At 46.8% G+C, this 286,061-nt stretch overlaps 6 protein-coding genes, 6 long non-coding RNA genes and 1 other non-coding gene across 25 annotated transcripts; 8 read left to right on the top strand and 5 right to left on the bottom strand.

Moving 5' to 3' along the window:
* Window positions 1–4,263: 4,263 nt before the first annotated feature.
* Window positions 4,264–17,318, top strand: LOC145524285 (uncharacterized). The gene is made up of 3 exons (XR_014067378.1): window positions 4,264–4,360; window positions 15,665–15,959; window positions 17,027–17,318. It is a non-coding gene; the product is annotated as an uncharacterized LOC145524285 (long non-coding RNA).
* A 13,287-nt stretch (window positions 17,319–30,605) lies between these two features.
* Window positions 30,606–34,767, bottom strand: LOC145524283 (uncharacterized). The gene is made up of 3 exons (XR_014067376.1): window positions 34,240–34,767; window positions 33,356–33,453; window positions 30,606–32,062 (listed from the first exon to the last, which is right to left on the bottom strand). It is a non-coding gene; the product is annotated as an uncharacterized LOC145524283 (long non-coding RNA).
* Window positions 34,768–49,196: 14,429 nt separating this feature from the next.
* Window positions 49,197–58,959, bottom strand: LOC145524284 (uncharacterized). Its single transcript, XR_014067377.1, has 2 exons — window positions 56,913–58,959; window positions 49,197–50,333 (listed from the first exon to the last, which is right to left on the bottom strand). It is a non-coding gene; the product is annotated as an uncharacterized LOC145524284 (long non-coding RNA).
* A 132-nt stretch (window positions 58,960–59,091) lies between these two features.
* LOC145524286 (uncharacterized) lies at window positions 59,092–75,544 on the top strand. Its single transcript, XR_014067379.1, has 3 exons — window positions 59,092–59,820; window positions 60,936–61,084; window positions 70,939–75,544. It is a non-coding gene; the product is annotated as an uncharacterized LOC145524286 (long non-coding RNA).
* Window positions 75,545–109,501: 33,957 nt separating this feature from the next.
* On the bottom strand, window positions 109,502–142,138 carry SNX19 (sorting nexin 19). Of its 7 annotated transcripts, none has more exons than XM_081536277.1 (12): window positions 139,993–142,138; window positions 137,812–137,950; window positions 136,405–136,505; window positions 136,186–136,305; window positions 134,125–134,255; window positions 132,871–132,967; window positions 132,215–132,395; window positions 129,548–129,677; window positions 112,135–112,319; window positions 111,317–111,404; window positions 110,462–110,613; window positions 109,502–110,005 (listed from the first exon to the last, which is right to left on the bottom strand). In XM_081536277.1, the coding sequence occupies exons 1-12, from the start codon at window positions 141,664–141,666 to the stop codon at window positions 109,830–109,832; spliced, it is 3,174 nt and encodes a 1,057-aa protein (XP_081392403.1). In that variant the 5' UTR covers window positions 141,667–142,138; the 3' UTR covers window positions 109,502–109,829. The 7 variants fall into 7 exon arrangements, 5 of the variants coding, with proteins under 5 accessions (XP_081392403.1, XP_081392404.1, XP_081392405.1 ...); XM_081536278.1 differs by having other exon boundaries at window positions 132,215–132,344; XM_081536279.1 differs by lacking the exon at window positions 112,135–112,319.
* Window positions 141,901–153,038, top strand: LOC145524280 (uncharacterized). The gene is made up of 4 exons (XM_081536290.1): window positions 141,901–142,345; window positions 145,659–145,726; window positions 147,184–147,247; window positions 151,756–153,038. Exons 1-4 carry the CDS (start codon window positions 142,259–142,261, stop codon window positions 151,888–151,890), a joined length of 354 nt encoding a protein of 117 aa, XP_081392416.1. The 5' UTR covers window positions 141,901–142,258; the 3' UTR covers window positions 151,891–153,038.
* Window positions 143,882–231,763, bottom strand: LOC145524281 (uncharacterized). The gene is made up of 9 exons (XR_014067375.1): window positions 231,618–231,763; window positions 224,431–224,733; window positions 198,471–198,600; window positions 198,254–198,316; window positions 197,934–198,041; window positions 192,708–192,769; window positions 152,416–152,518; window positions 147,053–147,233; window positions 143,882–145,716 (listed from the first exon to the last, which is right to left on the bottom strand). It is a non-coding gene; the product is annotated as an uncharacterized LOC145524281 (long non-coding RNA).
* On the top strand, window positions 161,849–161,921 carry TRNAC-GCA (transfer RNA cysteine (anticodon GCA)). The gene has a single exon. It is a non-coding gene; the product is annotated as a tRNA-Cys (tRNA).
* MS4A8 (membrane spanning 4-domains A8) lies at window positions 190,153–209,317 on the top strand. Of its 6 annotated transcripts, none has more exons than XM_081536284.1 (7): window positions 190,153–190,311; window positions 190,608–190,827; window positions 193,075–193,197; window positions 198,502–198,561; window positions 200,513–200,623; window positions 207,935–208,048; window positions 208,226–209,317. In XM_081536284.1, exons 2-7 carry the CDS (start codon window positions 190,609–190,611, stop codon window positions 208,325–208,327), a joined length of 729 nt encoding a protein of 242 aa, XP_081392410.1. In that variant the 5' UTR covers window positions 190,153–190,311; window position 190,608; the 3' UTR covers window positions 208,328–209,317. The 6 variants fall into 6 exon arrangements, with proteins under 6 accessions (XP_081392410.1, XP_081392415.1, XP_081392414.1 ...); XM_081536289.1 differs by having other exon boundaries at window positions 207,909–208,048; XM_081536288.1 differs by having other exon boundaries at window positions 207,897–208,048.
* Window positions 224,454–237,944, top strand: MS4A18 (membrane spanning 4-domains A18). Its single transcript, XM_081536283.1, has 6 exons — window positions 224,454–224,921; window positions 228,222–228,341; window positions 229,596–229,652; window positions 231,645–231,737; window positions 234,117–234,230; window positions 237,624–237,944. The coding sequence occupies exons 1-6, from the start codon at window positions 224,454–224,456 to the stop codon at window positions 237,819–237,821; spliced, it is 1,050 nt and encodes a 349-aa protein (XP_081392409.1). The 3' UTR covers window positions 237,822–237,944.
* An 11,089-nt stretch (window positions 237,945–249,033) lies between these two features.
* Window positions 249,034–258,242, top strand: MS4A15 (membrane spanning 4-domains A15). Of its 2 annotated transcripts, XM_081536275.1 has the most exons (6): window positions 249,034–249,258; window positions 252,353–252,475; window positions 253,200–253,256; window positions 255,469–255,561; window positions 256,062–256,175; window positions 257,123–258,242. In XM_081536275.1, the coding sequence occupies exons 1-6, from the start codon at window positions 249,034–249,036 to the stop codon at window positions 257,237–257,239; spliced, it is 729 nt and encodes a 242-aa protein (XP_081392401.1). In that variant the 3' UTR covers window positions 257,240–258,242. The 2 variants fall into 2 exon arrangements, with proteins under 2 accessions (XP_081392401.1, XP_081392402.1); XM_081536276.1 differs by lacking the exon at window positions 252,353–252,475.
* On the bottom strand, window positions 251,826–252,947 carry LOC145524275 (uncharacterized). Its single transcript, XR_014067372.1, has 2 exons — window positions 252,753–252,947; window positions 251,826–252,459 (listed from the first exon to the last, which is right to left on the bottom strand). It is a non-coding gene; the product is annotated as an uncharacterized LOC145524275 (long non-coding RNA).
* A 12,598-nt stretch (window positions 258,243–270,840) lies between the features above and the next one.
* MS4A10 (membrane spanning 4-domains A10) lies at window positions 270,841–277,713 on the top strand. Its single transcript, XM_081531140.1, has 6 exons — window positions 270,841–271,052; window positions 271,538–271,657; window positions 272,927–272,983; window positions 274,931–275,059; window positions 276,314–276,424; window positions 277,591–277,713. Exons 1-6 carry the CDS (start codon window positions 270,855–270,857, stop codon window positions 277,711–277,713), a joined length of 738 nt encoding a protein of 245 aa, XP_081387266.1. The 5' UTR covers window positions 270,841–270,854.
* Window positions 277,714–286,061: the final 8,348 nt, after the last annotated feature.

Here is a 286,061-nt window from a genome sequence, read left to right as displayed (position 1 = left end):
CCTTTTTATTGTATTTGGTTGTATTCACTATTCTATAATAATACCACGATTTGTGTGTCCATTCTCTAGTTGATAGATATTTGGACTGTGTCCAGTTGGGCTGTCATGATAAAAGTTTCTGGGAACATTCTTGTGTACATTTTTGGTGGACATATGTTTTCATTTCTCTTGGGTAAATATTTAGGGGTGAACTTGCTGGTTTAAATTTAAGTCTTTAAAAAACTGTCTATTTTTGGAAGTGGTTGTACCATTTGCCTTCAGCAAAGTGTAAGCATTCATTTCAGTTCCTCTGTATCCTTACCAGCTCGTGGTCTGGGTCAGTTTTTATTTTATTTTTTAAATTTTAGCCATCTTAATAGATGTGTAGTGGTATCTTCTGTGGTTTTAATGTTTATCTCCCTGATGACTAATGATGTTAGTCTTTTCTTGTACTTATTGGTCCTTCGTGTATCTTCCTTTGTGAAATATCTGTTCCAAGCTCTTTGGTCATTGTTTGCTATCTATTGTAATGAAGTATAAATACCCCCATAGCTTAGTGGCTTAAACAGCAGTCTTTGATTTTGCTTATGGACCTTCAGCTTGGGCGGGGCTCATTTAAACACCCGATTTCTACTGTACATGCATCAGTTGGGGCTGGAATAGTCCCTCCAGGGTGGCTCAGCTACACGCTTGGCCAGGTGGTGCTGCCGGCTGGGAACTAAGTGGAGACAGTCACCATGAGCTTGGTTCTTTTCCCTTTTATATTCTTAGTAGGAAACCAGGATGCATAAAAAAGAAATTCTCTTAGACATTAAAATTATATTTTCGGATGGAATTTACAGTCTCTTCTCAAGTCCGAGAAGTACCTGAGTGTGTCTAGGAAACAATCACAGAGTACACACAGCTCATCTTCTCAGGGCACCAATTTTACTGTTGTGATTTTGAGTAAAATCACATTCATTTTGTTTTTTTAAAGATTCTTTCGATGTGAACCTTTTTAAATCTTTATTTGAGTTTGTTATAATATTGCTTCTGTTTTATATTTTGGTTTCTTGGCTGGGGGGCATGTGGGATCTTAGCTTTTGAGCCAGGGATCAAAACTTCACGCACTGTATTGGAAGGTGAAGTCTTTTTTTTTTTAAATAACTTTTAATTTTGTATAGGGGTATAACCAATTAACGACAATGCAATAGTTTCAGGTGAACAGCAAAGGGACTCAAATATGCACATACATGTATCCATTCTCCCCTCCCATCCAGGCTGTTGCATAACATTGAGCAGAGTTCCCTGTGCTATATGGTGGGTCCTTGTTGGTCATCCCTTTTAAATAGAGCAGTGTGTACCTGTCCATCCCAAACTCCCTAATTATCTCTTCCTCCCGTTCTTCCTCTCTGGTAACCATAAGTTTTTTCTCCAAGTCTGTGAGTCTCTTTCTGTTTTGTAAGTTCATTTGTGTCATTTCTTTTTAGATTCCACATATAAGGGATGTCATATGATATTCCTCCTTCTCTGTCTGACTTAAGGAAGGTGAAGTCTTAACCATTGGACCACCAGGGAAGTTCCCATTTTATATTAAAATAAACAGAGAGATTTTGGTATAGGATACAAATATCACATGAGTATTTAAAATTAACAGTGATGATTAAAAAGGTTCTCCTTGGTGGGAAGCCTTAGGGCAGTAATCTCAGAAGCTGCGGGATACAGACTCTCCTCTGGAGCTGGGATGGCAGAGTGTGAGAACTTCTGCAGACCCATGGGGCGAGGAGTCTGAGGTCCTGCTGTTTGGCTCCAGGTCATGAATGTGTTGCATTTACACAGATATCTGCTCTGTGGATTTAGCTCTAGTCATGTTAGCATCCATAAAACCTTGCCTCAGACTAGTTGGCCATGATGTCAACATTTCTTTGGGTTCCTAACCGCTGTTGGCATCAAATGGCGGCCTCTAATTCCCCTTCACGTGAATGTGTGTGTCAGTCGCTCAGTCGTATCTGACTCTTTACCACCCTACGGACTGTAGCCACCAGACTCCTCTGTCCATGGGATTCTCCAGGCAAGAATACTGGAGTGGGTAGCCATTCCCTTCTCCAGGGGATCTTCCCAACCCAGGGATTGAATCCGGGTCTCCTACACTGTGGCAGATTCTTTACCATCTGAACCACCAGGGAAGCTCTCACCTGCACGTAGACCAGCCTCAGTGATCGGCTCCGATGACCATAATCAGGTAGAACTGACAACTGTGTGACTTTTCAAACTAGGGGAGGGGAGGCAACACAGCTTCTCTCCAGAGGGTGAGCCTTCTCTGTCTCTCTGTCTCTTGTTTCTCTACCTTTGTCTCTTTCTCTCACTATGCATATCTGGGGCATGGAGTCAACATGTAAGAAATCCAGCTCCTCAGAAGCTACCAGGCTGGAAAGTCCACACGGCAAGAACACATGGACAAAGACAGAGGTGCTCAGGGTCCCCATTGCTCTCACCTCCAGGGTCGGAGACCTTCCAGTCCAGACACCAGGCACAAGACTGAGCTGCCCCAGCTGCTGCCAATGGGAGCAGAGGCGAGCTGTCCTGCTGCCCAAGTTGTAGGCTCACAGCAAGGTAAACATTATGTTGTTGCTTCAAGGCACTAAGCTTGGACGAGGTGTGTTCTGTAGTAACAGTGGATCAATGGACATTTTCCTGTTGCTTAGCAACACTAAGGAAATGGGACATAAGTAAATAAAATTTTGGTTGTAAGAGGAAAGGAGTTTGGCAGAGAGAGTGTCCAGGATCACAAGGCATTAAATAAGAGAAAGGGATTAAGAAATGTGGAAACTAAATTACTTTCACAGATCTTATTTGTAATAAATATGTCTGATAACAGAACCTTGGACATTTTATTTTGGAAGGGATCTTAGGGCACATAAAATTCAATCTATTTTTTTTAAAGGGAGATTCAAAGTGTTAACTGGCTTGGACAGGATTCCAGAGGCAGACGAGGCCCAAGCCTCCAAACTCCCACTGACAGCACTGTCTCTCTTCTTAAGGGGTTGGGAAGCCACTGGGGAATTTGCAGTTCCAGCTCTTCAGGCAGACAGGAGAAGGAGTCTCCCCATCCTACTAAGATTTCACCACAAATGTCAGCACATTCTCGAAGTGCTTACCACGTGCTGCCAATGTTGCTAAGTACATTGTGCATCAAGTTCATTGAGGTGTAATTTACATATACCGCCAGGCAACCATGTTAAAGGGGTAGCGGGACTTCCTTGATGGTCCAGGGGTTAGGACTCAGAGCTCCCAATGTGCGGGGCGGGAATTTGATCCCTGGTTAGGGACCTAAGATCCTGTATACTGCACAGCTGGTGTGGCCAAAAGAAAACAATAAATAAATAAAGGGGTAGTTAGCTCTTTGTGTTTGACAAACGTATGAACTTTGTGGCCACTGCCATAATCGAGATATGGAATACTTCTATCCCCTTACCTCTGAGAACTTCCTTTCTGCTCCTTTGCAGATAACTCCCCACCCCACTGTGCTCAGGCACCCCAAAATCCTCTCTATCACTAGGTATTTTTCTTTTTTACCTGCTCTAGAATTTCATAGAAACTGAATCACATATTATGTAGTCTTCTGTGTCTGGCTTCTTTCACTCAGCAAGTTTTCCAGATTCCTCCAGATAATTGTGTATATATTAGTTTGTGGCTTTTTACTGTTAACTAGTACCACATTATATAGCTATACGGCAATCTGCTTATCTACTCTATGACTGATGGATTTGGGGCTTGTTTCCAGTTTGAGGCAGTTATGAATAAAGCTGCTATAAACATTCTTGTAAAAGTCTTTTTGTGGACAGCTTTTATTTCTCTCAGGCAAATACCTAAGGATGGGTTATATGATAAGTATATACGTTTACTTTATCAGAAACTGTCAAAAGGTTTTCCAAAATAGTTGTGTCACTTTATAGCCCTAACAAATATTTGTGCGAGTTCCAGTTTGCTCCTTGGATTCGTACTCTAGTGGGCGTGCAACGATATGTCGTTGTGTATTATTTCTATTTCCTTGGCAATTAGTAACGTGAAAATTTTCATACCTCTATTTGCTACTTATATAATTATTTTGTGGAGTATCTTTCAAAATATGTGAAATTTATTTCAGTATTCATAGGACTTTAATTAATGAAGTATTTTATAATACTGAAGAAACATAGATAAAAGTGTGCAACTGAAATTTGACATGTATGAAGTAAAGTCACTCAGTTGTGTGCAACTCATTGTGACCTCATGAACTATAGCCTGCCAGGCTCCTCTGTCCATGGAATTCTCCAGACAAGAATACTGGAGTGGGTAGCCATTCACTTCTCCAGGGGATCTTCCTGGCCCAGGGATCGAACCAGGGTCCCCTACATTGCAGGTAGATTCTCTACCATCTGAGCCACCTTTATATTTATGAATATATTAAGACAAAAGAGGTCGTTAAATAGCATATGGTCAACACCCTGTGTTCTAGACATCTCAGCACCAAAGTTTATTTTGTGTGAATTGAAATATAAAGAAAAATTCTTAGAGACAAAAATGCTAGAACGCTTTCATAATCATCTTAAGAAGTCTTTTTGTCATTAGAATCAAGATGCTATGAAAAAGCAAAATAAGTCTAAGAAATTTTTGGCAGAAAATGTACCCAGATTGTTGAAGAGCACAAGACAGGGTAAATGGGGGAAAAACCCACCATGATATATGTTGAAGCAATTAATTCACAGGTTTTATTCAGAGATAGGACTCTATTAAAGCAAAGTGAAGAGTTTAACAAAACTTCCCCAAATAACAAACAGAACTGGAAAAAACAATTCAAAACAACTGTTTCAGGACTCCAAAAGTCAATTGGGGACAAACAAGGAATTGAGAAGTGTTTATTCATGAAAATCTGTTAGGACTTTGGATGACAAGAGTGGAAGTCTACAGAGAGTCTGCAGCCCTCTTGCCTGGATCTGTTCCTCCTTCATTCCTCCTCCAAAAGCTTGATCAGTGAAGCAATCTTACCAGAGCAGGACTGCCCATGGAAAACAACTGCTTCAGTGCTAGAGCAGACTGACTTGATTTGGGCAGAGGACCAAAACTCGTCCCTGGCAGCATTATCAGTAAAGGAAGCATATGTGGCAGAAGTGAATGGGAAATTCTCATAGCTTTGCTAACCTGAGTTTGCAGTCCCAGTTGTGGGACGTGACAGACCAGTCAGAAACTTAATAAGGAGATGCTGGAAATGAAAGAACCATGGAAGGGCTACATAAGCTCTCCTTTTCTCCTTGGATATGTGGGAAATGATGCTCATCTTTACAGGGCACCCAAGAAAGTCCGGAGAAGGCAATGGCACCCCACTCCAGTACTCTTGCCTGGAAAATCCCGTGGACGGAGGAGCCTGGTAGGCTACGGTCCATGGGGTCGCTAAGAGTCGGACACGACTGAGCGACTTCACTTTCACTTTTCCCTTTCATGCACTGGAGAAGGAAATGGCAACCCACTCCAGTATTCTTGCCTGGAGAATCCCAGGGACAGCAGAGCCTGGTGGGCTGCCGTCTATGGGGCCGCACAGAGTCGGACACGACTGAAGCGACTTAGCAGCAGCAGCAGCAGCAAGAAAGTCCAGAGGAAAGTGAAGATGAGGCAAACTGGAAAACTGGCTAAACATTGAAAACAACATACACACAGGTCTATCAGCAGAGCCTTAGAGGGTCAAGGTTCTCAAGTACAACCTCTTATGAATCATTGACTTACCAGTAAGCTATGCAGACACAGAACAACCCCTAGAAAGCTAGGCAGAAAAACAAAACAAGAATTTAAAAACAATCCAGCAGAGACATCAGTGGCTGCATATCTCAGGGAAATAGATTCTGCAGATTAAGTCCAAATAAGTTTCTAACAACAACAACTACCTCATGGAAAAAAACGTAATCCAGAAATGTTACAATATATGGTCTAAAGAATCAGTTTTCAAGAAAACATCATGAGATATAAAAAATAACAGGAAAATGTGATTCATTCTCATGAGAAAAAAATCTGTAGAAACTGAGTGGACCCAGATGCTATATTTAGCACACAAAGACTTCAAAACAGCTCTTAGAATATATTTTAAAAATTAAATAAAAGCATAATGACAATGATCCTCAACACACCAACATGTAGTGAGAGTTCCAGAAGGAGAAGAAAGAAATGGCAGAAAAAATGCTTGAAATAATGGCTGAAAATTCACAATTTTTTTGTAAAATATTTCTATATAATTTTATTTGTTTATTGTTGATTATGCTGGGTCTTGGTTGATTTGCGTGGGCTTGCTCTAGTTGCAGTGAGTGTGGGCTATTCTTTGTTGGGGTGCACGGGCTCCTCACTGCAGTGGCTTCTCTGGTTGTGGAGCACTTCGGTAGTTGCACCTCGCAGGTTTAGTTGCTCCAAGGTATGTGGAATCTTCCTGGACCAAGGATCAAACCCATGTCCCCTGAGTTGGCAGGTGAATTCTTATCTACTGCGTTGTAAAGTATTAATCTACACATCCACAAAGCGCAACAAACCCTGAATAAAATAAACATAAAAATCACCAGCCCATACATCATAGTTAAACACAAATAGAAAGTCTTTAAAGCAGCAAGAGAAAAACTCATCCCAAACCGGGGAACAGCAATGCAATTAACAGCCCAATTCTTACCTGAAACAGTGGAGGCCAGAAGCCAGTGGAATGAAATAGCCAACATAATAAAAGAAAGTAGTCAACCATTAACTGTATATCTCAAAAATTAAGATGAAATAAAGACATTCCCCGATAAGCAAAGACTGAGAGAATTTGTTGTAACAAGAACAGCCTTATAAGAAATTCTATAGAAAATGGTAGAAAACAGAAGGATATGAAACAATAAGGCAAATCCACAGGAAGAAATGAAGAACACTGGAAATGGTGTCAGTTCAGTTCAGTCACTTACTTGGGTCCGACTTTTTGTGACTCCATGGACTGCAACACTCCAGGTTTCTCTGTCTATCATTAACTCCCAAAGCTTGCTGAAACTCATGTCTATCGAGTTGGTGTTGCCATCCAATCATCTCATCCTCTGTCACCCTCTTCTCCTCCTGACTTCAATCTTGCCCAGCATCAGGGTCTTTTCCAGTGAGTCAGCCCTTCACATGAAGTGGCCAAAGTATTGGAACTTCAGCTTCAGCATCAGTCCTTCCAATGAATATTCAGGACTGATTTCTCTTAGGATTGACTGGTTTGATCTCCTTGCAGTCCAAAGGATTCTCAAGAGTCTTCTCCAACAACACAGTTCAAAAGCATCAATTCTTTGTTGCTCACCTTTCTTTATGGTCCAACTCTCACATCCATACATGACCACTGGAAAAACCATAACTTTGACTAAGACAGACTTTTCTTGGCAAAGTAATGTCTCTGCTTTTTAATACGCTGTCTAGATTTGTCATAGCTTTTCTTCCAAGGAGCAAGCGTCTTTTATTTTCATGGCTGCAGTCACCATCCGCAGTGATTTTTGAGCTCAAAAAGATAAAGTCTGTCACTATTTCCATTTTTTCCCCATCTATTTGCAATGAAGTGATGGGACTGGATGCCATTATCTTAGTTTTTTGAACGTTGAGTTTTAAACCAACTTTTTCACTTTCCTCTTTCACGTTCATCAAGAGGCTCTTTATTTTTAGTTTGTTATGTATATTTAATCGATAAGGATTTTTTTCCTTATAATTACAGTGCCATCAATGTAACAAACTTAATGATATTCCTTTTATCGTTTAACACCCAGTCCGTATTCACATTTCTCTGATTACCTCAAAAATACTTAAAAAAACAAACAAACAGTTGAATCAATAGTTGAATCGAGTCAAACAAAGCCTCCACATTGCATTTGGTTGCTGTATCTATTAAGTTTCTTAACTGAATAGAGTTCCTCTTGCCTTGCTTTTTTAAAAAAATTAATTAATTTATTTTAATTGAAGGCTAATTACTTTACAATATTGTAGTGGTTTTTGCTATACATTGACATGAATCAGCCATGGGTGCACATGTGTTCCCCATCCTGAACCCACTTCCCACCTCCCTCCCCATCCCATCCCTCAGAGTCATCCCAGTGCACCAGCCCCGAGCACCCTGTCTCATGCATCAAACCTGGACTGGCGATCTATTTCATATATGGTAATATACCTGTTTCAATACTATTCTCGCAAATCATCCCACCCTTGCCTTCTCCCACAGAGTCCAAAAGTCTGTTCTTTATATCTGTGTCTCTTTTACTGTCTCACATATAGGGTCATCATTACCATCTTTCTAAATTCCATATATATGCCTTAATACACTGTATTGGTGTTTTTCTTTCTGACTTTCTTCATTCTGTATAATAGGCTCCAGTTTCATCCACATCATTAGAACTGATTCAAATGCTTTCTTTTTAATAGCTGAATAATATTCCATTGTGTATATGTACCACAGCTTTCTTATCCATCCGTCTGCTGATGGATATTTAGGTTGCTTCTATGTCCTGGTTATTGTAAACAGTGCTTGGATGAACACTGGGGTACATGTGTCTCTTTCAGTTCTGGTTTCCTCAGTGTGTATGCCCAGCAGTGGGATTGCTGGGTCATATGGCAATTCTATTTCCAGTTTTTTAAGGAATCTCCACACTGTTCTCTATAGTGGCTGTACTAGCTTGCATCCCCACCAACAGTGTAAGAGAGTTCATTTTTCTCCTCACCCTCACCAGCATTTATTGTTTGTAGAATTTTTGATAGCAGCCATTCTGACTGGCGTGAGATGGTACCTCATTGTGGTTTTGATTTGCATTTCTCTGATAATGAGTGATGTTAAGCATCTTTTCATGTGTTTGTTAGCCATCTGTATGTCCTCTTTGGAGAAATGTCTGTTTAGTTCTTTGGCCTATTTTTCGATTGAGTTGTTTATTTTTCTGGAATTGAGCTATAGGAGCTGCTTGTATATTTTTTGAGATTAATTATTTGTCAGTTGCTTTGTTTGCTATTATTTCCCCCATTCTGAAGGCTGTCTTTTCACCTTGTTTACAGTTTTCTTCATTGTGCAGAAGCTTTTAAGTTTAATTAGGTGCCATTTGTTTATTTTTGCTTTTATTTCCATTACTCTGGGAGGTGAGTCATAGAGGATCCTGCTATGATTTATGTCAGAGAGTGTTTTGCCTATGTTTTCCTCTAGGAGTTTTATAGTTTCTGGTCTTACATTTAGGTCTTTAATCCATTTTGAGTTTATTTTTGTGTATTGTGTTAGAAAGTGTTCTAGTTATATTCTTTTTTAAGTGGTTGACCAGTTTTCCCAGCACCACTTGTTAAAGAGATTGTCTTTTCTCCATTGTATATTCTTGCCTCCTTTGTCAAAAATAAGGTGTCCATAGGTGTGTGGATTTATCTCTGGGCTTTCTATTTTGTTCCATTGATCTATATTTCTGTCTTTGTGCCAGTACCATACTGTCTTGATGACTGTAGCTTTGTAGTATCATCTGAAGTGAGGCTGGTTTAATTCCTCTTCGCCTTCTGCCATAAGGATGGTGTCAACTGCATATCTGAGGTTATTGATATTTCTCCTGGCAACCTTGATTCCAGTTTGTGTTTCATCTGGTCTGACATTTCGCATGATGTACTCTGCATATAAGTTAAATAACCAGGGCAACAATATACAGCCTCAATATATTCCTTTCCCAATTTGGAACCAGTCTGTTGTTCCATATTCAGTTCTAACTGTTGCTTCTTGACCTACATACAGATTTCTCAGGAGGCAGGTAAGGTGGTCTGGTATTCCCCTATCTTTAAGAATTTTCCACAGTTTGTTGTCATCCACACCGTCAAAGGCTTTAGCATAGTCAATGAAACAGAAGTAGACGTTTTCCTGGAATTCTCTTGCTTTTTCTGTGATCCAGTGGATGTTGGCAATTTGGTCTCTGATTCCTCTGCCTTTTCTAAATCCAGCTTGAACATCTGGGAGCTCTCAGTTCATGTACTGTTGAAGCCTTGCTTGGAGAATTTTGAGCATTACTTTGCTAGCATGTGAGATAAGTGCAATTGTGTGGTAGTTTGAACATTCTTTGGCATTGCCTTTCTTTGGGATTGGAATGAAAACTGACCTTTTCCAGTCCTGTGGCTACTGCTGAGTTTTCCAAATTTGCTGGCATATTGAATGCAGCACTTTAACAATATCATCTTCTAAGATTTGAAATAGCTCAACTGGAATTCCATCACCTCCACTAGCTTTGCTTGTAGTAATGCTTCCTAAGGCCCACTTGACTTTGCACTCCAGGATGTCTGGCTTTAGGTGAGTGATCACACCATCGTGGTTATCTGGGTCATGAAGATGTTTTTTGTATAGTTCTTCTGTGTATTCTTGCCACCTCTTCTTAATATCTTTTGCTTCTATTAGGTTCCTACCATTTTTGTCCTTTATTATGCCCATTTTTGCATGAAATGTTCCCTTGGTATCTCTAAAATTCTTGAAGAGATCTCTAGTTTTTCCCATTCTATTGTTTTTCTCTATTTTTTTGCATTGATCACTGAGGAAGGCTTTCTTATCTTTCCTTGCTATTCTTTGTGTGGATAAATATAAAAGAAGGTATAAATATATATTCTCTTGATTTATATATATTTATTTTATGTGCTATGTCTTACTAAAATTCAGGCAATATTAACATAAATTATATTGATAAATTTAGATGTATATTTAAATCCCTGTAGCAAACACTAAGAAAATAAAAACAAAACAGAAAAACAAAAACTACCCTCCAAATCAACAGAGGAATTAAAATGATATACCAAAAATGTTTGTTCAACCCAAAAGCTAGTAGTAAAGGAAGAACAAAGAAACAAAAAAGAAAAGAGCCATATTGAAAAGAAACAGCAAAATGACAGGTGTGAATCTACTGACATCAAAAATCACATTAAATGATTCATCAAATAGACTAAATAGTTCAATGAAAATAGTGATATTATCAGATTAGATAGAAAAGACAGAGTCCACTATGTGCTGACTACAAGAGACATACTTCGAATTCAAAAATACAGCTAGATTGAAAGTTACAGAATAGAAAAGATATATTACACAAACAGTAAAAAAAATTAAAAGAGCTTAGAATGGGCTGTATTATTCATATCAAACAAAATAGATTCTTACAAAATATATTTTGGTAGAGATAAACAGGGACATTTCATAATAGTAAAAAGGGTCACAACATCACAAAGATAAAATTATTTGAAATGCATGTGAACCTAACAAGACTCTAAAATATAATCAGCAAAAGCTGAGAGAACTGAAAGGAGATACAGACTATTCAATATTTATAGTTTCAAATTTCAAGACCTTTTATATTGATAGGACAAGTAGATGGAAAATTAATAAAAATATAGAAGATTTGAGCATTTTCCTGGCAATCCAGTGGTTAGGACCACAACTCCAATGCGGGGGCACAGGTTCAATCCCTGGTCAGGGAACTAACATCCCACATGCTGTGTGGCCTAGCCAGAGGCGGGAAAAAAGAACCAAGATATAAAAGATTTGGAAAACAGTTAATCAACATGATCTAACTGACATTTATAGAACAGTTCACCCAACAGAAGCAAAATACATTCTTTCAAGGGCACGTGGGACATTCTACAGGAAAGACCATATGATAGGCCTTAAAACAAGTTTCCATGCTTGTAAAAGGAATGATGTGACTCAAAGCATCTTTTCCAACTGCAATAAAATTAAATTATAAAGCAACAACGGAAATCTGAGAACTCCGCAAATATCTGCAAATTAAACAACACATTTCTAAATAACCCAGATCAAAGAAGAAATCACAAGGGGAATTAGAAACTATCTGGGACAGAATGAAGATAGCATATATAAAACTTTGTGGGATGCAGCTAAAGAAGAGCTTAAAAGGAAAGTTGCAGTTTTAACATGAAGATTAAATGTATTCACTGTCCAGAAAGGCCACTGTTATGAATTAGAAAAATCTTCTTGTATGAACAGATCCTAGACTTCGTTGGGATCTCTTTGTCAAAGGTTTTTAAGACTTTAAATATATATCATTGCATTTTGTATATTCACATGTATAATATATATTATAAAATGCCCTATTAAGAAAAGGTCTTCTACTTAATCACCACAGAAAAATTCTGTCTAGGATCCAAGAAAGCCTTTGGTCACCATTAACAAGGAAACAATATTACCACTGTACTGGGATTTTCCATTTGGGGCTGGTGAGGCTGCACCTCTGAGTAGCACTTCTCTCTGGTTGCCTGGGTCCCTGGTTTTCCTCTGTAATTTATTTGTAAAATACTTCCTTTTCTAAGGGGTGCCTGTTCCTGAAACAGACACCCCAGGAGGGTAGTGGGACAGGGTATCATATCCCTGGTTGCTATCTCAGTTCCCCTGATTGCTCTGTGTCGTTCTTTCTTCAAGTTCAGCTTGTAGTCCTGGATATGTCCAGGGCTTGACTGGTTTGCATTTATGTGGCTTATCTGCACCGGAGTCTATTCACGTTCCCACTTCCTCATTTTTAGTCTTCATTCTTTGCGCTCCCTGATCATCTTTCTTTGACACAGTTGACCTTCAAAGGTTGACCTCCAAAGGTCTCTCAGGGGACTCTAGGGCTGAGCCAAAATGCAATGGGAGATGTGTGGTTGTCAGACATCCCAGATCTTAGGGGGAGGAGAGAAGAGGATGCTGTCTGCTCAGGTGCTCACTTATCAAGCCCAGCCCAGGCAGTGGACAAGCTCCCTCTGCCTAAGTGTGAGGGATTGACTGCAAACCTAACATCTTGCTGGTCCCCACTTAAATCTCCTTGCTGGTTCTGTCCAAGTCATTCAGGGGAGAAGAAATGTCATTTCTTGCAGAGAAAGTACCAAGTAGGTGGGCCTCAGGATACAGAGTTGAATTGTGAAGACTATTAATCAAAGTGAAAGTGAAAGTCTCTCAGTCGTCTCCAACTCTTTGTGCCTCCATGGACTATACAGTCCATGGAATTCTCCAGGCAAGAATACTGGAATGGGTAGCCATTCCTTTCTCCAAGGGATCTTCCCAATCCAGGGATCAAACCCAGGTCTCCTTACCTGGGCAGATTCTTTACCAGCTGAGCCACAAGAGAAGCCCAAGAATACCGGAGTGGGTAGCCTATCCTTTCTCCAGTAGATCTTCTAGACCCAGGAATCGAACTGGGGTCTCCTGCATTGCACGTGGATTCTTTACCAACTGAGCTATCAGGGAAGCCATTAATCAAAGAGGGTGTGAAAAACCAGAGTTGCTGATGTGAATGAGGCTGGGTCATTGTGGGGAATGGCAGGGGTGAAGGAAGAGCATGGCCAAAGGATGTCAGAGGCAGGCCCAGTGAGATCTGAGTCCTGGGCTCAGAACCAACTCTATGAATTACAATCGTGGGTGAGGATGACTCTGTCACATGGCACCTGGTGTGTGAAGCAGGGATGGATCATAGGCTGAAGGGACAGAGTGGACGTTCCTCTCCCTCATTCCCCACCTGAGTCCACACTCTCCTGGTGTTGGGAGAAAAGCAGATACCTGTGGTCCAAGGGATGGGCTGGGGACTGGTGCATGACCTTTCCCTTTGTTGGCAAGCTCTCCCTCTCCCCTCTGTTTGTTGGCAGACAGACTGAGCCTGAGGCACTGGAGGAAGTTGAAAGATGGAAGATGAGGGGTCAGTGTATTCCTGTCCACAGTTTATAACTACTTCATCATTTAAACACCTTTGTCTCATTCTCTATGTTAATCCCATCTTTTAGGAAACTTTCAGGCTTTAAAACAGCTTTCTCATCAGAATAAGTAGGGGCAGACTATTGATTTCATTTAAGAATGTGTTGAGCATCTACTGTGTATATGCCATGCAAAGGGTAAGCCTTCTTGGGATACGGAAGCCAGAGTAGGAAGCTTAGGGTTCCTTTCTGCTATTAGATGGGACCCAGTCTGGATCTTGTGGCCCTCACGGGAACTCGGTGACCAGTGCATGCTCAGCAGACCTTCACTGAACTGGGGTGTCAGCTGAAGACCCTGACACTTTCTGTGGGTGCAGTGGGATGAGTCAGTTTTCAGATGATCCTGAAAATAATTGTGCTTAGCTGTGAATGGAAAGTAAAAGTAGGGGAACAGAGAGGAGAGGAGTAGAAGCTGCAAGAGAGAAGAAGAAATGTTTTCAAACATCAGGGGTAAGACAGAGAGGCCTTCTGGCGATAAAAGGAAGAGCTGGTTAAAGGGACGATGAGAACAATGAGGCGTGACCTCAAGTCCCAAGCTGGGGTCATGAAGGGAGCAGGGTTCCCATGGGGCAGATTGGCACCACTGTGCTGAGTGCTCACAGTTTAAATGCACAGAAGACACCCACCAAATGCCAAGTGTCTCTGTGTGTGCTGGTGCTATTGGCGGGCTCTGCAGTATCTCAGGAAGAGCCGCTGAGGAGATGAAACACAAGTACAGCTTTCTCCTTGCAAAAAGATTGTCCAAAATATCCCAAGCCTGTAATACTTCACACCGAGCCATTTGGCCATCTGGAGAGACCTGAGCATAGCGTTGGACTGTGCGAAATGTAACAGTGCAGTGCTTGGGAACTGGTTGGCCTTACCAGACTGCCCTCCCAAACCCTTTCTTGGGTGGAGAGCCATGACTTGTTAGAGACACGGAGGCAGGCGTGAAGGCTAGAGTTGGGCAGAAGCAAGTGAAAGAGAAAGAGGGAACCCCACTGTCCCTACCCACCCCTCTGCACCCTCAGGTACTGCTTGCTTGTCCTCCTGGAGCCCAAGTTGATGGAGAATTTGGATGAGAACAGAGTGAGGGCGAAGATGCTCCTTCTAATGGGTGATGGGAGGCATAGCTCCCCCTTCCCTGTCGACCCCAGGCAGGGGCAGCTTGCTCAGGCTTGTGTGGTCTGAAAACCTAAGGGACTAACAAAGCACAGATGATGTGGTTAGAGAGGCAGAGATGGAACGTGTGAGAAGCCCCAGTTCTGTGTCTTGAGTCTCCAAGTTTGTTAATGGTGTAAGTGGGCAGCCTGCAGGCACAGCACTGCAGGGTGTGTCTCTTGCACCCAGAGGTCCCCAGGAGGGGCCGGGATCTGGGCAAGCTCTGCAGCTGATCCTTTTCCTGTTTATCCCTGCCCCAAGGCGACTGATGCTTGTCCCTGCCCCAGGACCACCTGGCTTTGCGGAAACCAGCTTTCTAGCTTTATTCCTCTCCAGATCCTCCTTCTCCAGGGCAACCACACACACGATGCCATTTTGCAATTTATTTTCATTTTGCAGAGAAGAGCCTTCCCTCATCTTCCTGCCTTGGCATCGGCGGCCTGGCTGTGTTAGTCTTGGACAGCCCTGGGCTGCCTTGGCCTCGGAGCTGGCATGGCCTTGTTATGCCAGCTGGAGAGGGACAGCACACCTGTGGGGGCGAGGGGCGGGCCTGGGGGGAGGCCAGGCAGGGGTCTAATGACTTGAGGTGGCACAGGCTTGCCAGGATGACCTCATCCCTTTATCTCCCCAGGCAGGCTCTCCAGGCTCTGAGGAGGAGCTGGGGTGTTTATGCAGCTGCCCAGCCCCTGGGGCAGCGCTCCATCCCACCTGGGGTCACCCTTTCTGGCCTCCAGGTGGAGTATGTGCTCCAGAGCTGGTCCCTCTCAGGTGTCCAGCTTACGGAGTATTCACACTGCTGTGTTTTCTTCTCATTTCACGTTTGGACAAGGCACTATTTGAAACAAGAAAACTGGAAAACAGATGGGCTGCGGTTTCCAGACTTCACGTCTCCAACATCATGACAGAAACCAGGAGTCAACCCAGTTGAGGCTCCAGGACCGGATTCTACATTTCTGATGCGGGCCAAGTCCTTGCTGAGGAGGCAGTGCCAGAGCTTCCGGCTGGGGAGGGGATCAGGCGCGCTCCACCCTCCCAACATCACTGTCCCCCTGGAGGACTCGAGACGCGCTGACTAAGCCTCGCATGCTGTCGCCTGCACAGAAGATACTGAGCCACCGTCTGGAGTAGGTGCTTGGGGTTGTTTTTCTAGAGGTGGTGGCAGGAGGCACTGAGTCACCAGTGGTCTCTGCTCTCGTCCCCCCCCCCCCCCCCCCGCCCCCGGAGCCTGAGTTCTTCTTCAGAATTGGGATTTGGCAGTGTGGGACTTCGCACCATGTTTTCCTCTGTGCAAAGCGGCCCTTTGACAGGTCAGGTCTGAGTCCCAAACCCCATCATCCCCTCAGAGAAGGATGAATTGATCCCAGCGGGCTGCTCAGCTAAACGTGACCTAATGTAACAAGTGGCCTGGGACTGTAGATGGACCCAGAGACTAAGCTCTGCCTCCTCGTAACTCAAACAAGGGGTCTGAGTAGAAAGGAAGTCTTGTGAACACAAGAAAAAGTACTTGGAGAAAACATATGAACTTTAGCTGTGGACAGGCCCGTAACAAGGAAAACTTCTCATAGCTGGCTCAGCGGGGGCCGCTGGGAAGCCCCTTCTCCTGGCAGAGGCACAGAGTCTGAAAGAGAGCATGTTCTGGGCGGGGGGCCCCTAACACAGTGCTCCCCACAATGTGCTTCATGGAGCACTTGTCCTTGGAAGTCATTTTCACTAGGAAAGTGTTCACTGGTCTAATAATATTGAAAGACGCTGCATTCTCTGCTTGGAGAGTCATGATATACATTAATAATGACTCAAAAACCCACACTTGAGAAAACGTTGAACTCAGTTTAACCCAGTGTTTCCCAAATTGGTTTGATGGTAGAATGCTAACATTGCAAAATATCTGTGGAACATATTTTGGAGAAAGTTGCTTTACTGGAAGATGTTACATGATACCTGCGGTTGACAGCATCTTCCCTTCGAGCTGGGAAGCAAATATTCCTCAGGGATCACAGCCTCTGTCCATTTGAATGGAGGAGTGTCCATGCTGGCTCAGGGCTGAGGGTGTAGCCCTCACCTGCCACTGGAAATTCGATCTGACATCCTTAAGAAGGATGGGGTGGGGGGGTGGAGGGGGCTTTGCCTTTAAAGGTTAGCTTCCTCGGGCTTCCCTGTGGCTCAGTAGTAAAGAATCCGCCTGCCAATACAGGAGACACAGGTTTGATCTTTGGTCTGGGAGGATCCCACATGCTTCAGAGCAACTAAGCCCGTGCACCACAACTACTCAGCCTGTCAGCCTGTGTGCTAGAGCCCAGGAGCCAGAACTACTGAGCTTATGTGCCCCAGAGCCCATGCCCCGCAACAAGAGAAGCCACCACAATGAGAAGCCCAAGTACCACAATGAAGAGCAGCCCCTCTCGCCACAACTAGAGAAAAGCCCACGCAATGGTGAAGATCCAGCACAGCCAAAAATACATAAATAAATAAGTACTTTAAAAAAATTCTCTTCTCACATTGATGGTAAAAACTTCAGGGCTATAAAAATAGGGTAATCGTGCTCTGAGATTGAAAGGTTCATCCTGTTCAAGAGTTTTCCATCAGGATCCATTGCTCTGGAATGAATGTCTGGATGGAGATGTAGTTTTAAACACCCAAGAGTCAGAGAGTTTGTCTTCTAGCCCTTCCTTTGTAACTCAGACTTGTGCCCGTAGCCGGCACCCCATTCTAGACTTCCTGGATGGAATCCACAGAATTCAGATTTATATGTGGTCTGGGAACAGAGTAAGTGTGTTGTCCTTAGTGTGGGTCATTCCTGACTTAGTTTCATGTCTTGGGTTTTCAATGGACAAGAATTTATGACCCGAGGTTTGGAAACACTTAGTCAGAGCCCCAGTCCTTCCACAGAGTTCGTCCAGGCACTTCAGCTCTGGACTTGCTTACAAAGACTTCTTATTCATTTCTTCACACATTTCCTGGGGGACCTTGTTCCTGCTGGCACACAGCTCTGTATTCCTGCCTCACCTGCTAGTCTTCTGATAATGCATCACGTGACCACTGTGGGTTTCCTCCTGGCTGCATTTTGCTGTGTTATGTTCACCTGTAGCCCCACCTGGACCACGAACTCAGCTTCAAAGCCCTGACAGAACATTTTATCCCATTATTGTTACCCTTTATTTCATCTAAGAAGTCCTGAAAATCTGTTACAAGGTGTGAAACACAGGCTAGTCCATCTTTTCCCTCCCCCAACCCACCAATTGATTTCATGTCTGCTACAGATTTACCTTCAAAGGGGAACCAGGTGAAAAGGGGATGCGCAGGACTGTGCTGAGTTCTGGGGCTGCTTCCGTTTCCCAGTCTTGAGAAATTTACCAGCTAAGAAAACATTCCCCCGGAGCCACCTCTGCTGACCTGTCTGACACCACCAGGGCTTGACTGCCATTGAGTGACTCCTGAGGTCAAAGGAGTTCTGGCTTCAAAGGGAAAATGCCGGACACGGGTGCCTCTGTTGGCGGGTGTCTCCTTTCTCCTTATGTTTGATTGATTCTCATACACAGAAGGAGACAGAAAGAGCCCACTAGTCACCCCCAGCACACGCTTATAACTACAGCGTGATCGCTTGCTGTCTGGGTGGTGCGTGTGTGCTTGACCCGACTTGAGGTGTCTTCCTTCCAGCACCTACCTTGAGGCCAGATCCTGCAGAAGGGCACCATGTTATGTGAGTTAAAGTGACTTAACAGAAGACTTTAAAAACAGAATTATTTATTTTTCAATTGAAGGATAATTGCTTTACAGAATTTTGTTGCTTTCTGTCAAACATCAACAAGCATCAGCCATAGGTGTGCATATGTCCCCTGCCTCTTGAAACTCCCTCCCATCTCTCTTCCCATCCCACCCCTCTAGGTTGATACAGAGCCCCTGTTTGAGTTCCCTGAGACATACAGCAAATTACTGGCTCTCTATTTTACATATGGTAATGTAAGTTTCCATGTTACTCTCTCCATGCATCTCACCCTCTCCTCTCCTCGTGTCCATAAGTCTAAGAGAAGCCTTTGACTAAATCCGCATTTATGTGATGTTTAAAAGGGAAACAGGAACTCTGCTTTTTTGCCTGTGCTATGCTTAGTTGCTCAGTCATGTCGAGTTCTTTGTGACCCCATGGACTGTAGCTTGCCAGGCTCCTCTGTCCATGGGATTCTCCAGCCAAAAATATTGGAGTGGGTTGTCATGCCATCCTCCAGGGAATCTTCCCAACCCAGGGATCAAACCCAGGTCTCACATATTGCAGACAGATTCTTTACTGTCTGAGCCACTAGGGAAGCCCAAGAATACTGGAGTGGGTGGCCTATCCCTTCTCCAGGGGATATTCCTGACCCAGGAATTGAATCAGGGTCTCCTGCATTGCAGGCAGATTCTTTAACAGCTGAGCTACTAGGAAGCTCTTTTGTCTATGTCAGGTCAATAATCAGATTATTTCCCTGATTGACAGCTTATGCAGATAGCTGCAGAACCAGTTTGAATGTGCAGGGATATGTCTGGGTGTGAGAAGCATCCCAGCTTTCATCTATTGGATGGATAGAACTGTTACAAAGTGGTGTTCCTACAGCGGGCAGCAATGGCTCTGCTCATCACTTTCCAGGATCTGAGCTGGGATGGACTTAGGTAGTCCTTAAAAGCCATTGGCTTTCTTGTTACACAGACCTCTTCTCTTCCCTGGACCCAGCCTCTCTCCCTTTGTTTGCCTTGCAAATCACGTGTGCTGACTATCTAGATGACACCCAGGGAAATAAGCACAGAAATCCACCCAGAAACAGCACAGTAAATTGTGGAGCAAGGGGAATTGAGTTGCATCGCAGTTCCAGGGGCCATCCAGGGTGATTTCTCAGTTTCTGAAAGCCCAGAATGGATGCATGGCTAGAAAATTCTTCAGTTAGAAACAAACAAGAACTGTCAGCACAAGGTTCACACCTTCTCATTAAAATCTTCTCTTCTCCTGCCTGTTACCCCCAGCTTTGACATTGCCTTGGGCAAGGAGAGTGTGAGTCATATTTTAAAATATTTGTGCAATCCACCACCTGGCTTTCATAACAATATCTGGCCCCGGACTTTGTGTAAGACCTCAGGCAACTTTTTGAACCTGGGAGGTATTTATTCTGAAGGCAATTAAAAGAGGTGTTAGCTGGAGCCACCTGGAAATGAGTTCTGACTCACTGATGAGTGGCTGTTGAGAGATATTTTGCGCTGTTGCTTCATCGGATCTGAGAGCCCACTGTGGGGCCTGGTGCTGAAGAAGAGGCTCAGGCTACATACGTATCTGGTGATTATACAGTATTATAATAACAGTGACCCTTTAAAGATTTTAATACTTATTATGTGCCAGCCATATAGTTGGATGTCATTCTATAAAAAATGAAGCTCACGAGGAAGATCATCCTGAGCCGTGAGGAGAATGAGGCTTGGAGAACTGGAGGCGCCTGTCCAAGGTTGTGCAGCCACAAAGTTGCCACTGGACGCCTGGCCAAGTCTGAGCCAAAACCCAGACCCTTCCAAGGTCTGCTCCACTGCCTGCTGGAGCAGAAGGCAGGATGGGGAAGGGCACCCTCCAAGCTTCCTTGCTCTGAGCTGGGGTGGAAAAAACCACAGCGGCAGGCACCTCATCGTTGGGTTTGGACCCCAGCTCTGGGCACTAACAGGAAGCCTGGGTGAAGGACTGTGGTTGACAAAGACAGTGATTCTGACAGGTTCTACACAGTTCTCCAAGAGAAATGCCTACCTCATAGGGTCTTGTGATTGAACAAGAAGATGTTGACAAAGTGTCTGACAAATACTAAGTGCCCATAAAATAATCCTAAAGGAAATCAACCCTGAACATTTACTGGAAGGACTGATGCTGAAGCTGAAGCTCTAATACCTTGGCCACCTGATGCGAAGAGCCCACTCATTGGAAAAAACCCTGATGCTGGGGAAGACTGAGTGCAGGAGGAGAAGGGGATGACAAGGATGAGATAGTTGGATGGCATCACGGACTCAAAGGACATGAGTTTGAGCAAGCCCTGGGAGATAGTGAAGGATAGGGAAGCCTGGCGTGCTGCAGTCTATGGGGTCGCAAACAGTTGGACACGACTGAGTGACTGAACAACAATAAAATAATGGTTATTATATAGACTTTTTTCAATTCATGAAAGTAGGTGATGGAAATTTTCAAGCCATTTCACAATGACCGTGTCAGCCACTTTTCTTCCTTTTCATTCTTCCTCAGATCATTTCTGTTCAGGTAAAAATCTGTCTTTCACATTATTTAGGGCTAAGTTTACTGAGTTCTTTTATCCACATGAGAGGCACATTCTTTACACCGAACACAGTAACTTCTACAAGGGTTGTTCCCTTCTAACTATTTGCGGGGGTGAAAAAGATGAGTATTCGTGGGGTAATGATGATTGTGGTTATAATAATGATTCCCACTTATTTAGTGTTCAGTGCTAATGTGCTAAGCTCTTTTGCATGTGTCTTCAATTAACTCCACAATAATCCTATGAGATAAGTGTTATTGTACACATTCTACAGATTAGCAAGGTCACCCACTTTCTCCAGGCATCAGCATATGGTTTTGCCTGGTCACGGGTTGCTGGTAGGCACCCAGATCTGTGGGTGTCCTGGTACTGTCCCCGTCTTTTCTGTAAAGAACGATCCATTTGCTGGCATCCACTCCCAAGCACACTGTCTTCTACCCCAGAGGGCTTCCCAATTTCTCCGGATCATATGTGGTGCAGCCTTAAATCTGGAGGTCCTCAGACCCACCCCTCCATTCTGCATAAGCAGTCGCTGGCACGTCCCCCCTCCACATTTTGTCCACCGGGATTGCTCATCCATGACCTCACACTAACAATGGTTGTTGCTATTCAGTCGCTTAGTTGTGTCTGACTCTTTGCCACCCCATGGACTGTAGCCCGCCAGGCTCCTCTGTCCATGAGATTCCCCAGGCAAGAATACTGGTGTAGGTTGCCATTTCCTTCCCCAAGGGATCTTCCCAACCCAGAGATTGAAACCTGTGTCTCCTGCAATGGCTGGCAAGCCTCCTGAGGCACCAGGGAAGCCCTTCTGAATGTTACATTCAGCATAAAATACCGTAGGGGAAAGCTCTCCTGTGGTCCACACTGATGTGTCATCTTGTTACTCGGGTCTGAATGAGCATCTCGAGACAAAGTGCACACAGAAGATCAATGACCCCTCCCCGAAACAGAATCACCTACATGTGCATAGAAACCATGAGAGCTCATTGTCACAACCTTCCTGCATTCCCACCACCATCAGAAAGCACTGAGTGAGGGCTCTGTTTCTGGGAACCCTATACTCACCACCACTCAGAGAAAGTCTCCCTCTTCTGTGTGTTTACAATGAGAGGGAGACTCACTGAAGCTGATGGACGCCAAGAGGAAACAGATACAACTATATAACAAACAATGGACAAACACAAACAGTTAAGGACAAATATTGGCTTTGTATGAAAGCCAAGAGTGGGGGGGCACCATTGCATTTACAGAAGGAAGCCTTGTTCCCACAGATGGGGCCATCACTGTGTCCTGTCCTCACTGGACTCAGCAGAGATCGCAGGTTCCCAGGGAGTTGGGTATGACCTGCAGTGACCACTGTGCAAAGGGTAGGGATCCGAGGGGCTTCTGGACCTTTGTGGAGAAATCAGGAGGGGCTGGAGTTGTTGCTTGCAAAGTGCCTTCTGTCCCTGCTGTGCTCCATGTGTTTAGTTGTTAAGTCGTGTCTGATTCTTTGCAGCCCCGTGGACTGTAGCCCACCAGGCTCTTCTGTCCATGGGATTTCCCGACCCAGGGATCAAAGCCACGTCTTCTGCACTGGAAGGTGGATTATTTACCAACTGTGCTACCTGTGCCTAGGTACTCCAAATCAGCTTCCTATATGTTGTCTGTCCTTTGCAGTGGAGACAGAGTTAATTGCCCTTACTTTTCCCGCTGCTCTGCTTCAGTGGGGAGGGATGACCAGGAATAACTGATTCACACATCCCCAGAAGAGAGGGAGCTGCAGAGAAAAACTTGCCTCAACCCAACAGTCTGATGTCCACCAACCAAAACACGCAGACATTTGGAAATATCTATTAAAGAATGACCAGTGAACATTCTCCAGGTTTAATTCTCATGCAACAAGTGCCTTTGGTGAAGAGTCCATTGTACTACATATAGCATCAGGGAGAGATGGCCAGAGATGTGTGAAAGTGTGTGTGTGTACGTGAGCATGTGTGTGTGTATATAGGGGTGCCTGGGTGGGAACGTATGTGTAATGTGTGTGTGGGATGGTGTGTGTGTATATATGAGTTTCGTGTGAGTGTACATGAGTGTATGTGAATATGCCAGTTGGTGAAAATGAGTGTAGGAGTTGTGTGAGAGCTTGAGTGTGTGTGTATGTGTGTGTGTGTGCACACCCAGAAACACATGTCCATGAGCCTGAGGGCTCTTGGAAAACAGGACCCTGGATTCCAGCTGGTGATACGGGCAGTATTTCCTGAGATTGCTTCTGACTCACAAGCACTCTAAGACAGCTAAAATAATAAAAAACAAGTCAACTACGCAGAGACTTGGGTTTGCTTTCTCTTCATTCGTTTACATAAGGGAAGTTGTTATTGAAAAAGGAATTTATCCGAAGGTTTCCTGAGAGCAGTCCTGTGCAGACTCGAGGCGGCCTTTCCCTGCCTGCACTGTGGGCTTGGGTGTGTGTGTCAGCTGCAGCCATAACCAATTTTGCTCAGAGCTCAAGGTCACAGAGCCATCTGCCTGACCTCATCGCAGTCTGCACGCATGCCACAGCATGAACGTCTAATGGGAATCACAGCAAACTGGAATCAGGACTCTGTGTGACCAAGGGAAGGTCAGTGAAGCCCAGCCAATTTCCTGGCCAGCCTGGGATCCACACCATCTGCCTCTCCTGCCTCAGAAATGCAAGAAGAAAAATGAGAAGGACATGGGAAAAGACACCAACATTTTGATACTAAACAGTAAAGTCAAGGGAGTCTGAAAGTTGGCCCCTGTGATCTCTGATGACAAGTCTGACTTTTCCTTAGGTTTCCACAGCTCTTTTCACTGTGCGTGCTAAGTCACTTCAGTTGTGTCCGACTCTTTGTGACCCTATGGACTACAGCCCTCCACACTCCTCTGTCCATGGGATTCTCGAAGCAAGACTACTGGAGTAGATTGCCATCCCTCTTCCAGGGGATCTTCCCATCCCTGGGATCAAACTCATGTCTCTTATGACTCCTGCATTGGCAGGTGGGTTCTTTACCACTAGCGCCACCATAGCTACCTGCAAAGGGAGGGAGAAAAGGAATATTCTCTCTTGCATTGACTGTCCCAGTTCATCAGTTTAGAATAGGTCTTTATGGTCCACAATCTCTTAATAAGGTTTGACTTGAAAAATGCCTGAACCTCTCTCTTTGCAGAGCTGCTCTTATCTGGGCCTCTGTCTCCGACACCTCCTTTCCAGGGGGGTGGGGGGAGGTGGGGAGGGAGAAGCCATAGCCCCTCCCACTGGGGCAGGAACACAGCCTCTCACAGTCCAGGCCCAGCTGGAGCCACACCCTGACTCCACCCCTGTAGTCCCCACCATTCAATCCTTGGAAAGGGGAGTGGGGCTGGATCCCAGGCAGATCTGGGCAGATAGGAATCCACCGTGGATGCCAGCTTAGATTTCTGCTCTTCAAAGGGCACACACTGTGGGCACACATCATCTCTTTGGAAGTTTAGATCAAAGAAATAAGAATCAAAGATAAAAGTCGTTCTCTCGTGCCTCTGATGAGAGTCAGCAGGTCCCACTGTCACTGAGCTTTTTCTTTGCATCTCAGCCATGTCCTTTCCTGCCTCTGGAACCCCTCCTCCTTGTACTAAGTTCACGGGGTCCCTCTCTGGGTGAGGTGGTGGCTGAGAGCAGAGGCCGCATACAAGACACACAGGCTCTGCCCTTGCAGGACTCTAGACTAACAGGAAAGGAAGACATGAGCCACAAACTTGGGTAAAACATATCGTGTTACAAATGGAGCATGCAGGTGGTTGTGAGGGCAGCGCTCAGAGATTTACCCTTCCCTAGGTGTCAGGGTTGCCACCCTCAGGGAGATGACTGTCGGTGAAATCTGGGAGGCCTGCAGCATAAGCTCCATGGGGACTATTCCCAGAGGATGCCTGACCTAGGAAATGCTCCCTAAATATCTGTTGAAGAGATAACAGAGGAGTTAACAAACGTGGGTATTTCTATGGAGGAGATTCCAAGCCAAAGGAATTTGTCATCTGATGGCCATGTGCTCAACCCAGTAAAAGAGGTCCTCACAGCTGTTCTGGAGAGAGCAGAGGGGGACCCAAGGAGCTAAAGCTGGACCGGGAGGCAGAGGGCAGCTGGTGGTAGCCTTCCACCTTTGTTAAGGATTTCAGGCTTATTCTGGGGTCACAAGGAACCAATACAAGTGTTGAGGTTCCACGATGCTTGGCCAAGTGCTGCCCAGGTTGAAGTGGTCCTTCTCTAACTCTCATTGGCCATAGAACCACATGCTGCTAAGTCGCTTCAGTCGTGTCCGACTCTGTGCGACCCCATAGATGGCAGCCCACCAGGCTCCGCCATCCCTGGGATTCTTCAGGCAAGAATACTAGAGTGGGTTGCCATTTCCTTCTCCGATAGAACCACATGGGCATCTTGTTAAAACGCAGAGTATGCAATAGCCTGAGTCTGGGATTCTGTGCCAGCTCCAAGGGCTGGTGCTGCCAGTTCCAGGCATTTCATTCTGAGAAGCAAAGGCACAAGACACTGCAGACATCGTTGGCTTCCAGACCATGTAATAATGGCTGATGCCCCTTCATGACGGAGGATGTGTGAAGCTCTGTGGTTTATTTTGGTACAGAGAATAATGACTTCTCAGAGCTGGCATGGATCTTAACTCTGAGGCACTAATCTCAATAACTCCTGTTTCTAGGAGGAAAGGGAGCCTGTCACTGGGGACATCATCTGAGGACAGAGACCAAGTTTAATAGCAGCAGCAGTGGGTCCAAACCCCAGGTTTCCCCGAGGATCAGCTAAAAATTCTTTCTCTTTTACTAAACTCTTTCTTTTCCATGTGGCCTTTCGCCTACTGTGTCCCACCAGGATATGGGTGGAGGCCCGCTCTGCCTAGAACAGGCCATCAGCTCATCCGGAGACGATTCTGGCCACTGCCCAGTCCTGAGGGATTAACTGCAGTGCTCTGTGGCCTGGGAGCGAGGCCGGCGCACAGAGTTTCCCAAGCCTGGATTAGCCACAGCCTGAGATGAGTGCAATACTCTCATGGTCCTTCTCCTTTCTGGATATTTAATGAGGTCAGCAGCTTGCCCATCAGGTGACACCCTGGAGCCTGGAGTGAACGACCAATGCTCCAGCCACCAGGGTGCTCAGTAGCTCAGTCATATCTGACTCTTGGCGACCCCATGGACTGTAGCCTGCCAGGCTCCTCTGTCCATGGGATTTTCCAGGCAAGAACAGTGGAATGGGTTACCATTTCCTTCGACCACCACGGTGGGTCCTGGGAAGACCTATGATGGTGGTGGTGGTGGTGGGTGTTATAGAATATTCATCCAGGTGAAACTATCCCTTACTTGCTTGTTCTTGTTAACTCCAGTTCCACCACGAGTGATTCATTCTTTGGGTTAAGGGCTGCATCACTGTCTTACAGTGGTTGCCAGGGATTGGAGGAGAGGGAAATAGGTAGCAGTTTAATAGATATGGAGTTTCCTATTGCAAAATGAAAAGGTTGTGAAGTTTTTCACCCCCACCTCCAGTACCACCATCATAGGTCTTCATTTTTTCATGGTTGCACAATAATGTGAATATACTTAACACGACTGAACTATATACTTAAAATGGTTAAGATGGTAAATTTAAGCTTTGTATTGCTATTCCACTATTTAGAATGAGGCTCCTTTGGGATGGACATGTACACGCTGCTGTATTTTAAATGGGTAATTTACCGTATAGCACAGAGAACCCTGTTCAATGTTATGTGGCAGCCTGGATGGGGAGGGGAGTTTGGGGGAGAATGGACACATGTATATATATATGGCTGAGTCACTTTGCTGTTCACCTGAAACTATCACAATTTTGTTAATCAATTGTGTCAGTCGCTCAGTCGTATCTGACTCTTTACCACCCTATGGACTGTAGCCCACCAGGCTCCTCTGTCCATGGGATTCTCCAGGCAAGAATACTGGAGTGGGGAGCTGTTCCCTTCTCCAGGGGATCTTTTCCAACCTAGGGATCAAACGCAGGTCTCCCACATTTCTGGCAGATTCTTTATCATCTGAGCCACTGGGGAAGCCTCCAATATAAAATAAAAAGTTTTTAAAAAAACAAAAACAAAAGCTTAGGGTTAATGATTAAGTCACTAACATTTTAGTTAGAATTAGATCATCAGCTCTTCCCCAGACCAGGGACAGTGTCTTGGCTAGAGAACGCTCCAGTGACCAGGATGAGAAGCAGGAAATAGCAGAGAAAGGAGAAGCAGGAGATGCGAGATGCAACTGTTAGCTTCACTATGTCATCCAGGGCCAGTGCTGATTCTGACCTCTGACCTCCAGATGCTTCCTATGTTTTATGGTTCCTAATTGAAACTGCTGGTGATGTAAGGAACTGGATTGAAGCCAGGCTTTCAGATTCTGGGTGGAGTTTACAGTAAAGTTATGAGTAACACCTGACACTTTGCCTGTGCCCTTCTGTCCCACAGACAGAATGAGTTCCTGGAAAACCATGGGTGCCCTCTGCAGAGTGGGACAGAGGTGAGCCCAAGGTCAAGGAGGAAGGCACAGGATTTCTGAACAGAAATGAAAATGCAAGCTTGGGGTTCCATGATTCATCCCACAGTCCCTTGGAATTATGCCATGCCACCTGCAGAGCATTGCTACATGTGTCTTATCTTTATCTTAGCAGTTATGCTGTCAAGAGAAAAGGCAAATATTCTCTCCATGGCATAAAGGCCCCCGAGGGACACATGAGCCCCAGAATGCGTGTTTCTCAGCGCCACTCTGGACGTCCTCATTCAGTGGCTTTAGGGTGTGGTCTTGGAAGCTGAGGTTTTTTTTAAGTTTTTTTTTTTTTGGATGTGGACCATTTTTAAAGTCTTTATTGAATTTGTTATGACACTGCTTCTGTTTTATGTTTTGGTTTTTTGGCCCTGAGACGTGGGAATTTAGCTTCGTGACCAAGGATGAAACCCTCACCTCCTGCCTTGGAAGCACAGAGTCTTAACCACTGGACCACCAGAGAAGTTCCTGAAAGCTGAGTTTTAACAGTGTAGAGGATCGGGTGGGCTCGCGTTTGAGAAACGCAGCGTGCGTGTGTGCTCAGTCACTTCAACCTTGTCTGACTCTGCGACCCCATGCAGTGCAGTCCCCCAGGCCCCTCTGTCCATGGGATTTCCAAGGCAAGAATACTGGAGTGGGTTTCCACTCCCTCCTCCAGGGGAATCTTCCCAACCCAGGGACTGAACCCTAGTCTCCAGCATTTCTTGCACTGGCAGGCAGATTCTTTACCACTGCACTACCTGGGAAACTCAATATGTATATACATTTATATATATATATATATATATATATATGTATATATATATATATAATGATATATATATAGTTTTCCAGATTCTTTTTCCTGATAAGTTATTACAAAATATGAGTACAGTTCCCTATGCTATACACTGTATCCTTGCTTTTTTCTATATCATGTATATAGTAGTATTTCCTTGTTGTTTCTCTGTTTTATATACAGCAGTATGTATGTGTTAATCCCAACCTCCTAAATTATCCTTCCTCTCCCTTTCCCCTAGGGCAACCATAAGTTTGTTTTCTAGATCTGAGTAAGCTACCTTCTTAACGCCAGAACAGAGCAACTTGGGAGGATTTGTGTAAGCTCCAAACTACGTCTAGAACCTTGACATGCCTAAACTGTAACCTGCAGCCAACCCCTGGGAAATCTCTAATCCCCACATCAATCACCACTGAGTGGTCCTGAGCCCTAAATCCTTATCTCCAGCCAACCCCTCTAGAGCTCATGATTCTAGGAGCCACCTGAGCACCTCCACTCAGATGTCCAGTAAGTACCCTGCCTCCAACATCTGCTGCTGTAGACCTAGTATTTCCCCCAGTCCTCTTCTCACATCTACTGGCCTGGGTCAGCGTAATCGCCTGACCCCCTAAATCAGAAACTGGGCATCATCCTACACTCTCACACATCTAAACAAGAGTCTTGGGATCCTATCAGATCTGGCCCTTGTCCTACCCTGGGGAAGTTTGTAAAAGAAATAATAGTTTTGCCTTTTCTTTTTCACATTTCCGTACATGTGGGATTTCTTCCAATTCAGACAGCTGCTGCTGCTGCTGCTGCTAAGTTGCTTCAGTCGTGTCCGACTCTATGCGACCCCATAGACGGCAGCTCACCAGGCTCCCCCGTCCCTGGGATTTTCCAGGCAAGAACACTGGAGTGGGTTGCCATTTCCTTCTCCAGCGCATGAAAGGGAAAAGTGAAAGTGAAGTCACTCAGTCGTGCCTGACTCTTAGCGACCCCACGGACTGTAGCCTATCAGGCTTCTCCGTCCATGGGATTTTCCAGGCAAGAGTACTGGAGTGGGGTGCCATTGCCTTCTCCGATTCAGACAGCTAGGGGCTACTATCTCTAAATTGGTAGCGGAGAGGGATGTTCTATTGCCACAAGGAAAGGGGGCCAATATTCAGTATTTGACCTCCAACAGGACTTCTGAGATCCTAATAAGATCAGTCTTCGAAGCACAATTCATTGAGAAAAAATCTTTTTTTCTACATTCCTTAAAATACCAAGTGTCTTCAGAGTCCCTTGGACAGCAAGTAGATCAAACCAGTCAATCCTAAAGGAAATCAACCTTGAATATTCATTGGAAGGACTGATGCTGAAGCTCCAATACTTTGGCCACCTGATGTGAATAGCTGACTCATTGAAAAAGATCCTGATGCCGGGAAAGATTGAGGGCAGAGAAGAAGGGGATGACAGAAGATGAGATGGTTGGATGGCATCACCGACTCAATGGACATGAAGCTGAACAAACTCCAGGAGATGGTGAAGGGCAGGGAAGCCTGGCATGCTGCAGTCCACAAGAGGCGAAGGGAGGAGCAGAAATGGGTGAAATAATTGGCAAAATATTGACTACTGATGAACGGGGTGATGGGTACACAGGGGTCCCTTATGCTGTTCCCTTCAATTTTTCTGAATGCTCGAAATGTTCCATAGCGAGCTTTATATGAAAGGATATTGGGGAGCTTAGGGAATCTTGAGTTGTCTGCCAAGTCAGGATGGTACCAAGGAGTGACATCCCAAATTCTCCCCAGGAGGGTAACCAATGGAGACCATGGGTCTCTCACCATTGCCCTGTCTGGGATGGAGCGCTCACCTCCATCCTCCTGCAGGGAGGGTGGAGCTTGTTTAGGGGACTGGCTCCTGGAGCAAACTCTGAGGCAGGAGCAGGGCTGTCTGAGTGTGGGTCACCCTGACTGGGGAAGCACGCATTGGGCAGCTGCAATTCTCAGGTAGGAGCTGGGCTCTGCCTTGCCCAGGTCAGGAAGGAGATTTGGATCATCTTTAAAAGGAAGTATTAACCTCCACAGATAGGAGAAAATGGTTTTCCCACCCTTTGGAAGTGTGTTTACATTTCTGTGAGGTTTTCACTGTAGCCTCTATAGCTATTAGCTCCTGTGCCAATTTTTTTTTTTTTCATTTTACAAATATTTTCATACACGTTTTCCTACAATTCTTTTAAAAATGTATTTATTTCTTTATTTATTTTTGGCCACACCATGCAGCATTTCAGATCTTAGTTCCCCCACCAGGATCGAACCTGCACCCCTGCACTGGAAGCCCAAAATCGTAACCTCTGGACCACCAGGGGAGTCCCCTATATTTCTAATAATATTATGTTTGTTGTTTACAAGGTGTTCTCACACTCATTCTCCACAATGACTATATGAGTCAGTCACCTCCATGTTACAGAGGGGACCCACCCAAGATCCCAGAGCTTTGAGGAAGTGACCTCAGATTTCAACCACGGAGACTTCTACTCTGAGACAAGCCTGTGTCATTGCTACTGCGATGCAACCAAACTCATGGCTTTGACTTTGGGCCAGATTTTGAGCACACACTCTTCTTTATCTCAATTTAACCTAGAGCCAAAAATTCATAGATATTTGTCCTCCTTTGGTAACTTTTCCGGATAGCTTTTCTCAATCCTTGGAGGGCTGTTGCAAGCAAACACAAGAATGCCAAAAAATCTGTGAGCAGTTAGAGTTTCAGACAGAGCTGTAAATTTGCTATCACTTCTAGGCAACAGTAAAGACCCCGTTCAAGTTCATTGTCAATCAGTTGGCAGCTCTGATAGGAGGCCGGTGAGTTAATTGTCAAAGAATCTGAAGTATGAAATAGGTTTATAGGCAATTTTGCCTGGATAGTAGGTTGATGGTGCAGTTCACTATTGGACCCCAAATATCAAAAATCAATTGAGACGCCTGCCTAGGAGTGTTTACACGAGGCACCTGGAAAGGGACCCAGCTCTGCAAAGTGTCAGGGAGGGGCTGAGGCTCTGGATGCAAAGAACTGGCCTCAGCACATTCCAAGGGAAAAAGTGGAGAGAAAGTATGACGCGATGTCAAAAGAAGGCACAGGCCCAACATGCTCTCCCCTGCTGCTTAATACAGGAAATATTTCCCAAACATCTCGGCTAATCCTGCACCGATACAATGAGAAATGAGCCCGTCTGGCAGCCAAGCAGTTATTAAACAAGGACAAGAAAATATTCCCACCCATAGCAACAGAGCCAAAGATAACAGCGGGGAATAGGGAAGCTGCAGAGAAAAGGCAGATACAAAACATTCAATCCTGGGAGCCCCCCAAGGCGACAGACTTGTGAGGAAAACAAAGGGCCTCTTTTCTGCCCAAGAAGCTAAGCAACATGCTGTAAACCCCAGGACATTGTGTATGGCCAGGATCCATGTGAACTTGACCTCAGGAAAGAGAGACATCGGTGGTAGACATGACAGGCAGGACTGAACGGGGGCCACACTATGGGGCTTTCAGAGTGAGTAACTGACCTGTTGATGCAGCAGACATAGGAGGCAGGAAGATGCAGGCAGAGTCCCCGTTTGCAGGAAGACAAGGTCCAGGCACGCTGTGCACGGTTCAGACTTCATGGAACAGGGGAGACCTGCTTTCCAATAAATACCCTCATCAGTGCCCCTTTCTTATCAAAGTACTCCCTCTCCCAGCATACGTCAAACTCTGTGTTCAAGCTCCGAGGAAATTCCTCCTCGGTAGACAATCTCTCATCAGTGCCTGTGACTACACCCAAGGGAAGCTGTTCCCTTGGTCTTTAGCGAAGACGTTGGGTCCTGCTGGGGGCTTTGGTGAGACGTGGAGCCATTGGTGAGACGTGGAGCCAAGCGGCAGAGGCAGGATGAACTTGAAAAGTCATTTTCTATCATCTTTTCCTACTTTAAAAGTACTCATTTTATTTGTCACTGCAACAGACATATTGGAGAATCTTGGAATTTTACAGCTGAAAGAATTTGAGAAATCATCCCACTGGGTTGTTTTACAAAAGAGGAACTGAGGCTGAGGGTTTAAAATAGTTTGTTCAGGAGGAGTCTGGACCTGGCCTCCTGGCTTCCACATCAGTGCTGTGCTCATGACATCATCATACCTCACGCCCTCCTTCAACCAGCAAAAACATAAACTAGACTCCTATTATTTTAGAGTTCTTTTAGGAAGAAAATGAAAAATCTTCCCTATCTTGGTGACCTGCCCCCATCTGTTAAATTTGTTGGCCCACAGCAAAATTACCCAAGTTCCTTTAACTCATCCTTGCAATGTTCTTAAATTTTAAGAAATTAAGACCCTGTAATTCTGAACGGAGTTGAACTGTGTACTGACCAAACCAGTTCCACATTCACCTCCTCTCTTCCCCCACGGACACACCCCCCTCCCAGCACCTCTCTCTCCTCCTGCGGAGGAAATGCTCATATGATGACAAAAGCAGGCTGAAAAGTACAAAGTGGTAGCAATAGTTGGTCGTTTGCTCTAGACCACGGATGCCTGCCTTCCAACACCTTGACTGCTCCCTGTTTTCTAGACTGAACTGACCTACTTTGGGCACCATGTGAAGATCTAGAAAAATGGTACAGATGAACTGGTCTGCAAGGCAGAAATAGAGACACAGGCGTACAGACCAAGTGTATGGATACCAAGGGGCACAGCAAGGGTGGGAGGAACTGAGAGATTGGGACTGACACATGTACATTATGAATACTCTATGTAAAGTAGGTAGCTAATGAGAACCTGCTGTAGAGCACAGGGAGCTGCACTTAATACTCTGTGGTGACCTAAGTGAAAAGAAATCCAAAAAAGAGAGGATAAATGTATATGCATAGCTGATTCACTTTGCTGAGCAGTAGAAACTAACACAATGTTGTAAAGCAACTATTTAAAAGAGAAATCACACCTGGGTCTCCGACATATACCGTGAGGCATGCAGCCACTGGAGTCAGATGGCTCTCGACTTGACACATTGCACACCCTTTTTGGCTTCAGTTTCCTCATCTGTAAAATGGATCAAAATAGTGGCTCCCTCAAGGATGATGAAGGACAGATGAAGATACAAAGAGACAATCTATTTAAAGTGTTTCAGAAGACTGGTTGGCACAGAAAATTGTTAACTATCATTATCTCAGTGACTATTAAACACAAAAAATATGAGGGAAAGAATTAGGATATTAGATTTTTGCCAAAGGCTCAGTCCACTTATCTTTAAGAGCATTGGCTTATCTTCAGATTTTAAGTTGTAGGGGACAGTTTACAAACTTTTAATCAATTGCTCTTGCTGCAACTCCAAGTTCAATCTTGTGTACATGGAAAGGGGTGGGGCAGGTATGCTGAGAATAAACTGCTCCCTGACCCCTGACCCCAGGGCTACAAGCACCCAGGTTTCTCCTCTCATCAGTATCGGTGTGAAGAATCTCTTGACTCTTCTTAAATATGAGCTTAGCTAAAACCTCCATTAACATTTGCAAAAGGAAAACACACACACAAACATAGCAACAATTGAGCAAAGGTAGTTTCTTGGTGCTTCCCAGGTGGCATAGTGGTAAAAAATCTGCCTGTCAATGCAGGAGACGGAGGATCAATCCCTGGGTCAGGAGGAGGAAATGGCAACCCACTCCAGTCTTCTTGCCTGGGAGATCCCATGGACAGAGGAGCCTGGTAGGTTACAGTCCACGGGGTCACAAAGAGTCAGACATAACTGAGCACACGCACACACCCAGAGTTTATATTTCTTATAGTCACCAACTGCAGGTTGCCAGAGCTTAAAAAGTATCCCATCCTTACCTGGCTGTCCTGGATATGACCTGGATAAATGACAATTAATGACTTCAAGCTCATGGCAGATTTGGGTTGTTCCAGCCTCCAAGCTGGGCAAGAATTCGAAACTGTCGAATTCCTCCCGGAACTTTCTTTGAAGCCCTTTTCCAGCTGAGGGCTGGTGTCCGTCTCCTCTGGACCCTCACTCTGGGGCCCACCCTCTTCTGGTCCCTTAAGTGAGTGGGACCCTGTGTGTCTGTCTCTGGGCTCTGAGCCAGCCTTCCCTCTGTGTCTCCTGGAGTTTTCCTGGGTCCCAGATTCCACCTTTGCTTCTGATCCTGTCCTCCCTGCCTGTTCTGTTTCTGTGCGGGTTTTGGCTGTAGCACGTCCACCGCCAGAAATGAGCACTTGTTCTCCCTTCTCTAAGGCTTCCGATCTTCATCCATCACCTCACATGACAGAAGGGTCTGGCTTCTGTGACAGCCACTTCTTTCTCCAGGGTCAGCCTGCCTAACATCTCCTCTCAAACCTTGACTTCTCTTTAGGACCACCCATTGCTTTTTCCTTTCCTGGGATCTAATTTGTTGTGAGTGAGTATGCTGGCACCTGATTTGCTGAATAGAAATGACTGACAGCTCCTTTGCTCAACGATAGATCCAGTCTTTCCTGCTTCGTTTTCTCGGTACCACCCCCTTCCTCATATTCCCTTTGTCGACTCATTCCTCCGGAGGCTTTAAGAATCTTCTGAAATTCTGACATAAGTTGACAAAATCAAACATGTTACGTTCAAACATGTTACGTACATACTGTATTTTCCACACTGAGCAGAAGGAAAATGACATTTCCGCCCAAAGGATATGAGGCTCATTCCTTGTCACTTGGTCAAACAAGGATTTATTGACTCCTTGAATGGTTGCTGAGGCAATGTGTCCCTGCCTTAGGGTAACCTCAATCAATTACTTGCTGCCAGTGGTAACCAGTTTGTTGAAAGAGCAACAGGCAAGGCCCTGATGCCATTCAGACCACAGCATATTTAGAAAGTAGTAGCTATATTACCGCCAAAGAGATTTGGATGCTTTAGCCTCAGGGGTTCTGCTTCTCCAGTACTCTCACAGTTGCCCTGAAAGCTGAGAAGTTATTATCCTGGATCATTCTAATACAGGCTGCTGAGGTCCACGAGTGGGGAAGCTCGGCTCAAGGTTTCCAGTGGTAGGGACTTCACTATGCATTTACACCACTGCTCATCAGTCTTCTCCATCCAGTCTCCCTGCTCCAAGTCCAAGGAACTCTTGGCACACCCCTTTGCTCTCCCAGGTACTTTGGGGCATCATCTCATTTTCCATCTAATTCCCATTTTGAAGCTTGTCCACTTGCCCACAGCAGGCTCAGAACCTGAGTCTGGGCTGTCTTTGTTCCCTGCCTCACCTTTCCTCTGATGGCGCTGCCTGAGTTTGGATGGAGGGGAAGGAAGAGGTGAAGGGATCTTTGGCCAGTGCTATTGATATTGAGGTGGCAGACACCCCAGTGCTGACTCTCTCCTGGGGTACCACTGTGCCCTACACACACTTTTTGCACTGGGTCGCCTCACCCTGAAAGGCAGTCCTCCTTTAACTTGGAGCCCTGATGCCTCCATGCTGACTCCTCCGCCGGAGGGAGAGTTCAGTCAGCTTGCATCACCACTGGTGATGGGATGTAGCCACTGCCATGGCAACTTCATCCACGAGTCTTTGCATCACAGAGGGCACCAGCCCACCGCCCACCTTGGGACTTTCCTCATGAAGGGGAGACACCAGTTTTTAGATAAAGCAGGAAGAGAGGACACGTTCTTCCAAAATCACTCCAGCTTCCCTCCTGCTCCCTGGTACCCCTGAGGCTGTTTGTTTCCCATTCTCAGCACCCCCCAGCTGATGAGTCACCCATCCCACCTATGTGTCAGGAGAAACGGGAGAAAATTAATACGGAGGCAGTTTGCTGATAAGACTTGGCATGAGTTATTTTTTTAGTTTTAAGAATTAAACTAAGCTTTCATTTTGGTGAACTATCAGCAATGCTTACTGCAGGCTGCAATGAATAGTCATTAAAGTCTATCACTGATGAGAAACTCTATTGCTGCCCAAGTCTGTTTTGAATCCAGCAGAGCTCTCTCTGTGACATTTCCGCAGCACCTAAATCTTCACGTCAAGGCTTTCTCAGAGTCTAGGTCAGGATTTTTACTATTTGTGCCCTGGATGCTGTACTCTGTCCTTTAACACATCATCAAAGTTGCTCAAGATTCTCAGATGATTATGTTTCAAATGTGAGAATTGTAATGCCTTCCAGGAAAATGTAGATGTTTTTCTTAGATATACTTAGCAAAATCCCATGCAATGTATTGAATGATCTGCATGAAAATGTTTGGGGCAGTGAGTTTCCACAGAGGGCAGGCTGCCACATTCTTTACCTATGAGTAAAGATTTCTAGGTGGCACGGAGAGGTAGAGCCCAGCCTGACATCTCCTGAGGCCAAGTTTCTCCAGTTGATGCTCCCTCACAGCTGCTGGGACCATGTAGATTTTTTGTTGTTTAGTCGCTAAGTCATGTCCGACTCTGTAACCCCATGGACTGCAGCATGCCAGCCCCCTCTGTCCTCCACTGTTTCCTGGAGCTTGCTCAAATTCATGCCCATTGAGTCAGTGATGCCATCCAACCATCTCATCCTCTGTTGTCCCCTTCTCCTGCCTTCAATCTTTCCCAGCATCAAGGTCTTTTGCAATGAGTCAGCTCTTCGCATCACGTAGCCAAAGTATTGGAGCTTAAGCTTCAGCATCAATCTTTCCAACGAATTTCTTTCAAAATTGACTGGTTTGATCTCCTTGCAGTCCAAGGGGCTCTCAAGAGTCTTCTCCAGCACCACAATTTGAAAGCATCTGTTCTTTGATGGGGACCCACTGCAACCATAGCAGAAGTGGGGCCAGAATCCAGGGCATTTTAAAGGAATGGCACTTCCACTCTCTCCTTGGAGCTCCTGCAGTGGGATTATTTTGTAAATGTTACAGAACCAGTCATTCAGCATATGCAGAGATGGGAAAAAATATAAAGCAAGAAATTAAAAAAAAAACAAAACAAAAAACAGTCCAATAAGAAAAAAATAACAAAGAAGCCCAGTCTCCTCACCCCAACACCCAGAACTGGGGGCAAACTCTTTCACTAAATGTTGTACTGTTGATGATGTCAGAGGGGACTGCCCTGCCACAGGCTGTTAAAAGCATTTATAAGGTCATATGAGTTGAATCATACAGTATATAACCTTTTGATATTGGCTTCTTCACCCCTCATGATGCCTTTGAGATTCGTTTAAATCATTGGCTGAAGAATAGTTTATTCTTTATTTCTGAGAAAAGCAATATAATTAACCATATCAACAAGCAAAAAAATGCCTTTTTATCATCTCTAAATGATATACAGAATATCATATGAAAAATCCAACATTCCATTCTGGTTTTTTAAAAAAGATCCCCGATATAGAAATAAAAGGGAAATCTTCCATCTTAAAAATCTACAAAAAGTCTGCAACCAACATAACTCTTACTGCTGAAAACGTCTATGCTTTCCCCTTAAGATCAGCCATAAGGAAAGAATGTCTAGTCTCACCATTCAACCTTTTCATGTGCCTGTTGGTCATCTGGTATGTGAATGTCACCAGTGGCTTTGGGACATGGACATATGAGAGTAGATTTGTCATTGAAGACCCACTCACCTGCCCTGGGAGGGTCCAAAAGACACACCATTCACCACTGCTGTGATGGATAGTTGTGAGCAGAGCCCTGGTATCCTTGGAGAGCTCGGTGATTGCTTTTCTCTGTAGGGCTGACCTCAGAGTAGAAACCGCAGCTACTGAGTTGTAGTGTGTCTTCCTCATTTTGTTATGTGTGTGTGTTACATGATGTGAAATATGCATTGACTTTATATATAGTGTTTATGTAGTGTTACTATTGTTACAGTACACACTGTTTATGTATTGTTGCTATTGTTATTGTTGTTGTTTAGTCACTAAGTCCTGTCTGACTTTTTTGTGACCCCATGGACTATAGCACACCAGGCTCTTCTGTCCATGGGAATTCCCAGGCAAGAGTACTGGAGTGGGTTGCCATGTCCTTCTCCGGGGGATCTTCTGGACCCCGGGACAAACTCCTGCATTGGCAGTTGGCTTCTTTATCACTGAACCACCTGAGAAGCTCAAGGTCCTCAGAGACGACCTCAACTGCCTCCTGGGGCTACTTTTACATCATAGTAATTAAGCTGCAGGATATCAGGAAGACTAAACGTGACTCAAGGACTTTACATCCTCTTCTGGGGCAAGAGTTCATGCATTTTCAGTTGTATGCAGGATAGTTGTGTCATGTTAGATGGAAGGATGATCTTGTTATTGTCTTCATTTGGAGCTTAATTATAGTTTAAAGAGATGTGTCTAAGTGTCAGGCTGACAAAGTATGGTCTTGTGATGGCTAATATTATGTGTTAACTTGGCTGGGCCGTGATGCCCAAGTATCTGGTCAAACATTAAGCCGGATGTTTCTGAGTGTGGTGTTGGAGAGAGTGACATTTAAATAAGTGGACTTGGAATGAGACAGATTGTCCTTCATAATGTGAGTGGGTCTCATCCCGTGAGGTGAGGGCCTGACCTTTTGGACTGAGCATTTATGTTCTCCCCAAATACATGTGTTGAGGCCCCAGCCTCCAGTGTGATGGTACTAAGAGGTGCGGTCTTTGGTAGGCAATTTGGTTTAGATAATCCCATGAGGATATTTGGTTTTTTAAAAATTTTTATTTATTCATGTTTATTTTTGGCTATGCTGGGTCTTTGTTGCTGCATGCAGGCTTTTCTCTAGTTTCAGCAAATAGAAGCTACTCTCTAACTGAGATGCTCAGACTTCTCACTATGGGGCATGGGCTCTAGAGCACAGGCTCAGTAGTTGTGGCGCATGGGCTTAATTGCCCCCACGGCATGTGGGATCTTCCTGGACCAGGGATCAGTTGAATCCGTGTCCCATTCACTGGCAGGAGGATTCTTTACCACTGGACCACCAGGGAAGTCCCCCGATGAGATTTGTGAGAAGAGAAAAAGACACGGGGGTTTGCTTTCTTCCACAAATGAGGATACAGTCATCTGTAAGCTGGGAAGAGGGTCCTCACCAGAGCCCCGCCATGCTAGCACCCCGATCCCAGACTTCCTCGCCTCTAGAACTGTAAGAAATAAAAGTTGTCTTTTAAGTCACCCCATCTGTGGTATTTTGTTGTAGCAGCAGAGTAGACACCTGACTAGAATGCAAGACTGACCTCCTGTGAGCAGGAAGGACCTCAGCCAGCCACGGCCTTTGAACTTGAATGACAGCATTGACTATTGTGTATGTCTCCAGCTTCCAGACTACCCTGAAGATGCTAGACTTGCCAGCCTCCATAAGCACATGTGCCAGCTCCTTAAAATAAATCTCCCTGTGTATACACATCCTAGTGGCACTGTTTCTCTAGAGAGCTCTGACTAATGCAGTCACTTTGGAAAACAGTTGGATGGTTTCTTAAAAAGTTGAACATTCACCTTTCACATGACTTAGTCATTCCACTTACCTAAGAGAAATAGACACATGTTCTTGAACATGGATGCTTTTAGCAGCTTTATTTCTTTTTAAAAAGTATATTTTTATTGGAGTATAGTAGATTTACAATGTTGCATTAGTTTCTGCTGTACAGCAAAGTGCATCAGCCATACATATACATATATCCATTCTTTTTTGGATTTCCTTCCCATTTAGATCAGGAAAACATAGGCAGAACAATCTTTGACTTAAATTGCAGCAAGGTCTTTCTTGACCCACTTTCTAGAGTAATGAAAATAAAAACAAAAATAAACAAATGGGACCTAAATAAACTAAAAAAGCTGTTGTACAGAAAAGGAAATCATAAACAAGACAATCTGCCTCAGTATGGGAGAAAACATTTGCAAATGAAGCAACTGACAAGGGATTCATCTCCAAAATATACAAACAGCTCATGCAGCTCAATATCAAAAAAAACAAACAACCCAGTCAGAAAATAGTGGAAGGCCTAAATAGACATTTCTCCAAAGAAGACATACAAATGGCCAGCAAACACATGAAAAGATGCTCAGCATCACAAATTACTAGAGAAGTGCAAATCAAAACTACAATGAGGGGGCTTCCCAGGTGGCTCAGCAGTAAAATCTGACTGCAGTGCAGGAATGCGGGTTTGATCCCTGGTCGAGAGATCCCCTGGGGGAGGAAATGGCAGCCCACTCCAGTATTCTTGCCAGGGAAATCCCATGGACAGAGGAGCCTGGTAGGCTACAGTCCATGGGCTGCTAAGAATCGGACATGACTGAGTGACTGAGCACGCATGCGTGCATTACCTCACACCAGTCAGAATGGTGATCATCAAAAAATTTACAAACAATAAATGCTGGAAATGGAACCCTCTTACACTGTTGGCGGGAATGTAAATTGATACAGCCACTCTGGAGCATCTTTATTTCTAACAGCTCCAAAACAGAAACATCTCAAAATGTTCATTAACAGATGAGTTGATAAACGGTGGTATATCCATATAGGCTTCCCTGCGAGCTCAGCTGGTGAAGAATCCACCCATAATGAGGGAGACCAGGGTTTGATTCCTGGGTTGGGAAGATCCCCTGGAGAAGGGAATGGCTACCCACTCCAGTATTCTGGCCTGGAGAATTCCATGGACTGTATAGTCCATGGGATCAAAAAGGGTTGGACATGACTGAGCGACTTTCACTTCACTTCACTTCACATCCATATAGTGGAGTCATACTTAGCAAGAGGAAGGAAGAAATACCATTAATCACAATATGATAAACCTCAAATAATATGCTGCATGACTTTTACATAAAGTTCTGGGAAATGGAGATGTATCTATAGGTTTGAAAGTTGTTCAGTGGTTTCCCAGAGATGGAAATAGGAATGGAGAATCTAAAGGAGCAAGAACAAACTTGGGAAGTGAGAGATGTGTTCATTATAGTGATCGTGGCTGTGGTTTCACACACATCAAAAATCATCACACTGTAAACTTTAAATATGTGCCGCTTATTGCATGTCAGTTAAACCCCCATAAAGCCATAGATGCCCCCCCAAACAACGATGAGAACAAAGCAGTTGCAGACCATACCTTCCTGGTACTCACTGTTAGGGAGATGATAATCGCTAAAATTTACAGAATTCTTACTATGTGCCAGGCGGTGCTCTGAGACTCTATACGTCATTTTTTTTTTAAGGTATGAGTGGTGTTATTATTTCCTTTTTATACATGAGAAAAGTGAGGTTAAAGAGGTGAAATAACGTACCTTACTTCACCTATTTCACCAGAAATGTTCATCCATAGCTGTTGATTTGGACTCTTGACTCCACAGCTGTTCTCATGTGGGACCCAATATAAGGGAAAGCACAGAAGGGGGCAGGGGCAAACATGAGCTGGGGGCAGAAGTGCAGCCTGGCATGCATATCAAGCTCAGGGGTCAAGCCTTCATCCTTCAGGTCCACGCATCAAATCAAGAGCTGCTGTCCATCAGCCAGATAAGATGAGAATCAGCAAAAATGGATCATGATGAAAGGAAGGATAAAAGAATGGGGATAAGAAAGGGATTGAGGGAAGGGAGGGGGGAAAGAAGGAGGGAAGGATGAAGGAAAGAAGGTGGGAAGGAAGGAGGGAGTGAGGAAGGAAGGACGGGGCAGGCCAGGTCCTTAATCTCAAGGATTTTAAATGATAATTTAAACATAAAAAAGCATACTTTTGGTAGGACTGGGGAGAGCAGATGGGGAGATAAACCATCTAGAGGCCCAAGGCCTTGATGGATGCAGCTGATGAGGGCTGAGTAGTTGTGAGGCTCCATCTCTCATGATCCTACAAAGTAATTCATCTTCTTCAGTATCCATGTCTGAAGGACAGTTAAGGAAATTCACTCTGCTTATACAGGAGTCAGGAATGACCTCTAACACTGGAAGGTGATGGATAAAGTGAGAGAGGACAGAATGGGGAATTCAGTCAATGTCTTTTGGAATTTTCTTGGAAATGCTGAATGATACCTTAGAAGGAAAACTTTGTGGACATTGAGGTCATAGCATGATGACCACTCAGAGTACAGATGCTTGCTCACAATGGGTAATTCCAAAGGCTTAGGGAGAAATTACTCACATTGGGACAGCACAGAGAGAATATCTCAAATATAGTATTTTATGACTCTTATCAGTTATAAATGTATTTACTTATTTATTTTAAAGCTTTTTTCCAATGTGGGCCATTTTTACAGTCTTTATTGAATTTGTTACAACACTGCTTCTGTTTTACGTGTTTTTCTTTTTTCCTTTATTTTTGATTTTCTGGCCACAAAGCATGTAGGATCTTAGTTCCCTGACCAGGGATTGAACCCAGGCCTCCTGCAGTGGAAGGCGAAGTCTTAACCACTGGACTGATTCATAAGTCCCTATAAATGTATTTAACTTATTAATTAGAAATGTGACAGTATGGTTCCCCAAAAGGTAATTCTTTACTTAAAATCATGAATATACTTTTTTCCTAAGGACATCAAGAGATATATTCTGAGTCATGGACTGAAGACAGGATGTGTTTGTCCCCCCAAAATTCATGTGCTGAGGCTCTGACTCCCAGTGTGATGGTCTTTAGAGGTGGGGCCTTTGAGGGTGAGGTGATTAGGTGAGGATGGGGCCCTTGTGCCCAGGTTAGCGCCCTTAAAGGAGAGACATCAGAGCTTCCTGTCTTTCCTCCAGGTGAGGACACAGCAAGAGGGTGCCGTCTGCAGGCCAGGAGGAGAGCTCTCACCAGGAACCCAGGTAGTCGGTTCCTCCATCTAGCAATTCCAGCCTCCAGAACTGTGAGACAGTAAATCTGTTGTCTAAGCCCCCCATTCATGGTATTTTGCCATGTTAGCCCCGGCAGATGAATACACGGGTTTGCCTCAGTTCGTTAATAAAGCAAATGGGACCTCTTCAAACATCTCAGCTCAACCTGACTGCACAGGAGGCAAAGTGACGAGATGGCTCTCGGGATAACATACCTGCGACTTTAGATGAGTTTTCATGTTCATGCCTCTTAATAGACTCAGCTATAAAGTGGGGGGTTGGATTTACATGCCTTGAGCCCCTCTAGTTCCTAGGGAATCGGTCAGACTGCCATTCTTCTTCCTTCTGATTGAGTTGTTAGGAATTCTATTTCCTCTCAGCCTTAAGGGGTGACAGAGAAACGATGATTTCAGTTCTCTGTTCGTGATGAGTTCTCATCTATCTGCAAGTTTATGTGATTTTTTTTAACCTTTAAGAACAGATTTTTCCAGGACTTCCCTGGCAGTCCAGTGGTTAAGACTCCACGCTTCCATGCAGGGGGTGTGGGTTTGATCCTTGGTCTGGGAACTAAGCTTGTGCATGTGTGGGGGTGTGCTCAGTTGCTTCAGTTGTGTCCAACTCTTTGTGATCCTATGGACTATAGCCCACCAGGCTCCTCTGTCCAAGGGATTTTCCAGGCACAAATATTGGAGAAGATTGTGCATGCCACGCTGTAAAAAAAAAAAAAAAAGAAAGAAAAATTCCTAAGTTTGAGGCTGATGGAAATAGGTTCTTGGGGCTTTGGAGCAATCATGAGCGGTTAATGTGTGAAGTGCCTTAGGGCAGGTGGAGGCCTCATCCGTCACCATAGGTAGGTGGGCAAGACCAATCAAGCAGTGTGAAACAAATTGTTTGTGTAATTATTCCAGCTTCTCTATGAAAAGCTGTCCGAGGAGCGGACATATGGATGCTAGAGGGGTCTGGCTGTCTGGGTGTATGGAGGAAGGTGGGGTGTTCCACAGAACTTCACAATCCCCTTGGCAGGCATAACCTGAGCCATTAGACTGACCTCATCCATCTTGATGTTATTTCTCTCAACAAGCAATAATCTCAGCTTTCCATGGCTTGTGGTTTCTGTAAGCTGGGACTGAATTCCTTGACTCTGAGTGAAGGTGTCCAATTGGAAACAGTAAAAAAATATAATAAAGTTAGTCCATAAAGGCATTTTGTCATCAGGGAGTGCCTCAAATTTGGAAGAATCCATTGGGTAAAGGTCGTTTTGGAAATCCACATGGAGCCCGAGGAGAGATTTGTCAGCCACTCAGGCATTCTTATAAACAACATTGATTAAGCATCTGTTGTGTACTAGGCCCTTTGCTAGAAATGTCAGATACTGGAGATGAACAAATGCTGGTCTTGTTTTCAAGGAACTCACGTATTAGCAAGAGAGATGAAAGCGTGAACTGTTAGAGTGAACTGCATGAAAATTGTGGACATTCAACCACTTACTCTGGTCTATTGAAAACCACAAAATTTCCTATGGTTCAGTCAGATACTATTATGTCTTATGTATAACATGCTGTGGGAACAGAGAAGAATGAGTGATAAATTTACATGTTGGATTGTTGTCAACCGGCTTTAACCTTGGCCTGAAAGGGCGAATAGAATTTTGAAACTATTGCAAAAGGTGAGGTGAGAGGAAGTAAGTTGCATATATGCTGTAAAGACTTCTTGAGTATCTATTATGTGCAGGGTGGTATCACACGCTTGAGATACAGTGTTCTCTGTCTTCCTGGAATTTACATTTCAAAGAGAAATCCTGGGAATAAACATCCAGTTACTTATTATGTTTCTACTTGGTGCTATTGGTGAAAAAAAAAAAACCACCTGCCAATGCAGGTGACATAAGAGACACCAGTCTGATCCCTGCATCAGGAAGATCTCCAGGAGAAGGGCAGGGCAACCCAGTCTAGTATTCTTGCCTGGAGAATCCCATGGACAGAGGAGCCTGGTGAGCTACAGCCCTTAGGGTTGCAAAGAGCTGGACACGACTGAGAGACTTTGCATGCACCCATTGCTTGGTGCTAGGAAAAAGCAAGGCTGCTAGCAGAGCAAGTAATAGGGGCCTGACCTGTCCTGTGGATTCTTCCAGATAAGATGGAATTAACCAGAAGAAGATTGGGGTAGAGGAGGCCATTCCAGACAGGGGTATCACATGTGCAAAGGCCCCGCAGCAGGCCTGAGAGCAGCATTTCACCTCTTAGGTTTTAATATCCTAAGAGTATGTGTCTCTTTCATACGACCCATCCCCAGGGGCTCTGACACTTGGTAATTTCCCAGGAGAAGACCTGGCTTCTAAGGAGTAACCAAATCACTAACTAGGTGCCTTGGATGAAGATATTTAAACCAGGAGCCATCTGTGTAAAAGAAAATTGATTAACAAAATAAAAATTAAATGAAAATAAAAGCAAAACGAAAGACTTCCCTAGAGGTCCAGTGGTTAAGATTTCGCCTTCCAGCGCAGGGTATCAGTTTGATCCCTGGTGTGTGAGCTAAGATTCGCCTCACAGCCAAAAAACAAACAAACAAAAAACAACCATAAAACAGAAACAATATTGTAACACATTCAATGAAGGTTTTATAAATGGTCCGCATCAAAAAATTCTTTAAAAAAAAGGAAAAGAATTAAGCATATTGATCTGTTTTTCCCAATTGTCCCAGTTGTTAGGAGTTTTCAGCCTTCTTTTTTAGATGCCTGCTGACTCTCCTTCGGCTTGAAGCCCAGAAAACCTTAGAAGAAACAGGCTTACAACTTTTGGGGAAGTTTAACCTGAAAGCGTGTCAGAGTCGCCCCCTGGGTGGGGCACAGGCCGAGCTCAATGACCCCTACCCCCCATTTGGACCGCAGTGGGTCATTTCTGGAAGCCTCAGCCCCCCGCCACAGGCTTTACCAACAGACTCCACATGGAAGTAGTGCCCTCAGGTATGACCAGATGAGGACGCAGCTGGCACGGGCCTGGGTGCTGGCAGAGGGGAGGCACAGAGCAGCGGTGGGGCTGAGAGGCTGGGAGCTGACACCATCTGACGGTCACCCAGCGTCTTTCATGGCTCTTCTCTGTGTCTCTCATGATTATTCATTTAAACACACCCTTGCAAATACGGTATTTTACAGTGGAGTCTATCATTTTATCCTGGGCTTTAATATACGTTTGTGAAAATTTTTGTTCCCAGATGTAGCTCCTTGTGGACGGCATCCAGCACCCAGCTTAGAGGAAGAGACTCCTCAGACCAATTAGACACATCTGACTATTATCAGAACAACTCCAACTTCTTTTTTTCAGTTTTTTTTTAATTTTAAACTGTCTTCCACATTAAGATAAGGACACTTTATTTTTAATAATTTTAAAAATATTTATTTATTTGGCTGTCCCGGGTCTTAGTTGTAGCATACAGGATCTCAGTTGCCTGACGAGGGATGGAACCTGGGCCCCCTGCATTGGGAACTCAGAGTTTTAACCACTGGGCAGCCGGGAAAGTCCCCTGACTTCACTTTTGAGCTCAAACAAGTTACCCTGTGTCCCTATGAAAATCATCTTGCTTTTGAATCTCGATTCTTCAGTTCAGTTCAGTTCAGTCGCTCAGTCGTGTCCGACTCTTTGCGACCCCATGAACTGCAGCATGCCAGACCTTCCTGTCCATCACCAACTCCTGGAGTCCACCCAAACCCATGTCCATCGAGTCGGTGATGCCATCCAGCCATCTCATCCTCTGTCATCCCCTTCTCCTCCTGCCCTCAATCTTTCCCAGCGTCAGGGTCTTTTCAAATGAGTCAGCTTTTCACATCAGGTGGCCAAAGTATTGGAGTTTCAGCTTCAACATCAGTCCTTCCAATGAACACCCAGGACTGACCTCCTTTAGGATGGATTGGTTGGATCTCCTTACAGTCCAAGGGACTCTCAAGAGTCTTCTCCAACACCACAGTTCAAAAGCATCAATTCTTTGGTGCTCAGCTTTCTTTATAGTCCAACTCTCACATCCATACGTGACAACTGGAAAAACCATAGCCTTGACTAGACAGACCTTTGTTGGCAAAGTAATGTCTCTGCTTTTTAATATGCTGTCTAGGTTGGTCAGAACTTTCTTTCCAAGGAGTAAGCGTCTTTTAATTTCATGGCTGCAATCACCATCTGCCATGATTTTGGAGCCCAGAAAAATAAAGTCTGACACTGTTTCCACTGTTTCCCCATCTATTTCCCATGAAATGATGGGACCGATGCCATGATCTTAGTTTTCTGAATGTTGAGCTTTAAGCCAACTTTTTCACTCTCCTCTTTCACCTTCATCAAGAGGTTTTTTAGTTCCTCTTCACGTTCTGCCATAAGGGTGGTGTCATCTGCATATCTGAGGTTATAGATATTTCTCCCGGCAATTTTGATTCCAGCTTGTGCTTCTTTCAGCCCAGCGTTTCTCATGATGTACTCTGCATATAAGTTAAATAAGCAGGGTGACAACATACAGCCTTGATGTACCCCTTTTCCTATTTGGAACCAGTCTGTTGTTTCATGTCCAGTTCTAACTGTTGCTTCCTGACCTGCATACAGGTTTCTCAAGAGGCAGGTCAGGTGGTCTGGTATGCCCATCTCTTTCAGAATTTTCCACAGTTTATTGTGATCCACACAGTCAAAGGCTTTGGCATAGTCAATATAGCAGAGGTAGATGTTTTTCTGGAACTCTCTTGGTTTTTCAATGATCCAGCTGATGTTGGCAATTTGATCTCTGGTTCCTCTGCCTTTTCTGAAACCAGCTTGAACATCTGGAAGTTCATGGTTCACATATTCTTACAGAGGCATAAATAGCCCTCATCGGACCTTGTCATCTGAGTGAAGTCAGGGCCTCCAGCTCCAGTGTTTTCTAAGGGCATTTCCCTCTGTCCCTATCAGAGGAGAAGTGTGTTCTAGAACCATCTCTGTATGTGGTGCCCACAAGGTTTTCACCCTCATGAGCTTCAGGGTGGTTGAGGGACATGTAGTCTTTTGGGGGTTTGTTTTTTAAAGTGGGAGAAAGATGTGTGTGTGTGTGCGTGTGTGTATGTGTGTGCAAGCACGTTAGTTGTGCCCAACTCTTTGGGACCCCATGGACTGTAGCCCACCAGGCTCCTCTGTCCTTGGGATTCTCCAGGGAAGAATACTGGAGTGGGTTGCCATTTCCTCCTCCAGGGAATCTTCTTGACCCAGGAATCTAACCCTGGTCTCCTGCATTGCAGGGAGATTCTTTACCATCTGAGCTGCTGATGACTATGATCAAAAAAGAGCTCTAGAGCCCATGTGCTCTGTAACAAGAGAAGCCACAGCAGTGAGAAGCCTGCACACTGCAACTAGAGAGTGGCCCTGGCTCCCGGCAACTAGAGAAAAGCCCTTGCGAAGCAAGGGAGACCCAACACAGTCAGAAAAAAAGAAAAGTTGAGAAATGAGAACTACAGATACATCCTCAGGCAGGAAAACTACAAATTAACCCCAGCATCTGAAATTTAATTTCCTCAAGACTGTCAATGCCTGAATAGCCCCCTGGAAAAATGTTCATGCGCCCCTTTATCAAAATACTGATTTCAAACCAGCTCTTGTCAGCCAGCTTGACCCCTGAGCCCTCAGTCCAATCCGTGTTTAGAACGTGGGCACTCATCTCTCACCCACATTTACTGAATCCACTTCTCTCCTTCTAGAAGAGTATATGCTCAGAGGACAAACCACCCTGAGGCGAAGCTGCCCTGACACCCGCAGGCTGTGGGCTCCTGTGCCATGCAGATTCCCTGCCCTGAGCTGCTGAAGACAGGACCCATCTCGAGTGAGTCCTGCGGGGAGAGCTGATGGGGTTAATTGAGCTCGTCTGTCTCCATGACAACAAAACAAACGGTATATTTTATAGAGTTAGTTTTGCTACGGCTGAAAGAATTTCAACCTGTCCAGCACTGGTTTTATGGGTCTAGAAATTGAAGCCAGAGAGATGGGGGGTTAGTGGCCCCCAAATCTCACTGTTAGTAAATGGCAGAACTGGGCTGGAAGTTGATCCCCCCCCAGACCAGGGCTACTCTGGGAAAATGAAGTACTGGTTGGCGTCAAAAAGATGAAACAAATGGGTTTGCTGACCAGACCTCTCAAGTTTTCTTTGCTGTCCTGGTGTCCTTTAGACACAGTTGTGAGTTCTTCATCTCAGAAGCCAGATGGTCATGGACCTCCCTGGAATTTTAGGAAGAATCTCAGCCAGAGATGCCTGGAAGGTTTTTCTGGCTATGACTTTCCCAAGAATAAATTTTTAGCATCTCTGTCACCTCCCAAGTGTCCACACAGTCCACAGGATTCCTGCTGGACTTGAGCTGGAGAAGAGCCTGAAACTGAAGTCCTTCGAATTATTCCAAATTACAGGTGCTTCAAAATAAGTGTCTTTTAAAACTTGAGCAATATTGGCCTCGTCGCCAGGGCTTTTCTCATTTAATTCAGACTTGACAGCCTCTTTCCACTTTGTACCTGCTGAAAATGCCAGAAGATAAGTGGTCCAGCCATTTAATTGGCCCAACCCCCAATTAAAGACCCCAGTCAGTCACTTGACTCAGACATGAGACAGCCTTCCACAATTGTGGGAGAGGCCAACATAAAGGCCTGTGCCGAGTGGGAAACCACAGGCTGGGAGAAGCCCAGTCCTGTAACCTCTTTCTTGGACCCATTGCTGCCCCACTCCTCTGTCTGAAATGATCTCCAGGTGTATTTGCAGTTGTTGTTATTCAGTCACTCAGTCGTATCCAACTCTTTGTGACCCCATGGACTGCAGCACACCAGGCTCCCCTATCCTTCACTGTCTCTCAGAGTTTGCTCAGATTCACGTCCATTGAGTTGGTGATGCTATCTAACTATCTCCTCCTCTGCTGCCCCATTCTCTTTCTGCCTTCAATCTTTCCCAGCCTCAGGGTCTTTTCAAATGAGTCAGCTCTTTGCATCAGATGGCCAAAGTATTAGAGCTTCAGCTTCAGCATCAGTCCTTCCAATGAATATTCGGGTGATTTCCTTTAGGATTGACTGGTTTGATCTCCTTGCTATCCAAGGGACTCTCAAGAGTCTTCTCCAACACCACAGATCAAAGGCATCAATTCTTCAGTGCTCAACCTTCTTTGTGGTCCAGCTCTCATGTCTGTACATGACTACTGGGTGTATTTGCTGAAGTCAGCATAATGATACATCTGAAATGCATAGTCTGTGGAGTGTGCAGATGAATCAAGTCTCTTGAGCTGGAGAAAAGCAGAGAAATGAATTACTGGTGAATTCAGGAAGAATAGATAGTTCATCAGTGTAATCAGAAACCATTTTTAGCATCCAAATTAGCAATCTCATTTCCTGAGTCCATTGGGTAATTACTCCTCTTCATTTTAGAAGTGCCAATAATAAACCCTTTAAAAAATAAATGCAAGTCACTTTGCAAAAAATAAGAACCAAATGGATATGAAACTTAATTATATAGAGTCTAAAAATATTAGAATGAGTGGGGATGTTAGAAATGCTCTGTAGTCAACTAGATTTCAGTATTTTTTTTTTTTTTTTGGCCATGTTGTGAAGCATGTGGGATCTAGTTCCCTGACCAGGGATTAAAACCCCATGCCCTCTGCATTGAAAGTGTGGAATCTTAATCACTGGACCACCAGGGAAGCCCCTTGATAACATTTTAAAAAATATTTTTAAAAACCCAAAAGAAATGCTCTGTAAAATGGAGATAAAATACACATCATGTAGGATTGTGCTGCTGTTGAATGGTTACAATGACTATGAGGCATTTGGCCAGAGCCTTGTTTACACTACTTTGATTTCATGAATTCAGCCTGTCATTCTATAGATGGAGGACCTGAGGCCGGGGTTAGCTGCCTTGTCTGCAGTCAGAAAGCTGCTGCAAGCCAAGTGGGTCCTGGGCTGACACCCTATGTAGCAACCTTTCTACTTTACATGCTTCCAATGCCCAGTGTGTAAATCAGCACATTTTGACTCAACACCTTAAACTCCAGAAAGTGCCAAGGGAGATGAGACTTCTTGAAGGCTTCTGGTACATCTGTCACAAAAGTTGCTTGAGGCTGCTCGATGACTCACACAAGAGCTTTGGTTTCCTCTAGAGCCTTCTGCCTTTGTGATGGTTGGAAGCTGCTTGCAAGTCAGACTGAGGTCTGATCAGTGAGGTGCTGGCTTAGGGATGTGAAACATGCTTAATACACACATCAAGATCCTTCTGGAAGGAGAACTGGGAAGAAGGTGGTAATGGCTTGTAAGATGGGCAATGCTTTAAGGAAAGGAAGCTATGGAGCCTTCTCTTTTTACCCCTTAATTTCCAGAAATCTTGCCTACAGTGGATATTTATTTTGGCCTTTCTCATAAACAATGAAACCAGCTTTATATCAGAATTAAGAGGAGCTGGCTAAGGGGAGAGCATCAGTTGTGAAAGCATGAGAATGACGAGGCGGGTCCATCCTGCTGCAACTTCCAACAGGGGCTCAGTAAGTGACAAGCAGTTCCTGATTTCTCAAGTCACATGCTATTACAACTTTGCATAATAACACTCACCCCCTATAACTTTTCTATACCTTTTCTTTACCTTTACCTTAACCCATTAAACACACTGATTGCATAAATGTATTTTTTACCTAAATATAATTAGAATGTGAAGTGTTAGTCACCTCCAACTCTTTGTGACCCCATGGACTGTAGTCCACCAGACTCCTCTGTCTGGAATCCCCCAGGCAAGAATACTGGAATGGGGAGCTAGTCCCTTCTCCAGGGGATCGTCCCAAAACAGGGATCAATCCTGGGTCTCCCGAGTTGCAGGCAGACTCTTTACCACCCCAGCCACCAGGGAAGCCCATAAATAGAATACTTGATTACTGATATATTCTCTCAAATTCATTCCCTTAAAAGTGGTTTATCTTTCTCCCTGTTAGTTGGATTTGACTATTTTCACAGTTTTACATCCTTTATACTTTAGTTTATAAACTGCTCTTTAAAAGGGGCTTCCCAGGGAAGACCTTCTAAGAATGCATCATGTTAACATGAGTCCCTGACAGCCATCAGAGCTTCCTAGCAGCACACTGATGGTATTGAGTCATGTGGGAGAGGGAAAAAAACAAAAACATTCCTACCATTTATTGAAACCGGGTATACTTATTGAAATGCTGCTGGGCACTCCAGCTAGGTATCACAGAAAACCCAGAGATTCCCCCAGGTGAAAGGGATTGTGAGAAGCAAATATTTTGAGGCAAAACCTGAACTAAAACAACAGGTGGGCAGACCATCAAGATGGGAGCCCCCGTGGCTCCCTTTCCCTCCTGCCCTAAAACTGACACAAAAGGTGACATATCGCCAGCTACAAAAATTCCTAACAGGACTGCAGATTAAAGAAATGGCTTCTGTCAGCTGGAAATTATTAGGAATTTCTAAAAGGCGTTTGATAGATAGGAGCAAAGTAAAGTGAGAAACCAGAGCTCCCGACATTCTGAGGAGTGGTCTCTGACCAAGTGGTACCAGGGGTAGAAGTGGCGACCAGCACTAAGAGAAGCGGGTCCTGAGGCCCCATCTGGTGACTGCACATTTTACATCCTCTGGTGTGTATATATTAATAAATGCATCAGGAGGGGACCGAGATTGGGCAAGTAGTCAAGTGGAACTTTAGCTGTACCTTCTTTTTTAAAAATATTTTACATTTAATATTTAAACTTATAATACTCATTTTAAGGAGGATATTTTCTCTTTTTAAAAAAAGAAGCAATTGCATTCAGTTGCAGGGATTCAGGATAAGCGTCACGCCAGAGGCTGGATTCCTGCTAGGACTTGAGAGCAGAGAAGGGACCAGGAGAGTGTGCGCGAGCGGGTGGAGGTGGGGAAGTGAGCCCTGTTGGGCTGTGGTGAGCCAGCCAGGAATGAGGTGTGCGAGGGGACGGGTCTGCAGTGCAGGCTGAGGAGGACTTGGGGTCCAGATTCGGTCATTTTTATTGTGTTCTGTGAATAAAGAAAGTGGAAGTTTTCTGAGCCGGGCAGCAATGCCATCCTAGTTTCAATGTATGACTTCTGGTCTGGCACAGGTGTCCCGGGTGGTGCAAACGCAGCAAAACTCTAGCCAGGAGCTGGTAAAGCGCTAATGTGGACATTTGCTCAAATAACCTGATGCCTCAATCCCCACAGGGCCAACAGGAATAGGGAAGGAGGAGACACGTTTGCGGAAGTTTCTGAGAGGGTTCAGCCCGGGTTGGAGGAAGAGAGTAACAGGATAGAGAGAGGACGATGGAGACACACAATGTGATCCATTCCTGCAGCTGCATCTGGGAGATGAAGGCAGAGATGTCCCTGAATTTAATTCCCAAAAAGTAGGTGACTTTTGACAGAGAAATTCCAGGAGTTGATGGGGGTCAGGGTGCAAAGTGAGGGGAGGGGTGGGTGCTGTGAGGGCTTCTCAGGGTGGCAGCGCTGTTTAAGACCTTGGTAGTAATGGGGAGGAGAGAAAGGCCACCAGAGGGAAAAGCTATTTTAGGAATAATCTTATTTATTAAGAAGGGCATCCCTTTCTGAAAGACCCTTGACCTCTGAGTCAACCCATTCTCCGAGCTTTCTTCTTCTCTCACTGTGCACTCCATTGTTTTCAGAAAAAATCAAGGGCCGGAAGAGGCAATCGGGGAGCTGAAGTGACATTGTACATTTTCCCGAATCTGACTCCCTAGTTACAGTCTGCTCCTTGAACAATTCCCAGGTGAAATGGGTTGTTTTGTTTCTGAATGGCATTTAACAGGGCAGCAAATTTGGAAAATACCGCATTTTTCTTTATGGAGTGATACAATGACCCCTTTGTTATGAGGCAAATTGATGAGTACAAACTAGCTGAAGGAATCGTACAAGCAGGATGCATTTTACAATAGTGTGAATGTTCTACAATATTCTAGCAGCATCACAGGAAGAAGCAGAAGAACCACACATTAGATTTGCTAAAGCAGGAGGCAGCAGCTCAAGCTTGGTGTCTGAACTGGAACCAAAGCGGCCCACAGAGTGGCCTCCGTAGGAGGTGGGCTTGAAGGTTGATTTCGCTCCGTCTAGTTCTGGGACTTCCAGTCACCTGCCTGCCCAAAACCCCCAAAGAAGGGAGACAAGTGGGAAACAGCTGGGCATGGCCTCCTCTGCCATCAGCGTTTGGGAAAGGTGTGCAGACTGAGACCGGGCTTTCTGAATGATGCTCTGCCCCTCCTAGAAGATTTGGGTCATAAAAGCCTGAGTTCCCTGTTGGATAGATTTGTTTGTTTTATTTTGATTTTGTGCCAACAATAAGAAATCTGGGCTCCCCTGGTGGCTCAGTGGTAAAGAATCCGCCTGCCTGTGCAAAAGACACAGGTTTCAATCCCCCGTCCAAGAAGATCCCACATGCCCCAGACCAAATAAGCCAGTGCACCACAACTGCTGAGCCTGTGCTCTAGGGCCTGGGAGCTGCAACTATCAAAGCCCATGCTCCCAGAGCCTGTGCTCCACAACAAGAGAAGCCACTGCAATGAGAAGTCCGCACACCGCAACTAGAGAGTAGCCCCTGCTTGCTGCAACTAGAGAAAAGCCTGAGCAGCAGTGAAGACCCAGCATAGCCAAAAATACATAAGTAAGTAAAATTAAAAAAAAAAAATAAGATGTAATGACATACAAATTATATAATACAGAGAAGGGGGAGAGATTCCCCACTTTCCACTCTCCCTGCCCTCCTATCTCCAGCTAGTGCCCTCTTGGATGAACCCAGTGGAACCCCACTGCTCCAGGAGTTTGAGAAACAGCCCAAAGGGTCGGCCCCTGGGAGACAAGCAGATGGGGCGTGAGGGGGAATCCATGTGCCGACAGGCCCAGGACTGCCCCAAAGATGCGTCACATCATTATTTAAGCTCATTTAGCACAATTTAGCTAAGTTAAGTTTTCAGCAGGTTCTTCACTTCCTCCACCCCAGGGCTCTTCCTCCTTTTGCTGTATTTTCCTTATAGACTTCTCGGTTCCTTTTAAAATTTGGGGGTCATGAAGAAGCAAAACTGCTGTCTTCTGGGACCCAGGCTCTTTTCTCAAATTCTGGGGAAAGCGCTTTGTGGGAACATGAAGACTGGCTAGAGGATGGATGTAAGGCAGAGTGGAAGAGCCCACACTGGCCATCAGTTCAGGTCTGGCTGATGCAGGAGGTGGGCTGGGGGAAGCCTGGGGACGGGGAGAGTTAGCACGGGAGGCTTAATGAAAGCTGGGAAGGGAACAAGCCTGTTTCCCATTGCCTTTCCTTCTCAGGAGCCCAGTGCTTCTCTGCTCCTCTGTTGTCCCTCTGCCCTTAACCCTCTTAACTAGAAAAAAGTGAAAGTGTCAGTGACTCAGTCATGTCCCACTCTTTGGGACCCCATGGACTGTAGCCCTCCAGGCTCCTCTGTCCATGGGATTCTCCAGGCAAGAATACTGGAGTGGATAGCCATTCCCTTCTCCAGGGGATCTTCCTGGCCCAGGGATCGAACCTGGATCTCTCCGCATTGCAGGCAGATTCTTTACCATGTGAACCACCAGGGACGCCCCTTAACCAGAAGTCCAAAGCTAAACCCAAGCAGGCTTGCAAACAAACACACACAAAGAAACCTGTGTTTTGAGCTGAGACGAGACCAATTGTGCCTCCCCGTGAATTCAGTTCCCATTGCTCTCCCAGGGGGACCCACATGAACTGTTTCATCTCAAATTATGAAATGAAACGCCTTGTACGCAGTTAAAGAAATATGAGGTGTGGGAAGTCTGTTTCACCCCCTTAAAGCATATCAGATGCTTGTCTGCAGAGCATGTTCCGGTAGGAGAAGAGAGCAGCTGAGAAGAGTGGGCAGCAAGAGGCACTGTGGACCACTGGGGAGTGGGTCGGGCTGAGCTGTGGACCACCACCCCGCTCCCTGGCCTCTTGCTTGTAAATCAGAGGTCTCCTGCAATCTGAAAAACTAGGTGGAGTAGGATTTCTGCATTGGATAAGAAAACGAGTTCAGTAAAGCCTTAGTGAGAACTGGATGAGACTGGAGAAGAGCTGGAAACCATGCCACTCAGAGCGCCTGCCCCGTGGGTCCAGTTTATCCTGCAGACAGGAGTGGGCGTGGGAGCCAAGGAGGGCGGAGGGAAAAATAAAGGAGCTGAGTGACGAGGTTATGTAAAGAAAAACAGAAGAGGAAAACATGGCCTAATCCAAAAAAGAACACACATTTTGATTTCATGTAATATACTTCCTGCCCCTCAAGGAGTGGGTCTCCCCCACCCCCGCCTCCGTGCTATGTGATACCAGGCAGGGCAGAATCCCTGAGCCCTGCCCGGAACAGCTCGCACAGAAACATCTGCATGGATTTGCTGGTTTTCCTTAAGCTAGGGCCAGCTCAGCTCCTCCAGGGCCCCGTGCAGCAAAGCTGCTGACAGCTCTGCAAGGCAAAGTCAAGTTCTTCCTTGGTTACAAAGGGCTCTGTTCCTCCCCTCCAGGCAGCGGAGCATCCTCTAGGGAGGGATGGCAGTCCAGGTGAGGAGTGAGGGGCGTGAGTGGTGAAGACCTTAAACAGGACCCTGGGTTAAACCCCAGGGGCCTGTCCCCTCTATCCTTCTCCCCCATCCCCAAACGACAGGAGCCAGGAAGTTCCTGCTACAGGAAGTGTCCATGGGGGTGAGGGGTGTAGAGTGAGACCAACCCTGCTGGCTGGCTCGCAGTTGGAAGCAAGAAACAAATTCTGCTCAAGTTATGAAATAAGCTGATCAATTCCTATCTTGGGAAGTAAGAGCGCATGGTGCCCCCAGCGAGGGTGGGCCAGCCAGGCCCAGACTCTGACCTGAACATCAGTGGGCGATGCTCCCTGCGAAGCCTGCTTCCCTCTCAGGGGCAGCTGTGCTGTGTCCCAGCGCTGGTGCAGATTGCAGGCCTTGCTGTGCTGCATCCACGCAGTAAGCTCTCAGCCCCAGAGATCAGATGAGCATGAATCCAAAGTCCACTAAGAGGATCGTTTAAAAACATTTCCACGGCGAGATGGGGCTTGCTGCTGTAGCTTCTTGAGATGACTGTCTTCTATGAGTCTGCCTATCTTGTGAATATATCTACATTGGCTTCTAAAATGCCTTCTAGGCTTGAACACCTTGAATGTTTTCTTAAATGCGACAGGTCTGAGTAGCTGGAGCGGAAGCACTGTGGAACATTCTACAACATGCTCTCCAATCCGTGGTGCTTCCAGGGGACCACCATCTCAACCCAGTCCACTCTGCCTTGAGAGCCCACAGAGCAAGCTTCTTCCCTTGGCCTGACACCATCCTCCCCATGGCAATGAGCAAACGGGTAAGACATTCAGAGGGCCTGGACCTTTGTAATCTTGACCTGAGTTTGCCTTGATATGACTTAGCCACTCATGCTATGGAACAAAAGTGGTCCTGGTGAGAAAGCCTGTGTTGGAAACTGGAGCGACTGACTATGAGAATTTGTCCAGTTCCACTTCTGTTGCTGGCTTACATGCTGGTGGATTCCAGGAACTAAACTCCTCTCATGCTTCCTACTATTCCCATTTTTGTTGTTGTTGTTTAGTTGGTAAGTCATGTCGGACCCCATGGACCCCATAGACCGTGTAGCACATCAGGCTCCTCTATCCATGGGATTCTTCAGGCAAGAATACTGGAGTGGGCTGCCACTTCCTTCTTCACAGGATCTTCCCTACCCAGGGATCAAACCTGGGTCTCCTGCATTGGCATGCAGATTCTTTACCACTGAGTCACCTGGGAAGCCCTCTTATTTTTAAGGAACACATAAAAATGCAGGCCATATTATTCAGCAAACACATCACACCTTAGATAATAATCTAAGACATATAACTAGAAAGCTAGTGATAGCAAAGAAGTCCCAATTAAGCAAAAACAGTAGATTTTAGACATGGCCATGAGATGGCTTCTGAAGATCACTTCATGTGTTGCCCTGTTTCCACCTGTCCTAAAACTTCCAGAGAGAGAGAGATTGGAGGTAAGATTATGGCTCTTAAGTAAACGAGCTACTTTTTTTTAAGTCTAATTGATTAGAGCTTAAAGAAAGGACTTAATGCTCACATGAATTGTGCAGAAAGGAATTTTAACAAATAGAGAGGCAGCGCTAGACAGCACAGACTGAGATCAGAATTCAGAGAAGAAATCGCTTTCTAGGAAGAACCCACACCCTTCAAACTCTGCAGTCACAAGAAGTCCTTCTGTGCACTGGGGTTCCCTGGTGAATACATTTGGAGGCAGGTGTTCATACAGTTAGTAAATAACTATGTTTACTCACTAAGTATGAGTAAATTGCTTGTCCTCCCATTAATAATATTAGAGATTCGAACTGCTCTGAGGCCACACCTTTCTGGATTTCCAGGGTTTCTCAGCTGCAGCACTAGTGACATCTTGGGTTGGATCACTTATTGTTAGCGGGAGGGAGGTCCTGTGCATTGCAGGATGTTTAGCCACACCTACCCACCTCTACCCACTAGATACCTCTGGCACCTCTCTCCCAGTCCTGCAGCCAAAAACGCTCCTAGGCATTGCCCAGTTGTTTCCAGGGGACGAAATCCCTCCTCTCCCCCATGTTGAGAACCAATGATGTAGGGGGATGACATCTTTTTTCTCCATTGTTTTCTGACAATTAAGTTAGCTCTTAGGGGAACCTGGAGAGACAGATGTCATTCCCAATGATGCTGATCCCCAGCAGGTCGATGGAGTGGAGAATTGCAGAGCACGTGGGTGCCCTGAGTTAACCAGTCCAGTATGCAACTCATGCTCCCGTGGCTAGTAGCTTTCTCTGTAAGGACCGACTCTTGTCCAGAAGAGGCTGGGTCGATCTCTGACAAATGACGTCTCATGGTTGATGTGTCTGTTTCCAACAAGCCAAGGTTAACAGTCTGGCAGTGGACTGACTACAGTGTCATAAAGGTTGATCTATCTCACAAAAGAGGAGCATGAGGGGTTGACACACCCCACTGTGTCTGTGTCATTCTGTGCTCTGGCAGATGGGCTGGCCCTCATTTACAGCAGAGGAGGTGACATAAAAGCAGAATAATTGGATTTCAAATAGAATAGGGATTTTTGTACCCCATGGGGCTCTGGGCGGGGTGGTGGGGTGAGGCCTATTGTGTGACTTCTGGTTTCCAGGGAAATAGGTTTCCTGTGCCACTGCTGAGATGTACTGGGTAAATTCCAGAAGGAATAAGGCAGAGTGAGATATGGCTTCTGGCTTATTCACACCTAGAGTGAGAACTGACACATTTTCTGAAAGAGATAAAGACTACAAACTAACATTCTTGAAGCTTTTAAGACTACCTAATCCCAGAAATTTTTCTGAAAATATGATGACTTCTGTTTTTACCTTATGGTATGTCTAGTTGCTAGGGGAGGTAGAAAAAGAGCAGCTCCTTTTAAAAAACAACCCAAGCCCTGGGTTCCCCTGGTAGCTCAGAGGTAAAGAATCCACTGGCTAATGCAGAAGACACAGGCTCGATCCCTGGACCGGGTTGATCCCACATGCCACAGAGCAGCTAAGCTCGTGAGCCATAACTGCTGAGCCTGTGGTCTAGAGTCGGGGAGCTGCAACTCCTGAAGCCCATGTGCTCTAGAGCCTGTACTCGGCAACAGGAGAAGCCACTGCAATGGAAGCCCGCACACCACGACCAGAGAGTAGCTCCCGCGCCACAACTAGAGAAAAGCCCGCGCAGCAACGAAGACCCAACACTGCCAAAAGTAAAGAAATAAATAAACAAAAATTATATTTAAAAAATAAAACAGCTGCAGTCATGAACATTCACCCTGCTTTGCAATCTGACCAACACATTCTCCTATTTCCGGTCACCATGCCTCTTTTCAAAATTTTATTCCAACTGATGTTATAACCAGGAACTTAAGGAGAGGACCACCCATCACGTGATGTGGGACAGACACATTCAACCCCTGCAGAGAAAGAGAGTTACTTGTAAACACACAAAAACCTGGGTGGGAAGTTCACCGGGGAATGTCGGGGAACCTGAGGCTGCTCCAGGGACTGGTCTTCCCTCATTGGGTTAATTTTTACCTTCATGAAATGCTGTTTCCTGTCTCTCCAGCTGGTTTTGTTGCCCTCAGCTCCCACATGGCCAACTGGGACCCCGCTCTGGGTTCCCCAGCTTTGACTTAACTTCAACGGACCCTTCATCTCACCTCTGCCACTCATGCCTCACTCCCCAGCTCACCTTTTCCGTTCACCTTAGTTTTGGCAGCCTGCAGACCAGCTACCCCAGGTCCTTTGCTTGCCCCTCAGGTTCCAGGAACAAGAAAATTGCCACCACAGCAGCCCGGCGTGTGATGGAGCATGCTTTCTGAGAGGGGCATTGTCCTGCAAGTGGAGATCAACCTCTTAATTGGCCATTGGCTGCCATCCCAGCTGTGAAAGACATCACTCCTTCCCTCCCTGATTCGGCTCCAACTTTGTTTCCCGACCCTCTCCCTAGCCCAGATGGAGCACTGGCGGGTCCTCACGGACCTTCTTCCCTCTCACCTTTGTGGGTTTTCGGCACCTGAGGGAGATTGGCTACATTGCCCAGCCCCAGCCACTTTTTGAGGCCCATCCTTTCTGTGAAGCTTCCTCTGATCCTGACTGATGGAAAACAAAACAAACTACATGCTCATCCAATCCTGCTAAGCAAGTCTCACTGCAACTTGCTGGTGCCCAGCAGAGGGGAGCGAGTCTCTCCACCCCTTGAATCATTGGCTTGTTTTGGTCGATGGAATATGAGCAAACACGACATATGGAGGGGCTGGGAAAGCATGTGTGCATCAGGGCTTTTCCTCTATCTAGCTGATCCAAAACTTTTTTCCACCAGGAGAGTGAGGCTGGACCACAACTGGAGAACAAGACATCCTCTCCATCTCAGCCATCCCAGACAGGTGACCCAGGCTCCCCTAGACATCCCAGCACTGCTGAGCCAACCCCAGACAGAACGCAACCCTCACAGGTTGCGTGAGACAACAGGTAGGTATCTTCTGAACCACTGAGTGTTAGAGCAGTTTGTTAGGCAGCAAACCATCCCTTTTCATCTCCCACGTTGGAATCGTTCTCCTTTTTTGAAGCCCCATACCAGCTCAGCTGGTAAAGAAACTGCCTGCAATGCAGGAGACCCCGTTTCGATTCCTGGGTCGGGAAGATCCCCTGGAGAAGGGACAGACTACCCACTCAAGTATTCTTGAGCTTCTCTGGTGGCTCAGACAGGAAAGAATCCACCTGCAATGCGGGAGACCTGGGTTCTATCCCTGGGTTGGGAAGATTCCCGGGAGGAGGGCATGGCAACCCACTCCAGTATTCTTACCTGGAGAATCCCATGGACAGAGGAGCCTGGCAGGTTCCAGTCCACAGGGTTGCAAAGTCAGACAACTGGAATGACTTCACACGCACACAGTTCAATGTATAGACAATTCCCTGTTCTCTACATTTGGGAGTATAAACAATATAAGCCTGTTAATTCTGTAAGTAGTTTTTATAATTATGATGTAAGTCTATTCTATCCTTAGACTATTTAAAATAAGCCCTTTATGACTTGAGCCTCTTCTACTGAGTAACAGAATCTGACAATCAGCTGGTCCAGTGAACCAGCATAAACAGAGATGGTTGTGGCTGGACTCTGGTGGGTCTCCTCCCCTGCTTTGGAGCAGAGGGAAGTTGAAAAGGAGATTGCTGTTAAAAGCCGGCCTTTGGAGCCATTTGGACCGCGATGCGCCTACTGGTTCTATCAGGCACCGCTTGGGGCCCTGGGAAGACGACCTCTCTCTCTGTGAGTCTCCATTTCTTTGTCATTGGGTGAGCAGCCGTCACCCCTCCTCCATGTCCTCCTGTTGCTTCTCTCTCTGCTACAAAGGCTGTGCATCTTGTCTGAAGAAGACGTTCATGCCAGCAACGCCTGCCAAAGCCCCCATTTTATAATTTTGTATATTTGTTTATTTATTTTGGGCTGCGCTAGATCTTCCTTGCTGCTTGGGCTTTACTCTAGTTGTGGCCAGTGGGGACTATTTTCCCATTGTGGTGCACAGGCTTCTCATGGCATCGGCTTCTCTTGCAGAGCACAAGCTCTAGGGTGCCCGGGCTTCAGTAGTCATAGCACAGGGCCTCAGTAGTTGCAGTTCCTGAGCTCTAGAGCACAGGCTCAGTAGTTGTGGGTGCACAGGCTTGGTTGTGTGAGGCATGTGGGATCTTCCCAGACCAGGGATCAAACCCATGTCTCTTGCATTGGCAGGCGGATTCTTTACCACTGAGCCACCAGGGAAGCCCCAAAGACCCCATTTTAAACTCAACCAATTAAGGACAATCAAACCAGTCAATCCTAAAGGAAATCAGTCCTGAGTGTTCATTGGAAGGACTGATGCTGAAGCTGAAACTCCAATACTTTGGCCACCTGGTGCAAAGAACTGACTCAATGGAAAAGACCCGGATGCTGGGAAAGATTAATGGCAGGAGGAGAAGGGGACGACAGAGGATGAGATGGTTGGATGGCATCACCGACTTAATGGACTTGAGTTTGAGCAAGCTCGGGGAGTTGGTCATGGACAGAGAAGCCTGGCATGCTGCAGTCCATGGGGTCGCAAAGAGTTGGAAACAATTGAGCGACTGAACTGAACTGAATTAAGGACTGCCGGAAATACCATCTTCATCTCCTGTAACCTTCATCTTGCAATGGCTATTGAGTTCTGCCTGCATACATCATAGCCATTTGCACAGCTGTAAAACACCTTCTCCATCCTAGACTCATCACAAGCTGTGAGCCTGGATGGGCCGCACCAAATGTCAAGGGAATAGAAGAGACAGTGGTGCTGGAGAATGTGGCTGCATCGGACACTTAATTTCACCATCCGAATAGCTCTTCAATCTTCCATTCCCACAGCTGCCACTTTAGTCCGAGCTCTTATCCTGTCTTACCTAGACACCTGCAGGTGCCTCCTTCTTGGAATACACAGATAAAGGAGAGCCCACAAGGACTTCTGTGAGGATCACTTATTTAGGAGTAGTCCCAGGAATCAGAAGGCAGAGGAGGGGAGAAGGAATGTTCATATACAAGTGTATAAGTGGGGTCACCACCGTGGGACCTGGAGAGTAGAGCCTGACAGGCCAGGAGGAGGGTTTATCCATTGTCTCCTGTTCTCCACTGGCTGAGGACTGCTCCTGGAAGCACGAGCTCTCCTGCAGTTCGGGTCATTCCTACAGGTGCCCCACCAGCTTCCCCAGCATTGAGGTCACTGCAGGGAAAGGGTGCACTTGAGGCTAGGGCTGTGAGTGTGAGGCGGAGCCCACTTGGGAGTGTCCGCCATGGCCGAGGCTGAATGCAAAGGGGAGGTTGAACAAGCAAGGGGCAGGGCTGCCGAGGCTGCCCATGCGAACTCCTAACTGTACAGTCTCTTCCTGTACCATCTCTGCCCTCCTCCGTGCTGGCTCCTTGCTCTTCTCTGCACAGGAGCAACAGTGATTATGTTTTCAAAACACTAACTGGATCTGTCACATATATGCTCCAAACTCTCAGGACTTAAATCTGTGGATAAAGGTCAGGCTTCCCTGGAGGCTTGGCAGTAAAGAACTCGCCTGCAATGCAGGAGCGGCAGGAGACGCGGGTTTGATCCCTGGGTTGAGAAGATCTTCTAGAGAAGGAAATGGCTACCTACTCCTGTATTCTTGCTTGGAGAACCCCATGGACCGAGGAGCCTGGCAGGCTACAGTCCATGGGGTTGCAAAGAGTCAGACACAACTGAAGCAACTTAGCATGCATGAATGCATGGATAAAGGTCACAACCCTAAGACAGATTGGGGAGCCCTGCCACCTCTGCCCACTGCTCCTGCCTGCCCCTACCTCACTCTCCTGGAATGTGCCACCACCTCACTCTCCTGGAACAGGCCACTCTACCTGCTTGCCCTCTGCTCCAAAGTGCTGTGACCACACTGACCTTTGCACAGGGCCTTTGCACATACAGTTCCTTCTTTCACCACAAACCCCTGCTTGTCCTTCACCTCTCAGCTCAAGTGTCACTCCCACAGAGGAAACTTTTGAACTCTATCTCTGGGATGGGCCAAGGTCCCTTGTCAAGCCTGTTAGAGAACCCCACAGTCTCCTTTCAGGGGATCTGTTGTCAGCATTTGCCTGATGGGGGAAGGCGAGGGGGCCGTAGCTGGAAGAGAGAAACTGACTTCTCACTGCATAGCCTTTGGGACGTTAGGAAATCCCTATCTGTTCTCATGGTACCAACAAAACTATCAGGTAAATAAAAGTAAATCAAAGCAATAAGACAACCGCAAAACCCCTAACTGGTTGCTCTGGTCACTGTGTCTGGACTGCTGCCCCTTCACGACCTGCCTGTCCCATGGCATCCTCATCTCTGGAGCCTGCTTCCTACCAAGCTGTATCTGACTGCTGTGGAACACACCTTTTTCCCTTCCAGAGATGAGAAGGGCCAGGAGAATGTTTCCTCCTGGGTCTTTATTCAAGTTTTGAGGTTCCCCACTTTCTGAAGGGCTAACATTGGCTGAAGCTGGGGAGCCTTGTGGTTAGAGACAATCTGAGCATCGCACTACCAGGACTTTCTCAGAGAAACGGATGGAGATATTTTCACTCATCTAATCTGAACAGATCACAAAACTTAGGCAGTAAGTTTGACTTTTAAACTCTTGAGAGTCCCTTGGACAGCAAGGAGCTCAAACCAGTCCAACCTAAAGGAAATCAACCCCGAATATTCATTGGAAGTACTGATGCTGAAGCTAAAGCTCCAGTACCTTGACCATCTGATGCAAAGAGCTGACTCATTGGAAAAGACCCCAATGCTGGGAAATATTGAGGGCAGGAGGAGAAGGGGGCAAAAGAGGGTAAGGTGGTTAGATAGCATCACTGACTCAATGGACATAAATCTGAGCAAACTCCAGGAAATAGTGATGGACAGGGAAGCCTGGTGGGCTACAGTCCATGGGGTTTCAAAGAGTTTGGCACGACTGAGCGACTGGACAACAACAAAAAGTTTGACTTTTAAACTCTCTGGCAACTGAGACCGAAAAAGGGGGGCAAAGTTCTTGGATACAGAAAATTTTCATCCGGGAATGTGTCTGAGTTTTAGGAAGAGCTGACAGTTTTTAACCTTTCTCTCCAAAGACCCAGCCCTTCCCTAATCACTGTTCCTTCCTTCTTCTCTTTAACAGCTTGATTGAAGTATAGTTGGTATATGGTAAACTGTAAGTGTTTAATGAATGCAGTTTCATGAGTTTGGACACAAGCGTGCACCCGTGATACCATCACCCCGATTTCAGAGTAACTGACATACCATCATCACACACTGTCCGGGACATACCGTCATTGTGTCCCTCTGTTTGATGGCTGTGTGCATAGTGACAAGTTAACGTGAGACCTACTCTCTTAACAAAGTTTTAAGTGTACCACACAGTTTTGTTGACCATAAGCAAACCCTTCATGGTACAGCAGATCTCTAGAACTAATTCATCTTGCATAACTGAAACTTTCCCTGGAGGAGGGCATGGCAACCCATTCCAATAATTCTTGCCTGGGAAGTCCCATGGACAGAGGATCCTGGCGTGCTACAGTCCAGGGGGTGGCAAAGAGTCAGACATGACTGAGCAACAGCACAACTGAAATTTTATACCCACTGCTCCCTGCTTCCCCCTCCTCCTTCCCCAGTGACCACTGTTCTACTTTCTGCTTCTGTGACTATTTGAGATTCCTCATATAAGGGGCATCGTGTGGTATTTCCCCTTCGGCATCTGGCTTATGGACTTCCCAGGTGGCTCAATGGTAAGGAATCTGCCTGCTAAGCAGGAGACTCGGGTTCAATCCCTGGGTTGGAAGAATCCGCCTGGAGTAAGGCATGGCAACCCACCAGTATTCTTGCCTGGAGAATCCCATGGACAGAGGAGCTTGATGGGCTACAGTCCACAGGGTCGCAAAGAGGTGGACACGACTGAGCAAGTCAACAACAGCAGCAACAGCAGTCTGGCTCATTGCACTAAGCACAGCGTCCTCTAGCTTCACCCCAGTTGTTGCAAATGGCACTCAATGTCCATCTACAGACGGGTGGATAAAGAAAATGTGAAACGTACACACGGGGGAACATTACTCAGTCTTCAAAAAGAAGGAAAGCAGTCCCTCTCTTCTTCACTCATCCTTTTTTAAATTTTTTTTTTTATTTTTAAAAGGTATTTATTTATTTGGCTATACCGGGTCTTAGTTGTGCTTTTGATCTTTAGTTGCACCATATGGGATCCAGTTCCCCATCCAGGGATTGAACCTGGGCATCCTGTATTGGGAGCATGCAGTCTTAGCCACTAGACCACCAGGGAAGTTTGTAATTTTTATTTTATGTTGTGGTATAGTTGACCTTATGGTTTTTCCAGTAGTCGTGTATGGATGTGAGAGTTGGACGGTGAAGAAAGCTGAGCACCGAAGAATTGATGCTTTTGAACTGTGGTGTTGGAGAAGACTCTTGAGAGTCCCTTGGACTGCAAGGAGATCCAACCAGTCCATCCTAAAGGAGATCAGTCCTGGGTGTTCATTGGAAGGACTGATGTTGAAGCTGAAACTCCAACACTTTGGCCACCTAATGCGAAGAGTTGACTCATTGGAAAAGACCCTGATGCTGGGAAGGATTGGGGGCAGGAGGTGAAGGGGACGACAGAAGATGACATGGTTGGATGGCATCATCGACTCAATGGACATGGGTTTGGGTGGACTCTGGGAGTTGGTGATGGACAGGGAGGCCTGGCGTGCTGCAGTTCATGGGGTCACAAAGAGTCGGACACGACTGAGCGACTGAACTGAACTGAACTGATGGTTGACCTTCTTAATTTATCTGTGTTTTCAAGCTCTCACCCCTCAGAACACCCCATTCTTTATTTTCTGCCTCCCGATTCCCCTTTGCCTTGGCTTTCTCTCTCCCGTGTCCTCTCCTTCCTCCTGCTGCTCAGGCGTGTCCTCTCCCCTGCCCCTAACTCTGCCTCCCTACCCTTCCACACCCATCCACGAGCTTCCTGTTCCTTCCATTTTCACCATCTGAAGTGCTTCCAGCAACATGAAAGATTTGAAAGGGAAGCGAACAGGACACAACTGTCCTGAACATTCCTTTCCAGCCCTTTTCCCCAAGGATTTCAGAATATTTCAGGCCCAATGCTGTTATCTCCCTCTGAAGATGCACCTCTGCCATCCCTCGTCCCTCCTAAGAGCCGGAAGCAGATGCCCCTTGGGCTTCCAGGGCGGCACCCCCCCAGTTGCCTCCCCCTCCCCATGGTGCTGTCAGGCACCTCCCAGCAGGGCACACCTACACCCCAGAACCAAGACCAAGTTCCCTGATGGGCCCGGATGAGTGAAGCATCACCCCCCCCCCCCAGCCCCTGCAACCCAGCCTCGGACAGCTGCTACCCACCAGGGGCACATATTGATGGAGCCTCTCCAGAGAAAGCCGCCTCAGCCCGCCTTACAGGCAGAGTCGCTAATGATTTGGCACCAACAGAGCACAAAAGTCTTAAAAAGAAAGTTGCCCCGTATCAGTCAGAAGAGCAGAGCCAGTTGTTAATACTTTATTACGGTGTATCTCCAGAGGTGGGTGTGGTGAAGGGAGGCCCGAGGAGTTACTTCCATGTGTAGATAGACCCGGGCCTGACGTTTGCAGAGTCTAGATGTCACTATGGCCAGAATTCCTTTTCCTTTTTCCTCCAGAGAGGAAAAATAAAAACCGAATCTTTCCACTTTGCTGGTCAAGGCAGCTCGTTTGGTTCAACAACAGATGGCACTAGGACGCCTTGGAGCTGTCCTCATCGCCAGGGATAGCTGTATGATGGGCATAGCCCCAGCAACCCTTCTGTCCCCATGAGGCCCAGCCCATAAGCATTTATTTGGGATCCTTCCCAAATCAGGCAGGGGCCAAGGGATATCAGCTGGTGACTCCAAATCAATACCCTGTTCTTCCACCATTTTTCTTCTTCTTGTTTGGCTGTCTTTGGAATTTGTGTCTGAGAGGAATGTCCAGGACAGTTTGTAGATGAGGTTTATGGATTGTGAGCTAGGGGAGAGACAGGGAGGGGAGTAGGAGGGAATAGGGAGAGGTTGGAGTGGTGTGAGGAGGAGATGACAGTGGTTTGATGAGGTGATGGAGGAGGGAAGTGGGGGGTGTGTATCACTGTGGGCAGAATACTGCCTTCGACTTTCTGCACGGCTTGTAGTAAGTGCCTGTCCCCAGGGCTGCGTGCGGAGCCGTATCCCACACGTGGCTGCCACCACCTGGAACCTGCCAGAACCCAAGCAGCCACCTGCTCAAGTTCTAGGCCTTTCCTATGAGGCATAAGTGGGCACTGAAGGGAGGGGCAGGGGCAGGGGAAGGGGGTAGGTAATGGCATTAGTGATCTTGACCCTGGAGCCCGATGCTGGAGGCCGTTTCAGCTCTGGGTGGCAGGGGTGGGGGCGTCATGCCAGGGCAGCCTTGCCTTGGTGAAGCCTGCTTTCCTTCCTGGAAGAGACTTGAGCCCCCTTGGAGGTTTTCAAAACCAAGTCAGGCTACAGGAAGGGAAGGGGGCATCCGTCCTGTCTCCCTTGGTTTATCACATTCCTCCTGCTCATGGACATTGTGCCTGCATTGGTTCAACTACTGTATTTTTTCCAGGCAGCATTTCCTTGGTCGAGAGCCAAGGTGCTGTGACAAGCTGCCCCTAGGGCCCCTGGCACCCCAGTGATGTGGCTGCCCACCCCCCATGGGAAAGGAGAGACACTGGCCCTTTGTAGAGACTCAGTGACCCCAGAGCCACAAATGAACAGCAAGGCAGACAGAACCTCCACACATATCCACCCCTTACCCACCCCGTCTCCAAGTGCAGTTGGTTTTTAATGGTCCCCCAGGAAGGAGACGGGGCTCTTGCTTCAGCACCCTGCATCAGCTTCTAACAGCCCCACTAGCAGGCTCAGAGCTCCAGAAGGAATCCTGTGCCCAGGGACCTTCTTTGTATGTCTCTGTCACTGTGGCATCAGGCTCCTTTGAGCCCTGTTTGACACTATTTCATCAAGCCCTTGATGAAACCCTGTCTTTGGCTTTTGCTAACTTACAACATACCTTCATGGCCTCTGGGGTCCCAGGGGCACAGAGTCTGGACCAAACACCAGACCCCATCCCCCGGTCCCACAGGCGAGTGTAGTCAGGGCGTCTGAAGTGCCAAGTGGCCCGTTTGTGAGTGGATGGGTGAGGGTGACCTTGCTGCCTGAGCGGGCCCTGGCGGGCTCAGCCGGTGCAGCGCGTCTGGTCACCCAGCGCCCTGACCTGGTTCACCGCTGGCTGAGGCCAGAGCCCAGGCAGCAGGCCCGACTCAGCCGCGTCCTCTGACCTCACACAGCATCTTTGTCATGAAGCTTGGCAAGGACCACCGAGTCCTTTCTGTTTCTCCAGAATCATGCTCTGGGGAGGGGAGGTGCTCTGGCCAGCCTGTCTGGAAGAATAGGTGGAGGCTGCTAAGGTGGGATTTCAGTTGCTGTGGGGGTTTGATGTGCTGGGAAAGGAAGGAGGTGACTGATGGTGTCCCTGAAGTGCAGAGGCCCGAAGCCGTACAGAGTGTGGGGAATCCAGCCTGGGCAGTGGGCCCGTCAGGCCAGTCCGGGAAGACTGCTTCAGTCTTGGCGACGGTCAAGCCCTCAAGGGCCATGACCACACCACTTATTTATTTGTATTCCCTCATGTAACCCAGCACGGAGCTTTGCCCAAGTAGCCAGACTAGCTCAATGGTCCAGGGGGTGCAGCCTTCAGCCTGACAGTCTGGGTTCATATCCCTGCTCTGTTGTTCAGCCCTGGGACTCAGGAGAGTTAACTGTCCTCTCTGGGCCTCAGTGTGCTCATCTGTTAAATGGACGCAGCGAGCGTGCCTGCATTATGAGGCTGCTGCGTTTAGAACAGTGCTTGGCTGATTTGCTACTGCTTTGAGGCACACAGCAGGTGTTGGTGGAATGGAAAGCTGGAATCCAGGTGGTATCACACTGTCAGACAGATGCCCATGGTCTTAGCTTTGGGCTCCTTGATTCTAGAGGAAGCCCAGATGGCTCGGTGGTTTAAAAAAAAAAAAAGCCCCACCTGCCACTTAAACAGACATTTCTCCAAAGAAGACATACAGATGGCTAACAAACACATGACAAGATGCTCAACATCGCTTATTATTAGAGAAATGCAAATCAAAACTACAATGAGATATCACCTCACACCAGTCAGAATGGCCATCATAAAAAGTCTACAAACAATAAATGCTGGAGAGGGTGTGGAGAAAAGGGAACACTCTTGCACTCTTGGTGGGAATGTAAATTGATGCAGACACTATGGAAGACAGTATGGAGACTCCTTAAAACACTAGGAATAAAACCATCATATGACCTTGCAATCCCACTCCTAGGCATATACCCCAAGGAAACCAAAAGCAAAAAAGACATGTATCCCATTCTTCATTGCAGCACTATTTACAATAGCTAGAACATGGAAGCAACCTAGATGTCCATCAACAGATGAATGGATAAAGAAGTTGTGGTACATATACACAATGGAATATTACTCAGCCATAAAAAGGAATGCATTTGAGTCAGTTCTAATGAGGTGGATGAACCTAGAACCTATTATACAGAGTGAAGTAAGTCAGAAAGAGAAAGATAAATATTGTATTCTAATGCATATATATGGAATCTAGAAAAATGGGACTGAAGAATTTATTTACAGGACAGCAGTGGAGAGACAGATGGGTAAGCTGGGCAAGAAGTCCACCACCAATTCCATCCCTTCTGTAGCACCCCCATCCCAGCTCTCTCTCCCTCTCTTCACCTTTCTGTCCATCCACAGGTGACTGAGAACATTGGCCAACAGCACTCCAGGTCCAGAGGCATCCACTCAGTCCTGTGGAATCAGAGACTCTGGGGTACCAGGGACAAGTAACTGGATTCCAGAAGCCTCTGTCCTCTGGGAGGCGGGGTCAGGTCCAGCCTAGGCCCTGCACCTGTGCAGGGAGTAACGTCGCCGGAGGACACACATTCCCCTACGCATTCCCTTCTTGACTGTGGTCACCCCAGGCCACCCCTTCAGGCTCTGCTCTCTGTCAAGCTCAGCACTGCATCTAAAGAAACTCCTCAGACAGCTCAGGTTCTCCCTGCCAAGGCAGGACCAGCTGAAGAAGGATCTGGAGCTGGAGGGGCCTAGGGAGGGGTGACAGGGACAGCATTGGTCCCTTTCGGTTCCCAGGCTCCAGCTGCTCCCGGATCCTCTGAGCAGCATCAGAGTCCCTGCGGCTCCTGCTTTCCCAGGGTCTAGAGCCAGGCCTGGCCCTCAGTGGCCTCACAGCAAATACACCTTGACTAGGGATGGGCATTTTAGAGAGGGTCGGGGGGCTCTCAGCCCTCTGGAGCGCCCTCTATTTTCCTCCTACAACAGCCAGGGGTGGGGGCGGGGAAGCGAGTGCAGGGTGTCTCCAAGGTTCTCAACCTCACACCTGCTATCCTGCCTCCCCGGGCTCCAGCCTGTTACCGCAGCTTCCCTCTTCTCCTCCATCTTTTGATGTTAAGATGCACATACAAGGTCTCATCAGTGGTCTTAAGAATCAAAGTCTTCCCCTAAAGAAATAAATCTCTAAGATGACAGGCCTCAGGCATCAACAAGAGAGAGGAAAGCCTGTCTTGGGGAGGGGGTGACAATGGGGAGTTCCAGAGGCACAGAAAATTCCCTTGAGACCCAACTCCCCCACCAGCCCCACCCAGACCATCCTGTGTTAGCTCGATGGCACTGGTGGGGAGTGACCCAGAGCCTCGACGAGGTCCATCTGAGTATGAAAGCTGATGACATGGATGTGGGGGTCTGAGCAGAAGCAGCCCTGGGATGCCTTTCTTCTCAGCACAGCCCCTGACTTCAGCCAGTCCAATGGCAAGTGGTCAGCAGTCAGGGAGTGTGGCTGCTCAGCCCACCTTCCCGGCTGTCTGGGTGTAGTCTTGGAAAGGGGAGGCTGGGCTGTGAAAACAGACGATGTCAATTTCAGGCAGCATTTAGGGAGAATACTGTTCCACTTGCTCATTCTTCTTAGCACTCCCCTCAAAACTTGATTCAATCAGCCATGGATGAGAAAGGCCTGTTACCATAGCAACACCACTGTGAGAATGAGAAAAATCAGCAACAGAGCAGGCTGGGTTCTCATCTGGAAGCGGGCACCAGGAGGGTAAAGAAACAGAGCAAATCCCGGGTGACCTTGAGCCCACCATGCTCCCTATGGTTGAACTTTTCATCTCACGTGGGACCCCAGGAAAAGCACAGGGTGCCCCCAGGGTGATTATGCTGAGGAACACACACCTGCTCATTGCCTGGTTTCCATTAAGCCAGCCTGGACTCTTTAGTCCTGTGTTTATTTTCATGGTTGATGTAACCCATGCAGACTGATGAATCTGCATGCTTCTTTTTCTTATATTATTGCCTGTTTAGTGGAACGTGTTCAGTATTGCTGTGCATATTCATCTCTTATTTGATGCTGCCAAAGGGAACCGTGGCTCTTACTTCCTCTTGCAAGGCCACGGCCTGGACAATGTTCACAGTCAAAGGGAGAGAACCTTTGCGAAAGATGAAGGGTTTTGGTCCAGCCTCTACAACCTTCTGGAGTTGGACAAGCTGGAGTTTCTAAAGAGAAATTGTTGGCTGGTTGGACTCAGTGTCCCAGCTCAGGGCCAGAATGAGATGTTCAGGAAAGGTGTTTCTAGGAGGCATGTGGGTTTGAAAATTTCTGAGTCTGGATTTGAAGATTTGAGATAAAGTGACCCTCTACCTTGCTGAAGCTCTCTTTCTGCCGGTTTCCTCAGAGATCCACCTACCAGCCTATCTCTGGGCCTGGCCAGAACTAATAGCCCTGGGTTTGGAAATATCCCCCAGTATAACCTCCTCCAAGGGTTTTACCCTTTGCTCGGAACTCCGCTGGGCCTTTTAAAGTAGATTGAATCCATATGTTTCTGATTCATTTACACTTTACTCATCAGAATGTTCCCTTTTTTATGAGTGATTTGTTGTCTTAAGATGCCTTTGCAGTCTTGTTTATGTCTTTCCGCCTTAGAAACAAGATACTGTGTCTTGTTAAGCATGGGGGTAGGGGCGGAGGTGGTAAAAATGTAGCTTCAGGTCTGAGTTTGTTTTGGGTCACAAGAGGAAATGCAGTGTTTCAGCAGAGCTGTTTGGTTTAAGTGTCAAGAGATTTGTCTTTTCTGCTCAGAGCATTGGGCTTCAAAGTGAATATCCATGTCTCCTCCTAGATTGAAAACTCCGCTTGAGCAGCTGTGTAGCCCTGGGCCAATCACTTAATCTCTTTTCTCCTCAAATCCTTCATCTGTAAAATGGGGATAATAGTGCTCCCTGTATCACAGAGCTGTTGTAGTAATAGTGTATTGTGACTGTTATAAAAGTGTGAGTCATACAGAATTAGCCAGAGTTCCTTTAAACAGTGCCAAGCCCATGCATTCTCTATCCTTTCCATCAATATACCACCCCTCTGATCCACTTTGCTCCAATGAATCCTCCAGGACTCAGCTAAAACATCACCTACCGTAAGACCGTCTCTGCTCACCAGTCTTGACTGACATTTTCTCCTTTGGGTCCCTGCAACATCTTACACATGCCTTCACTGTCAGTCTCATCACTTGGCTTTTTGTTTCTATAACTTGACTTCCCCCCAAGGAAACTGACATCTCCTTGAGGGAAGTAAAGTGATTTTTATCTTGGTTTGACCTGTAGGAGGTGCTCAACAATAGTTTGAAATTAAGAAGATAAAAACAGAAAAGGGGACACAATGGTGCTTGCTTTTTTCATACTCCGGATGAATCCAGTTAGTTCTATTTTGTGAGAACTCTGGCTTTACAAGAAAGGAGACAGATGGAGTGAAGCAGTGGAGACACTGTCTCCAATGTGAGTGGGGTGGGGGGTGGCCAGAGAGAGAAAGGAACCAGAGAAGACTTGGGATTTGAACCACAGAGGCAAAGCCAAGTGTCCTGGAGAAGGTGGAGAGTTCATTTTGGGATGTGCAGAACATAACACTCATGTTAAAATATCTTTCAAAATATGGACGTGTGGGCTGGAGAAAGTTTGGAACTACAGATGTTGAAACCTTGAGGGAACTTTTGAAGTCAGGGTGGGTCATACCATCCAGGAAGCATGGTCTCTGAGGCCTTGGAACATAAACTGTCAGCCAGTATCATTTTTAATAGACAGAGTATAAAGTTAGGTTGTTCATTAGAGACCTTTCTATAGCATTTGCAGCTATAAATTTCCCTCTTAACACTGCTTTCACTGCACCCCATAAGTTCTGGTATGTTGTTTTCATTTTCACTTGTCTTAAGGTATTTTCCCAATTTCCCCTGTGATTTCTTTTTTGACTCATTGGTTGTTGAAAAGTATGTTGTTTAATTTCCACATATTTGTGGATTTTTCAGTTTTCCTTCTGCTATTGATTTCTAATTTCATTCCATTGTGGTTGGAAAAGATACTTTGTATGACTTCAGTCTTTTTAAAAATCTAATAAGACTTGTTTGGGGGCCTAATATATTGGCCTATCCTGGACATGGGTCCTTGTACAATTGAGAGAAATGTGTATTGTGCTGTTGTTGGGTGGAGTGCTCTGTATGTGTCTGTTAAGTCCAACTGGTTTCTAGGTTTGTTCAAATCTTCCATTTCGTTATTGGTCTTCTGTCTGGTTGCTTCAAGTAGGGTATTGAGTCTCCTACTACTATTACAGAGCTGTCTTTTTCTTTCTTCAATTCTTTCAGTATTTGCTTCATATATTTGGACTCTGATTCCAGTTGCATATATGTTTACATTCGTTACACTTTCCTGGTGAGTTGACCCTTTTATCAATATATTATGTCCTTCTATATCTCTTAGAGTAGTTTTTGACTTAAAGTATATTTTATCTGGTATTTGTATAGCCACTTCAGTTATCTTTCTGTTACTATTTATATAGAATATCTTTTTCCATCTTTCACTTTCAATCTGTATCCTTAGATCTAAATTTCTTATAGGCAGCATAAAAGTAGATCATGCTTTTTTCTTTTTATCCATTCTGCCAGTGTATGCCTTTTGATTGGGAAATTTAAGCTATTTACATTTAAAGTAATTATTAACAGGGAACGACTTGCTTATGTCATTTTGCTATTTGTTTTCTGTATGTATTATAGCCTTTTTTTTGTCCCTTATATCTTCTATTACTGCCTTCCTTTGTATTTAGTTGATTTTTTTTTTTTTTTTTGGAGTGACATGTTTTGATTTCCTTCCCATTCCCTTTTGTGTATATTTTACATGTGTTTTCTTCATGGCCACCATGGGGATTTATATAACCATTCTAAAGTTATAACAATCTATTTTGAATTGGTACCAACTTAACTTCAGTGACATACAAAAACTCTACTCCTTTACAATTCTATTTGCCCCCAACTTTGTGCTATCGATGCCACAAATTACATCTTTATATCTTGTATACTAGTTTACATAGACTTTCTCCATGTATTTACCTTTACCAGAGACCAACATCTTCCCAGGGCTGTGAGTAACTTTATAACATCCTTGCACTCCAACCTGAAGGAACCCCTGCAACATCACACGTAGGGCACAACCAGTGGTAATGAATTCCTTGTTTTTGCTTATCTGGGAATGTCTTACTATCTCCCTTATTTTTGAAGGACAGTGTTGCTGAATATAGAATTCTCACCTGATATTTTTTTTTTTCCTTTCAGCAGTTTAAATATATCATCGCATTGATTTCTGGCCTCTAAGTTTTCCAATAAGAAATTTGGCTGATAGTCTTACTGGGTATTCTTTATATACAATGAGTAACTTTCCTCTTGCTGATTCAAGATTTTTCTCTTTGTCTTTCAACAGATTAATTATAATGTGTCTCAGTGTGGGTCTTTTTCGTTCTATCCTACTTGGAACTCATTGAGTTTTTTGAATTCAGATTCATGTCTTTCCTTAAATATGAGGAGTTTTCAGCCATTATTCAAATAAGCTCTCTGATCCTTTTTCTCTTTTACTTCCGGGACTTCCATAATGCACATTTTGGTTTACTTGATTAGGTTCTATAAGTTTCTTAAACTCTTCACTTTTCTTTATTCTTTTTTTCTTTCTGCTCATCAGGCTTAATAATTGCCAGTGTCCTATCTTTGGGTTCATTGATTATTTTTCCTGTTCAAATTTGCTGTTGAACCCTTCAAGCTAGTTTTTCAATTTAGTTACAGGTATCTCACACTTTTTGAAAGTTAGCTTTATGACATTTCACTTTTATAGAAGACCAATGTTAGTAACTGTTTTTACTAACCAAAAGAAATCAGAAGAGAATATTCATTTTTACAGAAAAAAAGTGAAAATAGCCTTCAGCATTTGTTTTGCAGTGAGCTATTATAGAGACAGTACTTCTCCAGGAACTACATTCAGCATTTCAGCATCAAGCCACCATAGTTTTGAACTGTGTATGTGAGCATCTGTGCTTTATCCTGATTTATTTTGTGCATCCATTAGCAATATGTAACCTAAGGTAATTGCTTCTTCACTTTATGCCGCTTTGGCTTATGAAAAGTTTCACAGAAATGCTCTGCTTTCAGGGAGTGGGGGAAACCGTATTGTACTTTTCAGCTTCAGAATTCCTGTTTGGTTCCTTTACATAATTTCTGTCTCTATTTTCATTGTGCTCATATGTTGATTCCTGATTCTCCTTAGCTCTTTTCCCATGCTTTCCTTTAGCTCTCTAAGAATATTTTAGACAACTGTTTTCTCACGGATACAGAGAACAGATTGCTGGTTGCCAGGGGCAATGGAGAAATGAGTAAAGGTGGTCAAATGTCCTTCCAGTTGTAAAATAAATATGTCCTGATGATGTAATGTACACTGGTGATGTAATGGGCACCATGGTAACTACAGCTAACAATACTGTATAGTATATTTGAAAATTAAGATCTTAAAAGTTCTCATCACAAGAAAAAATACAACTCTGATGATGGATATTAGCTAGAGTTATTGTGGTGATGATTTTGCAATATATACATATATCAAATCACTATGTTATACACCTGAAACTAATATACTGTTATATTTCAGTTATGTCTCAATACCAAATCAAACCAAATTTTGGAATAAACATTGAATTTCCTTACTAAAATTTGAGAAATTCTCACTTAAATGCTTTCTTCTCTGCAGTCACCCTCTGTGGTTTTCCAGTCTTCTAACTTCACTGAGGTTTTCAATGGCTAAGTCAAAGCTCTCTTTTGGTAAATGTCACATTGCACTTGAAAATGTGTGGGTTATTTTCAAGTATCTTTTGATACTGATTTCTAACATTATTACACAATGATAAGAGAACAGACTCTGTACGATTTCAATAATTTTAGACCATGAAGTTTTTGCACCTTGTTTTATGTCCCTGGATATATTCCAATGTCTCCTGGTTTATAGTCTATGAGAACATGAATAGAATTTGTATCCTGCTATCATGTGAAAATTGTGTAAATCTTAATTATGTTAAATTGGTTCAGAATGCTTTTCAGGTCTACTATATCCTTCTACTTTTCTGTCTATTCATTCTATTAATTTTTGAGAGTTTGATATTGAAACCCCAACTGAAAATCTTAATTTATCCACTTAAAAATAATTGTAATATAAGTGAAATTATATGCAAGTTTGTTCTGTATTTCCCAAGACTCCTGTAAATATGTTATCATATTTTCATGATTTAAAATTTTTAAAAAAATTGTAGTGAATAAAATTTGAAAATTCTGAATTCCCAGACACAGGTCCAAGAATCAGATAAAGGATGTGGACTGGTGTTAAAAGCAGTTGTCTCTGCACAGATGTAGACATGTGGACATCAAGAGAGAAGAGGGGTCTGAGAGAAATTGGGAGACGGATATTGACACAAATACAATATTGATACTACATATAAATCAGATAACTAATGAGAACCTGCTGTATAGCACAGGGAACTCTGCTCAGTGCTCTATGGTGACATAAATGGGAAGGAAATCCAAAAAAGAGGGGAATATATGTATACGTATGGCTGATTCACTTTGCTGTACAACAGAAACTAACACAACATTGCAAAGCAACTATGTTCCAATAAAACTTAATTTTTAAAAGAAGCAGAGTACTGGGATCATATGCTTTGTTTCTTTGTACTTGTTTTGTATTTTCAGTACTTTCTATACAATACATAAATTATTTTAAAAATTATCAGTTCAATTCAGTCACTCAGTCGTGTCCGACTCTTTGCAACTCCACAGACTGCATCACGCCAGGCCTCCCTGTCCATCACCAACTCCTGGAGTTTACTCAAACCCATGTCCATTAAGTGATGCCATCCAATCATCTCATCTTCTGTCTTCCCCTTCTCCCCCCGCCTTCAATCTTTTCCAGCATTGGGATCTTTTCCAAGGAGTCAGTTCTTCGCATCAGGTGGCCCAAGTATTGGAGTTTCAGCTTCAGTGTCAGTCCTTCCAGTGAATATTCAGGACTGATTTCTTTTAGGATGGACTGGTTGGATCTCCTTGCAGTCCAAGGGACTCTCAAGAGTCTTCTCCAACATCACAGCTCAAAAGCATCAATTCTTTGGCTCTCAGCTTTCTTTATAGTCCAACTCTCACATTTATACACTACTACTGGAGAAACCATAGCTTTGACTAGATGGACCTTTGTTGGCAAAGTAATGTCTCTGCTTTTTAATATGCTGTCTAGATTGGTCATAACTTTTCTTCCAAGCTGCAAGCATCTTTTAATTTCTTGGCTGCAGTCACCATCTGCAATGATTTTGGAGCCCCCCAAAATAAAGTCTGTCACTGTTTCCATTTTTCCCCATCTATTTGCCATGAAGTGATGGAACCAGATTCCATGATCTTAGTTTTCTGAATGTTGAGTTTTAAGCCAACATTTTCACTCTCTTCTTTCACTTTCATCAAGAGGCTCTTTAGTTCTTCGCTTTCTGCCATTAGGGTGGTGTCATCTGCATATCTGAGGTTGTTGATACCAATCTTGATTCCAGCTTGTGCTTCATCCATACAATACATAAATTATTTTTAAAATTATAAAAATATCTTAGCAAATTATATATTCATTGCAGATGTTACAAGACATCTGCAATCCATATTCTTTTAACAGTCAATCCAGTTAGCTTCTTTAAACTTATAAGAAATAAAATACAGTCCTCCAGAAATTATAGAATAATTAGGCTTTTCACCAACAGAAACTTTCTTCCACTTCAATTATTCCAAACAATTAAAGATGGGGTATTGCCTCTGAATTTTTCTCCCCCAGCCATTTATTTCTTTTAAGGAAGAACTGGAAGCTTGCAAGCTTGTTTTAGAAGGAATTCGCATGTCAGATGACAATGCATGACAGGTGACAGACTTTTCTGCCAAACAGAATAGAATGAATGGGTATTCTCGGGAACTTACGGGCACAAACTCTGTCTGTTCTGTTCTCTATTTTAACCATTTAACCAGGCTATGGGCCTGGCAGGAGGGAGTAAATGAGTGAAGAAATGAATAAGCTAATATCTAATTTTCTCTGTGGAGCATTATTCAAAAATAAGTCTACCTGCAATATATAAAGGATCAAAGAAAATCCTCATAGAAACATATATCATATTTACATGTCTCTTTGGAAGTTAATCAGTAATTCCTAGAGCCAGTAATTTTCACATTGGTCAACCTAGTACTAAAAAAAAAAAATTGTCTGAAGTCTTTGTCTTGTATCCAATGCCTGTATTTCTCTGGTGATGGTTTCTGCCGTTATTTTTTCCTTCGAATGTTTTGCTATTTCTTTGTATGCTGATGATTTTCTTTGGTTGAAAACTGAACATTTGTAAAAATGACCACCTCTACCAGTGCAGAATGGCTTTGTGCTGCGGGAAATCCTTAAGTAATTAGCCAGGCACACTCTGAGTCTCTGGACCATCCCATGGAAAAAGCTCTGAGTCTTCTCGGAGCATGCATCTTGCCTGGGCCTGTGTGTGGCTTTTCAATCACCTCACATACACAGTTGCTTATAAATGTCTTGACAGTACAGAGTCTCACCTCAGTTTCTCCTTAGTGCCTTAGATTGTGATGGTGTGTCTCCACCTGTAATCCTTTGTTCCTGACACCAGCACATCCATAGTTTTCTGAGCAGTGCCAACTGCTTCTCTCTGCCTCGCATCTGAATTAGATGACACAGAGGCCAGTCCTTCAAGCAGCCCTCAGAAAGGTTATAACCTTGCAAATCTGCTCTGTTCCTTCCCGTTCAAGGGAGGGGACTGGAAACTGCTGTGTCCTCCAGACCAAGACCACCAGGGAGAGGATGGGGAAAGGGCAGGCAACAATATCCATACCACAGAATTTCCTACTGTTCTGAGAGTGGCATTTCCTTGATTGGATGTTTGCTAGGCTGCTGTAGACCTTTGGTTGTTTTTCCATAACTCATACAAGGTTATTTTATCCAGTTTTTGGTTGGCTTTTTTTTTTTTGATGTCTCCATGAGGAAATAAGGGAGTTTCTTAGTCTGCCATTTGTTTTGCTGCTGTTTCTCTCCATTATCATTTTTATGGCTCCTTCTCACCCCCTGGCTGATGGATATCCTTGACAGATGGAAAGGAAGGCAGATCAGGGCACACATAGGATGACGGATGAGTTTCTCCCACTGGCAGTATCTCACTACGTAGGAGCAACAAGCTATGTGAAGCAGAGGCCTTAAGAAGGCCAGCTTTTCCCACCCCAACCACTACCCCCAAGCATCATACAATCCTATCCCAGTGTAACTGGACTAGGTGGTGGTTTTACCAAGGTTGATCCAATGGGTGTCTCATGTTGGACAGGTAGCTCTAAAAAGACTCAGTTTCCCTGCAAGCAAAGCCAGACACAAGAGCATCTATGTAGGTAGTTTATTTGGGAGGTAATTCCAAGTTGCAGAGATGAGGATGGGCAAGAGTGATAGACAAGAAGAAAAAGCCAATATAAGAATATTGCATCAGTGGCTACTTCTGTGGTCAAGAGTGGCCCCATTCTGCCCATTCTGTTAAACTCCCCCAAGAAGCAGACAGAACCATCCATTTCCAGGAATTTCCCAAAAGAAGACTGGGGACCTGAGCAGTTGTCCTTGGGGGCACTCAACATTTCCTCCACCTCTCCTCTGAGCTTCGTATCCTGAGTTTACTGGGTTCCCATCTACCTCTGAGGTGTTACCCAGCATATGTAAGGCAGCAGTGGATTCTGCCATTGGTCAAGGCTGTGTGTGAGCTGGCTAAGGTGGTACTTGTGAAGACTGAGGACGCTGATGGGGAGTGGGCAGGGTCAAATATCTTTGAAGCCTGGCAGCCATGCTACAGCCTTGTAGGTAGATGTGTCATTCTACCAAGCAGAACTCACCAGCATAGATGCATCATCTCATTTCTCCTCTTCCTCCTCTCTCTTTTCTCTCCTCTATTCTTGTCAAATTTCACCCATTAAAAAATGTGTCAGTACTATAATAATACAGAATTGAATCCTATGCTTCTCTAAGGCACTGGTGGTATACAAGTTTTCCCCTTGTTCTCAGAGTTTCCTAGTGGCTGGCAATCAGAGAGATACATCTCAACCCCAAAGGAAAGTCCTTAACATATTCTTGGATTTTCCATGGTGCCTTTCTGGGTATTGAAGATGCAGAGGAACCAGGTCAGACCCCAACAGCTACGGATCTGACTAGTGACCCTGCACTGGTCTGCATTGGCTTCTCTATGGGAAATACAGCACAAAGGAGGTGCCCAGCAACCCTGTGTGCAATCTGCAGGCATTCATTCCCTTTTCCCTGAGGGTTTCTTTTGGCTGAACAGCAAGCTCTCTGGCTCTGCAGCTAGAGAACATCACTAACATAACATAAACGCTGGGCAGCTGCTGGGAGCTGGAGGTGGTTCATGATGAACAGCTGTGTGAGGTTTGACCTTTGGGGAGAAGCAACACCAAGCCCCACCACCATAGGCTGCTTTCCATTTGGGTTTAGTGCAGATGAGGCAGGATAACAATTAAACAGCTGGTTTTGGAGGGGAAGGAAATTAAAAAGGCATTTCATCTGGAGTAAAGGAGGGGGTGTACAGAGAAGAAATTCTATGAATGACAGTAGAGAGAACTGTTACTAGAACTGCTGGAGGTATGGACTATTAGGAGTCATTAGCGTTATGAGAGTCAGGATGTTCACTCTTATGTGATTCTGCACTAAGCAACCCACTGCTAGAACACAAAACACCCGGTGCTTGCACAAGTGCAGCTTTATGAAAGGAGAAGGGTCAGGAAGGAGGGGGTTCTCGAGACAACTGCGGACACTGGGTCAGAGAACTTGGGATGTTCACTGGGGTTGGATATTCAGTCATAAACATCAACGTTAAGAAGTTCTGGGAAAGGTTGTCAAGACTTGGGGCTTTAAATCTTGGGAGAAGATTGTTTTTGTAAGATCACTTGAAGTTCCCTAGAAACTGCTTATTTCACTATAATAAAACGAACAAAAATAATCCATGTGAAAACATTAGTTTTCGGAGGTTGGAAAGGCAAACACATTGTGGTTGAAGACAACAGAAAATAAATTTTGGTCGCCTTCCTTAAGAAATGCCAGCTGTGGGCTTGCTTTCTCCAGGCAAGACGGACTCTAAGAGAAGAAAGGGGTTAGGAAGACTTTCCCACCAAAAACCCCATGTGTGTCTGGCATAAGACAACTATATTCTATTATTTTCCTCATGTCACTATTATAATTGGAGGCTTACAGTAGTGGCATCATAAATGTCCATTCAAATAAACAGCTCCATAGCTCAAAGTCTACTTGGATTAAGCAAATTAAAACGACTGAAGTTGAATTCTGTGAGTTTACTAAGCTTTCCCACCCACTGTGTTCGGAGGTAGTTTTTAAGAGAAGTTGATCAAAAAGCTTCCAAAAGTGAATGTGTATGTTTTATAGTGCAACTTAGTGATAGAAAGCATGCTCACTGGTGTCAGAGCTGAGCTTCTGGCTCCGTCATTTATTAGTTGTCTGACTGTGGGGAAACTTGTTCAGCTTCTTTAAAGCTTAGTTTCATCAATTATAAAATGGACACAATAACTGCATGTACCCTATGGAATTACGGAGATTCAACGAGATAATTCTCATAGAATACTTAGCACAGTATTTTGCACAGAAAAGGCACTCAATGTTTGATGCAGTTGGCCATCAATATGCTCCTCTTCCTTTTCTTCTTCCTCAACTGGAACAAGGATGGGTAAACTATGACCTACAGCCAGTTTTAATAAATGGTTTTATTAGAACCCAGCCATGTCCGTTTGTTTACACATTTCCCAGAGCATACATATTACACTGCAGAGCTGAGTAATTGTGACAGAGACTGTTTGGCTGGCAAAGTCTAAAATATTTACCTTCTGACCCTTTGCAGAAAAAGTTTGCTGAACCCTGCTCTAGAAGTAAGAAAATCTAGGGAAGCGTTCATGCTTTTCTTGATCTTAATTTTCCAGGATAACTTTGGTTGGGAGGAACTAGATGAATGAGCCTATAAAGAAACAGAATATTCTGTTTTCCTCGTAGATTTCCAAAATATACTAAAGGGTAGAGATGAAGACACGCTAAGAGAGAAAGGTGGGATCTTTTCATTTGAACAATTTACCCCAAGAGGAAAGACAGAGATAGAATCTTTCAGCTTAAAAGAAAAAACACAGAAGCAAGCAGAGAAATTCTACTGACTTAGAGGATAATTGTTTCAATGGGCATTGAGCGTGTTATTTTATTAAGATAGAAGTTCCTGTTTGTGAGTCCATAGATGTAATATGGAGAAAGTCATAGAGCAGGTACAGCATGGAAGTATTGGCACGTAATAACAGATAGAGTATTTGTTCCCAGTAACATTTTTCCCCCTTTTACATCTGAGTCAAATACCAAGTACAATGGAATTCCTGGTTTTCTAAAATCTTCTTCTCAGACTCATAGGTAAGAAAATCATCTTAAAACTCACTTGGAAGAAAGCAGTGATTAAAATTGGAAACTTAGCAACAGATTGGAAAAAGAATGAAAAAGGACCAGAAACAATACCTGAAAGATTAGAGAAAACTGCTTTAGGAAATCAGCTGAAAGAGGGAGGAACAGAAGGAGCTTTCCCAGGGAGCGGGGACTCTCTAAAGAAGAGATCCAGGTCAGGAGGGAGCACAAGAGCAGAACTAGGGTTAAGACCAAAAAATTGGCCAGCCTCGGCTTGCCTACAGTACCCTGTCTGGTGCAGTGCTAAGTGCTAAGTTGCTTCAGTCATGTCATGTCTGACTCTTTGCAATCCCATGGACTGTAGCCTGCCAGGCTCCCCTGTCCATGGGATTCTCCAAGCAAGAATACTGGAGTGGGCTGCCATTTCCTCCTCCAGGGAATCTTCCTGACCCAGAAACCACACAAGAGCTGATCCAGGATCCCTTTTGATGAGAGCATCCTTCTTCTGGCCCAAGATGCTATGTTAGATGACCTTCTTGTTTCCCATTGATCATCCAGAAAGAATGATGGACGATCATTAGCACCCTGCACTTTTGCTCGTCTCTTTTCCAGCTACCCTACATAACCCTAGGACTACACTGGGACATACCTTGTGGGCACTTGGTGATTGTCGGGAAGTTATTAAGAAATTAGTGTCCAGAAGTTCCCAGATATTTCTCTTTCTCTCTTAGATTTTTCTAAAGTGTGTGGCTGTGATCACAGTGCCTGCAGAGCAAGGGCTTCATGCATGGTGGCTATTGTTATTTTCATTGTTGAAACCCAACCAGAAACTTTGGGTTTTGCTGTTTAATAAAGATATTCTGTTTGTTTCTTTACAGCAAACAAGCAAAAAGCACTTGTCTAAAAGATCAGTGTAGCTTTCAGATTCTCATCCTTAGAAAGTCCTAATCTTAAGCTCCCTCTTTTTCTCAATCTGTGATAAACTCCTCACGTGACAATTTGCAGAAGGAGCCACTGCCTGAGACCATTCATGAGATACACATGTACAGCCCCAACCTGATTTTTGTTTCTAATTCTTGAATGAATGTCCTAAAATTCCCCACATGATAAAACCCCTCCACCAGCTCTTTCTTTCTCAGGAACGCTGTGATTGCTCTTTTGTAGATTTGTAGGATAAAAGAAATTTGAACATTTAAATAATAATGTATTTTTAAAAGGCATAATGGGGTTAGTCAGGGAAAACCACTCATCTCATATCATCTGCATAAGAAATCTAATATGTTCTGGAGTTCATTGGGGAACTGGAGAATACTCAATTTTATGAGAGTATTAAGTTTTTATTGAATTACGTCTTTATTCAAAGCAGTTGGGTTCATCCACTGAAATGGGAAGTTTAATCCAGTGATCTTTGGGCTAGTAAAATTTAAACCATGATGAGAGTCTTGATGAATCAGTTCTTTCAACAAAGATTGTTGGGTCAGATTATGGATATTCCTTGGAGATGAGGTTGGTGATGGCTGTTGACTGCCCTATAAGTAGCCAAGGCCAGCAGGTCCAGCGCCCTTAAGTGGCCCAAGCATGTTGCAGTGACCAGTGGAAGAGGACGCAGAATACAAAGTCCTGCTTATTAGGGTTTTGCCTCTAATAGTTGAAATTCCCACACTTTTCTGGACTTCAATTTTTTCATCTACTAAAATAAAGATATAAAACTATTGATGATTGGCTAATCTGATGTCAAGTTAGTTACTTAAAACCCTCCAGGGCAGAGTGTGAAAAATAGATACCTCTGAGCACAAATCTGGAAACAACTGTCCGTCAGCATGGGGCTGGTGAAGTAAGCCATGGTAGATCCAACCCCTAAGTGCCTTGGAAGAAGCATAAAATGGACCTGCATGTACTGGTGTGGGAGGATCCCTCAGAAATGTCAGGTGAAAAAAAGCAAAGTGCAGAGCAACGGGTATGGCAGAATTTCCCTTTGTGTAAATAAGAGTGCATGTGGTTTACTGAGGGATATACAAGAAACTGTTAACAGTGTTTATCTTTGTAAACTAATAGCTCTGCACGTTTCAAGTATTATTACTAATAACAATGATCATGTTATCAGTTAAGGGTCAATTTTTGTTGTTGTCATTTGGCTGGTTTTTGTTTTGTTTTTCTCTTTTGCCAGCACTGTGTGGCATGTGGGATCTTACCAGGAATTGAACATGGGCCCCCTGCATTGAAAGCACAGAGTCTTAACCACTGCTCAGGGAAGTATTAAGGGTCTGTTCTGATGCCTCATTTCCTTTGTCCCCTTCAACCTGTATCTATTACTATGTGATCACAAGCAGCTACTTTGGAGTTGCGGGAAGAGCCCTGCATAAACTGTGGACCTGTGTTTAGATCATCTACTGATGAGTGATCCTGTGCAAATAACTCCCTTTCTCTGGACCTCAGTGTTCTCATCTTTTAAATGGGGTAGCAAGACGAGCAATAAGATGTGAGGGTTCTATTTTAATTTGCACATGGCCTTTATCATCTATCTAGGGAGATACTGACACACAGAAACATACTCGGACAGAAAAACGAGAAAAAACAAGAAGAGATCATGAACGAACCCTCAGCACTTTCTTTGCTAGCACTTTTCTGTGGGGAATAGAGAAGAAATAATTGTCCTGGAGGGACTCTATGATCTTTTGTGAGAAAGAAAACACACTTGCATGAAACAAACAGTGAGTAACATGGGGCCACATAGGAACAAGCCTGGATTTATTATACAGAGCTCACTTTAAAATATTACTCACCTAGGACTCAAGAAAACCAGGCTCGCCAATGAAAGTCAAACCCTACTCCCTTGGCCACACTTGCATTGCCCTGTAAAATAAAGGGTGAGTCGGATGACCACTAAGTTCCTTGGCACTGATAACATCTATGACTCCACGGTCTCTGAGAGCAGGTCCAAGCTGAGGCATTGTTTTTCCCTGACACCAGATTCCTGCCTGTTCAGTAGAGTCTCCGTTTCCAGTTTAGGGCTTTGACAACCCCGCATAACTCCTGTGTGCAAAATTCCCCGAAGATGAAGCCAAAGAGGAGGCCCTCACTGAGTCAGCCCCATTGTTCCTCTCGGCTCCGCCCTGTCTGCAGTGCATCTGAGGGGACTGAGCTGGGGCACCAGGTGGCTGTCCCCCGGCCCCGTCACAAAGGCCCCAGTGAGCGTGGGGACCAGCACAGGACAGGGGCTCCAGGCGGGTCAGACTTGACGCCTGTCTTGACCCCATTGGCAGCCGGAGTCTGATAAAGACCGGATTGAGCTAGGGGTTTCTTCCTGACAGCTTAACGGATGGTGGTAATTAGGGGGCCTGCATGGAGGGTGTGGAGACACATAGACTCCATTGTCAGGAGGCTAAATGCTAGAAAGGTCAAGGCCAAAATGTGGTATGAAAGAAGCTCAAAGTTTTCCAATATGAGTTTATTGGGCATAACCAAGCACACCCATTTCCTGTGGGTTCCTGACCCAGGGCTGTCCCCGATGGTGTCTGTACTGGAGCTTTGGTCCTTCAGGCTGAAGCCTCAGAGACCAGCCCCCATGAAGGTAGAGGTTGAGCGGTTTACCTGTGGAAGGTCTCAGCAAGCCTTGGACTTTCTTTCCTTCTCTGAGAAACCTCTTCCCCAAGACTAATAATCATGCCGATGACAAGAACCAAAACACAAGCACAGATGTCTAAGTGAAGTTGTTCAGTCAAGTCCGACTCTTTGCGACCCCATGGATTGTAGCCTACCAGGTTTCTCCGTCCATGGGATTTTCCAGGCAAGAATACTGGAGTGGATTGCCATTTCCTTCTCCAATAGATGTCTAAAGTTGCATTTAATCAGTATTCGTTAGGTCTGTTTACACTTCATTGTCAAAATGGTGATTAATGAACATGGCTTTAAGCCCAAGACACTTTCCGAGTCTTTTTAGGGCTTTTTTCTTAGAAGCTGGAAGTCACAGTGTGCCAGCCATAACAACGTCCAACTTAACGATGATCAAAAATACAGTGAGTAATGGCAGTAATGTCCTCATCAAGGAAAACAACAGCTCACGACTTGGACAGAAACCCAGGGAGTCAGCAAAACTCCCAACCGCGGAGGGTTAGAGGCTGGACTTGGCAAGACCCTTACCTAGGCTCAGCAGTAGTGAGTTCATTTCCTGGTGAAGTGGGTAAAGCAGACACCTCGAAGGAGATTCATTAATCAAAGAATTAGATAATTCCAGGGTTAGGTGGGATTTAGGAGGGTACAGAGTCTGATGCTTAAATTGTGCCTCCAATATTCCTGCCAAGTAGCTGACCCTCCTCTGCTGTAAGGAGGCTGGTGTCAGAAGCTCTTCCTATTTATATATCCTGTTCCATTTGGGCATCCACGAGTTTTGAGAACTTTTCCTAATATTGGGCTAAAAGCTATTGCTTTTTACCTCCCCTGGATCAGATCTAATGTATCCCATGGGGTTACATAGAACACATTTAAGTCCCTGCTCTCTGTATAACCAAAACCACCTATTTGATTTGCAGGGCTCAGTGCAAAGTGAAAATCTGGGTGAAAGTGTTAGTCACTCAGTTGTGTCCAACTCTTTTTGACCCCATGGACTGTAGCCCACAAGGCTCATCTGTCTGTGGAATTCTTCAGGCAAGAATTTTGAAGTGGATTGCCATTTCCTGCTCTAGGGGATCTTCCCCAGCCAGGGATGGAACTCATGTCTCTTGCATTGCAGGCAGATTCTTTACTATCTGAGCCACCAGGGAAGTCTGAAAATTTGGGGCCTCCAGTTAAAAATTATTAAGAAATTGAAAGTGGTGCCCTCAGAGCATTGAGCCCCACGTGGCTGGATTGCTGAACACAACTGTACGTAACTGTCTTACCTTGTTTCTGAATGACTGAACGTGGCAGAGTGCAAATAGGAGGGGACTTTTCTGCACTTTGTGTTGAATTCTTTCTGAGTTCCCTCTTCCTTCCTGCAGATCCCATAGAATATTCAGGTCATTTCCATTCTTTTATCAAACTCTCTTCTGATAGCTCTCTCTGCCTCCCCTGCCAGGTTGGGGGCTGGGAAGCCTGCAGAGACCTGAGCCCTGCCATGCTGCCCACTCGGGTCTTCCTGTCCTTCTCAGGCTTCTTGTCGCATCGGCTTTTTTGGGGTGCAAGGCAGTGGTGGGGTGCACATTTCCTATGTGACAGGTGCAGCTGTGAAGGGGCCTTCTGTGCTGAGGACCCAAGGCTGCCTTTCTCTCTCATGGGGCTTTTCTAGGTTCCTCTGAGCCCCTCCCACTGGGCACAGTCACTGCCACTTTCTGGTGTGGGTGTCACCTGCCTTGGCTGCTGCTCACGACATCCTCCCAGCCCGTAGCTGGTGGTTCAGCTCGGTCCTCTTCTGCTGAGGTCACCCTCGCAGCTCCCCCACGTGGGTGGCCCCCTTGGGTAGAGAGGCTTTCAAGCCGCTTCATGGCTGGGCTCTGCCCTGGGATCTGTATTTGGATCTTGGAAAACTCTTCTTTTTGTCCAGCCTCTGGTACCACTCAGGTTGCTGCAGGTTTCTCTTCATTCTCCCAACACAGCCCTCCCCATCCCCAAGCCAGGGATTGCCTCTTCCCTTCAGACCTTCTTCCACATTCTTCCCTAATCCAAGAGGTATGTGTTGAAACCACTGGGAGCTTCCTTTAAGCTTATCTCAGTTGGCCTGAGCCCCAGTTAGGAGGATGCATGCACACAAAGCATTTTTTTTAGAGAAACCTCCACCTTTCTTGCTCCCTCCTTAATTCTTAATCTTTCCCATCATCGCCAGGAACTGAGACCATAACAAATGCCCCACTTTGACAGCCTGTTGCACAAGTAATGCCCTGTGAAGGCCTGGGCTGTTATGGTCTGAGGTGTCCTCCCAAATTCTCAAGCCTTACCCCCCTTGCAACAATGAAATTAAAAAACACTTGCTCCTTGGAAGAAAAGCTATGACCAACCTAGACAGCATATTAAAAACCAGAGACATTACTTTGCTGACAAAGACCCATCTAGTCAAAAGCTATGGTTTTTCCAGTAGTCATGTATGGATGTGAGAGCTGGACTATAAAGAAAGCTGAGCACCGAAGAATTGACGCTTTTGAACTGTGGTATTGGAGGAGACTCTTGCGAGTCCCTTGGACTGCAAGGAGATCCAACCAGTCAATCCTAAGTGAAATCAGTCCTGAATATTCATTGGAAGGACTGAAGGTGAAGCCGAAACTCCAATACTTTGGCCACATGATGTGAAGAACTGACTCCTTGGAAAAGAGCCTGATGCTGGGAAAGATTGCAAGCAGGAGGAGAAAGGGATGACAGATGATGAGATGGTTGGATGGCATCACCAACTCAACGGACATGAGTTTGAACAAGCTTTGGAAGTTGGTGATGGACAGGGAGGCCTGGCGTGCTGCAGTCCATGGGGTCGCAAAGAGTTGGACACTGAGCGACTGAACTGAACTGAACTGAACCCCCTGTGCCTGTTTGTGTGTGTGTGCCTTTGCTCAGTTGCTCAGTTGTGTCTGACTCTTTGTGATCCCATGGACTGTAGCCCACCAGGCTCCTCTGTCCAAGGGATTCCCCAGACAAGAATACTGGAATGGGTAGCTACTTCCTTCTCCAGAGGATCTTCCCCACCCAGGGATCGAACCTGTGTCTGCTGCATTGGCAGGCAGATTCTTTACCACTGGGCCACCTGGGAAGCCAAACATAAGGAAAAGGATTCCATGGGCTAACAGAGCCTGGCAGGCTACAGTCCATGGGGTTGCAAAGACTTGGACACAACTGAGTACACACGCACTTACGTTTACCAGGTTACTAAAGAAGGAAATGACTCAGGAGCAGCACAGAGAGACATTGCAGGATGTGCAGAGGGGGAGCAGTCCCTCTGAGTGTCCACTCTCCCCAAATCTCTTATAACCCCGTCCTTTTGGGTTTTCTGGAGGCTTCATTACATAGGTGTGATGGATCAGCCCACTGGCCCTGTATGCGTGCTCAGTCAGTCCACTGACATCTGGTGATTAAGTTCAATCTCTAGCTCCCCTCCCCTCCCTGGAGTTGGGGTTGGGGGAAGGGCTGAAAGTGACAAACCTCTAATCACAGGGTTTGTCGTCCCCCCCCCACCAACCCCAACCAATCCTCATCCAGAGGTCAGAGGTGACCTGGGGCTTTCCAAATGTCACCTCATTAACATAACAAAAGACACCTTGATTGCTTTCATTTTCTATTGAAAATTCCCAGAGCTTTAGGAGCTCTGAGCTAGCAATGGGGACCAAGACCAAGTACACATTTCACATTATAAATCACAATATTACAGCCAGAAAACAGGTGAAATTCAAATAAGGTCTGTAGATTAGTTAAGAGTATTGGATCAAATGATAATATCCTTTCAATCATTTTACCATGATTTTATAAGATTTTCCATGAGGGGAGGCTGGGTGAAAGATGTATGGGAACTTGGCATTCTGCAAGTTCTCTTTAAGCCCATCATTATTTCACACAGAAGCTTAAAACATAGATTCTCTGAGCACCTATTCTGGGCTGTTCTCTGGGCCAAGGAGACCCTTGGTGAACAAGACCAGACATTTCCCCAGGAGGCTGGGACCTTGGTCTGCAGGACAAGTAAGCAATTTTTTTTAGTAGAGACAGTAAGTTAAGACAGGACTACAGACACCATGGGCTTTCCTGGTGACGCAACGGTAAAGAATCTGCAGGAGACACAGGTTCAATCCCTGGGTCGGAAAGATTCCCTGGAGAAGGGCATGGCAACCCATTCCAGTATTCTTGCCTGGAGAATCGCATGGCCAGTGGAGCCTGGTGGGCTACAGCCTGTGGGGTAGCAAAGAGTCAGACATGACTGAGCAACTGAGAGACTAACACACACACGGACACCACTCCATGAAGAGCAGCACAGAAGAGGGTGACAGCACACTGGAAGTGACTTCGAAGCTGGACCTGAAAGACTGGAGTCGTTCAAATAAAAGACAGGCCCGTGGGAGTCCGATCTGAGGCCATCCAGGCAGAGGGACAAAATGTGCACAGGCGTGTCCTTCGGGAAAGGGTGTCCTGCGCGCACTGCGGGGCAGGAAGGTGGGCACCTGTGGTGGGGCAGGGCGGGGGCGGGGAGGATGTGAAGGCGAGATGTGTTTATGAGAGAGAATGTCGGGGGAGCAGAACCCATTCATCAGAGTCCTCAGAAATCCCTGTGGAGAGTGTGGGCAGAGGAAGCCCTTGGAGGGTTCCCAGTGGGGCTTTGAAGTGAGATTTGAGATTTGGTAAAAACGCTGTGGAGAAGGCAATGGCACCCCACTCCAGTACTCTTGCCTGGAAAATCCCATGGATGGAGGAGCCTGGTAGGCTACAGTCCATGGGGTCGCTAGGAGTCGGACACGACTGAGCGACTTCACTTTCACTTTTCCTTTTCATGCACTGGAGAAAGAAATGGCAACCCACTCCAGTATTCTTGCCTGGAGAATCCCAGGGACGGGGGAACCTGGTGGGCTGCCGTCTATGGGGTCGCACAGAGTCGGACACAACTGAAGCGACTTAGCAGCAGCAAAAACGCTGAGGCTTGCCAAGGAAAGGGAGGGAAGAGGGCAGAGTCGGAGGAGACAGAGAGGCTGAGAGGTCACGGAGGTGAGGGGGCCTGCTGGAGTCAGCAGGTGACCACTGTGTCTGTCCACCCACTGCTGTCCGCAGAGAAGAAGAAGGATAGATGGGGTGCCTCCTGTGGGTCAAGGTCCTGCTGGACACCCGACACCCAACCTGTACTCTAGGCCTACAGGAAGGGCATGCGAGCACAGGCCACCCGGTGTCACCCACAGGGGACGGAGGCTCTGGGGGGTGCTCCGAGGTGGGCGGGGGAGGGTCTCCGAAGTTGACCCCCCCAGTCCCAGGGGAGTAAGCGCTTAGGTGTGTGTGACCCCAGAGCTCATCCTTCCTTTATGGGAAAATGTCACAGGTAACACAACATCTGTACAGACGTTGAGCACAGGTCAGCCTCACAAACAACACACAGAGCAAGGGGGGATGCCTCAGGGAATGTGGGGGCAAAGAGTCTGCTCTTCCCAGTCACACACTGTTCTGCTTAGGGATTTAAGGAATGGTTTGAAATGATTTCTCTTTCAGATGTGTACACAGTTCTTTTCCACACTCAGCTGTGTTGCATGTTCAACTTAAACCCCGGTTCAAAGTTTTTCACAAGATGTTCTTGGATTATAAAAACTAAAGAGACCCAGAAGGCAGAAATTCAAAACAAATTAGCCTCAAATTATGCAATTTCACATCAGGGTTAAGCCTACAAATACATTCCAGGGTTGCTCGGAGTCATCCTAACACCTCCCTGATTTTCTAAGTGAGGTTCTGGGTATCTGTCTTCAAGTCATCTCTCTTTGAGCTTTGATGACTCACTTCCATCCTCATCCACAAAGAAACCACTCTTTCCCTCTGGCCATTTAATCCTCCCCTTCCAGGCTACATCACTTTCCAGATCTTTCCATCACTCATCCTTCTGCAGGCCCTTCTGTCTCTCTCCATAAAGGTGCCCTCATGGCCCCCAGCTCTCCACAATCCGCTCAATGTCAGAAAGGAATACCCTTCTCACAGAACCACTCGCATCGACGCTTAGGGGTGCATTCATCTCCCAGAACCTGCCCGTGACAGACCCTGCCAAAGGGGATCTGTATTCTGAAGGGGATCTGTGTTCTGCCCAGGGTAGCATCTATTCTTACCAACTCAGTCTTTCTGAGAATACGGGCCCCTGGCCTTCCCCAACCCCAAACACAGACAGTAACAATGAGTTCCTTTGGGGCCATGCCACTTAAGAAGAGAAAGCCTTGGAGAACATGTTAATTCTTATAACTGAGATATGTATCATCCCCAGGCTCTTTGGGGTATTTCAGCCAGACCTCAGTGCTGGGGTGAGGGTAGGAGTTCTCAGGCCAGTCGTTTGGAAGCAGGACAAAATCAGACTTTATCTGAGAGTCTGAGAACATCCCAGGGAGGAGGAGAACCCTGTCTTCATCCAAAGGAAGAGATTTTTAGGGTTTTTTGTTGTTGTTGTTTGTTTGTTTTTGTCTGTGCCTCACAGGGATCACAGTTCCCCGATCAGGTATCAAGCCTCTGCAGAGTCTTAACCACCGGACCCCTAGAGAAGTCCCTGCAGGAAGAGGTTGTCAGCAGTGAAGAGTTCAGGTACCATGTTAGCAGAGAGTGGAAGACTCTGCAGGAGGCTCCTGCTTGGGAGGCAGACCTTCAGAATTTTCTGCCACTTCCATGTAGTTTGGCGCTGGTGGGCATGTTTGGGGAATGTTCGACGTTTAGTGGTGAATAAAGTGTGGTTTTATCAAGGCACACATTTATGTACTCAGATGTTAGTAAGATAAGAGTCCTGCCTTTGAAGCGTTTAAACTCTATCAGAGAGAAACACATTTTAGTGGCAGACGAAGGACCACTGTACAGCTCTAACCAAGGCGGCTGCATCATGTAAGCCTACCGTGATATCACAGAGGAAACAGCATGCCTGCTCCAGGGCCATGAGAAACTTCCAGGAGGAATTTTAAAAGTATGCTGACACCATTGCCAGAAGCAAGGTGAGAGGTGAGGCGTGGGAGGGGGTGTGTCATGCAGGGGTAGGTGACCAGCTGGCCTGGGAGAGGGGGCTGAGGGGATCTTCTGCAGCTAGGATGGACCCAGGTGGCAAGCAGGGACCATCCGGGGAGGGACACAAGCAGGGGATACCTTGGTCCCTCCCATTTTCATGATAACCATCTGTTCTGTGCATCAGTGATGCACAGACCGACTCTTTCTTTTTAGGGCCCCTTTTCCCCTGGGCTTTGTTTATTATAGACTTTTTATAGTGAGAGCTTCAAGATTTGCTTTCAGTAACAAATTACACCTCATTTGCTCTTGTAAACAAACGCAATGCTTTGGAGAAGGCCTTAATGGGAAGAGAGAATTGAGCTGCTGTTGGCATTCCTTCTCTCTTTCCTTCTCTTGATCCCTCTTTCTCCCAGTCTCCACCTCCTCCTTGAGCCCCCAGGACCTTCTGTCTAACAAGTCTTCTGAAGAAGCAGTGGAGGAGCCCATCTGATCCAGAAAACTTTGTTCCCGGTTCTAGAAGCAGCAATGCAAGGACTTGCCAAACGGGCACGGAGCAAGTCAGTTAAGACTCTCCAGAGGGAGGTATCAGAATCCTGCTAATCATGACAGTATTTTGCTTTCAGTACTGCAAGTGCTTCACCCACATTAGCTAATCTCCTGTGGCAGGAGGTGCAATTACATCCAGCCTGGAGTGTATTTTCAAAGCCATCAGGCCACAAAAATTCCGCTGGTCACAGTATTTACAGTGGCTCCTTTTCAGTGTCCGAGTCCCCACCCCTTCCTCTTAAGAAGTCTCAGAATTGGTGGAAATACATCTGTCTCCTCTCTCTTTAGAAACTAAACGTGAGGGTTGGGAGAAGAGGGCTTCTTGTCCATGCACCACTTTCCATTTACAAAGACATCTGGGCTGTCTTTGTAGATGCTTATCCCATCACCTTAGCCATCGCTCCACAAGGTCAAGTGGAGCTTAGGGAAGATGAGGAATGGAACAGCAGTCTCAGAAGTTGTGCCCAAGAGCACGTGCGGGAGCTGAGATTCGACTCTTGAGAACTCTTGGAGCAAATGACTGGCCACTTAGCCTCTACAAGGGTGGCTGCTTCTGTCTGAAACATGGAAGGAGTGGGCTCTGTGGACAGCCTGTAGGTCCCTGACAGCAGGGAGCTGGAGAGCGCCCATCAGGGCACCCTCAGCACAAGACCTGGCACACGGATAGACCTCACTGCATATTCGTTTACATGAGCGTGTACATGCAAGCTAAGTGGCTTCAGTCATATCTGACTCTTTCAACCCCATGGGCTGTAGCCCGCCAGGTTCCTCTGTCCATGGGATTCTCCAGGCAACAATACTGCAGTGGGTTGCCATGCCCTCCTCCAGGGAATCTTCCCGACTCAGGAATCAAACCTGTGTCTCTTACGGTTCCTTCACTGGCAGGCGGGTTCTTCACCTGGGAAGCCCGCATATTCATTTACCTCATTAATGAGTCTGTAGGTGGAAGGAATCAGGCTACAGACCAAGGATTCTAACTCTTCAACATGCAAAAATATGGACCGGGACATCGTGGTCCATAGATCATCCCCTTCTTATTCCCTCTGCTCATGAGATTCTCAGGACCCCAGCGCCCTCTTGGCTCCCCAAAGCCATGGTACCCTGACAAAGCTTCTGTTTTCCAGGAAATGGCTGGTATTCCCATTTTCCCATTCCTTTTTTATTTAATACAGATTTGGCAGAGAGTAAGAGTAAGTGAAAGTTATGTGTTTTAGTGTCAAACACCCCTGACATCCATTCCTGGCTGTCACTTCTTACCTGTGTCATCTCAGGAAAATCATTTGATGACTCAGAGCCTGCTCTTTCTCTGCAAAACAAGGACAGCACAGAACACCTCACAAGAGTGCTGTGTGGACACTGGGGGAATGGGGTCCCCTGCTCATCACAGTCACTCGGGGACTTGGGCTAAGGCTGGCAGGTGGCAGAGTCAAAAGGGAAAGAGAGCGCCCATGGGTCTCTCATTGGAACTTTAAGTGGGTAACAGATCCACTTAGGTGTGATGGGCTAGGACCAGTCACATGGTATCACCCACCCCCCACCAAGCATCTGGGAAGAACCCTTCCCATGGGTGCCAGGAAAGCAGAGAGCCAGAAACAGAAGGCAATTAGTGGAGCGTGTAAAACGGCAGGTGCTCTGATGGGCGTGTTGTAAGTACCGCATCCACTCCAGCTCTATTTCAGTTTGGATCTCATACAATGTTGCATATGTGTTGTTTAGTATATTCAGGAGTGTTCATGGCTGAAAATTCATTGAGGTATTGTAATCTCCCTTTCAGAAGTACCCACCGTTTAAGCGAAGATTTGTGGGGATGCGATATTAAACCTCCAGGAATGAATCTCTCCAGGAAGTGGAAAGATTCAGAGAGTGTCCAGAGGAGGCAGGGTCTGGCCAGGTCTAGGTATGCGGGTGGTATCTAAGCACGGGGCACAGAGCACCCCAGGTCTTTGCTTCTAGCCTGTGGATTGATCTGCTATTTGTTCATCTGTTTATTCATCGACTATTTACTGAATGCTCTGATGTGCCAGGCACCAGGGCTCTGGCATTGAGGACCATAGAGCCTGCCTTCAGACACTGCACTTTAGAGAAAAAGACATATGAATGGCAAGTAAGTGGTGGTAACTGTTATCTGTGAAGAAGCAAAGAAAGGGGCATCGGACATGCAGGGGTGCACGGGGTGGGAGTGTGCACAGGCACGCTCTCTCTAGGGTGCAGAGGGTAGAGAAGAAATCGAGGGAGCAAGTGCTTGGAGACCTGGGTGAAGAGCACCCCTGACGGAGGGGCTTCAGGACCAGGGAGGAGCACGTGGTGGAGAGACTAGGAACTGGGGGCGAGGTATAGGAGCTTCGTTGGTTCTGTTACGGATTTGCACTGGTTTGGGGACCAGATGACTAAACAATGTGATTGTGGGGATGGGCTAGGGATTGGAGCGCCTGGATTCGAACCACCTCTGCCCCTTACAGATAGATAAGCCAAGCTTCCATCACGCCACCTTTAAATACGGGGAAGACCTCATCCTTCATGCCCTCTTTGGGAGGATTAAATGAGTTAATTTATGTAGAGCACTGAAAACAGGGCCGGACTTCCTGTGAGGAGCCCAAGTTGACAGCAGCAATTTCTATGAGAGCAAGTTGCTTCTCCTCTATGGGGTCCATGTCCCTCCCCACGCTGCCCACCGTGACATCCAACACAGGGCTTGTCCTTTTTGTTCCTGAGTCCTGAGCCCATCTGGTCCCACAGTATGGCTTTAATTTATGTTAGGTAAACACACTGAAGGTCGAGGAAGCTGTGGGCAGAGAGAATGAATGACTTCCTTCCACGCCTCCCAGCAAAGCATCTGTGCAGGGAGAACCCGAACCCGAGAACCCTGTTCCTCATCTGGAGCTTTCCACCAACTCAGGCTCATGAGGCCTGGCTGTGCTTGTGGGGCGGGGAAGCCGCATGTGGCGGGTCATGGCAGCGTCTCCTCGGGGATTGCTCTCCCCATGCAGGGATGCCACTTGCCCAGTGGGGATGCTGCCTACCTGCCCAGCGGGGATCGCTCCCTGCTGGTGACTGAGCTAACAGTGCCACCTGCTGGCCTCGAGGCCCCAGCCATGGCCTGACTCCGGAGGTCTTGGGCTACCTCTGGTGGGCGTTCAGAAGACAGCAGCGCAAACGTGGCCTGGCTATCCCCAGGGCACAATGAACCATGATGTCCCTGGGCTCTTTGCCATCTTTGATGCTTGCGTTATGCTGTGGGCCCGCGCTGGAACCAAGCCTAGAAAGCAAGGCTTCATAGCAACTTAGGAGGCAGGAGACCAGAGGCACAGGATGGAACAAGATTTCAGGCACAAGGAACACGGCCTGCTCCCTGGTGACAGAAGGTCCCCTCTGAGTGGAGCACACAGCCTTGGGAAAGGTGGTGATGCTAAGAACTGTGGAGAATGATGGATAGGAGCTGGGAAGTGAAAAGAGGAGGAGGGAAAGGAAGGGGTGCTCTTCTGACCCCTCCTCCCGGACTGAAATCACTGACAGGACATTGGAGAAGAGTAGGCACAGTGTAGATGGCCTCTCCCCAGGAGGAGGTCTGCAGCAGTCACCCTTGTCTGAGCTGTTCAAGAGACACTCAGCCCTGAGTCTCCCCTCCTGGCCATCATGTCGCTGACCGTCGCGGATGGCTCTGGCTGGGGCTCAGCCTCGACTCCCGAGTCAGCCATATCAGAATCTCCAAGAGCTTGAGAAGGCCAGCCCAGCTTGAAAAACACTTCCCTGAAAGACTTATTTTGTTTTGGGGCAGGTCTCATGCCAATCTGTCCTGCCAAGAAATGACTGCTGTTGAACTGTTGGTTTTCATTGCTGTCAAACATAATTTTATATGCAGAGCAGAGGGGGCAGTCACCCTCCAGGGCCAGCTGGGAGAGAAGGCTTTGACAAGCTGGGAATTTCTTAGAAGCCTCTAGACAATTTTTTTCAAAAGGAACATCAAGAATGGCTGATGTCCGATAAGCAGAGCAGGTGCACCCCTTACTGCAGAACTGAGTGGGTTGCGTCCTTCTACGGGGCCCACAGTGAGATTCCACAGGTGTCTGGGGAGAAGGGCAGACGAAAGATGGAGCCCCAGGCACAACTTAGCTTTTGGCATACGCTTGCGTTTCTTCTATTCCAATTGCGGACAATCCTGCAGGGTCCTGCCGGACACACAGATGTGAGGAAGAATACAGAAACAAGACAGAGGGCAGGAGGAGAAGGGGTGACAAAGGATAAATGGTTGGATGGCATCACCAACTCAATGGACATGCGTTTGAGCAAGCTCCAGGAGATGGTGAAGGACAGAGAAGTCTGGTGTGCTGCAGTCCATGGGGTCACAGAAAGTCGGACACAACTGAGTGACTCAACAACAACAAAGCTTACTGAAGGGACTCTGGGCAGTACAGAGGCTTGCTTTTCAGTCAACATACGTGGAGGCGTTAGGGGGTGAAATTTGATGCTGTGGGCCTCGTTCTTTTGTCTGTTTTGTTTTTCATCTTAGTAAAAATTATTTGCGTGCAAAACCAGTAGAAAATTGACCGGTCAGAATCTGTTCAGAAGAGTTGTCATGTCAGACCCTGTTTTAGAAAGAGCTGACAGCTGGAAGTCAAAGACGCTGCTTTTGTGAGTGTTCACTGTAGTCATTCTCTCTTCCTGGGACTCAGTTTCCTACTCTGTACAGCTGAGGATTGACCAGCTTTCAAAGACCTTTATAGTTCTTATGCTCTTTGGTTCTTTAACAGGAAGCCTTAGTTCATTTGGTGGTTGATTACCCATAATTTATATCGGTTCTTACTTTAGAAACATTCATCTGCTTATGCATTTTCCCATCCATTCGTTCAACCAGGAGTGAGTGCCTACAGCATTCCAGCACTGCTGTGGGCCAGCACGGAGGACTAGCAGGGGATAAAGCCAGGTCTTGGCCCTCCTGGAGCTTGCAGTCTTATGGGGGTCAGTCACATACAATAAAAAATCGAAACATTTGCCGTGTCACGTAGTAACCTATTGAGTGAGCTAACGCAAGGACTGTCAGTTGATAGTAAGCGCTAAGAAGAACAACACAGCAGGATGGGATTATGGGGTGAGGACAGCTATTTTTTAGCCAGCCTGCTCAGGAAAGTCCTTTCTGAGACTAGAAGGGGATATTTGGCGAGAGAGACGATGGACAAAGGAGTGAGCCCTGGACATCCCAGCAGACACACGGGCAGAGGCCTGATGTGAGCACGGGGCCCCTGGCGGAGGTGAGGAGGCTGTGGGGGGAGATGAGGCTGATCCCCAGATCCCACCTCAGGATTCCATGCCAGGTGTGATGGGCTGCCATTGGTGCATTCTTCAGAGTCAGTGGTGTGAGCACCTTGCCTGGCACTGGGGGTGCCAAGAGGTAAAAAACAGCCTCCTCGGGGAAGGGCCTCGAACCTGGCCTCATGCCCACAGGTGGTGGTAAAGGACAGTGGCAGGAGATGCGTGGGTTGGAAGCGGCCACTCAAGACAGGAGCAGCTCCGGGGCCTGGAGGCCGGGCTTCCTACACCTTGCCCGGCAGAAGGCGCAGCTCCTGGACCACAAAGAGGCTCGAGGGGACTTCCAGGGGGAAACTACAGGGGCTGAAGCAGCAGTGGGGGCGATGGCTTGGCTGCCGCTGCAGTTCTCTCAGTAGAGGTGGGGAGCGAGGCTGGCCAAGGACAGGGCCTGGGCACCCTCTGCCCCGGGGTTCCTCTGGAAGGGCTGCTCCTCAACCCAGGAGATCACCAGGCCCAAGTGGCCATGCCCTGCTGCCCTCTCTTGCACACGAGCAGTGGATGGTCTCCCTTGAGGCCTAGCCCTCGCCAAGAAAGGGGTGGTTCCTCGTTGACCCTCAGGCCCCATCTGCCCTGTGGGTGATGCCATCGCCTCCGGGCCCCGCTAATGAAGGAGAGCGGCTCAGCTCGGCCATGAGCCGTGTCTTCCGTCGTGTGACTGGCTGCTCGCTGCCCTCTGACCCAACCCTCCAGAGGCTCAAGAGCCTCCCACCAGGGTCCGCCTTTCTGCAAACCGACGTGATTGTCCCCAAGTGAGCCTGTGGCACCTCGGCCTGTGCTCCCCGTCTGCTTCCAGTGGGAGGGCTCATAGGCCCCAGTTTACTGGGCACAGAATGGAGCTCTGGCCATCTCTCCACAGAGAGCTGGGACGTGTCACATTGCCTGGGGCCCGGGACCGGCCGCCTGAGCCGGGCCTGCCAGCACCACCGTCTGTGAGATGAAGTCTCTCCATTTCGGGACTGTGACATAGTTCCATCAGACCTGGATGGCCGGGGCGCACATTCCAGGCTGAGACCAGGGTGGCAGCAGAGAAACCTGAGCTGTGGGGAGACATTCTCAGGCTCGAAACTCACAAACCCGGGAGGGAAAGGCACTTGATCAGAAAACGACACCATTCGGGTTATTTTAATGCCCCGGATTTGTGCTGCCCTTTCAGTGGAGCCCCTTCTGTCGCGGGGCTCTGCTGCCAAGTGACCCTGGGGCAGGTGACGTTCACTTGTTTTTCACTGAAGAACAAGGTCATGTCTGGCTCCAGAGCTGTGGTTCTGTCTGTGGTTTTCGAGCATACGCCGTCCGCTCGGATGGAGGCACACATCGGGCTCTGAGGCTTTTGTGGCTGCCGGTCTTTGTGGCTGCCGGCCTGGCGTGAGCATGCGGAGAATGCTCTTCCCTCCCCCGGGACAACTCCCCCCAAATTCTCCCCGTCTCAGGCCCTGTGGTGCTGAACACCATCTGGGCGAGTTCTCGGAATGCTTGAACTTGCAACCAAGGGTGCCCTACTCGCGGAGCCCACCCCAATCTCTTCCTCATAGAATATCAAATGTGGAGTCAAGGATAAGAAATATCACCTATTTAAGGTTTACATGTAATCTTAAGTTGATGTCTGCATTGACTGATCAAAGAGACAATTAGACTAGGGACAGCCAATCGGTCCACAAAGGCTGGTAAGCTGATACAAGAGAAAAATTTAGGGACCAAAGAGAAAGCAATTTTTGAGTTGCATAAGAAAGGAAAAATGCCAGAGATATGAAGTCTTTTTAAACCTTTTTTTCCCTGTTATTATTTACTTGGTTTTGTTTTTAAGGAAAGGGCTTCAGAAATAAGCACAGGGAAGGAACTGGGTGAGGCAAACAACTGGGCCAGGCTGCCTGCTATGAGCAAGACTAGATGAGGAAAATTTGTCACTCGGGAAACTGCTATAGAAGCCCTAATGTTATAAAGCTCTCAGGTCTGTCCACCCCAGCAGTGGGTGTTCCTCCAGGGCGCAGACCTCAGGACGAGGCGCCTCCTGAGACACAAGCTCTGGCCTCGCTCCTCTCTGGACTGCTGCTGTGGGGAGGTGCACAGCCCCGCTCTTCTAGCCTCCAGGCCACGGACACTACTGCCGTCTCCATACACGCATACTTACGGCCCCCTTATCTGTCCAAACAGGCTCTCGCCTGGTCAGTAAATGCCACGTGCCACGTGCCACAAGCCCACATCTGCACAAGGCACGGTGCGAGGGGACGACTTATGTCTCCAACATTAGGACAACAGCTTCTTCTATCTCGTCCAAACAGAACGCTGGAAAGGAAACACTTGGGTCCTCACCCCTATGCAGGATGCAGGAAGTGCGGGGAACAGGTCTGGTATTAATTACCCAGGGTTCTACCCTGAGTAAGTGGTTAATCCCGAGGAGGTTTACACTGCAGGCTGCCCAACCCGCCCCGGGGTGGATACACACCAGACTGGCTCCTGAGACTGTCCGACGTCATGTGTCATGCACGTGTGCGCTGGCCCAGGTGCAGACTGGGTTCCACGGCAGACGGGGCCCCCTTCCATGGGCCTGCTCTGAGATAGCACGTGACCCAAGCACTACGTCGTCTAGGGTTTCCTCCTTTCCCTGAAATGCGTCACTGTTTAATCCTCAGACTGAACTTCTTTCTCCTTCACCTGCTGTTGCCCTCTTTCAAGTCATGGCCTAGAGGCTCCTACTGGGGCCCGGAAACAGCAGGTGACTTTATCCCCCAGGGCCGACACGCTGACCTGCAGCTCCTCCGGACGTCTTAGATTCCTGAGTATTCATTCTGATGGCAGCTGCCTAGTTTTGGTTTGTGCGTGGGCTCACAGTTACAGCGGTGAATGTGGCCGGGAAGACAGCAAATAGCTGTGGGGGTGACGCGGCATTTCCATAGCCCTCCTTTTCTAATGGTTATTATTGTGTCTTTGAAGGGTCTTCCTTGCAGCATCTTAGATGTGACTTAAACTATCAGGGAAGGTATGAAATAAAAATTTTAGATCTGGGACCAAAGGATTTCCAGAAAGCAAATGGAAGAGAAAGCTGTGTTTGTCCTCACCATAATTGTACTCCTTACAAATTTGCGTCTGGGGCAGGGAGCAGTTGAGGCTATTTCTTGCAGGCAGATTTTTGTTTTGTCTTCCAATCCCAGTAACGTAAAGAGCAGATGAAGGTGGAGGACTTGGAAAGTAGACAGGGTATGCTGGGTGTTTTTGTGGCTGGCTAATTTTAACAACCATTTTCAAATCAGGACCAATTTTCCTGAAGAAGCATATCGCTTTAGAACCTTATGACAGCCTACACACTTAGACCGCAAAGAGTACTGTTATAAAACTGTGTGGGTTTTGGCACAGGAAATAGGAAAATGAACTTCTTTCATGTGATACTTGCTTTAGAATAAAGATGCAAGGTCTTAAAAGTGAAAATTTGCTTCCCCCTCATTCCTTTCTATTTTGTCCCCAGAAAATTCTCCTTTCATTCAACTTATTCACATATTCTGCCTCCTAAAAGTTGATGAGTACAACGTCCTTAATTGAATGAGTGTCAGTGACTGTTGTGCACCAGGTAGACAGGAGGGTTGAGGAGGCACTGGTGTGTAACGGGAGAACAGTAATGATGCTCCTTGACCTCAAAGAATTGTAACCTCTCGCTGAAGACCCCACATCTATGCACAGTGATCTGAGAGACAGTGCAGGCAACTCTGAGTTACCCAATCAGATAAAGCTTCAAAGAGGAGGTGGCATGTGAATTGGCTCTCACGATGGAAGGTGCCCACCTGCGCAGAGCTGGAGTAAGGAAGGGAACACCCCTGAGCAAAGAGCATGTGCCAGAGGACAGTAGGCAAAGCAGAGCACAGTCCCCTAGACTTCTGAGCGGCCATCTCCGCAACACATTCTGTCCCCGAGCAAAAGCCCTACCACCCACCCAGTCCACACAGTTCCCCCAGAGACACACTGAGCCCTGATGAAAGGGACCCTCACTGTTCTCGAAAGAACCTGGCTTGCCACCTCTGGGTTGACTTGGGACTCCACGTCTTCATAAAGGACAAAAACTCCAAAGAAAGGGTTGCTTTTTTTCTCAATAAGTTCTGTCCTCCCTAATGGCAAGATTTGAGATGAAACGGAGACATTTTGCTAAATCAAGGCTTATGGTTTTGATAGCGACGAGAGCCAGAATGGTTCTTTATCAAGGGGCATAGGCAAAAGAGCTGATGCCCTGGGCTGACGGATCACCATGCAATGCTACCAGGCACAGAGAAAGCACAGCTTCTGCGTTCATCTGAGTGCCTTTACCTGCAATCTCAGACTTTTGTGTTTGTCTATCCTGGTCTTCACCTGCATGGATTAATCCAAGTATCTGGCCCGCTTGGATTGCCCACTCTCCCTTGCTCATAATAATATAGTGCAACAATAACATGGAACACACGAGGAAGAAAGGAAAAGTCAAAAGTATGCACATGGCCATATAAACAATAAACAACAAGGAGGACTGTGGCCCACCAGGCTCTTCTGTCCATAGGATTGTTCAGGTAAGAATACTGGACTGGGTTGCCATGTCCTCCTCCAGGGTATCTTTCCCAACTCAGGGATCGAACCTGGTTTCCTGCATTGTAGGCAGATTCTTTACCATCTGAGCCACCACAGAAGCCCTTACTGTATAGCACAGGGAACTGTATTCAGTTCAGTTCAATTCATTTCAGTCAATCAGTCGTGTCCGACTCTTTGTGACCCCATGAATCGCAGCACGCCAGGCCTCCCTGTCCATCACCAACTCCCAGAGATTACCCAAACTCATGTCCATCGAGTCGGTGATGCCATCCAGCCATCTCATCCTCTGTCGTCCCCTTCTCCTCCTGCCTCCAATCCTTCCCAGCATTAGGGTCTTTTCCAATGAGTCAACCCTTCGCATGAGGTGGCCAAAGTATTGGAGTTTCAGCTTCAACATCAGTCCTTCCAATGAACACCCAGGACTGATCTCCTTTAGGATGGGCTGGTTGGATCTCCTTGCAGTCCAAGGGACTCTCAAGAGTCTTCTCTAACACCACAGTTTAAAAGCATCAATTCTTCGGCGCTCAGCTTTCTTTATAGTCCAACTCTCACATCCATACCTGACCACTGGAAAAACCATAGCCTTGACTAGACAGACCTTTGTTGGCAAAGTAATGTCTCTGCTTTTTAATATGCTGTCTAGGTTGGTCATAATCTTCCTTCCAAGGAGTAAGTGTCTTTTAATTTCATGGCTGCAATCACCATCTGCAGTGATTTTGGAGCCCAAAAAAATAAAGTCTGACACTGTTTCCACTGTTTCTCCATCTATTTCCCATGAAGTGATGGGACCAGATGCCATGATCTTAGTTTTCTGAATGTTGAGCTTTAAGCCAAATTTTTCACTCTCCTCTCATCAAGAGGTTTTTTAGTTCCTCTTCATGTTCTGCCATAAGGGTGGTGTCATCTGCATATCTGAGGTTATTGATATTTCTCCCGGCAATTTTGATTCCAGCTTGTGCTTCTTTCAGCCCAGCGTTTCTCATGATGTACTCTGCATATAAGTTAAATAAGCAGGGTGACAATATACAGCCTTGACGTACTCCTTTTCCTATTTGGAACCAGTCTGTTGTTCCATGTCCAGTTCTAACTGTTGCTTCCTGACCTGTATACAGGTTTCTCAAGAGGCAGGTCAGGTAGTCTGGTATTTCCATCTCTTTCAGAATTTTGCACAGTTTCCATAATACAAGGAACTGTATTATCTTGTAATAAACTATAATGAAAAGAATCAAAACCTAAAAAATGGATGTATTCATATAACCAGATCATTTTTGCTGTATACCTGAAACTAGTAATATTATTAACCAACTATACTTCAATTTAAAAAATGTCAAAGTGTGGACTGCTTATGTAAAAGCTGCAGACTACCTTCTTAATCCTTGTAACACTTTAATGTTAAAATTAGTCTCCATCTCCTAAACAAACACTGACCAGTGACAGACAGTCCTATTTGGGATTAGAATAAGTAGACAAGGTCACTTACGGTTTTCTAAGTTTGAGTCTTGATTCTATTGTTTTCTTTCATTTTTCCCCTCCCAACCCTCTACATCCTGGAAATGGAGTGCTAGTGACTCATACAGAAGTGCTTGTAGGTAAGGTTTGAAGGATCAAGATGTGCAGAGAAATCAGATTTTTGTCATGTTGGTGAAGACATCAGAGACAGTAGTTCTCTGTATCCTGTCACATGTTTGTTTTCATTTCCAAAAAAGCCGAGTTCAAAAGTACTTTCAGACCAGAGACAGGTGAGAAGTGAGAGGGACGTGGCAGGAGGGCTCAGCGAGACTGAGACAAGCGCAGAGCATCTGTCCAGGTGACTGTTGGTGCCCACACTCCCTCCACCGCATTGAGCTTGCCCTGCCTCCAACTCTGCTGCTGGGTCATAGCAGGAAAAAGGTGTGACGTCCCACATTTGTTTCTAGCTGGACACATTCTTCTGGGTTTGCTTTTCTGCCCCCATCTTTAAACCAGACATTGCCACCTTTGCATTCTAAGTATCAGACAAGTCTGAGGGTCTAGATGTAATGTTTGGGGTGGCTTCCCTCACTGGCTGTCTCCTGAGAGATACTGTTTTGTGTGAAGCACACCCTCACCCTTTACACCACAGAGGAGGGAGGCAGGTTTGCTGTCTGGAATTCACCCTGCAGTGGTTTTGTTCTCTGGTCCACAAAGGCAGCGTCAGCAGGCACTGCCCTGTGATTTCTGGCTCTCCCGGCGGAAAGGAAACAGAGGTACCAAGTTATGGCAGAGCCTGTCCAGCTGGGCTCCCGTGCCCACAGCATCGCAGTTTCCCTTCCTCCCAGGTTCCCATTCTCATCTGCATCTAGCAGGGCTGGCTCACCTTCCTCCCTCATCCTAAGGAAACACACCCTGCTCCGGAGCACAGAAGACGAGAAGCAGCAGGTTCCCAGGGGGCTCCCTGAGTCTGGCATCTCTGGCACAGGGGAGCGGGGACCTCGCCGCCGACAGCACAGCAGGGCTGCGTGCTTCACAGAGCCTGCTGTTACACCTGAGCTCTTTCTGTGCTCAAAAGGGTGGTAACCTTTCTGTCCCCTTTTCTAAGAGAAATCTGAGTCTCCGTGAAGGTAAGCTACCCAATGTATCTGCGTCCTCACAGCCAAGAGGCAGAGCGAGGATTCCAATCGGGGTTTTATCACCTGAAGTTCACTACACTCCACAGGCCCTGAAGCCACTGCATATGTCAGCAATAGCAGCAGCAGGGATGGGCTGGGAGCACTCAAGGGGTCAGAATGATGCAGGCGGGCGTCAAGTCTCCAGGGGCAGGACCAAGCAGGGCTGATCGTGTGTGTGATCAAGGCCCAGGACTGCTGATGAATGCTCCCAGCATTCTCTCGTGACCCCCACCACGTGGCTGGAATGGACCCCAGGTTCCAGGCACACCGCGCCCTCTCCCAGCCCAGGCGGCTCCAGCCTCGGCTCTCACCATACTCTCCCTGCACACTGGGCTTACCCAGTGCCACACAGCTTATTTTTTAAGTTTCTCCACTGCAGTAAAATACACATAAAATTCAGCATCGCAACCATTGTTCAGTGTACAGTTCAGCAGTGCTACATATACTATATATATGTGAAAACAGGTCCCCAGAGCTCTTCCTCCCAAGCAGCTGAAGCTCTGTCCCACTGCACCCCCACCCCTCTGCCCCATGACCACCTTCTGTCCTGTAAGCCCGACCACTTCAGGCACCTCAGGGAAGATGGTCACACAGGAGGTGTCTTTCGGGGGGGCTACTCTCTAAGTCTTCACCCATGGTTCACTGCTGCATCTGAACTCCCCACGCTTTCACAGGTAACTCTTATTAATCCTTTAGGAGTCAGTTCACATAGAATTACTACCTCAATTAAGTGCCTTTAATATTCAGTGGTGCGTTAACCGCACCCAAGCGGAGGTGTCTGAGTTCTAACCCCTCGACACTCCAGGTGTGGCTAAAGGCCTGCATTCTCGCTGGCTACCCGAGCTTGTGAACACGCAGCTCCCCAAGCCTCTACCCCGGCTCCAGGTAACTCTTGCGCACACCTGACTTCAGCGAGCACTGCTCTGACTCACCAGGACGGGGTCTGCGGCCTACTCCCGGGCTAAACCCAGCAGCTGCCATGGTGTAGCCCATCGCAGGAGCACGCACTGTGGCTGCCCAGGCCCCCGTGGGAGAGCTGAGTGGCTGCAGCAGAGACCACCGCGTGGCCACATGGTCCTGACCAGGAGTCTGCCAGACCACAGTCTCCTCACAGGTGAGAACCCGCCTCTCGTACGGACTACAACAGTGGTTCTGCGTGTGGGTTCTGCCATTTCCTCATGTGCCTGTGGCCATCCCCGCCTCTGTGCCTTGTGTGCCTGTGAAGTGGGGACAGAGCAGAACCACTTCCCGGGGCTGACGTGTAGGTGAGGGAAGAGCTTCAGGTGGTGTTTTGGCAGAATGACCCCCTGCAACAGACACTGTTCGTCAACACCGGACCTCTGATGCTTCCTTGCTAACATCTATTTTCTCAGGTATCTAACCATCTGGGAGAGTGATCTCCTCCCCAGCTGGTAATACTACTAAGAGCCAATCATGGTCAAGCATCCTCAGTGTCATGGAGTGGCTCAGGGTGGGCGGTTCTGGCCAGAGTCCTGAGGACTCTTGAAGGGCTTCTGGGAAACTGTTCCCTCATTTTTTAAAAGAAAACATGGGGGAGACACCCCCGGTTCTTTCAATGGATATTGTCACACGTGGATGTGATGCCCTGAACTGCAGCAACCGTGAAGGCTGGTGGTCTAAGGATAAGCTAATGTGTTTACAAGGCAAAACAAAAAGATGGGAAGAATCTAGGCCCTCAATGAGGTCTGGGGTGCTGCATTCACCAACCCGGGACCTCATCTACTCAGGGACTGGTTTGATGGGAAAAAAGAAATGTTCTTAGTAATTTCAGTCGAAAGCATCCTAACCCATAGAGCCAGAGACCACGTTGACACACGTTTTTACTCTGCCCAGGAGCTAACATCTGCTATTGGGCACCATGAGTGAAGGAGAGTGGAAGCTGGGAATGAACGGGCAGGGGTGGGGAGGGTGACAGGAGCAGCAGGAATGTTCCAAGCTAGTGCAGGTCCAGTTCCTCACTCACCACGGCTGAAATGATCCTGCCGTGCCGGGTGGGTGAAGGAAGACAGGGAAGGCCAGAGGCCAGCATGCACTGCTCTTGGGGAGGGGCTGGTACAGTCTGCAGTGCAGCCCTCTCTCAGGAAAGGGTGGAGGGTGGGGTGGGCCCCCGGAGCTTCGGCAGTCTGCCCTTCAGGGAAGCAGCTTCCTAGGGCAGCAGCCGAAGTCACGTCCTCTGCAGGCCGGGGTACTGGGCAACACCGGTGAGCGCGGAGAGCCCTGAGAAGTGTCTCCCTCTGTGGGCTGTGGGGATGCTCGAGAGACTAGCACTCTGGCTTTCAAGAGTGCTCGTGGATGCACTGTGTTTCCTGGTGGGAAGAGAGAACTCAGGAGACTGTCTTCTCCTCCAACAAAACCTGGCTGTGGTGCTTTTCCCGGTCTCCCTGGAGCCTGCACAGGGGTGGGGGTGGGGAGGGTGGGGGGTGTCAGGCACACGTGTGCACAGGCCTGGCTACCGGCAAACAGTGTCAGGGAGGAGGGCAAGGGCGGGGCTCGTTCCTCTCCCCAGTGGCTCCCTTTTCCAGAAGAACCAGGATCCACCCACCAGCGACAGTCCACACACCACAAGGAGGCACGGGAATGGACATGCGTGCAATGGTGCATATACGCCCATCACCTGCTACAGACCAAGTGTGTGTCAGGGGGGTGGCAGGGGAGGGGGGATGGTGCTGCTGAGACCCCAGGCCTTCTGAGTGTAGCCCTGTTCCAGAGGGTATGGTCTTCTGCTTGGTCTCTGGGTGGCAGAGTGATGCACCCTTCCTAACCCTCGAAGAAACGGGACAATGGCCTCTGGCTAAGGGGAGATGCCAGTCTTCCTGGGGTGTCTGTGGCGGAGCTGGTTACGGCAGACTCCTCGGCAGAGGCACTGAGCTCCAACAATTCCAGGATGATGTCCCAGAGGCAGTAAATCAAATGCCTGAAACAAACGAATGGAACAACTTGAGGGAAGGTCCGGCTGGGTCTCAGGACACCAGATCCTGTTGATGACATTTATCTCACCTCCCCATTGCCTGCTACTGGTATCCTCAGTGGACTGCAACGTCTCGGCTGTGAAATAAAAGTCTGCTGAACTAAGGAAGGCTAGGATTGCAACGAAGGTGGAAATGGTACTTGAGACTGGATTTAAGGAAATTCCCTATTTCTTTACATCTAGCACGTCGGCACTGCTCTGAGCTCTGAGTGAGGGGAATCCCTGTAGTAACAAGTTACTAGGAACCTTCAGGTCACCTGTGATGAGGCAGAGACAGGACGTGAGGAGTGAGAGTTCACGGACACAACGTGATCAGGGCAAGGCTGAGAGGTGAGGGAACGTGCTCTCAACACCAGCGGATTCTCCATCCCCGGGCACCGGCACTATGACCTCTCTGTGCTGAGGACTGCCAGGGCCTTCTCAGGAGCCCCCATGGGGGCCTGCATTGAGTTCTTCCCAACGCAAACAGTGGCTGGTTCCGCCAGCTCCTGACCAACTGACCCCTGCTCAGAAGCCAGGGGAGCGGTCGTTGCATCCATGGCCGGGGCCTCTGGCAGGGAGACACTGCGGTCCCAGTCCTTCTCAGTGTAGCCGTTCACCCAGAAACCCAGGACCCTCTGAGACCAGAGACGGCTTCAGCTGTGCCCACCTGTTGATAAGGGGCTGCTGCAGCGACTCCAAGACCAGACTCCAGCTCAGCCGGCATTTGTTCTCCCCAAGGATTTCTACGATGACATCTGAAGAGGAAAGGTGGACATAGTTTTAGTTCACCATGAAGCCTTAGCCTCTGTGGGGACAGTCTCCTCAGGATGTCTGCTGTCTTTATTCACACTGGGTACTTCTGGCACATCTCTGAACCACAGACAAACTAAATTCTCAGGAGACAGGGAAAAGCCAACAAAAATGGTTCTGAAGTTAGATATCTAAATAAGAATGGGCCCCAGGAGACAATTCTGTAACCTGTGCTGCTTCTGATACAATAGTGTAGGCTGGAGAACAGAGGTTAACAAGAGTAAATAACACAGCCTGGGGTAAGAGTCCACCACTGTACCCTCCTTCCCCAGCACAAACACAGGCAGCAAACTGCCTTCCCCGTCCTCCAAAAAAACCACATATAGGGAAGGAAAAAGCCCTCTTCGGAGTTTGTTTCTATGTAGTTTCCATGTAGCTGTTTCTCTGTGCACTTTACAGCCCCTGGTCCCCAAGCTGGGCTTCTGCAGGCGTGTCATGCTCCTCCCTGGTCCACAGGGCTGGAAGTCTTCACCTGCCCCAAGGAAGCTTCCTGTTCCCTCAGCCTCCCCAGAAGTCCCAATCACTTTCCTGTTGGCCTCAGAAATGGCAGGTCAACGCAATTTCTGAGTCCTGCCGCAGATAAGGCCCTTTGAAAACAGGGGAAGGGCATAGGGTAATGGCAGGAAAGCGGGGTGGGGAGGAAGGCTATGGCACCATCAGTCTCTCTGCAGTCACCTGGCAGGACCCCCATCAGGCTCTGCAGAGCCTGTTTCTCAGCGGCTGCCTTCTGCTCCGGGGTCCTCACAGGCCGAGGACACTTGGGCAAAGCCCCGCCCGGCCAGATGGACTCCTGGAGGAGCCGGAGGTACTGCACCCAGCGCTGTGGACATGTCAGATGAGCCACCTGCACTTCCAGCCACCTGCGGGGGAAGAGAGAAGGGTCAGGGCAACATGGCGGACCCAGAGCCAGGGTAAGTCCTCCAGGCAACGAGGACAGAGCAACGCCAAGTTAGCGGCAACTCCCACAGGTGAGACCAAGCCGGTCGACAGCGTGGGCTCCCAGAACTTGAAGATGAGTGACGACAGGATTACAGAGCGTGAGCACCTATGTGTCAGGGGCTGAGAACAGAGCATTTGAGGGCTGCTGGCTCTGGGGAAGTTGCACCTTTCCAACCGTCCTCCAGTGAGAAGCACCGGGACTTCTCAGTGCCGTGTACACAGTGTAGGGTCTGGGGACTTTACACAAACCCCTCTCCGGGGCCACCCATCCACACCCCCATAACCTGTCGGGAGGACTCCTGACATCACCTGTTGCTCCCGACAGACCAGGCCTTCTCCTTGCCAGCAGCAGAACTCTGTCCTTCTGGCAAAACCTGTTCAAACCCCACATCCTCCACAAAATCCTTCCTGAGCATTCTACCCAGAAATGCTCGCTCCTTAGGCCTCCTGCGGTGCTCCTTCTACCACACAGACTAAGCACTGGTTTGGTATTCCAGTTTGGAATATTAATTACTGCCTCATGTATTTACAGCTTGCCCTTCCCAACTACATTACAAGCACTGCACGAGTTCCCCACCACAAAATCTTCCTACAGTGAAATGTCTGTTGACTGACTGGCAACTGCTCTTATTACAGTGAAAATGTACCCCTCTGTCTTGCTTTCACAAATGAGTCAATAACTGAGAGGGCAGGTACTGCAATCTGCAGGGCCTGCGAGGCATTTCCACCTAAGCTCTTTCCCTGTCTCTGCAGGTTTCCAGAGCAGTGTGGTCACTTGCTGAGGTTCGACACTGCAGAGGCCTCCTTCGTGGGGCCCGTGTTGAGAATGGCATGGCCGTGACGGGATGAATGGACTGCTGGCAACGTCACTCACGCAAAGAAGACTTTATTTGGTGCCGCACCACACAGCCCGTGCCATCACTCCAGACCCGAGCTGCCTGTCACCCATCCAAGAGTGGAGGGGGCTGCCAAGGCAAACTTTATTTAACCTCCACTCTGCCAGACAGTCTGCATTCCGCTCACGCTAGGCATTCCAGCTTTGGGGGCTGCACTACCCCAGGCCCCGGGCTCACAGATGATTCTAAGAATAGGAAGTCTGAAAGGTAACGGCAGGGCAACAACGGCAGACATCGATGGACATCAAGAGCGGCACAAAGCTTGCCCGAAATAGCCATCACCATGTGGGCTTCCCAGGTGGTTTAGTGGTAAAGAATCTGCCTGCCAGTGCAGGAAACAGAGGGTTCAATCCCTGGGTCGGGAAGATCCCCTGGAGAAGGGAATGGCCACCCACTCCAGCATTCTTGCCTGGAGAATCCCATGGACAGAGGAGACTGGCAGGCTACAGTCCGTGGGGTCACAAAGAGTTGGACGCGACTGAGCGACTAACACTTTCCCTTTCAGCCAGCATTAGCTCTAGCTCAGCCTCTTGTTCACAGATGCAAACAATACCCTGGCTTGCCCTTCTGTTTTACCTTCACCTTGTCCTCTGGAGCCAGTAGCACCTGTGACTCTTCCGAGAGACCTCAGCATCCACTCAACCCTTCCTCGACTTAGCATGACAACAGCAGCCCTGGGTGCCCAGCCCCCTTGTGGGCCTGCTTTACTTTAATGGTCATTCACTCGATGGGAACAGGACCTCAAATTGCATTTGGGCAAGGAGGTCCCTCTGCTCCCTCCCGTGGTGACCAAGCATCTCATGAACACATGCTGGATGCAGAACAAATGTTAACATGTGGCAAGATACAAATTATACAAACCTACTGGACTGTAACCCATCGAACTCTCAATGTGGATGTTGGGAAGAAGAATCACAGTATGAAAAAGCAAGAATAAGCCCCTGATGAGGAGGATGAGTCAGTGAGTCAAATAAAACTGTCAGAGCTTAGCAGAACTAACTGACAAAGACGTTTGAGGTCACCAACCAAAACATCAGCTGCTGAATAAAACAAAGGCGCCGGTAAGCACCCTAAGCCCTGAGGCACAGAATCAACAGAAGGGCCTAGAAGAATCAGTCCTGGGAATGGGAGAGGCAGGACTTGTATAAACCAGCTGAAATGAAACCAACTTTGTGTCTAAAGACAGGGGTCCACTGCAGAAGGGGGTGCTGCGAGGCTCAACGCTCCTGTTCTTCCTCACGCCCCACAGGCAGCGGACAAGCCGCACCCACACCACACAGACGCTTCCCTCCCTTTTCAGGGTCTTCTTCCCACCCCTGTTCCTCCTCCTCCTCCTCGAAGGAAACAAGAGGCTGCCTCGGGCACTGGGATGAGCCTGCTTTCGTTTCCCAGCCGGGGGAGAAGGCAGCCTGTGGAGAAGACGCAGGCAGCAACCTTTTGTTCACAGAACGTCTGAGGTGTGGCCTCTGGACACAAGTGACCAGCATCCCTGTCTGGAGGGGAAAGCAATCAAGTCCAAATCCAGAGAATCACCACCACCACTGCTGCCCAACCTGCAGACAGTACAAACCACCTGTGCGCCAGAGACCCCTCTTGAAAGCAGGCTTTATTACTACACACGATGCCCCCTACACCTCATCAACGGCCTGCTCCAGGAATCTGTACAGTCTGCCCAACACGCTGCACAGAAACAGTACTTGGTAAACAAGGAAGAGCACAGGGATTTCTTCATCCAACCATCGCTTCTCTCCTTCAACCCATGTCCCGTTCCTTCCATTCCAGAGTGAAGCTCCATGCACACCACCCTTCTTTATCTAACACTGTGAACTCCCTCAGGGCTGAACCCGGGCTGGGGCACAGGAAGCCAGCAGATGAGGCTCTGGGGTGAGTGTTAAGCAGCCGACACCCTGACTCCCATCCTTAGCTCCCTTGTTGTTGTTTAGTCACTAAGTCGTATCCAACTCTTTGCAACCCCATGGACTGTATAGCCTGCCAGGTTCCTTTGTCCATGGAATCCTCCAGGCAAGAATACTGGAGTGGGTTGCCATTCCTTCTCCAGGGGACCTTCCCAACCCAGGGATCGAACCCACGTCTCCTGCATTGGCAGGTGTATTCTTTACTGAGTCACCTGGAAAGCCTTGTTAGCTCCCTGCATCTCTCCATCCCACACGTCATCCTTCTGTTCTTAACCTAGGGGTGGGAAGGTTAAAGAGAAATCTGTGTCTTGAAGCACAAGGAATGGAATCTGTGTCTGCAGTCCTGTGTGCCATAATAGCTCCTCCAGCATCAGGTTCTGGAATCTGCTGCTACCACTGTTAAGCTAAGAGCTCCAGTTTCAAGGTGGAGATACACACACACATCCCTTAGACTATTCACTATTTACAAATTATTTATAAGAAATCATTTACTAAATACAAATGTTATTGTTGATGTAACACAAGATGCATGAGGTAAAGACGCTAAAATAAATATGGAGGAGAAGAGCCTCAAATAGCACTGGTTTTATTTTCTACTACTATTCCAGTTCTGATATTTGATTTAGATATCTTCTTCTACCTTCTAGCTTCTCCCCAAAGAAAATAAGAAGAAAAAAAGCCAGACCACATCTGTTCTGTCAGGCCATCTCTGAAGGACTCAGAGCACAGAGTAGACATTCTAGGGGGCCCAGAACAGGCAATAAAAGAAGAAAAAAACAACCGCAGATGGACACTGAGACATGTAAGAGCCTCCGGTGCCAGACGTGGAAGGACAGAGGATGCGGAGACCAGGGCACCCGTTACACTGGGAGTCCCCGTCCAGTCCACGTTCAAAGGAACCTGGTCTGAAATAGCTACACACAGAGAAACAAAGCGGTGGCTAAAAATGAGACAGTTTAATATTAGGACTTAAGATGGCACTTCAAGGTTAGCAGAACCAAATCTCAAGAGTAAGGAGAAAAAGCTTTAAGGGACCACATCTAAGCCAATTAGCCAAATTCCCCTCACGTCTTTTCTAAGATAGCCGCCATGGCTGAGAGAGGAAGGCCCTGGATAAGTATGGCTTCATGGGGTGGGGGTGGGGGGTGGTTGGGCACGGCTTCCCAGGTGGCGCAGTGGTGAAGAATCCACCTGCCAATGCAGGAGACACAAGAGATGCAGGTTTGCTCCCTGGGTCAGGAAGATCCCCTTGAGAAGGGCATGGCATCCCACTCCAATATCCTTGCCTGGAAAATTCCAGGGACAGAGGAGCCTGGTGGGCTACAGTCTATGGGGCTGCAAAGAGTCAGACATGCCTGAGCAGAGCTGATGGCGGTGGGGGGAGGGGGGCAGGGTTAGGGCTTTCATTGCTGTTCTCTCTTACAACGGACGGAGTGCCCAGAACCAGACACAACCTCACAATGTGCCCAACCAGCAAAGAATGCAGAGAATGGCGCCTTCCTCGAGCTGGATACCATACTTGTATTAATACAGTCAGAGACTGTACTGGCTTTTGGGGCACCCACACCAAAGCACTGACTCAGCACTGGGCATGCAGTCAACTAGAACCCTGAGTCCACATATGTACTTTAACCAGAAATCACAGACTCCTGTTCAGTCTAGGCTTGTCCTTTTGTACTATACTTGTGTAATTAAAAAAAAAAATCTAAATTCTGATTGTAATATTTATTTCTGTTAAATCCCATCTTGTTTGCTTTAGACTACCATTCTAACTCTTCTGAAAGGAGATCAAACCAGTCAATTCTAAAGGAAATCAGTCCTGAATATTCACTGGAAGGACTCATGGTGAAGCTGAAACTCCAATACTTTGGCCACCTGATGTGAAGAACTGACTCACTGGAAAAGATCCTGATGCTGGGTAAGACTGAAGGCAGGAGAAGGGGATGAGATGAGATGGCTGGATGGCATCACTGACTCGATGGACATGAGTCTGAGCAAGCTCCAGGAGTTGGTGATGGACAGGGAAGCCTGGCATGCTGCAGTCCATGGGGTTGCAAAGAGTCGGACACGACTGAGTGACTGAACTAACTCTTCTAAAGTCTTCTGAATCTTGACTTCTGTCATCCAGAGTATTAATTATACCTCTAAGATCAGAGTTACTTGCAAACTCACTGACAAACAGGATAAGTTCTATGCTTTCACTAGCAAGTGCCCTCCAGGCTATCAAGTTATTAGCTACCTGGGCTAAACATCCTCAGATAGCCACAGACCACTTAAAAGTCCCCACAGTCCAGACCATGTATGTCCATATGGATATTAGGAAAATATGGTACAATCTTGTTGAAATCCGCAGAGAATACAACAACCTATGCATTCCCATCATTTAATGGTCTATCAATCCTGCTAAGACAGAAAAAAAAACCTTGCTAAGAAGGCAGAGTGCGTTCCCACTGAATGCATGCTGGGTTCTGGGGCCCATGTTTCTTTTCCTGAGAGTTCACAAGACATCTATTTAACAATCCACTACAGAAATTTCCAGAGATAAAAGTCAGGGTCAGGAGCCGGTATTCACTTTTAAAAAGGCTAGACACTTGTCCATCTCCAAGCAACACATCTCTACATCTCTATATAGAAATTTTCTTCATGATCTCAGACCTTCAATGATAAACGCAAACTCTTTCAGTTCCATGGAACAGAATTCATCTGGTCAGGTACCCGAGTTTTTAAGCAGATGAATGCTCTCTTGTTATTTCCATTCCTATTTTGGTCTTCAATTCTAGTTTAATCATGTTTGCTCAGTTCTTCTTCTTAGACCCTTTCCTTTACGTAAAAAAAAAAAAAAAACAGAAATTAAATACCCCAAGCAAAGCGTACACCAATTTGCTGTAGAATAAATGAATAAATAAATGATTTCTCAAGGTAGCCAGTTAATACTACAAGATCTGTTTCAAACAATTTACCTTTGTTGTTCCTCCTTTAAACTTTTTTCAAAAAAAATCTTTCCCCCTCACATTTATCCACAATGTCAGCTCCTTCTCAGTTCAAGTTTAGTGGACATCATTCTTACCAGTTCTAATTTCTACTGTTTGTATTACTCAGTGCATGTCCCTTTTCTGTTTTTTTTATATATGTTCATCTATAATCTGATCTCAGTTAACTACTCTGGTTTCATCTGATGCTGATTCTTCTCCTTCCTCACTGGAGTCATGTGTTTAATTTGTTTATTCCATTTACTCAATACATATCGGTTGAGCTTCTTAAAAGTTCCAAAAGAACAAGATCGTGAAGTTTTGATGGCAGGGATCTCAGTTCATTTTGGTGTCTTCCTCAGCATTTACTGGAATAGTGCAATTCACATAATAAGGCATCAAACATATACTGAATGAATCAACCTTATTCCAAAACGCTCCGTGATAAACTTTAAGTCCACTTGTTATTGAGGCATATAAGACGGATTCTCTGTTATGTTCTTCTGTGAATTCTAGTTCACTTTTGTCTACTTTCCTTTCTGTCAGTTGTTTCCCATTCTATTCAGTTTTAGTTTTACCTCAGTTTTCCTTGTAGCTTCTTCTTCTTCGCTGAATCGATGGGTGTCCTGCCAAGTAAGCCCTTCCTGTGGTCCTCGAGTTACGTTCTCACTGCAGTTGCAGTTAGGAATCCACCACGTGGGCATCATGTGCCTGAGTAAGAAAGTTTACAAACCTTCCCTCTGTTCCAGCTACACAGTTAACTGTTCAATCCACACCTTCCTCTTTCTTCCAAAGACAGAGCTTACAGGTAGAAGAAAGGATAGAAATCTAGGCCTCCAGGTCCTTAAGTTTTCTACTCGAAATTTGAAACTTACTAGAGATACAGTCCAGGCTTCCTCATGTGTCATCATCTATTGTCACACAAAGGTAGGTAATAATCCATTGACTTAATAACCAACAAGGAACTTTCAGCATCACAAATCAGATATATTATTTGGAAGGCTACTATGCCATCTGCTGGCATTGCTTCTCAACCCACAAGGGAGAATCAGAGTCATTCTTGATTTTGCCTCTTCTCCAACCCTGGCCCACATGCCCCCTGCAACATCACCTAATTACTGAAACAGTCACTAAAATCAGTTGAGCCGACCTCCTCAGGACTCAGGACCCCATGAATTCATCACCCTTTATGATATCTGCAGCACCGACCTTTGCTTAGGACCTCATCACCCCTTTCCCAATTTGTCTCCCCGGTTCTAACATTGCTTCCTTCAGTTAATCCTGGACAGCACTACATAAATGATTTTTCTAAGTTACTAAGTTGATCATGTCATCATCTGTTTAATTCTGTACATGGTTTGCTAATGAACAGAGGTGAATCCTATGTTCTCTGAATAGCAACAGGGCTCTGTACGGGTCGGTGCCTACTGAGCTCTGCAGTGGAATCTCTGACCACGCTGGCTACATGTCGTACATCCCAATCGTCCCAGGCTTCTCTGAGGACCACACATATGCTGTCCCGCTTCACTGCTCTGCCTTCAACGCTCTGTTCTCCAACACCAGCTCTCAATTTCCCTTCATCTTTTAAGTCTTATCTCAGAGGTCATCTCCTCTATAAACCCTCCCTGGATTTCTCATAATTTACTTAGTCCTTTCTCTTAATCATGAACAGAGCTCTTTTTTAAAGTCCTAACTTCATGCTGCTGCTGCTGCTGCTGAAGTCGCTTCAGTCGTGTCCGACTCTCCTTATTTATAAGATTGCATCTCTGACTGGATACTAAACTTCCTAAGGTAGGAACCTGGGGTCTTTTTTAAATTTTGATCATTTAACTCAGCATCTGGCACATAGTAGGTGATCAATAAGTATTAGCTACTAAATGAATCACTGCTTAAGTGGGACAAACACTGCCTTAAAGCAAGGTACACAGCTCACACTAAGCTGTGCAGAAGGCAAACCTCCCAGTACTTAAAGTAGCAAAACAATATTGAGCTCTTAGTTATTTGTGCTGACGGAGGAGGACAACAATAAAGGTAGACAATTTAGAAATCCTTTGTATTTGGCATTTTATATACATGTACAGATGTGACAGATTTATCTTCCTAAGAATTTTCTATTCAGGCTAATATTAAAATTAAGCTGTGTGCCAATGCAGCAGCTGTAGGGTGGATATTAAATGAAGACTACTGGGTAATAAGTCAACTGAGCTAGAACTCAGAATTCATCATGAAGAATCCACACAATCACACCTGGTTCTGCACTCGCTGGAAGAGAAGAGAGGTGGAGGGCAAAGAAGGGGGTCGGCCATGCTCCACAAATCCTAGGAAGGACAGACAGCTGCCAGCAGTCTAGGTTGTTGTCAGTTTTCCTGGCAAATAGGCCCAGAGGATAGAAAAGGCTGAAAATCAAACAGAAGCAAAAGGGTTTTGAGGACTGTGAGTCACGTGTGTATTTTGGGAACTGCCCCTGATGGATGGAGCAGCATTGAGCTGAATCCAACCCATTACCTGAAGCTAGAGAGAATAATGTAGCAGGATATTTGGGTAAAAAATGGCCAACAGCAAAGGTCTGGCTACCTTTCTAACAAATACGGAACAGAGTCACTTGGGGGCTCTGCGCTCATAGGATAATCTGATCGCATATGGAGATCTTTAGAAATCTGTTCTAGACTGAGTATCATGACACTCGGGATTCCAGTTTCAAAGGTGATCACACAAACCTATGTCCCTCTGAAGGCCTTCAGGACAACTGTTCTCAGCCTCACACTAGGCTGTCATCAATGTACCATAGACAAGCTCTGAGATCAGGGCTGCTGCTGCTACTGCTGCTAAGTCGCTTCAGTCGTGTCCGACTCTGTGCGACCCCATAGACGGCAGCCCACCAGGCTCCGCCATCCCTGGGATTCTCCAGGCAAGAATACTGGAGTGGGTTGCCATTTCCTTCTCCAGTGCATGAAAGGGTAAAGTGAAAGTGAAGTCGCTCAGTCGTGTCCGACTCTTAGCGACCCCATGGACTGTAGCCTACTAGGCTCCTCCGTCCATGGGATTTTCCAGGCAAGAGTACTGGAGTGGGGTGCCATTGCCTTCTCCGGAGATCAGGGCTAACAGGCCTCAAAGCTGGGAAAAATCAGCCACACATTTTTGACATCTGCCTGTTTTTCGTGTGACCCCAGTAAGAGCAACAGCAGGACATACATGTTCCACACAATCAGTCACACTCTCCCTGTTTCTTGGAATCTCTCCTAGTCCAGAGTCTCCTGTCTGGAAGAGGCCATCAGAGTTTTCACCCCAATACCACACATAAAACTGATCTACACCCTTCTGGGGAAACAAACCTCGGTGGCCAGAACAGCCATGGAGGCTTCTCATGATGTGTTGTAACAAGTGACGACAACACCGAGAAGCCACACACAGGCCGGAGCCTGGCTTGGTCACAGCAAAGATGAAAGAACTGAGCTCTGAATTCCTTCTTAATGGACTGACTCTTGCCCTGCCTTCTTCACAAAGTTACTGAGATCAGAGGAGAAAAAGTGAAAGTGTTTGTGAAAGTGCTTGTGTGTTTGTGTGTGTGTCAGAGAAAGGCTTCTCTGGATCCTCTTACAAAGCTCTACCAGGTCTAGGGAATTAAACGAAAGGGGTGAGGAGTGAGCTCTGCATTTCATGCTTTAGTTTCCCCTTCTGTAAGACTTACTCTCCTCCTGGCAGGCTCAGGGATGTGTCAGAACAGTGAACCATCTGCAGGGGCGGGGGTGAAGGAGGAAAGAAGCTGGCTGACAGTCAGGGGCACAAGGAGAAGATACACAAGCCACCTCTGGATCACGGGGCAAGACAGCAAACGTTGCATCACTACCACCACCAGGGTAAGGACTACAACTGCAGCTCCCTCAAAGACTTGTACACAGGTATTGTTTATCCTGTGGTGCCACCTGGAGTCCAGATGGAGAATTCATTCCTAACTACTGCAAGCAGTAGGAGTCCAGCAGGCTTTCCATACTCTGCACGCACGCACGCACGCACGCACGCACACACACACACACACACAGACACACACAGAAAGGGGCTGGCTGAAAATATGCAAAGTATGTTTAAAGGCAACTATTAAAAGTAGAAATAATGTCCCTTTCCCTCTTTAAAAATGTCCCAGTGTCTGGAACATTCTTTAACCTAAACCAGTCTAAAGGATTCGTCTTGCAAGGTCTAACTTGAAACACTTTCCTCTCTAAAGCCTACCTAACATTTACCCTCAAGAATCCTTATGACTTTTTTAAACTGTGTTTATGCTTTATGCTGTGTCCTTTGACCTTACACTGTTCAGTATTTCTAATGGATTCTTATGGGTTATTTTTTTTCTTAGGCTGAAAGGACCTTGATGGAGAAAAGGCCTGAAGAGCTAGCAGTCAGCAAATCGACACAGTATCAAATCTCACAAAGACTTTTCAAAAATTATTTATAAAGAGGTCACTATAACAAGAACTAAATAAAGTTAGTTTCCTAGAAAGTAGAGTGCTAGGAGTACCTGGGTTAAAAGGTAGTTCCCTGGTTCTGAAATGCTGGATACGACTTGGGGAGATGTTAAGTAGGAATGTGAGGAGGACAGGACAGAGTTCACAGACAGCTAAAATAGAGGAAGACACCCTAATTTGAAGGATGCAAAAAAGGCCGTGGTCTTTGCTCCTAAGAGATCACAAAGCAAGCTCACTACAAAGACCCCACCAAAAAACCATCACCATGTAAACAGATTCTCTATCCTACAGCAGATGTGTGACCGCCCTAGGGAACAAGAGTCCCCAAGGAAACGGGACATGGGGATTGTAGAGACAGATAAGAACTCACATTTACCGATATCACTGGATGGCAGGCGTGCAACAAAGTCTTCATCAGCTCACGAGCAAGGCACTGTTACTCCCACTCAGAGTAACTGAAGCTGAGGTGAGTAACAGACAGCAAGCCTCAAGGGAAGATGTGAATTCAGATCTGTGTGACTTCAAAGCCCATATCCTTACTTTCACATGGGGAAGGACAGAGGGTGAGAAGGCAAAGCAGCAGGAGAAGCTTCCAGAAGGTCCAAGCTTAGGCGGGAGGCCCACAGTGGCAGAGGGCACTTTGTTCCTCTGGAGAAGAAAGAGAAGGCCACTGGGGTGGGAGATAGCCTGAGGCCCAGCCATGACTCTGGGGAATGGGGGGGCAGCTGGCCAACTAAAGAGCTGTGGGGGAGGCAGGCAAGCGGGTTTCCATTTACATCTGTGTTTCTCATCCCAGCAGTCCCAGGAACTCCTGAGATTCTCACTAATGATGAGAAGAGAGACTGATTCAACCAGAAGGACACGTGACGTTCATTCATTTGACAAAAACTTACGAAGTGCCTTCCATGTACACAGCTAAATGCCTACAACAGGACGGTAAATAAGACACAGTGCCTGCCCGCCAGATGCTTACAGTCTGAACCTGTCTTAAAACTTGTTTCAGGCTCCTCTTTGTAGTTATAGATAGGCAAGAGATACCAATAATTTGACTTGGAAAAAAGGTTTTGATGCTTAAATATGTCATGATGCTCTGGTTTTGTCTTAACTGCTGCCAATTCTGCACCTGTGAGTGTACGAAAATGTAAGAGCATATCCCATACATGGAAGTGCAAATGCACACTGAGCTGTTACAACTGTAAAGACGGATTCAGGTAGAAACTGTCAGCACACAACAGGAAAGGCTGGGTGCTTTGGTCCTACGATGGGCAGAATAAGAGATGCCTAAGACACATGGCAGGGAGGAGACCACTGAAGCCCATCCTGACCCAGCCTACGAAGTCAGAGCTCCCCTTTTGCAAGGTCTAGTGGAAAGGTGGGGGACAAGAGGTGTTCCTCTTCCTAAGGAAGCACGATACAGCCTGAGCAAAGCCACTGCTGCAGAACATAGCCTCCAGCCCTTAAAAAGCAGGCCAGGGCTGGAACTAGAGGGCAAGGATGTAATCAGACAGGAAAACCAGACTTGGTTTGAGATCATTTTGTAGCTCTTGGAAACGTCCGCATTTTGCTATAGAAGCTGTGCACAGAGAGAGATCGGGTGTAAGACAACACAAGGCACCAGAGCCGAACTGAAAGAGAAATGTATGGAGCAAAGGAAAACAACCATCATCTGTGTGTCTTGAGAAACTCTGAATCAGAACTGTGATAACCTTTTTCTGATTGGGAACAGGATGTAGAACAGAGATACTAAAGGGAGACTACATAATTTCTGATCCAGGAGTGTTCAAGACTAAAACACCGATGGAAATGAATTTATATGCTACCATCAAATATGTGTGTCTCTTGGACAGAAGTAGGACATGGCACTTTCAGGTGAGGTCAATCCTGTGGCCACTGCCTCATGGGGAAGCTTGGTCAGTGGGGAGGCCTCAGGCGGTGGTGGGAAGGGGATGGGCTTGAAGGCCAGGGTGACTTGGGTGGAATCCTGGGTGTGGCCCTTACTATGATTCTGGGAAGATTATTTAATCTGAATAGCACTTTGCTGACTTAAAAAATACATGTCTACCTCAGAGAACTGAATTGCACCTTAGTATATAAAGTCCACGGCTGCTTACCTGATGTAGTTAGTATTTAGTCAATGTCAGCTCCTTTTCGGTTGTAGTTGCTCATGCCCTTTCAGTGGTGGGCCTGGAGCTGCCCGTAAGACATAATCAACGTCAGGAAGACTATTTATCTATCTGTTATTTAGACATGCCCACCGAGAAATAGGGCCCTGAACGGATTCCACTCAGAGAATACCTAAGGCTGTGGAGTGACCAGAGAATGGATGATGAGAATTCTTGGTCATCCATTTGTAACTGCTTGCTGCCAGCACGGCCCTCTCCAATGGGCGCACGTGCCACCCATACGCCTTCTCCTGACCTTCCCTGGGAGATGGCTCGTAGACACCTCTCCCCTCAGAAGATGATTCCATGGCCTGGTGCAGGGTTCAGAGCTTGCCACTGAACTTTCTCCCGGACCCACAGCCTGCTCAACAACATAACCCGACATACTCTTTTTCTTCTTCTTTATCTACTTCCTGACTCCGTGTACTTTTCTACTTGCCTACGTCCACAGGTCACACAACTTTCTCTTTTTTCCCACCTTCCGCCACACTGCTCTGTTCCCACATGACCTCAATACACACACACACGCTCACTCGCTCACTCACTCACTCACACTCTTTAAGAAACCCTGACGCAGACACAGACGCCAGGAATGTGGCTGCTGTCATCTCTGGGGCCACGGGGAGGGCAGGGCCATGGGAGGTGGCACTCGTGTACTCTCCTGCTAGCCTGGCTCGTATTTTTATCATGGCTTTGCTCTGGGCACCCAGGCGGGGATCTGGGCCAGCTTCTTCTCATTCCTTCACTCTACATCAGGACTCCAGAATAATCTCACCCTTGACCGTGGCTGGATGCTCCTGCCCCACACCTTCTCCCATCAATGGAGCATAGTCGTCTCTCCTCTCTCTCTCTCCCTCCCACTCAGCCACTGTCTGAGTATTCCAGTCCCTAAACCTGGTTCTGATGCACTCAGGGACATTGTCAGCTTCTCCTGCTTTCTGAATGAGTGGTCTGCATAAGCTGGATTCACGCCTTGGCTTAGACTGCTCCCCCAGCCCTCTCCCCTCCTTTTGACTCTAACTCCAAATAAGGAGCACTCCCTCTTACATAATTGGATGTTCCCAGCACAGAAGCTGACACACAAGGTCAGGCGCGCATGCGTGCAGACTTGCCTTTGACTTAACAATGCCTTTTTTGGGCATCTAACTTCTCCCCAGCTCCCTTCCCCCACTCTCTCCACAGTATCAACAGTCAAGGGAGATTTACGCAGTTGGCTCAAACTCTTCCAACCCTGGCTTGGAAGGAGGGGTCATGAGGTTGAATTTACTCTCTCTTTTCCCTTGCAGACCAGAGACAAAGGGATTGGGCGGGGGCGGGGGGGGGGAGGGGGAGGGTGGTGTGGAGACTAAATATGTGTGAGAGAGGGAAAAAGTGACAGCATGCACGCTTCGGACCCGGGAGCAGTCCCTGGCGTCCTGGGCAGTTATGTATATGGGTCTTTAGAGGGATCAAGAATACAGAAAGCTGGAAGCAGAAGAAATGAACTTGTCTTCTTGGAGATGATAATGCTGGAGGCTGGACAATGATGACATTTTTAAAAGGAGAAGCGTCTAACTCTAGACGCCGTCTGGAATGGCAGTGCGTCCAGGTCAACCAGAAAAGTGGCGGCAGGTACTCGTGGCATCAACATCAACTCTCCTCTTTAGAAGTTAGAGAATCCAGGTGCTGTGCAAATGGATGCAGCTTAGCGCCATGTGGTTTCAGAGAGAGCGCAACCATGCTGCCTCCTGGGCCTCAGTCCCGGGGACAGCCTGGGAGGGGTCCACCCTGACCCGGCGGGGACCAACCACACCTCTCTGGGGTAGTGAGGACAGGTGGAAGGGGTGCTGCAGCTTTGGGGAGGTATCACATTCCAGAGTATGTGCTTACCGAAGCAAAGAGAGCCCAGGAATGCAGCACTGCGCCGGCCTCTTTAAAAATAAAAATGCAAGCTATCCAGGGGACAAGCGACACAGACTGGCTTTAGGGTGCCGCAGAGGACTCTGTGTCGTATGTGAGTGGATGAACATTCAAATGCAGCTTTCATTTTACAGACTGACTGGCAGTCTTCTCCTGGGGAATGTGGACTGCTCTGAGTCAAAGACTTGGGGGCTGGCTTTTATCTTTTCAAGTCATAGGGCAAACGTCTGATCCTGCAGCCGAACATCAGACAAACCTGGGTTCGAATTGCCTGTACATACTTATTAGCTCAGTGATCTTGACCGAACAATCCTGATTCTTTGCAAGCCTTAGCTGCCTCACCTTTAAAGTAGGGATTTATAAGACCTCTTTCACAGGGCTTCTGAGGGGATTAAATGATGTTGGCGCAGTGTCTGCACAAAGTCAGCTCTCCACAGAAGTTGGCTGGATGGTGGAACCTGAAGCTAGTAAGACCATCAATGTCTACACTCTGAACCTGAAATAAGCCCCGTCTCTTCCTTGGGGAGCCGGCACTTAGAACTTGCTGGTAGAGACCACAGGCCACAGGCATCGGGTCCTCTGAGCCTCTGTAGGAGGCACTGGGAGAGATTCCTTCTCCATGGTCTCCTGACTGCTGTCTCAAGGAAGCGTCAAAAACAATGTGACCCAGCACAAGATACTTGAGAAGAAGGTCAGGTGTATCATTAAAAAGCTGGGAATAATGCTTTATAGAGGAGATGAGAGGCAGTGAACAGCGGAAGATGAGGCTCTTCATTTAACTCTAGTTTGTAGAGGCCCAGGGCAAGGAAGGTGTCAACAGCTCGGTTCCTATTTCTGCTGCAGCTCATACGAACCTAAGTGGTCTTAAGAATAAAGTTCTGACAGGAAGAGATATGAGGCAAGTCAACAAGTACAAAATGTTATCACCTGGAAACATCTAGGGTGAACAAAAGTTAATGGACCACAGTCATGGAGAACTGTCCAGAAGTACCTAGACACAAAACTCTGTTCTTCTGCAATCCTCACTTTGCCTTCATTCAAATTCACTAAAACATTCAAAATTTTTTTCCCTTTAACAACAAAAAAAGGTGTCATCTTTTTTTTTTTAAGTGAAAAGAGAAGCGGGTCAAGAGGGATTCAGCCATAAGCTCCCTCTCTGATGTTGTTTAGGGCATGAGCTACATTCACCAGACGGCCATCTACCCAGCTAACCCGAGGTGTGGTTCCCGTGGAAGTGTCAGGGTACGGGGGTGGAGAGGGGAGGAACTGAGCCTGACTCCAGGCTCTTCTCGTGAGGAAGGGCAGCCCTGATTCCAGGAGCTCTGCATGCGGGGAAGCAGGAGTGCCTGGAGAACACTGCCGCCCCGGGACAGAGCCTGTGCTTCAGGGGGCCTGGGGGCTGCCTCCTGCTGTCAGATACACGGACACTGTGGCCACGGGCACAAAGTCACCCGGGAAGGCCTCACAAGGCTGCACTGCTGGGAAGAATGGGTTCTGTGTGGTTCGGAGAGCACAGAGTAATAGGAGTAGTGGAAGCTGCAACAGGAGACTGACCTGGGTGGGGCACCCTGAACAGGGAGGGAACTTGGGGCCACAAGCTGGAGGAATCAGGCACAGAATACACTTCTCATCCTTCCGTTTTCTGAATCCCAAGTACGAAGACCTAACATTTACTGGAACACTTTCTGTGCACCCAGACACCTGCAGACAGACACCATGATGATTCCAAAGCTCAGAGAGATGACACGCAGCACAGTAGTAGTATGTTGCAGTGGATAAGAATGTGGGCTGTGGAACACCCGGGGTGACTTGGGCCCCCACCAAGTACTCACTTGGTGAACATGGATAAGGCCCTCAGTTCTCACCCTCATTAAACCATAAAATACGTGAAAGGAGGGACCATGTCTGTTTTGTTCACTACTGACCAGACCTTAATATTTTCTCAATGAATAAAGGAAAATGACCAAGACAGTTGCCCAGTTGGAAAGTTAATGTTAACGGATTTCCTACTTATTGTAGAACAGATACATAATTCTTTTTTTTTTAATAAAACTTGTTAGTTTCGGAGTGACCTATTAGCATGAGTCACACGCTAACAGAAGCGCTCAGGATTTGGCTCTCGACTTTGGGATCTGCCAGGGTATCTCACACGGGAGAGGTCAAAACATGAGTGGCCACAGCTCAAGCGCTGTGTGTGTCTGTCTGGTTCAGGACAGGGTCCCTGGACTCCTTCAGTTGAGCAAAGCTTGCATCAGGTTCACGGTTAGAAAGCCAGCAATAGAAACTCCATCTGCGTACAAGTTTTTTAGGAAACCCAACTGGTGTTGGAATCACACGATCCAAGTGTTAAACCTCAGTATCCTATCCCCCAGCACGCGTCAGTGCTTCTTCAGCTGTGACTACGTCTACCCCTTCCGGAGAAACTAATCTTTACTAGGAGAGCACACGATGGCTTTCTCTTTTCTTCCTTGTTGTTGGTAGTCACACTGACTGTACACTGTTGGTGAAGAGAGGCGTCCACTATGACAAGGTGAGAGATACAGGGCTTGGGGGTAAACCGGGGGAGAACTGACCCTAGCGGAGGAGGAGCTCAGCCGAGGCAGCGCCTGAGTTCAGGGGATGATGCCGGGGGTCCTGCAGGAGCAGGCCCGTCCACACCTCAGACAACCACGTGATGCTCTGCAGCACTCATCACCCCGCAGCCCTGGAGAGAGGTTTTCTCTTCTCTTTTGGCTGCAGGTCTCCTAGACTAGAGACATTTTTCCTCTCTAGGGCAAAAATCAGGAACTACCTCCAACCTCCGTCCAACCTGAGACGCTAACCTGAAGGGGCACCCAGCAGGCCTACCTCTGGATTAGGGTCCCAAAGACAAGATGAAGAACTTTCTGCACACTCTCTGTACACAGCCATCGCCACTGTTCCATGAGCAGCAAGATAAGCAGGTCCAGGGCTGTGTCAGCCAACTCGGTCTCTGTTCCTGGGGATGAAAAGGCATCTGGAGTAACTCGGAAGAGACCCACACTCGAGGACACACTTCAGGGCCCTGGGTCAGCTCCACCTTTACACCATTCATCTCACATTTGTGCAAGCTATCTCTATTCAAGTCAAGAGATGTTTACTGCATCTCTACCAAGTCCAGTGTTGGTTCTGTCTTTCTTTACAATTTATGTTCCTAAGTCAAGATTTTATATATAACTATTTTGCCTACTTTCCTTCTGTTTCTTCTGTATTTCCCCCGGGCAGCTGAACACAGTTTGTTCCAAGTAAGTGCTCACAACTAGTGACTAACTGGAACTGGCAAGGCCCAATCCCTTTCCCTTCCATCTATTCGCCTCCGCAGGGCAGCAGGGAAATGTGCGGGGCAGCAGATGTGGGACTTGTTTTCCGTAAGCAAGTGGCTCTGAAAGCAACTCCATTACACAGAGCTGAGGGTTAGGATCCAGGAGATCTCAGTTTGATTTTGAGATAACATGTGGTTCTGGGAAGAACACTGCACTTTTGGTAAAAGGCCATGATGATTACTCATTTCTTTCCTGTTTCAAAAACGGCAAGGGCCACAAACACGCTCATACCCACACTAAGCAGAACGTTTTTAAACAGATGTATTTTATGGATGGAAGTGTCTGTTCTCTAACCCTCTTCATGGGGACCCCTGTCACCTCTGACTTGCCTTCCAGGAGACTGCCCCAGAACTACAGAATGTTCCTGAAAAAATTTGTGAATGATGTCAAATTCAGATATATGTGCTGGAACTGAATCTTACTTTCTTCTTAATCCCATCCAGTAAATATTCTCCTTTTTTTCTGTACTTCAAGGGGGCATAGGAGCTGATGTGTCTGCTTTCTGATTATTTGCTCAAAATGTGATATTCAGTTCCTTGGAAAAATAGCATTCCTCAATCTCCCTCTTCAATTCTCTTCTCTTCGCAGGTTTAGCATTTACCTAGAGCTAGACAGCAACCCACTCCAGTATTCTTGCCTGGAGAATCCCATGGCCAGAGGAGTCTGGCGGGCTGCAGTCCATGCGGCTGCAGAGTGGGACGCCACTGAAGAGACTCAGCATGCACCCATGCAGAGCTGCCACCATGTGGTGACAAGTAGTCACAGCAGTAACAATAAGTGAAAGCAACAAGGTCCCAGGTCCTCTTGGTGAAAGTGGTCAATTATCTATCTTGCGAGCACGAGCACGTGGAGTCTCTCAGGGCTAAAAGAACAGCACGGGAATAAATGATCCCTTAGAGAGATAATGTACAACATTTAAAGACTTGATTTTGGCTAGAATTATATTATCTTACCCATCCCATCTTATCTGTAATTTCTCATAGTTCTCTTGATGCTTTTGCTCTCATAACACGTTTACTTAACCAGTGAGACGTGTGTGAACAGCTGGGGTTGTAAACCCCATTTTTCACAGAGTTGAGCTGAGGTCCACAGTGCGGACTGACTGTGGGCGCCTGAGAAACAATGGTGAAGTCAGCCTTTTTTCCTCTTCTGAGCCCAGGATTTTGTGATCTTTTATTTGCAAGGGAAGCCTTTGTCTTGTGGGATTTGAAAGACTTTGTTCTTGTAAGTTCTAGCACAGCAAATCTACCAGTATCCAGGCCTCCTAATTCTCCCTCTGCAGAGAACACTCTGGGAAGCACAACTGCCCCGCCTCAAATGCTCCTGAAGACAGAGTGGTATCCTCACCTCATCTCCCTCTGCTCTACCCTGGGTAACCAGGCGGTATTGTTGGCCACGGCAGTAAACACAACAGAAGGAACAGATCCAGAGGAAAAGAGAAATTCCATTTTGTGCATGTTGTATTTCAGCTGCCCTGTAGTACATCTGGGCTTCCCAGGAGGCACTAGTGGTAAAGAATCCAACTGCCAACGCAGGAGACACGTGAGATGCGGGTTCAATCCCTGGGTCAGGAAGATTCCCCTGGAGTGGGAAATGGCAAGCCCACTCCAGTATTCCTGCCTGGGAAATCCCATGGACAGAGGAGCCTGGCGGGCTACAGCCTATGGTGTTGCAAAGAGTCAGACAGGACTGAGAGACTGAGCGTACAGCACACCTAGGTGGAGATTTCCGGCAGGCAAGTGGAAACACACCTCCAGGACTGAGGCATCACCAGCACAGATGTTAGGGTTGACACCGATCAACAGAGGCGCTCACAGGACAAGTTGCAGAGTAGGGACAGAATGAAGCTCTGGAAGGCTGAGGAGCCAACAGAAGGAACAGAGGAGGGACAGGAAGACCAGAAAGTGGTACCACAGACGCCCCAAGAAGACAGTTTCTAAATGAAGGGAGCAATCCAAAGATAATGCCAACGTACATTAGGAACAACTTAAATAATGACACTACTATTAACAGAAGCATGACCTTACATCGCTGGACTGGACGCCCTGCTTATGCCCCGAGTTCTTCTGACCCACTCAGCCCTGGGACCGTGCCTTTCTGTACCCTGGCACCTGACAGAGCCCCCCAACGGTCACAAGCTAGCGGACACACCAGGCCCCCCGCTGTCACTCACCTGGATCACTGCTGCCAAGGCCTTGGGCTGGAGAGGTGGCATCTGACACGCGACCTTCCACACACTCCTCAGCGGTCTGTTCAGAATCTCTTCCGGGAGCGTCTCCTGGCTGCACTTCTAGTAACTTTGCCTGTTTTTCAATAAAGGATTCCATCCCAGACACAGAGAGGGTCTCTGACTCCTGAGGAGACAGCAGAGGCCGTGTCACAGGCAGGGTGCGGGGAGTGGGGGGCGCCTGCGGCACTGTGGCTCCCGCCGCTTCCCTGCACGTGTCTCAAGTAGAGGACTCCACTGACCCTGTGAGCACCTAAGGAAAAGGTGCTTGTTTTAACCTAAACTGCAAGGAGAACAATGCCTCTGTAGTCTCATTTGCCACAAAAACTGTGTTTCCTTCCACGAGCTGGCTTTCTCATTCTATTATCTATTATCCCAAGCCCACTACCCTTGAGAAGCCAACCGGCCAGCCCAGAACTCATAGGAATTTCAAACCAGTCTAAGAAAACACTCCTAGAATAAAAACCAGAGACCGGGATGTTGGTTGAGTCCTTTAGGAAGACACCAAAGTCCTTTCTGATTCTGGAGAACATCCCAACTGCCTATAATGGCAGGACTGACCTCCTAACTGATGATCCCAAGAATTCTCTAGGGATTCTCACCACACCGCTGTCCTGGAGACAGTAGAGAACCTTCTCGTGTGCCTCAGTTAGATTCAGTGCTGGAGCAATTTTACTGGATGAGAACCTCAGTCTGGATCTGGTACAGAAACAAAGAGCAGAAACAGTGTGTAATTCAGGGTCTTGATCCCCATACGAAGGGCTGACAAGTATTAATACCTCAAAACAGGCATGTCCACACTTATTCTTGGGAGCTTATGGTGGTCAGAGTTGCCAAGAGACGCCTCGTTCTGAAATCCCCCAAACAGTAAATATTCTTACACAAAGTGCAACTCTTGCACTGAGCTATGCTTACAATGCGCCTGTGAAAGAGCTTTTGCTAATGTAAAATAAGGACTTGTCTGTCACAGTTGTATCCCACAGGCTAGAAGAGTGGCTAGCACATACTGTGCACTCGTTAAAAATTTGTTGAAAGTTAAATAGACAAGCGCCACAGACCAAGGTTGTCCTTGCTCTTCACACCTTTTTGTACATCCACTATTCCCCTTGTGTTCCAGATAAAACCAGAGAAGGAATCACGAGGGCTAACCTCAATGTTTCAAGAAATAAGAGTTCTTATAAGCACAGGCAACATGGTTACCCTTCAAAATACGGGCCCAGTGCGGGGGCGGGGGGAGGCTAAGAATTGTGAGGGTTATTGCCAGCCCATAAGACGAACACAGAGAAAAAGACAGTGAGACACACACATTCTCCAACCCCCTCCCTCCCACCAGCACTGTCTCTCTCTAACGGCCCAGATACATACAGGAAGTGCCCGGGAAGGTAAGTGTGGTGCCCTTCCTCTCCACCTGCTGGCCGTGAGAGTTGCCAGCGCAGGCTGGAGCAGCAGCAATGACCAGTGACCCCCTGAAGGGGTCCCTTCTAGCCCATTCCTGTTTACTGCTAGTGTACTCGACTCCTGAGCCAGAAACCATGACAAACAGAGATCAGTGATAAGCCTTAATTCTTAAAAGAAAAGAAACGTTTCAATTTCCTAAGGTGTAAAAATAAAAGAACATCCTTATTCTAGAGTTTTCCTTCTAGTCAAAATTCCCCGGTCAGTTTGGGCCCTGGCTTCCCAAGGAAAGACCAACATGAAGCCAGGCTACCTCTGCAGGACCTTGGGCTTGGTCCGCAGTCTGACTTTGCATAAAAACAGGCACAGATGACCCCTCCCCTCTATTTTAGGACCTAAGACCAGGGATGGGCTTTGCCTGAAAACTGGGGATCCCCTGAGAACTGGGAAGGGTGTCTCACTTGGAAGCCTTCTTGCCTTCTGTCTGGGGCTTATTTTCTGTCTCGGCCTCACTCAGCTCCTCTGTGGGGCTCTGGGGCTCAGAGCGAGGGAACGCTGTCTTCAACGTGTCCATGATGGCACTCACCACCATCTGCAGGGGTCAAAGACGTGGGGTTAGATGGGCACCACCGAGCAGCAGCAGCTGTCTCAGGTGCTTTCTGCACCCTGGACGAGCAGCCAGCTGACCTGTCTAGCAGAGCCTCATCCACGCGCACAGTCAGATACCAGCTAATGACTCAGTGGCAACTCTCTCCTCTTTCCTCCACAGCCATGAAAATCTTCTTCCTCACAGAGTTAAGACAGACGATGGATTCCATGGGAAAAGAAGCCAAAACAACATGACAAATAAAAATCTGGGAGTTCAGCAGGCTGGTGAAATGCTTTTCACTTTTCAATTTCGTTCTTTTCATACAGAAGAATGATTTTTACCTTTCAAATTGATAACACTTTCAGCAAGATGTGACAGAGGGGAAGTGATACAGGTAAGAATATACAAAGAAAAGCAAGAGTGAAAAAGATTATCAAAATAAGGAATAGTCTAAAAACATTTATGATGTAAAAATGTGCAGAGCAATTCACAGTAAAAAAAACAAAAACAAAAACTGGTTTTCCAGTTAGTTCAAAGAATTCCTCTTCTTTAACTACAGAAAGAATAGCAAAAACCACTCAGGTTAAAGTTAAGGAATCTGGAATTCATACAAACTTCTCTATTTATACGGATGAAGTAAAACAATCTTTGCTGAAGAGTAAGAACTATCTCTATTTCTCAGAATGGGAAAACGACATACAGATTTTTGCTAAACAGAAAGAACAAATGAAACCCTAAAATATCAATGAGATGGAAGGAAACATTGACTTTTCCTTTAGTAACTCGATTATTATCAACATTGCTGGCTCAGAGCAGCACAATGCTTGCTTTGTCTTATCCTGTGTTAGTCCTCCTTGGGGAGCACGGCCGGCACAGCCAAGGCAAGACTGAAATGGTCAAGGAGGACCACAGTAGAGACCAGGGGAGAGCAACTCAGGGAAAGAACACAGTGAACTGCATGGATGTGGAGAATGTAGCTGAGAAAATACAGTTCGCTCTCCAGGTTCACAGAATGGTAGTCCTGCCGGGAGAGTCTGTACCTGGTCACTCTCGTATCGTGAGGAGTGAGTACAGTGCATGGCTTTGTGTGGGCACCCAGGGGGCAGGTGTTGAAAAAAATCAGTGAAGGTTAAAAAAAAGAAATCAGTGAAGGAACACATCAGCGTGGGTGAGCAAACCTGCAAGGAACTCCAAGGTTTCAACTTGTTTATCCCTTCCTAGTTTGCAGCCTTCTCCTCATAGCAGTGAATGTCTCCGAACCCCCCTCACTTGAAGTCCCACTTTATCATTTTATCCCCTAAAGTCTAGATTGGAAGAGGGAGACCCCTCTTCTGCCAAAGAGTCAGCGCTTTCTAACCTCTTACAACATATGCATGTTTGATCAGCACAAACCTCAGATTTCTGTCCTGGAGACGCGAGAATCAGTGAGCAACCACTGCTCACAGGCTCCAGCGTGGTGCTCAAATGCCCTGCTAGTGTTTCCAAAGGTTCCAAGATACCATCTGGAACCTTGTTCTCCAGCAGAGAATCACTACGCAAATCTAAATCCAGCTCGGTGTCCTGCCTAAGGGCTCCATCCTGAGTGACCAACACTGGGAATGACCTTCATCGCCAGAAGAGGCCTTCCTGCCCCCACTTGTCCGTGGAGATGTGGACTGAGCCTTGTACCTTTCTCCTGGAATCACAGCGTCATGACATCCCCAGGAGACCTGTGCACGCTTACAGCGTCGGGGGTACTGACGCTCATGGTTGCTCAAGGTCATTCAGCAACGATGACCTCACCAGTATTGGTAACAGGTCTTGAAAACCCCAGTCCATGTTCCACTTACTTACTCCTCTGTGCTGCTCTCCCTCCCCCCGGCTCCCTTCCCTTTCAAACATGCCTCCCCCTCCCCGTGAGAATCTAAGGCTGAGCACGCAGCCCCGCTCATACCTTGTCTATCCTGGAGACCACAAACGGCTTCTTGACAAAGGCAATACGAGCATCTGTGTGGAGAGCAAGGAACTCCTGCATCTCCTCGCTGTTAGCGATCTCAGGAATGGCACAGAGTTGCTGAAAAGACATAAGGACTTCAGAGAGAAACTCCAGTCCCCAGGTCTCCCCACCTTGGCTTGGGTGTCTGGTGGCTACAGTGCAGCAGAGGATGCTGACCTTTAGAAATGATTCCAAGAGGCTCTTGCGGGCTTCCACCCTGTCACTGTCCATGTTTCCAAACGGAAGATCTGGAAAGAGCTTTTTAGGGCCCTTCACATCTTTAAAAAAAAAAAAAAAATTAATTGATTAACATTTACTAAGAACTAGTCCATTTATTACCCATCACATATATAAGACACAGAAACGCCAAATGTATTTCCTGGGGATTTTTACCCTCACCTGCGAACTGAGCTGAGAAGTGACCTGAGGTTGGGGTGGGAGCTGGGTACTAAGGCCTGGGCCTCATCCCTTCAGAGTCCCTCCCCTGGGGCCTCCCCTCCATGGGATTTTATTTCAGGAGTTAGAGATATAACCCAAGGACATAATACAGACAGCCTACTTTCATTATTCATGATAATATTAAGGTATAAGAGGTCACTAGAGTAGTGGTGCATAACAGCCCTGAAGTCTAACTGCCCAGGTTTAAATTTTGGCTCCAATCTCTGCTGTAATAATGACCTTAGGCAACTTGCTCTATCTTTGCTTTTTTCTGTAGAATGAGGATAATGATAGCATCCACCTTGTAGACTGTTATGAGAACTAAATGAGCTAATATGTGTAACATGTTTAGTAGAGAACCGGGCATATATTTTCAGTATTAACTATTGCTATTAAGAAAGAAAACCTATAACTGAAATCCATGATTTATGCCACAACTTATTAAAAATGTTTATTTGAGTGATCATGGGCTTCCCTGGTTGCTCAGCTGGTAAAGAATCTGCCTGCAATGCGGGAGACCTGAGTTTGATCCCTGGGTTGGGAAGATCCCCTGGAGAGGGAATGGCTACCCACTCCAGTATTCTGGCCTGGAGAATTCCATGGACTGTATAGTCCATGGGGTCACAAGGGTCAGACACGACTGAGCGGCTTTCACTTTCACTTGGTATTTTCTTAAAAAACAGAGTAGCTGCTCACCAGCTTTTATGGCTTGAATTAAATTTTATGTTTTCTTATTGTTCCTGTGCCTTATGAGAACCAAATGGCACACCAAGAAGCCTGTTGTTAAAGGAAAGGCAGCAAGGATTTCTGGATAACAGTTTAATATTTAACAGCAACCAGTCCATGAACCTGTTTAACTCCTCACAGGCACAGGTGGAAATACGAAAGTTTCTTTCTTAAGCTTAAACTACATGGAGCCCCAGAACAAAGCATTCAGAGGCAAAGCAGTACCCCGGAAAGCATGTCATGAGTGCTGCCCTTCACTAAAACCCCAAACACCTAAAAGCAAACGGAGAGAGCACGGGACCCTCAAGGCCGCGTTCTCCCCTTCCACCCTCTTCACAGACAACAGGCCTCCAGCCTTTCAGATCAGGGTGGCTGGATGTGAAAAGCAAGCAGGCATTCCGGGGCTGGGGAACTCCTGACTTTTGATGAACTTTCGGAGATCCGATTTCTCCTCCAGACGGGTCTGCAGGTTCAGGAACTCGCGGTAGCGGCGGTTCACGGTGTGGTAGGCCACCTGCTGCAGGCCGCCGCTGTTCTCACCATCGAGGGCCGTCTCATACTGTCGAGAGAAGGTCTGTTGGCTGCGCCAGCTCACTGGCACACAGTAAGAGTGGAGCAGGGTCAAGGGAGCACGCCGTTCCGGTTCCACCCCTGAGCCTCTCAGGTCTGACTGCCGCTCTAAGCTCTAGAACAGCTCAAATCCCAGGGGGCCTGCAGTACGCAACCAGACGCCTTTCCCAACAGAGGCGGCCCAGGAAGTGGGAAATGCAGTTCTACTGCCTTTCACTCCTCCTTCCATCTCAAAGTTCTCCCTGCAAACACTGTTTACTTATAACCACTTTCAAATCCCAAAGACAGGATAAAACAGAAGGTACGATACTGATAATGATACAGGCTCTCTCACCCCTAAATTATGAGGCTGGATGTTATGGGGAGATAACCATCTTGTCATTATCCTCAAACCAGTGATTATCTATACTACTTGAGGGAAGAACAAATAATCCAAAACAGCTGAGGAACAACAATCATTTGTTTGCCTGGACTACACTAAAGAACATGTGTTTTTGTTTCGCTTCGGGCTGATTATTATTCTTGGAGGAACACTGACTCTTTCTTCCCAAGTACAGATCATCTGTCTGTATGATGAGAAGACATGTGAAGACTGGAGATGTTTTATGGGGTGACAGTCAGCTGTCTTCATATGCGAGAAGAGCTGGCATGTGGGAAAAGACAGCAGTGCTGTCCCCCGCAGAGACAACGCCCCGAACGGCATGAAAGCTGGAACTTCATACCTACGGGGGGGAGACTGTGTAAGATACAACGAATGCTGTGGGAGAACGATACATGTGCTTGCTCTCATCAGGAGTAGGTTAGTGTTCCTGTTTGGTTAAGGTATTCTGTGGGCAAGCAACGGAAGAATGGTGAGACTAAGGCTGGTGTTGAAAGCTTATCTAGGGCAGACAGAGGTGTCCATTATGAGTTGGAATGAGCAAAGTAATCCCTAAGGCTAGTACTGAGAAGGAAAGGCCTAGATAAGAGATGCATGTGGAATTCAGGTGAGGGCTCTCACATCCGGAGCCCCTGGGAGCTATGATGCTCCCTGTGGCTATTCTGCTCTGTGAGGGACACTGTATGATACAAGTACATCTCCAAACTTGGCTAGGCCTCAGAATCTCTTGGGCTGCAGAACCTGCTGTCAGAATATGGATTCTGACAGGTGCTAATGGATTCTGAATGAGAATTTCCCAAGAATGGGTCCCAGGATTCCTTATTTTTTAAGAATACAACTCTCTGGGAAACTTGGAGGCAGCCTATATCAAAACCTGATGGCTCAGCTGGTAAAGAATCCGCCTGCAATGCAAGAGACACCAGTTTGATCCTGGGTCGGAAAGATCTGCTGGAAAGGGATAGGCTACCCACTCCAATAGTCTTGGGCTTCCTTTGTGGCTCAGCTGGTAAAGAATCCGCCTGCAATGTGGGAGACCTGGGTTGGGAAGATCCCCTGGAGAAGGGAAAGGCTACCCACTCCAGTATTCTGGCCTGGAGAATTCCATGGATTGACTGTATACTGCATGGGGTCGCAAAGAGTCAGACACAACTGAGCAACTTTCACTCTATCAAAATCAGCTTTAGGGAGCTGCTGCTTGAATCAAACCAGCCACCTGATACAAGCACCCCTTTCCTATCGTTTCTGCCAAGCAGGTCCTACTACCACACTTAAACATCTCCAGGGAGAGGGACTCGCCACCTTTTGAGTATATACAGGTAAACAACCTTCCTTTCTAAAACAAAGTATAAAGGATATTAGTACTTAAAAAAGAAATTAGCAAGGAAGAAGCCTGGAAAGGATTTCTGGGCTGTATCCATTGGAAAAATATGATTACCAGAACAGTGACAGCCCTGAGATTCTAGGATGGTCTGTGAGTGTCATGGAAGCCTACTCTGCTTCACTCCTGAGCTTCAGACCTTCCATATTGACACTGGTTGAATTAACCAGAGCAAAGTAAGAGCAGACTTCCCCCCTCAAAGCACTGGCTTCACTGACTGCTTCCCAAATCCACTCCCAGACCAGAGGGGTGACCGCAGCACGAAGTCTGTTACCTTCACCGTGTAGAGCGTGTATGGGTGGAAACCGGTGCCACTGTGCTCTCGGGCAGTAATGGTGCCAGTGATGCGAAGGTTCTGGATGACCACGGGGCCGTCTGGACTGCCCAGGGGCTCGAAGCTGAAGGTGGCTGAGCTGAGGGGTCCAGGTGGAGAGGAGGAGAGCAGGACCTGTGGCAGACTGGAGTCCAGGGCGCTCCCACCATTGGTGAGATCCTTCTCTAAACACGAGGGGCGTGGGGGGCATATCCTCTCCGGACTGGGCAGCAAAGTTGTGAGAGAGGCGCCATCTTCCTGCTCTCCCTCCTTGTCCGCTGTGTCAATCTGGATCTCTGGGCAGGAATTCAGCATGGAGGCAAGCAGGCCTGGCTCTGTTTCTGTTCCTGGACCCTCCTCAGCTTCCGCTCCTTCTATTGCTTCAGGTCCCTTGCCATCCCTAGGCTCCAGAGGCTGGGCGCCCCCGAGGACACACAGGGCATCCTGAATCCTGGCAGAGAGGAAGGGGCCTGGGGTCATGAGCATGATGGTTTCTTTGCCCAGTTCAGACAAGGGAGACTCCAGCTCTGCATCTTCCGACAAGAACAGAGGCTGCAGGAAACGAGAAGAGCTGTTTCCTACTTTTCTCTCCTCGGGCACTCCCCCCAGATCTCCCTCCAGCGCTTCATGGCCTTCTTCAACTTCTGGGGAGGGGTGTGAAGGCCCGTCTGGCTCACTACAGCTTAGGAGCATCCCGGCTGCTGCTGGAGAAGGGGCTTCTGCGAGACCCTGGACCTCGACAATCAGAGGCAGAGATGTGGGCACTGACGGCTGTTCCAGGGCACTGGCTGGGCAGAGTGGATTAGCCACTCCTGCCGGGTTAGTTCTACCCTTGGAGAAGATGCCCACGAGTACAAGGTGGATCCAGTCCGGATCGGAGAGCTTGCTGATCAGTGGTAAGAAGACATTGCAAGTAATGAGTTCCACCACTATGTGCCTGCCGGTCCGGGTCTCCAAGTGCGGCTTGGGCACTAGTCCTCGAAGCAACACGTTCACGATGCCACGTGTGTAAGTGACCTCAGCGCTGGGGCTCTGCACTGCAGGGTGGGGAGCGCTGGCCCGACAGTAGGCCTCCCAGAGCTGGGAGGGCTCCCCTGGGCCACTCTGCTTCCCAGCGGCCTCCTTCGCCTGAATATAGCTCTGCAGGTGACAACCGCAGAGAGTCAGAACTCTCTGGGCAAGAGCATGTCTGTCCACCCTGGCCATCCTCCTCCGGAGTTCCTGGACCAGCCCTCGCATGGCCGCCTCCATCTCCTCCTCGAAGGCTGGCTCCTGGCTTACCGTGCGGTACCAGGACGACACGAAGTCCCGCATGATCATCCGGATGGTGCGGTCGATCTCCTGCTCCAGCTGCCTCTCGGCCTCGGGGTTTGGGGGGCAGACGGCCATGGGAATGAAGCGCTCCAGGTGCAGCCGCCCTGAAGCCCCCACGATGGCGTCAGAGCCCAGCCATCCTCCCAGCACCAGCAGCAACGCAGACAGAAAGCACAGAAGCCACACGTTGACCAGGAGGTGGATGACCAGGAGCCAGCCAAGCACGGCCCCAAGGGCCACCAGCTTCCGGCTACTCAGCAGGTGACTGACGCCGGGCCCGGCCGGGGGCTCCGGCGCCAGGATCTCCGTCTCTGTCTTCATGGCAGGCGGGAGGGGGCTCCCCGGACCAGAGCCCCTCTCTCACGTCAAAGCCAGCGATGGCGACGCCGAATGTGGCGCGGACACAAGAGCCGGGTGCCGATCAGGCCTCGGCCGGGTCGCGGGCCCTGACGTCCTACAGGCAAGGCCAGGAGACAGGGGCAGCTCGGAGGCTCGGCCTCGCCGCAGCCCCTTCCGGCCGGGACGCTGCTCTCGAGGAAGACCCTGCGACCTTCATGGTGCGGGGTCGACGACCTGCGGCCTCGGAGGCGGGGCAGGGCCGTGGGTCTACCGACTATTTAGTGAGTCCACCATCGAGGTGCCCGTAACCGGCTCGCGCACCGCCCGGCTGAGCCCCGGCGCCAGTGAATGCGGTGGCGTCTCCCCCGCCGCCTCGGAGGGGCCCTCGCCTTGCTGGGGAGGCCGGGCACCTAACCGCAGCCCTGCTGCTGTTAAGGCTGCCGGCCGGCCGGGCGCCGGCGACTACTTCCGGGTCGACGTCGGTGGGAGCGGGGCGTGCGGTGAGAGCGCCGTGCGATCCGCTCCCCGGCTCTGCTCGGCGCTGCACGGCGCCGCCTGGTGGTGAGGAGGCGCCATGACGGCACCTGTGGCACAGGTGCGCGAACGGGTCTGGGCCAGGTGCCTCATTCCCAGCGGTGCGGACCTGCGAGCAGTCTTGCAGGTAATGCCCCTCCGAGACTCAGTGCTAACTGCAGTGTTTAAATTAACTCTTAAAACACCTTCTACTGTTTAGGCAAACTCAGTAATCCAGTTTGTTTTAATCTCAAATGGGAATTTTTTCGATGGCCTGATACACTTTAACATTCACCCCACATTCCACAACGCCCCTCTCTCATCCCCAGTGATCAACTAACCAAACTTGAGCTCAGGAATTGCAGAATACAAGGCATAAAACATTAATACAGAGATAAATATATTCCTAAAATTTCATAATACTATATAACAAAATAATTTTTGTGGTTTGGGGTTATTTGTCAGTAGCATTACCCCGAGCAATCAAATCGTTTGATTATCTTTGTTCAGCCCCTGTGGTATGGAGGAATAGAGTGATGCAGGGTCCTCAAAGACCTTGCAGATAACTGGGGAGATGAGTTCTTGGGTCCCAAGTGAATATTTAATAATTCAGTATGGGATATGGTGAAATGCAAATTATTATATGCATGAAGGTTGCAAATTATTATACCATGGTTTGTAGTGGTTAAGGGGAACCTCACAGAGAAGGGGTCCTTTCTGCTGCCTCTTCAAGGGTATTGTTCAGTTGCTCAGTCATGTCCAATTCTTTGCAACCTCATAGACTGCAGCACCCCAGGCTTCCCTGTCCTTCACCATCTCCCGGAGCTTGCTCAAACTCATGTCCACTGAGTTGGTGATGCCATCCAACCATCTCGTCCTCTGTCATCCCCTTCTCCTCCTGCCTTCAATCTTTCCCAGCATCAAGGTATTTTCTAATGAGTATCAGGTGACCAAAGTATTTATTGGAGCTTCAGCTTGAGCATCAGTCCTTCCAATGAATATTCAGGGTTAATATCCTTTAGGATTGACTGGTTTGATCTTCTTTCAGTCCAAGGGACTCTCAAGAGTCTTCTCCAACACCACAATTCAAAAGCATCAGTTCTTTGGCTCTCAGCTTTCTTTATGGTCCAACTCTCACATCCATAGATGACTACTGGAAAAACCATAGCTTTGACTAGATGGACCTTTGTCAGCAAAGTAATGTCTCTGTTTTTTAATATGTTGTCTAGATTGGTCATAGCTTTTCGCCCCAGGAGCAAGCGTCTTTTAATTTCATGATTGCAGTCACCGTCTGCAATGATTTTGGAGCCGAAGAAAATAAAATCTGTCTCTGTTTCCCCATCTATTTGCCATGAAGTGGTGAGGCCAGATGCCATGATCTTAGTTTTCTGAATGTTAAGCCTAATCCGAAAAAAACTATATATCACTTGAAGTCAACTTTTCACTCTCTTCTTTCACTTTCATCAAGAGTCTTAGTTCCTCTTTACTTTCTGACATAAGGGTGGTGTCATCTGCATATCTGAGTTTATTGATATTTCCCCTGGCAATCTTGATTCCAGCTTGTGACTCATCCAGCCCAGCATTTTGAATGATGTACTCTGCATAGGGCTTCCCAGGTGGTGCCGGTGGTAAAGAACCCGCCTGCCAATGGAAGAGATGCAGGAAACGCAGGTTCAATCCCCTGGGTTGGGAAGATGCCCTGAAGAAGGGCGTGGCAACCCACTCCAGTAGTCTTGCCTGGAGAATCCCATTAACAGAGGAGCCTGGCAGGCTGCAGTCCATAGTACAAAGTGACTTAGAACGTACACACACAATGAATACTCTTTCCCACTTGTACCTGATAACATATAATAATTTTCCCTCTCCATCTAACTTTACCTCTAGATTTATCTGTGTACCTGCAGTTGACATTATTCCATTTGTTTAAAGTCAGAGTCATATTTTGTTGTATGAATGTACTACTTTTTCTTTATCCATTCACCTGTCCATGTACATTTGCTTACTTTCATATCTGGGCTGTTTTGCAAATTGCTGTGGTGCATAATTGTGTTCATGAGTTTCCCAAAATCTGATTTTCTCCACATTTGCTCTTAGAAGTTGGACTGCCGGATCATATGGTTCATCTATTTCAACCGTGGAAATGCATAGCTAGATATGTCCCCTCAGCAACAGTTACCAATAAAATTTCACCAGCACTATTTGAGTCTTTTTTCTTCACCCCACTGTAGCATTTTTTGTCTCTAGATTTTTTTGTGAGTGGTCATTTGGACTTCTCTACTTCCCTGGTGGCTCAGACGGTAAAGCATCTGCCTACAATGCGGGAGGACCCAGGTTCAATCCCTGGGTCAGGAAGATCCTCTGGAGAAGGAAACGGCAACCCACTCCAGTACTCTTGCCTGGAGAATTCCATGGACAGAGGAGCATGGTAGGCTACAGTCCATGGGGTCGCAAAGAGTCAGATACGACTGAGTGGTTTCACTCACTCACTCACTCATGGCAATAGACTGTTGTCATTTTGATTGTTTTGTGTCTAATTATTCACGTAACTGAGAACCTTTTCCTGCACGTTCTTAAAAATAGTTGTAGACTGTATTTATCTCTTGATATTTTCTTCTGATAGTTTGACCTATTTTTGCATTTTTATTCTTTAGCTCTGGAGATTTTGTAAGATCAAGTGTCATGTAGAGCCCAGCAATTTTTGTGAATATTAAGTACTAGGAGGAAAACTTTTAAGGTTGCTACTGTGGGGAACTGCCATTTGACTGCAGGACACCCTCATGCCCAAAGGTGGTGACCCTGCCAATGAAAGCTTTATGACAGTTTTAATTTGGGTCTGTACAATATTCTGGCATGTACTTGAACCAACACCCAAAAGCTTTATTTTAAGGATGCTTTTTGCCTACCAACAGCATAGACATGTTCCATTTTTTCCAGCCCCTGCTACCCTGGTATGACATATCAAACCTCAAAAACTCTTATCTGTTGATATGAATATCAGTTTCATTTTAGCTCATTTTAAACAGAGAAGCAAAAAAATCAGGGGGACTATTTTTTCAGGTTTTTTCAGGGAGAAAAATGAAAATTAGAAGACAAAATATGTGCAGCTAATTGGCTTCTTGAGTCACTAATTGTTTGCACGAATTTTCTTTTATTTTTTCAAGTGTGACCTTTCATTTATATAATAAGAAATACAGAATTAGAAGAAACCAATCAAAATGATGGCTTGTTTCTATCTAGAAAATCTGAATATAAAGGAACCAATGGGAGCCACAAAGATCAGGGTGCCAAGGTTTTAAGAATATTTTAGGTTTGCAAATAATAATATTTTAGGTATGCTTGTAATCCCAACAATACATTCTTCTCTGATAAAGAATATACCTTTCCAGAAGTCTTCCAGTGTGGTCATCTCCTGCTGAAGCCTTGGATGCTGGAATCAGGCCACTTCCTGTCTGTCTTTACAGGACACTGGGCTGCACTCTAAATTTCTGGCTTCCCTCTGGATCCTGACCATCATGTGGCCTAAGAAATGGTAACATTTTTGTTTTGCCCATTGAAATATTTAATGACAGATTCTTTCAGTTTCCTGATGTGGGTGAAGTGTGGAGCCCAGTGATGCTTTCTTATTCAAGAAATGTGCATCCTAGTCCACATGAGGGTGAGCCCTGTCAACAGCGAGAGACCCTGCATGTGTATGACCTGTGCCTCCTGGGAGAGCAGCTTTAGGCTAGCGTAAACTTGACCAAGTTCTGTCTACATGATAGATTTAGGCCTCTCCAAGTCCTGTCTACACTGACGATGTTTAGACGAGACCGTGTGCTTCTACAATGAGAACATTTAGATCTGACCCTGTTCTGTGCACTGGGACGTGGAGACCTGGGTAGAGACCTGGCCTGCCTCTGTCCTGGAAAACTCCGCGCCTGCGTCTGAATGTCAGTGCTCAGATGTCTTGGGTCTGGGGCTGAGGGGGGCTTCTCTGGGCAACGTGCTCTTCTCTGAGGGGGTTCCATGGCCCTCCCAGGGGGCAGGGCTGCGATAGGCTCTTAGTCTCTCCCCTGCCGGGTTCACCTTCCCTGGGGCTAATGGAGACCCCTCAGGTGGGCTTCCTGGTAATCATTCCAATTTTCTAACATATTTGGTTTGAGTAGGGAGGCAGGTTCACCTGGTGGACTGACTGCAGGGCGTAGGGATCAGGCAAAAAACCAATGGGATCAGGTGAGGTTGCCGCTGCAACCTCCTTCCGGCTGACTCTCCTCCGGAGAGAACAGACCCGCCCCTCATCCTTCAGCCTGGCTCTCCTGTTTTCTCATCACCTCAGTGGGACAAGAAAGACAGAGCCTGCCAGAGCCAAGGTAGCGTGTTCAGCTCTAGCACGAGCTTTCAAACCAGCAAAAAGTCACACAGAACCAAAGTGACAACAGGAGGGGCCTGACTTCTCAGGGACCATCGTGGGGAGAGGAGAAGATCCTTCACTTCTTTCTAGGGTCCCAGGCGGCCCCAGGGACCTGGCTGGTTTACACATCGGAGGCCCACTGACCACAGCCATGGTGTCCTGACCGAGGGGACGTGTGCCCCCAGGTGGGGAGTCTGGGGACTGTGTGAGTCTCACCCCCTTTGCATGGTCAGGATCATGTGCGGGGAGACCACACACACAAAGCTAAGAAAGAGGGAAGAACCCTTGGGAGCTCCCATTGTGTTTAGGATGTATCACTTTACCATATTCACTTTACACAGGCCTGATACCTGTTTGCCTCTTTACCCCTGAGAGGTTCCCCCTCCCTGGGGCTCCTGGGGACAACTCCTGTGGGCTACCCGGTAATTACTCCAGCACGAGCCTGGGGAGAAGTGGGGCAGGCACCTGGTGGACAGACTGCACAGCATGGGGATCAGGCAAAAAAACAATGGGATCAGGTGAGGTTGCTGCCGTGATCTCCTTCCGGTTGACCGTCCCTACTCAGCAGAGACCAGACCCTGCCCCTTGTCTTCCAGCCCTGCATCTGGTGTGTTTTCTCAGCTCCTCAGCGGGACAAGGACCGAGCCTGCCAGAACCAAGGTAGGTGTTCAACGTTATCATGACAGCTGTAGAAACAGTTAATATCATAGAACCAAAGCGAAAGAGGAGGACTTCTCTGGGACAATGTGGGGAGAGGAGACCGACCATACACTTCTTTCTGCTATCCCAGGAGGTTACAGGAACCCCCTCGTTTCCACCTTAGGGGTCCAACCAGCAGAGACCTGCTGTCCTAACCAAGGGTCATGGGGTCCCAGGTGCAGGGCCTGGAGAGGTGGTGTCACCTTGGAGACTGTGGACATGTGTTCCCAGTTCAGTCCTGGGGACTGTGTGGGTCTCACCCCATCCACGTGGGTCAGAATCCTGTACCAGAGACCCCATGTCTGCCCTTTACCTGCAGTGTGTCTTGTCCCCTCTGAGATTCCCATCCTCCGAACTGAGGGTGTTGCCCTGATTAACCTGTGGTCCTTTCTCTTCTGTTCATCTGGTGACATTCACATGAGGTCAGGCAGCTTCGCGTGGGTCATATTAATATCACAGCACATCACATATCCCATTCATAGGGGTCACCACTGTCTGGCTTCCCCTAGACCGAGCCCAGGTAATTTAATCTGTAATTGAATTGTTATTTTATATCGGAGTACAGTTGATTTCCGATGTTTTGTTTTAGGTGTACATGAATTTGAGTCAGTTATTCATAGACCTATACCTATTCTTCTGTTTTTTCCTCATGTAGGTTATTACAGTTTGTTTAGGAGAGTTCCCTGTTCTATCCAGTAGGCCCTTTTTCATTATTGACTTGATATATATTAATCTGCATATTTTCATCCCAGACTCTTAATTCATCCCTCCCTTCAAACTTTCTTTTGATAATGTAATCATAATTTGGTTTTCTCAGGCTGTGAGTCTGTTTCTGTTTTGTACATTTGTTCATTGGTATGAATTTGTAGATTCCACCTGTACATGATATTGTCTGTTTCTCTCTGACTTACCTCACATAGAATGATAATGTCTCGGTTCATCCAAGTGGCTGCCAGTATGATCATTTTGTTCTGTTCTATGGCTGAGTAGAATTCTAGGGTATAGATGTACCACGTAGTCTTCATTTTTCTGTCAGTGGACATTTTGTTGGCTTTTGTGTCTTAGCTATTGTAAATAGTGCTGTCCTGAAAATCAAGGTACACGTGTCATTTTGAAAGGTGATTTTTCTCTGGACCTAAGCAGAGGAATGAGATTGCAGGATCATCTGTTACCTCTCTGCTTAGTGTTTCAAGGAACCTCCATGTTGTTTTCCGTAGAGGCTTCACCATTTACATTTCTACCAAGATTGTAGGAGGATTCTCTTTTCTGTACATCCTCTGTGGTATTTATTCTTCGTTTATCTTTTTGATGATGGCCATTGTGACCAGTGTGAAGTGATACCAATTGCAGTTTTGATTGGCATTGATTTAATAATTATTGATGTGGAGTACCTTTCCATGTGCTTTTATTACTTTATGCCTTTTGAGTACAATTTGCCTCTTGAAACTGGCTTCCTGAAACTTGGCCCTGTTTGGAATTCTTTTCTGATGATTTATCCCAGGACATTTCTTGAGAGCAGGTGTCATTTAAAGCCCTGCTGGATCAGTGACCATTAGGAGCCCTTCAGCATCTGTTTTATGGATTCCCTGCTGGCTCAGTGGTAAAGAATCTGCCTGCAATGCAGGAGGCTTGTAGGAGGCACGGGTTCAACCCCTGGGTTGGGAGGATCCCCTGGAGCAGGAAATGGTAACCCACTCCAATAGTCTTGCCTGGGAAATCTCATGGACAGAGGAGCCTGGCGGGCTACAGTCCATGGGGTGGCACAGAGTCAGACAGGACTGAGTGACTAAACAACAGCAGCACCTGTTTTAAGGTGTATATATCGATCTGAACCAGCTATTTACTCCCTGCACACTCTCCACATTTCTTTTTTGGTAACCTTAAGTTTCTTTTCTAAGTCTGTGGAGCTGTTTCTCCTTTGTAATGAAGTTCGTTTGTATGCATTTTTTGATTACACCTAGAAGTGATATCATATGACACTTGTCTGTACCTGTCTCCCTTACTTCACTTGGAATGATCATCTTAAGCTTCTTTCCTGAAGCTGGACTTGACTTTATTTCCTACTTCTTTATGGTTGAGAAATATTGCATTGTGTACCTGTATCCCATCATGTATCCATTCAGCTATGATTTCTACAGTTAGCTTGCTTCCCAGACTTGTCTATTGGACCTTGTGGGGCCGAGATTGCGAGGGTTCCTGTGTCTTTTAAATTTTTTATTTTCTCCAGGTTTATGCCCAGGTGTGGAGAAGGCAATGGCACCCCACTCCAGTAGTCTTGCCTGGAGAATCCCATGGACGCAGGGGCTTGGTAGGCTGCAGTCCATGGGGTCGCTAAGGGTCGGATGACTGAGTGACTTCACTTTCACTTTTCACTTTCCTGCATTGGAGAAGGAAATGGCAACCCACTCCAGTGTTCTTGCCTGGAGAATCCCAGGGACGGAGGAGCCTGGTGGGCTGCCATCTATGGGGTGGCACAGAGTCGGACACGACTGAAGCGACTTGGCTGCAGCACCAGCATGCCCAGGTGTGGGATTGCTGAGTCCTAAAGTACTTCTATGGTATTTTTTAAATGAACCTCCACACTGTTCTCCCTACTGGATGTTCATACGTAGATTGCGATCAACAGTGCAGGAGGGTTCCCTTGTCTCCATACCCTCTCCAGCATTTATTCGTTTCTTAATAATTTTATTTATTCTTTGGTTGCACTGGGGCTTGGTTGCTGAGTGCAGGCTTTCTCTATCTACAGCGAGCAGAGGCTGCTCCCTAGTTTCACTGTGCAAGCTTCTCATTGCAGTGGCTTCTGGTTGCAGAACAGAGGCTCTAGAGTGCCAGGCTTCAGTAGTTCCGGCGTGAGGGCTCAGTAGTTGTGGTTCAGGGGCTTGGTTGTCCCACAGATGTGGAATCTTCCCAGACCAGGGACTGAACTTGTGACTCTTGCATTTGCAGACAGATTCTTAACCACTGCACCACCAGGGAAGTCCTAGCATTTATTCTTAAAGATGTTTGGAGATGGCCATCTGACCAATGTGAGTGCATACCTCATTGGACTCATTTGATTTTCGTCTTTCTAATAATTAGTGATGCTGAGCATCTTTTCATGTGCCTAAGTGCAATCTGCAGGCCTTCCTCAGAGAAATATCCATTTCAATCTTTGGTCCATTTTGTTCCTGGGTTGTATTTATTTTTGATATGGAGTTGCACAAGCTGCCTGTATGTTTTGGAGATGAATCCCTTGTGGGTATCTTCCGTTGCAGATCTTTCTTCCTATTCTGAGAGCTGTCCTTGTCTCTCGTTTAGGGTTTCCTTTGGAACGCAAATGGTTTTGTGGTTAATGAGGTCCCATTTTCTGATTTGTGGTTTATTTTTAATTATTCTAGGAGGTAGATCCACAACAAACTTGCTACATTTTATGTCAAATTGTGTCCTGTTTATATTTTTCATAACATCCATCATCACATTTAGATATGTATACTATTTGAAGTTTATTTTGTGTATGGTGTTAGGACGTTTTCTCATTTCATTTTCATGGTTGAAGGAACCCTCCCAGGGTTCTCCATAGTGGCTGTTACCAACGTACATCCCAAACATCCGTGCAGGATGGTTCCCTTGTCTGCACACCCTCTCCAGCACTTATTGTTTGTAGTTGTTCAGTGGCTCAGTCCAACTCTGCGACCCCATGGTCTGCAGCACGCCAGGTTCCCCTGTCCTTCACCATCTCCCGGAGCTTGCTCAAACTCATGTCCATTGAGTCAGTGATGCCATCCAACCATCTCATCCTCTGTCGTCCCCTTTTCCTCCTGCCTTCAATCTTTCCAGCATCAGGGTCTTTTCCAGTGAGTCGGCTCTTTGCTTCAGGAGGCCACAGTTTGTTTGTAGAGTGTTTGGCAAGGGCCATTCTTACCTGCGTAATGTGATACCTTGTTGTAGGTTAGATTTGCATTTCTCTAATGTTCAGCAATGTTGACATCTTTTCATGTGATTTTTTTAAAGGTGTGAGTTAAACTTACATCTTGAAATTGGCTTCTCTAACTCTTGCCTTGTTTTGGATTCTTTCTCGATGACCAACCTAAGACATTTCTCGAGAGTGTGTGTTTTCTTCTTACAGCCCCTGGAGCCTTGTGAATATCACATGCCCAGCAGCAGAGCTCTTCATGGTGTCATTGCGGAAAAAGTGGCCACAAGGCGACAGTACTTCTTCATGCCTCAGGCTTCTTTGTTTTGCTATAACTTCCTTGTTATTTTCTATTGGAATAGAGTGGATTTCTGATGTTGCCTTTGTTTCAGGTATACAGGAACTAGATTCAGTTATACACAGATGTTTATTCTCTTTTTTTCCCACATTTAGTTGATTACAGTGTGTTCAATAAACTTCCCGATGCTATTCAGTAGGTACTTTTTATCATGTTTGATACATGTTAATGTGTATGTTTTAATTCCAATCTCTTCATTTCTCCTGCCTGTATCTGAAGATTGAGGCTCTTCAGAGGGCAACAGGCACTCCAGGTCCATTGTGGAGACTTGCTACCTGCCCTATGCTCTCAGCTCCCTCAGCTCCAGGACACTCCAGCCTTGAGAAGCAAACCAGCCTGGCTCCAGGGACGTGACATCAGCTCAGATCAGTATGTCCTGAGGGGAATAGAGTAGGAATTTCTTTTTCATTTTTTCTGTTTCATCCCGTCATTTGAACTGGAGTGTACAGGTGAATTACAATCTTGTGGATGTTTTGATTTTTCCTTTTCCTTCCACAGGAAATTGTTTCACTTCTACATAGATGTATATATGATTTATTGGGTTTTTTTTTTCTTTATAGGTTAATACAGAGTATGGAGTATGTTTCCTTGTGTTACACAGTGGGTCCTGGTCACTTACTTTATCAATAGTAGTGTGCCTGTATTAGTCTGAAACAGCTCATTTCTCCATGCCCCACATCTTTATATCTTGATGACCAAAAGTTTCTTTTCTAAGTCTGTGAATCTGTGTCTCTGGGCAGTAAATTCACTTGTACCCATCTTTAGATTACACCTAGAAGTGATATCCTACGATATTTGTCTCTCCCTACTTCCCTTTCTTCTCTTGGAGTGATCATCATGACTTTCTTACCTGGAGCTGGACTTGACATTATTTCCTACCTCGTTATGGTTGAGAAATATTCCATCGTGTCCATGTACTCCATCTTGCATCCATTCATCTGTGCTTCTACAATTAGCTTGCTTTCTTGTCTTGCTGTTGTACCTAGTGGAGCCAAAATCACAGGGTTGCCCATTTCTGTTAAACTTTTGGTTTTCCCGACTCAGCTGCCACGACCCCACCGCAGTCCAGACAAAAGACATAAGCCCACTGAGGCTCTCGGGACGGGAGAGCAGCCCAAGTCAGGGAGATCAGAGGGAATATACTAGGCATTGATTTTCTTTCCTTTTCTTTAATCTGATGCCTGTGCTATATTGGACTGGAGTTGATTTTCACTTTTATGCTTGTCAGTATACAGCCATCTGACTGGCTTATGACATAAGTGAATTTCTTTTTTGGATTATTTTACCAAAGAGATTAAGGCAGAAGGTCAAATAAAGTATCCTGTAATGAACAGCAGGGCCATCTTGAGTATCTATTAGAGATACAGACTTCTGTGTATCAGTTACAGATACAGATTTCTGTGTACATGTGAAAGGAAGGAAGGATGTAATCCTTGTAGACTATCTATTACAGATACAGATATCTGTGTCTATGTTAATCCTCCCTACCTCGTAATTCATTCCTGGCTCTTTACTGTTTTTTTTTTTTATCTTTTTTTCTTTTAAATAAATTTATTCATTTTAGTTGGGGGCTAATCACTTTACAATATTGTAGTGGTTTTTGCCATACATTGACATGAATCAGCCATGGGTTTACATGTGTTCCCCATCCTGAACCCCTCTCCCACCTCCCTCCCCATCCCATCCCTCTGGGTCATCCCATTGCCCCAGCCCTGGGGTGTTTGATTTCTCAGAGTCTATTTTTGTGTTTTAAATTAGTTTCTTTGTATATTTCTAAAATGTTGACTGTAAGGGATATAATATTCTTTTGTCTTCCTCTCTCTGCCTTACTTCACTTAGTGTGTGATCCTCCAAGGTACATCCTAACACCAACCAATGGCATTATTTCATATTTTAAGTGGTGGCTTTTCATGGCTGAGTAATGGCACTTTAGCCCCCTGATGCGAAGAGCAGACTCATTGAAAAAGACCCTGATGCAGGGATAGAATGAAGGAAGGAGGAGAAGGGGATGACAGAGGATAAGATGGTTAGATGACATCACCAACTCAATGGACATAAGGTTGAGCAAAGTCTGGCAGATGGTGAAGGGCAGGGAATAGGACATGTTGAAGTGCAAAGGGTTGGAAACAGTTGGACATGACTGAGCGGCTGAACAACAATAGCATTTGTACATACGAACCACATTTTCTACAAGCTCTAATCTGTCAGTAAACATTTTCTCGGGAGTGTAAGTAGTGCTGCAGTGAAAGTGGAGGTGCACATGTCTTTTTGAATGATGGCTTTCTTGGGATATGAGCCCAGGTGTGGGTAAGTCAGATCCTAGGCTTAGCTCTCTTGAAAGGTTTTTTTTTCTGGTATGCGGAGGCTAGCTCTTCTAGGGGTTACTGGCCTTGTCCGTTTCCAACCACCACCTGGTGGGGTTCCATCATCTGCTGCCTCTCTCCTCCATTTGCTGTTTGTAGACCTGTAAGGAAGTCCATTCTCCATGGTGGGATTTGGGTCTCTAGGTCTTGGTGTTGCTTTGATTGACATCCCTTATTTAATAGTTAGAGATGCTGATCACCTTTCCTGTGGCCTTGGGGATTTTTTAGCCTCTTTCTTTTTTTCCTTTCCATGAAGGATTTGAGGAATATACCTGTAGCAGTTGGCTTGTGTACACTCAGTTGTGTTTGGAAGTTATCTCTGCAACACCAGCCCCAGGACTTTTCCTGAGGGCAGCTGTCAAGAAAAGGACCAAAGACCTTATGTATTGAAAGGTGTCAGTCAGCCCGTGATTAAGTTGTAGTTACAGGAAATGTCCACAAGGTGGCAGCACGTCACACTCAACTCTGGCTTCCTGCCAACCAGAGCCTTAAGGAGCGTCAGCTTCCTGGGCTGGCAATTCAAGTGGAATGGGCCTGAGCAAACATTCAAGGGCTTGTATCTCACTCTTACTTCTCCCTAAAGCTACTCCCCTCCCCTCCCGACTCATCCCAGCCTGGGCCACAACCCCTGCTAAGGTGCCTAGGAGGCTGAACTCTCAGGATGGAGACTTGAACTGGGGACCCCATGACCAGGACCCCTGGCGACTAGGTGAGTTTTCCAAAGTCCTCAAAGGCAAAGGGAGTGCCTCCATCCTTTGGGTGCATGAGGGAATGGGGTCCCAGACTGAGCAAACCAGACAGCGCGGGTGGACTCGGGCTCTAAATGAAGGGCCCCCTCTCCGATGTCACGCCCCTACCCCTGTCATGGGAACCAAGCCTGCTCAGGTCCCAGGGACGGGGTAGCCGCCCAAGTCAGGGAGGCTGGAAGGAACGAAATAGATATTGCTGTTATTTCTTTTCCTTTTCTTGAAGCTCATGCCAGTGCTATGTTTGAGTAGAGTTGATTTGCGGTTTTGAGCTTGTCTTGAGTGTACAGATGCTTGATTCAGTTGTGATATATACATGCAACACAAGTGTTCTTTTTTGGATTCTTTTTCCATAGAGGTGATTGCAGAAGGTAGAGAAAAATTCCCTGTGCTGAACATCAGATCCTTGTGCAGTATCTATCAGAGATACCAATTTTAGGAGAATGTCAAAGGAAGGAAAGAGGAAATCCTTGTGGATTATTATAGACAGACCTCTGTGTATAGGCTGGAGTAAGGGCTTTCTGTGTATTTGTTGGTTCCAATCTCCTAATTCATCCTGACTCAGTGCTGTGTTTTGTTTTCTTGAATTCCTTGCTTGGGTTAATTGAGTTGGTGATGGACAGGGAGGCCTGGTTTGCTGCAGTCCATGGGATCGCAAAGAGTTGGACACAACTGAGAGACTGAACTGAACTGGGTTAATCCTTCTCAGAGGATCCTTCTGTGTTGTAAATTAGTTCTCTTTTTATCTCTTTTTTTATTCTGCCTCAAAGGTTCATCATCTGCAGTTTTGTTCATCTAGCTGATTTCACTTAGGGTATGAACCTCCAAGGTCCACCCTTCTGGGGACCAGTGGCATAATTTCATCATTTCAGTGGTGCTTTTTTTGTGGCTGAGTAATAGTCCCTGTTGTATATGCATATATTTACACACACACACACACACACACACACACACACACACACACACACGTACATACATATACACCACACGTTGTGTAAGCCCTCAGCTGTCAGGGGCGAGTCTATGGTCTGTGTCTTGGCTGCTGTAAGCAGTGCTATGGTGAATGTTGGGGTGCCTGTGTCTTTTTGAAGACTGGTTTCCTTGGGCTAAAGGCCCAGGTGTGGAATGTCAGATCCTAGCTCTGGAGGATGCATGCCACCATCCTTTGATTGCATGAGGAAGTGTGGTCGCAGACTGAGCCAGGGCTCTAAATTAAGGGCCCCCTTCCCAGTATCACACCCACACCCCGGTGGAGGCTTCCCTGGCAGCTCAGATGTTAATGACTCTGCCTGCAATGTAGGATACCTGGGGGGTTCGACACGTTGGTTAGGAAGAACCCCTGGAGAAGGGAATGGCTACTCAATCCATTATTCTTGCCTAGAGAATTCCATGGACAGAGGAGCCTGGCAGACCGCAGTCCAGAGAGATGCAAAGAGTCTGACACCATTGAGTCACACTTTTACTTCCAGGTTTCTAGTATCACGACCAAACAGAGTCCAGCCATGGGAACAAAGCCTCCTCAGGCTCCAGGGATGGGTTAGCAGCCCAAGTCAGGGAGGCCACAGGGAACGAAATAGATATTTCCTTTATTTCTTTTTATATTCTTTAATCTCATTTAGATGCTATGCTAGATATAGTTGATTTGCACTTTTATGCTTTACATCAGTATACAGCTGCTTGAATCAGTTATGACATATACACACAGGATATCTTTGCTTTTTGGATTCTTTTTCCATAGAGCTTATTGCAGAAGGTCAAGAAAAGTTCCCTCTGCTGAACATCAGAATCTTGTGCAGTATCGATCAGAGATACAGATTTTATGTGAATGTGGAAGGAAGGAGGAAATGAGATTATTCTTGTGGATTATCTATTCATATACAGATTTTGGCGTATATGTTGGAGTAATAGATTTCTTTGTATATGTTAGTCCTAACCTCCTGCATATCATACTGACCCTTTACTTTTTTTTTTTAATAATTCTTTGATTTCTCAGAAGCTCCTTTTATGTTATAAATTAGTTCCTTCTTTATCTCTTGTGTAAATTTTGCCTGGAATATTCTTTATCTGCTAGTTTCTTTGTCTATCAGATTTCACTTAGCATGTGATCCTTCAAGGTCCAGCCTTGTAGAGAAGAGTGGAAAATATCATAATTTCAGCAACACGTTTTAAGGCTGAGTAATAGTTCACTGTATATATGTACCACATCTTGTTTAAGCTTTAGCTGTGGGTGGAAATTTCGTGGTTCCCTGCCTTGCTCATCGGAAGTTGTGCTGCAGTGAACAGTGGGGTGCATGTCTCTCTATGAACGATGGTTTTCTTGGGATATAGAACTGCTCGTGTGGTACCTTGAAGCTTCCAGGCATATGCTCACTTTGTACACAAATATGAGGCCTCTAGTTAGAGGTTCGGCGCGTTTATAACTATGGGCCTGTAGGTAGACTCTCAGCTCATGGATAACAATGATGCTTTTATTCAGACTGTCAGCTCATATATCAGTTTGAGGCCTCTAGGCACACCCTCAGATCATCTGTCCAATGAGGCCTCTAGGCAGAATCAGCTCATGTATTACTATGAAGTCACTAGGCATATCCTCAGCTCATGTATAAATACGAGGCCACAAAGAGGCTAAGATGGTGTATAACTAGGAGACCTCTAGGCAGATGCTCAGCTTTTATTCAACTATGAGGACTCAGGCTGGTGCTCAGCTCCTGTATAACTATGAGGCCTCTATGAAGATGCTCGGCTGGTGTATAACCATAAGCCCTAAGGAAGAGCCTCAGCTGGTGTGTGATTATGAGGCCTCTAGGCAGACACTCAGCTCTTTTGGGTCTATGAGGCCTCTATTCAGACACTCGCTCGTATCTGTCTAGAGGCCTCAACATACATAATCATGTATAAATATGAGGCCTCTAGGCAGACACTCAGCTCTTTTGGGTCTATGAGGCCTCTATTCAGACACTCGCTCGTATCTGTCTAGAGGCCTCAACATACATAATCGTGTATAAATATGAGGCCTCAAGGCAGACACTCAGCTCATGTACAACTATGAGACCTCTAGGCAGATGCTCAGCTATTGAGGATCTATGAAGCCTAGAGCCAACACTCAGCTCACTGATGGGTCTAAGAGGCCTCTAGGTAGATGCTCAGCTTGTTTCTGTCTAGAGGCCTCAAGGGAGTCGCTCATCTCCTGTATAATTATGAGGCCTACACAGAAGCTCATCTCCTGTGTTCCTATGAGGCTTCTAGGCAGACGTTCAGCATGTGTATAACCATCAGGGCTCTAGTAGATGCTCAGCTTGTGTATAACTATGAGGACTCGGGTCAGACACTCAGCTCTTGTGTTTCTATGAGGGCTCTAGGCAGGTGCTCAGCTCATGTCTGTCTAGAGGCCTCCGCAGATTCTCACTCATGAATAAAACGAGGTGTCTAGGCAGACGCTCATCTCTTGTGGGCTTATGAGGCCTCTAGACGGACGCTCTCATGTGCCTGTCTGGAGCTTCAAGGAACATGCTCAGCTCCTATATAACTAGGAGGCCTGAGGGCAGACTCTCAGCTGGTGGATAACTTTGAGGCCTCTAGGGAGACGCTCATCTTCTCTGTTCCTATGAAGCCTCTAGGCAGGTGTTCACCTCATGCCTGTCAGGAGGCCTCACAGCAGATGCTCAGCTCCTGTGGGACCATGAGGGCTCTAGGCAGATGCTCAGCTCGCGTGTAACTATGAGCCTGTAAGCAGATGCTCAGCTCCTATATAACTGAGTCCTCTAGGCAGATGCTCAGCTCATGTCTTACTAGGAGGCCTTTAGGCAGAAGTTGAGCTTGTTTATAGCTATACAGCTTCGAATAAGACGTCTTTTGTGCGCCTATGGGGCCTCTAGGCTTTCACTCAGCTGGTGTATTCCAGGGAAGCCCCTAGGCAGATGCTCACCTTGTGTATAACTTGAGACCCCTGTGCAGACACTCAGCTCCTGCTGTCTGTGAGACCTCTTGGTGACTCTCCAGTTGTGTGTGTTAGGAAGCCTCTTGTAGTCTCTCAGCTCCTTTATGTCCAGTATCCCATAAAATTGATTATCAGTTAAAACCCAGGTACACTATGTATAATCTATCTATATTCTGTAGAAATAAATTACATTAAAATACCTGAATGTGAATCTATATATGTATATTTAAAATTAAATAAACATTTATACACTATAACCCATATCACCTTGTCTGTCAATGTTACTTTAATTATAAGTAAAGGCATATTTAATAAAAAAAAATAAGGAGACACAAGTTTTCAGCAATTGCTCTGGTATGCTCCACTCTGAATTGTAACCCAAATCAGGACTTCCCCTTAGGCTCTCATAGCCTGTGTGGCCACAGTTAACATGAGGAACTTCTGCCATCTTGTGGCACTTCCCGCTGTCGCAACCTGATAATTATGGGTAATGAGCAATTAATACTCACAAGATTTTCCATGCCCTAATGACCCCACCCTTAAAAAATTATACCAGGGATAATGAATAAAAAATGTAAAATAGGGAAACTGTCAGAGAAAATGTCAAAAAGTAAATACAACTGCAATGTTTAAAAAAATAACACGTATAAAAGTTCACCGTAATGCAACTCATTAGAGACACTAAAATCAAAAAACAAGATTGAGACAGGGAAATCGGAAGGCCAGGATCTATAGATCTACACCGAGGAAATGACACGGTGGGGATAGTTAAAGTGGTCCCTTTAGGATGCTTGCGGGATGTAGCTGGATAGTTAAAGTGGTCCCTTTAGGATGCTTGCGGGATGTAGCTGGCAAATCCATTACAAAGGCCAGTGTGGACGTGTGCAGGGGCTGTGACAGGGCACTGCGGTCTGGCGGTCTAACTCGTGCAGAGCGGCGCAGAGGAGAACAGGTTCTGATAAATAAATGCACCCAAAGTGGACTGTCACAGGAGGCACACTTACATAAGACACGAAAGAAAACACACGTGCAGAGATGGACAGATGAAGAACAAGGCACACATCTACACGATGGAACAGGACTCTGCTGTGAAAAGTAAACTAATCTCATTTGCAGGAACGTAGATCCAGAGATAAACGCAGTAAAAGAAGTCAGTCAGAAAGAAAATAGAAATGTCATATTCTATCACTCACAGGTGGGATTGAGAAACCGTTCCCAAGAAGCATATTTACTTTTGAAATAACCGTACATCACAGGAAATGAATTTGTAATTACAAAAAGAAATGGTGGGTTTAAATTTATATTAGGAGATTGGGATTAATATATACAATGAAGGATATAAAATATATAACATGGACCTTCATTACCAAGGGAGGAATATTAAACACTCTGAAATAATCTATTTGTGAAAAAAAAAATGCCAACAATGAATACATACACGCATGGTAAGATGTGAACAAAGTTTGGGAACTTTAGAGGAAAAAACAACATTATAATCAAATTTACTCTAATAAAATGATAGAGATTAACTCTTTAAAAAAATGAAGTAATGAGACATATTAAAACATTGATAAGGAATCCGGGGCCCCCAAGAAGGAGAAAGGGGTCTGGGGCTCTCAAGGAGGAGCAAAGGACAAACTTTTTTTCTACATTGCTTATTAAAGCAATGCATATTAAAAAGCAGAGATATTACTTTGCTGACAGAGGTCCATCTGGTCAAAGGTATGGTTTTTCCAGTGGTCATGTATGGATGTGAGATCTGGACTATAAAAAAAGCTGAGCGCTGAAAAATTGATGCTTTTGAACTGTGGTGTTGGAGAAGACTCTTGAGAGTCCCTTGGACTGCAAGGAGAACCGACCAGTCCATTCTAAAGGAAATCAGTCCTGAATACTGATTGGAAGGACTGATGCTGCAGTTGAAACTCCGATACTTTGGCCACCTGATGCGAAGAACTGACTCATTAGAAAAGACCCTGATGCTGGGAAAAACTGAAGGCAGGAGGAGAAGGGGACACAAGCTTTTGGTGGCTTCCACTCTCACATTCCAAACTCATCTGGAGTAGGAACCAGGACTAAGTCTAAGACTCCCATTAACACAGTAACAAGAGTAGAGAAAGAAGAAATTCTGCCGCCCTGTGGACATTCCAAAAAAAGCACCATTTAATCTATTGCTCATGGTGAGCTCATATTCACAAGAACTGCTGGGCTCTTAATGATGGCTGCACTTAAAAAAAAAAAAAATAAGGGAAACAAATGGAAAATAATAAAAAAAGGAAAACCAAGGGCTTGATGGCTCTGTGGGTAAAGAATCCTCCTGCAGTGCAGGAGACACAGGAGATGCAAATTCAATCCCTGAGTCAAGAAGATCCCCTGGAAGATGAAATGACAACCCACTCCAGTATTCCTGCCTGAAAAATCCCTTGAACAGAGGAGCCTGGCAGGCTACAGTCCACAGGGTCACAAAGAGTAGGACAGGACTGAGCAACTCAGCATGCATGACAATCAGGAAGAAAATATCTGAAGTACATCAACTCACACTGTTTTAAAAAATTCATGAAAAGCTGTTGAACGTCACAAATTATGACAGACATGCAAATCATAACTCCAGTGAGGCATCACTGAGTGCCACTGTGAAAGGCCATCATGAAAAATCTGCAAAGAATAAATGGTGGAAAAGTCATGAAGAAGAAAGAATCCTGTAATGGTGCTACTGGCACTTAAATGGTAAAAGTCGCTACCAAGAGAAGTATGGAACTGCCTTCAAGAGATAAAAATAGACCTGCTATAAAATCCCTCAGAAATACATTCAAGTGTGCTCAAAGAGAAAATAAGGCTTTGAAAAGAGTCATGCGCCCAAGTGTACACTGGACTAAATTTACAACCTACAATGAATGAAGGCAAACAAAATATTTTTGGAAAGGTGAATGGATAAAAAAGATGGGGTACATGTACACAACGCAACATGACTCAGCAGGAAAAAGAAGAAATAATGAAATTTTCAGTAACAGACAAAAGTAGGGACAATCAAACTAAGTGAAGAAGTCAGAATCAGACAAAGACAAATAAATCACTTATAGTTAGAATCTAAAAATACATACCGATGAAATAATTGAGAAAACACAAGCAGATTCAGAGACTTAAAAAACAAACTCATGCTTACTCAAGGAGTTAGGAATGGGGCCAGGAATACATTTAAAACTTTAGATGTAACAAATATAATCATTCCATATAAAATAATTAACAAGGAGCTAGGTATACCATGGGCTTCCCTGGTGGCTCAGATGGTAAAGCATCTGCCTGCAATGCAGGAGACCCAGGTTCGATCCCTGGGTCAGGAAGATCCTCTGGAAGAAGGAAATGGCAACCTACTCCAGTACTCTTGCCTGAAAATTTCATGGATGGAGGAGCCTGGTAGGCTATAGTCCATGGGTTCGCAGAGAGTCGGACATGACTGAGCGACTTCACTTTGACTTTGACTTTTGAGGTATATCAAGGGAATTCTATCAACAATCTCTAATAACCAATATGGGGGAAAGTATGAATGTGAATAGACATATGTATATTCAAAATTAAAGGCCATATTTTGAAAAACTATAATTCAAAGAACCTTGCATTGGAGAATGAGAAATTAAAGTATATTTAATGATAATTACAATAAGGACTTCAGGCATATTTATTAAAAGACTGAAAGAAACTCACAACTTTGTATTTGTTATGATCGACTCCCCTCTAATCTAAAACCCCAATTCAGTACTTTGATAAGGCTCTCATTGCCTCAGTAACCACACTTGGACAAGAGGAACCTCTGTTGCCTTTTGACCATGCTCTGCAACAGCCACCTAAAAACTCTTCCTTATGGGAAGTTAAGATTTGCAAAGTTTGATGGGCTCTAAATGTTAATTGCCATCAAAAAAAAATCAGGGGGAACTAATAGAAAATGTAAAACAGGGCAAACTATCAGAACAAAATATCAAAAGGTAAATAAATTTACAATGCTTAAAGAAAGAGTACATTAAAATTACTCAATGTGGCAAATCAGAGAGATATGAAAATCAAAATGGCAACAAAGTATCACTTCAGAGAAGTCAAAAAGACGACTATCAAGAAATCTACATTCAAGAAATGCTGGTGTCAGGTTTAAAAAGGGAACTTTTTTTTTTTTTTTTACTGGTGGGATGTAACTGGTCACTGTCATTACACGAACTAATAGGGAAGTGACTTTTAAAGAAAAAATAGAATAGAGCTGCCACATGATCTGGCAGTCCATTCCTAAGAATAAATGCAGAGGCATCAGAATTTAAATAACTAAAGCACCCAAAAGTACACTGGAACAGGATGTCTATTAGCTAAGACAAGGAAGAAAACAAAATCATGAATGGGTAAAGAACAAGTCATAACGTGCACTACAGAATATGACTCTGCCATGACAAAAATGAGCTAGTGTCATTTGCAGTAACATAGATCAGTCTAGAGATAATCACAGAAACTTCATGAAGTAAATCAGAACAAGAAAAGTAATATCCTATGATATCTATCATGTGTGGAAAGAGAAATTGTTCTCAATGAACTCATTTACATATGAAATGACCATATTGTCTTAGTAAACAAAGTTATAATTACCAAAAGGAAACAGCAGGTTGAAGGATTAAATTAGGAGATCGTGATAAAATTATAGCAATTATTAATGTAAAATATATTATCAACATAGTCTAACAGTACTAAGAGAGTTGTACCAAACACTCTGTAATAACCTAGTTGTGAAAAAAGAAAAAAAACATGAACAGATACACGCCTGGCTATAAGGAAACAAGATTCTGTACCACTGGAGCAAACACAACTTTGTAAGTCAACTTTACTCCAATCAAAAACACATTATTTAGGAAAACAAAGAAGAAATAGTCAGACCCAAGCTTTGGTGGCTAATAATCTCACATTCCACTCTAATTTGTGATCAGGAGGCAGGACTACCCCTAAAACTCCAATTACCGTAGTACCCACACAAGGTCGTGAAGTAATTCCACTGCCCTGTGCTGTTTCCTAAACAACAACCTTAAATCTATTGTTCATGGGCACTTCATAGTCATTCAGAGCCCACGAATAGCTGAGCTCTAAAAGCTACGTGCACTGAAAACATTTTCATGGGAAACAAATCAAAAATAGTAAAAAACAGGACAGACTATCAAGAAGAAAATAGCTACAGCAAATTATACTCACAGTATTTAATAAAGAACCTAGGTAAACCTGCTGAATGTGGGGAGTTATGACAGACATAAAATCAAAACAACAGGAGGTCACTCTGGACCAGTGTGAAAGGCCATCGGGAAAATTCAGAAAGGGTGATGGTAGAAAAGACACGGAGAAAAGGGAACCCTGTTCCGGCCTAGTGCCATGTGAATGGTAAGAGTCACTACAGAGAGGGGCATGGAACTGCCTTTATGAGAAGAAAGTAGACCTACCACTAAATCCTGCAGAACCACGTCATAGAGTATGTAAGGAAAATCAAGATTTTGAAAAGGCTCATGCAGCCAGTGTGCCCTGGCCTGCAACTTGCAGTATGCAACAAATGGAAGCATTCAGAACATTTATGGAGACATGAATGGAGAAAGAAGAAGTGACGTGTGGACACAATGTGATTCAGCCGGGAAAAGAAAAGGAAATAACGCAATTTTCAGGGACATATACAAACTTGGGATAATCAAACTGTGTAGAGATCAGAATGAAAAAAATACAATTATAGGATAAATGATATCACTTATAGGTAGAATGTAAAATGACACAGCAACGAATTAGCTGAGACACACTTATGCTTACAGAAGGAAAATGAAGGGGCAAGAGATATATATTCAAAAGGTTAGACATAACTAATATAACCATTCTGTCTGAAATAGATAATCCACAAGGACCTAGGTATACCAAGGGAGTTCTATCAACATTGTGTAATAAATCAGATAGGAAAGAAATCCAATGTGAATATATACATGTATATTTAAAATTAAAAAGCAGATTTTGCATACCTGCAGCCTACATGAGCATATCTATATGTTGGTGGCTCAGATGGTAAAGAATCTGCCTGCAATGCAGGAAATCCAGGTTCGATCCCTGAGTTGGGAAGATCCCTGGAGAAGGAAATGGCAACCCAGTCCAGTTTTCTTGCCTGGAAAATTCCACGGACAGAGGAGCCTGGCAAGCTACAGTCCATGGGGTCGCCAAGGGTCTGACATGACTGAACAGCTAACACTTACTTACTTACAATGAGAAATAAAATTGTATTTAATGAAAAACAAAATGGGAAGGAGACACAAGCCTTTGGGTGTCTGTTCTGATACACTCCATTCTAATTTACAATCCCAAAGCAGAAATTTCACTCAGGCTCTCATAGCATGAGTAACGTCAGTTGGACATGAGGGAATCCTGCTGCCACGGAGCAGCCTATAAATAATTGCTTTGTTGTTCAGTCACTAAGTTGTGTCTGACTCTTTTGTGATCCCACGGACTGCAGCACGCCAGGCTTTCCTCTCCTTTAGGGAACTTAAATTCTACCAACACTCAAAAAAAAAAAAAAAAAGGAATATAATATAAAATATGTAACAGGGAAAACTATCACAAGAAAATATAAAAAAGTAAATAAATTTACAATGTTTAAAATATAGCACATGAAAAGTTACACAATAAGGCAAATCATGAGACACTGAAAATCTAAATGACAATGATGTACCACCTTCTTGAAGGCAAAAAGACCACTATCAAAAAGTCTACATTCAAGAAATGCTGCAGTGGGGTTAAGATAAGACGGCCCCTTTTTCATGCTGGTGGGATGTCATTGGTAACAGCCTTATAAGAACCAACATGGAAGCACATTTTTAAGGTAAAAATGAAAGTGCATTAAGAGGCCATAGTCCCACTCCTATGAATATATACAGAGAAAATCTGAACTTGAAAAACACATTCACCAAGGAGTGCATTGCAATAGGAAACCTGATCAGAAAGACCTGAAATGAAAGAAATTGCACAGGCGCAGATGAATGGATAAAGGAAAAATCACACATCTACACATCTACATACATCTACATGCTTGAGTATGACTCAAGCATGAAAAAAATGAAATAATGTCATTTGCAGAAACATAGGCTGAGAGATAAACTTACTAAGAGAAGTCATTCACTAGGAAAATAGAAATATCATATGATATCACTCACAGGCAGGATTGAGGAATTGTTCCCAATAAGCTCACTTATATTTCAAATAACCACACATCATAGGAAATCATAATTAGCCCCGCCCCCCAAAACTGGCGGTGGAAGGGTTAAATTAGGAGGTTGGGATCAACTTATACCAAAGAAACATGTGAAATACATAACCTACATGGGCCTACATCACCAAGGGAGGTGTATTAAACACTTGGAAATAACCTGTATGTTGAAAAAGAAACAAACAAACGTGAATAGATACATGCATGGGTATAAAAGAACAAAATTTCTAAACTTTAGAGGAAAAACAACAGTGTAAGTCAAATTTACTCTAGTAAAAATACACATTACCTCTACTGAAAAAAAAAAAAGATGAAGTCATGACACACAAGCTCTCACATTCCAAACTGATTTTCAACCAGGAACCAGGACTAAACCTAAGTCTCTGGTTACCATAGTAACAAGTGTAGGGCAAAAAGAAATTCTGCCACCAGTGGTCCTTTCCGAAAAATCAACATTCTAACTATTGTTCATGGTTACTTCATATTCACAAGGACTACTGGGCATTAACTGATATTTGCACTTGAAACATTTTTAAGGGAAACCAATTGAAAATAATAAAAACTGGGCAAGCAATCAAGAAGAAAATTTCTAAAGTAACTTCAACTCATACGCTGTTTAAAAAAATAGTCCATGAAAAGCTGCTGAACCTGGTGACTTACGACGGACATGCAAATCATAACTACAAGGAGGGATCACTCCCCGTCAACCTGAAAGGCCCTCATGAAAAATCTACAAAGAATCAATGGTGGAAAAGGCATGGAGAAAATGGTATTCTGTAAAGCAATGCAGGACACCCGGGGCTCGATCCCTGGGTCGGTAACAGCTACCCACTCCAGTGTTCTTGCCTGGAGGATCCCACGGACAGAGGAGCCTGGCGGGCTACGCCCATGGAGTTGCAAAGAGTCAGACACAACAGAGCAACTAACACAAACGTCCTCGTTGCATGTAAACGATAAAGGTCACTATAGAGAGAAGTACAGAACTGCCTTCAAGAGATAAAAATAGGCCTACCATAAAATCCTGCAGAACCACAACAAAGAGTGCTTGAGGAGAAAGCAAAATTTTGAAAAAATTCATGCAGCCAAGTGTGCACTGGACTAGATTTACAATATCCAACAAATGGAGGCAAACACAGTATTTTGGGAGAAGTGAATAGATGATGAGTATGTGACCAGGTACGCAATGCAATATGACTCAGCCAAGAGAGAATGAAATAATGAAATTTGAAGAACATAGACAAAATTAGGGGTAATCTAATTAAGTAAAGAAGTCAGTCACAGAAAGAAAACATCATATCACTTACAGTTAGAATCTAAATATACACACCAACGAACTAACAGAGAATCGATTCAGAGACTTAAAAAGCAAACTTACTCTTAGTAAAGGAGATAGAGTAGTACAAGAATAAATTCAAATCCTTAGATGTAGCAAATATATTCATTCCATATAAAGAGGAAAATCAATAAGGACCTAGGTATACCAAAAGATTTCTACTGACAATATCTCAAATAATACGGGGAAGTCCAGATGTGAATAGATGTATGTGTCTTTAAAACTGAAGAGCACATTTTGGACACTTAGAACTACACAGCCTTTGACTGTGTGGATCACAATAAACTGGAAAATTCTTCAAGAGATGGGAATACCAGACCACTTCACTGCCTCCTGAGAAACCTGTATGCAGGTCAAGAAGCAACAGTTAGAACTGGACATGGAACAACAGACTGGTTCCAAATTGGGAAAGGAGTATGTCAAGGCAGTATATTGTCATCTTTCTTATTTAACTTATATGCAGAGTACATCATGAGAAATGCTGGGCTGGAGGAAGCACAAGCTGGAGTCAAGATTGCCGGGAGAAATATCAATAACCTCAGATACACAGATAACGCATCCTTATGGCAGAAAGTGAAGAGGAACTAAAGAGCCTCTTGATGAAAGTGAAAGAGGTGAAAACGTTGGCTTAAAACTCAACATTCAAAAAACGAATATCATGGCATCCAGTCCTATCACTTCATGGCAAATACATGGGGAAACAATGGAAACAGTGACAGACTTTATTTTTGGGGGGCTCCAAAATCACTGCAGATGGTGACTGAAGCCATGAAATTAAAAGATGCTTATTCCTTAGAAGGAAAGTTATGACCAACCTAGACATCATATTAAAAAGCAGAGACATTACTTTGCCAACAAAGGTCCTCATAGTCAAAGCTCTGGTTTTTCCAGTGGTCATATATGGATGTGAGAGTTGGACTATAAAGAAAGCTGAGCACCGAAGAATTGATGCTTTTGAACTGTGGTGTTGGAGAAGACTATTGAGAGTCTCTTGGACTGTATGGAGATCAAACCAGTCCATCCTAAAGGAAATCAACCCTGAATATTCACTGGAAGGACTGATGCTAAGGTGAAGCCCCAACACTTTGGCCACCTAATGCAAAGAGCCAACTCATTGGAAAAGACCCTGATGCTGGGAAAGATTGAGAGCAGGAGTAGAAGGGGGCAACAGAGGCTGAGATGGTTGGATGGCATCAGTGATTCAAAGGACATGAGTTTGAGCAAATTCCAGGAGATAGTGAAGGACTGGGAGGCCTGGCATGCTGCAGTCCATGGGGTCACAAAGAATCGGACATGAGTTAGCCTCTGAACAACAAAGCATTAAAAACGTCCTACATAATTATCTCTACATAGATATTTATTCAATAAAATTCATAAATTCCATAAAATCAGTAACTTCCATAAAATGGAAAATTTCTCTAAAATTAAAACTTCCATAAAGTTAATAACTTCCATAAATTGAATAACTCATAAAATTAATAACTTTTATACAATCAATAACATTCAGTTACTTTCATATAACTAAAACCTTCCTCAGAAAATTAAAACCTTTCTCAGAAAATTAAAATTATAAAATTACTTATAAAATTAAAATCTTCTACTCTATGAAACATCTTTTAAGAAAAATCAAAAAATGAACCAGAAACTGCAAGAGACTATTTTCAAAACACATATCAGATAACTGATCCGCACTCAAATTATACCAAACAGCTCCACTAAAATTTGGTAAGGATTGATACACATACCAAGGGAAGAAAGATAAACAGTTAGTAAATAAGGCAAGAAGGACTAGGGTGGGGTAGAGACAGTGCCTTGAGATAGCTAACCCTAGGATCTGATGTTCCCACACCTGGGTGGATATCTGGAGAAAACCATCATTCGGAAAGGCATGTGCACCCCAACCTTCACTGCAGGACTACTTACAAGAGCCAAGACACAGAACCAGCAAGATGTCTACCAACAGGCCAAACCTTAAAGAAGTTGTAGTACATGTAGATGATGGACTGTTACTCACCCAGGAGAAACTGCCACTGAAATTGACCTTGGAAGATCACACACTAAGTGAAGATAGCCAGGGAGAGAAGACAATAGCATATGATGCCCATGCTAGGCAAAATAAACAAGGAGATACAAGGAACTAATTCACAAGACAAAAAGAGACTCAGACTTCAAATACAGAGGGAGCCGAAAGAAATGGAGGAAAGGGCTTTATGGCCTTCCTTCTTCCACATGTGCAGAAAATCTGTATCTCTAATGGCGCTCCACAAGGACCTGAGGATCACCACGGTGAGCATCACTTGACTTTCTGTAATATCCTCTATGACAAGGAGTTGAAAACAAAGGACAGATATGCTGTCTGTATATGTCACAACCGACTCAGGTGCCTGAACGCTGACAACAAGCACAAAACTGAAATTCGACAATGCGCCAGCACGGCATCCCAGGAGATTAAAGAAAAGGAAAGAAAAGGAATTACTAGTTTATGCTCCGCCACCTCCTTAACTTGGGCTGATGTCCCATCCCTGGCAACTGAGTGGGCTTGAGAGACAGGGCTGGGCTGGGGTGGACACAGCCTGGAGGGTGCCCTTCACGGAGCTGTGTCTTCAACCTGTACCGTCTGGTTGGCTCGAGCTGGGGCCAGAATCCCTAGAGCAGCCCAATGATGGTGGTCCGACCTGGCTTCGGGGTCCAGGTTAAAGTCACCACGTATCTAGGTCCCCCTTGCTGGGGTACCCAGCTGAAGCCTCCTTCCTGAGAGTGCAGCCTCTTAGGAACCACTGCATGGAGCAGGGCTGCAGGTCCCGAGAAGTCCAGAGGGGAGGGGAGGAGCTTTGGGAGGAAGAGGAGGTGAGACACAAGCCCTTGTGGGCTTGCTCATGGACATTTCACTCGAATTCGCAGCTCAGGAAGCTGGCTTTCCCTAAGGCTCTGGCTACAGATGGGAACAGAGATGGGTGTGAAGAGGTGCTGCCTCCTTGTGGACATTATCTGTAACTACAACTTGACCGCCCGTGCTTAGCAGCACCTCCAATTCGTAAGGCCTGAGGTGTTGTAAGGAGAAGGCAATGGCACCCCACTCCAGTACTCTTGCCTGGAAAATCCCATGGACGGAGGAGCCTGGTAGGCTGCAGGCCATGGGGTCGCTAAGGGTCGGACACGACAGAGCGACTTCACTTTCACTTTTCACTTTCATGCATTGGAGAAGGAAATGGCAACCCACTCCAGTGTTCTTGCCTGGAGAATCCCAGGGACGGGGGAGCCTGGTGGGCTGCCGTCTATGGGGTGGCACAGAGTCAGACACGACTGAAGCGACTTAGCAGCAGCAGAGGTGTTGTTAAGGACAAATGACATCAGGAAAGGTCAAGTGGTGAGGTTTGCCGAAATAAATGTCAAACACAACAGGCTTTCAAGAAGCCAACTGCTACAGGTCAACTTTATTCACATGTTAAGGGGGAAAAAAAAAGGAAAAATTATATAAGAAACACCCAAACGGCCACAGGACGAGACGCTCAGCATCCCTAATTATGACAAGAGCAATGGCAATGAAAACAAACAGAAAAAATCAAATCCGATCTGACAGAACGGCCATCCTGACTGCCTGCAAACAGTAGACGGGGGAGACAGCCGGGAGACTATGCAAGCCCCCTACGTGTTCCGCAGGAATGGACATTGGCCATAATCCCTAGAAAGGGCAGTCCTCACAGGCCTGAAAGAAAATTTCAAGAGAGCTAAGCCTAGGGCTTTCACACTAATACCTGGGCTGTATCACGAAAAACTATCATTCAAAATGACATGTGCACCCCAATGTTCATTGCGCTGCTACTTCTGCTAGTCATGACACAGAACCAAAAAAAAAAATGTTCCTCAACAGATTGAATCTTAAAGAAATGTGGTACATATATACAACCTCAGACATGAACAACCACCACTGAAATGATGAAATTATGACACTGGTCCCACCGAGAATGGACCTTGAAGGATTGTACACGAAGTGAGGTGAGACCCAGAGGAAGAAAGCCCAGATGATGTTCCTCCTAGGCCATATTTAAAAAACAGATACATGGGAAGTAATTAAAACCACGAAACAGAGACTCTGAGATTCAGACAGAAATCAGTTCAGTTCAGTTCAGTCGCTAAGTCGTGTCCGACTCTGCGACCCCATGAATTGCAGCACGCCAGGCCTCTCTGTCCATCACCAACTCCCGGAGTCTACCCAAACCCATGTCGATCGAGTCAGTGATGCCATCCAACCATCTCATCCTCTGTCATCCCCTTCTCCTCCTGCCCCCAATCCTACCCAGCAGTAGGGTCTTTTCCAATGAGTCAACTCTTCTCATGAGGTAGCCAAACATCAGTCCTTCCAATGAACACCCAGGATTGATCTCCTTTAGGATGGATTGATTGGATCTCCTTACAGTCCAAGGGACTCTCAAGAGTCTTCTCCAACACCACAGTTCAAAAGCATCAATTCTGCGGCACTTAGCTTTCTTCACCGTCCAACTCTCACATCCATACATGGCCACTGGAAAAACCATAGCCTGGACTACAAGGACTTTTGTTGGCAAAGTAACGTCTCTGCTTTTAAATATGCTATCTAGATTGGCCATAACCTTCCTTCCAAGGAGTAAGCGTCTTTTAATTTCATGGCTGCAATCACCATCAGCAGTGATTTTGGAGCCCCCCAAAATAAAGTCTGACACTGTTTCCACTGTTTCCCCATCTATTTCCCAGGAAGTGATGGGACCAGATGCCATGATCTTAGTTTTCTGAATGTTGAGCTTTAAGCCAAATTTTTCACTCTCCTCTTTCACCTTCATCAAGAGGCTCTTTAGTTCTTCTTCACGTTCTGCCATAAGGGTGGTGTCATCTGCATATCTGAGGTTATTGATATTTCTCCCGACAATCTTGATTCCAGCTTGTGCTTCTTCCAGCCCAGCGTTTCTCATGATGTACTCTGCATATAAGTTAAATAAGCAGGGTGACAATATACAGCCTTGACGTACACCTTTTCCTATTTGGAACCAGTCTGTTGTTCCATGTCCAGTTCTAACTGTTGCTTCCTGACCTGCATACAGGTTTCTCAAGAGACAGGTCAGATGGTCTGGTATTCCCATCTCTTTTAGAATTTTCCACAGTTTATTGTGATCCACACAGTCAAAGGCTTTGGCATAGTCAATAAAACAGAAATAGATGTTTTTCTGGAACTCTCTTGCTTTTTCGACGATCCAGCGAAATCAAGAATTAGGAAAAAAAACAAAACGGGGCGAGGTGGGGGTGAAAAGTCCTAATATAGGGGTTGGTCTTAATATATACAAGGCTGTGTATTTGTGTTATGGAATCCACAAGGCTCATCTCCTGCCTGCCTGACTTCTTTCCTTCCTTGCATGCAAATATACACAGAACTATTTATCTCTAACATATACGTAGAAGTCTGTCCCTGTAATAGGTAATCCACAAGGAATATCTCCTTCCTTTGCTCCTTGCATGTATACATTCTGCACCTTTAATAGTTAATCCACAGGAATGTGAGGTTCACCTCCAGAGAAGTGACTCCACCTCGTTCAATAGCTTCTACGTGAAAAGGATCAAGAGTACAGATATGCTCTGTGTATAGTGATAACTCGGAGAAGGCAATGGCACCCCACTCCAGTACTCTTGCCTGGAAAATCCCATGGACGGAGGAGCCTGGTAAGCTTCAGTCCATGGGGTCGCGAAGAGTCGGACACGACTGAGCGACTTCACTTTCACTTTTCACTTTCATATATTGGAGAAGGAAATGGCAACCCACTCCAGTGTTCTTGCCTGGTGAATCCCAGGGATGGAGGAGCCCAGTAGGCTGCCGTCTCTGGGGTCGCACAGAGTCAGACACGACTGAAGCGACTTAGCAGTAGCAGCAGCATAGTGATAACTGAATCAGCCTGTTGCATACTGAGGACAAGCCCAGAAGTGCAAATCGAATATACTTCAACATAGCATCAGCAAGAGATTATAGACAAGAAAAGGAACGAAAGTAAGGTCTAGTTTACTCCCTCCGACCTCCCTGGGGATGCTATCCCATCCCTGGAATCAAAGTAGGCTTGTGGCCCATGGCTGGAATGGGTCGGGGTCGACACAGGCCCGCAGGGTACCCTTCACTGAGACCCTTCTGAAACCTGGACTGACTGCTGTGCCCTGGCCGCCCTTAGAATCTCTAGTGCCCACAAACCATGGTGGTCTGACCCTCTGGCGTCAAAGACCTGGGGCAAGACACTAAGAATCCGGGTCCCATGCTGCAGGGGTCCCCAGCTGAAGCCTCCTTCCTCAAAAGGCAGCCTCCAAGGAACCTCAGCACAGAGCAGTCCCCAGGTTACCCGGAGCCTGGAAGGGAGGGGTGATGCTTTAGGGGGAGGAAGTGGTGAAAATCCAACCCTTGGGTGTTGGTTCAGGTACATTCCACTGGAATTCACAGCTCAGGAAGCTGACTTTCTCTAAGGCTCTGGTTGCAGTTCGCACCAGAGTCGGGCGTGAAGTGCTGCCGCCCTGTGGACATTTCCTGTAACTACAATCTGACTCTTGGTGCTTACTCAAAAGTGGAAAAGTAAAAGTGAAAGTCGCTCAGTCCTGTCCGACTCTTTGTGACCCCACGCACTGTAGCCCATGGATTTCTCCAGAATACTGAAGTGGGTAGCCTTTCCCTTCTCCAGGGGATCTTCCCAACTCAGGGATCGAACCCAGGTCTCACACATTGCAAGTGGATTATTTACCAGCTGAGCCACAAGGGAAACCCAAGAATACTGGTGTGGGTAGCCCATCTCTTCTCTAGAGGATCTTCTGGACACAGGAATTGAACCTTGGTCTCCTGCATTGCAGGTGGATTCTTTACTGACTCAGCTTCAGGGAAGCCCACTGGCGCTTACTAACACCTCCAATTCACAAGGCTTGAAGTGTTGTTAATGAATGCTGCCATCAGGAAAGGTTAAATGGCAGGGTTTGTCAAAATAAATTTCAAACTCAATTGTCTTTCAAGAAGCCAACTGCAACAGGTCAACTTATTCACACACTTTAAGGGGAAAAAAAAAAAAGGAAATACGACATAGGAAACACCCAAACGGCCACAGGACAAGGTGTTCAGCATCCCTAATTATTATAAGAGGAATGGCGATGAAATTAAACAGAACAAATCAAATCCAATCGGACAGAACAGCCATCCCGACTGCCTGCAAACAGTAAACGGGGGAGACAGCCGGGAGCCTATGCAAGCAGCCTACAAGTTCCACGGGAATGGACACTGGCCATAACCCCTAGAAAGGGCAGTCCTCATAGGCCTGAAAGAAAATTTCAAGAGGGGTAAACCTGGGATTTTCAGACCCACACCTGGGCCAATTCTATGAGAAACTGTTTCTGAAGTTGACGCATGCACCCAACGCTGACTGCAGTGCTAGTTCCAACTGCCAAGACACAGACTCAAGAGAGCATTTATTAACAGATCAATTCATTAAAAAATATCATACAGATATACAGTGGTATACTACTGAGACATGGAACACTGCCACTGAAATTAAAAAATTATGAGACTCAATCACACAAGGTTGGACCTTGGAGGATTACACCCTTAGTGAAATCAGTAACAGAGGCAGAAAAAGCAGATGATGTCCCTTCTAGTCAATATATAAAAAGAGATGCACTGGAAGTAATCAAAAGCAAAAATAGGGACTCTGAGATTCAAACGCAAACGAAGAGTTTTTTTTATTAAAAAAGGGAAATGACCAAGGATCTTTAGGAATCGTTGTAATGTATAAACAGAACTCTGCACCTGTTTCATGTAATCCGAAAGGTTTGTCTTCTGCCTTCCTTTCTTCCTTCCGTCCTTTCTTTCTTCCGTCCATGCAAACATATTTCATTGAGTTTCAGGGGAAAGAAAGAATGAGAAACAAGTTCTTGGGTGTTTGATCAGACACATTCCACGTTAATTCACAGCCCAGGAAAGCGACTTTCTCCAAGACTGTGGTTGGTAGAACCAGAGATGGCATGAAGAAGTGCTGCCCCTTGTGGACATCTTCTGTAACTACAAAGAGGCGGCAAAGGGCCTGGGTGGATTAGAAATCTATCCTAATACATACACAGAACTCTTTATCTGTTATGTAATCCACAAGGATTAACTCCTTCTTTCTTCCTTCCTTCCATGCAAAGAGACACAGAAATATTTATCTCTAATAAACACATTGAAATCTGTCGCTGTAATCTGTAATCCACAAGGACTATCTCCTGCCTTTGTTCCTTCCACGTACACAAAAATTCTGTATCTCTAATAGTTACTCCACAGGAACCTGAAGTTCAGCACTGAGAACTCTACTCCACCTGTTCAGTCACCTCTAAAGCAAAAGAATCAAAGTGTACAAATATGCTTTATGTATATATAATAACTGAATCAGTCCACTGTATTCTGAGGACAAGCAAAATCTGCAAATTGACTATATTTCAGCGTAGCATTGGCATGAGCTTAAAGAAAAGAAAGGGGAAAAAATAATGCCTAGTTTATTCTCTCCAACCACCTGACCTGCAATGCCATCTAATCACTGGACTCTGAAAAGGCTTGATTCCCAGGGCTGGACTGGGGTGGGTTCAACACAGCCTGGCAAGGTGCCCTTCATTGAGACCTTCTCTTCATCAATGTTCCTTTTAGGAAAAATTAAAAAACAAAGAGATACAGGGACAGTAATTTAAAACACAAAGACTCTGAGGTGTTTTTTTATTGCATGTGTGCTCAGTTGTGTCCAACGCTTTGTGACCCCATGGACTGTAGTCGGCCAGGCTCGTCTGTCCATGGGAATTTTCTAGGCATGCAATACTGGAGTGGGTTGCCATTTCCTCCTCCAGGTCATCTTTCTGGCCCAGGGATTGAACCCACGTCTCCTGCATTGTTAGGCGGCTTCTTTACTACTGAGCCACTTGGGAATCACTAGGACTCTGAGATTCAAACACAAATCAAATTTAAGAAAAAAAAAATGGAAACAAACAGTTATAAGTTAAAAGTTAGTACTAATCTATACATAGAAATGTGCATGTGTAATAAATAAACCACATAGATTACTTCCTTTCTTCCTTCTAAATATGCCCTGGAATCTGTATCTGTATTAGGTCATTCACAAGAATTTTCTCCTTCCTGTGGACTTGATGTTCATATAGAGAACTTCACTCTGCCTTGTTCAATAACCTCCAAGTTAAAAGACTAAAAATGAATAGAAATCCGCGGATACATACTTCATAACTGAATCAGTCCATTGTACACTGAGGACAAGCACAAAACACACTGAACCATACATCAACACAGGATCGGCCTGAGATTAAAGAGAAATAAAAGGAAAGAAACGTAATGCCTAGTTTATTCCCTCTGAACTCCCTGACCTGGGGTGCTATCTGATCCCCGGAAGCAGAGTAGGGTTGAGTCCCAAGGCTGGACTGGGGAGGGGTAGAAACAGCCTGGCAAAGTGCCCTGTACTGAGACCCCTTTTAAACCTGCGCTAATTTTCCCTGGGAACCCGATCAATGGTGACACGACCGTCTGGCCATGAGGACCAGGGTAAAGTCACTAAGTAACCAGATCCGTGGGGCTGGGGTCCCCAACCGAAGCTTCCTTCCTGCGAGTGCAGCCTCCTAGGCACCTCAGCAGGGAGAGGTGTCCCAGGTACGCATGATTCTGGAGGGGAGAGGTGAAGCTTCGTGGGAAAGAAGTAGTGAGAGGCAGTAGTGAGATACAAGGCCTTGAGTGTTTGCTCAGGCACATTCTACACTAATTCACAGCCGAGGAAGCCATCTTTCCCTAAGGCTCTGGTTACAGGTGGAAGCAGAGATGGGCACGAAGAAGTGCTGCCGCTGTGTGGACATTATCTGTAACTACAACTTTAGCACCTGTGCTGACTGGACCTCCAGGTCACAAGGCCTGTGGGGCGGTTAATGACAGCTGCCCTCAGGAAAGGATCTGGATGAGTACTGCGGAAATCGATTCCAAACACAACAGACTTTCAGGAAACCAATTATAAAGATAAATTTTCCCCACACCCTTTAAGGAAAAAAAGCAAACAAACAAACAACCCCAAACAGTCACAGGACAAGATGCTCAGCATCACTAATTGTTACAGGAGACTGCTGCTGCTGCTAAGTCGCTTCAGTCGTGTCCGACTCTGTGCGACCCCATAGACAGCAGCCTACCAGGCTCCGCCGTCCCTGGGATTCTCCAGGCAAGAATACTGGAGTGGGGTGCCATTGCCTTCTCCAGTGCATGAAAGGGAAAAGTGAAAGTCAAGTCGCTCAGTCGTGTCCGACTCTTAGCTACCCCATGGACTGTAGCCTACCAGGCTCCTCCATCCATGGGATTTTTCTAGGCAAGAGTACTGGAGTGGGGTGCCATTGCCTTCTCCTGTTACAGGAGGAATACCCATCAAATCGACAAGAAGTCACATTCCATCTGACAGAATGGCCATCCAGACTTCTGCAAACTGTAATGGGGGAGAGAGAACTGGGAGATGATCCAACCCCTGAAAGTGCTGGGGGAATGCCCATTGGCAAAAGCCCCTGAAAGAACAGCCTCTACTGGACAGAACAAAACATTTCAAGAGACCCAAGCCTAGGTTTTTAATACTGACACCTGGGCTACTGCTACGAAAAACCATCATTGTAAGGACACATGCCCCTCAACACTCACTGTACCGCTACTTCCAAAAACTGGAACACAGACCCAAGAAAAGGTTCACCAAGAAGTCTAAGTGTTCAAGAAATGTGGCACATATATACAATGGGCTATTACTCAGACGTGAAAAACCACCACTGAATTTATGAAATTATGACACTGGTTCCCAAAAGATTGGACCTTGGAGGATTATACAAAATGTGAACTCAGCCACAGAGGAAGAAAAAGCAGATGATGTCCCTTCTAGGCATTATTTTAAAGAGATGCACAGGAAGTAATTAAAACCACAAAATGAGGCTCTTAGATTAAAACACAAAGTTCAGTTCAGTCCAGTCGCTCAGTCGTGTCCAACTCTTTGCAACCCCATGGACTGCAGCACTCCAGGCTTCCCTATCCATCACCAACTCCCTGTCACACAAAACAAGAATTAAAAACAATAGGGTGGGGGAATGGCCATGGATGGATGAAGAGTTGGCCCTAATGTATACAAAGAACTCTGTATCTGTGTCCAACTTGATGGACATGAGTTTGAACAAGCTCTGGCAGTTGGTGAAGGAAACAGTTGATGGGGAAACAGTGGAAACAGTGGCTGACTTTATTTTTCTGGGCTCCAAAATCACTGCAGATGGTGACTGCAGCAATGAAATTAAAAGAGGCTTACTCCTTGGAAGGAAAGTTATGACTAACCTAGACAGCATATTAAAAAGCAGAGACATTACTTTGCCAACAAAGGTCCGTCTAGTCAAGGCTATGATTTTTCCAGTGGTCACATACGGATGTGAGAGCTGGACGATAAAGAAAGCTGAGCGCCGAAGAATTGATGCTTTTGAACTGTCGTGTTGGAGAAGACTCTTGAGAGTCCCTTGGACTGCAAGGAGATCAAACCAGTCCATCCTAAAGGAGATCAGTCCTGGTTGTTCATTGGAAGGACTGATGTTGAAGCTGAAACTCCAATACTTTCGCCACCTGATGCGAAGAGCTGACTCACTGGAAAAGACTCTGATGCTGGGAAAGATTGGGGGCCGGAGGAGAAGGGGACGACAGAGGATGAGATGGTTGGATGGCATCACCGACTTGATGGACATGGGTTTGGGTGGACTCCGGGAGTTGGTGATGGACAGGGAGGCCTGGCGTGCTGTGGTTCATGGGATCGCAAAGAGTCGGATGCGACTGAGTGACTGAACTGAACTGAACTGAAGAAACAAAGAGATACAGGGGCAGTAATTTAAAACACAAAGAGAGACACTGAGGTTGTTTTTTTTTAACTGCACACGTGCTCTGTCATGTCTGACTCTTTGTAACCTCATGGACTATATAGCCTGCCAGGCTCCTCTGTTCATGGGTTCTCCAGGCACGGATACTGGAGTGGGTTGCCATTTTCTCCTTCAGGGGATTGTCCTGACCCAGGGATCAAACCCACGTCTCCTGCATTGGTAGGCAGAACTGTTACCACTGAGCCACCTGGGAATCTCTAGAGACTCTAGATTCAAACACAAATCAGAGGTAAGAAAAAAAGGAAACAACCAGGCATGAATTTAAGTCAGAACTAATCTGTGCATAGAAATCTGTATGTGTAATAGATAAACAACATAGGTTATTTCCTTCCTTCCTTCTACGTATGCACTGAAGTCTGTATTAGATCATCCACAAGGATTTTCTCCTTCCTTCCTTTCTTTTATGCACATTTACACAGGAGTATTTATCTCTAACTTATACAAGGACTGGAATGGGTGAATTTAACTCAGATGACCATTATATCTACTACTGTGGGCAGGAATCCCTCAGAAGAAATGGAGTAGCCATCATGGTCAACAAGAGTCCAAAATGCAGTGCTTGGATGCAGTCTCAAAAATGAGAGAATGATCTCTGTTCGTTTCCAAGGCAAACCATTCAATATCACTGCAATCCAAGTCTATGCCCCGACCAGTAACGCTAAAGAAGCTGAAGTTGAACAGTTCTATGAATACCTACAAGACCTTCTAGAACTAACACCCAAAAAAGATGTCCTTTTCATTATAGGGGACTGGAATGCAAAAGTAGGAAGTCAAGAAACACCTGGAGTAACAGGCAAATTTGGCCTTGGAGTACAGAATGAAGCAGGGCAAAGGCTAATAGAGTTTTGCCAAGAGGATGCACTGGTCATGGAAAACACCCTCTTCCAACAACACAAGAGAAGACTCTACATATGGACATCACCAGATGGTTGACACCAAAATCAGATTGATTATATTCTTTGCAGCCAAAGATGCAGAAGCTCTATACAGTCAACAAAAACAAGACCAGGAGCTGACTGTGGCTCAGATCATGAACTCCTTATTGCCAAATTCAGACTGAAATTGAAGAAAGTGGAGAAAACCACTAGACCGTTCAGGTATCACCTAAATCAAATCCCTTATGACTATACAGTGGAAGTGAGAAATAGATTAAAGGGACTAGATCTGATAGACAGAGTGCCTGATGAACTACGGACGGAGGTTCGTGACATTGTACAGGAGACAGTAATCAAGACCATCCCCAAGGGAAAAAAAAATGCAAAAAAGCAAAATGGCTGTCTGAGGAGGCCTTACAACTAGCTGTGAAAAGCAGGGAAGCGAAAAGCAAAGGAGAAAAGGAAAGATATACCCATTTGAATATAGAGTTCCAAAGAATAGCAAGGAGAGATAAAAAAGCCTTCCTCAGCGATCAATGCAAAGAAATAGAGGAAAACAATAGAATGGGAAAGACTAGAGATCTCTTCAAGAAAATTAGAGATACCAAGGGAACATTTTATGCAAAGATGGGCTCAATAAAGGACAGAAATTGTAGGCACCTAACAGAAGCAGAAGATATTCAGAACAGGTGGCAAGAATACACAGAAGAACTGTACAAAAAAGATCTTCACTACCCAGATAATCATGATGGTGTGATCACTCACCTAGAGCCAGACATCCTAGAATGGGCCTTAGGAAGCATCACTATGAACGAAGCTAGTGAAGGTGATGGAATTCCAGTTGAGCTATTTCAAATCTTAAAAGATGATGCTGTGAAAGTGCTGCACTCAATATGCCAGCAAATATGGAAAACTCAGCAGTGGCCACAGGACTGGAAAAGGTCAGTTTTCATTCCAATCCCAAAGAAAGGTAATGCCAAAGAATGCTCAAACTACCACACAATTGCACTCATCTCTCATGCTAGTTAAGTAATGCTGAAAATTCTCCAAGCCAGGCTTCAGCCATATGTGAACCATGAACTTCTATGTGTTCAAGCTGGATTTAGAAAAGGCAGAAGAACAAGAGATCAAATTGCCAACATCCACTGGATCATCGAAAAAGCAAGAGAGTTCCAGAAAAACATCTATTTCTGCTTTATTGACTATGCCAAAGCCTTTGACTGTGTGGATCACAATAAACTGTGGAAAATTCTGGAAGAGATGGGAATACCAGACCACCTGACCTGCCTCTTGAGAAACCTGTATGCAGGTCAGGAAGCAACAGTTAGAACTGGACATGGAACAGTAGACTGGTTCCAAATATGAAAAGGAGTACATCAAGGCTGTATATTGTCACCCTGATTATTTAACTTATATGCAGAGTACATCATGAGAAACGCTGGGCTGGAGGAAGCACAAGCTGGAATCAAGATTGCCGGGAGAAATATCAATAACCTCAGATATGCAGATGACACCACCCTTATAGCAGAAAGTGAAGAGGAACTAAAGAGCCTCTTGATGAAAGTGAAAGAGGAGAGTGAAAAATTTGGCTTAAAGCTCAACATTCAGAAAACGAAGATCATGGCATCCGGTCCCATCACTTCATGGCAGATAGATGGAGAAACAGTGGAAACAGTGGCTGACTTTATTTTTCTGGGCTCCAAAATCACTGCTGATGGTGATTGCAGCCATGAAATTAAAACACGCTTGCTCCTTGGAAGGAAAGTTATGACCAACCTAGACAGCATATTAAAAAGCAGAGACATTACTTTGCCAACAAAGGTCCGTCTAGTCAAGGCTATGGTTTTTCCAGTGGTCATGTATGGATGTGAGAGTTGGAATATAAGGAAAGCTGGGCGCAAAAGAACGGATGCTTTTGAGCTGTGGTGTTAGAGAAGACTCTTGAGAGTCCCTTGGACTGCAAGGAGATCCAGCCAGTCCATCCTAAAGGAGATCAGTCCTGGGTGTTCATTGGAAGGACTGATGTTGAAGCTGAAACTCCAATACTTCGGCCACATGATGTGAAGAGCTGACTCATTGGAAAAGACCCTGATGCTGGGAAAGATTGAGGGCAGGAGAAGGAGGGGACAACAGAGGATGAGGTGGTTGGATGGCATCACTGACTCAGTGGACATGGGTTTGAGTGGACTCCAGGAATTGGTGATGGACAAGGAGGCCTGGTGTGTTGCGGTTCATGGGGTTGCAAAGAATCGGACACGACTGAGCAACTGAACTGAACTGAACTGAATTGGGATTTTTTGATCTTACGCTGATGCTATCCCCATGGATTCACCATATAGCTTTTGCCAAGCTGCTTTTATAACCATCCTTCCAACCAATCCTGGATACCCCATTGCCTTTTGAAAATGACGTCACCCAAGATCATGTTGAGATTATCACATGATTATCTTCTCAGGTGGCTCAGACGGTAAAGAACCTGCCTCAGTGCAGGAGACCTGGGTTCAATCCCTGGGTCGGTAAGATCCCCTGAAGAAGGGAATGGCAACCCACTCCAGTATTCTTGCCTGGAGAATCCCGTGGACAGAGAAGCCTGGTGGGCTACAGTCCATGGGGTCACAAAGAGTCAGACACAACTGAGTGACTAATACACATAGTGCCTACATTCTCCAAGGTATTTTCCAGTTCCCTGACCCATGTCACATCACAGGAAATTAACACTGTATTTGCCCTGGTTAACTACGAAAATATTCCTCATTTTCTCTATTTCAGCATTCTATAATTGGCCTTGAACTGATATGCCTACATTTTAAAGATTAACATTTTATCTTTCTTTTTCCTTAGAGTAATAAATCTGTTCTTTTATTACTTTATTCTGTTCTTTATTACTTACAGTAGTAATTCTTAGTCATACCTCTGCTCTTGCTTGCACACACGTGTGTGTGTGTGTGTGTTTCTTGTGCAAATGGCTTCTGATTTTCTTATTTCTCTCTAATACAAACTCATTATTATAAAGTTAAAGACGTATAATTAATATATTCAGGCCTGAAATTTTACACAACGAAATATATATTTTATTATATATATATATTTTTTCCCTTTATATTACAGTGAAGGTACCATGCTGGGCTCAGTTCAGTTCAGTTCAGTCGCTCAGTTGTGTCCTACTCTTTGCGACCCCATGAATCACAGGACGCCAGGCCTCCCTGTCCATCACCAACTCTCGGAGTTTACCCAAACCCATGTCCATCGAGTTAATGATGCCATCCAACCATGTCATCCTCTGTTGTCCCCTTCTCCTCCCGCCCCTAATCCTTCCCAGCATCAGGGTCTTTTCCAATGAGTCAACTCTTCTCATGAGGTGGCCAAAGTATTGGAATTTCAGCTTCAACGTCAGTCCTTCCAATGAACACCCAGGACTGATCTCCTTTAGGATGGACTGGTTGGATCTCCTTGCACTCCAAGGGACTCTCAAGAGTCTTCTCCAACACCACGGTTCAAAAGCATCAATTCTGCGGCGCTCAGCTTTCTTCATCATCCAACTCTCACACCATACATGACCACTGGAAAATCCATAACCTTGACTAGACGGACCTTTGTTGGCAAAGTAATATCTCTGCTTTTCAATAAGCTATCTAGGTTGGTCATAACCTTCCTTCCAAGGAATAAGCATCTTTTAATTTCATGGCTGCAATCACCATCAGCTTTGATTTTGGAGCCCCCCAAAATAAAGTCTGACACTGTTTCCACTGTTTCCCCATCTATTTCCCATGAAGTGATGGGGCCAGATGCCATGATCTTCGTTTTCTGAATGTTGAGCTTTAAGCCAACTTTTTCACTCTCCAGTTTCACTTTCATCAAGAGGCTCTTTAGTTCTTCTTCACTTTCTGCTATAAGTGTGGTGTCATCTGCATATCTGAGGTTATTGATATTTCTCCCAGCAATCTTGATTCCAGCTTGTGCTTCTTCCAGCCCAGCGTTTCTCATGATGTACTCTGCATATAAGTTAAATCTAGAAGACAGCAAAACAGCCCTTGTTTTGACACTAAGTAGCTATAGGTGGTAAGCAAGTGTCAATTACTTCAGGAGTAAAGTGAGAGGGCAAGACTGAATAAATAATACATTTTCTCCCCAATATCACTGCTTTGTGTACAGTGCTCAATCTCCCATCGCCTTATCTAAACTCATCTTCTAACCAGCATTTTTGATACAGTGGACTGGTACACAGACTTTGAAAGAAGAGTTGTGCATCATACTAGTTATGCAATAATTTCCCCTTCATAGTGTAAACACTGTGTTCCCCAGCTATAATTAAATCATTGCATAAATGTCAACCTATGAAGAAAGCAATAAATATAGACCGAGCTGGTAGAAGCCACAGCAATATCTGGATTCGCTGGAGACTACTGAACAATTAACATTAGAAGTTTCTTGTACACATATACAAAGAAGGAGTTAATCTACTGGAAGGAAAGCATTCTTTTATTTATTTATTTATTTATTTTTATTTTTTAAATTAGTTTATTTTCTGTTTTTGAACTTTACAATATTGTATTTGCTTTGGTGGATTCATGTCCATGTATGGCAAAACAAAGGAAAGCATTCTAAATTAAAACTATCTTTAGGAATTAACACACAAGAGAAAGTCCATCATTGTTTTCAAGAATATGAAAAATAAAGTGGGCTACAAAACCCCAATATTTGAGATTTAATTTCATGTTATAAAACCACATTCAGTAACAACAACAAAAGAAAGAAATAGTATGCTGCAGTCACCTGTATGTTTTTGCCTTCTTCTAGTCACATTTTTATGACTACTAATTGTTAGCCTGTTATCAATTTACAAACTTTTGTTTTTATGGTGCAGCTAGCATAGAATGTGAGGCCACTACACACAATGTTAAATTGCCTCTTTTTCTCCCCCCAAAGAAGATAAAAAAACTGTCATAAGGGGCTTATACTTCAAGAAACTGAATCCTATTTAAAATTTTATTTCATCCAGTATTTATGCATTATCTCATTTTACTATTTCCAAGTATAATATTTTTAAACACAGTTTTGTTATTTAGTTTTTTCACTTGAGAAATATTTTTTCCAAATAGAAAGTCATCAAAAAATTCAGTTATATGACAACTAATTTTTAAACTATCTAATATATTTATACAACTTACAGAATATAATTCATTATTTGGCTTTCTTTGTAAATAGTGACTGTGGAGCCTACATTTTAATTTTACCTGGGCATGGAGAGATTTTTCTTGTATAACTTCTTATTGTTTTTCTTCTTAGGAGTTCTTGAAAATCTTTACCTTGTATTTGTATATAAGGGCTAAATAGTTTCTTGAAACAGATCAAAATAGAACTCCACTGTTTCAAGAGACTTTACAGTCTTTATTCTTTCCTGGCCTCCAAGGACAGACTGTCAATTCAATTTAGAGGAAAGCTTCTGCAGGAAATGTTTTCGTCTTCACTGTTCAGCAATGTCTTGAACTCGAGGAACTGACACTTTTCACAACTGTATTGTTTCAGGATTAGACATTCTTGCATTTATTTGGGGGAAAGGAGAATCTAGGCATTTAAAGTTGAGAATTCTAGAAAGAACCCAGCGTTTCTTTCTTGGAAAAGCAAAGTCATAGGGATCATGTTTGCTTCCATTTGGGGCAGGGTCAGGAAGACCAGAGAGAGAGACAAACCTCCACTCGCCCATTCAGACTGTTCTAAGGGTGGATCCCTTTTCTGCCCTTGGAACAGGCAGTTAACTGATCAGACTAAGAAGGAATGTTCAAATGGGCTCATTTGAGGGATAGTTAATGCACGGGCTTTTTGCAAAATGGGGGTGGTATGTAGAGAAACCACAAGTGATAGAATAATATCGCAAGTTGTTAAAGAACAAAAGCAAACCATAATCCTTTAAGCCTGATGAAGCAAGCAGTGGTTCCTCAGGAGACAGAGCTAAGTGGAGAAGCCACTTTGACCTTTGGTCAAGGAGCCCATCAGCCCTTGAAACATCACAGAGGGGGAAAATGAGAGAATTAAATAACTTGCCCCTTCTCTCCTGTAGTCTCCTAATAGGATGTCCTGCTATTTGCAACCAGCTGGAGTAGGAGGGCAAGGGTGCCTGTTGAGGAAATCCATATAAAGATCAGCCCCCAGAGACACAATGGGAAAGTGGCAAGGGGAGATTCGGGAAGCAGGTGCCCTGCTCCGGACCCTGGGAGGCTAGCCCAAATGGACTGCAACATCTCATGCCTTGGTTTTATCCTTCGGGTGGTGTTCATCCAATCAAACTGGAAGTCAGGAGAAAACAAGTTCCCGTTTCTGGTCACGGGTTTGACAGTAACTGGGTTCTTCTATGTAAGGCCTCGGTTATTAGGCATCGCACTTCCTCAGCTACAGAGCTGCTGTGGTTACATGGTTCCTGCACCTTGCCCCTGAAGGCTTAGGGGAAGTAACAGCTTCCCTCCAATATTGGTTCCCAAATGTGTCAACATCGCTTTCCGTTCCCATGACTGTGCTCATATTTCTGTAAAACAGTTCCTTCGTTAATCTTCCTTTAGTTAAACCCTTTAAGACTGACTTCTGTTTTCTTCCAGGATCCTGAGTGATACAGTAATGTAGAAAAGTTTCCATAAGCCGACAGCAGGCCCAGAATGAGTGGGACCAATGTAGAGGCTGCATTTTGGGGGGATACTCAGTTTTCTCTGGGTCACTAAGGGAAGATAACCCATTCATTACCTTCTCCTCACTAGAGAACAAGAGTAGCAACGAGTTCTCAACTCCCAGAAGTGTTTAGCACTGACAGAGATGCTGAAGATCAAAATATATTTTGAAGTATTTCTGTCTGATCTTTCTGTTGTTCTGTGATTTCATTCTGCCTATGTTTTGGTCCCTCTATTCTCTGGCTTCACTTGTACAGGCTGAGGTGGCTGTTATTCTCATAGTTTAATTTCTCTCACAGTTTAATATTCTCTCTTTAATTCCTGAGGTGGCTGTTATTCTCACAGTTTTTTTTTTTCCCTTCAGCATTCATGAGCTCCAGGGTACAGTTGGTTAGAGTTATTCAGGTCTTGGTAATCTCCCAGCTAATTAAGTGCTTTGTTTCGAGATATAATTCACATACCATATAATTGAGCCATTTAAAGTACACAAGGGGCTTCCCTGGTAGCTCAGACAGTTAAGAATCTGCCTGCAATGCAGAGACCTGGGTTTGATCCCTGGGTTGGGAAGCTTCCCTGGAGGAAGGCATGGCAACCCACTCCAGTATTCTTTCCTGGAGAATCCCCACCAACATAGGTGCCTCGTGGGCTACAGTCCATAGGGTCCCAAAGAATCAGACATGACTGGACGACTAAGCACAGCACAGCACAAAGTATACAAGGCATAATAACCTAAACGGGAAGAGAATTCGAAAAAGAATAGATACATGTATGTGCATAACTGAACCACTTTGCTGTATACCTGAAACTAACACACTTTGTTAATCACCTATACTCCAACATATAATTAAAAAGTTTTAAAGAAGTTAAGTGTACAAGGCAATGGCTTTTAGACTGTTCAGAGTTCTGTAGCCTTCACTACTATCTAATTTTAGAACCTCCTTTTTACCCCCAAACAAACTTTATACTCATAGCAGTCACCCACTGCTCCTCCTGCTTTGAGCCATAGAAAACCACTAATCCACTTTCTATCTCTATGGATTCTTCTATTTTGGACATACCATAGACACGAAATCTCAGAATATGTGGACTTGTGTGTGGCTTCTTTCACTTAGTTTAGTCTATCTGTGTTGTAGCAGGTATTAAGTACTGCATTATGTTTTCTTGTTGTTGAGTGATATCCATGGATGTCTATACCATTTTTGTTTATCCATTTATCAAATGAAGGACATTTCAGTGGTTGCCACTTTTTGACTGTTTTTAACATTTCTGTATATGTTTGCATATGGACTTATATTTTCATTTCACAAATATATATTTGAAATATATATACATATATTTATGTGTATATATATATATATGCTAAGTCTCTTCAGTCATGTCCAACTCTGTGCAACCCCATGGATTGTGGCCCACCAGGTTCCTCTGTCCATGGAATTCTCTAGGCAAGAATACTGGAGTAGGTTGCCATGCCCTTCTCCAGGGGATCTCCCCGACCCAGGGATCGAACCCACGTCTCTTACATCTCCTGCACTGGCAGGTGGGTTCTTTACTACCTAGGAAAGTATATATATATATATATCTAGGAGCAGAATTGTTGGGTTATATAAAACCATATATTCATTGTTTTCAGGACTATAATAGATAATTTGAACAGGTAAAGTAGTCTTTTGAATAACAAGTAAGAGGTATTAAAAGAGTTACACTAACCAATCTTCCTGAAATGATTTCATAGAGTAAAGGTTCACTTGGTGTGGATATATGTGGTTTTAACTTTTACATCTTATGAAGAAATCTTGTGTAATGACAGGAAATTGTTGAAATTAGTGAGTGTGCTTGCCATTTAAACAGGAAAAAAAAATTGGTGACACTTCAATTTTTTAAAAAATGCTTGCTGTTAATATATCATATTTTTAAAAACAATTTCAAAGAAACAAAACCCAAGAGAAATTCTGAGACTTTGGTAAAACTTCCTCATGAATAGCCAATCATTATGCAATGTATATCAAAAAGAATGATGTCAAGAAGTTGGCCTCTTTGTCTTTTTTTTACCAGCTTGACTGAGTACTATTCTTCCTCCAGGTGCAGGCTTTGTTTGCACATTGATTCCTTCCGCATGGTTTAGTTGATTGCCTTAGCTTCTATTTTTGTTCTTGTTCAGTCACCAAGTAGAGTCCAAGTCTTGCATTCCCATGGACTGTGGCATGCCAGACTTCCCTGTCCTTCACTTTCTCCCAGAGTTTGCTCAGATTCGTGTCCATTGAGTCAGTGATGCTATCTAACCATCTCATCTTCCGCTTCCCCCTTCCCCCTTTTGCCCTCAGTATTTCCCAGCATCAGAGTCTTTTCCAGTGAGTCAGCTCTTCGCATCAGTTTCAGCATCAGGCCTTCTTAGGGGCTTCTCAGGTAGCTCAGCTGGTAAAGAATCTGCCTGCAATGCCAGAGACCTGGGTTTGATCCCTGGGTTGGGAATATCCCCTGGAGGAGGACATGGCAACCCACTTCAGTATTCTTGCCTGGAATCCCCATGGAGGAGCCTGGCGGGCTCCAGTCCATGGAGTCACAAAGAGTTGGACACGATTGAGTGACTAAGAACAGCACAGCACATCAGTCCTTCCAATGAATATTCAGGGTTGATTTCCTTTAGGATTTACTGGTTTGATCTCCATGTAGTCCAAGGGACTCTCAAGAGTCTTCTCCAGCACCACAATTCAAAAGCACCTCTTCTTTGGTGCTCAGGCCTTTTTATGGTCCAATTCTCACATCTCAAATCATAACTTTGAATATATAAACCTTGCTATACCCAAAATATGTCCTACATCTTCTCTCTTCATGCCTTTGCCCTCCTCTGTTCCCTCTGCTGTGATAATGTTCTTACGTTGACCATTTTACCATATTCTAGCCATTTTATCAGCTTCTTCTGTTCACTCAGCAAGCATTTGCTTAGTGCCTGTTATATGTCAGTAGGAATACAAAGGTGAGTGTGTCACGGACTATTCCATCACACTCCTCAAAGTCTAGTACAACAGTTTTTGTATACTTTTCCTGTGTAATTCATATGATGTTCATCATGGATGCAGCAATATGCCTGCCCACTCTTGGGCATTTTCTGCTTTTCTACAGAGTCTGATGTAGAGCTTATGACTCAAGTTCATTGCAATTATGATTTTACAGGCTGTGGCTCCCCTTTTCCCATGCAGTTTATTGATTTCAAATTCCACTTTTTGTTTGAAGTCTTTCCTCATCTCTTCAAATCCAGTGAATCAGTTTCTCCTTCATTCTTCTGCAAGGGTCTCTTGTTTCTCTACTGGACTGTTTATGTCACTCTGTCTTACGTTACAGCTGAGACGTGACCACTGTACACCCAGCTCCTTCCTGTGTCTCCCAGGGCACCACACACAACTCTTCCTTCTCCAGTAAATACTTTCCCAACTGAATTGCAATTAAGTGACTCTTTGACCAAAGCAGGAAGTAAATATGGGTGTGGAAGCTGAGCTCTGCGTAACTGGTAACAAAGTCTGTACCTGAGAGGAAAGCAGAGTGGACTTCGGATCTTTTTAAACACATCCCCAAACCCAACCCAGTGTGTTCACTCTCTAAGGAAACACAAACCACCTACAGCAAAGAACTGGGAACAGACAGAAAGAAGTGAGAGAGACTTTGCCGCTGGCAGAGCAAAGTGAGTACCCTTGATCTAATAGTTTCTATGGATAACTGAGGGGCGGTGATAAGGTGTGGGATGGAGCATGTGGCAGGGTTTATTGTACCAGCTTTTGGGGGTCTGCTCCAAAAAAGAGGAGAAAAAGAAAAGAAAATTTTAAACCAGACCAGAATTCACAAGTAAGCTGTGTGTGTGTGTGTGTATTCTTTTTCAGATTCTTTTTCACTGTAGGTTATTACAAGACATTGAGTATAGCTCCCTGTGCTATACAGCAGGTCCTTGTTATTTATTTTATTGCACTTGTTTTTCAGCAGCATGAATCCAACAACTTCAGCTGGCCCCATGGCCAACTCTGTGTTTGTGGTGACACCCCCAAATGGGTATACGGTGTTCCCCGGGGGCATGTCTCAGGTGCCCCTATATCCAAACTACCAGTCCCAAGTCCATGTAATTCCCGGGAACCCACCTGGCTCATGGCCATCTGTGAGTCAGCAACCCGCCGAGAGAACCCTAAAAGAAGGCAAAGTCTTAGGGGTAAGTGAAACTTCACTCTGCAGGGAAGGGGGGGGTCACATGGCTGGAACTGGAGGAGGGGGGAGTTTTGGAAATACAGACACTCCAAATCCAGTAAGTGGGGTTGGAGCTGACCTGGCCTCGCCAAACTAAGATCTATGAGAAAGCTCAGCTGTGTAGCATCCCTAGGGCCTTTGTGCAGGACCTTGTATTTTTTGACTCAGGCATTTTAGGAAAGAGGAAGAAAAGCAATGGGGGAAAAAAGCAGTAAGCTGACACCTGTGTTGATCCATGTGGCCTCTGGAAGAAAGTGGGTTCAGCAGACCATGAGGTGAAATCTAAAAGAGCTTGAATGGAATATCTGCCCAAGAGGAAAAAAAGCACCTTAGAGAACTAACAAAATAAGAGAGCCCAACAACTTTCTCCTTAAGAGGTTGTCCTGGGTAGTTCAAGGAGAGGCCCATTTCATTGCAATGTCTGGATTCTGATCCAGAAAGTCTGGAGCTCAAATCCTAGCCCCACTCGCATTCACTGTCCATGGGAATGTCAATAAATACAATCTCTAGGCCAATTTGTATCTGCCACATTTACAAAATACCCAATCGTTCCATTTCTGAGACTTTGTCCTGCAGGTATACCTGCACATGCAAGAAATATGACATGTATGAGCTTACCCATGGCAGCACAGCCGGTGATCACAAAAGAATGGAAACAACCAAAATATCCATCAACATAATCCTGGTTAAAGCCATGTATTGTACCTCCAAAGAAAGAAATGTAGTGAAGCTTTAAAAAGAACAAGTAAGCTCTTTGTGCAACAATGTGGACATAACCCCAAGATGTGACATTAATGAAAAAAAAGAGACAGACATTGCATATAATTTGTTATTGTGCAAATTTAAGGAAATAATATATTCATATCTGCTGCCATGTTTATCACCTATATACCATTAGTATGTATAGTATTTGTGTGAGAACATACCTGCATGAGTTTCCAAGGGCTGCCATCACAAAGTGCCATAAACTGGGTGGCTTCAAACAACAGAATTTTATTCTCACAGTTCTGGAGGCCAAACACAATCAAACTGTCCACAGGGCCATGCTTTCTCTGAAGGATAGGTCCTTCAGAGGAGGAGCCACTAGGCAAGCGTCTGTTCCAGGCCTCTCTCCTAGTAATAGTTCCTTGGCTTGTGGCAGCATAACTCCAGTCCTGACACCCATGGCATTTTCCTATGCTCATGAATGTGTCTCTCCACATGGCGTTCTCTCTCAAAGGACAGCAGTCAAGGACTTCCCTGGTGGTCCAGTGGTTGGGGCTTAGCACTTCCAGTGCAAGGGGTATGTTTGATAGCCGAGGAACTAAGATCCTGCATGTCATGTGGCATGGCCAGAAAATTTAAAAAGGACAGCAGTCATATAAGATTAAGGGTTTCCTAGGTGGCGCTGTGGTAAAGAATCTGCCTGCCAATGCAGAAAATGCAGGAGATGCAGTTTTGATCCATGGATAGGGAAGATCCCCTGGAGCAGTAAATGTAAACCCACTCCAGTATTCTTGCCTGGAAAATCCCATGGACAGAGGAACCTGGCGGGCTACAGTCTATGGGGTCGTAAAGAGTCAGACATGACTAAGCACGCACGCACATATAGGATTAGGGGTTCAGCCTACTCCAGTACACCTTACATGACCTAGTTTTATCTGCAGCGAAAGTATTTCCAAACAAACCTATAATCTAAGGTTCTGGGGATCAGAATGTCAGCACACAAATTTGATAGGGGAGAGGCAGACACAATTCAATCCATAACAACATCCTAAACACATAAGTGATGAGCACAAAGATTTATCTACAAAGATGTTCATCACAGTGTTATTTATAATATGAAAAAAATAGAAACAGTCTTACCCGTACAACCTCTCTGCTCCAATGACTCCATGGAACATCCACACGACAGAATCTGGGAAGCCCTTAAAAAAACATAAGTTTGAAGGATATTTAATTTCACGGTCACATGTTCATGATGAAACGTTAAATCTATAGAGACATTGTGAATTATCCATGTATATATCTGAAAAGAATAATGGAAGTTTATCCACCAAAATGTAAACCATTGTTTTCTCTGAGTGAGGGGGAATGGTGGGCAGTTTTTATTTCAATTTTATGTTTTTCCATATTATGTTTTAGACCAGGGAAACAAAAAATGTATTAAAATAAAAAGGGGGCAGAATCTAGACTCAGAAACAAAGGCTTCCATTTGTGGCTCTCCTGACAGGCCATCCAGATCCTGATCGGCCTGATTCACCTCGGCCTCGGTTCCATCATGGGGACTGTCCTTGAGGGGCGCTATATTGCTGTTTCATTCTACGGAGGCTTTCCCTTCTGGGGAGGCATCTGGGTGAGTAACATGAGTCACCTTGCAACCAAGTTCTCAGAAAGTGCCAGCCACTTTGGGTCACCTTGTCAAGTTGTGCCCTGCAGGTTCCCAGCCAAAGGGGCAGGCTGGGTGGACCCAGCTCAGGTCTTGTCACCAAACAAACTACTTTGCTTGGGCTGCCCTGATGAGTACCGCTGACTGGGTGACTTACACAACAGAAATGTAGTATCTCACAGTTCTAGAGGGCAGAGATCTGAGATCAAAGTGCCAGCAGGTTTGGTTTCTTCTGAGGCCTCTCACCTTGGCTAGTAAACAACTATCTCTTCCCCTGAGTCTTTGCATAGTTGTATGTGTGTGTGTGTATATACCCTAATGAAAGTGTGTGTGTGTGTGTGTATACACCCTAATGAAAGGTTGCTGCCACAAGCCGAGCTGTGAACAATGCTGGGATTTTGGGCCTCAAATTCCAAGAGGAATTTGATCTGGGGCAAGTAACAAGGCTTGATCGCTCAGAGGTTTTTGTGTAATAAAGTTTTATTAGAGTATAAAAGAGATAGAGAAAGCTTCTGACATAGACATCAGAAGGGGACGGAAAGAGTGCCCCCTTGTTAGTTTTTAGCAAGGAATTATATACTTATTAGCAAGCTACTAACTAGAGAAAGGGAACACCTCAAAACCTAGAGAGTTGCACCAGGCCCCTCACCCACAACGTGTTATGTTGAGATAACATTGGTACAAGGTGAGTCATCCCCAGCCATAAAACAATTGACGCGAATCTTGAAGAAAGGCAGATTTCCAAGCAAATACATAGTTCATTAACATAGCTTAAGGAAGAGATTTCCATGAGAAAAACACATTGGTTAGCTCAAGGTTTGAGATAAAGTTAAGTTCAGACAGAATCAGGTGTCACCATTACAACACAGGATTAGAAGAGAAAAGAAAAAAATGTCTGCCACTTGTAATTTTATTTCCTCCTGCTGCTTGGGGACTTCTGGCCTCCCTACCAAGGCCATTAGCACTCTTACTAATCTCCTCGTTTCATAAGAACATAAGTCATATTGGTTTAGGTCCAAGTCCAACCCTGATGATCCCCTTTAACCTTAGTCAGCTCTTTTTTAAGTCAAATTTTTTGGTTGTTTGTTTGATTTTTTCATTTATTTATTCGTTTATTTGGCTGTGCTGCAACTTAGTTGCAGTATGCAGGCTCAGTAGTTGTGTGCATGGGCTTAGTTGCCCTGTGGCAGGTGGGATCTTAGTTCCATGACCACATATCGAACCCACATCCCTTGCGTTGCAAGGCGGATTCCTAACCACTGGACCACCATGAAAATCCCCCTTAGTCATCTATTTAAAGGCCCTGTCTCCAAAGAGAGTCACGTTCAGAGGTACTATAGGTTAGGGCTTCAAAAGATGTATTTTGAGGGGACGTAATTCATCCATAACACCAAGGGTTACAAGACAATGCAAGACAGCATTCACCCAGAAAGGCCACTTTCCTAATCCACCCATCCTAGAGGGCAGGGAACATTTTTCTAGTTTATCAACCCAGAGGAGCTACCGTTTTCTAATTCCCATGAAAGCACCCATGTGTAAAAAAATATATTGGGAACAGCCCTCAAGTGTTGTTCAATGTAGACCCACAGCCTGAACTCCAGGAGAAAAGCATTTCCACCCATGCTCAAGGGTCAATAAGCCATTAAAAAAAATGGGAACTCAGCTTAGAGTCCACCGAAGGGCTTCTGAGTCCCCATTCTGGTAAAATACTTGGGGGGTGTTTTCTGTCAAAGTCCATAGCTTTCATCAGATTCTCAGAATGATTTGTGACTCCCTAGAAGGTTATTTAACTTATATACAGGGTACATCATGAGAAATGCTGAGCTGGAGGAAGCACAAGCTGGAATCAAGATTGCTGGGAGAAGCATCAGTGACCTCAGATATGCAGATGACACCACCCCGATGGCAGAAAGTGAAGAAGAACTAAAGAGCCTCTTGATGAAAGTGAAAGAGGAGAGTGAAAAAGCTGGCTTAAAATTCAACATTCAAAAAACAAAGATCATGGCATCTAGTCTCATCACTTCATGGCAAATAGATGGGGAAACAGTGGAAACAGTGACAAACATTCTTTTCTTGAGCTCCAAAATCACTGCAGATGGTGACTGTGGCCATGAAATTAAAAGATGCTTGCTCCATGGAAGAAAAATTATGACCAACCTAGACAGCATATTAAAAAGCAGAGACATTAGTTTGCCAACAAAGGTCCATCTAGTCAAAGCTTTAGTTTTTCCAGTAGTCATGTATGGATGTGAGAGTTGTGCTATAAAGAAAGCTGAGCGCCGAAGAATTGATGCTTTTGAACTATGGTGTTGGAGAAGACTCTTGAGAGTCCCTTGGACTGCAAGGAAATCCAACCAGTCCATCCTAAAGGAAATCAGTCCTGAATATTCATTGGAAGGACTGATGCTGAAGCTGAAATGCCAATACTTTGGCCACCTGATGTGAAAAACTAACTCATTTGAAAAGACCCTGATGCTGGGAAAGATTGAGGGCAGGAGGAGAAGGGGATGACAGAGGATAAGATGGTTGGATGGCATCACCGACTCAATGGACATGAGTTTGGGTAAACTCCGGGAGCTGGTGATGGACAGGGAAGCCTGGTGCAGTCCATGGGGTCGCAGAGTCGGACACGACTGAGCGACTGAACTTAACTGAGAAGGTTAAGGAGTACAAGTCCTTTTTCTTCTCCAAGGCATTGTCTTTAAGATTGTTTTGCATTCTCCCTAGTGTCCTCCTCCTACACATACACTCACACACACACACACACGCACGCCTGCACGCACATACGCACACACGTGCGTACATACACACTCCTTCTTCCCCCTCCACCCACCAGTCTTCTTTTCCTCCCTGCTGTTATACAGACTGTCCCTCAACTCACACACCTGTCTATGACTCAAATGCAACTTTTCTGACAAAGAGCAAAATTCCAGAGTAACCTAGATGTCAGCTGAAGTCACCTTATCCCGTGAGATTTAAATAAAATAGCCTGAGGCTTCCCTGGTGGCTCAGGGATTAAAAAAAATCTGCCTGTCAATGCAGGAAACAAGCCAGGAAGATCCTACAAGCCTCGGAGCAACTGAGCCCACGCACCAGTTATTGAGCCTGTGCTCTAGAGCCGGGGAACCACAGCTACTGAAGCTCACGAGCCCTAGAGCCCATGCTCTGCAACAAGAGATGCTACTGCAATGAGAAGTCTGTGCACCCCAACTAGAGAGTAGTCCCCACTCTTCGCAACTAGAAAAGGCTAGCACAGCAACAAAGACCCAGTACGTTCAAAAATAAAATGAATAAATAAATGAAATGAAAGGGGACAGGCCTCAAAAATTTAAGGACTACTATAATAAATTTCACAATAAATAAATAAATAAAATAGCCTAGAATTAGCCCCTACCCTCATTCCCACACAATACCTGCAAAATGGCAGGGTTTGTGCTCTAGGGAATGTTTTTCTTTGCATCACTGCTCCCTCTCCTTCTCTCTCTCTCTCGCTCCCATCTGTTTCATTTCCTGAGGTTCTGGTCTTCTCTCCACTCTACGCAGACCTAACTTGGAACCAACCCCTCTTCCTGCCCCCAAGCACTCACCGGGCACCTGTTCCGTATCACTAACTTTAATGGAGTTCGGGGCAGCAGAAAGGACTAACAAGCCAGACAAAGAGCACCTTGCTATTGAGCGTTAGCCTCCACTGAGTATTAAGTGCCCAGTGGCTGCCCTGACATTTCAAATGCCTCACTGGCCTTCTCTTCCACCAGGATGCTCAGTGACCTTCAGCCCTCCTCCCGTTTTTCTGCAGTTTTGTTCTTAGCTGCCTTCTTGACTCCAGGACTGTCTTTCTATTTCTTAAAGATCACTAATGCCCTCTTCTAAAACAAAGGTCCATCTCCCTTGGCATCTCAAAAGGGCCAGCAGGAACATCAGAAATCCAGCCTTTTGTTCCCTATCTTCTTCATCAATTCTCTATATATGAACAGAAGGCTGTACAACTGAAATTCATTTTTACACTTCTAGGAAAAATGGAATTCCCCTTAGAAGGCACAAAACAACTCGAGTCAGTTTTCACTGTAAATCACCATTTACACTCCCAGGCACATGCATCCACCCTGACTGGGAGCAGGTAGAGAGTGGGGGTTAATACCATGGGATCTGGAGTCAACTCCTTGGATCTGCCTCTCAACTCGGCTACTTTCTGGGTGGTCTTGGATGCATTATTTTAAATCTCTAAGCCACAGGACTTCCCTGGTGGTCCAGTGGTTAAGAATCCTCGCCTCCACTGCAGGGGTGCAGCGGGTTCAATCCACGATCGAGGAACTAAGATCCTGCATACTGCACAGTGTGGCAAAAAATAAAAATAAAAATAAAAAGCAGGATATAAATAAGTAAATCTCTAAGCCTCAGTCCACCATCTATAAAATGGGAATAATAATAGTGCCCGATGGGACATGATGCAGTTAAATAAGGTAAAGTTATAAGAAACACTTCATGTAGTGCTCAGCAAAACTTTTCCTAAACAGTGGCTGATGCCCTTTCAGACCACTGTTGCTGCCATATTGGGCAAATTATGGTAGGTAATCTCACCAGCCGCTGTGCCTACAGAATACCAGTGCTGGGATAAATGCACACAATCTACCTTGCAATTCTCATATTGGACGTTCAGTTTTGTAGACACGTGACACTTTTCTGAGTCACTAAAAGGTACTCACCTAGGTGTGCAAACAGGCAAGGACTGAGGTTGGGTTAAAACATCTCAAAACAGTACAGCTGGTAGCCTTTCCTTCTCCCCGTCCCGAGCCCCCGTGCCCAGCTGAATCCTGAGATATGGAAACCAACAAGATATGCATGTGGAAAAGTAAAAGAAAAAGAAATAAACAACATTTGCTCTGTATAGGATCTACTATGTGCAAGATACACTAAATGCCAGATAAGGGGCATAAACTTTCTAGTGACAATGACACTTAGGAAGACATGTCATTGTCCCCTTTTTCAAATGAGGAAATCAGTATTTGAGAAATGAATAGCTTACCCAAGACCACATGAGTTTCAAGCCAGAGTTTACAACCAACCTGCTGGATCCCACTTCACTGCCCTGTGAGGAGGTGCAAAACAGGCACTCACTCATCCATTCATTCACTCTTTTCCCTCATGTTGAGCTGGGTCTCAGCAGAGGAGCATAGCGTGTGAGAGAAAATGTGTGTAAACAGAATCATGGAAGTCTGAAAACGTGGGTCCTAACCCCTGACCTTTTTCTAAACCACCTCTCTTCCGTGCCAGTTCATCATTTCAGGATCCCTCTCGGTGTCAGCAGAAAAGCAGTCACGATCTTCCTGTCTGGTAAGTCACGTCCTGGGACTGATGCTCCCAGCTGGGGACCTATAGGAAAGACGCACCCGGGGAAAAGAAGATTAATCCCTCCCTCATCCATGTGCCTACTCACAACCAGACGTGGGACTCTGACACATTGTTGTTCAGTCACTCAATCGTGTCTATCTGTTTGTGACCCCCATGGACTGCAGCACGCCAGGCTTCCCTGTCCTTCACTATCTCCCTGAGTTTGCTCAGACTCATGTCCGTTGAGTTGATGATACCATCCAACCATCTCATCCTCTGTCGCCCCCTTCTCCTCCTGCCCTCAATCTCTCCCAGCATCAGGGTCTTTCCCAATGAGTCGGCTCTTTGGCCAAAGTGTTGGAGTTTCAGCTTCAGTATCAGCCCTTCCAATATTCAGGGTTGATTTTCTTTAGGATTGACGGGTTTGATCTCCTTGCTGTCCAAGGAACTCTCAAGAGTCTTCTCCAGCACCACAGTTCAAAAGCATCAATTCTTCTGACACTTGCTCACATATAATCACAGGGCCATTTGAACCTGGCCAGAGTTCCAAGAAGGAAAATGTCTAGAGGACTTAGGGGAGGGAAGGGCAAACAGCCACATTAGTTAGGGCATCAGAGAGTGGAGAGAAAGAATAGCTTCCCAAGGATGCTCTTACAGGAGGAGGCACAGAGTTCCCAGGGGCCCAGGGCTCCCCCACAGCTGAGCAGCACACAGAGCAGGCCCCCATTTCTTCAGGACAGCCAGGGAGGCTCAGGCACCTGCCTCTCTAAGGAATCCAGCCAAAGGAGCTCTGTAAAGCAGCATGGACAAGGCTTCATGGTCCCCTAGCAGTATGCCCAGAAAGTACCCTGGTTCCTCTCACAAACAGGTTATCTAGCCTAAGAGGCTTCAAGACAGCCAGGTCCCTACACCAGAGGAAATCTATTTGAAAATCTCCAAAGGAAAGCTCAAAATTACGGGCATGTCTATTTGCACCTGGGCTTCCCTAAGTGGCTCAGCAGTTAAGAATTTGCCTATCAAAGCAGAAGACATGGGTTCGATTCCTGGGTCAGGAAGATCCCCAGGAGAAGGAAATGGCAACTCACTGCAGTATTCTTGCCTGGGAATTCCCATGGACAGAGGAGCTTGGGGGGCTACAGTTCATGGAGTCACAAAGAGTCAGACATGACTAAAGTGACTAAACAACTTTCTGCATGTGGCCCAGAATCATGGGCCACCAGAGCCTGTCACTTTCCAAGACACCAGAGGTTGATACTCCTGCCCATCTCCTATGGTATAAAACGATGGAGTGTTTCCCAAAGATTATTCTTGGGGACACTTGTCTGATGACATACTCTGTGAAGATGGGTAGGTAAACTTGGAGAGATTTCTATTTATTAGCACCGCCCCCCCCCCGAAGATCCATAATCCTTGTTAAAGGCTCTTATAAGTCCTGCAGCAAAGACATGTTTAACTTAACTTTGTTTCAAAGTTAATTTAGCCCCAAAACTGTCTGTTAAAAAAAATTAAATTAAAAAAATTTTTTTAATGTTTATTTACCTTTGGTTTCCCTGGGTCTTTGTTACCTTACAAGGGCTTTTTCCCTAGTTGCAGAGAGTGCTACTCTCTAGTTGCAGCGTGAAGGCTTCTCACTGCAGTGGCTTCTCTTGTTGCAGAGCACAGGGCTCTAGGCTCACAGGCTTCAGTAGTTGTGCATGGGCTTAGTTGCTCTGTGGCATGTGGGATCTTCCGAGACCAGGGATGGAACCCATATCTCTTCCATTGGCAGGTGGATTCTTTTACCACTGAGTCACCAGGGAAACCCCAGCCACACTCCTTTCTGCACAAAACACTGCCTCGTTTGCTGCAGAACTAAGATTCTGGGAAATCCTGTTAAGAAATACTTGCTGAGTCACTGCTCATCTCACTTACAATTGTTTTCCTCTCCCACTCTGACCTTTTGTATCTTTTTCAGCTGACTAGCAGCGTGGGCTTCAACATCGTCAGTGCCATCTTCTCCATGGTTGGAATCGCACTCTTCATCGTTGATTTAATTATCACTGGTCCCTACACCTACTGGGGCGGGGTGAGTATCCCTCCTGACCAGTGCTCCTCTGGGTTCCACCTTAGCTGGATTTAGGAATTGTTGGAAAGGGCCTGACGTGTGTGTTTTTGAGATATGGTTTTCCCAGGGTATATGCCCATTAATGGGATTGCTGGGTCATATGGTTGTTCTATTTTTAGTTTTTTAAAGATCCTCTGTACCTATTTATATTCCTACCAACAATGCAAAAGGATTCCCTTTTCTCTATACCCTCTCTAGCATTTATTGTTTGTAGATTTTTTGATGGTGTTCATTCTGAATGGTGGGAGGTAATACCTGATGGTAGTTTTGATTTGCATTTCTCTAATAATTAATGATGTTGAACATCTTTTCAAGTGCCTCTTGACCATCTGTGTGTCTTCTTTGGAGAAATGTCTATTTAAGTCTTCTGCCCACTTTTTGATTGGGTTTTGATTGGGTTTGTTTTTTTTTATTGAGTTGCATGAGCTGTTTGTATATTTTGGAGATTAATCCTTTGACCATTGCTTCATTTGCAAATCTTTTCTCCATTCTGAAGTTGTCTTTTTGGCTTATTTACAGTTTCCTTTTCTATGCAAGCTTTTTAAGTTTAATTAGGTCCCATTTATTTATTTTTGTTTTTATTTTCATTCCTCTAGGAGGTGGGTCAAAAAAGATCTTGCTGTGATTTGCATCAAAGAGTGTTTTTCCTATGCTTTCCTCTAAAAGCTTTACAGTGTCCAGTCTTACATTTAGGCCTTTAATTCATTTTGAGTTTATTTTTGTGTATGGTATTAGGTAGTGCTCATTCTTTTACATGCAGCTATCTGGTTTTCCAAGCACCACTAATTGAAGAGACACTCTTGTCTCCATTGTATGTTCTTGCTTCTTTTGTAATAGACTAGGTGACCATAGGTATATAGGTTTATCTCTGGGCTTTCTGTCCTATACCATTGATCTATATTTCTGTTTTTTGTGCCAAGACCATACTGTCTTGATTACTGTAGCTTTGTAGTATAGTCTGAAGTCAAGGAGCCTGATTCCTCCAGCTCTATTTAAAAAGACACATGTATCCCAGTGTTCATTGTAGCACTGTTTACAATAGCCAGGACATGAAAACAACCTAAATGTCCACTGACAGATGAACGAATAAAGAAGATATGGTACATTTATACAATAGAATACTACTCAGCCCCATAAAAAAGAATGAAATTGAGTCATTTGTAGAGATACAGATGGATCTAGAGTCTGTCATACAGAGTAAAGTAAGTCAGAAAGAGAAAAATGCATATCATATATTAACACATATATGTGGAATCTAGAAAAATGGTACATATCAATCTAGTTCCCAGGGCAGGCATAGAGATGCAGATGTAGAGAACAGATGTGTGGGCACTGGGCAGGAAAGGGAGGGTGAAATGAATTAGGAGACCAATTTGCTATAAATACACTGGACTTCCCTATAGCAATACACTGCTGCTGCTGCTGCTGCTAAGTCGCTTCAGTCGTGTCCGACTCTGTGCGACCCCATAGACGGCAGCCCACCAGGCTCCCCCATCCCTGGGATTCTCCAGGCAAGAACACTGGAGTGGGTTACCATTTCCTTCTCCAATGCATGAAAGTGAAAAGTGAAACTGAAGTCGCTCAGTCGTGTCCCACTCTTTGTGACCCCATGGACAGCAGCCTACCAGGCTCCTCCGACCATGGGATTTTCACAGTTAGCTAGTAGAAACCTGCAGTATAGCAGAGAGTTCAGTGCAGTGCTCTGTGATGAGCTAGATGGGTGAGGTGTCGGGGGAGGGATGCCCAAGAAGGAGGGGATGTGTGTATGTTTATAGCTGATTCACTTTGTTGTACAGCAGAAACTAACACAACATTGTAAAGCAATTATATTCCAATAAAAAAAGAAGAAAGGGCCCAACAACCAACCTTCTCCTCCAAGTGCGGTAAGAATTGCAACAGAGTTTAAAGTCCCTGATCATTCTTAGTTTCTAATTTTGTAAAACAGTATTATCTACCATATGACACTGTTAGGAAATTTTTTAATTTATAACTTCATATACATAATTATATATTTAATGCATATGTACCTGCCAACCCGCCTCCACTCACTTTTTTGCCTTCCTCCCCATCACTAGGGACAAGGAGTCAGCAAAGATTTTCTGTAAAGGGTGGGAGAGTAAATATCTAAGTCTTTGCGGGCCATCTGGTCTCTGTGGCAACTACTCCACCCTATCTTGTAGTGGGAGTGCAGCCATAGAAAATACAGAAACAAATGAGCTTGACTATGTGCTGATAAGACTTTATTGACAAAAATAGGCAACAGGCAGGATGCAACCATAATTTGCCAACCTATGCTCTACATCAGTGCCATCCAATAGAAATAGAACATGAGCCATGTATATGATTTTGAATTTTCTAGTAATCTTCCTGAAAGGGGGGAATAAATGAAATTAATTTTAATAATATGTTTTATTTAATCCAATAGATTCAAATGTCATTTCAACATGGAATTCATGTAAAAAATTATCTTATATTTCGTATTTGAGATACGAAGTGTTTAAAATCCACGGTGTATTTTGCACTTGCGGCCTAGCCACATCTCAAGTGTTCAACAGCCACACAGGGCTCGTGGCTGCTGGATACAAGAAACCAGCTATAGATGAGTCTTGTGTAAATTCAACCTCTCCTTCTGTACAGCAGAGTTCATCTCCTCCCCCTCCTCACAGCCTTTCTTCTTTATCAGCCATTCTCCTCTTTGACTGGAGCTTTCCCATCAGCATATGAACATGCTTTTGTTCCCTCCATTGTAAAAAAACCAACCAACCTTCTCTCAGGCCAGATACCACCTTATTTCTCTGGTTCTCTTTGCAGAAAAATCCTAAAAAGATTTGTCTGCCCTCCCTGTCTCCAAATCTCTCTCCTCTTACATTTGCTCTTGAGCTGACTCTAATCAGACTTTATGCTTCACTTCTCCAAAACCTTCATATGCTCTAAGTCCCCAGTCAGGACTCCTCTGTGATGGATGTCTCACAGCGTCCAGGCTGCACCCTGCAGCTGGTCCTCCTCTACTCTCTCTCCTCCCTCTCCTTTGCTGGTTCTGCTCTTTCTCCCAGTCTCCTAGGCTGTCCTTGGTCCTCTTTTTTTTTCCTCTGCTTACACTGCCTTGGCAATCTCATCTGATGGTAACTGCAAACACCTTCTCCAGAGTGAAGAGCACCAACCCAAATCTCTCCCATACTCCAGTCTCTTGTGATCAACTGTCCACACAACATCTTGAAATGAACGTATCCAACTCTCCTCTCCAGATTTTACTTCCCAGACCTTCCCTTGGATTTCTTTATCCCAGTTGATGACAACTGCATCTTTCCAGTCACTCAGGATAAACTTTGGAGTAATCATTGACCCTCTCTTTCTCTCACGCCTCCCTGCCAATTCCTCAGGGAATCCTGTTAGCTCTACCTTTAAAATGCATCCAGCATGCAACCATTTTCACCAGTTCCTCTCTGGCCAGAGTCACCATCACCTCTTAGCTTCCAAATGATACCAACTAGGGTTCTCGGCCTTTCCGAATCGATAGAAATTGACTAGAGGTCAGATAAAAAATTCAAGCAAGGCTTTATAGGGGCCCCTGTTGCAGCAGGGGGCAAAAAAGAACAAACAACAGGTTCCCCTGCTTGCTCACTACCTGGGGGGCAGGGGGACAGTGTGAGCTTGTTCCTTGCATAGGGTGAGGTTAGGACTTCCCAGGTGGCTGAGTGGTAAAGAACCCACCTGCCAGTGCAGGAGATGTGGGTTCCATCCCTTGTTTGGGAAGATGCCCCAGAGAAGGAAATGCAACCCACTTCTGTATTCTTGCCTGGAAAATCTCACAAACAGAGAAGCTTAGTGAGCTACAGTCCATGGGCTCGCAAAAGAGTCAGACATGACTTAGTGACTAAACAACAACAGGAGTGTGTCCAGGGGTTGGGCCAGAGGGGTGGCTTTGGTGTTTTGCCCACCCGCAAGGTGGTGTTGTGTGCCATGGACATGTGCAGTATGCTGCTTTTGCTCCTAACACACTGGTTTTGCTCCAGGCTCTTCAGAAGTGGCAGTTGGGTTTTTTGGTTTCTTTGTATCTTTTGTCCATAATTTTGCCCCAACTGAACACACACACAGTTATTTTTAGTCCCATATAGTTTCTTTGTATTTTGTTGTTCAAGAAGCGGTGCGTCTAGGTACAAGCATTGCAGCATTGCTGCAGAGGGTGCCAGGTCCCAGCCTGTTTCACTAACTGCTCTCCTTGCTCCTACCTTGTCTCCTTACAGCTGTAAGGACAGCAACTAGAGTGAGAGTGAGCCTTTCTGAGATGTAACATCACGTCACTTCTCTGCTCAAAACCTGCCACTGCTCCCATTTTACTCACACACACCAAAAAAAGGGCCAGCGTCCTTACAGGAGCCTAAAGATGCTGGTCTCTGTGGCCCCTGACCCCACTCTCTTGCTCTCCCCACTTGAACCACACTAATCTCCTTGATGTTTCCTCAAAGACACCAGGCATGTTTCCATCTTCAGGCTTGGAAAGTTCCCTCGGATATCCCCCCAGCCCCCTCCATCCTTCAGGCTGTTTCTTAGTAACCACATTCTCAAAGAGACCCACCTGAATGACAGAACCACCGCACTTAAAAGCATCACCTACACTATCCCAGGATCCTTCTCTCCTACATCTCCAATTTACTTCCCAGTAGCCTTAACCATCATCTGACGAACTCTGCAATTTACTTGTCTGTTATATTTCATGCTTACTAACTGTCTCCTCCCACTAGAATATAAGCTTCATAAGGGCAGGGACATTTTTCTGTATTATTCACTGTCCTGTCTCAAACACCCAGGCCCATGTCTGGAACATGATTGACAGCTCATAACCATTTGTCAAATGAATACATAAATGTGTCTGGCATGGCTTATACTCGGTAAATAGAAACCATTAATTGTTATTTGTTTTGATCAGAAGTCCTTCCCAAGACTTTTGTCTCCAAGATTTGTGAGAAAAGCCTCACCCCAGAGAACCTATCGACCATATCCATGTCTTTTATGAAAAGTACCTTGAGTTTCTCCCCTTTGGGAAACACTTTGTGGCTCCCAGTTGCTTTAGGATTAAAGTCTAAATTCCTCGGCCAGGTATTTATTGCTGCCCAGAGACCTAGCTCCAACTCTGTGTGCCCTGCCGCTCACTTCCCTTCCAATCCCTTGTTGCCCTTGACCTCCAGCTCCTCCTGCCCCCCCCCCTCCCCTGCCCATTACCCTGAGAGGCAGGCACTGAAGAATGCTTGTGTCTTTCCTGCTGGGAAATAGGAGGCATGGGGTGTTCATTGTAAGAAATGAGGAGGTGGGTGCAGGTTGAAAAGCTGAGGGAGTGGGAATGGGTGGGAGGGGAAGAGGGTCAGGAAAGACTAAACCACTCAGCACTACCAACGCCCTGGAGTGGAGGCTGCAGTAACTTTAAGTCAGAAAACTTGGCTTCTAATCTTGGTCCTGCCCGTGTCTGATCTAAGAAAGAAACTCCTCCCACCCCAGTTGCCCACCCCACCCTCAGACCTCAGGCCTGGCATCTGAACAAGAAGAGCTGGACTTCATCTGATCTTTGTAAATGATGACCCAAGGGATGGGGTGCTCCAGGAGCTCAGCAAGCATGAATTAATGCCCATCAAATGATGCATGTCTAAACTCTGTGAGTGTGTGTGCTCAGTAGCTCAGTCATGTCCAACTCTTTGTGACCCCATGGACTGTAGCCCACCAGGCTCCTGTCTCCATGGGATTTCCCAGGCAAGAATACTGGAGTGGGTTGCCATTTCCTACACCTGGGGAATCTTCCCAACCCGGGGATCAAACTCACGTCTCTTGAGTCTCCTTCATTGGCAGGCAGATTCTTTACCACTGAACCACCTGGGAAACCCATCTAAGCTGCTTGAAGGACCCCTTTTCCACGAAGGATTTTCTTTGTAAAAGAATTATGTTAAAAACAACTTTAGAAAGGACCAGAGTCATTTGAAAACACTCTTCCTTCCTGAAACTCTGTGATTCTTTGACTGAGACCTCATCATCCCACCTTTCCATTTGCTTGGACCACCCTCTTCTACCCCCACCCTCTCTAACTCATTTAGGGTGAATTCCATCTCTCTCTCTCCTCAGTGCCCCCAAGGCACCTTTTCCATACTCTTTTATAGCTCTTACTCTGTCTGATGTGGATTGTAATTATCTACATCTGTATCTGTCTCCCTCACTCAACTGTACCTCTCGGGATGCTTCTTTGAGCCCCTTGTACCAAAAAGATGTTTAGTAAATACTTGTTAAATTGAGAGAGAGAGCAAAGGAAAGGAGGAAAGATGGGGCATCTCCAAAAGGGAGAATTCTCTGAGCAGCTGACTCTCACCCATGTCATTTTAAGATTATAATCAAAAACATATATTTGGTACCTACTACCACGTACTGTGCACTTTTACTCTCATATTTAGTATTTCGTGTGGTTGGAATCCAAATGGCAGTTGGGGTCTTTCAGCCCTGTCCTTTAACATGAAAATAGTTTCTACTCAAACTCTCTCCCCAGGCACAGTGAGAGATCCATTCTCCTGGGTAATCTTGGAGAATAGCAAGGAAGGGGCTTGGATTTCCCCAGGTCCTTAGGTGAAATCTATTTTTGCTGAACTAGTTCAAATTTAGGGGCCTTTCACTCACTCTTTTTTTCCCAAGCCTAAGACAGCCCCAATTACTTCCCTCTACAAAATGGCACTCTCACAAGCCAAGAGTAGCTGACTTTCTCTAAAGGTTCAGAGAGATGGGAGAGGTTTACATTAGAGTCGAGGAAACTACTGATTCCTGAAGATTAGATATTCCTGTTTTGTGAAGTGTCATCTTTTCATGAGATGCCTTTTTCTGCAGCTGCCACCTTCTCACCACCTTGCTCAGTCCCATCTTTCTCCTCTACCCATACTGCTTCTCTCTGTGGCTTGTCCATACTCCCAAATTTCTATTCACTTCCTACACAGAACAATTCCACTGTTTCACTGTCTGACTCCAGACCATACCCTCAGGTCCCTGATATCTGAAGCAAGGTATCAAGGCGTTTCCCTAGACAGTGACTATCCTCTCTTTTAGGGCAGCATGGCTAGTAAGTGTTAAGATAAAATTTCTTTCACAAACACACTTGGCCTTCACAAAAACCCAGTGAGGTATTTTCCCCACAAAGCTGAGATGAGGTTGGGGGACTTCATCAAAGCCATAGAGATGGCCAGTGCAGAGTCAGAGCTCAGGCTCCCAGACTTGCACTCAGGTACTCCTGGTCCATTGTGGTTCCAGGTCACTGGAAAGGGCATTTCTGGTGTGCTCCTCATCTTCTGCCTCCTGGAGGTGTGCATTGCAAGTGCATCTGCCCACTTTGGCTGCCAGCTGACCTGCTATCAAACCAACAACGTGAGTCCCAGAGGCTCCCCGGGGGATGGGAAGAGGTCCCAAAGAGGGTGGAGACTAGAGGGCTCATCCTGCTCCCCTTCCTGCCCAGGAGCAGGAGGGCTCCCTTGGTACCTAAAGGCATGCCCAGTCCTTCTTGCTTCGTCACTGGTACACTTCCTGTTTGCCTATGTTTTCCAGGTGGGCGTGGTCATCCCAAATGTCTACGTGACAAACCCAGCGGTCATCCCAGAACCAGAGAACTCGCCACCACATTATTCTGAGACCCAGGGTGACAAATAAGCAAACCCAAATGTTATAGAAGCATTTTTCACTGGAACCCAAAAGAATACCTCCCCTGTCTGGGCTCCTGAAACCAGATTCTTCCTTCCCTGACAATCTAAAGGAAACATCTCTCCAATGGCATGCGTTCCTGAACTTCATTCCATTCAGCCTGGTAGACTGTGCTGTTCTTTCAAAGAGTAGACAGGAATTTAAAATGGATTTTAACAAGAAAAGTTCCTCCCTAGGGCATCCATGCATGGGTGCCTTTGTACCACACATGTCTAGACAACCCAATCTTCATTCTTTCAATTATTCATTTATTTAATAAAAATCCACTGAGGATTTGATATGTTTAAGGCTCTAGTCACAGCAAAAGGAGGGTGAACACTGGGGAACACAACTGCCCTTGACCTCTAGGAAATTCTGGCCTCAGAAGAGCGGACAATATACAAGCAATTTTCTCTGACTTGGAGAAGAAATGTGGGGATATGAAGCGAGAGAACAGACAGGAATCTGATTTAGTCTGTCAGTGAATCAAAAAGGAATGTGGAAAGCATTGATTGAAGCAACATGGATGGACCTAAAAATGATCACACTAAGCGAAGAAGTCAGACAGAGAAAGACAAATATCATATATTACTCATATGTGGAATATAATTTTAAAAATTGATGCAAATGAATTTATTTACAAAACAGAAAGAGACTTACAAATATCAAAAACAAACTTTTGATAACCAAGGAGAAACGTGGTGGGGAGAGATAAATCAGGAGCTTGGGATGAACATTCACACACTACTACATACAATAGATAGATAACCAGCAAGGACCTACTATATAGCACAGGAAACTCTACTCAATACTCTGTGATAACCTATATGAGGGAAGAATCTGTAAAAAGAATGAATATGTGTTTATGTATAACTGATTCACTTTGCTGTATACCCGAACTAACACAACATTGTACATAAACTATACTCCAAACAAAATTTTTAATTAAAAAAAATAAAAGGAATGAGGAAAGCAGAGAACAAGGCAAGTTGAGGAAGCAATGTTTTTAGTGCAATAAGAAAGCCTGCTGTGTTGGGAAGATCTTTGGAAAGAGTGAGTTATCCACTAAAATGATCAACCCCTTTTCTTTGCTGTTATAACCGATGCAATAGAGCTCAAAAGTAAACATTGTCTTATGATAGCTTACCAAGTTATGAGGCTAGTACATCTTTATGTATAAAAGTCCAGAAATGACTGTACATTCATAATGTCTAGATGCACACATTAATTTAAATACTATTATCCACAATGACCCGGAGAAGGCAATGGCACCCCACTCCAGTACTCTTGCCTGGAAAATCCCATGGACGGAGAAGCCTGGTAGGCTACAGTCCATGGGGTCACTAAGAGTCGGACACGACTGAACGACTTCACTTTCACTTTTCCCTTTCATGCACTGGAGAAGGAAATGGCAACCCACTCCATTGTTCTTACCTGGAGAATCCCAGGGACGGCGGAGCCTGGTGGGCTGCTGTCTATGGGGTCGCACAGAGTCGGACATGACTGAAGCGACTTAGCAGCATCCACAATGGCCAACTGGCTTCCAAAGTTTCCATGCTGATGAGTTAGAACAATTGTCCCTAAAGATCAGATGTTCTCAAACATCTCCTTGGTGTCAGGGAGCAGAGGAAGAGGGGGAAATTAAGGACAATACCAAGGTTTCTGCCTCAAGTGACTGGGTAAATAGCCATTTACTGAGATGAAAAAGGCTAGAGTAATAAAAGGTTTCAGGAGAAAAGCCAAGATTTCAGTAATATAACCCTCAAGAACTTATAGGAACACCGCATTTCAGAAAGTGAATGTGTTAGTCACTGAATCATGTCTTGACTCTTTGCAACCCCATAGACTGGGGCATTAGAGTGGCATTATCTACATTTTAAGAACAAGAAATATGAAAATCTGGGGCTCAGAAAGGGTAATCTGCTCAAGTCTATTGCTCAAAATTCTCTAAGCCAGGCTTCAGCAATACATGAACTGTGACCTTCCAGATGTTGAAGCTGGTTTTAGAAAAGACAGAGGAACAAGAGATCAAATTGCCAACATCTGCTGGATCACACAAAAAGCAAGAGAGTTACAGAAAAACATCTATTTCTGCTTTATTGACTATGCCAAAGCCTTTGACTGTGTGGATCACAATAAACTGTGGAAAATTCTGAAAGAGATGGGAATACCAGACCACCTGACCTGCCTCTTGAGAAGCCTGTATGCAAGTCAGGAAGCAACAGTTAGAACTGGACATGGAACAACAGACTGGTTACAAATAGGGAAAGGAGAACGTCAAGGCTGTATATTGTCACCCTGCTTATTTAACTTATATGCAGAGTACATCATGAGAAACGCTGGGCTGGATGAAGCACAAGCTGGAATCAAGATTGCTGGGAGGGTGGGACGTTCTGGGAGAATGGCATTGAAATATGTATATTATCATATGTGAAACAGAACACCATTCCATGTTCGATGCATGTGACAAGGGTTCAGGGCCGGGGCAATGGGATGATCCGGAGGGATGGGATGGGGAGGGAGGTGGGTGGGGGGTCCAGGAAGGGGAACACATGTAAACCCATGGCTGATTCATGTCAATGTATGGCAAAAACTATTACAATATTGTAAAGTAATTAGCCCCCAACTAAAATAAATAAATTTATTAAAAAAAATTAAAAAATAAAAATTTAAAAAAAAAAAAAAAAGATTGCTGGGAGAAATATCAATAACCTCAGATATGCAGATGACACCACCCTTATGGCAGAAAGTGAAGAGGAACTAAAGAGCCTCTTGATGAAAGTGAAAGAGGAGAGTGAAAAGGTTGGCTTAAAGCTCAACGTTCAGAAAACTAAGATCATGGCATCCGGTCCCATCACTTCACGGCAAATAGATGGGGAAACAGTGGCTGACTTTATTTTTCTGGGCTCCAAAATCACTGCAGATGGTGACTGCAGCCATGAAATTAAAAGACGCATACTCCTTGGAAGGAAAGTTATGACCAACTTAGGCAGCATATTAAAAAGGAGAGACATTACTTTGCCAACAAAGGTCTGTCTCGTCAAGGCTATGATTTTTCCTGTCGTCACGTATGGATGTGAGAGTTGGACTATGAAGACAGCTGTGCGCCGAAGAATTGATGCTTTTGAACTGTGGTGTTGGAGAAGACTCTTGAGAGTCCCTTGGACTGCAAGGAGATCCAGCCAGTCCATCCTAAAGGAGATCAGTCCTGGGTGTTCATTGGAAGGACTGATGTTGAAGCTGAAACTCCAATACTTTGGCCACCTGATGTGAAGAGCTGACTCATTTGAAAAGACCCTGATGCTGGGAAAAATTGAAGGCAGGAGGAGAAGGGGACAACAGAGGATGAGATGGTTGGATGGCATCACCGACTCTATGGGCACGAGTTTGGGTAAACTCCGGGAGTTGGTGATGGACAAGGAGGCCTGGCGTGCTGTGATCCATGGGGTCTTGAAGAGTCGGACAGGACTGAGCGACTGAACTGATTGTTATTCAGTCACCAAGTCATGTCCAACTCTTTGCGACCCCATGGATTGCAGCACACCAGGCTTCCCTGTCCCTCACCCTCTTCCAGGGTTTGCCCAAGGTCATGTCCATTGCATTGGTGATGCTGTCCAACCATCTCATCCTCTGTCACCCTCTTTTCCTTCTACCTTCAATCTTTCCCAGCATCAGGGTCTGTTCCAATGAGTCGGCTGTTTGCATCAGGTGGCCAAAGTATTGGAGCTTCAGCTTCAGTATCAGTCCTTCCAGTGAGTATTCAGGTTGATTACTTACTTAAGTTTACATCACTAGCAATTGGTGGCATTGGATTTGAAACCATGTCCCCTGCCGACAAAACCCACGTTCTTTGACTGCCTCGTCCTGGCCTGCCCACGGTGCTGGCCCCGAGAGAGAAAGAAAGCACATGATGGTATGATGATGATGAAGTCACTGTCCTTTGTCTATTAAAATCAAGATCCTCCAAGCTACTCACTCACAGTGTGGATGAATTGGCTGTGATCCACCCACCTGCTCTTGCTGTTGTTAATCAGAGGCTTTCATGGTGATGGAAGCTGTAAGCACACAACCATGGTTATGGGAAGGGCTCTATTCATGCGAATAGGGCTTGACCGGCACTGTAAAGGGCAGAATAAATGTCAGCAGTGGCACACCCATCAGTCTTTTATGGGACTGGGTTACAGGTTTCAACTAATATTCAACACAAAATAAACACTGACTAACCAGGAAATAAACCAGATTGGTAAGCAAATGGCCAGACAATAAAGGGAGTTTCCTCCACCAACCATCAGCCCCACACAAGGAAGGGCAAAATACCAGTAGGGCAGAGAACGGTGCAGGAAAGGAGAACAGAAATATGCCTGTGAGAGTCATTTCCTTCTGCCCCTTTTTTCACTGAATATAAAGAAACTAGTCCTCCTTTCCCTCAGTAATCCCTGCTTCCACCCCACTTCAACCACTCACTGTCAAGGTCATAACTCAACCTTGGCATTTCCACAGCTGCACCTCCTCCATAACCTGGGTTTCCCCAGCCTCCACAAGTCCTACCTCTCCTCCTAAGTCCTACAGTTCTCAACTCCAACTGGACTTACAACACATCAATCTCCCACCTCCTCACTGCCCCCCGACTCCCTGCCTCCATCACTCTTATACTTCACGGTTCACCACCAAAATCACTATCAACTCCCTGGTTCGCCTCTCACCTCAGTGTGCTATCTGACAAGATCTCAACCCTGATTTAACCCAATCAGCTGCCTATTTCCTTCCTAAAATAGCCATCTAGCAGTTCTGTTTCATTTCACCAATCTATACTGTCTCCCAACTTCTACGTAACTATATCATGCTTTATTTATTTTATGTTTTTTTTGACCCACACAGTCTGGTGTGTGGGGTCTTAGTTCCAGGGATCAGACCTGTGACCCCTGTATTGGAAGCATGGAGTCTTAACTACTGGACCACCAGGGAAGTCCCAGCTATGTTTTGTCTTTTCCTCTCTCTGCAAACCCACGTACCTCCCTCCCCAATTCTCACCTAATGAGCTTGCTTCCTGTTTTCCTGAGAAACCAACCAAATGCAGTCAGAAGAGAATTACAAGCCCTGACCAAAGACCAGACTTTTCTGTGACCATAGACTGCCTTCTGTCCAGTTACTGTAGAGGAAATATCCAGGTCCTTCTACCTGGCACCTGATTCCACCCCCTCATCTACACTTTCCCATTTCCTAGTTTTTCACAACCTACTGAATTATCCCCAAGAGCACCCAAACATATTATACTTTCTTCCCTATGCAAAATGAAACCCTCTTCTAACCCCAGAACCACCTGGAGATGCTGCCCTGTTCCTCTACTCCTCTTTATAGAGATGATCGCCTCAAACTAATTTCTGCTTGCTGTCTCAAATTACTCTTCCATTGCCTTTTTTTTTTTTTTTTTTGCTACCCCTCAAGGCATGCAGGATCTTAGTTCCCTGACCAGGGATCAAACTCATGCCCCTTGCAATGGAAGCACAGAGTCTTGACCACTGGGCCATCAGGGAAGTCCCTCCCATTGATTCTGAACTTATTGTAATCATGTTTTTACACCTGCTCACGAGAATCATTCTTATCAAAGTCCCAATGACTCCACATTGCTAAATCTGAGGCAAAAAGCTTGGCCTCTGTGCACTGGTACCAAACTGAATCTTGGAGACAGAGTTTTGGTTAAAGTAAAAAAGAATAGCTTTATTGCTTTGCCAGGCAAAAGGGGACAAAGTGGGCTCATGTTCTTCAAAAACTATGTGTTCCCACCAGGGAGGTTTTATAGCAATGGTTCAAGGGTGATATGGCTGATAAGATCAGGGTGTGTTCAGGGCTTGCACTTCCTTGGTTTCAGGTAATCTCTCAAGTCCTGCTCAGTTTCAATAGCTCCAAAAGTCTTAACACATTCCACCATCAATTTAAAAGTCTAAGTCCGAAGTCTCATCTAAATCAGTCATGGATGAGATTCCAGATGTGAACCTGTGAAATCTAATGTGTTATATGCTTCCAAATTGCAATGGTAGCACCAGCTTAGGATAAGCCTTTAAAATTGTCCTGCACATTGCACTCGGGGTCTTTGGAGTAGGGGCAGAGGGGGAGCCAGCAGATCTCCAAAATGCCTTCAGGATCATTCCTCCATTGATGTTTTGTCATGGACAACAAATCTTGGCTCTTCTGTTTAGATATCTGACTATTGTCTTGATGAATAGCACCTAACTTCCATTGAGATTGTCCATCCAAACTAATCTCCTTACAATTGGTTTGGAAATTTCCTCAACCAAACCAAATCTAGTTTCATTGCTTTCAAGTTCTGCCTTCCACAAAACACCAGGTCAGGAACACAGTTCAGCCAAGTTCTTTGCCAGCACCTCCAGGATAAGATTAGATTTCTGACAGTGGCATTCAAGGCCCTGATCAAGAGCTTGCTTTTTTTCAGATGTTCGATCTCAATCCTCCAGCACACCTGGACTCCCGCCTTTGATTTGCCACCTTCAGGCATGTATGCACTCATTCATCAACACTAAGTCCCAGCCCCTGCAGATAAGAACCAGATTCCACCCTTCAGGGACTCAGAGCCTCATCAGGAAGGGTAGACCTATAGAGAGATAACAGTAGCACAGGGATAACTAAGACCAAGGCCACAGAGAGGTTTAAAAAAATGATGCTATGGAATTATGATGCTATGGGAGTTTGGAACAGAACAGTGTAGAGAAAGTAAACATTTATTTTTGTTCAGTGACAGCAAATTTTCTTAAGGGACTTTATGTTTTTGGGTTCCAAAATCACTACAGATGATGATTGCAGCCATGAAATTAAAAGTCACTTACTCCTTGGAAGGAAAGTTATGACCAACTTAGACAGCATATTAAAAGCAGAGACATTACTTTGTCAACAAAGGTCCATCTAGTCAAGGCTATGGTTTTTACAGTCATCATGTATGGATGTGAGAGTTGGACTATAAAGAAAGCTGAGCACCGAAGAATTGATGCTTTTGAACTGTGGTATTAGAGAATATTTTTGAGAGTCCCTTGGAGTGCAAGGAGATCCAACCAGTCCATCCTAAAGGAGATCAGTCCTGGGTGTTCATTGGAAGAACTGATGCTGAAGCTGAAACTCCAATACTTTGGCCACCTGATACGAGGAGCTGACTCATTAGAAAAGACCCTGATGCTGGGAAAGACTGAGGGCAGGAGAAGGGGATGACAGAGGATGAGATGGTTGGATGGCAATGGACATGAGCTTGGGTAGGCTCCAGGAGTTGGTGATGGACAGGGAGGCCTGGCGTGCTAAGGTTCATGGAGTCTCAAAGAGTCGGACACCACTGAGCAACTGAACTGAACTGTGTACACAGAAGATATGTAGGGGAAAATGAGTAGCACTCAGAGGTGACTCAAAATTCAGGCTTAAATCCCATCTTCTGCTCCAGAGAAAAGAGAGGAAGATGTGAGGAGGCTGATTATGGGAGGTAAACAATAGGAAGCTTTGTCACACAGGTTTAAGGCATGCCTGCTCTGCAGGGAAGAGTTTCTTGTGATTTTGTCATCCTTTCCTTCCCGGTACAGAGAGGAAGGCATCCTTACAAATGAAGACTTCCTTTATAAAGGTACGTTTCTCTTACAAAAAGGTAGCTTCTGTTTTTAGAGATTTTCCTATGTCTGCTCTTTCTCAAAATAATCAGCCCAAAACACAGTTGATCCTTGAACAACATGGGTTTGAACTGCACAGGTCCACTTATCTGCCAATCTATTTCATTGTAATACTGCACAAACCAAGGTTGGTTAAATCCACAGATGTGGAACCTCAGATACAGAGGGTTTACTTTAAATTACACCCAGATTTTCAACTATGTGGAGTGTTGGTTCTTCTAAGCCCTGTGTTGTTCAAGGTTCAACCAACTTTAATTATTATGCCAATGAGGCATATTTTGGAGTAGAATTTTCTGCTACAGTTTTTCCCCCTTTTGTTCTTTTTCTAATTAATTTTTACTGAAGTATAGTTGCTTTATGATGTTTGTGTTAGTTTCTACTGTACAGAAAAATAAATACATATACATATATCCCCTGCCTTTTGGACTACCTTCCCATTCAGATCACCACATAGCATTAAGTAGAGTTCCCTGTGCTCTGCAGTATGCTCTTATTAGTTACCTATTTTATGTTGTTATTGTTCAATCACTGTCATGTCTGAGTCTTTGCAACCTCATGGACTGCAACACATCAAGCTCCTCTGTCCTGCACTTTCTCCCAGAGTTTGCTCACACTCATGTCCATTGAGTCAGTGGTATCATCCAACCATCTTACCCTCTGCCACTCCCTTCTCCTCCTGCCTTCAATCTTTCCCAGCATCAGAGTCTTTTCCAATGAGTCAGCTCTTCACGTCAGATGGCCAAAGCATTGGAGCTTCAGCTTCAGCATCAGTCCTTCCAATGAATATTCAGGACTGATTTCCTTTAGGATTGACTTGTTTGATCTTCATAGGATCAAAAGTATATACGTATCAATCCCAGTCTCCCAATTCCTCCCATCCCTCCCCCTTCCCCCCTGGTGTCCACACATTTGTTCTCTACATCTATGTCTCTATTTCTGTTTTGCAAATGAGATCACCTATATCACTTTTCTAGATTCTACATATATGTGTTAATACTGGATATTTGCTTTTTTCTTTCTGATTTACTTCACTCTGTATGACTCTTCACTCTGTGTGGATTCTCCAGGTCCATCTACGTCTCTACAAATGACTCCATTTCATTCTTTTTTATGGCTGAGTAATAGTCCATTGTATATATGTACCACATCTTCTTTATCCATTCTTCTGTTGGTGGATGTTTAGGTTGCTTTCCTGGCTAATTGTATGGTGCTGCTATGAACATTGGGGCACATGTATCTTTTTGAATTATGGTTTTCTCTGAGTATATGCCCAGCAGTGGGATTGCTGGGTCACAAGGTAGTTCTGTTTTTAGAACCTCCATACTGTTTTAAGGAGCCTCCATACTGTTCTTCATAGTGGTTATATCAATTTGCATTCCCATCAACTGTGCATGAGGGTTTCCTTTTCTCTACACCCTGTCCAGCATTTATTGTTTGTAGATTTTAGATGATGGCCATTATGACCAGTGTGAGGTGATACCTCATTGTAGTTTTGAGTTTTCTGACACCTTTTAACATGTACTCGTGCCTCTGGTTCACACACTTCTGGAATAGACTGTGCCTTTTGTGCAGCTTTAACCTGATCCTCCTTTCAAAGTCCACTCTTGGTTGGATGTCCTAGTCAATGTCCAGCCACTCAGGAACTTCCAGAGACCAGCCCAAGTCTTTGACATGTCTTCCACCTACTTTATCACTGATGGCCTGGCTCTTTGTTTGTTTCCAGCCATAACTTGTACAGGCACAACTCAGAGATGTTGTGGGTTCAGTTCCAGACCCCTTCCAAAAAGTAAATATCCTACTGAATTTTTTGATTTTCCAGTGCAACAAAAAGTTGTGTTTATGCTGCACCATAGTCTATTAAGTGTGCAATACCATTATGTCTAAAGGAATATACCATAATTTTAAAATAATGCTGATGAGAAAATAGCGCCACAGACTTGCTCAATGCAGGGTTGCCACAAACCTTCAATTGATAAAAAAGAAAAAAGCAATATCTGGCAATCACAATGAAACAGGGTATCCCTGTACTATGATTATCTGACAATGGTTAGATTCTATCTTGCCAAGTCGTTGTAAACTTCTAGAAATCTATGTAGCTCATCATGGAACATACTATCTGACACACAGAAGACACTCAGTAAATACTTGTCAATTACTTCCTAAAATTGCTTGTAAATCTATTGGCTTATGAGATCTTAGTGGCCCACTTCTGAAAGGCCCATGGAACCCCATTCCTACCCAACCAAGGCCATAAATATTCTGAAGGTCAATTGAGCTCAACTTGGAAGCCAGAGAATGGATTCATTGTTTGACTCAAAGTGAAATTGCAAACAAGACTTTGGAGCTTCAAAGAGAAACCAAATTTTTTTTTTCAGAAATTTCTAGGCCAGGTTTCAGAGGCCCACAGGATCAGAAGAAGGAACACTGAAAGGCTCGCCGGGTCGACCAGGTAAGACACCTATGAATTCCTCTCCTTGGTTCTCACAGAAACTGGACCATATGAGGGGAGACATGGGGCCTAGATGGGCCCTGAGAAGGGTCTCTGGGGCACCGCCATAAGTCAGGGATCTGTATATGATGTATATACCTTTTTATAAAAGCATTTAAGATAAGCCAGCGCAGTCCACAAAGACAGAATTTGCAACCACCTAACCTTGGAGATGCAGAGTCTGGCCAGCTAAGGAGGTAGGTAAGTGAAGAAACAGAATAGGTTTCAGAGATGATTCACATCTCCGTGTGAACCCAGATATCTTAAGACAGAAGGTGGGAAACCCCACAGTACATCTCCATTTACCCCCTCCCTGAGTCCAGCTGTAATTAAAGTGTGATCAGGTATAGGACGGATCTAGAACTGATGGAAAGGCTCCTAAAGAACCCTTTCCCTTGTTCCTTACAGCACGTGGGGACTAAAGGGGTCTTGGGAGAGTCCATCACAGGATCCAGCTGCCTCTGCCAGTCACCAGGTTTGTAGTTGTATTATTTGTCACACACATAAGAAGAAAGTCTGTTCTGAAAAAGGGAGACAGATATAATTCATTCTCTCATATCGTGTAGCAGACTGTAACATTCTGTGTGGTATCCATTATGAAAATTGAAGGCAGACAGACCAGGGTTCAAATCTCAGCTTTGGCATTTCCTAGCTGTGAGTCCATAACCTGAGTTACTTAACCTCTCTTAACCTCAGTTATTTGTCTGCAAAATGCTCACAGCAGTGATGTATAGCTGGAGGAATTGCCTGATGCCTACAGGGCTGTGGAGTCTAAACACCAATGCTTGCTGTAGTTGTTATTATAAACCACCCTTACGGGAAACCTGAAGTTCCTCCGAGAAAGCAAAGGGTAAATCAAGGTCAAGGCAGAAATGGCACACTCTGCATACGTCCATCTCAGTGACACTGCCAAACATTCTGCCACTCCTATGTCACCTGGCAGAGAGAGCATTCTTTTTGAAAAATTTTAAAAAATAGTGAAAAGAAGATAGCAGTCAGAAAGAATAGATTCAAGCCTCAAATCCATTTATCCACAAGCAAGTTATTTCACCTTCAAAGACTCCATCTACCTGTTTGCAGGGATGCAGGTAGGGTCAAAAATAGTGGGAGAAAAAAGAAAAAGAACAAATACTTTTAAAAAAGAAAAAAAAAGTGAGGAGACACAGCGAGTACATGAACTGTCCGTTGACAGACCAGTGAAAGCTGTTGCTCTTATGGGAGAACTGGAGAGACCAGCTAGATTTTTTAAATTAGTTATTTTTTTTTAACACTTACTTGGCTGCATCAGACAGCCCACTGTCTTAGCTGCTCGAGGACATATGAGATCTTAGTTCCCCAGCCAGGACTCAAACCCTCGTCCTTTGCATTGCAAGGTGGATTCTTAACCACTGGACCACCAGAGAAGTCCCTAGATTTTAAAATAAGAAAAATTTGGGGAATTTCTTGGAGTTCTATATAGTTTATATTTTTACCTGTTAGGGTCCAAGAGAAAGGAATTAAACCAACAAGGAGATGTGTAGGCCATTTATATACCACTGTGGTTCTCAAACTTCACCAGCCTCAGAGTCACCTGGAGAGTAAGTTAAAACAGATGGCGGCAAATGGCACAATTTCATTCTTTTTATGGCTGAGTAATATTCCATTGTATATATGTACCACATCTGCTTTATCCATTCAGCTGTTGATGGACATTTAGGTTGCTTCCATGTCCTGGCTACTGTAATAAGTGCTGCAATGAATATTGGGGTGTATGTACACCCCAGTGTGAATGTAGTTAGTGCCATTTAACTGTACAATTAAATATGCTTCAAATGGTTAAAATAGTATGTTTTATATTATATAATCTTTTACCACAATAAAAAGAAACATTTTAAAAAACAGAAAGCTGGTTCCCACACTTGGGGGTTCTTATTTAGTGAAAGTGAAATCGCTCACTCATGTCCAACTCTTTGCGACCCCATGGACTATAGCCTACAAGGCTCCTCCATCCATGGAATTTTCCAGGCAAGAGTACTGGAGTGGGTTGACATTTCCTTCTCCAGATGATCTTCCTGACCCAGGGATTGAACCTGGGTCTCCCAAATTGCAGGCGGACGCTTTACCATCTGAGCCACCAGGGAAGCCCTTCTTATTTAGTAGGTCTAGGCAGAGGACCAGTAGTCATGTATGGATGTGAGAGTTGGACCATAAAGAAAGCTGAGCACCGAAGAACTGATGCTTTTGAGCTGTGGTGTTGAAGAAGACTCTCAAGAGTCCCTTGGGCTGCAAGATCAAACCAGTCAATCCTAAAGGAGATCAGTCCTGAATATTCATTGGAAGGACTGATGCTGAAGCTGAAGCTCCAATGCTTTGGCCATCTGATGTGAAGAGCTGACTCATTGGAAAAGACTCTGATGCTGGGAAAGATTGAAGGCAGGAGGAGAAGGGGACAATAGAAAATGAGATGGTTGGATGGCATCACCAACTCAATGGACATGGCTCTGGGAGTTGGTGATGGACAGGGAAGCCTAGCGTGCTGCAGTTCATGGGAGTCACAAAGAGTTGGACACGACTGAGTGACTGAACTGACTGAACTGAACTGAGGCAGAGGACAGAGAATCTACATTTCTAATAAGTTCCCAAGTGAAACAGTCTCACCTGTCCAGAGACCACACTTTGAGATCCGCAGCTGCGGTACTGGAAATGAGTTTGAGATCAATTAAGAAAAACGTTCAGAACAAAGACCCTTCTCCAAGAATGGTCTCTGGTGGTGGTGGTGGTGGTTTAAGTCACTAAGTCATGTCTGACTCTTACAACCCCATGAACTGTAGCCTGTGGGACTCCTCTGTCCATGGAATTCTCCAGACAAGAATGGAGTATGTTGCCATTTCCTCCTCCAGGGGATCTTCCCAACCCAGGGATCAAATCTGAGTCTCCTGCATTGCAAGCTTATTCTTTACTGCTGAACCATCAGGGAAGCCCAAGGATGGTGTCTACTCATCAACAAACAGATGTTAAGTATGTCCTCTGTGCCAGGCTCTGTGTGGGAAGGTTTCTCACTTAATCCTGATGACACCCTCTGAGAAAGGTGTTATTATGATCTACCTGTCAGAGATAAGGAAACTGAAGCCTAAAGAACTCATGCAACTTGGTCAAGGTCGTGTAACTAGTAAATGAAGGGGCTGGGAAAAGGACCCAAAGATGTCTGAACTCCTAGCCCTGATGCTGTCTTGTCTTTGAGCTTATTTTTTAGCTTATTAATATTAAATAGTGCCAGTTAATTAGCCAGCCAAACCCAGGTTGGTCATTGATAGTTTGGAGTGTTTCTCTCCCTCTGGAAGCAATTAGGATCATAGTGGGGTGGGATGTGATGGAGTTCATTTTGTAAGTGTGACTTAGAGGCACCTTCTATTGGGCAGAAAGCTCCCTGATAGACTTCTGGAATCTGTTGTTTTTGTTCAGTCATGTGTGACTCATTGCAATCCTAGTATGCTAGGGTCCTCTGTCCTCCCCTATCTGCCAATTCACTCAATTTATGCCCATTGAGTCGGTGATGCTATCTGGAATCTAGTAACTGTAGAATTCAGTTTCCTGCCAGCAGGGAGTGTATCATTTAGGTGGAGAGACAAGATCAGCAGCTGCAGCAATTAACATTAACAGTTAATATCAACATTAATGATATAAGGGACCTTTTCTCTCACCTGAATGGGAAACCTTTCCACCTGTCAGTGTCTTCAGAGTCTGAAGCTACTCTTCCGCCACCACCCATGGCGTACTTGCTCATCAGCACAGATAATGAAGAAATTCTTCAAGTCTCTCAGCTTATCGGAGCTTCCCAGGTGGCACTAGTTGTAAAGAACCTGCCTGCCAATGCAGGAGACATAAGAGACATGGGTTCGACCCTTGGGTCAGGAAGATTCCCCTGGAGGAGGGCATGGCAACCCACTCCAGTATTCTTGCCTGGAGAATCCTATGGACAGAGGAGCCTGGCAGGCTACAGTCCATAGGGTCGCAAAGAGTCAGAAATGACTGAAGAGACTCAGCACGCACTCAGCTTATCAGGGGTCAAATCACGGTGAGAACTTTAGTCTCACTTCAAGCCCTTCCCTTCACAACAGTCTCTAATGCTCAGGACTCAGTTGCAACTACATGCTGTTAAGGGTGTGGCCACTATCATAATACCCAGTACCTTGGCCCATAATGGTTTAAACCCAGATAAATAGAAATAAGCAAAACTCCTACATGGTCCTAACCACAACACCAACATGGACATGACTCATGTGATGTAAAGGATGACTGTTCACAGTCTCCACTGGGTCCATGGTCCCTCCTGGGAAGACAGGTAGCCAGAGACAGTCTGGTTTTCCGCTCCAAAACAAATTAATGTTGAAAAGTGAAGCGAAAGTGTTAGCTGCTCAGTCATGTCTGACTCTTTGCAACCCCAAGGACTATAGTCCACCAGGCTCCTCTGCTCATGGAATTCTCCAGATAAGAACACTTTAGTGGGTAAGTCATTCCTTTCCTCCCAACCCAGGGATTGAACCAGGTCTCCTGCATTGCTGCTGCTGCTGCTAAGTCGCTTCAGTCGTGTCCGACTCTGTGTAACCACATAGACGGCAGCCCACCAGGCTCTGCCGTCCCTGGGATTCTCCAGGCAAGAACACTGGAGTGGGTTGCCATTTCCTTCAATGCATGAAAGTGAAAAGTGAAAGTGAAGTCGCTCAGTCGTGTCCAACTCTTCGAGACCCCATGGACTGCAGCCTACTAGGCTCCTCTGTCCATGGGATTTTCCAGGCAAGAGTACTGGAGTGGGGTGCCATTACCTTCTCCATCTCCTGCGTTGCAGGCAGATTCTTTACCATCTAAGCCACTAGGGAAAACTCATACATAAATTAGCTTCATTAGATTAAACCCATAACTAGTTATAAACTAGTTATAGATTTCAAATGGCTGAGAGTACAGGTGGGGATAATGAGAACCTGGGAAAAAAGTAAAAAATCATCAGGATCCAAGGTGTTTCCTTCTCTTTGTCTCTCTCTGTCCCTGCTTCTTTAACTATTTCTCCCCACCCCTCAGCCCTGCTACAATATTAGCTTCATTCTTTTCATTCTGACTTTCTCTACTACCCCTACAAATGACACAGTTGTGACCCTCTCCAGCTCTGCACAACCCTCCTCAACCCGAAATGGTCTTTAGGTCCAATTCCATATTCCCAAGATTGGAAAGTTCTAGGCCCAGTTGGAGTCCCTTGTCCACCCCCAGGCCATCAGCTGTGGCCAGGGCAGGGGAGAGGATGGAGAGGTCACATCCAATCACTCAGATATTTAAGGCTGCTACTGCTGCTAAGTCGCTTCAGTCGTGTCCGACTCTGTGCGACCCCATAGACGGCAGCCCACTAGGCTCCCCCGTCCCTGGGATTCTCCAGGCAAGAATACTGGAGTGGGTTGCCATTTCCTTCTCCAGTGCATGAAAGTGAAAAGTGAAAGTGAAGTCGCTTAGTCGTGTCGTGTCCGACTCTTAGCGACCCCATGGTCTGCAGCCTACCAGGCTCCTCCCTCCATGTGATTTTCCAGGCAAGAGTACTGGAGTGGGGTGCCATTGCCTTCTCCGATATTTAAGGCAGGCAGATTGAAACATTGACTTCAGGATTCTAAACAAAGCCATTGCCTCAACTGTAAACAAGGGTCTACAGGGATAAGGAACCCCAGGTAACCTAGTCTTGCAAATCCAAACCCAGTTAAAAAAAAAAAAAAAACCAACATGTCCCAAAGAACACAGACTACAAGGAAGGGAAGAAGATCATTGTGTAGAATATCATGCTAGACGATTTTTATGTTTTTACTTTTGGTGATTTTTATTTTAATGAAGATGAAGCTAAAGATAAGGATGGGGTCAGATGCAGCACATACTAATTTTCTCAGATGAGGGAAAATGCACCTTCTTACCTGTTTTGCAGCACTTGAGTATCATGACGGAGCAGGGAGCTGGAGCCAACGCTGTGCCTGGTGTTGCAGCACCTGGTAATGTGTACATGATCCAGGCCAGGAATCCTGTGGCTCCTGGGAGCAAGGGGCAGCCTGTGGGCATGGCCACTTACTTAACATCCAGAGTGACCGAGAGTGATGCAGGAAGAGCGAACTTACAGACACCACGCGTGGTGATCCAGAATCCAGCGGGAGTGAACGCCACACAGGGTCCGCCCACTGCACTTCAGCATCCGGCAGAAGTGGCCAGTTTGCAGACCCCACCTGGGGAGATCAAGTACTCACTGGGAACCACAGACCTCCAGACCCTGCCTGGGGGCCCTCAGAATCCTCCCACATTTACTCCTGGGCCGATGTATACCTCCAACCAGTCCCAATGGAACATGTCATTTGGATCATCTTTTACGTTCGATCCCAAGAAATTCATAAAGAACGAGGTCAGGACACTAGGGGTGAGTGTGATCTCTCTTTCTCTCCAGTTTGGGTCCCTTCATGAGCTCGGCTGTAGTAAGTGCACTTGGATAAGGAAGGGAATGGATTTAGAGGGCAGAGGACACAAAGGTAGGTAGCAGCTTCTGGAGGTTGGGTCAGGATGACCCCACAGAGGCCACTCTCTCCCTTGTCTTTGTCCAGAAACCATCCTGGAAGACCTAGGAGGGGTTGTTGTAACTACAGTACCTTCTGGTAATTGCCACAGGACATGCGTAAATTGTCCTGGTGCTTGAAGAGTACAAACTGGCCAGCTCTCCCAAGAGGACCCAACCGCCTGCTGGGGGCAGGAGGATAGGACAGGCTCACACACACCCCAGCCCACCCACCCTTGTCGATCTTTCAGGGACAGACAAACCAATGAACCGTACCAAGAGCAAGGGAGCCTCCTAAACTTATCCAAATCAAATCTTGGATTAACTTCTATAAAACACTGCCAGCAAAAATAACCAATCTATAATAGGACTAGAAAAAGGTTTTATTTGAGCCAAACTGAGGCATGTAGCCCAGAAGACAACCTCTCAGATAATGAGAAACTGCTCTGGAGAAGTAGGGTTATCAGCACAGTTTTATATCTTGTTGGATCAAGTGTACATTTCTTTAAGGTTTCAAAAAAAACAAACAAACAGATCAACACGTACACAAGGAGTCAGTGTGGCCTTCACACCTGGGAGTAAGTGTTAATCTCTCAGTCGTGTCTGATTCTTTACAACCTTATGGACTGTAGACTGCCAGGCTCCTCTGTCCATGGAATTCTCCAGGCAAGAATACTGGCGTGGGTTGCCATTCCTGTCTCTAGCAGATCTTCTGGACCCAGGGATCTAACCCATGTGTCCTGCATTGGCAGGCAGATTCTTTACCATCTGAGCCAGTGCACTTGGGAAGGGAGGCTTATCATTGAAGGAGCACCAGCATTGGCATCCCAGGAAGGGAGGTATTTCATCTGTTTGTCTTTTTTTTTTTGGCTGTGCTGGGTCACAGTCCATGGGGTCGCTAAGAGTCGGACACGACTGAGCGACTTCACTTTCACTTTCCACTTTCATGCACTGGAGAAGGAAACGGCAACCTATTCCAGTGTTCTTGCCTGGAGAATCCTGGGGATGGGGGAGCCTGGTGGGCTGCCGTCTATGGGGTCGCACAGAGTTGGACACGACTGCAGCGACTTAGCAGCAGCAGCAGCAGCAGGTCTTAGTCGCAGCTTGTTGGATCTTTTTTTTAGTTGTGGCATGTGGTATCTAGCTCCCTGACCAGGGGTCAGACCCGGGGCCCCTTGCATTGGGAGCACAGAGTCTTAGCCACTAGACCACCACAGAAGTCCCAAAATTTCCCAGGTGAATTTTTTTTTAGGGGGGGATCAAGCTGCGTAGCTTTCAGGGTCTTAGTCCCTGACCAGGGATTGAACTCACACCCTCATCAATGAAAGTGTAGAGCCCTAACCACTGGACCAGCAGAGAAATTCCTAATATTTATTTAACACAGACATTCTTTACTTCTGGTCAATATGCCCTTTTCTTTAATAATTAAAGCAAATGTACAATGGAGGTTTGATAGGCCACAAACAGGCTGTTTTAGTTAGCATAAGGTGTATAAGCTGGAATAACTTCCCCAAACCTCAGTATGGGAAATTTTCTTTTATCAACAGTATCAAGAATAGAAATCCTGGTCACAGGCAAGAGATGAGATTATAAACATGTGTGGAAAACCTTCAATAGGTAAAGATATTATACGATATTACATAGTAGTTATAATTTCATGTTATGATTACTTTCCTTATTAATTAATACTGGATAAATGCTTGTTAACTTTGAGTTCCAATTACTTTCAAGTCCTTTGAAAGAATTATTTTAAGTTAGAGCAAATGCCTGGGGAAGCTGATCAAACACAGAGAAAGGCCAAAAATCATGGACCCTCTTCAGTGAACTACAGTTCATTTGGGAGAAGCTATGCCTTTATCTTAAGATACAGATAAAGTGGGCGCACAGACAAGATCAAACATGTTATTTGATGAAGCAGCTGACATGAAACCCAGATCTGTACACTAAGCTCTAGACTCATTGAGCGTGAGAGCTGACGCATCTGTTCAACACTGATCACTTGACCCCTGAGCAACCTGAGGCCTGAAGAAGTCAAATGTCACCCCAAGTCCTCAGGTATAGCAAGTGCTGCAGGACCCCCAAATAGGAGGTGTTTTGTCCTGAAAGTGGGGGTGTCAGCAAAAGGATGTATTTGGTCATTGAAAGAAAGATGGGATTTCAGTAGGATGAGGGTGAAGCCAGTACCTTTCAGACAGAAGTGGAAGAAAAGCAGGTGGGAAGGAAGAACAGCACAGGCTTGCAGGCACTGAGGATCCCACAGCAGGGAACACACGGGGGTGGGGCCCAGGAAAGGTATGAGGGGAGGGTTTGCAAACACCTCCTAAGTGTCAGGACCTATCTATAAGCTTTATGGGCACTTTAAAAGAAAGAAAGAAAAAAGAAAAAAAATCTGGCCATGCCTTGTGACACATGGGATCTTAGTTCCCCAACCAGGGATTGAACCCACGCCCCCTGCATTGAAAGGCAGAGTCTTAACCACTGTATTGCCAGGGAAGTCTCTATGGGGCCCTGTTTCTAATCTCTGCAACCAGTGGTTCCTAACCTTTTTTGGCACCAGGGACCGGTTTCCTGCAAGACAGTTTTTCCACAGACGGGGTGGGGGGAATGGTTTCAGGATGAGCATTATATTTCAAGAGCATTATGTTTATTGTACTCTTGATTTCTGTTATTGTTACGTCAGCTCCACCTCAGATCATTAGGCAGTAGATCCTGGAGGTTGGGGACCCCTGTCTACAGCAACCCTGCAAGCCAGATACGGTCATCCTGTCTTAGGGAGAGACACAGGGAGGGTGCTTGCCTGAGGCCACACAGCTGGCAAGTGCTAGAGCCAGGATTCAAGCCCATCTGGTTTGCTGCCAAAGCTCCGCCCAGGCATCTTCTCTGCAAGCCTGCAGGTGCAGAGTCCAAAGGGAAGGTCTTCCCGATGTGTTCTATCCCCCACCCCTCCGCCTTCCCTTTATGTCCATGGCTCTCAATTCTGAGGGTACACTGGCATCATCTGTGGAGCTTCAAAACAACACCTTGACATGGACCACAACCCCAGAGATTTTGGCCCCAACAGCAGTCATACTCAGGGATTCTGGGGTACAGTCTGGGCTGCCGAGAGCAGCTACAGTTCCATAGGCCTCCAGCTCTGCTCTTTCTCACGATGCCTTGTCCTCCCTGCAGGCCATCCAGATCCTCATCGGCCTGACTCACATCTTCACTGCCATCAATCCTTCACTGTATCAGAAAGAATCTTATTCCTATTCTGGGATGTCAGGGTACCTGGTCTGGGGAGGAGTATTCGTGAGTACAAGGCCCTGTGGCCTCCTTCTGGGTTCTGAGTTACCAGATTGGGATGCGGGAGCGAAGGAAGAAAGAGCCTGGAATGCATTCCCAATAATAGGGCCCTGGGAGCCCAGAGCCAGCCACCTAAGACTGTAGGTGCAGGACAGGGTTAAGGACCCAGCCTGGACCCCGTGCCCCAGCAACTCGCCCCCTGCCTCTAAGGAACTTTCAGCTACTCACAAGCCAATCATGTGCTTTAATTATTCCACCCTCTAGGGGTTCTCATTTGATGTAAATGTAAATATGTAAATCATTTATAACCCCACCCTTATTCTCCCATGCCCTGTTGCTGGGAAAGATTGAAGGCAATTGGAGAAGAGGGCAGCAGAGGATGAGATGGTTAGACAGCATCATCGACTCAATGGATATGGAACTTGAGCAAACTCTAGGAGAGAGTGAAGGACAGGGGAGACACGTTGCAGTCCACGGGGTCACAAAGAATCAGACACGACTTAGCAACCAAACAACAACTAGAGAATCGCATGACCCTCTTGTAGATAGAAAAAGCAGGGTTTGTTTGTTCATGTCCATTGGCCAGATGAGAAGACTGGGGCTCAGAGAGCTTAGGCAAGATGACTACAGACTCACAGCCAGGAAGGGTTGGAAGAAAGTCCTGATGGAGCCCATGCCCCCTCAGTTCAGGACTCTCATAACTGGACCAAGTTCTTCCTGCCTCTGGGTTCACACATCTGTCACCTGCTTCACAGCATCCAGGGCCAGTTAGGACCCCCAGGCTGGGGCAGCAACTTGCCTAGGGTCACAGCAAGGTGAGTTAGGAGCAAGAGTGGAGCAGAAGCCTAGGTCTCCCGTCTCCCAGCTCCAAGGCTCTGCTCACCCTGCTACCCTGTCCCTGCTTTTCCAAGATCACAGTCGAGAATAGGGCAGCGTGAGGCCAGACAATCCATGAGTTTGGGTGATGCCTGTGCCCAGGCAGTGGACCCAATGGGGACCAGATACAAAGATGAGATGTCTAACATCCTGAAACAAAATTTAGGCTTTTAGGGGAAAAGATTTTAACCTAGACATAGAGGAGTTTGGGTATTGTGGCATCTAACCATTGGGATAGTGAAAATGTTGAGAGGAGGTAAACAGACCTGCCCATCTTAAGAAACAAGGTATGTAGGCCTTAAAGACTGAGAGCTACACCTCTGAATGGACTGTGGTCTTTTCAACACACTGTACAACTACTCTTACTCCTTTTTGTCTGTGTAGTTTATCGTCTCTGGCTCGCTCTCGGTGGCGGCTGAAAAGAACCGCAATTCTTGCATGGTGAGTTGTAATTCCATCTTTCATCATCCTTCAATGTTAGAATGTGACTCTCCAGGGGGAAGGGGCCTCCCAGTAGCCTCCCAGAGTGGCCTGGTCCTGGCCCCAGGGTTCAGTGCTCTTACATACCTTACTTTATTCAGTCCCCACAGGCCCACAAAGTTCTGTGATCCTCATTCTACAGAAGAGGAAACTGAGTCACAGAAAGGTCGGGTGACTAAAGATCACACAGCAGGAACGTGGCCGAGCCGGGGTTTAAACCCAGAGCCCTCTGATCCCAGCACTGTGCCTTCACCTATTGCATTTAACTACTCAAACACTTGGCATTTTGGCAAACGGCCAAGTAGTCACAGCACCATGACCTTGGGGTACTCTGAATTAAGCAGAAGGTCAGGCAGAGGCCAAGTGGAAATGTGTGTACATTTCAGCCACCTCTTTAAGGCACTTCCTGCCCTCACCTTTGGCTGTTGCTGCTGCTGCTAAGTCGCTTCAGTCATGTCTGACTCTGCGTGACCCCACAGACGGCAGCCCACCAGGCTCCGCCGTCCCTGGGATTCTCCAGGCAAGAACACTGGAGTGGGTTGCCGTTTCCTTCTCCAATGCATGAAAGTGAAAAGTGAAAGTGAAGTCACTCAGTCGTGTCCGACTCTTAGCGACCCCATGGACTGCAGCCTACCAGACTCCGTCCACGGGATTTTCCAGGCAAGAGTACCGGAGTGGGGTGCCATTGCCTTCTCCCCTCTTTGGCTAGACATAGAAAAATGAGGGGAGTGTGTGCCTTGAACAGTTCAGAGTTCAAACCACAGGACACAGGACCCAGAATTCCCTTGTACCGTCAGAATGTCATCCTCAGTCTCGACAGCCAGTGATACATCTGTGCATGTTTTGATTTTTGTTGCAGCCTCTAAGAAGCTTAGGGATAAATGTAGAGCTTTTAAGAGCCCTCCTCTCATCCCTGGCTCCAAGTCCTTCCTCCCCATCTCCATGTTCTCCAAAAGGCTTCTTGTCTCTTCTGCCTTTTCAATGGGAAAGCCATGGGTTAGCTAGGGGGCTGGGTTGGCCCACGGAGGATTTCCAATTACCAGTCCTTTGTCTGCAAGGCAAATGTCTGCTGCCCCTCAGTCTGCCTTACTCCATCCCCTTCAACGGGATTAAGGCCCCCTTCCCCAGGCCCCCCCAACATCAGCTGAGCTCACAGTGCTCCTTAATCGCCTAACAAAAGTGGATTGAACTCTTGTCTCACATCCTCTGGGAAATTCAATGACCTCTCCAAGATGCCTACCAATTCCTGGGGGTCTCCCAGTCCCCCCTGGTTCTGATGATTGACTTCCAGTTGAAGTGTCTACTTCCATCTCTACTCTGCTTGCCAGCCTTCCCAGCCTCAGCCTACAGGTGGACACAGTCCTTCCCTCCCCATCTCCATCCCCATGAACCACCCCCCAGGGGAGGGGAGGCAGTTGAGCAGGGGACATCATGAGTGATTGGAGGATTTCAGCATCCCAACACTGAGTAGCAGATCCTTTAAAATGGAGTGCTAGACTTTCTGGTTCTGAAAACCCTCCCCAGCCAATCCTGCCAGCCCAGACTCCAGCTCCCTCCAGCAGGACCGGAACTTTCCTCTCCCTTCTCTCAAGGCAATCCTTGAATCCAAACTCAGGCCCCCTGCCACCATCACCCCCATCCCTTCTCATTTCTTTCACAGAGCAGCTCAGCATCCTTGCCATCTCTCCTTCCAATCTGGCTTTTGAGTCTCATTTCCTGCACTGTCAGCTGCTTATGGAGGTATTTGCCCAAACAAATACAGCCCCTGCCCCAGGTGGACTATGCCTATTGAATAAAGAATAATCTTCTCACCTCAGTGAGCTTAGGATAAGCTGGCTTCTCCACACCCACCTCTTTCCTGCCCAGGTTCCCCTTTCCTCCTGCTCCCTGAGAGTCCCCACAAGCCTGGCTTCAGACTCGACTCACTGGTGCCTCTCTCTCTGCCCCTTCCAGGTGCATGGCAGCATTGGCATGAACGTGGTCAGCGCAATCATTTCCCTGGCTGGGGTCTTCCTTCTCATCGCGGATCTGTGTTTTACCCTGACGGTGAGCATCCAGACGACCAGTACCCCAGGCTTCCGGAAGATTGGGGAGGCTTGTTTATGAGGTTGTTCCAGAGCAGGAAGGAATCACAGCCAAATTCCATCCTAGTATGACAGCCCTAGGTCCTAAAATGTGTTATTTGTTGTTGTTCAGTCACTCAGACATGTCTGTCTCTTTGCAATCCCATGGACTGCAGCATGCCAGGCCTCCCCATCCTTCACTATCTCCTGGAGCTTGCTCATACTCATGTCCATTGAGTCGGTGATGCCATCCAACCATCTCACCCTCTGTCTTCCGCTTCTCCTCCTGCCCTCAATCCTTCACAGCATCATGGTCTTTTCCAATGAGTCAGCTCTTTGCATCAGGTGGCTAAAGTATTGGAGCTTCAGCTTCAGCATTAGTCCTTCCAATGAATATTCAGGGTTGACTTCCTTTAGGATTAACGGGTTTGATCTCCTTGCTGCCCAAGGGACTCTCAAGAGTCTTCTCTAGCACTACAGTCCAAAAGCATCCTAAAATGTGTAACCCTCACCAAAACCCCTGACTTCTGAGGCGGGTGAAATAGACCCCATTTGATAGATGAGGACACTGAGACTCAGAGAACTGGAGCCAAGCGGCCCCTCCTTGTACCTGTTCTGTTCCTGCTTGGAGGCAGCAAACGCCAAGGCAAGCAGGTGGGGCAGTAGCCACACTTAGACCTCAAGGCCACCTGCACCCAGGAAGCTGTTGAGGGAGGGACAGCTGTTGACAAGAACAGGAGGTGCTGACCCCAGCTTCTCATCTAATCTGGGACCCCCAGAAGCAGATGCTGGAACAGGGATTCAGGAGCAAGTCATTTATGTCAGAGGTTCCCCTAGGAAATACTGGTAGGGGAGAGAATAAGATGAACAAGGAAAGGAAGGCACAGATAAAGGGTGTCACCAAGCAAGTCACTGCTGGAGCTTAATCCTGCTGGGACTCTAGCAGAGAGGACACTGCCTCAGAGTTACGTCCTGTCCTGGGTGAGGGGCCTGGGGTACTCGCCCACCAATTCCCACCATCACTGATTGAAAACTACTCCTGGGAGCATCGAATGCCCTGGACTCCAGTCTGCCACACACGTGCCAGTGTGCTTGTGAGGTGGGTCTTGCTTTGGGTTCCTCCCATAGCTGACTTTATTTATTTATTTATTTTTTGGCTGCACTGGGTCTCATTGCTACATGCAGGTTTTCTCTAATTGCAGCCAGCAGGGGCTACTCTCTAGTTGCAGAGCATGGACTTCTCATTGCAGTGGCTTCTCTTGCTGCAGAGCACAGGTTCTAGGGCTCGAGGGCTTTGATAGTTGTGGCATGTGGGCTCTAGAGGGCAAGCTCAGTAGTTGTGGCACACGGGCTTAGTTACCCCGAAGCACGTGGAATCTTCCCAGACCAGGGATCAAACCCATGTCCCCTGCATTGGCAGGCAGATTCTTTACCACTGGACCACCAGGGAAGTCCAAGAACTGACTTTGAGACAAGTAGCTTATTTGGGAGAGGAAGCAAGTGCCAGCAGGGTGATGAGAAATGAGGTGGGGAAGAGAAGGGACCAGTAAAGATGTGATGTAATCAAGCCACTTACCCTGAGTGTCAGTTCCCAAACCAGTCCCCATACCTGGAAGGCAGGGAGAAACTGACCAAAGAGGCAGCCATGCCACCTGGCAGGTGGCAGGTCTAATAGGCCAGGGAACTGATGTATGAGGCTTGTCTTGGGCCGCTGCAAGATGAGTTGACTTCTGCGCTGCCCATTAGAATCCTACAAACTTAATTGCATCCAGTCCAGGTGGTCTCAACACCACCTACTCTCCAGGCTGCATCCTCGAAAATGACTCCCACTGCAGAAGTGCATTCCAAGGACAGGGGAGGGAGAGAAGACCTCCGATTGCCTGGGTCCAGCTGTCAGAGGACTTCCCCCAGGTGACCTCATCCAACACTGAGAACTCACCTGGGAAGGCAGTGCAGACACATGCTTCAGTCACAACCTCCCAGCCCAGGGGTGAGAACCGAGGGTATTTATCCACTAGCCCCCAATGACTAGTCAGTCATTGATAGACCGCTGATCTGAAATCTCCCGGAAATTTTGGACCTGTTGTATGCATAGCAAAGTGGGCTCCAAGGGCCAGAGAAAGGCCCAAGGCAAAGAAACGCAGGTGCTGGCAGTTGGAAGTCTGGCTGTCGTGCCCTCAAAGGTACCATGGGGCGTGTGAGAGGGGCACCCATAGCAACTGCCCATGGAGCACATGCCAGAGGGTCTGGGGCTCTCCAGCTGAGGCATGTGGTGCTTGCCTGAGATGAGCCCTATAGACGTGGATGGTCACAGGACAGTCACCTTTGTGACAAAACCCTTCCCATTCCTCTCTGCCCCTAGATTAACGTGAAGGCAATTTCCGGTGGTCTCCTCCCCTTCGTGCTGCTGGAGTTCTGCCTCACCTGTGTGATCTCGCATTTTGGGTGCCAGGCTATGTGCTGGAACCAGTTTGTGGTGAGTGTTGGGCCCTGCTCCAGAAATCAGAGAGTGCTCCGGGGGTAGCAGAGGTGACCGGACATTGGGAGAATTGAAGCCTGAGAGGATGTCTTAGTTGGTTCAGGATGTTATAACAAATATACCACAGGCTGCATGGCTTGTAATTATTTTTCACAGTCTAGGAGTCTCAGATTGGGGTGCCTGGATGGTCCGGTTGTGGTGAGAACTCTCTTCCTGGCTTTCGGATGGCTGTCTTCTTCTTCTAGCTTCCCTATCTTACAGAAAGATAGGGAGAGCTCTCTGGCATCTCTCTCCCTAAGGGCACTAAACCCATTCATGAGAGCTCCCCCCTCCTGACCTGCAAGTGTGCTAAGTCACTTCAGTTGTGTCCGACTCTTCGAAACCCCATGGACAGTAGCTTGCCAAGCTCCTCTGTCCATGGGATTCTCCAGGCAAGAAAACTGGAGTGGGTTGCCGTGCCCTCCTCCAGGGGATCTTCCAGACCCTGGGAATGAACCCACATCTCCTGTGTCTCCTGCATTGGCTGGTGGGTTCTTTACCACCAGTGCCACCTGGGAAGCCCCCTCATGACCTAATTACCTCCCAAAGGCCCCACCTTCTGATACCATCAGATTGGGGGTTAAGATTCCAACATACAAATATTCAGTCCATCACAAAGAGGGTGTATCTGTGGAGTTTTGCTGCAAAAGAAACTGCTGGAAAACTCAGAAGCTTAAAACAGCAACCATCTCTTTAGCTCGTGATTCTGAGTCTCAGTGTGACCAGTGGGTCTTCTGCTGGCCTCAGATGGACCCACATGATACCAAAAGCTCAGCTTCTCTATACACTGGTGCTGAATTGAATCTCAGAGACAGAGCTGAGGGTGAAGTAGAAAAGAATAGCTTTATTACTCTGCCAGGCAAATGGGGTGGGGGGTCACAGTGGCCTAATGCCCTCATCAAAACTGTTGTGTCCCAACTTGGGGAAGATAGTGGGAAGTTTTGTCATAATTGTTCAAAGAGGGTGTGATCAGCTTGTGGACGTTGTTCTGATGGGTTGGCGGTAAGGTAGGTAGAAGCCAGCATCATCAACCTTCAGGTCCAACTGGTTCGGGGTCTACATACTTGTGGACGGTACATTATTGTTAATCGTTAACTTCTCTCACCTGGTGGGGGTTTCAGTATCTGCAAAATAGCTCAAAGATATTGTGTGTATGCACTGATAGGGAAATAGGACCCTGCCCAAGGCTGCTCTTGACTGTTTTATTTCTCCTTGGTCTTGCATCCCTTCCCCTCCCCTCCCTAGTTAACAACTGCTTGAATCTGCCCATTGAAACTCAGGAAAGGTCAGGGGACTTGAGTGAAGGCTGTTTCCTATAATCAAAGAGATGAGGGACTCAGAAAGGCCTCGTGCCTAGGAGCCCCATAGAGCCCTGCACGGTATCACATTCAGACAGGCGCAGCAGCTGCCAGGTTGGCACCAGCTGACCAACCAGAATCTTCGAGGAAAAGTCCGTCTCTGCTCCAAGTGGTATCGCTTCCTCCAGGAGGCTGGCCTAAGCTTCTTCAAGGGTAGCTGGATTCCAAGAGCAGTGAGACACAGCCAGCCGCACAGGCACAGACTTTTAAGTCCCTGCCCACGTCACATTCTTTAATGTCTCTTTGGCCAAAGTAAGTCACCTGGCCAACCCCAGATTCAAGTGGATGGAAACTGCGATGTACCCTCCTGTTTGATAAGAGGAAGACAGGGCAGTCAAGGCTCTGTAACAATCCTGACACCCTAGGGCCAGCTGGCTGTTACCCCATCCTAGGGCCAGGGAGTGTGCCTTGATGAGAGGCCAATTCTACTCCCCGGAAGAGTCTGCCCAGATCACGGTTCTCTAGTGCTTCCGTCCAGGCTCTCTACCACCTTGACTCCATCCTCTGAACTCTTGGCTCCACGCTTGAAAACATTTTTTCTTTTCTGTAAGAAGTGACCCATTTTCCACATGAAATGGTCCACCTTTTTCATCTTGAGGAAGAAGAATTGCTCTCTCAAACTGCCTCCTGTATGAAGAAAGTAGGACCCAAAGGCCCTTTTGCAGTTTGAGCAGCTCCAAGTCAATCCAAGGCGATGGTCTGTTTGCTGACACAGTTTCCTTTAAAACAGTGAGAATGTTTTTATCGGATTATGGTTCTTAGTGTTTGACAAAAATCACACCTGAGATTATGTTCTAGACATTCCTCTCTCTTTCAGAGTATCTATTTTGGGATTAAGTTTCTGTGGGACCATGCTCTTAAAATTCTTAGAAGCTTCTCTGTCTAGCTGAAAGGGTCTGCTAGTCACTGCCTTAAACCTTTTACAGATCTTAACAAAGAGTTGTATAGAGACATCTTGGTTTGATCTTTGTTCTCAGGCCTATTTTTACTTCAAATGTCATTTATCCATGAGGAACCTGGAAATAAGAGACAATTTTATTTTCTAATTTTTCAAGTCCTGGGCCCTCTTTTTTTCCCTGTAAATATTACTTGTGAAATGAATCATTCTTTATCTGATCTCTTCCTTATGGTACTTTACTATATACAGCTGAGAGCAAGCAACTGACATTCCCATATAATGCCTGGTGATCTCCTTTAGCAGGGCTTCCCTAGCGGCTCAGATGGTAAAGAATCTGTCTGCAGTGCAGGAGACCCTGGTCTCCTTAGCAAGAGGCAAAAGTTTTTAGGTGCATTTTCTGTCTTCCAAAATGTGACAATGCTTCACCACTACATACTGTGGGTAATTATACATCTTCCTGTTTCCTGGCTGCTTCTCCAGCCTCACTGGCCATCCAGTCCCAAATCCAAGGCACATGTTAGATTTCGTTATCCTGCTTCTAGCTACCAATTTCTCTGTACATTAGCTTTTGCTACATATCAAACAATCCCCAGACTTAGCCCCTTAAACATAGCTGCTCCTGTAGTTTATGATTCTCTGGATCTGCTGGGTAGTTCTTCTGGTTTGGGCCAGCTCAGCTGACCTCTGCTGGACTCGCCATGAGTCAACAGTCGGTTGGTGAGTAGCCTGCCAACTGGATAGTCTCAGATGCTCTCAATTGTATGTCTGGCAGTTGGCACACCACCTACCAATAGGTCCAACTGGCCTACTTTTCTCTCATCACCTAGTGGGCCAGCCCAGTCTTCTTTACATGGAAGCCTCAGCGTATAGAAGAGCAGTGAGAGAGCAAGCCTGGATTTGCAAACATTTCTCAGATCTCTGATGCTGCACATTTTCACTGTTGGTCCATTGACCCAGAGAAGTTCCATGACTAAGACCAGCATCAGTGAGGGAGGGTCTACCCAAGGGCATGGCAACAGGAAGGGGAAGAATTTGTGGCCATTTTTGCAATTGACCGCAGGGGAAGTTGATGGCCTCATATCCTTTGTCTTTCAGAACAGGACAGCGGTTCCGACCATAGTCATTGCCAACCCAGCCAACACTCGCACCGGCCCCTTCAACGCTACTGACAATACCACTGGCCGTGCCAGCGTTATCACCAGCCCTGCCAACCCCACCTCCCCCACCAACGCTGCAGTGATGGTGCCCCCTGAACCCTCCTATGAAGGTGTAGCTGATTTTGCCCGGAAATAGACAGTCTGTTTCAGTGACGAGGAGGAGCCATTGCAGTTGGATCTTTCCTTCTCCCAGAAACTTATGGAAGCCCATGATCCAGCAGTGTTGCTGGTCCAAAATAAACAATCATTTTCTCCCTTCTTTACTCCTCAGTTTCATTTATTGCCGTCTTGTTTTTTTTTAATTCATAAATCATTTCCTGGGACACGGCATCCTTTAACCTTGGTGAAGTGCAGGGTGCACTTTTACTGTCACTCCTGGTGGAGGCGCACTGTTCAGGGTTAGCCACTCAGTCACGTCCGACTCTGCAACCCCGTGGACTGTAGCCCAATGGGCTCCTCTGTCCATGGGATTCTCCAGGCAAAAAAATTGCAGTGGGTTACTATTTCCTTCTCCAGGGGATCTTCCCGACCCAGGGATTGATCCCAGGTCTGCCGTTCTAAATTGGTGCCTCAGTAATGGAACTCTTGGAGGTCCAACTCTGGCCCCTTCCCCAAAGCTCTGACCCTGATGCAGTTGCCCCAAGGAGCAAGGGGAGCAGTGGAGAGTGTGGATGCTGCAGCTGCAGTGTAGACGCCTCAGCACTCATGGGTGAATGAGCGGAAGAGTGTATAGACCCGCATGCTGCTGACTGGGGCTCTGGAAACGTGCTTCACCCCTACCCCAGAGAGAGAGCTAGTCAGGTGGCTCAGTGGTATATACACACTAACTTAAAACACCTTATCTTGATGAAGGGGTACCCTCCCCATTTGCACAAAGTGCCCAATGGACTAGTAGTGTCCTAGCATATGCTTTCAGCCCATGGAGAGTCAGCTGCTGGGGTGTCCCCTCATCTCGCTCCCCCCTCCAGAGTCCTGACTCCAGCCTGACAGCAGACCCCAAAGTGGGACTTCCCTGAGGGTCCAATGGCTAAGACTCTGAGCTCCTGATGCACGGGGCCCAGATTCAATCCTTAGTCAGGATCCCACATGCCGCAGCTAAAAGACCCGGAATGCTGCAATGAAAAGATCCTGCATGCTGTGATAAAGACCCGGCACAGCCAAATCAATACATAAAACATTTAATTAATTGCGTTTTTAAAAATGATGGAAACCACATTCCTGGTGCCATGCAAGAAGGTGGCAGTGGCTCCTTACAGACCTTCAGAATTACTTCCAATTGATATGTTGATCAACTGGGGACTAACCAACCTCTTTCTTGCTAATGTGACAACTACTCCTAGCATAACTGCAAAAAGTGATTCTGCTCAAGCATCTCTTTTTCTACTAGGAGTAAGTAAGAGGGGGCAAAAAAAAAATGAATGAAGAGTGGGAAACCCCCATCCCATCATACCTGATGGCCTGAAGCGTCCCAGTCACAACCTCTGGATCACGCATTTGTGTCACTGGTCATCAGAAGGGCCCTGTGACCACTGTGTAGCCCTTAAAGTGTGGTTCCAGAGGCCATTCTAATACAACAAGTCAGAGGGTGGGAGGGGGAGCTGGGAGGGTAAGGGACGGGACCATCAGTAACATGTATATAGCAGCTGTATTTCACGAAACACAAATATTTCATCTCCAGCAATAATACAGGTAGATATTTGAAGCCCGTTTTACAGATGAGGAAACTGAGACTCAGAAACTATCCCACAAGGGGCATCTCAGAAGGACACAAAGCCAGTTTGAAGGGGATCCCACTGGCTTAAAAAGGAACAATTTGAACTTCAAGAATAATAACAATAGCAAAAATAGTAATAACAACAACAATAATGCCTGTGATGGGTTGGAACATGAGCCTTCACAGGGATACTAAAAAGATATCTTTTATCACCTGTGGAGGCAGTTAGGGCACTCCCATTATTCTGAAAATGGTAAATGGCAGGAAAGAATCAAGCATTCCCAGAAGGAAAAACAAGGAGTCACTCAGCCAGAGAAGGTGGCTGCCCACAGTGCCCAAATCATGAAGGAAAACGGGTCACCAGCTGTGGGAAAGGACTGGGTGGGGCTTAGTGCTGGGCTTAGAGTCTGGACGGTTCCATTTTTCTGGCTGCTCCCGGTTCATAAAGGGTCAGCACAGCTTCTTTGGTCCCTGGCCTACGGAGTTGCTGGTGTGAGAGATGAGGAGGCTGCCACAGGAGAAGAGACGTCTTCATTCACCTATCGCCAGAGAAGGACCACAAGACAATCAACCTTGGAACCTTCATGGCATTCCTCCATAAGCGTTTATTTTGCTCACCAGTCGCTGGGTTGTCTGGGCAGGCCTCCTGCTCTGATCTAGGCTCACTCATGTGTCTGTGTTCAGCTCAGGGTCAGCCAGATAGCCCTGCTGACCTTGGCCGTGCTCTCTTACACTCTGGGGCCTCTGCGGGTACAGCTGAGCTGGCTTGGCTCTGCTCCTGGGCTGGCTTGGCTCTCTGGCCGGGACATGCTGCGTGGCAGGTGCTGGTTTCCTGAAAAGAACAGAAGCAGGTAACACCTTCTGAGGCCTCAGGTCAGAGCTGGCATCGGCCACTTCTGCTGCATCCAAGGTAGCCCGGATCCAAGGGTTTGGGGAACTAGACACCTGTTGTAGCTGCAGGAGGTGTGGATACACAGAGGGAAAGAGAACCAGGCCCATTTCTGCAATCAAACTGTCCTATCCCTGGTTGGGCTGAGAGCCGGCCAGGGCCATGCCCTTCCGGTCCACCCCCACACCATCTCCCTGACTGTGCGCAGAGGTCACAGGGGCTATTTTGATGAGAACTTGAATCTAGAAACTGGTGCACAAATTCTCTGCACCCACACCACTCGAATATCACTCTGTGGGCATGCACACTCGCAGTCACACATGCTAACACATTCAAATACCCTCACACAAGTTCACACCCCCACATACTCACACACCACAGTCACACCTGCACACATGGTCACATGCTCACAGACACTCACAGACACCCACACTCACACACCTACACTCATGCATGCCTACACATGTTCACATGCACGCACTCACACACACACGTTTTCACAAGCTCAGGTACACTCACACACGTTCCCTCACACACATGTCCACACCCTCACACACGTACTCACACCTGCTCACACTCACTCCTACAATCACACACTCTACGCTCTGCCATGGGAAAGCCGGGGATGAACTACCCAGCCCCTCTCCGCCAACGTCAGACAAGTTCAGCTGGAAGAAGTCAGGCTGCCTCCTCCGGGTGAGTCTCAGGCTTCCCCCATCCTGCACAGCAAGAGGGTGGAGGCCGATGGGGACCCCTGTGGACCAGGTCCCGGCTCTGACACTCACAGTGGGACCCCAGCAAGCCACTGGCTCCTCCGGGCCTAGTCTCCCCTCTGAACGTTGAAGGAAGGAGCTGATGCCCACAGGGGCCCTGCTCCCTGGAGCCCACGCTCCCAGCAGCAGGTTCCTGGGCCCCTGGGTGGGTCAGGCCGAATGGGTGAGGCCACAGAGCCTCAAGTGAGGGACTTGAGAACTTCCAAGAGGCGGCAGCTCACAGCAGAGGATTTCCAAGCCCCACACGAATAGCAAGGCTTTCACAGGAGCATGTGTGAACTCAGGAGGGGCAGCCGGAGAGCAGAGGCAGCAGGGAGCAGACAGCAGTGGGCACGGTGGCGGTGACAGCCAGGTGAGTATGCCTGCCCTTCCAGGGGCAGGGCCCAGGCCAGTCCCTGGGGCAAGACAGGGGACACGGGGTGTGACAGGGGAGCTGGGACAAGACAGGGATGTGGGGTGAGACAGGGGACCTGGGGCGAGACAGGGGACCTGGGATGAGACAGGGGACATGGGGGGAGACAGGGGACCTGGGATGAGACAGGGGACCTGGGGCGAGACAGGGGACCTGGGGGGAGACAGGGGACCTGGGATGAGACAGGGGACCTGGGATGAGATAGGGGACCTGGGGTGAGACAGGGGACCTGGGGGGAGACAGGGGACCTGGGGGGAGATAGGGGACATGGGATGAGACAGGGGACCTGGGGTGAGACAGGGGACGTGGGGGGAGATAGGGGACCTGGGGGGAGATAGGGGACATGGGATGAGACAGGGGACCTGGGGCGAGACAGGGGACCTGGGGCGAGACAGGGGACCTGGGGGGAGATAGGGGACATGGGATGAGACAGGGGACCTGGGGCGAGACAGGGGACCTGGGGCGAGACAGGGGACCTGGGGGGAGATAGGGGACATGGGATGAGACAGGGGACCTGGGGCGAGACAGGGGACCTGGGGCGAGACAGGGGACCTGGGATGAGACAGGGGACCTGGGGGGAGATAGGGGACCTGGGACGAGACAGGGGACCTGGGGCGAGACAGGGGACCTGGGGTGAGACAGGGGACCTGGGGGGAGATAGGGGACCTGGGACGAGACAGGGGACTTGGGGCGAGACAGGGGACCTGGGGCGAGACAGGGGACCTGGGATGAGACAGGGGACCTGGGATGAGACAGAGGACCTGGGGCGAGACAGGGGACCTGGGGGGAGACAGGGGACCTGGGGTGAGACAGGGGACCTGGGGAGAGACAGGGGACCTGGGATGAGACAGGGGACCTGGGGGGAGACAGGGGACCTGGGACGAGACAGGGGACCTGGGGCGAGACAGGAGACCTGGGGCGAGACAGGGGACCTGGGAGGACAGGGGACCTGGGGCGAGACAGGGGACCTGGGGGGAGACAGGGGACCTGGGGCGAGACAGGGGACCTGGGGGGAGACAGGGGACATGGGATGAGACAGGGGACCTGGGGCGAGACAGGGGACCTGGGATGAGACAGGGGACCTGGGATGAGACAGAGGACCTGGGGCGAGACAGGGGACCTGAGGGGAGACAGGGGACCTGGGGCGAGACAGGGGACCTGGGATGAGACAGGGGACCTGGGGAGAGACAGCGACCTGAGGGAGACAGGAGACATGAGGTGCGGCAGAGGACCCGGGGCAGTGGCACGTCAGACGCCAGGCAAGTCGAGAGGAGGAGACCACTGGGCGGAGAGGGTGATGACCCCGGGTCCTTCCCCACCCTGCACGGAGTGGGCAGGACAGCTCCCAGGCCTCTGAATTCCTGGCCTCGCTCTGATGGGGACCCTCAGCTCAGGACCACGGCCAGGTGTTGGGGTAAAGGAAGGGCATTGGTCTTCTCTCCTCAAAGCCAGTCACTGAGAAGACTCTGGCATCCCCTGAGACCCTGGGCCCCCAGCTGTCCTCTCAGGGAACCGGAATCCTCCTCTCAGCTTTCCCCACCCTCCCCCTCCTCACCCCACTCCCCCTCCCCTCAGGCAGGCTGAAAGGGAATTCCAACCCTGTCCCTCCATTCTCCAAGGAAAGAAAAGGACCTGGCAGATTCTGAGCTGGCAAGGGGCTTAGGGGCAAATATTATCTCGTCTCTCTTCTATAGATGAGGAAACAGAGGCCCAGCAAGGGGAAGGTGCTGTCCGCCAGGCCCTCAATGCAGAGCAGGCAGCAGAGCATAGTGGAAACCTTCAGAGGGGCCAGGCAGTAGGGGTGGGGGGAGGCCTGCCCTCCTCCAGCAACTCTGTGCATCTGACAGCATCATTTCCAGGACAGCAGAGCAGGTCTGACCCATCCTGAATGGGCTGGGATTGGAGAAGCCCAGTAGCTTCCTGCCAGCCTGACACCGCAGGCTCAGACTTAGACAGAAGGGACCAATTCCTGCCCATCGACACAGAGGTGGTGCCAGGAGGCAGGGGAGGATTAGATGGGGCACCCTCGGAAGACTCAAGCACCTCACCTCCCACCAACATCACAGTCACCCACTTGACAGATGGGGAAACTGAGACCCAAGGAGGTTAGGCAACTTGCCCCAGGGCCTGCAGCTGATAGAGCCGGCAGAGGGGTAGGCTGGATTCTTCCCAGGCTAACTCCGGGGGCCTGAGATCTCAGCCATTCGGCAAAGCTGCCCCCTCCCAGATGTGCAGTGCCCCCTTCTTCTTTGCCTTTCATCAAGAGCCTCTCTCCTCCAGCTGGTAACACCTCCCCCTTCCCAGCTGCTGTGACTGTGGATGAATAAAACTGCTTCTGGGGCCTCGTGAGTGAAGTCGATGCTCAGAGATGCTCACAAGACAAATCCAGGCAGCTGAGAGGTGGAGTTGGCCCAGCCAGAGGCGGTGTGTCCATGAATCAGTGTAGGACCAGGGCACCTTGGCTCCGGGGAGGGAAGCCAGTAGAGTCAGTGTCCTGGGGCTCTCTGTGCAGTTCTGTATCCCGACTGCGTCCCCCACATCAGAGGGGCCTCAGGGAACTGGGAAAGAGGGGGGTGGAGTGAGAAGACCTAGGTTTGCATCTCAGCTCCATCCCTTACCCTGACCATGTGACCCTGGGCAGGTCACCTTGCTTATATTCAAAACAGCAGGTAATAAGCCCTCTCTCCTGAGCCAGCCGTGTCTTTGCCTGCCTACGAAGGTCCTGGAGAGAAGCCCCCGTGGAGAGGACAGTTCACCTCACCCCAGGTTCCACAGGAGCAGGGCTTGAGCACCAAAAGGGATTTTTAGGGACCCATTTTACAGATGGAGAAACTGAGGCTCACAAAGAATAATTCACTGGACAGAGATTATATACATCACTTAATGTCTCTGAGCTCAATTTCTTCATCAGCAAAATGGTAATAGTACCTACTTCATAAAGATGTTACTAGCAACAGAGACTAGAAGCACTGGTTGCCCCCTACGTGCCAGGCACTGTGCTGGGCACGAGGCGGGCACTGTGTCTTTTAAAACTCACAGCAACTATGTGAGATTGAAACTGAGATGGTCACTATGCTCTTCTGGCTGCTCTCACACGAGGTAGACAGCCCCGATTTGGTCACTGGAGGGTCCGATCTCCTGTTAGGTCACAAGGAGGTTTAGCGCACCTCTTCTTATGGCAGTTAAGAAGAGGACCTGCAGGATCTCCCCTCGCTTTCCCACCAGCTTCCCCGCAGCTGGATGACTGCAGTTTCTCTGGGGCCGGATGACAGAGGAGGAGATGAAGGGACAGGGGAACTAGCTGCTGCTCTTGCAAGCGCCCACCGCCCCACTTTGAGGCTGGCAGTGTTTGAGTTGGTTTCTCTGCAGAAGTGTTTTACCAGGTCTCTGGATGTGCCTCCTCATCACTGGGGGAGAGGGGGTTCTCTCTCCTGTGTACCTCCCCCAAAACCCCTCCCTCAACTCAGAATCACGGGAGGCCCAAAATGCAGGAGTGTGTATCAATTTCTCCAAGGGTCCATAAAGCCAGCCCCTCCCTTTTGTCTCAAGGTGAACAGGAAAACTTCCCCTCCCCTGTATTTAGACTCAGATCACTCTAAATAATCTCTCCAAAATCCACTCTCAGTCTCCAATCCAAGCCATATAGGCAAAGGTGGCAAAGTCACCCAGGAGGTTCACGACCACTTGCTTTTTGGCAAGTTCTACCAGGTCATCTGTGGCACAGCTCACTCCAGTATCTGAACTCAGCTGAAACTGTTGTTTTAACATCTCTAACAATTATGTCCAATTTCAAGGCCCATGGCCTGGGCCACTCGATCGCACAATTTCTGACCCTCAGTTTGGTTTAGTCCCTCAGTGATGGTTTAGTCACTAAGTTGTGTCTGACTCTTGTGACCCCATGGACTATAGCTTGCCAGGCTCCTCTCTCCATGGGATTCTCCAGGCAAGAATACTGGAGTGGGTTGCCATGCCCTCCTCCAGGGGATCTTCCGGACAAAGGGATCGAACCTGGGTCTCCTGCATTGCAGGTGGATTCTTTACTGACTGAGCCACCAGGGAAGCCCTGACCCTCAGTTTACTGGTCTGCAAAATGGGCTGATTAACACTGACCTCAGGGGCTGTTATAAGGGTCCGTGGTTCCCATACACATGAGGACTCCACAAACTGCAGAAGGCTGTGCAGCCGCTCATATCATGCGTTGTTGATGTCTGGGTATTTCCTGTGTCCCAGGCAGCCGTTCCCCTGGTGGGTATCTGGTAAGCTCCTGGATACAGGGGATCATGACTTTGCCTCTTTTCCACCTGCCTGTCCCTGACACATGTGCATCAGGGTTTACAGCAAGGTGGCTGATTCATTCACATTCATTCACAAGGAAAATAGAGTCTCTTTCTGGGTGGCACATAGCTAGGCGCATGGGCCAGGTGGCCTCTGGAACCTGACAGAACAGTGGTCCCCGGCCTGATGGTGTGGAGGCGCTGATGGTGAGTAGAGAGAGATTTCAAGTCTAAGGAGCTCTGTGACACTTCCATTGCCTCTTCACCCGTAACATCAGCTGAGAGCCTATTTTTGTAGGTGTTTTCTTTTCATCTAAGGGGAGTGAGGTCTCAGTTTTAGCAAATTTCTCACCGCCCACCTGGGAGAGATGCCGTTAATTACACTTATGCTGCCTTCTGAGGCCACTGTGGTCCCCTCGGAGAGCCCAGGAAGGGTGTAGGTCATGGTGCTGCTTCTTGGGCCCCCAGAGAGTGTTCACAGATGTGCTCCAAATCACCATGGGTCCCAGGCATAGTTTTCACCTGTGTTGAAAGTGTTAGTCACTCAATCGTGTCTGACTCTTTGCAACCCCATGGACTGTAGCCTGCCAGGCTCCTCTGTCCATAGAATTCTCCAGGCAGAAATACTGGAGTGGGTTGCCAGCCCCTTCTCCAGGGGATCTTCCCAAGTCAGGGGTCAAACCCGGGTCTCCCGTGTTGCAGGCAGTTTCTTTACCATCTGAGCCACCAGTGAGCCTTGTCCCTGATGAAATGACAACTCTACAGGCAAAGCAGCACCGAGTTAAATGTGTTCCACCTAAAGGTTTTGTCCTTTTTTTCTAAAATTATGCCCTTCCTCCCTTTCTGGTGCTAAATATCCTTTTCAGGGGATGGTGAGAATGTGGGTGATTTCTTTAAATGAACTTGCCTGAGGAAGTGGAAAGTTGGCAGACTCAGGCCCCATTGGTTGGTAATTCACTCCTCTGTGGGCTCCAAGTATTTCATTTATTTTTTATTAATTTATATTGGAGTATAGCTGTATTTTTTAAATTAACTTTTATTCCAAGCGTTTTAGAACTAGTATTGCAAAGAGTGGAGTACTGGATTGATCCCCTCACTCTGACAAAGGCAGGACTTGAACCCAGGAGTGAGTGCCTCCCATCAAGTCAACAGTCCTTCTACCAGGAGACCAGAGTCCAGAGCTACCCCAATTCTTCAATACTGAGGTGCTGTGTGACCATGGGTGACACAGTCACCCTCTCTGAACCTCTAGTTCCTCATCTCTGTGCTGTGCTTCATCATTCAGTCGTGTCCAACTCTTTGAGACCCATTGGACTGTGGCCCACCAGGATCCCCTGGCCATGGGATTTTTCAAGCAAGAATACTGGAGTAGTTGCCATTTCCTTCTCCAGGAGATCTTCCCCACACAGGGTTGAACCCGTGTCCCCTGTGTCTCCTGCATTGCAGGTAGATTCTTTATCTGCTGAGCCATCAGGGAAGCATCTCTAAGCAGAACTAACAATCCGTGCCTTCTCTCCCTTAGAATGAGATGAGGACTTAAACGTTCCTTATTCACACCTCAAGGAGCGAGGACTCCTGGGGCAGGAGGGGTTCTCCTGAGCCCAGACCCTCCGTCTCCCAGCATCTCACTCTGGTCCCATATGCTTGGACTGCCAGACCAGGGACTCTTTCACAACATCCTCAGCAGTCACCTACTCTTCTCGAATATGTCTGGTGAAGAGGGAAAAGGCCAATAGGCGGGAAAAGAAAAAGATGGGAGACGAGGGAAAGAGAAAAGGGAAGGAACGTGGGTGGGGAGCTGAGAGCAGAGGAATAGCCGCCTCTAAGGACCCGAGTTTCAGGTCTGCATCCTCCCTGAAGACACGACTGAGCTCACAACCAATGAGGTGGAATCAGTCCCCACCTCCACCAGCACCCTGTCCTAGCAGAGCCCTGCTCTACCTTGCCGGAGCCTGAGGACAGGACATTCTTTTTTTTTTTAACTTTTTATTCTGTGTTGGGGTATAGCTGATTAATTAACAATATTGTGATAGTTTCAGGTGCACAGCAAAGGGACTCAGCCATACATATACTTGTATCCATCCTCCCCCAAACTCGCTTCCCATGCAAGTTGCCACACAATGCTGAGCAGAGTTCTCTGTGCTGTATAGTAGGTCCTTGTTGGTTATCCGTTTTAAATATAGCAGTGTGCACTTGTCCATCCCCAGGGACATGCCTTGTTAATTCTTCTTCCTACTCCCAGCCCTGAGCTTGGTGCTCAGTCAAAGCTGTCATCATCTGTTGGGCTGAATTACAAGGCTCTCTTGCTCCTCCCACCAGACACAAGGCTCCTTGAGGGCATGGACCCCTGTGCCTGACCCCTAGTCATGGTTAGACTCTGAAAGATGGCTTTTCTCAAGGTTGTGTGTTATTTTAGTTCACACCAAACCCTATGAGAGTATCTCTCAGTGTTATTATCCCCACTTTACAGATAAGGAAACTGAGGCTGGGGCAGGTGGCCATCTTGCCCCCAGGTCTCCCGATACCCAGAGGGGCCAGGATTCAAGTCCCAGCTTCTATCTGCAGAGTCGTGTGCTGAACCAATTGACGCCAATGAGAAGGATGTCTGTTCTTCATTTCATTGTATAATCTGGCAGATTCATCCCTCTGCTGTGTCCTAGTAGGCCCATCTCCTGACATTGGGTGGTTTTCCCCAACGTGTTTGCTCAGGCCAGCTATGCATAAAGTTTCCATAATCCGTGCTTGGCTTATCTACGATAATGGTGATTGCTTGTGTGGCCAAGAGGAAGGCTCCCACAGCAAGAAATCACCCAGGGGGATTATTTACACAAGCTCATCGGCCCTGGGCTAAGGGACAGGAAGTGGTGGGTGAGCTCGAGTCCCCTGTAAAGAGATGCTCAGCTCCGGCTCACACTAGCTGTGTGTCCTTGAGTAAGTCACTTGCCCTCTCTGGGCAAAGGAGGCAATTTAATGGCATGTTCCTCCTAAAGGTCCTTTCCATCTAATAATAGCAGAGATGGAGAATGTGGTTTCTAGGGTCAGAAAAACTGGATTCAAGTCTTGGCCTTGCCTCACCTTGACCTCTGACGTCCCTCTACTTCCCTGAGGGAAGCTTCCTTCCCTTCTTCACTGAGCAGAGATTTTGGCTCCAGCCTCTGGGGCCGGCAGTGAACAGGGGTGGGAAGGCAGATTGTTGATAAACTGACAGTCTCTTATGCAAATATGTAACCATCATCACTATCATTATTATTTCCGGAGCCTCTGTCTCCCAGGCTCTCTGAGCACGATGTCCACGGCTCCCTCCAGCAATGGGCTGTTTGTCGTCATCCCACCCAACAACGCCAGTGGCCTCCGCCCGCCCCCAGCCATCCTGCCCACCTCCCTGTGCCAGCCTCCAGGGATCATGCAGTACGAGGAGCCGCCGCTGGGGGCACAGACACCACAGGTCACCCAGCCACCAGACCTGCGGCCCGGGGAGACATTCCTGACGGGAGAGCCCAAGGCTTTGGGGGTAAGAACAGTCTCTCCGACTACCTGGGGCATAGGTGCTGGGCAAGGAGGGAGTACTCATGTACCTTGGAGATATGTGCTATGCTTAGTCGCTCAGTCGTGTCTGACTCTTTGCGACCCTATGGACTGCAGCTCGCCAGGCTCCTCTGTCCATGAGGATTCTCCAGTCAAGAATACTAGAGTGGGTTGTCATGCCCTCCTCCAGGGAATCTTCCCAATCCAGGGATCAAACCCAGGTCTCCTGCATTGCAGGTGGATTCTTTACTGTCTGAGCCACCAGGGCAGCAATTGCTTAGTGCAGTAGATGCACTAAGCAATTGCAGTAGATGCTTAGTGAGGACTTGAGGATGCAGCCATGCACCAGGCAAACAAGGACCCTTCTGCAGAGCTCACAGAGAGTAAACCAGTGAACAAATGATCGAGATAACTCCAAATAAGGCAGAGAGGTCAAAAATGGCCATGGAGGAGGGGCAACACTAGCAAAGATGGACAGAGAGGTCTGTCTGGGGAGATGACGTTGTAGCTAATAACCTAGATCCTGGGCTGAAGCCAGCCAAGTGAGGGGACAAAGACTGGCTCATCAGGTAGAGGAAACAGCAAGTGCAGAGGCCCTGAGGTGGCTTGTTCAAAGACAAAATAGAAGGTGGAATGGCTGGAAGGTAATGAGCAGAGGAAGGAGGGAGATGAGATGAAGCTGAAGTGGTAGCAAGGCCAACTCTTGGCTCCTGCAGGGCTGACAGTCCAACCTCAGATGGCCTTGAGATACTGATCTCTTGGAGGGAGATCAGTAGATAGATGGATAAATAGATACACATATTTATCTATATATTACATGTGGAGTGTCTTCAATTTGTCCCCTGGCCTCAGTTTGTCCTAGTGGAAGATGAAAACATAGTTTAATTGATGATGATGGTGGTGATGACCACAATGATAACAACTCTCATTTACTGAGTGCTCCCAAGAGGTGTGCACACTGGGCCAAGGAATTTGCACTCATTGTCTCCTTAGAGTATCATCACCACTTGGGAGATAGGGATCATAGTTCCCACTGGACAGATTAGGGAGCTTAAGCTCATCAAAGCTAAGTAGCTGGCCCAAGGCTCGGGCTTGAACGTGCTGGAACTTAGGAGCCTAAAGGCTGCACCAACTCCACTGGTGCAGAAATGGACTAGAAGCAATGGACAAAGATGGTGGATCCATTACTGGAGACTGGAAATCTCAGACCAGACTCTGGGAAACAATGACCCCCAAAGGGCTTTGCTGAGACAAATGCAAATTGCTGAAAATTATAAAAAGGAGAAACTATAGATAGGTTCTAGGGAGTGTCAGCCAGGGAGAATATCGGCTTTAGAGTTAGCTGGCCTGCCACTTCCTAGCTGGGAGACCTCGCACAAATTACTGAATATCTTCCAACCTCAGTTTCCTCATTTCTGAAATCAGGATAATAATTTTAGGATACCTACCTCATCACATTAGGGTTAAAAGAGATAATGTCTGTAAAACACCCACCACATCGCTTAGTGCAGACAGGCATTTGGTAAGTGGCAGCCGGTGTATTATGAGGCGTAACTGGAGTAGCAGTGTTGATCCAGTAGCAGGGAAAGGACCCAAGGAGAAGAGCAGCCTTGGCAGCTGGGACGTGATGCCCCATAAAGGGCACAAAAAAGATGGAAGACATGTGACCGAAGAGGGAAAGAAAGAGAGGATTCAGGGGGTCACGCCTTTAAATGTACAAATGCTTGGCACTCATGCTAGGAAGACATTAGATAGATAGATAGATAGATAGCATATGGTCCTAAGATACAATTCTATAGCCTGAACTGCCCATAAATGGACCACAGTGGTTTGAGTGGTAGTGAGCATCTTATCACTAAGGGAAATCAGGAGATGTACAGGGCTCCTGGATTAGGATCTTCCCTTGTAGCTCCATTTGTAAATAATCTGCCTGCAATGCAGGAGACCTGGGTTTGATTCCTGGGTCAGGAAGATCCCCTAGAAAAGGAAATGACAACCCACTCCAGTATTCTTGTCTGGAGAATCCCATGGACAGAAGAGCCTAGTGGGCTATAGTCCACGGGATCACAAGAGTTGGATGCAACTTAGTGACTGAACCACCACCACCTGGATTAGACAGAGGCTGAGTTCAGGGGCCGTCAATGTCCCTTTCCACTCAGTTCTAGATTCAGTCGTTACCAAAACCATTTGGAAAGCAGGGACTTCCCTTGTGGTCCAGTGGTTAAGAATCTGCCTTGCAAGGCAGGTAGACGAGTGATCAATTCCTGGTCGGGGAAGTAAGATCCCACAGCCTGCCTGCTGCAGCTACTGAGGCTTGTGCACTTTGCAGCCTGCATGCTCCAATTAGAGAATCCACACTGCGTGATGAAGGACCCTGCATGACTCAACCAAGACCCAACACAGCCAAATAAATAAATGCTTTAAAACAAATGAACAAAACAAGAAGAAAAAAACCCACTTAGAAAGAAACGTGGCAGCACGAACTAGAAGCCCACATTGTGTTCTCATCCTTGGGAAAACCATCCCACTTCTGAGAATGGATCAGTGGGGTGCTGGGAAGCGACTCCTTTAATTAATTTATTAGCTAATCAATATAAAACCTAAGTCCAGATTCCAGCTGGTAGGCGGCAGCTCCTGCATGTGACTGGGATGCATCAATGACACTCCAATGAGAAAGACACTCAAGGAGATATCTATGCAGGCTGCAGGGGTACAAGGAAGGAAGTGGTGAGACTGTCAGAGCAGGGAATGCTGAGCCATCGACATGAGGGCTAAGAAACCAAGTAGCAACACAGGATGCTTGGGACCTGGTCAGAGCACAAGGCAAACCCGTGGAGACATGGAAACAGAAGGGTGTCCTAAAAGCTGTGGGGAACTGGCTTTCCTTCTTAAAATACCATGTCTTTCACGGTTGTTACAATGATGTCTGCATAAAAGAAGGGAATCTGAGTTTATTTCCGAATCGCTGAGGGCTCCTAGCGGGAGCGCGGGGCTCTGCCACGCTCTCCTCTGTGGCCGGCAGGGGGCGGTGTGGAGCCCGCCGCGCCCGCCTAGCTGAGCCGCCCCCCCGCTCCCAGCAGACCGTCCAGATTCTCATCGGCCTTATCCACCTGGGCTTCGGCGGCGTGCTGCTCATGGTCCGCCGCGGCCACGTGGGGATGCTCTTCATCGAAGGCGGCGTCCCCTTCTGGGGAGGAGCCTGCGTGAGTGCCGGGGCCATCTGGGCGGGGGGATGTGCCCAGGCTCACGTCTCCCCACTGCGTGTACCCTCCACCACGTTTTCCTGGGCACAGCCTGCTCCTAGGTGGGGGCCTGAGCCTAAATCTAACTCCCAACCACAAACCCTAATCATGACCTGACCCAGACTCCACGCCTGTGTGTGAAAAGCTCCCAACATAGAGTTTAGCCTGCTCCCCTCGAAAAAGGATGGAATGAAGGGGATGAAGGCAGGGGATAAGGACACTAAACACCTGTACTTACCCGGCTTCCAACCTTCAAACTTCTAAGCGTTCTTGATTGTTTATTTGCCAAGTGTCCGTCTTCCCAAATTAGAATAGAAGCCTCATGAGGTCAGAGATCTTGTCTGTCTTATTCAGCTCTGCTAGGATCTTGCCACATGCCTGCTGCTCAGGAAATGTCTGATGAGTGAATGTCTGAAGAAGCAATGCCTTCCCTATTGATGATATGATGTCAATGAAAACATTTAACTTGCAAGCTAAGGCCCTAGTTCCCTGGACAGGGGCTCCTAGTAACCATGGGACACCCTCACAGAGCAATCCCAAGTGCCTGGCCAGGAGGCCAAGAACGTGGCATCCAGGAGGCTGCTGGCCTCTCCCTGATACCTATGGCCTTGACAGTGCCGGGCATGGTGTGCCCTGCCCAGTGTCCCAGCTGAAGCCTCACTAGGATACCTGCTTCCCCACACAGTTCATCATCTCGGGGTCCCTCTCAGTGGCAGCCGAGAAGAACCACACCAGTTGCCTGGTAAGTCTGAATGGGAGACCCAGGGATGAGGGTGGGGCCACAGCCAGCTCCACTCTGCTCTGCCTCCAAAGACACTCCTTCAACAAGCACTCCATAGGGGGCTGCTGGAGGCCAGGCATGGGACAACACCCAGACAGCCAGACCCAGACCCTGCCCTACTTGTAGGAGAGAAGAAACCAAGACGCACTTTCGAATACCATAAGGGGCAGAAAGTGAGGGTCCACAGATGAAGTGCTCGTGGCCCAGAGAAAGGGACAAGACAAAAAGCCCTCCTGAACAGGAGATGGCTGAGCTTGGCCTTGGTGGGCATGTAGGATTGAGAAATCCTGAAGGAAGGGCATGAGGATGCAAGGAGAGACTGTGGGCAGGGTCACCATGGAAACTACGTGTGACTCCATCTAACCAGGGCAAAAGTCTTGGAAGGGAAGTGGAGAGAAGTTAGAGTTGCACTGGGTCGACATCTCAGACAGCTCCATGCCTTCTACGGGTGATGGGGGGGGGGGAGGGCAAGGGGCGATGGAGGCTTTGGATGAGAGAGTGTTGAGCATCGCACCAGAGTCAAGTCCCTGCCCTCATGGAGCTTAACATTCTAATGTCTGGTAAGACACCCCCCACCCCCGCCTAAAACAAAAACACCACAGATAAGGTCTTTACAGAGTGAAAAGTGCTGAACAAAGCCCCGGGATAATATGAGGGACTCCTGCTCAGCTGGGAGAGTCTGCAGCCCCCGAGCAGCTGTTGCTGAGCTCATTGTTCAGAGGGCAGCAGCCATACAGGAGCCTGGAGACCAGTATCCCAGGCTAGAGGATGGACAAGGGGCCAGGATTTTGGATTACAGCAAACCAGGGGCTGAGCGGGAGGAACTAAGCTGAGAGGGAGAGGTGGGGAAACACTCGCAGATGGAGTCAAGTTTAAGAGCAGTGGGAGGCCACTGAGGGTTGGGGTAGGGGGGAGTGAAAATGTTAGTTGCTCAGTTGTGTCCTACTCTTTGTAACCCCATGGACTGTAGCGCACAAGGCTCCTCCGTCCATTGAATTCTCCAGGCAAGAATACTGGAATGGGTTGCCATTCCCTTCTCCAAGGGATCTACCCCACCTAGGAATTAAACCTGGGTCTCTGCATTGCAGGCAGATCTTTTACTGTCTGAGCCACCAGGGAGCAGGAGAATCAGTGCCCTATTTACACTCCTGAGAGCTGCTGGGTGGAGAATGGATTGTAATAGGGGAGGACTGGACACAGGGAACCCTCAGAATCAAACCTATATCCACCCCCCAGGCTGTAAATTCTGGATGGGGGCAGGGAGAGAGAGCTGAATTACCCTGCCCCATGCTCACCGCATCCTGGATAGTGCCTGGCAGGCACCAGGTGCTCAGCAGAAGTTTGCTGGATTCATTTATCAGTTAATTGATTACGTGTGAGGCTGCTCTGATCTCAATGACCTCCTCCCCGTCATCCAAAAAAAGAGGAGTCGGGGTCTTTGAACCTGAGCAAATCCTGCAGTCCCCAGCCCATCCATGAGTGGACCCCACTTTAAGGCTAGGGCTGTATAACCAGAAGGTTTCAGCTACTGGGTCAAAAGAGCATCGGGTTCTGGCAGCATGAGGAGGGTGACCCCTGAGCCATCGCCTGGACCACCCAAGGATTCACTTGTCCCAAGTCCTGGGCCTCCGGATGAGGGCGGGGCCCCCCGGACCTCAGGCTCACAGCCCCTGTGTCTCCCCTGCCTGGTGCCCCGCAGGCATCAGCAGTACTTGCGCTGCCAGCCCCTGCCGGGGACCACGTGGAGCTGACCCCAACACCTCTCCCAACCTCAGTGTCCACAGCAGAGAGCCTCCCCCGGCCCCTGTCGGTGGGGTAGCTGCACCTTCAGGACGCTTGGCCTGAGGGGTGGAACATAGTAATGGGTGGGCAAGGAGCCTCTGCAGACCCCACCTAGGGAGGCCATGAAGGAGGTCAGGCCTCTTTCCCAGCAGCTTCTAAGAAGACGATGCAAGGTAAGGGCAGGGAGAGTGGTCAGCAGGGCCATTCGCCTGAGGTCCCCAGGGAAGGACAGGAGGAAAGGAGAAGGTCAAGGAGGACGCAGGTACGGGCATGGGTGTGAGGACCCAGGGGGCGGCGGGAGGCCTGGTGTGGGAGGCTCCCGGGGCAGAGCTGTGGCCTCCTCCTCCTCCTCCTGCCTCCCCTCCTTCCCCTCCGTCTCTCCCCCCTGCAGGTGAGGAGCAGTCTGGGGACCAACATGCTCAGCGCCATGGCGGCCTTTGCAGGGACGGCCATTCTGCTCATGGATTTTGGTGTCACTAACTGGGTGTGTTGTCTGACGTCCCCAGGAGTGGGAAAACTTGAAGAAGAGTAACAGCCACATCCAGGAGGAGGCTGGAGAAGGAAATGGCAACCCACTCCAGTATTCTTGCCTGGAGAATCCCATGGACAGAGGAGCCTGGTGGGCTACAGTCACGGGGTTGCAAGAGTCGGACTCGACTTAGGAACTAAACCACCACCACCACCACCAGTAGGAGGCGGGGTTGGGGAGAAGGGAGGGTGTAGGGCCCTGGGGGTCTCCCAAGAGACCCCCAAGTGTATATGGACCCCAGGACCCTACCTCAAGGGTGGGCGTAGTAGAGGGTAGGGGACGGGTCGCAGAGAAGCAATCTGGAGTTCGAGAGAGAATACACGTCACGCATCAGGGAGACCTGCTCCAGCTCAGCTGTGTGACCTGGGGCACGTTATTTTCACTCTCTCTGGGCCCCCTTTCCTCCTCTGTTCTAGAATTCTCTACTGACCTTGACTGTGGGTTTTGATCCCCAGGATGTGGGCAGGGGCTATCTGGCTGTGCTTACCATCTTCACCATACTGGAGTTCTTCATTGCGGTCATTGCCACCCACTTTGGGTGCCAAGCCACTCGCGCCCAAGCTCACACGGTGAGTGCCTCACACACACACACACACCCGCCCCCGCCCTGCAAAGAGCGCCCCACTCATACATCCGAGAACTCAAAGGAGTTTCCACGGGAAGGTTTTCCTCGTGGCCACAGGGGCACACTGCCAACATCAAGGGACCCCCTGCTCTTTGCGTCTGGATGGGGAGCCCTGGAAGGCGGGCGCTGGGGACGAGGGGGATCGCTGTCGGGGATGAGTGGGACCTTCTAGAAGTTCACGGGTCAAGAGACATGGGCATCAGGAAGGGCAGCACGACTCGGGTGGGCATTCATCTCCGTTTTCCCCAAACTGGAGGACAGTGCAGACAGAGAGGGGATAGAGGAAGGGCCTTCGTGGCAAGGGAACCAGTAAGTCAGCCTCCGCGGAAACAAACGTGCAGGCCATAGTGCGGGAGGGGGCGAGGTGGGTGTCCCGCTTGGGAGGCGGATTTGTGCAAAACGTGGTGTGGAGCTGTTGAAAGTCTGAGCAGAGGCCTGTACGCTCAGAGGGTAGGGTGAGTAGAGTGGGGCTCAGGGAAATCAATCTAGAGGGTTTGCCCACTGTGGGGGAAGGGAGCGGGGCGGAGAAGTAGAAGTTGGAAACAGAGAAGCCACCGAAAAGAGGCTGCAAGGATGCCGGCGCTGTGGTATCCAAGCCTTGAACCAAGTGCAGGGCTGGCCAGAGACAAAGAAATACAGAACCTTAGTTCCTAGAGAAATGAGACTCCTGTCTGTTTCGTTGCTGTACCTCCAATGCCCAGATCACAGTTGCCCTCAGCAAATACTTTTTGGAAAATTAGTTGAACTGATGCGTGGGGCCAATTCATCCTCGGAGCGTTCACTACTAGGGCGCTATTCTCACAATACCCACAAGAGGGCACTATTGCAACAGCTCCCTGAAGGCGCCGAAGCCACCAGGATTGCCTAGGTTTGTTTTCTTTTCCTTTGCAGCCTGTGATTTTCCTGCCGAACGCCTTCAGCACAGACTTCAACATCCCCAGCCCCGCAGCCTCTCCTCCCCCCGCCTACGATAATGTGGCATATATACCCAGGGAGTCTTCAGAGTAGACGGTCGCTCTGGCGGTTGGAGCCCAGCCTCGCTCACTTTCCCCGCTCCCCCTTCCGCCCTCCCCACGTTCCTCTCCGCGCCGCACCCGCCCCGGGCCCAGCCTCTCCCCACCCCCGCCTTGTTTATGTTTCTCTGGTGGCAGCCCCAGTCCTCTCATGTTGTGGTACCGAGTGGAGTCCCTGGGGACGTCTGTCCCACACATTTCCCGCAGTGGTCTATTTCCTAAAAAAGCTAGTTGATCTCAAGGGTATGTGTGTCCCTCTGCTCCCTGGGCGCCGCCATTCATCAGAAAATACCTCCTGATGCCGCCTTGGATTTCTCTCTACTCATTTTGGAAACCCTGGCCTCGCTGGGACAAGGGTTCAAGGGCCTCCCTGGCCCTCAGGCCTTGGGACAGTCGTTAAGCTCAGAGAGCCCAGAATCTTCCAGAAGGGAGAACTGAGTCCAGCTGCAGAGGTCACAGAGCCAAACGGCGGTGGCTCGGCCTCAGGTCACCAGGCCCCAGGACCAGTTCTATAATCTGCTGCCATGTCATCAGGCCTCAGTTTTCCCACCTGGAAAACAAAGTGTTGAACCAGATGACATTTAAGACACTTCCAGCTCCCCTGGGCTCCCTGAAGTCTAAAGTCTAAGTCAGGCATGACCCCCGACCCCAGCTGTCTGCAGAACTGTTTGGAGGCCCTATTGCCTCAGCCCTGCACACTCGCCACGGCTGGAGAGGTTGCAGGGGAGGCCTGAGACCAGCCCATGGCACCCTGGTCAGCATCCACGGGCCGCAGCTGTGGGGGCCCCCCTCCCCTGGGAGGCTCAGGACCTCCCCTGGCCTCTCAGTGCTGCTTCCCTCACCACTACCCCTCCCCAGCCTGAGGAGAAAGCCACCTCTGAAGGTATGATGAGTTGGGCTGGGTCTCCAGGCCAAGGGGACAGTTCCACCTGGTATTTAGAGGCCCTGGCAGGTGGCTTGTCTGTCATACCACAGAGGGAAATAAACTGTCCTTACAACTTGATCTGGTCTCATAGCAATGACTGTTTTGTTTTGATTTTAACTTTGGGGGCTTTAAAGTGTTGTCCCATATTGATCAGGAGACCTGGGGAACTGTCTTACCATCACAGCAAAAGGGCACCTCTGAATGCTGGACTCTGTGTAGTGCGATCCTTAACCCTTGTTCTGCCCACCCTGAGCCTAACTAAGCAGGCATTCATGTTCCCACTCTACTACTGAAGACAGGGAAACTTGGAGAGGTTAAATCATGTGCACAGGGCCACCAAGCTAGTAAAAGGCAGTGCCAGGATCTGAACCCAGCTTCATCTGACCTCAGGATCTGTGCTCTTACCATACGGCTCCCCACAGTCCAAACCCAACTGCATTCCACCAACTCCTTCCCCTCCCTCCTCCTGTTTCTTCATCCCAGAGACTGGGGCAGGACTGCATTTCTCAGCACTCCGCTTCTTCACTTAACAAACTTCTGCTCCTTCTTCAAAACCCTATTTTAATGTTGCTCCTTCCATGCTAAGTCACCTCAGTCGTGTCCGACTCTGTGCGACCCCGTAGATGGCAGCCCAGCAGGCTCCCCTGTCCCTGGGATTCTCCAGGCAAGAACACTGGAGTGGGTTGCCATTTCCTTCTCCAATGCATGAAAGTGAAAAGTGAAAGTGAAGTCGCTCAGTCGTGTCCGACTCTTAGCGACCCCATGGACTGCAGCCTACCAGGCTCCTCCATCCATGGGATTTTCCAGGCAAGAGTACTGGAGTTGGGTGCCATTGCTTTCTCCGCTCCTTCCATGAGGTCTTCCCAAAGGAAGTAGTTAGCTAGGTGGCTAAGTGCTAATCAGTCACAGAGTGGGGACGAAGGAAGGGCAAGAAGGGCCCCTCTTTAAGGAGGCCTTCCATCCTGGGGTCATTCCTATGCAGAGTTGGGTGGGGATCACAACAGAATTTGACTTCCAAATCAAGAGCAGGGACTTGAGGACATAGAGCTGAGAGTTAAAGACCCCAAACTATAAAGTTGGGAGAAATGTGTTGGTATATTTAAGAATGGTTTTCCTACCACACAGAGGAGATTAGAGATTTTCTGAATTGAGGGGAGACATCTGGAGGAGAGGAGGGTGAAAGAGGAGGAAGAGAAGTCTTAGCCCCAGGCTGGGATTACCATCTCTGTGCCCTGTTAACTAAGTTCCACAGAGATGGGGCCAAAAACCACAGATCAGTTAGGAGGAATTAAAGAACTGATGCTTCTTCACGTCCCAAACTGTAACATGAGGAGACGGCAAGGCCCCTAGAGATGTCCCGTGTCCAGACAGCATGGAGCCAGAATGTGGAGTTGAGATGGCCAAGGGCGTGCCTGGTGACATGACATGGAGCACCACACTCCCATGTGGGTATGAATAAAAGCATCAAAAAGCTTCCTGTGTCCCCCAGGGGAAAGCACAAGAGACTGAGAGGGCTGACGTGCAATGTGGGATGTATGAGACTGAAGCGTAGCAGTAAATAAGGGTGGAGACAGTGGCCATCATGCAAAACTAGCAAGGAAGATCATGCTTGTGGACTGGAAGTCAGGGGAAGTGACTGAGTTACCTCAACTGGCAAAATTAAGTCCTGCCACTGAGAGGAAATGGGAGCTAGAGACATAATTACCAATGAAGCAGAATAATTCTGAAAACTACTGAAGAGACATTAATGATGATCTAAATAAATGAAATGTCCATGGATTGGAAAGCTGAAAATTTTGTTAAAATGCCATTTATCTCCAAATTTTCCTGTAGACTTAATACATTCCCATTCAAAATTCCAGCAGTTTTATTTGGGGAGAAATTGACAAGCTAATTCTAAAGTTCATATGGAAATTCTAAAATATTCATAAGGATCTATTCAAGAAAACCTTAAAGAAAAACAAAGTTGGAGGATTTAAACTACCAGATTTCAAAACTTACTATAATGCAATAATAACCAAGACATCATAGTTTTTAGGGAATAGACAATTAGATCAATGGAGTTCAGAAACAGACCCTCACCTATATTGTTCACTTGACTTATGACAAAGGCTCCACTGCAACTCAGTGGACAAAGATATTCTTTTCAATAAATTATACTGAAGCAATTGGATTTGGTTATAGGAAAAAAATGAAATACAATTCCTACATCATATACCATACATAAAAATTAAGTCAAGATAGGTCATAGACCTAAATTTTAAAAAGAGTTTCTTTTTTTAAAAAAAAAAAGAAAGAAGAAAATATCTTCAGTGCTTTGGGATAAGCAAGGATTTTTCAAATTGGACACACACACACACAAAAAAAAACTAATCAGAAAAGATTTAGAAATTAGTGTTTATTAAAATTAAGAACTTCTATTTATTAAAAATAAGTATGAAAGTGCTCTATGGACTGAGAAGAGATTTTAAAACACATAATATCTGGCAGAGGACTTAAATACAAAATATATAAATAACTCCTAAAAATAAATAAGAAAAAAGGAGGCAGTTTCATTTAAAATGGACAAGGAACCTGCACAGGCATTCTGCAGAAAAAGATCTCAAAATGACCAATAAGTGTGTTCAACATCTTTAGCCACTGGAAAAATACAAAGTAAAAATAACAAAGAGCTTCCCCAACATGCCAAAATGGCTGAAACTAAAAAAGACTGACTACTCAGATGTTGATGAATTTGGGGAGCTCATCTTATGGATTGCTGGTGGGAGTATGTTTTGATACCGCCACTTTGGGGGAAAAAAATGTTTCACAGGATATGTTAAAGCATACAGTGTAACCTAACAATTCTGTTGTCGGATGTACACCCAACAGGAGTGAATGAATGTATCTACCAAACCAGACATGTACATGAGTTTGTTATGACAGCTCTACTCATAAAAGACAAAAACTTGAAACATCTCAAATGTTCATCCACAATAGAACAGATAAGCAAATCGTGGTATATTCATTAAAAATCTTCCCTGGGTTGAGAAGATCCCCTGGAGAAGGGAATGGCTATCCGCTCCAGTATTCTTGCCTGGAGAATTCCATGAATAGAGGAGCCTGGTGGGCTGTAGTCCATGGGGTCACTCCTCTATGCACTGGACTCTCCTCTATGAACTCTACACATCCCCTGGGTGATCTTATCCACTGTTCTCGCTTCATTTCATGGTTTATTCATTAGGTGCTTATTGGCTGTGTATCTAGGCTCTGAGGATGACAGACATCAGCAAAATCCCTGATCTCATCTATCCCCATCCTGACCATTCCCAAATCCCTGTCTTCTACCCAGAGCTCTCCTCTGAGAGTTTCAGCGTCTACTTTCACGTTCCACTACAGTGAAACTCATGCCATTTATCAATCAACATTGCTACAGACTTGGCGGCTTCCCAAGAAAAAATTTGAGCATCATTCTTAGTTTCTCCTTTGCCTCAGCCCCAGGTGTAATTGTGCCCCACTGATTCTCTTTGTTCTAGCTTTCTCGACTCAGTCCCCATCCATCTTCCTTCCCAGCACCTGTGAACTACCATCGTCTTTCACCTGCATTGTGGCATCAGACTCCTGACCCCTAACCTCTGTCCTCAGACCCAAGCTAGGTCAGCCCATATCTGAACTAGATAACAGCCTGAGAGATTTTAAGTATTGCTCTGCCTAAAGGCGGTAGGAGCTCTCCTCACCCTCAGGCTAAAGTCTAAGGTGCTCTTGGAAGGTTTACAGAACCCAGCCCACTCACTTCTGCAGCCTTGACTCTGCCTGCCTCTTCTTACACTTCACCCAGCAGCCATACTGAACCTCCGTGACACCCCTCTGTTCACTGCCTGCCCCCTACTCTCCTATTTGTCCCATTTAGCTTCCAACCCTCCTTCAGACCTCAGTGTAGACACCACTTCCTCCAGGAAGCCTTACTGGCTCATCCTGGGCTCTCAGCACACCTGCATATCTAGGGTCCTCCTGTCCCTGCCCTTCCAGACTATCACCACTGTGACCAATTACTGTAGTGGACAGGAAACTGATAGAATGCAATGGTGAAGACAATCAGGGAGACAGGTGATAGTCTGGAAGGGCAGGGACAGGAGGACCCTAGATATGCAGGTGTGCTGAGAGCCCAGCACAGGGCCTGTAATGCAGGAGACCCGGGTTCGAATCCTGGGTCTGGAAGATCCTCTAGAGAAGGGAATGGCAACCCACTCCAGTATGCTTGCCTGGAGAATCCCATGGACAGAGGAGGCTGATGGATTACAGTCCATGGGGTCACAAAGAGTCGGATACAACTGAGCAACTAACACTTTCTCACTTCCTGGAGGTCAGAAGTCTACAAGTGAAGGTACTGGCAAGGCTGAATTTCTTGGGGAGTCTCTGGAGAAGAATTCATTTCCTCTCATTTTCTAGCCTCAAGGGGCTGATGCACTCCTTGGCTTCTGACCCCCTCCTCAATCTTTAAAGCCAGCAGTGTAGCCCCTGCCAATCTTTCTCACTGACTCTGATTCTCTTGCATCCCTCTTATAAGGACCCTTGGCATTACATGGGCTTCCCAGATAGCGTTATTGGTAAAGAACCTGCCTCCAGGGCAGGAGACATAAGAGATGCAGATTCTATCCCTGGGTTGGGGAAGATCTCCTGGAGGAGGAAATGGCAAACCACTCCAGTATTCTTGCCCAGATAATCCCCATGGACAGAGGAGCCTGGTGCGCTACCATCCAAAGGATTGCAAAGACTGACAATTGGACATCACTGAAGCAACTTAGCACACACGCCCGTGATTACATGGGACCCACCAGACAAACCAGGATAACCGCCGTTTCTCAAGACCCTTAACTTAATCCCTCTGCAAATCTCTTTTACTATGGAAGGTGACATATTCACAGGTTCCAGCGATCGAGGTGTGGACATCTCTGGGGGCCATTATTCTATGGACCACAGCCTCCCAACTCCTCAAAGACATGGCAGTGTCTCGTTCAGCCCTGGCCCCCTAGCACATGGCACAGTGCCTGGCTGGTGGCAAGTGCTTGTTAAATGTTTTATAAATGAGTGGGTCAGTTAATGAATAAGGGTGTGAGGAGGTGGTTTGTGTGTGTGTGTGTGTGTTATATGTTGTGCGTAAGTAAAAGTGGTGAAGCAGAAGCCTCTAGCCCAGTGAAAAGCCACAGGTCCTGGAAAAACTTCATCCCATGAACTAAAGTTGTGTGTGATGAGAGGGTGCATCTGATCTATAAAAGAACCTGGCATCCAGACCCCAATAAGATGGTTGTTTTGAGCTGCTAGCCTGCCATCTTCTCAGACAGTTGGCTTTCCAAATAAAGTTTATTCCTTGCCTCAACCCCTCATATCTCAGATTCATTGGTCTGTCATGGGGTGAGCAGAAAGATCATGGACTCGGTAACAGAAGAGAGATTTGAACTCAGGCTGTCTGGGGCCCAGAGTCAGCTCTGAAGTCAGCAAGTATAGCGTAGGTGACTATCCAGGGTGGCCACTTGGCTCTTCATCACTTCTCTGTCCCCACCCCGACTCCTGCCTGGCAGAGAGAAGCCAGAGGAAAAAGAGGAGCCTAGGGTGAGAGCTGAGAGTGGTCAGCTAAGGCTTCCCCGGTGGTTCAGACAGTAAAGAATCCGCCTGCAGTACAGGAGACCCAGGTTCTATCCCTGGGTTGGGAAGATCCCCTGGAGAAGGAAGTGGCAACCTACTCCAGTACCAGTATTCTTGCCTGGGAAATCCCATGGACAGAGGAGCCCAGAGAGCTGCAGTCCATGGGGTCACAAAGAGTCAGACATGACTCATGAAGCAACTAACACTAAAAGGTGGGAGCTGAGGGTGGTCAAAGCCCGCCCACACCTCCTTCACCAGAACCACCTGGCCAAGGGTCTGCTCACCTCCCAGAACGCGGGCGCCAAATGGGGGCAGCATCAGGACAGGGTGCCAGGCAGAGTGAGACAGCTCCACCCTCCAGCCTAATGCAACTTATGGGTCTGGATCCTGAGTCAAGCAAATCAGAGGTCACAAGATGTTGACGAGACAGTCAGAGAACTTTGAACACTGAGTAGATATTCGATATGTAGTAAGTAGCAAGAGCTGGGAGAAAAAGAGGTTTTCCTGCCTCCCGGTGTTGAACTTTTCCTCTAAGAGGGCTGCCATCTAACCCAGCACAGAGCTCTGCACGGCTGGAGGGCAAGTGCGTTGCCCAGAAACAGGCCCCTTGGAGCAGCAGGTCTTCACTGGTTTTAACTTTTCGATTGTGGTATGTGGTCATGCTTATTTTTAGAGTCCTTATCTTTTAAATGGGCTTCCCCAGTGGCTCAGCTGGTAAAGAATCCGCCTGCAATGTGGGAGACCTGGGTTTGATCCCTGGATTGGGCAGATCCCCTGGAGAAGGGATCAGCTACTCACTCCAGTATTCTGGCCTGGAGAATTCCATGGACTATACAGTCCATGGGATCACAAAGAGTTGGACACGACTGAGTGACTTTCACTATATTTTAAATACTAAAATGTTTGAGGTTTCCCAGTGGCTCAGTGGTAGTAAAGAATCTGCCTGCAATGCAAGAGATGGGGATTTAATCCCTGGGTCAGGAAGATCCCCTGGAGGAAGAAATGGCAACCCATTCCAATATTCTTGCCTGGAGAATCCCATGGACAGAGAAGCCTGGAGGGCAACGGTCCTTGGGGTCACAAAGAGTCAGACATGATTGAAGTGACTGAGCACGCACACATACCAAAGATCTTTCCAAATAAAATGGTAGGATATCTGCGCTTTGTTTACTAGTGGGGAGGAGTGGGAATAGATAAACAAGATTCAGAGAGCTGGCAATTGTCACTGAGAATTGACAGGGCCATTCTCTCTGCTTTTGTGAATTATTGAAATTTTTCAGAATTAAAAAGTCTTCTAGGGATGTCTCTGGTTGTCCAGTGACTAAGACTCCACACTCCCAATACAGGGTCCCTGGGTTCCATCCCTGGTCAGTGAACTAGATCCCACATGCTGCAACTATAGATTCCCCATGTTGCAACTAAGACCTAGGGCAGCCAAATTAATCAATAAAGTCTTGAAATCAATACGTCTTTAAAAAGGTTCAACCTCTGACTGTATGAAGATTACAACAGTCTTCACTCCATCTTACCTGCACAATTGTCAACATTTTACTTTCCAAAGGAAATTTGCAACTATAAGGAAAGATATGTGGAAGTTGCTGAGAGATTCGCTTGCCTGGGTCTGGGGGATGGGAAGGACTTGACAGCTCATCTGGGCTATGAAGCAGGAGGTGGGGCCAGGACAGAAAATAACCAAAGTCTAACGTTGTAAAGATGTTCTGATCTTCTGGTGTTGTCTCCGTGGGGCTGAGGCAGATCCAGAGGGCACGATCTGGTTGGAGCTCAGAGTGGAGGTCCCGGGGCCAGGTGAGTGGACCCCACAGCATAAACATGGAAGGAGGTTCTCCCATCAGGTTATCTAGAAGTAGAGGCTGAGACAAGGATTTGGCACAATTGGCTTATGAGGGAGCAGTCTCAGGAGTTTAAGTAAACTCCAGGGGTTGGTGATGGACAGGGAAGCCTGGCATGCTGCAGTCCATGGGGTCACAAAGAGTCGGACATGACTGAACTGAACTGAACTGAACTGAGTCTCAGGAGAAGATCAGGGGAAGCAGGACAGGGCAGGAGAAATAAGCCAAGGACAGAGGTGGTTTCAGCTGCCCGCTGGTTTCAGCGGATCCCACTGGTGTCAATTCAGAAGCACAGACTAGTTCTCACCGTCAGTCCAGGGGGTAGGCCTTTTCTACCCCATGCCAGCCAGTCACTGGCTACAGGGTTGGGGGAGGGAATGTCTTTATGTGTGTGTGATTAAGAATCTTTTATATATATATAAAGATTCTAAATATATATATATAGTTGTTGTTGTCTACTGGCTCAGTCGTGTCTGACTGTTTGTGACCCCATGGACTAAAGCTCTGTTCATGGGATTCTCCAGGCAAGAACGCTGGAGAGGAGGTTGCCATTTTTTCCTCCAGGGGCTCTTCCTGACCCAGGAATCAAACCCAAGTCTCTTGTGTCTCCTGCATTGGTGGCAGGTTCTTTACCACTGAGCCACTTGGGAAGCCCCTATATATGTGTATGTGTGTGTGTGTATATGCATATGTATATCTGTATTCACTTATTTGACTGCATTGGGTATTAGTTGTGGCATGCCGGTTGTTGGTCATGTCATACAGGATTGTTCACTGTGGTGCGTGGACTCTCTAGTTGTGGTAGATGAGTTTGGTAGTTAGGGCACATGGACTCCAGAGCATGCAGCCTTAGTTGCTCCAGAATATGTGGGACCCTAGTTCCCCAACCAAGGACCAAACCTGCATCCTCTGCATTACAAGGTGGATTCTAAACCACTGGACCACCAGGGAAGTCCCTGGGGTGCCATTTAAGTCCCTCAGTGTTGAGCTCAGGACTCTGTAGATAAATCTCCGAGCACTAGCTCTATATCCGTGGTGCTCTCTTGCCCTCCCCATATCCCTCTCTCCGACCCCCAGAACCCAGAGTTCTGATGCTGTCTCCTGCCACAACCACCCCTTCTGATGATGAGACCAGGGTGTCTCAGATCTTAACAGGGAAACAGTCAGGACAAAGTGGAGCCCGGTGGAAGTACTCTAGGCAAGTAGAAGACAGGAGGTGATGCCAGCCAGCGTCAGGCCCTGTACGTTACACACATTACCCTGCTTAGGCCTCACAGCCCGCACCACTCCTACCCCCAGGATAGGCACCGGCCCTCCTTACATAACAGGTGAGGAGACTAAGATGCTGAGATGTTATCATCTCGTTCGACCTGCCTAAGGTCAAAGTTCATGGGAACAGAGCCAGGATCCAGCCCAGGCTTGTCTAGTGCTCATGATCTGGACCTGGAGAAGGCAATGGCAACCCACTCCAGTACTCTTGCCTGGAAAATCCCATGGATGGAGGAGCCTGGTAGGTTGCAGTCCATGGTGTCGCTAAGAGTCGGATATGACTGAACGACTTCACTTTCACTTTTCACTTTCATGCATTGGAGAAGGAAATGGCAACCCACTCCAGCGTTCTCGCCTGGAGAATCCCAGGGACAGGGGAGCCTGGTGGGCTGCTGTCTTTGGGGTCGCACAGAGTCGGACACGACTGAAGCAACTTAGCAGCAGCAGGAGCAGCAGCATGATCTGGACCATTCTTCAGGAAGGGGTTGGTAGTGGAGGATCCTGCCTCCAACTGTCCTTGCCTGCCCTGCCCCCAGGAGCTGAAGGTACAAAGGGGATACATTTGGGCCCTGGTTGGTTCCCTGCGGTGTCAGGCTGGCTGGACCTGGGAGTCCTAAGCTGGCTGAGGGGACTGGAGAGGGGTCAAGGCTAAAAATGTTCCTTCCACTGCCCACAATAGTCTCCTGCCATCTCCCCTCCCAGCCACCTCCACCCCTGAGCAGCCTATGCCAGGTTCTGGCAGTGCAGTGGACAGGACAACAGGGCATCTGCCTACTGAGGACCCAGAGTCCACGTCCTTCTTGGAGGGCGGGATCTCAGCTTCACAAACAAGAGACTGGTTATCTACGCCTGCCCTCTGCACCTCTCTCCCCTCCTGCTGTTTAAAGTTCCTTCTGTTTCATGAGAAAATTACTGAGTTGGAAGTGACCCTAGAGACCACAGTCCAATCCCCGCCTCCACCATGATATGCATGTGAGAAAATCGAAAAGAGGGCAAGTGTGGTATTCACTCAGTCACGTCTGACTCTTTGCAACCCTGTGGACTATAAACTACCAGGCTCCTCTGTCCATGGAATTCTCCAGACAAGAATACTGGAGTGGGTGGCCATTTCCTTCTCCAAGGGGTCTTCCCAACCCAGGGATCGAACCTGGTTCTCCCACACTGCATGTAGATTCTTTACCATCTGAGCCACAAAGAAGACCAGAATTTTAAGTTTATAAGTTTAGGGCCACTTGTCCATAAATATTCCCCACAGAGTACCAAGTGTGTAAAATCATCGGACTATGAGAAAAAAAAAAAATGTTCATTTATCATGACCTTTTAAGTTTGGGAAACGCCTTTAGTATTACAGTAAAGTTATTCCATTTCAGGAATTCTCAGAGCCTTTAACATGCTTTAACATTCATTGGAAATGAAGATAGATATCCAGGGTTTCCCAAACTTATTTGATCATGGAACCCTTTTGCTACTGATCCATTAGGACCAGTGTTCCATGGAACATACTTTGAGAAAGGTTACTCTGGCTTCCTGAAAAATGAAAGCCAAGTAGAAGCATCCTTCCAGTGATGGGACACTCACTATCTCCCTGGACAACCTGTCTCATCTAAGATGCCTCCACCAAGAAATCTTCCTTCTTTTGTGCTTGCCAGTGGCACTGAGGCTCAGGTCTAGGTTCTGCCTGTTGAGGTGCAGGGGAGAAGTCTGGTTACAGTCAGTGGATGATGATACTGGCCTCTGCCACCGACCACACCCCTGGGTCCAGCTCACTGCGTCAGAAGGGCTCTGGGGATTGACATAGTGATGGATTCCCTTGCAGGACTGGCCCAGGTCCCAGAACAGAGTCACGCCACTGTCTCTGGGCTCTGCTTCTGGAGCCCAGCCAGGAGGGGGGCCCAGCCTTCTCAATCATCCCCACTAAACCAGGGGTTGTCACCACAGGCTGATAGAGATACTGATCACACATCCCAGCAGCCTGGACACAGAGCACTGGAGTCGGACCAATACACACAGTCCTAATCGCAGGCACTTCCTTGCTGTGTGACTTTGGCCAAAGCACTTGATCTCTTTAAGCCTCTTTCCTTTTCTATGGAATAGAGTTAGTAAGCTTCCTGAGAATCGAGGGAGGTCAGCATGCAAAAATGCCTCCCGAATAGTGCCTACACAGAGCCGGTGCTCACCAACCCTGGGGCCCCATCCGGCCCTTTGGCTCTGGAGGACTCGCAGTCCAGGATCTAGTCACCTGGACTACTTGTTCCTCCCAACTTCTTTCCCTCTTCCTGCATCCCTACCTCCTTGATAGGAAAACAGCAAAATGTGGATGCTCAAGCAAGATCTTCTGAATTCACACAGAATTAAAATCAAGAAGAATATGACCTCCCCCCCTTTTTTACTAGAAAGAATAGAAACAGCCCAAACCCAGCCCCCCACCAACTCTTTTCTCACTGAGTCACCAGGAAGCCCCCAGGCCCTGAAGTGCCCTGGCATCAACCCAGGAGTTGATAGATAGAGTCATCCAGCCCCTCAGCAAGTGGCACTTTCAGCCTCCTGCAAAGTTTTCTTCCAATCCCTTTCTCATGCCTGTTAAAACACCCAGAGCATTCATTTTTATTCATTAAGGCAATCGTGCATAAAAGATGGAGGCCCACAAGCTCTGGAGCCAATCTGCCCAGCTTTGAGTCCCAGTCCAGTCATTTACTGGCTGTGTGACCTTCATCGGGTGGCTTAACCTCTCTGAGCCCTCTCTGCAAAACGGGAGCAAGGACAACCCATAGGGTTTAGATGAGGATACAATCAGGTAATGCATATAAAATGCTCATCCTGGTGCTTGCAACAGAGTAAGCTCTTGTAAATGTTGATTTATTGTCATTGCTAAATGGCTCCATGCTGGATCCTTGTAAGCCCTCAGCAGAAGTTTCCTTCCCTTCTGTTCCCTCATGCCCCACACCCAAAAGCCACCACTATCACTCCAGGTGGTAGCCTCTACCCCAGGGAAGAGGCTGTGAGTCTGCCTTCTTTTGGCTCATCCTAAGTCAATGGAAATTAAAAGACACTTGCTCCTTGGAAGAAAAGTTATGACCAACCTAGACAGCATATTAAAAAGCAGAGACATTACTTTGCCAACAAAGGTCCATCTAGTTAAAGCTATGGTTTTTCCAGTAGTCATGTATGGATGTGAGAGTTGGACTGTAAAGAAACCTGAGCGCTGAAGAATTGATGCTTTTGAACTGTGGTGTTGGAGAAGACTCTTGAGAGTCCCTTGGACTGCAAGATCAAACCAGTCCCTCCTAAAGGAAATCAGTCCTGAATATTCATTGAAAAGAGTGATGTTGAAGCTGAAACTCCAGTACTTTGGCCACCTGAGGCGAGGAGCCAACTGATTGGGAAAGACCCAGATGCTGGGAAAGATTGAAGGCAGGAGAAGGGGATGACAGAAGATGAGATGGTTGGATGGCATCACCAACTCGATGGACATGAGTTTGAGTAAGCTCCAGGAGTTGGTGATGGACAGGGAAGCCTGGCATGCTGCAGTCCATGGGGTCACAAAGAGTCGGACACGACAGAGCAACTGAACTGAACTGAATTGAAGCCAATGGATGGGGGCTGGTTACAAAGATTCCCCCACTTGGCCAAGCCTCCTGCACCCTGGGCTCTTGGCCAAACTACAGTCAAACAGTTTGGGTGGGGGTCAATCTGTCTTGCAATGATGGGGAAGTGTGTCTGGTCCTCGTCTTTCTGCCCTAGAAGGGGCAGAGGCTGTGACTCAGCTTCTCCCCATTCCCAGACCCAGCGGATTCCAGGTCAAAGTAAGTTCAGGCCAACTGCTGTTCTGGAAAGTCCTGGTCCAGAGGGCAGACGGGACAGGCACCCAGGCACGAGCCCGAGAAATGAGACAGTTTTGACCCAGCCTTTCTCCTTGGCCAGCAGCCAGGTCCTCAGCTGGAGTTATGGCGACAGAAGCCAATGGAGCAGCCGCAGTTACTCCCAGGTCAGAAGCTGAAGGACATCCATCAAAGGAGGCCTGCAGCCCTACCCCGCCTGGCCTGACAGATCTACCTCAGAAGGTGACCCAGCCTAACCTCCCACCTCCAAACTGGCACCAAGAGAAGCCCAGGAAAAGTAGCCGCGTTCTCAAGGAGCTGGGCGTGAGTGTCCATTTCCTGCAGTGCAGTGCTGGGGTCAGGGGAGAGAATGGGGTGGAGGGGGCACATGGTGCAGGGGTGGGGGTGGTAATGCAGGGAGACCTGAGGATGGAGGGGGATTGAGACAGTGCTTAACACTCATTCTAAGATTTAAAAAATCCCTGGAGGGATGGGCGAGGCAGTCTACATCTACATGACACTGGCTCAGTGTAGCTCATAGAAGCCTCAGTAGAAGAAGCTTCCTCCCCTTCCCCTCTCTTTCCCATCTCCCCAGCCCCCAGAGACACTGCAATGACCACAGGTGGTAGGACAGGTAGGTGACTCCCACCTGCCTTCCCGAGAAGCGGTCCTTCCTTGCAGGCCCACCAGGATCCCTTAGAAGGCAGGAAGTGAGCTCTGTGCAGCCCGCTGGTCCAGGAGCTCAACGATCTCCATTAGGGCCAGTTCCTTGACAGCGGCTCCCTGTCCCCTGCCCCTGTCTCGCCCAGGCCGTCCATGTGGTCATCGCTCTGGTGTACTTGTTCATTGGAGGTTACCTGGTGGCTGCCATCGAGAACCTTCATCTGGTGGTGCTGAAGTGTTGGTATCCATTCTGGGCGGCTGCCTCTGTGAGTAGATGTCAAAATATGGGCCGGCTTTGGGAATGCGCAGGCAGGCCCAGAGGACCTGGCATTCGGGAGGGGTTGCAGGGTGGGGTGGAGTGCGTGAACAGGAGGGAGGCCGCCTCAGCCTCTGCCCGGCCTCCTCGCTCTAAGTCAACTCTCTCAGTCACACTGGAAGCAGCTCCTTCTCAGGGGCCCCTGTGGGCCTGCAGCCCCAGAGAGCAGCCCCCGGGCTCTCAGTGTGCGTGCGTGCTAAGTTGCTTCAGTTGTGTCTGACTCTTGGCGACCCTGTGGACTGCAGCCCTCCAGGCTCCTCTGTCCATGGGATTCTCCAGGCAAGAATACTAGAGTGGGTTGCCATTTCCTCCTCCAGGGGATCTTCCTGACCCAAGGATTGAACCCAGGTTTCCTGCATTGCAGGCGGATGCTTTACTGCTGAGCCACCAGGGAAGATCTTGGCACCCTCCTCTAATTACCAAGTGTACCCAGCACAGACAGAGGAGGGTGGACGTGAGCTGGGGTGGCTGCACCTTCCTCAGGCTTCCTCAGGAGACTTTGGATCCAGCCACACATCCCTGATGCCCGGAGTCTCTGTCAGGGCCAGTCTGCAGGGCACAAGGCTGTTGGCCAGGGTGGGAGGAGAGAGGAGACCACTGCCCACAACTTCCCTGGAGGCTCCCCAGGGCATCCTCTTCTATCCCAGGTCACAGTGGAGTCCTGCTTCCACACCCAGTACCAGCTCCCAGATACCCGCTCAGACACCTGTCCTGGCCCCTTGCCCGCTGCCACTTCAGTCCTCTGTCCCCACAGCTCCCACCCAAGCTTTCTGTGCCCAGTGAGGGAACTACTGTCCCCACATGGGTGCCTACCCCTCCCTGTGCTCCCAGTGATGGGTGCATAGTAGGCACTCAGCACACATATGAAAGAATAATTGCAGAAAAATACCAGAGACCCTGGAACCAAGAGCTAATATCCTCCAAACTGTAGGATTCAGGAAGGGAGCGAGGCTTGGAGTGGAAGCCATAGTTCAGTTGCTCACAGAGAGGTGATCTGGGCTGCTACACTAGGGAAGCAGGAGAGAAGAGTAGCTTGGCTGGAAGGGGGCCTGGGATGGACCGTGTGGGGGCAGGTGAGCTCCCTTTGTTGGAGGAATGATGTTCCCTATCCCACCAGCTCCCATAGGTTGTCTTTTTTAAGACCATAGTGGGAAGGGAATTTGTGGGTTTCAAGGAACCCCAGCCTCTCTCTTAAGACTATTTCAAATCTGTTCCGCAGTTCCTCATTTCCGGGATCTTGGCAACAACAATGGAGTCGTTTCAGAAAAATTATCTGGTAAGCTGGAGGGTTAAGACCACTCTCTCCCATCCCAAGGCAGGGCTAACATTGCAAAGGGCATCATGTGTAGTGGGGATTCCAGAGGCAGTTCGCCAGGATTTGCCAGGAGCGGGCACAAGCCTTCTGGATGACACAGAGGGTCCAAGCAGAAAAGCCCCCATCCTGGAGGTCTGTCCTCTCACCCCAACTCCCTGCCCTTCATTCCACCTGCTGCCCTTCCTCCACCCCAGCTCAGGCCACCATCCCATCAGGCCAGGCCTGCAGTTGTCACCCAGCCTGTTCACCCAGCAGCCTGGGTGACTATTCTGGCAATCTCCCCTCGGCTCCCCTGTGCCCTCGGCTTACCTCCCATGTCAGCAAGTCTGCGAGTCCCGAATGCCAGCTCACAGCTGGGAGTCCACCAACCTGTCACCTCTAAGGCCCAGCCAGACACAGCTGTTTCTTGCCTGCTCTGCGCTATTTTCTGCCAGAGTACCTTACGTCTCCCCACTGGGCATTCTCTCCCGGCTTTGACTTCCTTCTGATCATTTGTCAAGGCTCAGCTTATATGTCTCCTCTTCCAGGCAGTCTTCCCTGATCTGCCATGGCTGGCTTCTGTGTCCCCACAGCTCCTTGGACCTCCCTGTCTCCTGTCTCCCTCTCCCATGCACTAAGTTTAGGCAGCAGGTGTCTGAGCATCTTTCTAGTCTGGGGTGGCCAAGGGAGGCAGAGTGGGCACCCTCACAAGCCTGGGTGGATGGAAGTGGATTGGGGGATGGAAGGACCATCCACCCAATCCTGTGTCATGGCCTCAGCCCATCCTCCACCCCCAAGCTCATGTCCACACTCATGTCTCCCCAGCCTGGGCTGGGCGGTGGCTGCCCCTTGCCCTCTCAGGGATCAGATCACAAGGGTGTAGTGCCATTTGCCCAGAGCAGAGGCAGGAGATGCTTGGAAAAGCCCTGGCTCTTCCTCCTGGGCTAGGCCCCTTGCAGAACCAAAAGCGTCCCCACTTCCTACACCTGAACGTAGGGAAACACTTACTGCAGAGAAATCCATTCTAGCACCAGGGCTTGGAGAAGCCTTCTGTTCATACTCTTTCCCTGCTACAGGGGTTTGCACTTGGCAAGAGGCTCATGGAATAATGCACAAATAAGCCAAGATAAGGACGAACAGAGGAATTTCTGGGGCCACAGTGGGTTGGGGAGGAGGCAGACCTGAGTGAGAGAGGATAGAGGGCCGTAGGGGCTCGTCCTGTCCTTTCCTGTGGAGGAAGGCAACATTTGGATGCCTGAGAAAGTGAAAGTGAAAGGCGCTCAGACATGTCATGTCCAATTCTTGGAGACCCCATGGACTATACAGTCCAAGGAATTCTCTGGGCCAGAATACTGGAGTGGGTAGCTGTTCCCTTTTTTAGGGGATCTTCCCAACCCAGGGATAGAACCCAGGTCTCCTGCATTGCAAGCATTAGTTGGCATATCTGATGCCAAGATGACTGGGACAGCTTTGAGAGGGAGATGGTGGTGGGAACATCCTTCTTTGTTACAAAACCTAGGGACCCAGCGGCAGTCCTTTGGTTCTCCTGATCCCATCCAGCGGAACAGTGGTCCCCAATCTTTTTTTCCACAGACGGCGGGGGGGGGGTGGGGGATGACAGGTTTCACAATGATTCAAACACATTACATTTATTGCATACTTCATTGCTATGACTACGTCGGCTCCACCTCAGATCATCAGGCATTAGAACGCAGAGCTTGGGGACCCTGTCATAGATGATGAGGGGTGGTGGGGGCCTCCTTGGTGGTCAGCTGGCTCAGAAAGACGTGTTAGCATGAGAAGCCTCGGGCCCAGAGATGGGCAGCGTTTTCCTGAGGTCACAGGGTGAGCTACTGCCTGGCCGGGGAGGAGGACTTAGACCCCATCTGTAGCCTTTGGACAATGATTGTTATTCTTCTTTGCTTATAGAAGGTGTGCCTGGTAGCAAACTCCATCAGCTTCCTCTGCGTGTTGGCTGGCCTCTTTGTCATTGCCAAGGACCTTTTTCTGGAGACTCCGTTTGAGTTCCCCATCTGGAAACCGTACCCCAATGATACCGTGAGTGCCCGGCCCCCAAGGGTCCTCTGACTTTCAGGAAGGCCTGCCTTGGGCTTGGCTCAGAGGAAGTTTCTAGCTCTCAGAAAACCTCATCTGGAGCCCAGCATGGGTGGCCAGCCCATCCCCCCACCCCATGGTACAGAGATGATATTGGCTTTCTCGCTGGTCAGCATCAAGGAGCTAGACAGGGCCTGGACTCGCTGCTCCCACTTTAATAGTTAAGGAAACTGAAGCCCAGAGAGGAGGAGGGGCCCGCCTGATGTTAAGTAGCAAGCTGGCAGCAAATTCAGGACCATAATCTAGGACTGCTGATTCCTTGTTCAAGGCTCTATAAATAGCATAGCCTCAGTGACTCCAATATCTGTGAACCTCACAGCAGCCTTGCAGAGCTGGCCGAGTTCACCTTGTTACCCCCGTTTTATGGAAGTGAACACTGAGGTCCAGAGAAGCTAAACTAGTGGATCAAGGCCACACAACAAGGCCGGGGTGCAGTGAGGACTCAGCGGGGTCTAGACTTCAGGCTCAGTGCTTTTTTAGCCACAGCCTCCCCTGAACCAGGAGGAGGGCATGGCGACCCATCCCAGTATTCTTGCCTGGAGAATCCCATGGACAGAGGACCCTGGCAGGCTACAGTCCACGGGGTCGCAAAGAGTCGGACATGACTGAAGCAACTTAGCACAGACTCACGCACCCCTGAAGCAGAAGGTGGGCCAGCTGTTCCATGTGGGTGGCTGCTGACCTCAAGGTCACTTTCTAAGTATTCTGAACACGGTGGTTCACTATTCCTTATTGCCCTCCACCATGCTCACACAGGTTGAGCACACACAAGGACACGCGTGCACAGACACACACATGCACACGTTCCCTACCGGCTGCTCATGTCCCCAAGAGATCTCCCAGTTGTATGGTGATCCTCACCCCAGACCTTCTCCTCCCCTGCCGTAAGCGATGCTGCTTCTCCCTGAGCTTAGATATCCTCGTCTAAGTGGGATTGGATGAGATGATGCTGAAGACCACCTGCCTTTCTACCAGGGGCCCATGAGAAAACCCCAGTCCTCAGACACTACTCACCAAGGACCCGTGGGTACCCAGTGCTAGGCATAGAGCCAAGCCACTCCTTGCCTCCTGGGCACACCTGGGAGCTGAAACCCCACTGTCCCTGCTGGCAGGTCTGACCGCTGCCTGTTTCCAGGTGATGGGTGCAGACACCCAACGAAAGCTTACCTGCCTCTCCATCCCCTCTCTCCCTCCCAGGTCCACATCCAGAGGCTAGTGCTGGCCCTGCTCTGTGTCACCTGTGTGGAGGTCTTCCTTCCGGGGCTCATGGCCGTCATGGCATACAGGGATGCCCGCCTATCTGCAGAGGTGAGGGCCTCCAGGAGATGGGGAACGAGGCTACAGAGGGCACAGAAAGGGGAGCATCAGGCAGAGGGGGGTTGCCCAGTAAGTGGGACCACACACAGAGGCAGCCCACAGTCTAGTAGGGGAGACAAGGCATGGGACGGGGGAGGGTGCCAATTCGAGGTGAAAAACGTGGGGCCACCGAGGAGAAAAGGCCACGGATGCTCAGACCAACAGGCCACTGTGCTCCCAGCTCTCAAGCCCTTGGAGACCTTATGGGGGAGATCCGTGGAGACGGGCAGGATCTGGACCTGCAGGTGGGATGGGAGAGGGATCCGCAGTAGAGGGAACAGCAGGGGCAATGGCTCAGAGACCTGCCAGGGAAGGCTGGTAGAGCCACAGTACGTTGTGGGGTGTGGCTGTGGTGGGACCAGCAAAGGGGGGATCACAGGGACTGAGAAGTTTGGGGATACCAAGTACCCTCTCTGTTAAACATATGAGAGAAACATGACTTATTTAACATAATCTTGTCAACTGCCCTTTGAAGTGGGCACTGACCTTCCCCCCATTCTACAGATAAGTAAACCAAAACTTAGAGAGGCCATGTCACTTTCCAAGGTCAGAGAACTGTAAGGAAATCCAGGACTCAGTCTGAGGCATGTTTCACCCAGAGCCAAGCCCTCGAGTACTTGTGAGGCTGGCAGAATGGCAGGCTGGGGCCAAAAAGATTTCGAAATAAAAGACTAGTTTCTCCCCACCCCAGAAGTGATTTCCTGGACTCATTTCTTTGAAGGGAAAAAAAAAGCTCACACTATAATCTTAAGTGTAGAAAGCCGTAAAAAAAAAAAAAAAGTATGGTCTAAATTCCCCATAATTCTGCAAGGTTAACACTTCAATTGTTTTCATGTTAGGGTCATAATGTTCCAAGTTTTCACACAGCACGGACATGGCTTTGCATTTGAGTTTTACTCACACCAAGCAAATAAGTTGTCTCAGTCATTGCCTGGCTGTCTGGCAGGAAGTCTTCTTGTTAAGGCATCAGAGAGCTAGAAGGGGCCTTGCTTGTGTCCGTTTCCCCAACTTCATGGGGACTTGAGGCTCCAACAAGTGAGCCATCGGGAAGGGCTTTGTTGATCACCGCTTGCTGCTCACATTTGAGCATCAGGGACAGTGGCTTCTCTCTTTGGCAGGAGGATGACCTGCCCCTTGTCCCCGACTCACCATTGGAGCTCAAGGAGCAGTCAATGATGCCTCCACCATCCTACGAGGATGTCACTCTAGGCGACCTGCAGGACAAACAGGAGAGGAGGTGAAGAGGCCCTGGGATCCCCACACTGTCCAAGTTCACCCCATCTCCCTGGCTGATATGTACTGGTTCCAAGGGGCAGTTACCAGGAAAGCGCAAACAGTATTGTTGCTAGAAATGTCTGTCCCATGCTGGCCACCGAACCAAGGACCCAGTCCAGCCCCTCAGCCCAGAAGGAATCTCGAGGCCCCCACCTGCTGTAACATTTCCACTGGACCAGAGCACAGCCGGGTCCTGCCCACCCTCCTGGCCAGCCCCAGGAGTGGACCTCTGGGCCAGCAGCCCCCGGCACCCTCCTCACCGTTCTGCTTCCGCCAGTCAATGATGGGTGCACCAGGAGCGTGCCCACGTGGGGCGGAGTGGAGCCCGAGAAGGTCCCTGAGAACCCAGGGAGGCACCTTCTCCCCTCAACTCATCCTACCGAGAGGTGTCTGCGAGAACTTGGGCATCTGAATCTCTGAATTCTGGGGTGGGGGTGGGGGTGGAGGGCAGCAGAGGCATTGAGTCAGACAGAAACTGACCAGCTCTTCCCACCAAACCGTCAGTGTGTCTCCCTGCCCCTCCCTCCCCCCACCCCGGCCTCAGTGTCTCCATCTGTACAGTAAGGTGGTGGGCGGGTGAGGTGATCCAGCTGGAAAGCTCTGAGATCTGAGACAAGTTCAGAATCCCAGCTGTGACATCTGAGGTTCTCGTGAAGTTTCAGCCTCAAAATTCTGCACCTACTTGGGCTGAGTGAATGAGGTTGGGGGTGGGAAGAGACCCACCTTTCTCATTTCCCAAATTTCAGTCATCCAGGAACAGTCTCCATGAGTTTGCTTTACTGTACTGTATTCCATTTGTTTCCTTAAATTGCCTTTTTTCTCACATATAATAAAGTTAACTGGGTACTTTGTATCTGCAACAAACAGGAAGTCAGTATCTTTCCATAAAAAGAAGCCAACCACAAAAATCATGTAAACACAGTAAAGAAAAAAATAAAAGCAACTTGCTGCCCCACCTCTGTGATCTCACCTGCTTCCCTCTGCCTCTTGCCCACTCTGTCCCGCCACCTGGCTTCCTGGTGGTCCCACACACATCCCCGGCTCACCCCTGCCTCTGAGCCATCCCCTTGCCCTTCCTCCACCTGGACGCTCTCCACATGGATTTGCAGAGCTCGCTCTTTGAATCCTTACTGGGCTTTGACTCTGGCCCATTGATGATGTCATCTAATCCTCCCATCAATCTACGATGTAGGTTTTGTTACCACCCCCATTTCACGCAGGATCGGAGAAGTTAAGCAGGGTTGTCCAAAGGTAACCAGCTATACATTTGCAGCAACACGGATGGACCTAGAGATTATCCTATTAAGTGATGTAAGTCAAAAAGAGAAAGACAAATACCATATGCTATTGCTTATATGTGGAACCTAAAATACTACACAAATTAACCTGTCTATGAACCAGAAACAGAACATAAAGAACAGACTTGTGGTTGCCAAGGGAGAGGGGAGTGGGGGAAGGATGGAGTGGGAGTTTGGGACTAGAGACACAAACTATTATATAGAGGATGGATAAACAACAATACTGTATAGCATAGGGACTATATTCAATATCCTGTGAAAAACCACAATGGAAAAGCATATAAAAGAATATATATGTGTATAACTGAGTCACTTTGCTATACAGCAGAAATTAACACTGCATTGTAAATCATCTATATGTCAATTAAATTTTTAAAAAATAAACCAAGTGGCAGAGATGAGATTTGGAAATAGACAATCTGGCTCCAAACTGAAGGGCTGCCTCCTGACATTGCCCTAACACAGCTCTAGCACAGCCCCTGCTCCTGGGGACCTGCACTTTCACTGGTCAGATGAGACCTGCAGGTGTGGGCAGCTACAATTCCTGGCTACATAGCAAAGTCAGCCTTCGCAGCTCATGGGAGCCCTGTCCTCCTAGATGGACCATTTCCCAAGTGGTTGTAGCCCAGGTTTTCGGTTGTCTGAAATAGAATTCTCTGTGCAGTCTTATAAAACTCCTCTGTACATGGATGCCCTCAAGATCACCTGCCCTTGCCCCAAATATTCCCAGGGTTTGAAGTTCTTCAAATTCTCCTATCTGCTTTGTCACCTCCCCTGTTGCTGCTTCTGGTTGTCACCTCTGGCTTCAGCCACTGACTTACCTTTTTCTCTTCTTCTGACCTGCAGCTTCTGCAGGTTGCAGTTTGCTTTAGAACAGAAAGTGAAGTATTGATAAAAGTCACTGGACTCCATGGAAGCTCCACAGACAGCCAAGAACCATACAAATGTTTGAGACAAATGTGGTCTTTGAGGCGCATGCCAAAAAGGCCCTGGTGGCTCAGACAGTAAAGGATCTTTCTACAATGAGGGAGACTGGGGGTTCGATCCCTGGATTGGGAAGATCCCCTGGAGAAGAGAACGGCTACCCACTGCAGTATTCTTGCTTGAAGAATTCCATGGGCAGGGGAGCCTGGCAGGCTATAGTCCACAGGGTTGCAAAGAGTTGGACGTGACTGAGCAACTAACAATGAAAAGGTGAAAGAAAGGGTGTGATGGGCAGCATGGCTGTCTGGAGACGTGGGAGCAGATTCTAGCCCTGCTCACCACGTGGTACTCCACAGCCTTGCCCATCCTCTTTCCTGGGAGCCTGAGAGCAGGAACAAGGCTGATCACTGACTGCAGACAATCCCCACCCTAAGCTTTCCCCAAACCTATGGTCTCATGTCTTTGGGATAATCCTGCAAACGCTAACCCCACCCCCACTGGAGAACTGGAGAAACCACTAAGTCATGCCCCTCCTCCTTCCCCACACTCCCAAGGCAGGTGATGGAGGCAGGGCAGCCTCGCATTCATTCATTCCCTCCTTCCCCAGGTAAAGATGGCACTTCACCTGCTCCACCTCTGGGGAGGGGAGAGGATCATCCCCAGCAAACCCTTACACAGTCTTCAAGCTCTTTGAGATTAGATTCTGGTGGGGGAGACAGGCAGTAGCCAAACAATTACACCAATAGACACATAGCTACTGGAAGGGAAACCGAGAGGGGTTAGGAAGAATGTAGCAGGACCTGATGTGGAACACGGGGCGGGCAGAGTCAGGGACGGGGTGCAACTCAGCCTTTTCTCTGGAGGTTGTATTAATGGAGGACTGAAGACTGCCCAGCGCTGACCAGGAGAAGGGCATTCCCGGGCATAGTGTCCGTGCTGCCTCAGCCTTCAGCCCACTCCCTTGCCTCCCCACCACCTCCAGAGGGCCACCATCACTCCCTCCCCGCCTCCCCGCTCCCTTCCCAGCATCCTGCTGCCCTGAATTCATCCAGTAGCAAACTGCCTGCTCATTGAGATTTGTTACAGAGAATTGGCTCCTGGGGTTGTAGGGCTGGGCAGGTAGTCAGAAAGGACATGCTGGATCTTCCAGGCATGGATCTGTCATGCACAGGGGAGTTTCTTTTCACCAGGAAATCCTCAGTTCCACTCTTTAATCCTTTCAGCTGATTGGATCAGATCCCACCCAGGTTATCCAGGAAAATCTCCCTTACCTAACGGTTGACTGACTGTGGATGCAATCACAGCTACACAATACCTTCACAGCCATACCCAGCTGAGTGTTTGATTGAATAACTGGGAACAGTAGCCTCACCAAATTGACACACAGACACAAAGAAGCTGCAGAGAGGGGTAGACGTTGTAGAATTATCTTTGGCTGGTGCGAAACAAACAACCACACGTTAATGAATTTTATTCCACTCTGGTAACTAACCTTGATTGAGTGTTTTCACTACACCAGCCACCATCCTAGGTCTTTTATAAGAAATCCTCACAAAAATGAGTTTATGGTTGAGGTAACTCAAACACAGAGAGGTTGTCTAATTTACTGAAGTCACACAGCAAGGGAGTGGTAGAACCAGGAATTATCCTCAGTCAGATGCCAGACCCTGAACTGATGACCACTCTGCAGTGCTCCCTCTGTTTGTTGGTTTATTTACATCAGAGGTGACTGACCAATTTGTTAGCACCGTCTCTTAGTCCTCCAGGATCTTATAAGGAAAGGTCTGGGGTTTCCCCAATTTTACAGATCACTGCAGCCTAAAGAGGTTGTGTAATGCAACTCCTAGGTGGCAGAAGTGGTACTCAAGCCTTTGTTTGATAGACTGACAAGTCCAGCCCCTTCACCTCCTTGAAATAGAGATGGAAAATTCCTTCTTGAATGGCTCTGGGGAGTGAGAGATAAACACAGGACAGCATAGTGAAATTAGGACACACACGGCAGGGTGTGGTGGGAACACAGAGGGGACAGGGCAGCCAGGGCCATGCTGCAGGAGGACTGCAGAACTTGCAGAGCCTCAGAGGAGGGAATGGCGTCTTGACAGAGGGAAATGGTGTGGGCAAAGGCACCAGAGGTAGGGGAGAGGGAATTCCAGCCTCCACATATAGGAAGTCCCCTTTACAAAGAGGTTAGTGCCCAAAGTGAGTGATGGTCAGATAATAGCTTTCTGGGTAGCTCAAATGGTAAAGAATATGCCTACAATGCAGAGAAGGCAATGGCATCCCACTCCAGTGTTCTTGCCTGGAAAATCCCATGGACAGAGAAGCCTGGTGGGCTGCCCTCTATGGGGTCACACAGAGTCAGACACGACTGAAGCGACTTAGCAGCAGCAGCAGCAGCATGCCTACAATGTGGGAGACCCATGTTAGATCCCTGGGTCAGAAAGATCCCCCGGAGAAAGGCATGGCAACCCACTCCAGTATTCTTGTCTGAAGAATTCCATGGACAAAGGGAGCCTGGCCCACTATAGTCCATGGGGTCAAAAAGAGTCAGACACAACTGAGAGACTAACACACACAGGGATTGAACATTTGTGTCCCCACTCAAAATTCATATTTGAAACTCTAATCTCCCATGCGATGGTGTTGGGAAATGGGGCTTCTGGGGGTGGGTCCTTAGGTCATGAGGGTGGTGTCCTCATGATGAGATTAGTGCCCTTAGAGACAGGAAAGACCTTGCAACTCTCTCTGTTCTTTTTTGGGCGGTCTGCACTGAGTCTTTGTTGGCATACATGGGTTCTTTAGTTGTGGCGAACAGGCTTATTTTCTCTGAGTTATGTGGAATCTTAGTTCCCAGGCTAGAGATTGAACTTGCATCCCCTGCATTGGAAGGCAGATTCTTAACCACTGGACCATCAAGAAAGTCCCATGCTTTCTCTAATCTTGACTATGTGAAGATATATCAAGAAGGCAGCTGGCTGCAGACCAGGAAGAGGGCCCTCACCAGAACCTGACATGTTAACACCCTGAAGTCAGATTTCCATGCTGCAGTAACTGGAGAAATAATCATTTGCTGGTTAAGTCACCTGGTCTATGGTCCTCTATTATAGCAGCCTGAGCAGGCGAAGACAATCATGTGGGGTCCAAGTCAAGTAGGGACTTGTCCTCAAAGTGCCATCAATTACCCTGAAGTACAGGTAAGACAAACCAGACCAACCAGGGAGCAGCACATCCACTTCCGTCAGGGCTCACTCTGGAGCATCAGCTTGTGGACAAGGTGAGGGGGAAACAGAGCAGGACCCTGTGGTCCTTGCTCCATGTGCTCTTGGGCTGCTTTTTGTCTGTGGACAGCCTTTGTTGTTGGTGTTGTCGCTATGTCATGTACGACTCTTTGCAACCCCACGGACTGCAGCATGCCAGCCTTCTCTGTCCTTTACTGTCTCCCGGAGTTTGCTCAAATTCATGTCCATCATGGATCACTGCCTTGTCATGGCCAAGGGGCTTGTGTAATTCAATGAAGCTACAAGCCATGCTGTGCAGGGCCACCCAGGATGGACTGGTAATAGTGAAGCATTCTGACAAAACATGGTCCACTGGAGGAGGGAATGGCAAACCACTCCAGTGTCCTTGCCTCGAGAGCCCCCATGAACAGTATGAATGGAATGAAAAGGAAAACCTTTAGCCAAAGAATAAGTTTAATCTGAGAAGTGAGAATATGCAGAAACAAAGGAAAACCATCCAACAAGACTAGATAATAATAGCTGAGTCACTAAGCATAGTCAAGGACCTTCAGTTCCTTCTTAAGGGCTACAGATAATATTCTGAGCCATATCCTGTGAGCTGTTATGTAAATACTGAAACCCCCACCAGGTAGAAGACGTTAACTACATGATAACCAGGCTGTAGCCATGAAATAAGCTGCCACAATTCCAAGAGCTGGGTTCAAGAAAATGGGAACAAACAGACCCTGGAAGTGAAGATTAACTGTACTTCTACCCCAAATCCCTGAGAAATTCCTCTGGAGGAGTTCCCAGGAGCTGGATCTTCCTTCTTGTCTGGAAGAACTTGGCTTGGGAGGCTCTGAGGAAGGGGAAGAAAGGAAGGAAGAAGGGAGCAGGGGGTCCCCTGGCAGCCTGACTCATTGGGGGCCCACTCACCTGTGATTCCAGAGAGCGCACCCCTGGCCCTAGGGGCGCAGCTGGTTTCTGGGGGCGAGAAGGAAGCCTGAGAAAATATGTCTGTTACACACACATCCCTCCAGGGTGGTCTTTGCAGCCACTAGAGGACCCCACCATTCTTCTCTCCTTTCCAGAATTGCCTCACAGCAACCACAGGACATCTGGTGTCCCCCTGCCCCGACACACAGTGTCCCATGTCTCCGCTCCACTGTCCGTCTGGTTATTCTGCCTGGAAAGCCCCCAGCCCCAGAGCGCACCCCCTCATACACCTCTGTGGAACCCCCTTACCCACACTCCTCTCCCCCATAGTACACTGGCTCTCAGGGTGTGCCCCCCTTTTTTTAATTAACTGATATGAATACATGTGTTTTTTAAAATTTCTGTTATTTTATCTTTATTTTTTTTCCCCTCACTTCGCAGGATCTTAGTTCCCCAACTAGGGATCAAACCTGTGCCCTCTGCAGTTGAAGCGTGGATTCTTAACCTTTGGAGCACCAGGGAAATCCCTGCTCTTCATTTTAAGGATCTCAAACTCAGAGCCTTTCAGGGGTCAGGTACATTGTATAAATGAGTGAAGAAAGTGGGTATAAGTCAACATAAATGGCTGCAACTGGAGAGGGCTTCCCCCTTCCAAAGTCATGTAACTTCTAAAAAATTGAAATGAGTACCCTGCTGGTCAGGCAAGGCCCATGAAACAGGAAGATACGTCCAAGGGTCACAGATGCTTGTCCTCTCATCTATGTGCATCTTCCCCACTAGACCACATGCTCCTTCAGCCTGGAGACATCTTTTATTGCTCTGTTTGTAAAATAAACCAGACAGTAAGGACAATAGGGTTCAACCAGCAATGGCAACACAACTCTCACCAAATCTCTGCCTTAGTCTGGATATAAATTGGGAGCTCCAGAGGGGAGATTTCCTGGTTGTCCAGTGGCTAAGGCTACATGTTCCCAATGCAGGAGGCCTGGATGTGATCCCTGGTCAGGGAATTAGATCCCACATGCCACAACTAATAGTTCACATGTCGCAAAGGAGATCAATGATCCTAATAAATAAATAAGTATACCTTATGTGAAGAGCCAACTCATCGGAAAAGACCCTAACACTTGGGAAAGATCGAAGGCGAAAGGAGAAGAGGGTGGCAGAGGATGAGATGGTTAGATAGCATCACCAACTCAATAGACATGAATCTGAGCCAACTCTAGGAGATGGTGAGGGACAGGGAAGCCTGGTGTGCTGCAGTCCATGGGGTCACAAAGAGTCATACATGATTTAGTGACTGAACAACAACAATAATTTTTAAAATTCTGTATTAAAAAATAAAAAAGTGTGCCTCAGAGGGTGCAAGGTATTGTTGGGAGCATTACTGAATTTGCAGATTGATGTCTTCACTCTCCTGGAAATTGTCTTCCCCGATCCCCCTCTGTACTAGTCCCTTCAGAGCATTCCGGTTGTCTTGCTGTCATCTCTGCTCACTGGGCAACTCCGTCTGAATGGGCATGAGGCACTCTAATTGGACATGGAGTAGAATTTTCATTCTTCTCTGCTTCCACTGTAGCATGAGCCAGAGGGATGCCCCACTCTATAGAAATGTGCACAGAATTTACAGAAATTAAGAGAGCAGGGGTCACAGTAAAATAAACACATAAATTCAATAAAAGTGAGCTTTGGAGAGCAATGAATGAGTTTGGGAAAGAGTGAGGCTCACATCCAAAAGGTGAGGCTGCTGGACAGCCTTCATCAATGGGTCCCAATAGGAACAGAAGGCACACTCAACATGGGTAATGAGAATAGGGTTTAAAGAAAGGACTGTTATAAAGACAAGGGCAGGGTTTAGGAAAAGGGATAAAGATGATATCATAGGCCATTAATGCTAGGGGGCTGTTGTCCTTAACAGAGGATGTAGCCAATCCTTGG

The sequence above is a fragment of the Giraffa tippelskirchi genome, chromosome 10 (genome assembly GCF_054371585.1).
Source record: "Giraffa tippelskirchi isolate mGirTip1 chromosome 10, T2T-mGirTip1v1.2.pri, whole genome shotgun sequence".
Lineage (NCBI taxonomy): Eukaryota > Metazoa > Chordata > Mammalia > Artiodactyla > Giraffidae > Giraffa > Giraffa tippelskirchi.
This window is presented reverse-complemented; position numbering and strand designations above follow the sequence as displayed.

What these genes read in the sequence shown, in the direction of transcription:
- LOC145524280 (XM_081536290.1), top strand. Translation starts at nt 142,259, where the DNA reads ATGACGGCACCTGTGGCACAGGTGCGCGAACGGGTCTGGGCCAGGTGC. An exon ending in ACCTGCGAGCAGTCTTGCAG is followed by an intron (nt 142,346 to 145,658) that starts GTAATGCCCCTC and finishes CTGTCTTTACAG; the next exon opens with GACACTGGGCTGCACTCTAA. An exon ending in ATCATGTGGCCTAAGAAATG is followed by an intron (nt 145,727 to 147,183) that starts GTAACATTTTTG and finishes CTTGTCTTCCAG; the next exon opens with CCCTGCATCTGGTGTGTTTT.
- MS4A8 (XM_081536284.1), top strand. Translation starts at nt 190,609, where the DNA reads ATGAATCCAACAACTTCAGCTGGCCCCATGGCCAACTCTGTGTTTGTG. An exon ending in AGTCACGATCTTCCTGTCTG is followed by an intron (nt 198,562 to 200,512) that starts GTAAGTCACGTC and finishes TATCTTTTTCAG; the next exon opens with CTGACTAGCAGCGTGGGCTT. An exon ending in CCTACACCTACTGGGGCGGG is followed by an intron (nt 200,624 to 207,934) that starts GTGAGTATCCCT and finishes TTGTGGTTCCAG; the next exon opens with GTCACTGGAAAGGGCATTTC.
- MS4A18 (XM_081536283.1), top strand. Translation starts at nt 224,454, where the DNA reads ATGACGGAGCAGGGAGCTGGAGCCAACGCTGTGCCTGGTGTTGCAGCA. An exon ending in ATCTGTGTTTTACCCTGACG is followed by an intron (nt 231,738 to 234,116) that starts GTGAGCATCCAG and finishes CTCTGCCCCTAG; the next exon opens with ATTAACGTGAAGGCAATTTC. An exon ending in TGTGCTGGAACCAGTTTGTG is followed by an intron (nt 234,231 to 237,623) that starts GTGAGTGTTGGG and finishes TTTGTCTTTCAG; the next exon opens with AACAGGACAGCGGTTCCGAC.
- MS4A10 (XM_081531140.1), top strand. Translation starts at nt 270,855, where the DNA reads ATGGCGACAGAAGCCAATGGAGCAGCCGCAGTTACTCCCAGGTCAGAA. An exon ending in GCGTTCTCAAGGAGCTGGGC is followed by an intron (nt 271,053 to 271,537) that starts GTGAGTGTCCAT and finishes TGTCTCGCCCAG; the next exon opens with GCCGTCCATGTGGTCATCGC. An exon ending in ATGCCCGCCTATCTGCAGAG is followed by an intron (nt 276,425 to 277,590) that starts GTGAGGGCCTCC and finishes TCTCTTTGGCAG; the next exon opens with GAGGATGACCTGCCCCTTGT.
- MS4A15 (XM_081536275.1), top strand. Translation starts at nt 249,034, where the DNA reads ATGTCCACGGCTCCCTCCAGCAATGGGCTGTTTGTCGTCATCCCACCC. An exon ending in ATTTTGGTGTCACTAACTGG is followed by an intron (nt 255,562 to 256,061) that starts GTGTGTTGTCTG and finishes TTTGATCCCCAG; the next exon opens with GATGTGGGCAGGGGCTATCT. An exon ending in CTCGCGCCCAAGCTCACACG is followed by an intron (nt 256,176 to 257,122) that starts GTGAGTGCCTCA and finishes TTTCCTTTGCAG; the next exon opens with CCTGTGATTTTCCTGCCGAA.
- SNX19 (XM_081536277.1), bottom strand. Translation starts at nt 141,666, where the DNA reads ATGAAGACAGAGACGGAGATCCTGGCGCCGGAGCCCCCGGCCGGGCCC. An exon ending in ACACGCTCTACACGGTGAAG is followed by an intron (nt 137,951 to 139,992) that starts GTAACAGACTTC and finishes TTCTCTCGACAG; the next exon opens with TATGAGACGGCCCTCGATGG. An exon ending in CAGCAGCCCCTTATCAACAG is followed by an intron (nt 110,614 to 111,316) that starts GTGGGCACAGCT and finishes CGTTTGTTTCAG; the next exon opens with GCATTTGATTTACTGCCTCT.